Here is a 287,164-nt window from a genome sequence, read left to right as displayed (position 1 = left end):
GAATTTGGAAAGAGAACAAAGCTTTCTAATATGGTAAACCAAGAAAATGTAGATTAAGAAGTCTGGTTTCCTCTTCTTTGCATCAGCACATAACAGCTGTCAGATACCACTGAATAATCTACTCCTCCTGTTCCTGAAAGGTAGATAGTTCTTATTAAAGCATTTCCAGAAGGAAGTGTGTTTTAATTTTGAACAATGGCACGAATGAAGTGGTAATGCAACAATGTAAGAGAAATTTTAAAAGGTATAGTATTTGCATTTGTGATTTTTTTGTCCCACCTAATTCCACTCTCTCCAGCAGTTCCTGAAACCTCACCAGCAGGCTGACATCCTGACAAATTCTAAAAGGAAGAAGGAAAACAATGTAAAAGGCAAGGTGGGTGTGGCAGCTAGAGAGGTCATGGTGAACAAGAAGGAAAGTGCAGCTACTCAGGCGTATGCAGATAAGGCATTAGGTTCAAGGGCTGAAAGGAAGTACATCAGATTGAAGAGTGCCCACATGGTACCTGATGACAGACTTCAAAGAAAGAGCCCAACCTTTAGGTTCTTGTTTAGCCTTCACTTCCAAACAAAGCAAGTTGCAAGACGAGTCCTAACATCAAGCAGCTTCCTTCCTTTGGAAAAAATTGGAAAGCATCTTTCTGTGCCCTCTTCTTGCTAAAAGGGCCAGCTTTCTCCTGAAGTCCCTGCTGTGATGGCATTGTACAAAGGGAATGGTCATTAGAATAAAAATATGAGTCCATGTTCATCCAACCCTGCAGGAGTTAATTCCCCTCCCTGAGGGTCAAATTCTTCACCTGGAAAATGTGGTAGGCAGATTGAACCAGAAAGCCAAAGATTTGTTTCTAAAAGACTTATTTTTCTATTCCTTCCTTACTTCATTCTTCCAATTAAAAAACTTAGCTATAAAATCAGTCTAGTCTCCCTGCTTTCCATATACCTGAGATTAATTCACATACTGTCTGAGTAACATGACAAAGTCATCTTTAGAAACATACACACACCGGTTTCAGAATGACACCCTCCAGGGTCTTGGTTGCCAATTTGATCCCGGAACGCATAGTCAGCTTCCTAAGGCCAGGCAGTGTCTTTGCCAGCATCCACTGCCCATGTTCTAGTTGACTCTCTCAGGAGATAATACTTTCCTTTCTAAAATGTATACTTTTTGCTGCAAACAATGATGAGTATATGGACAGGTCTTCACTTGACTCACTACCTGAACAATCAGTTTCTTATATTATTTCTCCAAAGCTGAATTAACTCACATAATTTTGTGTTGCACAGAAAAACATTAAGATATCACCCAACTCTGGCATGAAAGTTCTTCTGGAATATCTTGTGGCATCAGCCTTTTAGCTAAACAGGAAAGCCATTCAATACTGCCGCTGTAGCAGTTAAATTCTTAAGTATTTTTTTTTAAAGATTTTATTTATTTATTTGAAAGAGAGAATGAGAGAGAGAGAGCACATGAGAGGGGGGAGGGTCAGAGGGAGAAGCAGACTCCCTGCTGAGCAGGGAGCCCGATGAGGGACTTGATCCCGGGACTCTAGGATCATGACCTGAGCCAAAGGCAGTCGCTCAACCAACTGAGCCACCCAGGCGCCCAATTCTTAAGTATTTATAACTTAAGAAATTATAATTCAGAGCTGTGTTCACAAGTTAACTTTGTTCCCGCCCATATTATTGTGGAGACTCCCAAATTTACTCCATGTTGGACACTGCCAAGAAAGTGTTCAAAGCACTTCATACTTGAAGTCACATTTGCCCTCTTTCACATCCACATGAGACACCAAGCCCTATTTCACTCTTGTTTAAATTTTATTATTGTACTTATTAGTAATAAGCCAAGAGAACTGGGATAACAAAGGGGAAAGTTCAGGATAAGTAACTTCTTCCTTATGAATTAAAACACATACACACACTTTAGTTACCTCCTCCCCACCCAATCCTAATGTACAAATAGCTACATAATTCAGTCCACAGAACACTGTGAGCAGCTGATACCAGGAGCTGGGCAAAGGACCCCAGTTGTGCGAAGTCTCAGGCTGATCTGGGTCTAGATGACCAGCTTCTCCACACTGAGTGTACTTGTGGTTTCATCCTCTTCATTTGACCCAAAATAGCCGGGGAGGTCCAGCATCCTCTGCTCTGCCTCAGTGAGGCCGAAGGATGTATTGTCATAGAAGGCGAACTCGGGGTGGGCTGGGAAGCTCTGACACTTGTCTTTTCTACACTGAGAAGGGCTCAGAGGGCTGACCCTCTGGTAGCTCTCTTTGGGGGCCGTGGGGGACGGCTGCTTCCTTGGGACACTCCTGTGACTGGGGGACGGGCCCCTCCGAGCTCTGGGAGGCTCCGCTCTCTCACCTCCCGCCACGAATCCTGCCTGGCAGTCCCCGAGGTCTGGTTTCCTCGCGGGCTGCCCCAGGGTGTAGGATTTAGGGGGAGGGCTTAGTGGACCCCTGGTTGCACCTGCCCCTTGGGAATGGTCCGGTTTCTCAGGAAACGCGGCAGCGCCTCGACTCTGAGGCCGAAATCGGTCTTCCGCCTGGTCCCAGGTCCGCGTCCTGGAACTGTAGGCCGGAGCCTGCCGTGGACTCAGGGTGGACAGGCTCCTCTCCCGGAACGGCCGGGCCTGCTTGGCTTCGTGAAAGCTCGCTGTCCTCCTGAAGTGGGGGCCCCTGGGGTGGCTCCTCTCCGGCGGCGCCCCTCTGCCGCCCACGTGCCTCAGGGCCGACTTGCGGATCGCCGTCTGGCTGGGGCTGGCGGCACCGCCGGCGCGACAGACGGGGAGGTCCAGCCTGCAGGGGGGCCTGGCCGCGGCACCCACGGCTGGCTGCTCCAGGAACGGGGATTTGATCCGGAACCTGTTGGCGGCAGCCTCTTCGGGGCCCTCCACGTCCAGGGCGGGGACGGCGGCCGCGTCGATGGCCGTGTCCGTCAGGGGGCTCTGAGACACGTGGTACACCTTGGTGGTTTCCGTCAGGCCCTTCTTCTTCATCTCCTTCAGCTGCTGCTGGGCGAGGCGGTAGCTGAACAGCGGGGGGATGATCTTCTGGGCGTTGGACTGCACGCTCTCACTGCCCGAGGCGTCGTCCTCCGGGGACACCGGCCCGCTGCGCCTGTACGTCAGGGGGATGCCCGCGTCCCCGGGGCGCCCCGCGGGCCCGTCGCCCGCGTCCGAGAAGCTCCCGCGCTGCTCGCTCAGCTCGCAGATGTTCTCCTCGTCCGAGTTCTTCCGGAAGCCGGGGGAGTGGATGGAGTTGTGTCGAGCCGGCGTGCTGCATTTGGGGGCGCGGCCGAACTTCCGCCACAGCGTGATGAGGACGGTGGCGACGATGATGAACAAGCACAGCGAAATCCCAGTGACGGTCACGATGTTGTTGGACTTCCCCGGACCCTGGGGCGGAAGAGGAGACGCGCTGGATGGCTGGAAAGCTACGAGAAAAGGAAGAACAAAGGTGTGTTCTCTATATGGTCTCTCTGCGCGGTGTTAGGGTTCGGAGTGGCTGGCTCTGATTCTCTAGCAGTTCAAGAAAGGATTTCTGGCCGTACACACGCGTGCCTGCTGGCAGCTTCAGCCAGACCAAAACACAGGGCCCACAGAGAGGTGAGCCACAACCAGGGGGACTCCTGGGCTCACCAGCTCCTGCTGACACGGGTCTCAGATGTCCCACAAAGCAGCAGCATAAGCAAAGTTTCCAGGCAAAAATCAAGGTTTTTGCTTAAGATAAGGTAAACACGGGATATCTGTAGTTAAAGGTACCTTTGGGATGCACATCGGGAAATTCTTGCCAAGAATAAAACCTGCCATGCAAAATAATTCGGGTAGGTTGTTACCTACATTTTATATCTTGAGAAATTAATTGGTCAAAATCAGTCTTTAGGCAATGTAATACAACTCACATTTCCCTTCTAATATCCAGGAACTGTCTTTCCTGAGGGGTTGAAGCCTCTGCTTCTCACTCTTTGGTTTCCAGCTGTCCACTCCCCTTGCTTCCTTCCAAGGGACGTTGGTTTGTCTTTTTCTTCCCTGCTCTCTCCAACCGGTTTGTTCCGGGGTCATCAAATTGTTTCACCAAGCCTCAGACGTCACCTGGGGCCTCAGCCGGCACTGCCACTGAAATACCTGGGAACCTGAGACCAGCTAATGCCACCACCCTCAACCTCTCTTTTCTCCTTGTCACTGTCCACTCTTCAAGCCCTTCCAGTCACCTGTCCTGTCCCTTTTTTCTGCACAGTCTTACCAGCACCAGTTCTGTGTGTCATGTCCCTGACCCATCCTCGCACTGCCCACTGTCTTGGGTGGAAGCTGTGATACATACTTTGTTTATAAGCAAACAGGACCAGCAGCAGGGAGTGTTCCTCACTCTCTTCATTCCTGATTGCCATTTTCAACTAACTCTTTCACCTCCATATAAAAATTCTACTCTTTTAACAAATATGTATATATATATATATTCCCTATGCTGTTTCTACTCTATATATTCCCTATTGCATCTCTGTGACTTACTTATTTTATAAGTTTATACCTCTTAATCTCCTTTATTTTGCCCATCCACCCCACCCACCTCCTTCAGGCAACCACTGGTTTGTTCTCTGTGTTTAAGAGTCTGTTTTTTGTTAGTTTGGTTTTTTTAGATTCCACAAATAAATGAAATCATATGGTATTTGTCTTTCTCTGTCTGACTTACTTCACTTAGCATAATGCCCTCTAGGTCCATCTGTGTTGTTACAAATGGCAAGATCTCATCCTTTTTATGGCTGAGTAATATTCCATTGTATATTTACACCATCTCTTCTTTATCCATTCATCTATTGATGGGCACTTGGGCTGCTTACGTATCTTGGCTATTGTAAATGATGCTGCAATAAGCATAAGGGTGCATATATCTTTTAGGATTAGTGTTTTCATTTTTGGGGGGGGGCAAATACCCAGTAGCGGATTACTAGACCATATGGTATTTCCATTTTTAATTTTTTGAAGAACTTCCATACTGTTTTCTGCAGTGGTTGCACCAATTTACATTCCCACCAACAGTGCACAAAGGTTCTCTTTTCTCTACGTCCTCACCAGCGCTCATAATTTCTTGTCTTTTTCATACTAGACATTCTGACTACTGTGAGGTGATATCTCATTGTGGTTTTTATTTGCATTTCCCTGATGATTAGTGACGCTGAACATTTTTGCATGGGCCTGTTGGCCATCTGTATGTCTTCTCTGGAAAAATGTCTATTCATATCCTCTGTCCATTTTTAATTGGATTGCTTGTTTGGTGTTGAGTTGTAAAAGTTCTTTATATTTTGGGGGTATTAACCCCTTATTGGACGTATCATTTGCAAGTATCTTCTTTCGTTCAGTAGGTTGCCCTTTTGTGTTGTTGACAGTTTCCTCTGCTATGCAAAAACTTTTTATTTGGGTGTAGTCCCAATTGTTTTTTGCTTTTGTTTCCCTTGCCTCAGGAAACATATCCATAAATATGTTGCTAAGGGTGATATCTAAGGTGTCTTCTACTCTTTTGATACCCATGCTATCTACCCAGACCACCCTCCCCCCCTCAACATTGTTATTTCCCAACCTCATGGCGGCCATCAGTCACTAGCACCCGGGTCTCAGTCTTCCTCACCATCCCCTAAAGAGCCTATCTGGGCAACGTCACTGTCCATCCAACATATCATACCTTCCCATTGTCTGCAGCTGCTCCTCTTCAGAAATCTTCAACTTCATAGCTCACTTTTGAGCTGTATCCTCCCCTCTCACTTACTCATCATTATTTCGCTAGGTTTTCAACCTCACTGCAACTTTTGATTCCTCAACCCCTTCATTTTCTCCCCATCTGCCAGCCAACTCCTGGCCTCACTTCTCTCCCTACACTCATGATCCATCACATAAACCATTCTCCTGCCAATAACCTCAACTCTCTGACCTCTAGTACTGAGACACACCACTTTCCCCACTCTACAGCAAAAGTCCATCCCTAGATAAACCAAGACATGTGAATTATCAGCTGCTGCACCCAGGCCCTGAGCACTGGTGGAGAAAATAATACCCCCACGCAGGCTACCACCTCTGTATACTGACAGCCCCCAATCTCGACTCCCTGCAAATCCTTCCACGGGTTCCTAAGTAACTCGCTCTTCCATCCCCTACAAGTTTCACCACTTTCCCTAAGCACCTTACTACCCTCTTCCTCAGAATTCCACTGGATCACAAAAAAATAGAAGCTATCAGGCAAGTATACCCCTCCTCCAGCTTCTTCTGCTGTCTTCTCCCCCATAAACTTAGGAGCAGCCGCACTTCTCTTCACTTCTTTCACTATGGAATTAGTGGGAGAAATATCTTCCTATAAAGGTGAGTCCACCAAGTGCTCTCTAGGTCACCCTTCTCCGAGGGGATCAACTCTCTGTACCAATTACCTCCAGCTTCTCCCCTATGCAGCTCCACAGAAACATACTCAAGTTCTTCTTTAAAAAGAACTTTCTAGAATTCTCATATCTTGTTCCTGGTCTTCTCAGCCAGGCTTACAGAAAGAGGAGTCTACATTTGCTGACTTACTGCTTCCACATCATCACCTCTGACTCCTGCAACCTGCCTCCAGGATTCCAGTGAAACAGCTTCTGCCAATGTCATTAATCAGCTAAGAGCTAAATTCAAGGAAGTTTCGTCCTGATATTCCTTGACCTCTGCCGTATAGGCTACTGCCCAACACTTTCTGCGACTTTTTCTCTTCTTGGTTTCAATGATAGTACTCACTTCGGAGAGAAGAACATGAATTTTGGAGCAAGGAGATGTAGATCTCAACCTGGATCCATCAGCTCTGCTCTCTCCACTTATGTCCTATCAACACCTTCACCTCCACATGCCCAAGACTCATCACCTTTCCCCTAGAATCTGTGCCTCATCCAGTATGTCCAGTCTCAAGGAAATGGCACCAGTGTTCATGCAGTTGCCAGTACTAGAATCCTGGTTTTCACCCTTGATGTTTCCCTCTTCATCGCTCACCATATCAAAGTCTTTGAGTCCTTCTCTCCTCTACATTCTCACTGCCATCATTTCATTTTTCACCTGGGTTACTGAAAAACTCTTAACGGGCTTTGCTGCTGCCAGTCCTACCCCTTCTGATTTTTTCTCCAACTACAGCTGGGAGAGATCCCTCTGAAATACAGGCCAAACCTTCAAGGCCCCTCAGGATCTGACTCCTGCCCACCTGTTCAGGTTCATTTTTACCACTTCTTCCTGGCACATTATGCTTTAGATACATTAAACTAATTTCAGTTCTCTGGGTCTCTTAATGTGCCATCTTCTTCCATGCTTTCATCCATTGCTCCCTTTGCTAAAATTCCCTTTCTCACTTAGCTCACCTGGGTGGCACCTACTCAGCTCTCAAACTTTAGCTCAAATATCACCACCTCCAAGAAAGGAGGTGTTCCCAGCATGAATGTTCACCCCTGCAAGTTTCCATAGCAAGCTGTGGATACCTTTCTCACTGCAGGCTCTACACTGTACTGATTATAATGCCTATTTATGTGTCTGCTGAGCTACTATATCATAAGCACCTTCCAGACAGGAACGTGTCTTATCTACATATTCCTAACCCCAGTCACAGTAATTTACACATAGTTGGTATCCGATAAATGTTAGGTTAATTCATTTAAAAAGGTAATAGCAAAATGATCAATATCCCAGCCAGATGGAATGTGGGCACAATGGCAACAGATCCTCCCACTCTCATGTTTGAACAAGATGGTCAAACTAACATAGAACTTGATGTTGATGCAAAAACATCCTTTCAAAGCCCAACAAAACTCTAAAGTCTCAACCAAGTGAACACAGTTGCATGATGAAAGACTTGTTTACTGATTTATCACTTCTTTCATGTGCAGTGGCTATTTATGTCCGTGGGGAGCAGCAATGCAATTGCACCTCATGGATCTCTTTAATTAGCTATTATCTTTGACTGTGGCTGGCTCCCTTTAAAACCATGGCGGGAGAAAAGCCCAAGAGCTGCTGACCTCAGCCCTCTCTGCCTCATCTACTCCCTCTTTCACCTGAAGTGAAGGAGATTTCTTGATGTTAAGCAGCCTGCGAACGGATCTTTACATTTCCAAGGAGTATGAAATAGGCTCAATAGGAAGAAGAACACTTGGAGGAAATGATCATTTTTATCCACATAAGCATTTATCTGAGGACCACTTATAGTAGAAGTAGGGGTGCCTATAGCCCTTACTCTTTTTGCTATTTTATAATATATAAATTTCTAGTTCCCACCCAATATTAATTAAAACATAAGAACATGAAATAATTTCACATATCCTCAAAAATTATTACTAATTCCATGGGGTACTTGGGTGGCTCAGTCAATTAAGCATCTGCCTTCAGCTCAGGTCATGATCCCAGGGTCATGGGATTGAGCCCCGCATCTGGCTCCCTGCTCAGCAGAGAATCTACTTCTCCCTCTCCCTCCGCCTGCTGCTCCCCCTGCTTTTGCTCACTCTCTTTCTCTCTTTCTGTCAAATAAATAAAGAAAAATCTTTTAAAAAATGATTACGAATTCTAGGTTTTTGATGCTTCCAGAAAGCTAGACTGGCCTGTGTAGAAAGGCAAGGTTTTCAAGATAGGTAGCTTATATGGGTCAGATTTAGTCCTCTGCTTTCTAGCTTTTTCATCTTGGGCAGGTCAGTTACCCTCTCTATGCTACAGAGTCCCAAATAAGTGAGATAATGTATTTAAAGTGCTGGCACATAGCAGATGGTCAATAAATGGTTGGTATTGTTGTTACTTGTAAAGGAGCAGTAGAACCCAGTGACAATTGACTTTAAATTTATTTGAGTTCATTCATTCATTCTTTCAGTCACTATGGAACTCTAGATGGAATATCCTAACACAACATGCCATCCCAGAATTAAGAGGAATAGGTATATTTGAAGATAGTTATACCCAAGAAAGGAGCTTGAATGTGAAGGGGACTTATAAAGAAAGAGTAGACAGAGAAGAGAGCCTTAGAAAATCATATGAGATATAACTAGAGAAAGAATAGATTCAGAGTGTGGCCAACGGATTATGAAAGAAGAGGGGCAGACTGAGGGCTAGCAGAAGAGCCTAAGTCTGAGGAAAAACAGAAGAAAGAACACCCTCAGGATGCTGGAATAAAGGGAACAAGGCCTACAGCACTGGCTGGAAAAATGAGATAGTAAGAATGAATTTCTAAGGTCACAGGTGGGGACACTGGCCAAGGTGTTGTTGCCAGGTGGTTTTGGCTAAAAATGCTCTGAGATCCAAACACAAAAAACCATCTAAATCCTCTAGATCCCAAGGGACAAGGAACGAGGGATGGTTTTCTAACCTGGAATTGGAGAGTGGAAGAAGTCAGGACTGGACAGAGTACTTTATCTAAGGGTCAGGACCAGAGCAAAGGCAGGCAAATTAAATCGGAGATTGGCTATAGATCAGTAAGTGAGATGGTATGTGGGCAGAGCAAGGATTGTTATTACTGTAACCTGTAGCAAATGAACGGAATTCAAATCCAAAAGCTGAAGCAAACATAACTAAGCCATGTCAGCATCACATCTACAAACCATTTACATCAAATACCATGGAGCACCTACTAAGTGCCTTCAAGATGTTGAAAGGATGAAGGAAAGGCCAGTGTCTAGATGATGACAAGAAATCTCCCCACCTTCTCCTCCTAGGTAGAGGTAATAAAGAATAAACATAGGGCCATTCAGGGGATAAGATAGGGTAACTTGCCCCATTTTGACAAATAATGGTCTATGTGATCCCCTCAGCCTTCTCTGACATGATGAGATATTCTTCTGCAATTTTTGTGGGGAGAAGTAAAGGAAGGATAAATAAGAAAACAAAAGAAAATCAAAAATATCTTAGGAGGAAATGATCATCCCTCCTGTTTTTGTATTTTTAAAAATGATTTCATATGTCTGAATCTTCAATTTAGATAATTTGCTTGTCATTTCACTATCTTCCACAGTGTTCAATCCCCTGTCATCTCACTGACAAGCTACTCCCAGTCAGAGACACACTAATGAATACAGCCTTAGTAAAGCCAGCAGCAATAATAGAGTGTCGATGAGTCCACCTCTGAATTCAGGTTGGTGATTTTCAGGCAGGCCTAGGTTCAACAGTCCCTCTGGGGAAAGACTCCCGAAGAAAGAAGGATACCTACCAGCACACTCCTCCAGGGAACACAGGGAGGTCTCCGAGGACATTCCAGGGCAGCCAGGTCTGGAGGGGAAGGAAGTCAGGCACACGCGGCGTCGCTCTCTGACACCATCCCCACACGTGGTACTACACTGGCTCCACGGCTGCCACAGTCCCCAGGTTTCTGCAAGGACAGTAGCCATGCTTTTAATGCTAGTTCATTTGAGAATCAGAATTTAACTGCACCCAAATGAAGCAGCAAACTCAAATCTCAGGCCTCAAAGTCAGTAAATAAAAACATTCCCAAAGATGTGGAAAGCTGGAAAGAGTGTTTAACAACCCTTAAAACAAAGGAAAGCTGTATAATTTACAAAATGTTAAACTTTTTTGGAACCCATCAGAGAGCAAAGGTCACAGGGCAACCAAATGGCCTGAAATATAAGGAAAGACAGACTCCTCTAAGGAAAGACAGGATGCAAACACTGCTTCCTGGGATAGACACCACACCTCATACAAGCTGGTGAGAAGTCATCTAAAAATGTAATGAACTGCCAGAAGCCAAGTGTGGGCTAGCATGAGAATATAGAATCCCTGGGAGCCACAAACCCAATGGGAATTTGTATCCACTTGTGGGCTCTTCTTCATGGATACCCCCAAATGCTCACAAGAAGGACTAAGGGTAGGTGCAGAAAGCCTCCCTTGTGGTGGAGTCCTGAGGATGGAAGGCATGGCACTGTGGGAAAGACACAAACCTCACCTGGATCCTTCTCCCCATCTGCTCTACTAACAAAAGCCTCAACCACTGGGGACAAAGCAGAAGCCCTGTCACTCAAAGGGCACCAATTGAAATCTGTGCTGCTTGGGAATGGGAAAAGAAGGAAATCCTTCACCCCTGGAGAGGAGCAGAAAATATACTGGGACCAGACTATTAGAGAGCTTCTATCACTGGAGAGGGGCAAGATCATCAAGAAGTCCCCAACTCTGAGACTCAGGGGGGCACAGCATTTGTCTAAGACTAAGGATGAGCTGGAAGAAGAAAAAGCTCTCCAGCTCCCATCACCCAACCCCTACCCAGCAGCATGCTAACAATTTCCAAGTATCAAGTAACAACAACCTACTGCTAGGGCAGGGGCAAGAGTGACAGGTGAAAACCTGTGCAGGCTCAAGCCTAAAGCTGAGCGTGCAACAGAAGCATGGAGGAAAACCCTCTGGCAAGCCATCTCCTACCCTAACTGCAAAGTAACATTAGAAAATTCTGAACTCTGACATGTCCTGAGGATGGCCATAGCAACAGCACAAACCCAAACATAGCTTAATTCCTTAGTACATCGACCCAATCCCCACACTAAAGGCCTAGCAAAAATAGGGTATGCCCATTTCCCCACATAAATACTATTTATTGATGTCTACAGTTCTAAATAAGATGTCCAACTTTCAGCCAAAAATTATGAGACACACAAAGAAGCAGGGGGAAAAAAAGAACTATCAAGAGATAAAGTAATCAAGAGAACCAGACTCTAATGTGGCCCAGATATTGGAACTATCAGACAGAGAAGTTACAATAGCTATGATTAATCTTAAAGAATTTAGTGGAAAAGGTGAACAAGATGAACAGATGAAAAATTTCATTAGAGTTGTAAACTGAGAAGAGGTAAATGGAATGCTAGAAATGAAAAACATGGTAACAAAGATGAAGAATGCCTTCTAGAAGAACACTCATCAGTAGACTCAACACAGCTTAGGAAATAAAGAGTAAATTTGAATATAGGTCAGTAGAAATCACTCAGACTGAGATACAAAGATCAAAAAGAAAGAGTGAGTAAAACATAATAGAATACCCAAGAGCTGGGGGACAATATCAAGTAGTCTATCATTCATGTTATTAGAATCCCAGAAGAGAAAAAGAGAATCAAATAATGACCAAGAATTCTCCAAAATTAATGAAAGATACTAAGCTACATCAAGATGCTCAGAAAACAACAGGCAGAATACAAAAAATAAATAAACAAAAAATTAGACACACTATATTTAAATTGTTAAAAGCCAAAAACAGAAAACTTTGAAGGCTGTGGCAGAAGGGAAGGTGGAAACACATTGCATACAAAAGAATAAAGATGAGAAATACAGCAGGCTACTTGTCATGCAAGCCAAGGATAATGGACTAATACTTCTAAAGTAATGAAAGAATGACCAACCCAGAATTCTATATCTAGTAAAAATATTTCCAAAATTTAAGGAGACATAGACTTTTTAGACAAATGAAAATGAATAAAATTAATTACCAGCAGACCTTCAGTAGAAGAAATGTTAAAAGAAAATCCTTCAGGCAGAGGAATATGATACCAGGAAAAAACTTGCATCTGTACAAAGAATTGAAAAGTGCTGAAAATAGCATTTATAAAGGTAAAGATAAAACTCATTTTTTTCTCATTTTTAAATGCTCTAAAATATAATTGCTAAAGAAAAGTAGTATTATGTGTTCATAGCATATATAAAGTAAAATTTATGAAAACAATCACACAAAGAATGGGAGTAATGATTGGAAGTGTACTGTTAATAAGGTCCTTATACTACATGTGAAGCAAAATATTATTATTCAAAGGTAGATCAAGAAAAATTAAAGATATATACTGTAAACTCTAGGACAACCACTAAAAAATATTTTAAGGTACAAACCACTAAAAAATATTTAAGGTATAAATGTTTATACCTTAAAATTGAATTAATATTCAATTAATACAAAAGAAGGCAGAAATAAGAGGAAAAAGAAACAAAGAACAGATGGAACAGACATAAAACTACCAAGATGATAGATCTTAATCCAACCATATAATGATTACACTAAATATAAATAATCTAAACACACCAATTAAAAGACATTGTGAGATTGGTAAAAAAGCATGACCCAATTATATGTTATTTTAAAAGAAACTTACTTAAACACTAATTCAAAAAGATATATGCACTCCAATGTTTACTGCAGCATTATTTACAATACCCAAGATATGGAAGTAACCCAAGTGTCCACTGATAGTTTGAATAGATAAAGAAGATGTGGGGTGGGTACGTGTACACACACACACACACACACACGCACTCATACAATGGAATATTATTCAGCTACAAAAAAGGATGAGATCTTGCCATTTGCAACAACATGGATAGACCTATAGGGCATTATGATAAGTGAAATAAATCAGACTGAGAAAGACAAATACCATATGATTTTACTCATTTATGGAATCTAAAAAAAAAAACACCAATGACTAAACAAACAAAAAGCAAAATCAGACATATAAATACAGAGAACAAGCTGATGGTTGCCAGAAGGAAAGGGGTGGTGGGATGGGAAAAATGGATGAAGGGAAGTGGGAGATACAGACTTCCAGTTATGACCTGAATAAGTCACAGGAATAAAAGGCACAGCATAGAGAAGAATATAGTCAATGATATTGTAATAGCATTGTATGGTGACAGACTGTAGGTACACTTGTGGTGAGCATAGCATAATACATAGAGAAGTTAAATCACTATTTGTACATCTGAAACTAATGTAACATTGTGTGTCAACTATACTCAATTAAAAAAATTTTAATAAAAATAACTTACTTTAAATATAAATACACAAATAGGTTAAAAGTAAACAGATGGGAGAAGTTCACCTGTGAACATTAATTAAAAGAAAACTGGAGTAGCTATATTAATATCAGACAAGGTAAACTGCAAAACAAGAAATACTACCAGGGATAAAGAGGGACATTATATGATGATAAAGGGTCAATTTAGCAAGGAGCTTAACAACGCTAAATAGGGATGCACCTAACATCAGAACTTCAAAATACATACAAAATACTCCCAGAACAGTTATTACTGACTGACACATGCAAACATCTCTTCCAAGCATATATATAATCACTGCCAGATAGAATAATTAAACAGTTCCCTATAAAAAATTATCCTAAGACCCTTCTCTATAAGTACCCATCCAACCTCAAGAGCCAGGTCATGCCAATCCTAGGCACCAAAACACCTTCTGTATAAAAGTCTTTCTTTATCCTCTATGGACGAAAACTCGATACAGTCAAAGGTATAGAAAGCACAACAAAAACATAATGAGAACACATAGGGCAAATACCTTCTCAGGAAATCCAAGTGGTGCAATCTTTGGACTGAGTCATGGAATATGAGTTCTTTATGGCAATTAAAAGTCTCTGGGATTTTCACAAGAGTGGGAGCATTACAAACCACTATCCTGGACCAACATCAACTGAGGTGTGGTAATTATGTTCCATCCAGAGGTCCAACTGAACACAATATTGGTTCTGTGTCTTCAGATCACACTGCAGCTCCTCAGATGGAAGAACAATGAGCCAACTTTGTCCTTAAGCTTCAGAGCTATTCAGACACTAAGTCCCCCATGCTTGCAAAGCTTTGGGACTCTCATATGAAAGTCTCTGAGTTAAAGTTTAGTGATTTATTTTTGAAAAATTACTGGGAATTCCACTACTGGGAATTCCACTACTGAGAAATCTAAATTGAAAATTAAGTCAATACATAGTTTATCCTTATATTCATATTTAAGACCACAAAAGGTAGAATTGCAAATGCTAAAACATCTTTTTGTTATTCTTTCTTAACTCTTATTTTTTTTTTTTTAAAGATTTTCTTTATTTATTTGACAGAGAGAGACACAGCGAGAGAGGGAACACAAGCAGGGGGAGTGGGAGAGGGAGAAGCAGGCTTCCCGTTTAACAGAGAGCCCGATGCGGGGCTCGATCCCAGGACCCTGGGATCATGACCTGAGCCGAAGGCAGACACTTAACCGACTGAGCCACCCAGGCGCCCCATCTCTTATTCACTTTACATAAATATAATATATATAGAAAATTATTTGTCAGACTAAAAACAAAAATTCCATTAGTAGTGGCCAGAAAAAAAATCAAAGTTTTAATGACAGCATGAATCTTAATGTCAAAAATTACATTTTGAAATGTTGTGTCTTTTTCCCTTGGAAGTAAAATCAGGGCTTGTAGGACAATCAATAATAAAAAATAAATAATCACTTAAGCTACACCTTATGTCCTTTTATTTCTAAACCAAATTAATCAAACAGGAAACAAAGGAAATCACTCAAAGCAATTAACAAATTTAATAAGGCAAATTTTTAAAAATACCTTGAGTAATTCTATCTGTTCCCTGAAGATTTCTACCAATAACTTTGAGGGAAATACTAGGCAAATGGAAAGTTATTAGATAACTGTAGTTCATTTTTTAGAAATGAAGAGCAAGATGACCAATATTTAAAATACTCTTACTTCATGAATGAAAACTGTTTTGTTTTGTCCTGGTTAAATGTCCATACATGCACTCATACTACATAACAAACCTGTTTAGCCAGGATAAATACCTTTTAGACTACTATAGAGGATATTAATTCTGAATGAGCAAAATTTCTCTGGAATAGGAAAAGGGAGATTTGTTTCCACCCCTTAAGATTATCTGAAAGAATACTGCCCCTGAAATATTCACACGTGGAAGACATCTTGCTCAAGAAACTAGAGCACAAGATAAGTCAGTGTGATGAGCAGGAAATACTGTAACTTTTTTCAATCTAAAAGCTTTATATTATTTAATACATGAATTGACAGTTGATTGTATGGGAGGCAATATAGAATAATGGAAAAAGCCAATCAACCACCAGTAGTTTAAGCCACTTAACCATCATTGACCTTGGGCAAATTACTTAATTTTGTGCCTCCATTTCTTCACCTATAAAAGTGACAAAATAAACCTAACCCAAAAGGTTGTTATGAAGATTAAACAGATTAATATTTGTAAATCACTTAGAACAGTGCCTGGTACAAAGTAATCACTATATAAACATTAGCTTTATTATGTCAGATGATCACACACATTATGTCACATATCCTGAAAGGATATTCCTAAGGAATCCCAAAAGAAGAGTTTACTCTTGGAAGGGTTTACTGTTTCATTCACTTTCAGAGAACTGTGGAGTACTAAAACATCTAAGGGTCTGCTTATATGAATTTTTAAAATTATATTTTCCAGTTTGAGGTAAACTAACTCACAAAGTGGACAAGTGGTGTAAAAAGACTCTGGCAGAGGGGTGCCTGGGTGGCTCAGACAGTTAAGCATTTGCCTTTGGCCCAGGTCATGATCCCAGGGTCCTGGGATGGAGTCCCACATCGGGCTCCCTGCTCAGCGGGGAGCCTGCTCCCCCCCCTCTCTGCCTGCTGCTCCCCCCGGCTTGTGTGCTCTCTCTGTGTCAAATAAATAAATAAAATCTTAAAAAAAAAAAAAGATTCTGGCAGAGAATTAAAGATAATACACAACATGCAAATAGAAAGGAACTGACAGGGTTGACAGTTCTCCTGTTCTTGGTAAAAATCTCTAGTCAGTCATTATGAAGGAAAAACAAGACCATCTAATCACAGAAACAAGACAGTCTAAAAATTTCAATTATCAAGGAAACTATATAATACATATAATTTTCATTTATCAAAAAAAAACTAAGTAAAAAAAACAACTATGTGACTATGACTTCATACCCTCTATCACTAATTATCAAGTTTGGGGACGCCTGGGTGGCTCAGTTGGTTAAGCTTCTGCCTTCAGCTCAGGTCATGATCCCAGAGTCCTGGGATCGAGCCCCACATCGGGCTCGGGAAGCCTGCTTCTCCCTCTGCCTGCCGCTCCCCCTGCTTGTGCTCTCTCTTTCTCCCTGACAAATAAATAAAATCTTTTAAAAAATTATCAAGTTTTGCCCTAAATTTATTTTGTCTGAAACCCTTGGGCAGAGGTGTTCAGAATTTAGGAATTCTCAATTTCTTTTTGTAAGGTGTTAAGTGCTGTGCCATATATTACTAACCCTCCCCTGGCAGGATCTCAGGCAGCATCCTATTACCAAATACATTAACATTTCCGCAGAGAAAAATATAAACATTCACACTAAGTAGCATAAATGAAGATCATAAATAAGCATTTGTGGCAACATCTATTATATATTTTCTGTAAATTGTTATTTACATACTATCTTAAGGTCTGAAGACATATTTGGAAAAAGAGACAAACATAACAAACACATTACTCCATTTTCAAAAGGAACTAGTAAGAAACCAGTGGAGGTGGTGGCTGACACAGGTCATGGTGGGTTCACTGGGGTCCCTGAATGATACCATTTGCCAAAAAAAAGTCACCTGTCAATTTAAGTGGAAAATGAAGAAAAGAGAACTAGATTCAGAAATGTTTATACTCAAACACAGGGCGGCACTGAGGTCCCCCTCGCTAGCATAAATATCTTGGTAAGCTAGAGTGAGAGCCACTGTGGGTGGTCACTCTCCTGGGGTCTCCTAGAGCATTAGCCCCTCCAAGCACTGCTTCCAGCCTTGATGCTCAGTTGTGTCTAGTTGCTGCAGCCCCTAGGGAACCCCTCACCATCCTCAGCCTGGAAACACAAAGAACCACTCCTTTGCTCTGCCTCTCTCTCGTGTCTTGTCCCTGCTGCTGTGTGTGTGTTGGGGTGGGGGGGTGGACTCAGGTCTTTAGACAAGTAGAACAATCTGTGGAAACCCCAATAGCTGGGAGAAACACAAAGTATACCTCTTGCTCCCAATATGTTTGGGAGCCCAATATCTTTGGGCCCAAATGGCCCCCAATATCTTTATTTCCCTAGGTTTGTTTTCACTAAATTCAATTAGATTTTTTTCTAACAAGTAATTTCTTTTGAAAAGGCAAATCTATCTTGAATGATTAAATTAGTTTAATACAATTTTTCTAATACCTGGATTGGCCACATTTGCATTCAATTTTCACTTTAATAAAACATGTGTTGGGCTCCTATTAATGTGCCAGGCATCCTAAGTGGGCCAAATAAATATCACAAGTTGGCTTTTCACACCAAATGAGCTCCCCCTGGCAGGGGGATGGTGGGCATGAGGGTGGGGGGCATGGGGAGAAAGACTCGTAATGAGGCATGACAGAAACGATTGATGCCATGACAAAGGAATGAAGGATGCTATACTAGCTTACAGCAAGGGAATTTAGCTAGTTTGGGGTCAAGGAAGAGTAACCCAAGTGGAGACTTTGGGGACAGGTTAATGTCAACCAGGCGAAGGGAGGTGGAAATTCCAGCTCAGAGACTGTGACTGTGGGTTGGGCAGCCTGGCCATCGGGGGTCCTGTGGATTCTCATCTTCATGTCTTTACCTCATGAAGTGAGGTAACTGACAGGTGTTAAGGAGGTAACAGCCTCAGCTAACCTGAATTTTAAATAATCCCTCTGCCTGCAGTGAGGGAATGAAGTGGACGGTGGCAGGGACTGGAATCAATGAGGAATCTGTTGCCACAGGTTAGCTAAGGAATGATGAAGGTTTAAACCAAGAGTCAGACACCAAGGAACCAAAACCCATAGGACTTGGTGATTTATTATTTATAGGAGGTGAAGAAGAGGAAGACCCCTGGGCTTCTGGTTTGAACAATGAAATGGTGGTGAAGGCCTGTACTGAGGGGCAGGTGGAGGGGGTAAGATGATGAGTCTAATTCCTCTGAGATGCCCAAGAGACATGTGAGGGGGATAGCTGTGTAGCAGCACTTAGATGCTGGAGAGAGATGCCAATATGGAGTCGTCAGTCTCAGGATGGTGATCACCTAGCAGGTGCATGAAGAGGGAAAAAAGAGGATCTAGTATAAGATGTGGAAGTCCAGCAGTTAACAGATGAGACCAGGTGGTAGAACTGGCAGGCAAGGGAGACCACGAAGGAACGGCCAGGGGAGTGGGGTGTAATCAAGATGAGGGTTCAGGGGGATGTCACAGAATCAAGGTATTTTTAGGTATTTCAAAGCTGATGGGGATGAGCCAGTAAAAGGACCATCAGAGACAGAGGAGAGAGAGGGGATAATGATTAAGAGGATTCCTGATAGGAGCAGAGGGACTGGGATCCACAGAGGAGGGGAAGGCTGACCTTGCATTGGAGGAGTGACACTTCTTCCATGGTGACAACAAAGGAGACCAATGGCTGCAAGCCTCCAGACATTTTGCTGGGAGGTTGAGGGAGCTCGTTCCTGATGGCTGCCTGCTGCCCTGTATGCCCAGAGACAAACGCAGCTCTGAGAGTCAGCCAAGGGGGCAGGGGTTGAGGTCTGGGGGGAGCTGTTCTAGAGAACAGAAGCAGAGCTGGTCCGGGTAGCATGGTGGGTCCAGTGGAGGGGGGAGCCATAACCCACTCACGGTGCTCCTGTCCACCTGGATGTGACCTTCTCATGCAGCTTCCATGCAGTGGGCAGCCAGCAGATGGCTGGATTCGTGCATCAGAAGGACAAGAGGGCAGAGTTTAGGCTATTGGTAGGAGAGATGATAGGGATGGGCCATGGAATCTAGGCTGGATGGAGAGGTAAGTGCAAGCAGGGAAGAGACTAGGTGGTGCGGAGAGAGTCAAACAAAATGGACTTCTAAGGTGAGGAGATGGGTGAATCTGAAGCAAGAAACACTTGGGGTTCCAAAGACAGTCAGAGGCTTGGGCCCTCAGGGGGCCTGGGGCTTAGCAGGGATGAAGATATAAGCAAACCAGACAATCTCTGCCAGATGAATTTCTTGCCAAGACCAGGCTTGCACCCAGGAAAAGGAAAAGAAACGCAACGAGGAGCCCGGGGCATGGATGGAATTGTAATAACCCCACTTCTTTGTGATTAGGTAGGGCATTACTCAAAGAATTTAGAACTTGAAGTTTTTAGAAATCTTGCTTTGAAATCTCATTTCTAAAGAAACTCATTCCTGCAATGAAGGATGTAACAGGAAAGAGACATGCTCAGCGAGAGGAAGCCAGAAGTTAACCAAATACAATTTGAGATTTAGCTTTGAATTCTGCTAATAATACAACTTTCTAAGATAAAATGGAACAAAAGCTAAGGTTTATTGGTGCTTCCTCTACGTCAGGCACTATGCTGAGAACTGTGCACACGTATTTCATTCAATTCTCACAACTCTCAGAGGTAGATACTCTTATTATCCCTGTTTTACTAACAGGGAAACTGAGACCTAGGGAAGTGAGCGGGGAGCTGGGCCTGCTTCCCATTACTCCTCATTTTTCAGATAAGAATGACAATGCCATTTGGGACATTATGAGGAATGAACCATAAAAATGATGGTACAGTTCACAGAAAATTAAGTTTGCCTAAATTCAAAAGAATAATTTTGATTGCATGAAGGCATCAGTTTGATTTAAAATTTTTTAAAATCTCAATACCAACCTATATTTCTCTGAATTAGCATGCACTCCCTCTCCTTTGCGGAAAAATGGCTTCTGCTTGAAACGCCAAAGTCAAAGCAGTATTTATTCCTCCCCATGTCAAACAAAGTGCAGTTGAATACGGTTCTCCTCTCTCCCAAGGTCAGGCTGTTTTCAGCCAGCTGAATGGTCCTTTCCCCAGCGCGTCTGGGGGCCTCCTTGAAGACCGTGATCACTCCTTGGACGAAGATGCATGGTGGAGGGAGCACCATGACCTCCACCCCGGACTCACACGTGAGTTCTGGCGCCATCACCAGTTTGTATCCAAATTTCTGGGCCAGGTCAATGGGTCCCGTGGAGGTAATGACCGAGTCTCGGCCAAGCAGCTTCAGCACCACCGTGACGTAGGCTTCGGGCCCCACAGGGGCACAGCCAAACTCAACCCACTGACCTTGAGAGAGTTCTGTCCTCTTGCTGGTTCTGATCTCCAGCGGCTGACCTGGACTTGTTCTCGCCGCGGGCAGACTGTTGGTAAAGACCACGTCCACCGAGATGTCAGGCTGGTCCACCGGGAAGGAGCACAGGGGCTGATTGGTAAAAAGGCCCACCTGGAAGGTGCCTTCTGCCGCCTGGGACGTCCTATTCAAGGTGATGTGAAAGACGGGCCATTCCACCTTGAGAAAGGCACTTTGCTCCCGCCAGCCCACTGGAGTGCTGTTGTCTGCCGCTTCCTGAGTCATCGTGAACCAATAGTCTCCAGCCTCCCTGAAGTAGAAGCATTCAAACTCGAGTGTGCCCTGGGACTGGTTGGTCAGGAGGTATTTGGTGGTCACAGTCTGATTGGTGTTGGCCTCCAGCAACAGGATAGATACATTCCTCAGCATCCCATTAGCACCACTGAAATACTGGAAATCCACAGACACTCCGCTGTTGCTTAGCGCTACATGGCCCGGCTTTCCCAAGAGGAGATGTTCAGCTTCTCCAAGAACTGAAATCAAAGGGGCAGAGTTGGTTTTACAGAGAGATCTCTGAGCAGCACTATCGGTGATATCAAAGAAAACAGCATTTTTAAAAAAGATCTTGTTTATTTGAAAGAGAGAGCAGAGAGGGAGAGAGCGCACACGAGCTGGGGGGGAGGGGGGCAGAGGGAGACAGAGAAGCAGACTCCCCGCTGCGCAGGGAGCCCAACCCGGGTCTCAATCCCAGGACCCTGGGATCATGACCTGAGCCGAAGGCAGATGCTTAACCGACTGAGCCACCCAGGCGCCCCGAAAACAGCATTTTATACATAAGAGGAGTTTGAACTCAGCCAAAGAGGAAGTAGAATGATGCTGAGTGCCGATCCTGGGAGCTGGGCCCTGTGCTGTTCCCATTCTCAAGTGGCTCTGAATCTTCGGCTTTTGTGGTTATGTGTAAAACAACATTTTCTGATAAATACCCTGAATGCACCACATTCTACAATGTAACACATCTGCAGTGAACAATCTATAAAGCAAGAATAACAACTGACAATTCTCAAGATGTAAATCCAATACCTCACTTTTCTCATTTTAATCTGTTAAAAAGAAAACAAGCCCCAGACGGGGCACATTTGCCCCCCAGGACAGCAAACCAAGACTTAATTAGTTTCAACCTAACCCAGGAAGGTGGCCTTGCTACAATCAATCTGAAATTTCCTGATCTGCACTAGTGAGGTTACCTCCATGACAAAAAACCTGCTCACCACACCTCCCCAACACACACACACACACACACACACACACACACACACTCAGAGAAGAAATCCTGGCCTGAAACAGTCCTTTCTATTCTTTTGCTAATAACTTCTTGCCCCACCCTCCTTCCCATAAAAACCTTCATTTTATACAACTCTTCAGGCCATCTCTGCTTGCTAGATGGGATGCTGCCCGATTCATGAATTGCTTAATAAAGCCAATTAGATCTTCAAATTCACTCAGGTGAGTTTTTTTTTTTTTTAATAAATCATATGCTGGGGGCACCTGGGTGGCTGGGTCTGCCTTTGGCCCTGGGCCCCTCATTGCGTGGAGCTCTCTGCTCAGCGGGCAGCCTGCTTCTCCCTCTCCCTCTGCTTGTGCTGTCAAATAAATAAATAAATAAAATCTTTTTTTTTTTAAATCATATTCTGGGGGCACTTGGGTGGCTCAGCTGGTTAAGCATCTACCTTCCGCTTAGGTCCTGGGATCGAGTCTCACATGGGGCTCCCCGCTCAGTGGGGATCCTGCTTCTCCCTCTCCCTCTGCCCCCCTGCTCATGCTCTCTCACTATCTCAAATAAATAAAATCTTTTCAAAAATCATATTCTGGTGTTTAGATATTTGGGGGAAATGGATGCACAGTGAAGTGAGAAAACTTGATTTAAATGATGCCAAACAAACTGCTCTTGATTACTTAAAATGGAAGACACTAAGTATACTTCAAAGTTACCATTTTCTGATATTCAAGACAAGTACTTAAGCATTTTCACCAGAAATGGAACCAGTGCCGTTGGTTTGTATGAAGCAGAAATTTTTAGATGAATAAGATATGTTGACACTTTATTCTGCACGGGTCACCCAAGGGACAGAGTGAATGTTTAGGACATAGCCAGGCTTGTCCTTGGCAGTTTTAATGACATCACAGTAACCACGACTAGCCTAGATGTGATAGATGACTACAAGCCCACAAGTATCACTCAGTTAAGATCAATCATATCTTTTTAAAAGAGACCCATCAGAGCAGCTGAAATAAAGAGTGGAAAAAACACAGACACACAAGAATCCTTGTTTCTATTTTGAACCCTTTCCAAATACATATCAAAGGAGACAGAATTTGGCAGTGCAACAATCAGCTGGCCATGGCTAGGATAAGAAACTTTCTAGATTTAAGACACTGCAGGGCATTTTTGGCTTAAAAAATAACATGTGTAGTATTAATTGTTCTTACTATGATTATCTTATGTAATATACACATATTATACCATATCATATATATGTCCAAAGGGCCTCAGTGTGTTATTTGGGCTGATCATCTTTAAATATGCCCTTTCATGTATTCAGTTAATGATTATTAGAATCAGCAGATGGATATATTGGCACATAGAAGTTTGGTTTTGTTTTTTAAATAGCTCAGCACTTCACCCATTTCTTATTGAAGATGAGACGAAATAAAATATATAAAACTTGGATAGACCTGAGTGCTTGATCACCACTTGCTTGAAAACCATAATAGAATAAAGTTCTTTTTCTTTTTTTTCCTTTAGTCAAAACAGAAGCTGAGAGATAGTCCCTTTTGGAGGGAGACAAGTCAAGGTTGAGGAAGGTAGCTGATTCTGTGGGAGCCTGTGCCTGGTTCAGAGCCCACTGGGCACCTTTCTGTAAACAGGTGACCAAAGGGGCTCTAACACTCAACGCAGCCCAAGGAAGAAGTTAGACTGCAAACAAAGGTCAGATTAATTTGAATCTCATGGGGCAGGATGGCTTTTGATGCACTTTAAGATGGAGACCACACACCACTTAGTTAATTGACAAAGGCTATCCTCGATGATAGGGGTTGTCAGGGGGCAGAGCAGACTCTGATTTGATGGGCAGCCAATCAATGAAAAAGACACACATGCCCAGACAGTAGTGGAGAAAAGATGCAACTGATGGGTTCCAGCAGTGCAGACAGCAGGTGTATACTGAAGAGAGAACTTGGTACTTTACTACAGTACTCCTGTTTTTATAGACAAGAATACATCCTCATTTAGAAAACTGCAATTTGGGTGTACCACATTCTGGCTACTACCAGTATAGTTCTCTCTACTCTTTCAATTCCCTTCTCCCTTTGCCTTTAGTATATTTAAAGTAACTGGTATCTCAATATAAGCATGTTGCTTAAAAAACAACAACAACTGCTGATGGTATATTTTGATCAATATCAAATGGAGAAGGGGGGAAAACCCAGGTCTAGGAAAACACTTCCTTTTCCATTAGCAGCATGTACACTCAACTTCTGTGTTCTATTTTATGCTCATTGAACTTTTATTCTTATACTCCAGTAAGATATTTGCTTTCCACTACGACAAGCATCTTTGCAGATTGTGTAAATGGCAAATTCTGATGTCTTTATCATTACGAAACAAAGGACCCTTTTATAATTTTTTGTCTGAGGCTGTTATATGCAGAGTGATCTGTTTTTAAATAGGGATAAATGACATTAAGATCATTGAATCCCAGATTGATTTTCAGCAAATCAAGCATCTTCTTGTTTGAATAAACGTTTTAAAAAGAAAAGGCTGAGGAAGGAGATTCACCAGACAAAATGAACAAGTGCACACTCTGGATCGTTTAAGTGGATGCACCACTAATACCACACGAGCCAGGATTCTCTATCCCTTGGATCACATTTCTTCATCTATTTGAAAACAATTTCCACTTTTATACAGTCAGCTGCTTAAAAGTCTTTGAAATATCTGGCAATCATCAAAAGAAAAGTAGCGAGTTTTATATTGTCGAATCTGTTGGTTCAGCAGTTGCATAAATCTCTCTGAATAAGAAACTCGATTTTTATTTGAAACAAATTGAATGAATAAAAGTAACAGTGAGCATCTACTATTTGCTCAGTCAAGGTGTCTCACCTTTCTTCTTTCATCATCACAACAATCCTGTGATGTCAACAAGAACCTTGTCTAAGGCATACAACTGGCAAGCACTTTGGACTGGCTCCAAAGATATTCTAAGAGCAAAACTCTCCAGGAGAGTGAACTCTTACAGAGAATCCCAATAAGAAAAAATCATTTCATGTGTGTGTGAGTGGAGTTTAAATGTATAATACTGAATTACTAGGAAATCAGTCAAAGAGAACATAACGTGACATGTTTGTCTCCAATTTGCTTAAATGAAAGTGACTTGATTTTTATTCTTTTTTAAAAGACTTAAAAATATATTTAAAGGGAAATTTAAATCAATACATACAGAACCTTAAGAGAACCCAGGGCTGCAAGGATTTCAGTTTAAAAGGTACTGCACTGTAGAGCCTCCCCACTTCCTTCCTGCGGGGTCATCAACATCCACGCATTTATATAAACCTCACATTTATGTTTCTTCCTTGATGCTAATAGCATGAAGTATACTTACAATACTCACCATAGTCACAGAGTACCACCAACAATAGATTTGAAAAGTCTTTCAACATTTGTTTCATTCTGATCAGCAAAATCCCAGGTCTTTGGTCTCCTCATGTCCTTTCTCACATCCAAACTGTGAATTTTTTTTTTTTCCCAAAAACACCTGAAATTAGAATCTCAAAAAAATGATGCCTCTGTTCAATGTGATTTATAAAATAGTAATCATGCTACGGCAAAACCATTCTAAGAAGTCAAACTTTGTAAGTGCCACTGAAAAGAAAATAGGGAACACTCTAATTTTGCCTGGGGAAGTAATTTGTAATTGTACGTGTCCCTTTTGTTACATTATAGTGCACCTGTTACGAACATTCAGGGGTGCTCAACACCAGATTATCTTTGCAAAACACCAAGCCTCTTATCTTCATAACACATGCTTAAGTGGAGAGTTTGTTCTTTGCTGAATTTCATCAAAGCTAAGAGCCAATTTGGATAACACATTTTCACCTGTTTATCTGCTTGGCATTGCACACCAATCAATTTGCTAAAATTTTGCCAAATTTTCATTTTGCATTGTGCTGTACAGACCAGGCTCGCTTCTACCAACGGATGTAATAACCACCGCCTTTCTTGCACAAGTGGTATGTTACCTGGATCGCTTCATTTCTTAATGCCTAGAAGCTATATCAAAACTAGCAAACCTTTCAAAAAAATACCCAGAGTATCACAATTAAATGTGAACTCCATGTGACTCTGACTTCCCTTGTTTAGGGCACTCTAAAGAGAAAACAGATAAATAGCAATTATCATCTTCTGTCAGTTTTCCAATTCTTGTTGCTGTCAGTATGCATTGGGAGATCAATGATTTCGTGCAGCAAACTTCCCAAACCACCTAAGAGGGCAGGAAAGACCTTGTTGGCCTGAGCCTCAGAATGATCTGTGGGAGGAGGCACTTGCTTTGATATGAACAGACTATTAGACTGTAGAATAAGAGTCAAGGTACTTGCCAATTTTTTCATACTACAGTCTAATAAGTGATGGGCTACTAAACATAACCAACTATATATTTTCTTAATGTTTACATTCCCCCATTATCCACAGTTAATATATTTTAATAAGATACTATATTCCAAATATGTATCTTACATCTCTTCAGAAAAGACAAAAATTAATGGAATTAAAAGGACTGTGGAAATAATAAAAAATTCAATGGAAAGAAAACTGATGTGTCTTTATTAGCTTTCCTTCAATGGGAGTTGGTTGAACAAAGGAAACACTATTTCCTCAAAGGGAAGCAGAGATTTGAAGTGTAATTAGGCAGATGATTAGGGGGTCCCTCCCCTCTGCTCCCCAACAAAAAAAGAAAATTCCCTTTTGCTGGGATTAAGCATAGATTTGATCCAATCTTTTCCTTGAACTTGGACTGGGAAATGTGGCCAAACACAGCAGATGAGCATCACCGCATCTCCCAGGCAAGGGTGGGCACTTAGGGCAATAAAATGCTTCCTTTTGAGTTTCTGATCTCAGTAACCACAGTAAGGAGAAGTAAGCATTCCCTAGCTCCCAAAAGTTGAACTTGCTCCTCCCAAATTGCTTGCTTTTCCATGATAACCAATTTTTAAAGAAGCTCCTAATCACAACCGATTTTGTGATTATAACACATTTTTCGTCTTATGAAAATGACCAGTAAAACACAGAATAGTGTGATAATCAGTATTTAGAACTGAGTGGAAATATAAACCAGCCTACCTTAAAAATCATAATATGGATTTTTTTTAATATTCTTAAGCTTTTGAAAATAAATGCTTAATTTTTACTAGCGCAATCACTGATTTGAAGACCTGAACAGAGCAACCCACAATGCAATGGAATGCTGGGTAAAAAGCACTATATTTGGGGGAAAAAAAAGGGGGGAATCCCTTCCTTCCTTCCTCCCTTCCTCTCCCTCTTTTCACCTTGTTTGCTTATTTTCTTCCAACATGTTGTTCCCAATACCAGGACTGGCTACTTAGAATGTTTGGCTTGAGAATCGTTTTGAGAAAATAAAAACTTAGGTCTCTTTTATGCACACTTAAAAATACTTCTATATAGCACTCGCACACATAAACATTTGCAGAAAAAAATCCAAATGCATCAGTTAGAGGGTAAGAAGTAGCGAATATTCTCAGTGGCTAATGGCATCACGCCAAGCTCAGATCCCATGTTTTTGATGAAACCGGCTAAGATAAATCCCTACAGTGTCTTCATTGCTGCAGAAAAATTAAAGGAATTAAGCTAAAGTCTATTGGGACCGATGATTTATCAAATAAAAGGGAAAACAAAAGGAAGCAAAGTGATTTTGTCTCTTCTGACAAACACACCCTCGTGTGTATCTATCTACTACTAATATTTATTAGCAGGAAATCCCTAGTTCCAAAGCAGCTCGTGTAAACAGGCTGTATTTATATGTTCAGTGCTGTGGGCTCTGCCCTGGTCCCACGGATTGGATGCAGCTTCCCTAGGAGGTTGTACGCTCCCCGCTTCTACAACTTCCCAAAGGCCCCCAAGTCAAGTTCATGCCTGGAAATCTAGCCCTGCCCAAGTCCTCAGCACAACGCTCTCTTAAATGAGGACCGTTTTGGAAAGGCTTAAATCTCACAGTTTGCACCCCTGAAAGGATTTCTCTTCGGAAAGAGGCAAACTTGTTCTGAACGGCGGAGTACTCCAAGCCGCCATCCTTCAAGGGTCCCAGCCATTCGGGCTCAACGCCAGTCTGCGGGCAGCCCGTCTCTCGGCAACACCTGCGGAGCCGGGACACCAAGAAGCGCAGACGGACGCTTTCTAAAGCGTCTCCCCTGGGGGCGAAGGCTGAGCCCCCGACCGCGAGGGAGAGGCTGCCGCGCCACCTGCGCTCTCAGCCTGCGGGGAGGGTGGGGCCGGCAGGGGCCGGGGGGCACCGCCCGACCCCGCGGAGCCGCCGGGGACCCCCCGCCGCACAGCAGTGCCCGAGGGGGCGGTGGGGGGGGCCCGGCAGGCAGGCTCTTCCTACCTCTCGGGACTGGCGGGCGCAGGGGCCGGAGCCGGGGCGGGCGAGGCGGCGAAGCGTAGAGGCAGGCGGGCGGGAGGCCTCAGGGGCCGCGAGCTGACGCGCCGAGCATCCCGCGTCCCGGGACTGCTCGCCCAGGCCGGCAGCGCTCGCCTCGCGGCCCCGCCCGGCCCCGCCCCCGACGGCGCGGGGAAGGCGGCCCCGGAGGGCGGGGCCCAGCCCGCGGGCGAAGTCAGCCCCGCCCGCTCTGGGCAACGCATCCTCCCCCGCGCGCGCGGCCGGCGGGGCCCGGACGCACACCCCCCCCACGGCCCGCGGGCCGGCCCGGGGCCCAGGGCGAGCCGCAGTCTCCCCACGTTCCGATCCGATCAGTTCTCACCCGGAGTCATTTCTTTTGGGGGACCACAAATGTAAGTCATCCGAGTGGCCTAACTGGTGGGCTGTAAACCTGGGTTTCCCAAATGTCCTTGAAGATTCTCAAAAGAGAACAGTTCAGGTAAAGTGCGTCTTCGTTTCGGTTGTTCTTTCTCCGCAGCCAGAGCTGGTTAAATTAAAAAATGACACCTAAAAAACTCTTTAATTCGCAAGTGTTGAAGTTGTCTTTTTAAAAGAATGCTGGAAGGATAGCGTTCCACCTTCACAGCTGTGCTTGTTTTTCAGTACACTGCCTTGTGAATACAGTTTACCATTTGCTTTTCTTTTACACAAAATATACCGTGTAACAGACGACACCAGTGTGTGGTAATAGAAATCAGAACAGTGGTGGCCTCTAGGGAGCAGGTGACTGGAAAGAGGCCCCAGGGAACTTTGGGGGATGGCAGATATGTTCTATTGGCTGGGGTGCCCAGTTACGTGGATTTCTTAAGCCTTTGTTAAAACGCCTCCAACTTAAGATCTGTGCATTTCACTGTAAATTTTACCTCAGTTTTTAAAACTTAAAAATACAGTATTTGCAGGTTTTTTAATCTATCACTTAATCTTTTAAAAGGTAGCACAATTACTCGACAATCAGTTATCAGAGGTTGTCAGAGGTACCAAATTTGCTAAGTACTTATCTTGTCCAATAATTAATACTAGCAGTACTAATTAAATCCATCCAAGGCTTTAATGACAGAATTATCTACTCCAACGTCCATTCATCAGCCCAAGTTGAGATTTCTTTTCAAATATATGCCACAGTCCTTGGCAGTTTTGAAAGCAAAAGCTCAATGTAAAGAGTGGGGCTTTGGGGTTAGAGAAAGCTAAGATTAATTCTAGCCCCACTTCAGTAACCTTGGCAAATAATCGCTTCTTTCCTCCACTATAAAAGGCATATAATAGTTGAACCAAAGTTTTGTGGTGATCAAGTGAAACAGAGAAAGCAACTTGCTCTGCATTAACCTTTCAGACATGCTCTCCCTGGAAATCCACCTTTGGGACTTGGATCTAAATCCAGGTACAAGTGGCTGGATCAATGTGCTTGGACATTTTTGCCTTAATTAGAATTCTTGCCAAACTGTATTTCTGTCTTTATTGCACATTTAAGACATACCTTTTCTAAAAGAAGGCAGCGTAAACATGAAGGGAAAAAAAGCTTCCATGGTCTTGGGATTAACTAAAACAAGCTGCTGTCAAGGTAGCTTTAATTCCTTCTGGGTCAGTGACTGGTCTAGTAATCTTGTGCAAATTATAAACATATTCACTATCTTAATAGTATCCTCTATAATACAGGGAGAGATCCTTTATTTCCTTAGATCATGCTCTGAGAGAAAAGCTTTAACTGACTCATGATTACCAGGACTCAAGGAAGAACACGAATGACCCAATTTCCACACTGTAATAACAAGATCTTACATGTGTGTTAACCTGACTTTTCTGGAGTGCTTCCCACGTCATGGATATGCCCCATGTCATGGAATTTGAATAAGACAGAGTATCTCAGACAGGCTGAGCCCTGACAAGTCTGGTTGAGAAGCCTCTTGAGCGGATGGTAAAGGACACAGATTTAGGTTTGTGAGTCAATTCATGACACATTATAATTCAAAAATTGCTCAAGTATTCAGTTAATACTTAACTAGGAATCTACCATGTACAATCATTGACCTAGGCCAGAAGAGATTTAAAAGCTTCACAGTTATATAACAGTCCTTGAACTTAAGAAACCCAATTCCTCGTTTCTTATGGTATCAAGACAAAATATAGTCATGCAGATGGGACATAACTATTACGGAGTTGTGTACTGGAAACAGATTTTTCTAAAGTGGGTGGGAATGAGCAAAGTACAATTCTGATTATTGGGCTGGAGGTGGTTAGTGAATGGGGAAAAGTAAAGAAAGGCAAGTCTGCAGAGTCCAAGGAAATATGCCCCAGGAATAGGAAGGGGCATGCCTCATGTTATTCCCCTAACCCAATGCCTTCCATCTGCTGACAATCTGTTGGTCCTTGTGAGCCTCGTTTATGAGGCTCTTCTTCTCCCACATGGCCTTTCCAGATCCCTTCATCGGAACCAAAGGATCCTCCTCCTGCCTTGCCCAGCACAGTACCTGTGCTGCTTCCGTGACAAGCACCTCATTCCATCTTCAGGGAACACTGTTCACATGTCTATTTGCCCAAGTAGGCCACCCTCTTAAAGGCAGGGGATGTATCTTATTCATTTTGCCATCACCACCACCGGTGGCCCACATAGTTCCTCACGCAGTCAATATGTATTAAAAAAAATTTTTTTTATTGAATTGAATGGGAGATAAAGTAGGATAAATGGAGCCAGGTTATAAATAGGTATATACATCAGAGTTCATTCATTCAGTTAATATTTATTGAATGTTTACTGTGTGCCAGGCCCTGTTCTAGGTTCTGAGGATATATCCACGAACAAACCAGATAAAAATTTATCCCCTTGTGGAGTTTACATGAGATCTATCATAAGGGGTGGGATTAGCAATAAATTTACATAAATTCAAGCATACCTAGTGGCCAGAAAACAAAAACAAAGGACACACATTTAAATAGTTTAATTATTGGTGTTATAAAAGTCTACTGACGCTATGTAGTTTTTACTGTATATTGTATATAGTAAACTTACTATATTCATAATATATTCATATCCGTGTATCACTCTACAGGGATTCTAATTTTAAGACTATACAGAGAACTTCATTGGCAATTTAAGAAATTTTCAGGGATCATTTCGAGCATGCTTGATTTCATTCCGAGGCACAGTCTAAAAATCTAACCAGCTTATGAGTTGAGACTCTACCATACCAAAATGAAAACGCTGAGATTGCTGGGCAGAGCATGAGAATGAGGACATGACAAATCCATGTCTGCTCAGGCTAGTCTGGCTAAAGGGAACAAGAGATAGTACATTCATGTGAATACACAAGGTCAGTCAACAATGGAATTCACATCAAGAATTAAAACAAAAAAAACCCCCAAACAGTTCATGAGCCATTTCCCATTGTTTTCTTTTAAAAAAAACTAAAACAGTAAGATCTTGAGGTCATAAATAAGGAAAAAATTCTTAACATACTGGCTTATTCTCATTAAAGGTTTATCACTTTCATATATTTTTCAAAGAGTATTTTAAAAAGAACACCAAGTTAAGAAAATCATTTAAAAGTCTTCCAGTAATTTTACTCTATATACATTAATTCCAATCATTTAACCCTGAAAACAATCTTTACTTGTACAATGTAAAAAAATTTTTGACAATGACTAGAAAAATTCCATTACTGTAAAGCTACAAACAAATTTTTGCTCCTAAGAGCAAAGTTAATAAAGCAAAAATAATTATACCAGTGATAAGCACCAAGATGAATTTTTTTTGCATTTAGGGCCTGATTGGTTGTATTTAAACATAACCTCTGTAACACCTTATTTGGCAAAAAAAAGGGGGGGATAAAAAATATACAGAGGTCTGGAAACGGTGAAGAATGCCCACTTTAAAAGTAAAACAGTAAAATCATACTTTTTTTTAAATTAATGTAACATTTGCAAAATATATTCATATGTCACTTTTCTTCCTCTTTAGTTCACTTTACACAATTTAGATTGCTCCATTTTTTTTAATGTTTTGTCACACTAATGTAAATAAATATGCTGAACTGTGGGAGTTGGCTGTAATGAATCCAAATCGTAAGAGCTAGACCCAGTAGCTCAAACAATCTTAGTTGCAACTCATTCCGACTGCTGAAACAGATTATTATTTACCTTTGTAATTTTTTAAAAGCCTTAGCCGGATGAGATACCGTATGTGTAAGTGTGTGTGCGTGTGCATATGAACGTGCGTGTACATGTTTGCCAGAGCAGTGTGAGCACAACCCAGAAACAGGAGTGCTATACAAACAAGTTTGCACAATGGCCCGCGAGACACGGGCAGCCAGACACTGAATTCCCCCCAAACAAACCTGCGGCTGAGCAATGAGGAAAGGTTTGGAAAACGTGGAATCACGTTTCCACACTGTGGAATCAGGGACAGGTTTGGAAAACGAAGACAGGCAGGAGGCCTCAGCCAAGACGTTCCCATGACGCTGGAGGATGCAGGGACTATGCAACTGCCCCACAGGGCATCTGTCGTGGCCTCCGGCGGTGGCCTCCACCACACCTAGTGACAACCAACGTCTTTGGGATCCCAGTGCGTGAGCCGGGGTATCCCCTCCTGCTGGTCACAACAGTTAGCTCAATACAGACACTATCCCTTCTGGAGGCTTAGCTGACAACCATCACTGCTTTCCATTTTCAACACAGTCTTAGAAGGGGAGTCTCCTTCTGTCCCTGGGGGGGGGGGGGTCCCTGAGTTTGAGGTAATACCAACACACTGTAGCTGGAGAGCAGTAACATACGAAGTCCGGCAGTCCACTTTAGAGCTCAAGCAACCTACATTCAATATTAGCCAGTTTTTGTCATCTCAGTAATACTCTTCAGTGAGATAGTTTCTCTACACCACGCCTAACGTATGGGGTAAGGAAAAGAAAAATATTGCTGGAAGATGAAACATTTTTTAAAGTTCCTTGATGAAACTCCTTAAGGGAAGGAAAAGGAAACCGATTACTTGTCTACCTTCTTTGTTCCTGTCCCTGGCTTTCGAGGTCAAAGAGCACCAAGGTTTCTGTTAAGTTACTTAAAGGTTCTCCCGGCCCCTCCACCCACCCACACAATCCTAGGGAATTCCTCAGCCGTCTACTTTCCAAATTTGTAATCATATCTCTGGGCGTGTCTATACAGCTCGTTAATTCAGTTTCAAAATCCACAGCATTTTTTAAACAAAATGAGATAGTTGCATTCTTTAAATGCCAGCTGTGAAATCATCACTTGAAAAAAAGAATGAGTCAGATTATATATACATAAGTCAAATACAGTTTTCTCCTTTTTTAAGGTATCTGTTGAAGACATGCTTATGACTGCTTCTCAAGAAAAGCCCTTAGGAAAGGAGCCTCATACGGTGTTCTGCAGTCTGATGTTCTGTCCCAATGCTGTCCGTTCTTAAGTTACATTGTAGGTATGACTGGCTTCATGAACTACCACCCTGCCCCCAAAAATGGGCATATTAGATGCAGAGAAAAACTTTGTTTATAATTCAGTGAATTTTAGTCACACCCGAAAAATGATCTAACCCGTCCAAACATGCAACTTCTTTCTTCCCCATTAACTAAACTCCCGTCTTTTAAAAAAAAACCATCAGGTTTGAGGATCAAGTTAAAATCCACCATATTTCATGTTAAACTCTGAGGGTAGCATGATTTCAAATTCATAGTGGCATTCAGTTTTCTGTATTTTCCTATATTTATCCCAAGTAAACTTCCTGGACCATATATTTAGGGAGCAATTAAAAGGGTTTTATATTATAGTATAAAGTTCCAGAAATTCTCAGTTTATCAGGGTTTACTCTGAGCTCAATGTCCTACAACATCAACATGATACAAGTACATGAACAAGAAGTATTTGAAATACAAAACCCTTAGCTCTGTGTCATAAATAAATTTGGGTAAAACCGCAAGCCTTCCACTGAATCATCACGGCAAAGATGACCCATCTTCTCTGCCAGAAGCAACCTAGGAATCAAGGGAAAACACCACGATCATTTGTCCATTCGGAAGCACAAATACAGTTGTAATGAAGAGCAAGGACCTCACTTACCTTTCCTTAGCCAGGAGGACAGACATTCCTACCAGCTTAGCAAACTCTTCTGATGTCAGGGATCCCTTTTCTGAAACCTAACAGAAACACAGCAGGGAAAAAATGTGGTAATTTAGGCCACCTAGGTACTAACCTAGGGAGGGCGTCTACCAGGGTACTCAGGAAGTAATTTACTGAATTTCTCACTAAAATCCCAAAGAATATTTACTATAGAACTAAATCTTCTTCACTAATGCATAATTCTACAAATGCTGAAGGATCGAGAAAAACGTAGTAGAGCCTAAAATATCGTGAAGCCGTCTAGAATGTAACAAAGGCACTATACTGAACCCTAAGAAGAACTCTTTGAGATTCTGAAAAGGAACATGTAACAAATTCTAACTGAATGCATACTTCATGCTCCAGTAAAGGAACCTTATATTAGGTTTAGCTTAAAATATACGGTAGAAATATCGATAGTCTTGAGGTTTTCATCTAGTTTAAAATAAGTGTAATAAATATGAGTTATTCAAATTAAACAGGTTCACCACAGAGGCTATGAAGGCAGTAATATTTCAAGTCTCCTAATGAGTAATAGCAGTAGTTTGGCCAGTAAAATCCATCTAAACTACAGTTGCTTTTCATATTTCTTGAAGCAATTATTTGGTAAAACAACTTGTGATGTTTCATAATACTGCTTATGTAGGTGTTACTCAAAGAAAAAGTTCCATCACAGGTAACATTACAATTAGCAAAGTTAAAAACCTGTCCGCAAGACTGAGCTTCGGACAAAAAGACGGCACCTCACGAATTCCAATTCTACTTCGTAAGTTTCAAAAGTTTGAAAAGTGTAATTTTGATTAGTATTTATTCGTTGTTAATAATAGGTATTTTTAATTGGGTCTACAAACATTACTTTTTAGTAAAGTTAAATTCAAAAGGAAATCCTGTTTCTCAAGTTGCTAAGCATTCAGGTCTCGGTGGGCAGACTGATGAGGAGGAAACGGGGTTCACATACTGTCTCCAAGGCTGAGGCCACCATTTCCTCTTCCTTGTGGCTCTGAAGCTCAATTACCATGACACCACTGTCAAAAACTCGGAGCCTAAAAATGACAGATGGGAGAACAAAGCTGTGAATATCTAGGATCTTCAACCACTAAGGAGGTGCAAAGATCCTGTGCTTTCTTTTATGTCCGGATATCAGGGCAATATTTAACACATAACAACCATAAGCAACTACAGCATAACTAAAAAGCTGGTGAATAAATATTTAATCAAAGTATGAACTATAATCCACATGCTAAAGAAAATATGTCTGGCACTTTTTTTAACCTGAGGAGAGGAAAATATAATTCACAGCTGAACATCTGTACTTTTAACTCTCCAGAAACTAACAAGATGTCTAGCAGAGGGACTGCTTATTCTGACCTCCTAGGAAGAGCTGACATTCTTCTGTCACTGCCCCCAAATCAACAAGACTTGCACTACCAGCCCTGATAAGGAGGGAAGCCAGGATGACAAGTGAATTCTGTTCGTTTAGTTCCAAGAGGGGCAATAGGTTGGCTCACCACACAGACAGCAGGCCCGGCAGGCCCTCCCTGTCTACTCTGTATGGAACAGTGGCTCTAGTTGGCAAGCTTCCTGCAGAGGTTCTTTTACCTGAGAGGTAATTTTAGTGCTTCCAGCATCTTGCACGCATTCACTAAATCTTCTGGTGAGAGCAACTAATAGGAAAAAAAATCCAGTTTACACTGCAAATTAACAGAGTGATGCTATATAATTATAAAGATCCCTAGAACAGAAGAGGAAATTTAACAATTATCATTATTCTGTGACTTGATCTCAGGGTCATGAGTTCAAGCTCCATGTTGGGCATGGAGTCTATTTCAAAAAATTTTTTGAAATAAAAATGTAAAAATTATCATTTGTCAGGGATTTTAGGTGGCCTCATCACTATAAGGCAAAAAGAAATAACAAAGAAACAAAGCAGTGCTATCCAACAGAAGACAATGCAAGCCATATATGTAATTTTAAATTTCCAGTAGTCATATTAATAAAATACAAAGGAACAGGTGAAATTAATTTTAATACATGTATTTTATTTAACCCAATAGATCTAAAACATCAACATATAATCAATATAAAAATTATTAACGAGATATTTAATTTTCATATTCTGTACGAAGTCTTTTTTTTTTTTTAAAGATTTTATCCATTTGTTTGAGAGAGAGAGAGCATGAGAGGGGGGAGGGCCAGAGGGAAGAAGCAGACTCCCCACTGAGCAGGGAGCTCGATGTGGGACTCGATCCCGGGATTCCAGGATCATGACCTGAGCCAAAGGGAGATGCTTAACCTACTGAGCCACCCAGGCGCCCCTGTATGAAGTCTTCTAAATCTGGTGTGTAATTTACACTTCTAGCATACCTCAGTTTGGATTAACTGTACTGCAAGGTCACAGTTGTCACATGTAGCTAGCTAGTGGCCACCCTTCCAGACCACACAACCTTAAAGAATCAGCCTGTGTGGTGGTTGACAAGTACAACTCTGAGTCACACATAATGGCTCCGGAGCCAGCCCAGCCCGGGCGCAAACGCCTGTCAAACCACTGTTTCCAGGCACAGCCTTGGTCAGATAACAATCTTTGTGAGCCTCAGCTTCCTCATCCTCACATCATGCCCTAGGTGGGGAGAGGGAAAGTAGCTACCTCGCTGAGGTACTGCGAGGAGAAATGGGGTAATGTGTGCAGAGCGCAACAGTAAGGACTCACTGACGGCAGTCACGATGACAGTTCAAATAAAAACAGAGCAGAGGCTCAACTCGTGGCTCTGCGGGGAGCGCTGGAAAGACAGGTATATCAACTGTTCGCATGGAGGTGACTACTGACGCCACAAAACTGACTAAAGGGCTCGAAGAGTGCACGGGCAGAACTTGGGGGGCCAAGGACATGTGGGTGTGAAGGGACAACGAGGGTCAAAAAACAGCCACTGCTGATTCAGAGCCAGAGGAAGAGGGCAGCTTTCCCCCTGTTTCTCTACAGACCATTTGTATCCAACCCAGTGAATCCAAAACAGTTGACAATCACAGAGAAAAGGATCATACACAGGCTTATGAATCACAGTACAGACACAGAATATTAAAGACAGAAGGTATTGGTCAATCCAAATCCTTGTTTTAAAGGTAGGAAAACCGAGTCTCAGTGAGGTTAAGTAAGCTACTCAACATCACTCAGCACATCACTGGCAAAACAAGGGACAGAGTCTACCTCCTAGATCCCAAGGCAGTATTCTTTTACTACACCACACTGCTTCTCAAATAGTTTTGATATTCTCAACCCTTCCTCAAATTGTACTCACTTTGGGGAACGTGTGTTATATTAAGAAAGTCTATATTTAGTTAAAAGAATATCTAAATGTTCTATTCTTACTTCCATTCCTCGAGCTCGGTTTACTAAACAGTACACCTCCGTGAGTGACATTATTCCCCCTCGTTCCTGTTAAAATATGGAATTTAAAAAGTATTATTAGCACCAGTTGGCATTTCTTAACAGAAATCATAATCAGAGTGAAATCCGGAACCATAAAACTTCCTAAGAAGCCTTTAAAAACTAAATTTATATAGAGGAAAACCTAGTCAGATACATGAAGCATTTCAAATTCAGTATTTGGACTTAAACATCACTATTTCTGTTTTAACATTTACTTAAATGAGATGAGGGCCTCCACACCATGTTTCAAAAAGTGTATTTAAAGCGTTTTAAGTTATTACAACTAATAAATGAATAAATTATGGAATTAAATAGGAATATCACCATTGTAACCCCAAATGAATAACAGATCTAGATGCTGACTGTTGGTAGCTGCTGCTACATCACCAAAAAGACAAACAGACATTATGTACCTCCTGATGGAAATGCACAGCACCCTCTATGAAACATGCATCAGAAAAAAAGAAAAAAGAACTCCTAGATATAACTTCCAGTCTACAAGGAATACATGGGGCAGAGAAGTATGTTAAAACACAAATCAATAAAATCCAGACTCTGAGACACTCTATAATAAACCACTAGTTTCTTCAATAAATAAGTTGTATGGAAGAGAAAAAAGAGATAGGAGAAGGGGAAACCTATGGAATTAAAAAAAAAAAAAAAAACTTTGAGACAAATCAACCAATTGCAAGGTATCCTGATTTGAACAAACTAACTGTAAGAGAAAATGTGACTACTAACGAGATATTTGATGATACTAAAAAACTATTTTTAACTTTTCCTGTGTGAAATGGAACTATAATTACATTTAAAGGCATCTTTTTCATTGTAATTACATACTGAAAAATTTACAAAGTGATGTGATGTCTGGGATTGCCTTAAAGTAATTTTGAGTGAAGGCTGCTTACACACGAACCTGGATGATAGGCATGGAGGGATTCATTGTACTATTCTATTTTGTCATGACGGAAATACTTCTTAATATAAGTTTTTTTAATAAATGAAGTTTTGATTGCCTGAGTAATGTCAGAAGATAAATCTGTATTATGAAATGATTAACAGTACACTTATATTAAGATTCGATATATAGAAATATATATCAACATCTAGAGATCATATATTTCCTTTTGAAAACAAGAGGTAAGAAAAACTTCCTATCAAATAGATTTAAGGAGTTACAGATATGTGAAATGGAAACTGAAAATAATCTAGATTTTGACAACAAATCCACTAATAAGGATACCAAAATGATTTAATATTCCTGAAAGAAAAAAATAACATGTTGGTTGAACAATAGCCACACTGTGAAAGGAGTTAGACTCGTGTTAAGATTTCTGAAGACTTGGCGATTATTTAACACGACCGAGAGACCACTGAGGTTTTGCTTTTACCTCTAGTGGCGTCTGCAGTATTGCAGCCAGCTGTCTGGCCAGCTGCACGTGGTAGTGTGTGCCAGAGCCACAGGTTTCCCTGGTAACTGGGTTCGCGATGCCCATGCTCAGCAAATAGGACTTAAACCTGATGGTCTATAATCAGAGAAGAAAATGCACAAAAGGACAAATAAGCAGCATTAGTCTCTCCACCCCAACATTGGAAATCTTTCTATCATAAATTCAATTCTACTCAATTATTTCTATATCTACCCATTTCTTCTACCTTGTTTCTACTGCGTAAACTCTAAGAAAGTGGATTTCTAGTAGTTCTCTGCATAAAGCTAATTAATTATTCTTCTTCCTTCTCCTGTCTTGATATTTCATACTCCACTGACCCCACAAGTTCGGTGTGAGAAGAGGTTTAGGTAACAACTGTGCTGTATTTAAGGCCAACCAAATGATAAAGCCAAAAACTGAGAAAGGAACATGGCTGTGATCAGACTGCAGACAAATTTAATGAAACAAATATCAAACATATGGATATGTATAAAACAACCACTCCTTACACATTTCAGTATCTCTCTTTTCCACACTCCAAGAGAAGGTATTCAAGTATCTTCTAATTCTACTGGTTGACTTTTTCTTTAATACTTTCATATGCCCACAAACCCTAACAGAAATCACTACATTAAGAAAGAAACTGCTAACCCACCAAAACATCACTGCATTATTTGTCTAATCTCGTTTCTAATGCCTTAAAAAGGCAACCTATTTACCTCATCTTCTGTGATGTCACCTTGCTTGTCTTTAATCTTATTAGCAATTGATTTTGATAACTCCACCATTTCCTTAGCCTGTCAAGAGAACAGTAAAAGACTGAAAAAAATCATGTCCCGAAAGTGTCTGCTAACAAAACTCCTATCATAACTGGGAGGAATTCAATAGGTGTAAATTACACATACCTTGATCATTAGCTTGCTGAGGTCTTCAAAGGCCTGAAATGAGAAATGAGTTTTTGTTGGAATCTATCTAAAGAATTAAAATGTTTTAAAGCAAAGAAGCTTAGTTTCTCTATTTTCTCCCCTTACACAAAAATTTTTGAAAATTTCTTACAAATACCAATTTATGTAAATATTTACATAAATAATAAACCTATCTTTTTTTTTTAAAGATTTTATTTATTTATTTGACAGAGAGAGACACAGCGATAGGGGGAATACAAGCAGGGGGAGTGGGAGAGGGAGAAGCAGGCTTCCCGCCGAGCAGGGAGCCCAATGCAGGGCTCGATCCCAGGACCCCGGGACCATGACCTGAGCCGAAGGCAGACACTTAACGACTGAGCCACCCAGGCGCCCCAATAATAAACCTATCTTATTCTAAGAACTCAGTTTAGCTAAGAAACCATAAATTTTCCAAAACAAACTGTGAAAAATGACTTTTCACATTTTCAAAGAGAAAACAGTTACCACTGATGTATGTTTGATTAAACAAACAAAAGGTGACATAAGTAATAAATTGTTCAGAAAATATTATTTACTGTTCTTTCACACAAGCAAGAAAATTTGTCACTGGTTTTTCCCAAAACCATTTCCTGACAGGAGGTCAAGAATCAAAGGCTGTGTAAAGCTTTCCTGGTGGAAAATGGCAATGCACAGCTGCCAGAATACTTCCTTGAGCACAACAATTTTGGCTTTAATAGCAGGTGTGATTTAACTGAAATTGAAAACCTCAGCCTTTAAATACTGAACAGATTATACTTGTAGCTTTGGATACAGTGGATATCAGAAAGGAAAAACATTCAAATACCACCAAAACATACTTAAATAAAACTCATCAATAATTTGATTTACTACAATGAATATCCACTTCAAAGTCTTCTTTAAACTTAATCAGACATATTTACAATAAATTTATTTCATACTGCCAAAACAATACTTCCAGTGAAGAACATCTTCCAAATGATGTGCACAGATGTTATTTTTTAAACCAATTAAGCAGCTTATCATTAAATGAAAAATCTTTTGGTCCATACAGAGTAGTGGTCAATAGATTCTGATTAGCTCATGCCCATCTTACTTACATGCAGAAAAGTATCCCCCATCTGCAAAAGGATTTTGCTGAAAGAATAGAGTGTTGTGTAAGATTCTTATGGCCAGACTTACGAAGGCTAATACAGAAAACAAAGGGGAATGTGCACACACCTAACAGGAATTTCCTCAGATAAACAAAAGGCTTAAACACTGGATTCTTATCAGCAACAGTCAGCAGATGCAGGAAACCTTTTGTGGGAAACTCTGGGCACCAGCTCTGAAACTAAGTCATTTCTAACATTTAAATGGAAGGCAAATCACACACCAACCTAGTTTTCAAAAATAAAACACACAAACACTTTACACACTTAGATTCTTACTTTGGATATACAAAATATTGATAGATTTCTCTTACCTGTGTAAAGAAAACTAGTAAGACAACACTTTTTAAAATTTTATGGTAAATCACTTTATTTACTGTTACATTTTCATATAAAAAATATGCTAAAAGTAATAGTGAGTCCACATTGAATACAGAATACATAAATTAGCCCTATTGCTTACAGTCCGTAAAAAATAAATACAAATATTTTAGTGTCTTAGAAGAAATACCTATATTTTAAGTAATCATAAAACACAAAAGCTTCCTCACTTCTATCTATATTATTATTCTAAAATTTGGAATTAGCCAATTATCTAAAAAACAGAGAAACTACCTATAATAAAATTAAAGCAACATATGTACAAATGCAAAAGAGATGCATTTGCCCATTCTATTATTTTACCTGCCACTTTACAGACCATCTATCCATCCCTCTACCATATCCACAGTCAAATTTCCACTCTAATTTTTTCAAAAAAAAAAAAAGGCAACGCTCTAAATAAAAGTATTCTTGTGAGTTGATTTATAGCATTATTTCTTGCTTTCAGTCATTATTTTGGTTATTAGCTTCAATAACTATTAATATATTCCTGAATTTTCTGTTTGTGTTTTTTTTTTTTTTTAAGAGAGACTGTGTGTGTACACGCGGGGGAGCGGGGGTAGAGGGAGAGGGAGAGAGAGAATCCTAAGCAGACTCCATGCTCAATCTGAGCCTGATGCAGGGCTCAATCCCAGACCCTAAGATCATGACCTAAGCCAAAATCAAGAGTCGGACACTATACTGAACCACCCAGGCACCCCCTGTTTCAGTTTTCTTGATTCTCTACCTTTACATATTCTGTTCCCTCTACCTGGGCCCTCTTACCCCTACTAGTCATCTGCCAGTGCCTGCTAAACTTCCAGGCCTTGACTTCCATTACAAGTGCTAACAAGGCCTCCCTGACCCCCAAAGAAGTTGGAGGCCATGTAATGTGTTCCTGCTGCAGCCACTGTTTTCTCTAACACGGCATTTCTCCCACTGTAGGGAACGCCTGTTTGCCTGCCTGTCTGGTGCACTGTCGTATCTAAAACACCTACCTGATGCAGGGCTTGCACAGAGTAGAGAGCAAGGACCACCTGCTGAATAAATCACTGACCTGTGTGAGAGGGCACGATGACCGTGTTAAAACCTCTGAGCTATGCAACTCCATGAAAATTAGATTGAAACAGAATAGCATTTCATAAATTAAGAAAAACATGATTTTGAACACCAAGTTAGTATGGCAGCACTCAGAAAAATACTAATAATTCAAAATTAGTTCACTGCTCCATGCCATCTCCAAAAGTGTCACACAAAAAGATGACAACAAATGTCCTGAAAGAGGACAGTGATAGTACCTTCCAAATGGCAAAGAGAGTGGCCACGATGTAGGAGGGCCACACTTGTCTGCACACCAGGAGACCTGAGTTCTCATAACCCTGCTTCCAAATCCAGTCACTAGATGATTACTTCTCTGGAGAGTAAGAACCCCTGTAATGCCAAAATGCTGGAACTTTGTGAATTTAAAGATTCTGGGAAGATGGTGGCGATGGCAGCAAAATTTCTGAATCTCTCCAAATCCCAACAAAGAAAGAGGGCAACTAGATCTCAAAACCAAAAATCCATAGGCAGCATATACTATAAAACTAAGTGACAAGATAGCTCTAAAAAACCTCAAGATACAAGCAGGTAAGGACAAACTACCAAGAGCCACAAGATCTGCATGCTCTCAGCATCCAGGCAGGAGAAAGAAAAGGGAAGCAACAGGGCAAGTGATGGATTCGACAACAAGAGACCCCAAAGGAGCCCATAGGTAGTCCCTGGAAAGAGAGTCTAGCCAATATGAGGACAGGAACTAAAACTGGGAGGGTTCTGCCCACTTCAATAATGGGTGGGTATGAGGGGTCCTCAGGAAGGGCTGGCCCTCCTGGTTTCGCTTCCAGCAGGGGATCCCACACCAGGGAGAAACTGCTAACAGAGGACTCAAAAACTGAGCAAGAGAAGAATAAGAATAGAGGAAGGGCAAAAAAAAGGTCCAGATAAAAACAGGGAAAGGGAATACAGGGCCAGGAAATCAGAAAGCAAGCCACCACCTTTTTTAACGCTGCATGAACACAGCAGAAGAGTGAGCTCTGTGGAGTAAGACAAGCTACCCTACACTAGGCCTTTCTCTCAAAGTTCAGGAAAACTAATTCCACATGAAAAATAGCAACGGCAAAGTATCAAGGTCAAATGCCACACAAAGGTATTATGAGAAAAAAGAAAGTAAGGAGTAAAATAACATTACAGATAACAAAAGCAAGCTGGAAAGACATGCTCATAGATCAGATCAAAATTTAACCTTTTCTTTCAACATGAGCTAAAAGATGTTAATAAAATGACACAAGCCATGAATGGACAAAATAAATCAGAAATGAAGTGACATGATTCAGGAAAGAATTTTTGAAAAAATCATTTCAGAAATAAAGACTATATTAGAACACAAGAATGAATAAACACAATAGATAATACCTTAAGAGAAACAACAGGCTAGAAAGAGAACAATTTCCTAATAAGAAATGAAAGAGATAAAAAGGGTTTGAAAGTCACAAAGGGGGGATGCCTGGGTGGCTCAGTCAGTTAAGCAGCTGCCTTCGGCTCAGGTCATGATCCCAGGGTCCTAGGATCGAGTCCTGAGTCAGACTCCTTGCTCAACAGGGATCCTGCTTCTCCCTCTCCCTCTGCCTGCCGCTCCCCCTACTTGTGCGCGCTCTCTCTGACAAATAAATAAATAAAATCTAAAAAAAAAAAAGGAAAGTCACAAAGAGTAAAGCTAGGCAGTAGAGCTTCAACACACAGCTAATAGTCTCAGAAGAAAAAAAATAAAGCAATTATTAAAACTTATAAAACTGAAAAAATTCCCTGGAATTAAAAATGCAATTTCTAGAACCAAATACTAAGAGCATATTGTGTACCTGAGAAGAACAACCCAGAATGACTAACACATCAACACATTCTAGTAAAATTACTGCGCTTTATAAAAAAAGGAGGGGAAAAAGCCTTTGGGCATCTAGGAAAAACAGGGACTTCTCAGGTAATGGCTGATTCCAGATCTGGGGCAGGAAATGTACAAGCTGGTCCTGGAACTTTTGTCATAGTAAATAGCAAGGAAGCTATCAAAGTCCACCAGGTCACATCAAAAGCACTCAGGAGCCAACTTGAAGAGGCTCCAACTAGCCAAAGATGGGACAATGTGAACTTTAAACAGGATAATAATTGCAACTGATTGAAACCCAACAGATATGTTAAGATTTGTGAATTCATACTAATATGTAAAAAACCTCGAATGAGTTGCCACTGAAGGATGATAAGGAACCAATTAATTATCCTGATGATAAGAAAAAGGCACTTATTCTGCCTTCCCTGTATGAACTGTATCATAGTTCATACTGAGTAGTCAAATAGTAGATGAAGGGAAGCATCTCTTCAAAAGGTATTCCAACTAATAAAAAATAAATCCTAGAATATCACCATTTGTAACCACCAGTGAACCAGCAGATCTATGCAATGAACATGAACAGCTGCTGCCATCATCAACAAAGACAGGATGTACCTTCTTAGGAAAAAATACAGCATCACCGCTAGTCTCAGCAAAGAGATCAAACACGAGTCTGATCAGGCCTCTGGATCCAGCTGCCATTTGGCAGGAAATACTTAGAGCTGAGGAACATATAAAACTTTACCATAAATATGAGATCAGCAAAACCTAGACCATGGGCACTTGATAGGTCAAATGACCTTGGTTTCTCAATGATCTATATTTTCAATCTAGTGGGCCCATACTTGGTAATACAGTGATTAATTTTATATGTGGACTTGACTAGATCATGAGGTGCCCAGGTTCTTGATCAAACATGATTGATGGGTCTGTGAGGGTATTTCCACGTGAGTTTAGCATTTGAATTGGTAGCCAGAAGCAGAACTGCCCTCCTCACTGCGGGTGGGCATCATCCAATCCTCAAGAGCCAGAACAAAAGGCTGGAGGAAGGGAGAACTCATACTTTCCCTGCCTGACTGGTTAAGCCAAGACAGCAGTCTTACCCTGCCTTTGGACTGGACCTAAACCATCAGCGCTCCTGGTTCTCAGGCCTTCGGACTTAGTTTAGGATTTCTATCACCAGCTTTCCTGGGTCACCAGCTTGCACGTGGCAGATTGTGGGACTTTTCAGTCCCCACAATCACATGAGTCAATTCCTTATATTAAATGGCATAGTGTGTGTATATATAGAGAGAGGGATATATTGATAACTACATTTGTATATTGATATCTATAGATCTCCTACTGATTGTTTCTCCAGAGAATCTGGATTAATACAGGTATCCCATAACTATTTGCAGCTTAGACTTTATTTGATTGATATACGTCTTTGAAATTCTATGAACAGCACTAGTCAATGGAATTTTACTTATAAACTAGTTATTAAAAACTGAAGAATTACTTCATAGGGTCATTTCATAAAAAATCCAAGATCATTTTTATATAAACACAGGAAGACCAATGACATGTTCCGATGTAGTAGCTGACTGCAGAATCTAACATGCCTAACTGCTTTTCTTAACTAGACTTCTTTCCCTTTCACTTGCATTTCCTCAGACATGATGAAGTTGCAGACACACTGCGAAGCACATGCTCAGGGCTGTTCTCCTGGTGGAAGGGATGGGCTGGTCTGTGCCTTTCTTACTGTGTCCGTGTCTGGTCCCTGAGCATCAGTGGCATAAAACTGTGGCATCTAGCCAGGTTAACAGCCTCAGAATAGCATTTTTCCCTCAACTAAGTTAACTAAACCTCCAAATAATTATACAGAGGACCCGGAATTCATTAGGAGTATTCTCCAATTAATTCCATCTAGGTTTTAAAATTTACATACAGCAACCCACAATGTTTTCTAACATCACAGAAAACAAATTTGAGTTTCATTTTTATTTCTTTTTGGAAAAGGTTTTTAAAACATGTTTTGGCTAAATTATGCCAACCTGAAGAAGACCTGGAATAAGAGACTATGGCTTCAGGCAAACTAAATATATTCCAATACACAGAATAGAATTAGTCACAGCTGCATCCAAAAGAATAAACACAAATGGCCAAGAAAGACAGCTGACCGGAACTTTATGTATGAGTTACCTCAGAAATGTTTTTGTCCGTTTCTTTCCTTTTTTCTTCCAATTTCCTTTCAATGCCTACAATTCCTACAGCCCTTATTCTTCCTGGCTGAAAAACAAAAGTAGAAAATAAAACATACAAAATAGGAAGGACACACTATTTTGCAACCCACCACAACATGTTTTCAATGGCGGGAAGGGACCCACAAAGAACCAAAGAAAACCAGCACATGATTACATCTAGTTTCCTTTCAAAACATGTGTCAGTTTCTTGTCATACATAATGATCTTCAAATCATTATTAAAAAAACTAAACATACAATAAGTGGCATATTTTACTCTGTATTTTAGATATAAATTAAATTCATGTTTGTTCTTTGGCAAGTTATATACGTATCAGGTATTTAATAGGGTCTCAAATATGCAAGAAATTATAGTTAAAATTTTGGTATTTGACTCTTAATATACAAACTACATTTTTCACACATTTGAGTATCTGTGCACGGTTGGTGGTTTAGACTGGCCTGAAAAACATCACCCAGAGGCATTGTCTGTTCTCTCAGATGCCACACTGATTATGAAGAACAGAATGTAGTGAACGGAATCTAACTTCGACCACCCCAAGAATCATTCTGTTAAGTAGTCATTTATTTTTGCTAAGTGTCTACTCTCTGCAGAGCACTAAATTAGGTTCTGTGAAAATAAATATTTAATCAGAATTATCATTATTTTGTTCTAGCAAGTTCTAGCAAAAAATACTGGATTCAGAAACAGTTTCAACAATACCTGGGGTCCTCTATTTGTTTGTAATGACTGGGAAACTGGCATATTCTCCCATCTTCTCTGTGTCATTTCCTCGGATAAACGCCTGTAAAACTGTTGTACATATACATACACTTTAAATGAGTCAGTCAGGTTATAGTATCCTCATACAAATCATTAATATTTCTTTAGTTGAAAGGCCTGTTCAGTCATTTGCAACAAGCCTAGAACTCTCAGAAACATCAAAAGAAACGAAAGGAAGTTCTTTTCTTGGATCAGCTTCATAAAGCACAAAGGAAAAGAAAAAAAAAAGAAAGAAACTGACCTTCTATATAAAGTGAGCTATTCTCAACAAAGAGATGAGTGACAATGAATAAATAGACCTACTTTAAACAATCTCGCATATGTGGATTGTTTTCAATCTATAGCGAAACAGATATAGTGCCAAGAAAAATATACAACCATTATCCATGAAGGAAGCAGAGAATAATTTGTCTAGTTAAAATGTGAAGCCAGAAATTAGGGCCAAAACATCCCTACACTCACAAAAAATCAACTATATTGTTTAACTACAGTGAGAATGATTTCAGTTAGTCGCTTATCTTTTCTTAGTGCCTACCATGTGAGGAGTGCTGAGTGAAGTGCCATAGAAAAAACACATAAATAATTTAGGGTATCAATGAGGAGATAAACACACACTTGTAAATGTCTGAAGAATACTTACACGGTGACTTACTACTCGGAACATGTAAACTCATACTATGGAGTAAGTAGTTGAGTGATGAGATTTGTGTGGAGTCAAGAAAGACTTCCTGACTTAAGACTGGTGAGCTATCAGATACTGAGATGGTTTAACATTTCACTGCATTAGACTCTGCCTCTTTAACCAAACCACTGAAAACTTTACTAGTAGCCTAATGGCATGACTTAGCATATTTACAGCTTCTGCTTTTTCCTTGGGACCACACCCTCCTGCTTCCCGTTCCCACCAAAGCCTAAACCTCGTATTTTCTACTGATAAGGCTTAAGATATAAAAATTTTATTGTAAAAATATGGTGAAACCTGGTATGTTGAACAATATCGATTTACATCATATTAACAACAACAAAAACCACACACAAGCACATGTTTCTAGTCCAATTTTATGCATATAAAAACCTACCTCAATCTGGCCATGTTCTTTGAAGGAGAGTTTGATGTAGGAGTTCTTACTACTCTGGAACGGACCGGGTTCTTTGTTGGGTGGAGCTGGGTGAAGATGAACCACTATTTTGGCACTAAAGAATAAATGTAATGAATTTAATTACCTTTTAAGAACGACTTATTCTATTTTCATAATTTTTAATGTATTTCAGTTCACTTTTAAAATTCATGTAGAAACAAAGGACATCCTGGAAGGAATCCTTTTAAACTTTGTATTAATTCAGTATTAATGAACCTTTCAAAGATACCTCCACTTACAGCTTATAAGCTCTGAACCAAGAAGTTCAAGTTACTGGCTCTATGGGTTAATTAAAAATGTGGTTTCAAAATAAGTTTGTGAAATTTGGGATAGCTCACTATTTTGGTTTATGATTAGGGTTTTCCATGTACAGAGTCATCCCCAGAGGTTACCAGGGGGCCTATAATTTCTGCCAAAGCATCCTACCCTACTCATTTGAAAACAAAATGTGAAAACTTATCTGTGTAAAACCGGCCAGCTGACACTTTATTACATCTCCATCCAAAACTAACACTCTACGGTATCATTTTTGGAAAATGCCGCTCAACCAACAGCATGCTCTAGAAGATAATCCAACAGCAAAAACAAATCTCAAAATGCCGCTGTGCTAGGAGCACAAACTACCATGATCTTTATGACTACCATTATCTTCTGTGCTACTAAAAATACCATTGTATTGGTTCAGCTTTATAAGCCTTTCCCCACAATCTGCTCAATAAACAATTTCCTTCCATAAATGAGCAGAACCAAAAAACGCAGTCAAAATACTTTGGATACGCAGCTTAGGGCTTTTTCTTTATGACCACATTAGATTTGCCTATTTATTATTCTATCTTGTTTAGGTCCATCTGATTGCCTAAATATCGCTACTAAATTGAAACACCATGTGTGGGGCCTCCTCAGTGTAGTAAACGCTTTGGTTAGTAAACTGGGGCCAGACTTGTAAGGACTCTTCCGAACCTACTCCTTTGTGGTGAACTTCTTTAAGTCAGGTGAGCAAATAAACTATGCAATCACAGTAACAGGACTGTCTGAAATGAGCTGTCAGGTAGAGCAACAAAATACGGCAATTAGGTTCAGGTGACTGAGCAAAGCATTACACAGTCTTTAAAACTGAAAAATCTGAGCCCCGTTATCAGATTTTGTCAAAGGAAACTCAATGAAGAATTAAAGATTACAAGACAAAATGAAGTTTAAAAATGTCAAAGTCAGCAAAAGAAATCTAGGCCAGTTTTTAAATATATTCATTTCGCAGGTCATTCAATTACCATATTTCAAGTTTAAAAACCACCCAATCAAAGACGCATCTTGGGATGAGACATGTTAAAAGGTGAAACTATATATACAATTTTGAATCAATGAAATATGGTAATTGCTTGGGGCGAGGGAGCTGAGAACTAAAGACAATATTTGAGAAATGTTAACCTGACGTATTATTAAATTCTTCCTCACTGGAGAAGTTTAAAAATAAGACACCAATGGGAAGGTAAATATTTTAAACAATTTTTGTTATACAGTTTAAATTTCCTTGGAACACAGCAGAGGAAAATTCAAATGATCTGCAACACCTTCAAGTTTTACTTTGTAGAACTTAAGAAAAGCAATATACACAAATATCGAATCATTATGTTGTGCACCTGGAACTCATACAATGTTATATGTAACTGTACCTTGATTAAAAAAAAAACTCAGTAAGATGGAAAAAAGTGACAAGGGGAAAAATAGAAATTAGAGAAGTAGCCTACTCTAAAATCTGTGCTTTTATTAATCTCTTTAAAATGTCAGTTTCTTTTATGTCAAATAAACAACCTTGTATCCTAGCTACAACTTTATAATTAAGGCATGCATTGCATTTCCAGTGAAGTTCAATATTTGTTTCACCTCTACTGAAGTAGCTATACTAAAGCTCAAAATGGGCCCACAAGGAAAAAAACATGCTTATCAGCAATACTTGTTCATAAGTTGCCCTCAATTACATGCACTTAAAGTAAAAGCCAGAATTTTCTGTACCTGATTAAAAAGAAACATTTTAACATGTGGCTTTAAACCAGGGTGATCACAAGTCCTGGTTTGCCTAAAACCATCCCATTTTATGCTTCCTTGGTCCAATTATAAATAGCACCCCCAGGGCGCCTGGGTGGCTCAACCAGTTAAGCATAAGACTCTTGGTTTCAGCTCAGGTCATGATCTCATGGGTGGTGGGATCAAGCTCCACATCTAAGCTCCTCATTGGGCTCCGTGCTCAGTGGGGAGTTGGCTTGAAAGATTCTCTCCCTCTGCCCCTCCCCCAACGTGCTCACTGCACATGCACGCTCTCTCTCTCAAATAAATAAATCTTTAAAAAAATAATGAAATAAAATAAATAGCACCCCCTATTACTTTTATAAATGTCCCAATTTGGGCAATAAATATTATGAAATATATTAAATATATGAATAAATATGAAATATTTAACACTGATATCCGAAAAGGTCAAAGTGAAGAAACTTAATGATCAACTAGAAATAGTAAATAGTCATTTTTCTCAAGTGAATCACTCCTGATTTTAAGTACTAGATACACAGACATGTCAAAGCGAATGTTTGTGGAAACGCATGCAGTGACAAGCTGGCCGACACTTACTTATTTTGACCCAAGAATATTATAGCAAACCTTAGGACTTGATTTGTGCTTTAGGAATGACTTCCATTTATCCATGAGATTAATGTAGGAAACATCTTCTTAGGGGGCTCCTGACCAACGACTATTCTTTATAAAGCCCCAAAACACAATCATTAGATTTATTCCCACATATGCAGTCATGGCACAACAATAAATCTACTAAGTTGATAGTAACAGCTTGACTGGAACATTTTTGTCAAAAAAGACTGCACTAGAGAGACCTCACCTTTTCCCAATTCCAGCTGCCTGTTCTTCAATGAACACAATCTGGGAAAGAGGAAAGGCCATGCAGCACTCCTAGAAGGAAATCAATACAAAACATGATTCATCAGATTCCTTGTCAGAAATCCTTGTTTTATAGTATTTAAGAGTGTCATGCACCTTTACTTAATAATAAAAACAATTTAAAAAATTGTAAAATGATTTTAATCCTTAAATAAACTGAAGGAGGGGCGCCTGGGTGGCTCAGTTGTTAAGCGTCTGCCTTCAGCTCAGGTCATGATCCGAGGGTCCTGGGATCGAGCCCCACATGGGGCTCCCTGCTCCGCGGGAAGCCTGCTTCTCCCTCTCTCACTGCCCCTGCTTGTGTTCCCTCTCTCACTGTCTCTCTCTCTGTCAAATAAATAAATAAAATCTTTAAAAAATAAATAAATAAATAAATAAACTGAAGGAAAAATGGGATGAAAACAGTACTGTGGTGGCATTTTGCCACATGGAAGAATGTAAGAGGTTTAAAAGCCGCTGTAACTACTTTTGTTTTTACAGTAGGTACATCTTTTTAAAAGCAGTATTTATATGAAAACTTTTTATATGTAAGACATCCTTATATGTAAAAAAAAACCAGAACAGGTAAATCAAAACAACTTTAAGGAGTGTGCTTATACAAGTGATCTTTTTTTTCTTTTTAGTTTTCTACACTTCACTCACCATTTTTAACAGAAAATACTGACGTAGGTTCCCTTTATTAGCACATTTAACTTTAAGTTATTATAAATGACTGGCATTTAATAGGTCTAAGGGTTTCTAAATTAGCCTCTTTATATGATAATCAAAAAATGATGCTAAGATTAATTTACAAACATATGTTTTAAGGACACCTATCCTTCCAAAAAAGACTTTTTCCTAAATATATACTTCTTTTAAAAGAATTAGACACCATTAACAGCTGTAAAGTATGCATTACCAATAAGGGAAATACCACCAATAAGGGAGCAAAGACTGATTCTTGGGGGCCAAAAAGAGTCAGATTTTACAATAGTTAGTGGCCTTTTAAAGGGCCTCAGTACAGTATATAGTTTGCCTGTAAAATTAAGATTTCATGGTAGAGGGGGCAGCAATTATGAAAATAACATAGAGTGGTTATTTTACTGGCAACACTGAAATTTATACACACATACATTTCAAGTTAAAGCTCTTTGGAATTAAAATAGCTTTATACACATAACTTGTTCTCTCTTCCTAGAAATAAAAAAACAGGGAGGTTTCTCCTCTTGCTGAGTGACTTAGAAGCCATTCTTCTCAATACCTAGGTAAAAGCATGTACTTCCTGGGAGACCTATCCTCCCAGAGTCTCAGGAACAGGTTGTTCTGAGGACCCCTGACAACGATTGGGAGAAATATTCCCATTACATACAGAACATTCAGGTATGCGGTAGGTTCTGACTGGTGTTTAAAAACAGAAGTGACCATGATGCTCTCTCTATTCAGCAACTACAGACTTCTCTGGAGCTGAATGAGGGACAACTCCTAACTCCTCTATCTGCACTCCATTCAGAGAAATCATATGGGACACACTCTTTTAACATTGTGAAAATGGAAATTTATTGCATTTTTTAGTTTTGATGGAAAAGAAAGGAAAGAAAAGGAAAGGAAAGGAAACGAGGAAGGGAGGGAAGGAGGAAGGAAAGAAAGAAAGAAAAAGAAAGAAACAAAGAAACAAAGAACAAAAAGAACAGAAAGAAAGAAAGAAAAAGAAAGAAAGAAAGAAACAGATTTCAGTAATTTAAAACCTAGAACATTTTTTCCTGTGTGTTAGCCATTTGTATATCTTCTTTGGAGAAGTGTCTGTTCATGTCTTCTGCCCATTTTTTGACTTATTTGTTTTTTGGGTGTTGAGTTTGAGAAGTTCTTTATAGATCTTGGATACCAGCCCTTTATCTGTAGTGTCATTGGAAAACAGTGTGGAGGTGCCTCAAAAATTAAAAATAGAGCTACCCTATGACCCAGCAATTGCACTTCTGGGTATTTACCCCAAAGACACAGATGTAGTGAAAAGAAGGGCCATATGCACCCAATGTTCATAGCAGCAATGTCCGCAATAACCAAACTGTGGAAAGAGCCGAGATGCCCTTCAACAGATGAATGGATAAAGAAGATGTGGTCCATATATACAATGGACTATTACTCAGCCATCAGAAAGGATGAATACTCAACTTTTACATCAACATGAATGGGACTGGAAGAGATTATGCTAAGTGAAATAAGTCAAGCAGAGCAAGTCAATTACCATATGGTTTCACTTATTTGTGGAACATAAGGAATAGCATGGAGGACATTAGGAGAAGGAAGGGAAAAATGAAGGGGGGGAATCGGAGGGAGAGATGAACCATGAGAGACTATGGACTCTGTGAAACATACTGAGGGTGTTAGAGGGGCGGGGGGTGGGGGGATGGGTTAGCCTGGTGATGGGTATTAAGGAGGGCACATACTGCATGGAGCACTGGGTGTTACACGAAAACAATGAAGCGTGGATCACTACATCAAAAACTAATGATGTATCGTAATGGTGACTAACATAACATAATAAAATAAAATTTAAAAAAATAAAATAAAAAATTAAAACCCAGAACAGATTTTTAAGAAACCCTTTATCTTACATGATTTTTCTGATCTCTCCAAATTAGTCGATGTGTACTAAGAAGGAGGGTCCCAGCATCAAATTTTATCTACAAAGACAAGATCGTCACAAAACATTAATGATGTATCACTCAATGTGGTCCAAATTTTCCTCCTCACAAATTACACAGTAGTAAATTAACCATATAAACATTAGAGAATTAGGCTTACCACAAATTAAAGAGAAGCAATACTACACACTTCATAAGCTATATATATGTGTGTATATGTATATATAAATAAAATTAGGAAAAAATGGCAAACAACCTAGATGTGTAACAGGCTAGTAGTTAAGTCAAGTATGATACATTCACACCTTGGAATCCATACAGAGGTTAAAAAGAATGAGGTAGAGCTGCATGGACTATTACAGAATTCTATGACAGAGTTAGTGGGGATAGAAAGCAACTTACAGCATATCACATATAATGTAATCAAATAGAAGAAAGAGATAATCTCCATATCCCCTAAACTACATTGTGAGATATATGCATGTGTATATATATACACATACACACATGAGTGGTAGGAAAAGATATAAATGGAATACTCACTCATCTGTTAACAATGATTATCTCCGAAAAAGTGTGAGGAAATGGGAAGAAGGAAAGCATAGGCACCCTTTTAAAACTATCCACTTCACTATTGATTGAATTTTTTTACCATAAGATTGAATTTGTGTATAGCACTCATATAATTTTTTAAAATAATTTTTAAATAATAAGAAAATAGACACAAACACATACAAAAATAAGTGTGGCTAGAGATTCAATCAATGGCACTAGGACAACTGGGTTGCCCAGTAGAGAATAATAATAATAATAGTAATAATGTTGGATTTATACCTAATATACTGCACCAAAATAAAGTCTAGATCAAATATTAGAGTCAAAAAATTATAAAAGTATAGAAAGAAATCATGAATTTTTTAAATAATCTAAGAGTAGAGAAGGTCTTTCAAGGAAAACACTAAGCCCATTAGCATTAGAGGCAAAGATTTATAAACTGAACTCCACACACATGCACACAAATCCCTCATGGCAAAAACCACGAAAAACAAAGATGGCAGACTGGGAAAAATAACTGTAACTCACATCAGAGACAAAGGGTTAATTTCCTTAAAATATACTCTTACAAATCAATTTAAAAAAAATAGCTTATAATCGATTAGAGAAATGGGCAAAGACTATTAACAGAAAGTTCACATGAAAGGAACTACAATGATTCTTAAACACATTAATAAATGCCCAACCTCACAGATAACAAGAAAATGGTAAATTAAGAGAACATGAGGACACCCCCTTCATCCAGGAGACGGGTAGAGGTCCTGAAAAGCTTGATAACACTGTGCCAGTGAAGTATTGGGGAAATAAGCATTTGCACACATTGCTGGAGGGACAACCTCCATGGAGGGCAATCTATTAATATCTATCAAAAATACAAACACACGGGTGCCTGGGTGGCTCAGTCGGTTAAGCGTCTGCCTTCGGCTCAGGTCATGATCCCAGGGTCCTGGGATCGAGTCCCACATCGGGCTCCCTGCTCTGCGTGGAGCCTGCTTCTCCCTCTCCCACTCCCCCTGCTTGTGTTCCCTCTCTCGCTGTGTCTCTCTCTGTCAAATAAATAAATAAAATCTTTAAAAAAAAAAAATACAAACACACATATCCTTTGATCCAGTGATTTCACTTTTAGGAATTTATCCTACAGATGAATTCGTACATGTGCATTATGATATACTATTAAGTTATTCATTGCTGTTTGTGAAAAGCAAAATATATTAAACAAGTTAAATGTCCATCGAGAAATGTACACTCACACAATGAACTGCTACTCAATCGTTAAAAAGAATGAGGAGACTCTTTATCTACATATTACATTTGAAAAAATCTAAGATGCTATTGATTATGAAATGCATCGATTCCAGTTGTTAAAATGTGTGTGGGGGGGGCGGGGAGGGAAATGGGCATTTAGAATTGATGAAATATGGTAAATTCTCCACACAGATTAAGTGAAAAAAAAAAAGCAAGATTCAGAACTTTGTATGCATAGTATATTACAAATTTACATTTTAAAAAAGGAAACACAATTTATACAAATACCTATCTATGATACATATGCACAGCTCTTCAGAATGATACACTGGTGGCCTCTGAGGGGGAACTGAGTGACAGAGACAAAGGTGAAAGGGAGACTTTTAACTTTATACTTTTTGTGATTTTTGTCATGGGATTGTGTCACCTACTCAAAATATAAATATAAAAAATGTTTTTAAAAACTATAATACAATCACACACACACAAAAAGATATGCCAGCTATATCTTTAGGACTGAATCCTTAATCCTCATCCTTTGCTATTATGCATTAAAAAGTATATAAATAAGCAAATTTTAGAGTTGGAATCCAAGAGATAATATATCAAATCCCTTCATTTCTATTAAAATTAAGAAATATATTGGAAGCCTCTATCAACTCTAATTACTAGGAAGTAGAATTTGTCATAAGGTAAGACTTGCTTGTATCCTTTTGAGGAGTAATTAGTTATTTTTAAAGTTATAAGGCTGGTCCCATTTTAAGGCCATCTTACAAGACAAACTCAGAGGGGGAAGGGAGGTGTGGGCAAAATGGGTGAAGGGGAGTGGGAGATACAGGCTTCCGGTTATGGAATGAATGTCATGGGAATAAAAGGAATATAATCAATGATATTGCATTGGGACAGATGGTGGCTACACTTGTGATAAACACAGCATAATGTATAAACCTGTCAAATCACTATGTATGTTGTACACCCCAAACTAATGTAACATTGTGTGTCAACTATATTCAAATAAAAAAAATTCTTTAATTAAAAAAAAAACTCAAAGGAAAGCATTTTCATAGGGTCCAGTTTATTACAAATAATCCTTCTGAATTTAAAAGAATGTGGTTAAAAATGTCTGTCAAGTGAATAACCAATCAGAACACTGTTATATATCATTAAGTAAAAATAATCATAAATTACATATGCAAATTGATATTTAATTTATTACAAGATACTCATGATATTATCAAAGAAAAAAGCAGATTTCAAAGTAGTATACATAGCATGATTACACACAAACACACACACACACAGCCACAAACAGAGAATGTGCCAAAACTAATTGCTTATGGGTAGTAGGATTACTGATTATTTCAAGTTTCTTCTTTTGGCTTACCCATATTTAACAACTTTATAATTTGTCTAATGAAAAAAATAAAAAATTTGTTACAGACATATTTAACTTCGTGTAGTCTGAAATGTGTATATTTTTTGTTAAATCAAACATACACAGAAACTTTTTCTATCAAAAAACTCCTTGTATAATAAATAACCAATCCCCTTTTTAATATGAATTTTTAAAAATTATTTTCTAAGAGTAAGATAACTGTATTACTAATATGTAGTCATTATCAATATGGTTAAAAGCTTTAATGGTAAGAGACCTACTGAGCCATCTAGTTTAAATACACTCTGAGAGATCATTCCACAAAAGTACTTCAACCCCTCAGAGAAAAGACTTGATGAGTTCCATGTTTTCTACTGAATCAGGAGTAAAACATACATACTCCTGGCACTTAATTCAGTCTGGCTTCAAATGTTTAGGCAAAACCAAACAATTAAGTTTAAGAGATTTTAAAAACCTCTTTTTTGTGAATGAGTAAGATTTCCCTTTTCCAAAAACAAGTATTTTATCAACTTGAGAGTACACGACGCTACATTACAGCCTCACAGTTCTGATTAAGAAAATGCTCTTTCTCTTACTGAAATTCAAGCATTAAAGATGTGAATTTAAAAGCTGAAGGCAGGGTATATTCCATTGCTACGTCAATTAACAATGTGCAAACGTAAAATGCAGCCGCTCTAAGAGAAGAAGTTGTGTAATACTTCCCTTCAGGGATTCCAAGGGATTATGAGCTAAACCTGATAGACAAGTTTAGGCTGGTTTGCTCCTGCCACTCAGAGCTAGAATAATTTTAACTACTTAAAGGTTGATGAAACTTAGGCATTTGCTGGATAAGCTCTTACCCTGTCTTTTTTTTATTATACAACATTTTTCTGTTATAAAACAGCAGTTATACACTGCTGAAAATCTAGAAAAAAAATTTAAGTCTAAAAAAGAAAATGAAGTTACACATAATCATACCAGCCAGAGTGTATAAGTGTATACACAAGTGTATGTGTATATATATGTGTGTGTGTGTGCATGTGTGAATAATCTTTAAATAAAATAAAATGAAGCCATTATATTTATAGTTTTATAACTTGCTTTTTTCAACTGGTGGCCTATCATTAGCAATTCCTCACGTGATTAAGTCTTGTCCTATTTAATTAACAAAAAGCTATGGTGGACATTCAGATTGCTTCCAATTTTCCCTATCTGTGATAATATAGAATACATATAACAATGCTGAGATGAGCATCCTCATTCATTATATTTTTATGCATCTCTGATTATTTCCCAGGGATAAATTCCTAAAAGTGAAACACCTAGCTGAAAGAAAATAAACGTTTTCCAAGTTTCCCAGTAAATGCTGCCAACTTGCCACTTTATACACTACTAACCTGCTTTCATTATATTTTTAAATTAGCTGAGGCTTTAGAAGCTTCTGTGAATTTAAACAAATGACCTGTCTACGCTGCTTAGGAAACAACATACTATCCAGTCATAATGGGCCCATGAAAACTATGCCTGTAGAAACAAGCAGGGACACATTTATTCACAAGAGACACTTGGGTGCTTGGGCGGTGGGAAAAGCAATCTACTGTGGCTCCACCAAATATTAAGTGTGCGACCTCAGACAGGTCACAGTTTCCTCAACTATCAGCTAAGAGCCTCTGTGTCTTCATCTTTGGGAGTATCCACTATATTAAACATTACATAAAGAATCTGGCACTGGTGACTTGCTATATTCGTGAAGCACTGCAGCCCAGCGAACAAAGTGCAGGCTTTGGGAGTCTGATCAATAGAGATTTAACTCCTGTCTCTCCCGCTAACTCTCTGCGGGCAAGTCACTTTCTAAGAGTTATTTTCCCATCCATAAAATACTTACCTCATATGCCCACGGAGAGGATTAAGTGAGACTGTGTGTAAAGCTCCTGGCACATAGTAGGTGCTCTAATTATTCAGGTCTTTTTTTTTTTTTCCATGTATTTCACATCCACGATGAGCCAAAAGATTCAAGGATGAGTAAGGCACATTTTCTGCCCTCCAGGAGTGACCACCCGATCTAGTAGACAGCCATGTGCACGCTTGCCTCAGGAATGTGTTGGGATGCAAAGCTATGAAGGCTAAGTAGACTTGGACTGGAGTGCCCTAGACCAAGGAAGCCAGTGAAAGATAGTGAAAGGAGACTTGACCAGATCTGGAGGCTGATATGGAGCTTCCTAGAGTCTTCAGACTATGTGAGGTCTGGAAGCCTTCCAGCAGATGGAGGAAGCCAGGACGTGGGACTTTCCCCCAGGAATCAGTCTAGCCCTCAGCCACAGAGCTGAGCCACACAACTAGCCAGTGACTCAATAGATGCAGCTCAGGGACCGCAGCGGTGAGCAGGCTTGTCTTAGAACTCTGCTTCAATTTCAGGACACCTACATCCGTCCCTCACTACCCTCAGCTTTTAGAACAGTTAAGAATTCCTCAGTAGATTAAAGGGTCTTAACTAAATTTTTCCCAAAACTTTTTTATTAATCCTCTGATAACTCTATCTGCTTGTCCGCTAAAAGAAGCAAAACACTTAAAAGGAAACACTATAATACACTGGTCTAGCAATGGTTTTTCATATACAGGTACTCATGGTTTTGTCTTTTTATTGTCTTAAGTAAATCGTAGTTATTTTATGTGCCAGCCAAGATGTTCCTAATTTGTATACTGGAGTTACACAGAACAACAGAGTGTGGTGCCCTGCAAAAGTGCGACTTCCTGCAGGGACTGTCTTTAGTGGAGTCTCTGAACACCAATCTATGATTGTCAGCATTCCGTTCTGAGAGGGAGGCATAATCAAACCGGCTGAGGGAGGGGAATTTGATTATGCTCCCCATTTAAAATAGTTCCAAAGGTTGTAATCTTGGTGCAAAAAACATTTAGCTTGTCACTCCACCCAAAAGATGCAAACCCAATTTGAGATCAAGTTAATAAAAGTGCTAAGGCAGGAAATCAAGTAAATCCAAGCAAATTATTTTAAGGAAAAGACCTTAACTTGATAATGGAGGCAACACAGTACACGGAAAATACCCTCAGGGAGGCAGAACACCCGGGTTCTATGCCATGTCAACTGTGTCCCCTAGATAGCTGGGTAACCCCTGCCCTCCATGACCTAGGAGGAAGGAAGTCTCAAGCTTCTGCAGGCACCGACCAGGAAAAGCTATGGGTCAAGGAGCAAACGCAAAAGTACAGAAGGAAGTTACATTAACAAAACCACAAAAAAGAAGAGACAGCAAGTGAAACTTCTGGAAAATAAAGATGCTGGTGAATAAACAGGTTTTTAACATTTTTCTGATTCCAGCTTATACATTTCATCCAGAAGAAGTTAGTAGTTTTGCAACAGCCCTCCAACCGGTCTCACGGGCTAACCTGCCTCAAGCTTATGCACTCCTTGCTGGCTGACCGAAGTCCCTCGGTGTGCAGGAGAGCTAACCTACTTCCCTCGAGACTTGCAGACCACTGGCCTTGAGGAGTGAAGGACCAGACTTTCCCAGAAGATAAGGCCTGACTGCCCTGGAAAACAGCCGCGGCTGATGCCAGCAAGTCTGTTCGGGGTCATGTCCACCTCGGACTAACCGCCAGGGCACCCGCTTCTCAAGCACCGAGAACCACCCCCGCCCCGCCGCCGTCCCCTTTGAGCCCTTCCGGCTTCGCCTGGACGGGGAGGATGGTCCTTGGAACGTCAGGCCACCGTCTTCCCAGGCCGCCCGCTTCCTGAATAAAGCAGCCTTTCCTTCCCCCCCAGCACTCGTCGCTGGAGTACGGATCTTCCCGCGGGGCGCAGCCCCAGCCGAGGCGGAACCGGCCCTCCCCGCGGTAACAGTTGGACGAAGTCTGCACCGAACGCTCACACTGGGAACACTTATCTCCATTCCCAAGCGCATCTCCTAAGGTTTAGGCCTGGATGACAAGGCCCTGCCTACCACATCACTTTACAAAACAAACGCTCCAGGCTCCTTTCCAAAAAAAGCGGGGGGGGGGGGGCGGGGGGCGGGGAAGAGCCTTGAGAAAGGCGTCCCGGTGAGACCCGGACACCCTTCTCGGAACCCCCTGCAGGGCACTCCGGCCCCCTCGGTGGGACAGACCCCACGCGCTCCGGCCGCACCCCGGTCACGGAGGCACCCCGGGTCAGGGGGCCGGGCAAACGCGCCGCCCGCCCGCCGCGGCCCGCCGTCACCACGCCAGATCCGGGACCGGAGGCGCAGGCACCCGGCCACACGTCGACCGTCCCCGCCGCTCCCCGAGCGCGGCCGCCCGAGCGCCCGGGCGGGGAGGCCCCGCATGCCGGCCAGCCGGCGCGCCGTCCCGGAGGCCGCGCCTACCTTCTCCTCGCCGTCGTAGATGCGCACGCCGCGCTGCTGGATCACCAGGGTCTCGTTGATCTCCAGGAGGCCGCTGGTCCACAGGAAGCGGTCCATGGCCGCCGCCAGGCCGGCCTCCGCCGCTCGCCCGCGCCGGCGCTCGGGGGCGGCGAGCTGAGCGCCGGGCAGCCTGCGGCGCCCCCTGGCGGCGGGCGGGGCGGAGGCCGGGCGGGGAGGGCGCCCGGGACCTTGGGGTCGTGCGTGGGGCGCCCCCTGGCTGTCGGTCCGCCTGTGGCCCGGCGGGAACGTCCACCCCATCCTTCGTCCGCTCGCGCGCAGACCCGGGGCTTCCCGGGGACTTTGAGGAAGGTCAGACCACAGCCTGGACTTCCTTATTGTGCATTATTCCTGCATATTTGTGCCGTTTCCTTGTCAGTGCCCAGCGTGTTGCCACTTTCATAAAAGGTTGTAGATAATTATACTGTAACTTTTCTTTTCAAATAAAGATTTATGGCCTGAACTGTTTTTTAGACAGCCACGATCAGTATGAAAGTACTATTTTGTGCCCCTCTTTCTTCCCCATTAAGATCACTTTCATTTAAACATTTTCTATGTCAACACGAACCTCGTGCATTTACTCTAGACCGTATTTTAATATATGGATATTCCGTAATTTACCTGTGTGTTGGTCCCCACAAACCGGTCCATGGTTGCCGATCGAACCTGCTGGGCTTCTATAGCTGCCCCTTTCATTTTATTTACACCTTTACATTATAAATGGAGCACCTATATTTGTACTTCTACAACTGATACATTTTGGGGGCTTTAGGATTATTTTCTTAAGAGTGCCTTCCCAAAATAGAATTACTGCTTTAAAGAGTTTGCAGACATTTTAGACAGCTTGCTACACACTGGGAACTTATTTAACAAGGATGCACCTGCAAATTGGTCTTTTTCCCAGGCCAAGTAGTTCTGTCTACATTAGACATTATCAGTTTTGTTATATTTGCTGCTTGACAGTGATTTTATTCTTTTTTTAATTTGTTTACTGATGAGGCTATTTCTCAATACCTTTTAATCAAAAGAAAAACGTTTTTTTAAATAGGCTCCGTACCCAACGCGGGGCTTGAACTCACAACCCTGAGATTAAGAGTCACGTGCTCCAGCGACAGAGGTGCCCCAGTCAAAAGAAAATCTTGCCGGGAGTAATGGGTAACACCATGTGGAGTTGGACAGCCTCCACCTAAAAGGATAGGGTTATTAATTTAGACCAAATTAACAAGGTCAGGAGAAGAAGAGGCGCAGAAAATGAGAGAGCGAAGGAGCCGCTAGTAAGTTAGGACAACCAGGAGAGGGTGGTGTCCTGGAAGCCAAGTAAAGACGGTATATCAGGGAGAAGGAAAGAGCCTTTGTACAATTTTGCTGACGGGTCAAGTCCATGGGACTGAGGATTGCTCAGTGGAGTTACTGGCGTCCTTGACAAGAGTGAGTGCAATGGGGGGCGGGGAGGGGGCAGAAGAACAAGTCTTTATGGAGCGGTTTCAAAAAAGAATTTAAAAAAGAAAGAGAGGAGAGGAATTGTAGGTAGGGAACATAGACAACTCCTTGAGGACTTTGCTGCAAAGGAGAGCAAAGAAATGGGTTGGTAACAGGAAGGGGAAGTGAGGTGGAGAGGGAGTTTGGATTGTTTGCTCATTTGTTTTCCAGGTGGAAAAAAAGAATAGTATTTTTGAGTGCTGATAGCCATGAGAGAGAGGGGAGACCTGCTTGAGTGACATCCTTGAGAAGATAAGAGAGAATGCACAAGAGAGGGTCAGAGATGTTGCTATTATCAGAAGAGAGCAGGGTAGTGAGGCAGATAGATTTTTGTGGTGGGAATCTGCAACAATTCTCTGGACTGGTTTGGTTTCTCAGAGAAGGAGCAAGACGAAGAGGGGAGAGAGGTGTGAGGAGGTATGAACGCACTAGGGAAGGATACTATGATTGCCTGGCCCACGCACGTGAAGTTTCCTAACATGCAATTAAAGTAAAGCCAGAGAAGCAATACTCCAGCCCCACTCAGGGGCAAAACCGAGTGGGAGAGTAGGAAAGATATGGATTTAATTAGGTATGTGATTTTGCCAAGCCATGGATTGAAAGACGCAACGGAAGGGTAAGCCCAGCGCTAGACTACTTCAGCCTTTGTAAGTGATCTGTTCTGTCTGTCTGGAACCTGGAAGATTTTCTCATTATCCTTGAGGTTCAGAAATTACACCAGGTCAAAGATTCTGGGTCTGTATCCCTCCTCATTTTCCTGCCTGTGAGATGGTGCTTTTCAATTTGAAGACTCAAGTTTCTGTCTTCTTCAGAAAGGTGTTCCTCTATTATTTATTTGATTATTACTTCTGGTCTATATGTTCTTTTTTTTGCCCCTTTGGGACCTTTGATTATTTGTGTATTTTAAACCTGTCATAACTGTCTCCCATGACTGCTACCTTTTCCCTCATCATATTCATTTCTGGAGGCTGAACTTGTGTTTTTACCAGTGACCATTCACTTCTCTAATTCTTCTGTTGAATTTTTAAACTGGGAATTTTTTAAGTTCTAGAATATTTTTTAGTTCCAGAAACACCTGAGTGACTGTTCCAATTACATCTACATAGAGTTCTCATTGCATTTTTAATAAAGTTTTCTTCTATGACATCCCTGAGTTCACACTCTGCAGTGGCATCCTATTCTAATTCATCTTGTTCCTTCTCCTTTACGCCAGTGTTTCCTTAAGTGTCTTATAATCACTTTATATGTGAGATCTCGGAGTGCCTATGCAAGGGAGCCTATTAAGATCTCACATGACAAGGACTGACAGGTGGTTTTTCCCAGGGGACCATAGGCAAGTAGGTCAGTAAGTTGAGAACATCTCTTCTGAGTCACTCCAAGACAGGTCTCTTGGTTCTCAGCCTACTCACTCATTCAACAATTATTCAAAAAACACTTATTGAATACTGCTATGTGTCAGGCACTGTTCAACTCCTCTCCCATGCTGCTGGCAAGAGAAACTGCTTGTTCCTCCCAAGCTGGGCAGGATTGGCACTCAGGCAAGGGGAGGGAAGCAATCCTCTCAGGAGCAAAACTTAAGGGGGTGTCAAAAAATTCAGTGATCCATATGAATGATATGTTAAAGCAATATCTTTGGGGGGGGTTGTTCTTTTTTCTTAATTGACTATAATCCCCATTCTGTACCTTATATTCCCATGACTTACTCATTCCATAACTAGAGGTCTGTATCTCCCATTCTCCTTCACCCATTTTGCCCATCTCCCCCCATCCCTTACCCCTCTGGCAACCATCAGCTTGTTCTCTGTATTTATGCATCTCTTTCTGCTTTTTGCTTTTTCATTTGTTTTGTTTTTTAGATTCCACATATGAGTGAAATCATATGGTACTTGTCTTTCTCTGTATCTCACTTAGCATAATACATTCTATGACCATCCATGTTGTCACAAATGGCAAGATCTCATCCTTTCTATGGCTGAGTAATACTATCACCTCTTCTTTATCCATTTGTCTATCAATGGACAATTGGGTTGCCTCCATACCTTGGCTATTGTAATTAATATTGCAATAAACATAGTGGTGCATATATCTTTTTGAATGAGTGTTTTCAGTTTCTTTGGGTAAATACCCAGTAGTGGAATTACTGGATCATATAGTAATTCTATTTTTAATTTTTTGAGGAACCTCCATACTGTTTTCCATAGTGGCTGCATGAGTTTGCATTCCCACCAAAGGGCACAAAGATTCCTTTTTCTCCACATCCTCATGAACACCTGTTATTTCTAGTCTTTTTGAATTTAGCCATTCTGAAAGGTATAAAGTGATATCTCATTGTGGTTTTAATTTGCATTTCCCTGATGGTTAGTAATGTTGAGCATATTTTCATGTGTCTGTTGGCCATCCATATGTCTTCTTTGGAAAGATGTCTATTTTAGGTCCTCTGCCCATTTCAATTGGATTATTTGTTTTTGAGGGGTTGAGTTGTATATTTTCTTCATATATTTTGGATATTAACCCCTTATTGGATGTATCATTTGCAAATATCTTCTCCCAATCAGTAGGTTGCCTTTTTGTGTTGTTGATGGTTTACTTTGCTGCCGAAAACTTTTTATTTTGGTGTAGTAAAGCAGAATGTTTTTTAAAAAATCAAAATTAATTTAGAAAATCCATGATAAATAAAATACCCATTTTAAACAAAGGCAAGATCAACAGGCCAGGATTAGGGCAAGGAGAGTATGGTCAGGCCTTGCATGTGAGGCCACCTACCTCACCTTGATCCCAGTCTCTCAGGTCCCAAAGCTGCATGCCTGCCATGTGGCAGAAGGGCGGAGGGACATCTCCCTCTGTTTCCAGGGCTCTGCATTTCCCCTAATCATAGAGTCACTGATCTGCACAGGTTCTATAAGAAAGGTAAGACTCTTTCTAATGAACAGAAACCATCATTTCTCCACTGAATTAAATTGCAACCTTTATCATGTTCTAAAATCCTGTGTGTATTCTGGTCTATTTCTGACCCTTCCTGTTTTTATTTGTTTGTTTGTTTGTTTTATTTCATGAAAATATCCCAAAGCACGAAACATTATTTGACATTTTATTCATGGTAATATGCCATCATTACATGTGATCATTTACTGTCATTTCCTGATTTTTAAGCATTAGATTATTTATAATTTTTAAAAATCTTTTCTCCTATTAAAAGTACATCATGTAAGCTAAGTGTCCTGGTCTGATTTGAAATTGTGCAGTTTTTCCTGGACTTTGCAATGATCAAAATGTTGGGCAGTGAGGACATGAAAACAAAGTATGCTTTCTGCCCTTGACGGGCACACAGTTTGCAGTAAACAAATAGGAAGATTGACATATGACAGCTGCTAGGATAGACACCTGTATGAGGGTTTTCTTTCCAGGCTGGGGCAAGTAGAAATGCCATGTGTTGCAGACATGTAGGCCAGATAACCTGCCCGATAATTCACCCAAGAATGAGAACAGGGCATCTGTATTAGTCAGAGTTCTCCAGAGAAAAAGATGGAATAAAGAATTAGCTTGTGCTGTTATGGATGCTGGCAGGTCCAAAATCTGCAGGATTGGCAGGCAGGCTGGAGACCCAGGAGAGCTAAGGTTATAGTTCAAATCCAAAGGCCATCAGGGCCAATGATCTGGAGAACTAAGAGGAGTAGATGTTCCAGTTTGAGTCTGAAAGTCATCTGTTGCAGAGTTTTTCTTGCAGGGAGTGGGGAGAGTCAGCCTTTTGTTCTGTTCAGGCCTTCAATTGATTGGATGAGGCCCACCCACATTATGAAGGGCAATCTGCTTTACACAGAGTCTGCCAATTTAAATGTCAATCTCACCCAAAAACACCCTCACAGAAACACCCTGAATAATATTTGACCAAATATCTGGGCATCCTGGGGCCCAGCCAAGTTGACATATAAAATTAACCATCACAGCATCAAACTGAAAGCAGGAAGATGTTGAAATCCAAAAGACAGGGCTGTCAGGATTCCCATGGGTCAGTATAATAATAATGGCCAATCTAACCAGTGTGAGGTGATAGCTCACTGTAGTTTTCATTTGCATTTCCCTAATAAACAGTGACTGAACAAGCATGATGTGTTTTTGCCTCCAGGGAACACTGCCATCCTCATTCAAAAAGAAAGGAGTCTCAACATCGCTAATTCTCTTTTCCTAAGAGAAGAGATCATGAAAAGTGAAGAGTGAGAAATTGCTCATCTTGATAGCTATAAAATGAGACTAATGGAACAAACTATTCTCAGATAAAAGTTTTATTTGAATAGTTTGGGCAATTAAAAACAATTTGCAGGGGCGCCTGGGTGGCTCAGTCATTAAGCGACTGCCTTCGGCTCGGGTCATGATCCCAGGGTCCTGGGATCGAGCCCTGCGTTGGACTCCCTGCTCAGCAGGAAGCCTGCTTCTCTCTCTCCCACTCCCCCTGCTTGTGTTCCCTTTCTCGCTGTGTCTCTCTCTGTCAAATGAATAAATAAAATCTTAAAAAAAAAAAAAAACAATTTGCAGATGACATGATACTATACATGAAAACCGTAAAGACTCCACCCCAAAACTATTAGAATAAATGAATTCAGTAAAGTTGCAGGATACAAAATTAATGCACAGAAATCAGTTGCATTTCTATATACTAATAATGAAGTAGCAGAAAGAGAAATTTAAAAAAAAAAAAAACAATTAGGGGTGCCTGGGTGGCTCAGTCGTTAAGCGTCTGCCTTCGGCTCAGGTCATGATCCCAGGGTCCTGGGATCGAGCCCTGCGTCGGACTCCCTGCTCAGCAGGAAGCCTACTTCTCCCTCTTCCACTCCCCCTGCTTGTGTTTCCTCTCTAGCTGTCTCTCTCTCTGTGTCAAATGAATAAATCTTTAAAAAAACACAAAAACAACAAAAAACCAATTCCATTTAGAATTGCACCAAACAGAATAAAATACCTAGGAATAAACTTAACAAAGAGGTGAAAGACCTGCACTCTGAAAACTATAAAACATTGATGAGAGAAATTGAAGATGGCACAAACAAATGGAAAAACATTCCATGCTCATGGATTGGAAGAATTAATCTTGTTAGAATATCCATTCTACTCAAAGCAGTACACAGATTCAATGCAATCTCTATCAAATACCAATAGCATTTTTCAGAGAACTAGAATACTAAAATGTGTATGGAACCACAAAGACTTCAAATAGTCAAAGCAATCTTGAGAAAGAAAAACAAAGCTAGAGGCATCACAATCCCAGATTTCAAGATATACCACAAAGCTGTAATCAAAACAGTATGGTACTGGCACAAAATAGACACATAGACAAATGGCACAGAATAGAGAGCCCAGAAATAAACCCATGATTATATGGTCAATTAATCTGTGACAAAGGAGGGAAGAATATACAATGGGGAAGACAGTTTCTTCAATAAATGGTGTTGGGAAAAACTGGACAGCTATATGCAAAAGAATGAAACTGGACCACTCTCTTACACCATACACAAAAATAAAATCAAAGTGGATTAAAGGCCGAGATGTGAGACTTGAAACAATAAAACTCCTAGGAGAAAATATAGGAAGTAATATCTTTGATATTGGGCATAGCAACATTTTTCTAGATATGTTTCTTCACGTAGGGAAAACAAAAGCAAAAATAAATACTTAGGACTACACCAAATAAAATGCTTTTGCATGGCAAAGGAAACCATAAACAACACAAAAAGGCAACCTATTGAATGAGAGAAGATATTTGCAAATGATATATCTGATAAAGGGTTATGTAAAGAACTTATATAACTTTACACCCAAAACCCAAACAATCCCATTAAAAAATGGACAGAGGACCTAAATAGACATTTTTCTAAAGAAGATATACAAATGGCCAAGAGACCCATGAAAAGATGCTCATCTCTAATTACCAGGGAAATTCAAATCAAAACCACAATGAAATATCAAAGGAACTCTGTGCATTGTTGGTGGGAATGTAAATTGGTATAGCTGTTATGGAAAACATTACGGAGGTTCCTCAAAAAACTAAATATTAAAATACCATATGATCTGGTAATTCTACTACTGGGTATTTGCCCAAGGAAAATGAAAACACTAATTCAAAAAGATATATGCACCTCTATGTTTATTGCACCATTAATTATAACAGCCAAGGTTGGAGGCAACCAAAGTATTCACCAATAGATGAGTGGATAAAGAAGAGGTGGCATATATATATATCATATATATAATATTTATATATTATTACCCCATATATATATATGGAGTATTACTCAGCCATAAGAAAAGGATGAGATCTTGCCCTTTGTGACAACACGGATGGACATAGAAGACATTATGCTAAGTGAGATAAGTGAGACAGAGAAAGACAAATACTGTATGATTTCATTCATGTGGAATCTATGTCTTTTCTAGAATTTCATGTAAATGGAATCATAAGGTATGTAGTCCTTTGTCTCTGGCTTCTTAAATATAATGTCATGTTTTTGAGATTCACTCATGGTGAGATAATAGAAAATATTTATTGGTCTCTGCCCCTGGTTCCTGGCATAGAGCACCTAAACCCCTTGTAATTTCCGAAGTGATAAGCACACAAGGAGAATCTTTTTATTGTTTTCTTAAATAGCTATATTATTTTGTATTACTACCAGTGGTATATGAGAGTTCCAGTTCCTTGCCAAAGCTTAGTATTGTCTTTTAAATATTAGCCATTTTAGTGAGTACATAATGAGTGGTATTTCATTGTGATTTTAATTGCATTTTCCTGATGACTAAGGATGTTAGGTATCTTCCTTGTGCTTATTTTTGGTTTCCTGTATCTTCTTTGGTGAAGTGCAATTTTTCTTTTTTTGCACATTGAAAAAATTGAGCTGTAAGAGTGCTTACATGTTCTGGTGAAAGTCCTTTATTAAATATGCTTTGCAAATATTTTCTCCTGCTTGGTAGTTTGCTTTTTAGTTTTCTAAAGTGACTTTTGAAGAGCAAAAGGTTTTAATTTTGATGAAATCCAGTGTACTGTTTTATAGTTTTATAGTTCATGCTGTCTCCTATTTAAGAAAGCTTTTTGCCTAACAAAGTCACTAAGATTTTTCTTCTATGTTTTCTTCTAGAGGTTTTATAGTTTGGGTTCTTACATTTAGGTCTACATTCCATTTTGAGGTCTATTTTGTTTGTACAAGGGGTGAGTTAAGGGTCATGGTTAACATTTTCTATGTGGACATCCAGTTGTCTCTATACTTGTATTAGTTGGAAAGATTATCCTTCTCCTCCATTGAGTTGTCTTGGAAACTCTGTGGAAAATCAAGTGACCATAGAGGCCCGAGTATATTTCTGGCATCTCTATTATATTCCATTGATTTCTTTTTTTTTTTACACCAATGCCAGCTACACTGTCTTGATGACTGTGGCTTTATAATACATCTTGAAATCAGGTAGTGTTAGTTCTCCGACTTTGTTCTGTTTCAAAATTGTTTTGCCTCTTTAGATCCTTTGCATTTCCATTTAAATTTTAGAATCTGTCAGTTTCTACAGAAAAGCCTCCTGGGATTTTGATTGGGATGGGATTGAATAGTTCAACTGGAGAGAATGGACATCTTAACAACATAGGGTCTTCTGATCCATAAGCATCTCTTCTCTCTCCATTTATTTAGGGTTTCTTTAATTTCACTCAGCAATATTTTGTACTTGTCTGCAGAGTGTTTTTGCCAGAACCTCCTAGCTTCTGAATCTGGTTCCTTTCAGTCCCAATCTTAATAGACCTCTTCAGTGCCCAACATTGGACCATTACCTCTTTCTTGCCTCCCCAGACTTTCTGTCCTCACCCTGCCTTTGTCTTCCTTCTATTCTTTGGATAGACCTATCCTATTCTCCCACAGGTTCTCTCCCTGTTTCACAGGAAGCTGATCAGCTATACTCCAGGTGGCTGCAGTTAAATGGTCAGCTGTGTTGGTGAAGATCTGTTCTGAAAGGAAGCCTTCTCTTGGATCTTTTAGAGAATGGTCTGCCTTCCCTCCGACAACTGTGGGATGATATTTTAAAAAGTGTCTTTTAAAAAGATACCATTCTTGGAGTGGGTGAGTCTGGAGATGGGGGGAAATTGCCATGCTAGAAAACCTAGCAGTTTTGCAGGGTTTTCTATCCACCATCTCAGCCTCTTGAGCTCTCCATGGTTTTCTTTGAATCACTATTTTTAACGATGCCCATTTAAAAAAAATACTGAAATTTACATAACATAAAATTAATCCTTTTTTTTTAAAGATTTTATTTATTTATTCGACAGAGAGAGTGAGAGAGTACAAGCAGGGAGGAATAGTAGAGGGAGAGAGAGAAGCAGGCTTCCCGCTGAGTAGGGAGCCCGATGCAGGGCTCGATCCCAAGACCCTAAGATCATGACCTGAGCCGAAGGCAGATACTTAACTATCTGAGCCACCCAGGCGCCCCGACATAAAATTAATCCTTTTAAAGTGAACAGCTCTGTGGTCTCTCCCCATTCTCCCCTAACCATAGCCCCTAGCAACCACCAATCTGTGTCATTTCTCTGTTTATTTATCTATTATGGATATTTCATATGGAATCATACCATATGTGTGACCTTTTGTGGCTGTCTTTCACCTAACATAATGGTTTGGAGGTTCTTGAGTCACTTTTTTTCTACGTTCTATTTTGTTAAACTGTTCTCTGTCACTTAATGGGAATCCGTGGTTACCCAGTCTGTCCGATGAAACTGTAGTAGATAATCGACAATATTAACAGTAATACGCAAACATAAGTGTTGTCTTAGGGATGGTGATCGGTGCTGTTTGGCTCTTGGTTCTCCCAGAATTGGCTTCGAGTGCAGGCAAAGTTACACAACGTTACACTTGACATTTCATCAAGAAAAAAACAACAGAACATCCCAAACTAACTTCCTCATTAGCAAGATGCTACCATACGATGCGTTTAGGAAAATAGCAGAGAAAGACAGGAAGAACTGACCGTTGAGAGCCAGCTCTGGAGGCTCTCAGACCTGTGCATGAGATACAAAAATTGTATCCTTCTGTCTCTGTCTCCATGCTTAAAACCCGGCTCAAACAGTTACCTAACATGGCACCTTTTGTGGGTCCGTCAGCAATACTAGTGACCTAAAGTGGCTTCTTCTGTGTGCCACCTTAGGGACAATCAGAACAAACCTTCCTGCATTCCGGTCAGCGCAAACATTAACCTCCAGGGGGCCTGGAACACGAATTCGGAGGGAAGTCACTGCGTGGGCATAAACAGGATGGACCACCAAAGGAGGAGTCAGTGTTGCCAGCAGTCCTACAGTCCCTCTTCCTAGCTGTCATATGGCCATGAAGTCATTTTGGGGAAAGGGAACTACACCTGCTCTCGGTACAGCCGTCGGTGGGTGCTTACAGCCTTCTCAGCGAACACCCTCTGGCTTAACAAGCGCAGCCAAACGACACTTTTCTAGTCGGCCTTCCTCCACGCACTGTGAGCGTCCAAAGACTAGTCCTGTCTGCCACACAGCAAGGACTTGGCAGGTCCACTCCCCCCAGGGCGCAAGCCCAACACGGAAACAGCTGGCCACGTTGGCCGGCCTGGGGACTCAGCTGAGCAGCCCTAACTGAAACTGGCAGACGCACAACCCGCTCCCGCAACCGCAGCCCAGGCTCCGCCCCTCGGCGCCCATTGGCTCATTCAATTCACGCCGCGCCTTCTACAGCCGGGCGGCGGCGTGCTCTGTGTGCCCGACCCTCGGCTTGCGCAGTCCGGGGCTGCGGGAGCCGAGACGCATCCCCGTCGGGTAGCAGCCATGAGCACCCCAGCCGTGCCCCAGGACCTGCAGCTGCCCCCGAGCCAGAGGGCTCAGCCCGCGTTCAGAGGTGAGGGCCGCGGTGGCGGGAGCGGCCCGACCCGCGGGCGCCTCGTTTGCCCGAGGGGACGGGGGCGACCGTGGGAGAGGGGGGTGGCTCGGAGTCAGCGGCTGGGGCCTCAAGTCCGCCGACCAGCTTCGGCCCTGACCAGTTGTGTGAGAACCGTGGGCAGATCGCTCGGCCTTTCACAGCCGCAATCTCCGCATTTGCGAAATGGACAACCAGAACGGTGCCGGGTCCGTGGTGTTAGGGTGCGGGGCGGAGCGCCTCACGTGCGGTCGTTAGTGGCCGGGCGTGACCCACCGGTGGCGGAGACGGGCCTGCCGTGGAGTCCGTTTGGCGAGGGAGGGTGCGCGGCACTCCTGTCCGCCCCCGGGTTGGGGACTCGGGACCTGCGGGGGGGGCGGGGCCGCGCCCGGGTCGAGTGCCGACTGCGCTTGCGCAGGGCGCTCCCGCCTTCTGAGTGGAGAGCAAGTTTGTTTTTTTAAATTTTATTATTTTATGTTAGTCACCCTACAATACATCATTAGTTTTTGGTGTAGTGATCCACGATTCACTGTTTTTGTATAACGCCCATTGCTCCATGCAGTACGTGCCCTCCTTAATACCCATCACCAGGCTAACCCATCCCCCCACCCCCCGCCCCTCTAACACCCTCAGTTTGTTTCTTGGAGTCCATAGTCTCTCATGGTTCATCTCTCCCTCCGATTTCCCCCCCTTCATTTTTCCCTTCCTTCTCCTAATGTCCTCCATGCTATTCCTTGTGTTCCACAAATAAGTGAAACCATATGGTAATTGACTTGCTCTGCTTGACTTATTTCACTTAGCATAATCTCTTCCAGTCCCATCCATGTTGATGTAAAAGTTGAGTATTCATCCTTTCTGATGGCTGAGTAATATTCCATTGTATATATGGACCACATCTTCTTTATCCATTCATCTGTTGAAGGGCATCTCGGCTCTTTCCACAGTTTGGCTATTGCGGACATTGCTGCTATGAACATTGGGGTGCATATGGCCCTTCTTTTCACTACATCTGTGTCTTTGGGGTAAATACCCGGAAGTGCAATTGCTGGCTCCTAAGGTAGCTCTATTTTTAATTTTTTGAGGCACCTCCACGCTGTTTTCCAAAGTGGCTGTACCAGCTTGCATTCCCACCAACAGTGTAAGAGGGTTCCCCTTTCTCTACAACCTCTCCAACATTTGTTGTTTCTTGCCTTGTCAATTTTTGCCATTCTAACTGGTGTAAGGTGGTATCTCAATGTGGTTTTGATTCAAATTTCTCTGATGGCTAATGATGATATTTTTTCATGTGTCTGTTAGCCATTTGTATGTCTTCTTCCTAGAAGTGTCTGTTCATGTCTTCTGCCCATTTTTTGACTTGATTATTTGTTTTTTTGGGAGAGCGAGTTTTTGGGAGAGTTGGGGTTGCCTCGTCTGATGCTTCAAATTTAACACAATCGACTTTATGTAAATCCAGGGTTGGCTGGGTCTTCAGAAATAATATTGTTAGTTCTTTGTCCTGCACATGGGAACACAGAGGAAAGAAACTCTTTCCCAACCCAGCTCTGGTAAATTAGAACTTGGAGTCTAGTGTCTCTACTCTGCTATTTAGTTTCTTTAAAGTTTGGCTTTTAGTAACCCTATGTTGAAAATGACATTCTCCAGATTTTTCACTTTCAAACAAGAGAGAATGTAATTCTTGTGCAGTGCTTGTGGGGACCTTTTATGGTAACAATCTCTTAAAAATGGGATTATTTTTCAAAGGCAATACTGAACTGGGAAATTTTCTGTTGTATGTAAGATGTGATCTCTAGTAGAACATTTTTCGAAGTAAGATGTTCATTTAGTGAATATTTATTTGCTGTTACTGTTGTAACAAATGTTGACTTGTTGCTTTTTTGTTGTTTAGAACAAAGAAGACAAAAACTCAAGGAACATATGTTAAAAAGAAAAACTTTTTTTGCATACAAACAGGAAAATCACATACCCAGGTGAGGTCAAATTTTTCTCGTTTCAGATCTGTAAAATTACGTCAGAGCTGTCTAATAAAAATGTAATTGGAGCCAAAATTGTACTGTAATTTAAAATTTCTGGGGTGTCTGGGTGGCTCAGTGGGTTAAGCATCCCATTCTTGATTTTGGCTCAGGTCAGATCTCAGGGTCCTGGGATTGATCCCCACTTCTGGCTCCCCTCTCAACAGGGAGTCTGCTTGTCTCCCTCTACCTGTGCCCTTCCCCCAGCTGGCTCTTTCTCTCTCTTAAATAAATAAATCTTAAAAAAATTTTTTCTAGTAGCCACATTTGAGAAGTCTTTTTATTTATATATATATATGTATTATTATGTCCAATGATTAGTTTTTGATGTAATTATTTATATTTTTTAAAAAATATTTATTGGGAGAGTGCATGAGCAGGGGATGGGCAGAGGGAGAGGGACAAGCAGACTCCCTGCTGAGCTTGGAGCCTGTGGTGGGGCTCAATCCCAGGACCCTGAGATAATGACCTGAGCTTAACCAACTGAGCCACCCAGGTGCCCCTCTGAAAAGTCTTTTTAAAAGATGAATTGTAATAACATTTAATCGAATATATACCATGTTATAATTTCAACATGTAATTCTTAAAAGTTATTGAGATATTTTACATCCTTTTTAGGTACTGAGTTTTCAAAATCTTGGTATGTATTTCACACTTTCACACATCAGTTTGGACTAGGCACATTTCAAGTGCTCAGTAGCCATACCTTCTTGGATAGCACAGTATTTCTTCCCATGTAAATTAATTCACACTCTAAGATGAAACAATTAATTTTAAAGCAAAGTGTTTGTATATATCAAAATATTGACTTATGGTTTATGCACTGCTACAAAGGTCAGTCTTAATTTAGTAAGGTTTTTACTGTGTGTGGGGGGGGAGGGGGAGAGGCGTAAATGGTTATTCTTCAGGAGGTGGCTCTCCCCAAATGTTTAGAGATCATTTGTTTTAGTCTCAACCCTCCATAGGAGTATCTTGGTGTTATTTTGTTAAAATTTAAAAAATAGTACATGGTTGTGGCTGAAACAAAGCCCCATGAAAGTATATAAAGCAGATCAAATGCCCCTTCAGAGATAACTGTTAGTAACATCCTTTAGGCTCCTTCTGGCATTCTGAGAGCATTGGCTTTAGAGTGATAAGGCCTGGAGCCCATAAGTCTGCCACTACAACTGTGTAACCTCAGGGGAGTTACGTGGCTTCTCTGAGTCCATTTACTAATATTAAAATGGGATAGTAATGTGTGTTCCTTGGGGATCAAATAAGAGAGTGAAGCATTGTGCTATGCCTGGTATATGGAGAGAGCCCAATAAGTGGTAGATAATGTTTCACGATTTCTCAGTGGCTTTACACACAGAGCACTGGTTCTTGAGTTACTCTATTCTCCTGGTTTCTTTAGTTTCTCCAAACAGTTATTGCTATATTTTGGTTTTGTAAATTCTTCATACCCTTCCTCATGGTTGGAAGTGGTCAGATGGTGCTTATATTTAGGAGGTACAGATGACAGGACTTGGTGATGGATTAGGTATGGATGGGACGTGAAAGAAAGAATGGCCTTTAAGATGACCCTGAATGTTCCAGATTAAGAGCTACCACTCAGTCCAACACCTGACCCTGATACTATATCCTACTGTGGAGGGTGAAATATTAGTAAAGACATTATTAGGTCAGTTTTCAACTAGAATATAAACAGATGAAAGGATATATCAAGTTGAATTTATAGATTTGATAACCACTATGGTTATGTAAGAGAAAGTCACTATTTTTAGGAAATAAACACTGAAGCATTAAGGGTTTAAAGGTAATAAAGTATGTATCTTGACTTGAAAGATTCAGGTAGAAAAAATTGCATGTACTCCACACAGACACATGTTCAGAAATAGTGTAAATAATAACGCAAATGGAATAAAAGGTTAACACTATGTAGATCTGGGTAAACAGTATATGAATATTCTTTGAACTATTTATAATTTTGCAACTTTATGTAAGTTTGGCATTATTTCCAAATTTTAAAAATTCTTTTTAACTTTACATTAATAGGTTACTTTAAATGCTTTAAATTTTCATTTACAAATCCTGCATTTCTTCATTTAAAACAGAAATACGATCCTAGATTTTTTATTTGAATAATCGAGTGGCTAGTGATACCATATATCAAGACGGAGAAGACTGAGGGAGGAATGGGGGAATCTGGAGCTTTGATTTGGCCATGCTAAGTTTGAGGTACCAACAGGACATCCAAGTGGAAATGCCAAATAGTTACATGTCTGAAGGGCTGGATTGAGATTGGGACCAGAGATTTAAACTTGGAAATTATCAGTTTGTAGATGATATTTATTTAAAACTTTGAGGTGGGATAAGATTACTAGAGAGTGAGTAAAGAGAGTATTAATTCAAGTAAGAGCATGACTCTCAACTATGATTTAAATAAGGAACTCAACTGGGCCTTGGGGTTTATAGTACTCTTAAACACAGTGGGAAGAAAAGAAAATTCTGAAATTCTTCTGGGTTTACCAAGAAATCTTACAAGTACCATATTTATTCTTTTCAGAAAACAGATGTCAACTTAAATATTGTTACTTGAGCAACAAATTGTTAAATAGACGACCAATCAGAGTTGCAGCTTTTCAAAATTAAGTCATTTTATTTTACAATCTCTAATGTGGGTATTTTAAGAATCCTGTTTAGATAACTTTGGTGGGGGCAGTTTTATCATAACAAGACAGAATGGGACAGAACATATTTCAGTATAACTCTCCATACTGGACAGGTGAATAAGGTGGATTCTCCTTATCCTGAATTTTTTTTAGTTAGCAGTTAAAAAACCAGCAATATCAAGACTAAGTACTAGGATTCTGTTAGCACAGACAGAAAAGGAGGAGTCCCTGAGAAGTATAAAACTAAAAAATGCAGAAGAAAAATTTTAAATTTATTTTTTTTTAAAGATTTTATTTATTTGAGAGAGTGAGAGAGAGAGAGAGCGAGCGTACAAGCTGGAGGGGGAGAGAGGCAGACGGAGAAGCAGACTCCCCACTGAGCAGAGAGCCTGATGCGGGGCTCGATCCCGGGACCCTGGGATCATGGCCTGAGCCAAAGGCAGATGCTTAGTGACTGAGCCCCCAAAAATTTAGGAAGAAGAGAGACAGACTTAATAGAAGTAGACCACTGAGGTAGGAGAAAAAGGAGAATAGCTGGTGATTGGTAGCAAAGTGAAGAAAGTATTGAAGGAAAGAAGCGTGGCTGCCTGTGTCAAGTGCTGCTTAAAGGTTCAGTAAGGTGAAAACAGAATTGACCCATGACTTGTAGAAACATGGAAGCAGATGACATTGGGAGTCTGCAGTAGAGTGCTGAGGACACGCTCCCAAGAGGCGTGGGCTGGGGAGAGAATGGAATGTCACAACATGGGGACAGTGTGTATAGATACATGCTTTTGAGAAGTTTTGCTATAAAGCAAAGAGAAATGAGGCCGGAACTGAAAGGGAATGTGGAGTTTAAGGCTTTTAAGATGAGATATAATAGATAGTGTTTATATGCTGATGGGAGTGATGTAGTAGAGGGGCAAGTTAAGAAGAATGAGCAAATTATCACAGGAACAAAATCCTGAGTAGGCAAGCAGGAGAACACAAATATTGAGTTTGACCTTGAGTCAGCATGGTGTCAGTTCATCCATAGACAGGAGGGAAGGCAGAATATGTGGGTACAGAGGCAGATAGGCTGACAGTCTTTGGTGGAGGAAAGAAGGGCTAATTCTTGTTAAGACTGCGTCTGATTTTCTCAGTGAGATAACATCACAGTATACTGCATGTCCAGAAGTAATAGGGTGTCTGATTAGTTAAGGTACCACATTGGGAGTCCCTGACAGGTGGACCCTGAGCATCATCTCCCACCCCACACCAGACTACAGACCAGTGAATAATAACAGGAGTATTTGCCATCAGGTAGTGAATGCAGGTGCTTAAACTGGGAAGACATTGCTCTGTTCAGTGACACATATTGACTCTTCTCTGCCATCATCCAAAATGTGTAATACAAGCTGTCAAAGTTCTGCCCCTTGTCCAAACAGACTGAGCAAACAGATGTGAAAAGCAGTGTAACCCAGATTGTCATACAGATAAGTTTTGTTCATGCTAAAATATATACCTTTTACATTTTAACGTCTCTGAACTGGGGATCTTAGAATCAATGGCATGTCTAATTGAGCGTGTTTTTTCTTTTCTTAATGGAATGCAGATTGTTATAATGACTTGTTAAGAGAATATCATGGCCTGTACAAACCAGTCTGTATTTATTCAAAGGAGTGTAGGTCAAATTCTTGAGAAAGCATTTGTTTTGGATATGTATTCTAAATGCATTGTCATCTAAAAAGTAAAGTCCACATTTGTAATAAATTGGGCTGTCAGTGGGTATGGAAGATTTTGGATTTCTTTTGGGAGAGCTATTTTTTTCTTTTATTCTTTTTAATCAAAGTATAGTTGACATATAATATTATATTACTTTTAGGTATACATCATAGTGATTTGACATTTGTACACATTAAATGCTTACCATCGCAAGCGTAGTCACTTTCTGTCACCATACCAAGTGACTATATTCTCTGTGCTGTACTTTTCATCCCCATGGCTGACTTACTTTATAACTAGAAGTTTGTGCCTCTTAACTCCCTTCACCTATTTCATCCACCCCCCCATTGCCTTCCTCTCAGGCAACCTGCAATTCTCTGTATTTGAATCTCTTTCTATTTGTTTATTTGTTGTTTTTTTGTTTTGTTTTATTTTTTTAGATTTCACATAGAAGTGAAATCATATGATATTTGTCTTTCCCCAACTGTCTTATTTCACTTGGCAGAATACCCTCAAGGTCCATCCATGTTGTCACAAATGGCAAGATTTCATTCTTTTTTATGGCTGAGTAATACTCCATTGTGTGTGTATGTATATATATATATACATACACACACACATATACATATACCACATCTTCATTCATTTATCAGTGGACACTTAGGTTACTTCTATATCTTGACTATTGTAAATAATGCTGCAGTAAACACAGGGGTGGATATATCTTTCTGAATTAGTGTTTTCGTTTTCTTCAAGTAAATACCCAGGAGTGAAAATACTGGATCATCTGGTATTCCTCTTTTTAATTTTTTGAGGAACCTCCATACTGTTTTTCACTGACTGTACCAATTTATATTTTCATGTACAGGGGCTCCCTTTTCTCTGTATCCTTTCCAACATTTGTTATTTTTTGTTTCTTTAATACTGGCCATTCTGGGGGTGCCTGGGTGGCTCAGCCGGTTAATCATCCAACTCTTGATTTCGGCTCAGGTCATGATCTCAGGGTTGTGAGATCGAGCCCTACATCTGGCTCCGTGCTCAGCATGGAGTCTGCTTGAGATCCTCTCCCCATGCTCAAGCATGCGCTTGCTCGCTCTCTCTCTCTCAAAATTAAAAAAAAAAAAAAAAAATACTAGCCATTCTGACTGTTGTGAGGTGATATCTCATTGTGGTTTTGATTTTCATTTCCCTGATGATTAGTGATGTTGAGCATCTTTTCATGGGTTTGTTGACCATGTATGTCTTTGGGAAAATGTCTGTACAGATCCTCTGCCCACTTTTTAATTGGGCTTTCTTCATGTTGAGTTGTAGGAGTTCTTTATAAATTTTGCAAATTAACCCCTTATCAGATATATCCTTTGTAAATAACTTCTCTCACTTAGTAGATTGCCTCCCTCCCCACCCCCTACCCCACCCCCTTGAGAGAGAGAGTGTGTGAGCGGGGGTGTGGGGGTGGGGGGGACAGAGGGAGAGAGAATCTTATGCAGGCTCCACACCCAGTGCAGGGCTCAAGGCGGGGCTTCATCTCGTGACCCCAAAATCATGGCCTGAGCCAAAGAAAATGTTGCTTAATAAAGGTTTTGAGGACTTGTTTAAGTGACTAGGAAGAATGGCTTGGAATGAGATTATCAAATGTTTACATATTCTGTGTAGGGAGGGTGTTAAGACTTTTAAGAAAATACCTTTAAATTCCTCAGCTATCTTGTTTACACTATTAAGTCACTCTGTAATAAGAAAAAGGACGAATAAATCTCAGTTCCATTCTTGCCTCAATTTAAAATTACAAAGTCAGATGATTGTTAATATTCTCTCATTCCTCCCCCCAAAGAGAAAACTTCCTTGGTACATGGTTAAACTTTTTTTCATTTTTTATTTTTTAAAGTAGCAGAGACCAGAAAGTGATGAACTCTGAGGGCCAAGTCCACGAAGAGACAAAAGTTCTGAAATTTAAAACAAAAATGGTAAGATATGCACAGAGCCCTCCTAAACTGTCCTTCCCCCGCTTTTCCCTTCCTAAACTCTTAAAGTTTGTTCTGAAATGCTGATTTGTCTTAAATCACTCTTTTAGGCTGGTAAAGAAAATGTCAGTAGACCTCCTGGGAACAAAAATCATGTAACAATGGGAAAAAATTGTATTCCTTTAAGACCTTCTAATGAATTAACCAGTTCAACAATAGCAGTTGACACACATAATTTTGAGGATAATAATCAAATGGGACAGTCCATACCAATTAAAGATGACCCTCAAAGTCAACACATGACATTAAGCCAAGTGTTTCATCTTAAAAACAACAATAAAAAGAAACAAATATCCATAGAAAAACCAAAGCAAGATGCTAACATGTCCAAGAAGCTTGTGCTCGGGTCTTACCGTGGCCAAATTGTTCAGTCTAAGATTAATTCATTTAGAAAGCCCCTCCCAGTCAGAGATGAGAGTTCTGCAACAACGAGGAAGCCTTCAGCTGCTGTCCCTAAAGACCCAGAGCCTCCACCCACAGACACTCACAGTACAACAGTGAGAAGTGATAGAGCCCCAAACGTGGTGACCACCACGAAACTTGGGAGCACTGCAGCTCAGGACAGACAGCTGGTGCGGCCTCCTATCAGAAGTCACCGCGACAGTGCTCAGGACGCTGTGAAACTGGGCATCGGGCGAGCCACTGCCAATGTTACAATCCGGAAGGGGCCTCGGGAGAAAGAATTACTGCAACCAAACACGGTTTCATCTAGTGCCAAAGCCAGTTCTCAGGCTGTAGAGAGAAAGAAGACACTGTCAAGAAGCCTGACCTCTGAAACTGTAGCCAGGCCTGCTTCGTCTTCTAACACCAAACTGGTACAGAAATCAAAAAGCATTGACCCTCGCAGACACACTATAGCAAAAGCAACTCTTGATAGATCGGCTCAGCCCAAAGAAACTGCAGAAGAGAGAAAGTAAGTAGATGTCATTTTGGGGGCTTAGTTTTCAATAGAGTACCACTTGTGAATTTGGCTTATAATCTCCTTGAATATATTAGAACTTGTGTGGGTGTGGAATCTCCTCTGTCATAAACAGACCAGCTGAAGCAAATTTATGTGGTGGAACAGTGTGACCTAAGTTACTGTGCTTGAGTCTGTTTCATTAGGTTGTTGTAATGTAATCTGAGTTACAAAGCTTAATACAGTTGGGAAATATTTTATAACCTCTCCATTTAAAAACACATTCTTGGGGTGTTTGAGCATGAAACGAACATTGATATGTTCAGTATTTCTTTCTGTTCGAACTTGTGAACTTACGTGTGGCCTACATGTGGAACTACTTAAAGACCTGAGTTATTTTTTAACTTCTCTGTCTGACAGAATTCTCTCATCAGTATCACAGTAATGCTTATGTCCTGCTTCTAACTCTAGAGTTCGTCTGGGTGAGTGGAAAGCTGGTAAAAGAAAAGTGCTGAAAAGGCCTCCTAGCTCAGTGGTTACCCAGCCTGAGCCTGAAGGGCAAAACGAAAACTCAGTAGGGTCCTTTTGGACGACCATGGTAGAAGAAGATGAACAAAGATTATTTACTGAAAAAGTAAACAAGACATTTTCGGAATGCCTAAACCTGATTAATGAGGTACAGTCCTTATATTTGTGTAATAGTTTATAGTTTGCAAAGTATCTTATAAAAGTTCTCTTACTAAATTACCTTGTCACTCTTTTGACCACGTAATGTGTTAGTGGTGTTATGTAGACGTAATGTTAGTTGTGAGATTCTCTTTAGCCTTTAATGGACCGCATTTTCATTGAGGACATATACATATATCAAAGGGATAATTAGGTTTTTTAACTTGATTTTTTTTTTTTTTTTACTTATAAATATTGTATTTCTCTAAGATGTTAATATAGAATGGGCTGGGGGTGGATATTCACTCTGATACTTCTATTTTTTACATTCCTTCAGGATATTTACATATTATTTTTTCTACTCATTACATATTTTACCAAAGACTAGCAACATAAATTAGTGAGTCATTATCACAGATTAAATTCAAGTTAACTAAAATATTTGCAAACAAAATTCCATTAATCGAAACCAACATCATCATGGTCTTAAACTTACTGTAGAGTTTCACTATTTGGACCAAAATCCTACAGAGTATAATAACTCCAGAATGTTTCCTTTATTTCCTGGCTATTTTTTAATCTTGATTTGGTCACCCATGGTGTCTAAGATCCATAGCAAGAATGAATATATAGAGTATGATTTCAAACCTTACTCTGGTCTTCATGAGTGTCTTTAAGCTTTTTGAAGACCAGTGAAAATTAGGATTGGAGTTTCCCTATTATATTCTTATTTCTGTTCAGCTGGGGTTTGTCATTGATACTGTGGATGTTCTCTTCCCTACCCTCTAACTATATATAGCTCTTACTTAAATCAGCCATTACAGATTCATTTTAACCTTAATATCAAGACCTGACAAAGACCGTTTTTAAACACCTGCAAGCTATTCCCCCTCATAAACATTTGGTAGTTGCAAAAATTCTAAATCAAGTATTAAATGGAATCTCACAATATATAAAAGGATAATCATCAAGACCAAGTAAAGTGTTAGTCATTTTTTTTTTAAAGATTTTACTTATTTGAGTGAGAGAGAGAGCATGAGTGGGGGTGGGGGTGGGGGGAAGGAGAAGGGAGAGGAGAAGCAGACTCTCCGCTGAGCAGGGAACCTGACATGGGACTCAATCCCAGGACCCTGGGATCATGACCCAAGTCGAAGGCAGGCGCCACCCTGAGCCACCCAGGCACCCCAGTGTTAGTCATTTTTGACTACTATTTTTCTCAACTAGTATTTCATTGTTTTCATGCTTTGTACTCATGACTAATAGGCTTCTTGCTAGCCATTCAGAATAAGTTTGGAGTGAGGAAGAGAACACTGGATATTTTTATGAGTAATTTTCTACCAACTTTTTCTCTAGTTATCATTAATCTTGATTATAGTACAATTACTTAATTGTTCATAGTTTAGAGGCTAAAGGATATCACTCACTTTACTTCTTGCTATTTTAGGGGTGCCCAAAAGAAGAAATATTGGTCATACTGAATGACCTGATTAAAAATATTCCAGATGCCAAAAAACTTGTTAAATATTGGATATGCCTTGCACGTATTGAACCACTCACAAGTCCTATTGAAAATATTATCACAATCTATGAGAAAGCTATTCTGGCAGGGGCTCAGGTAAGATTAAAACTTACTGATCTTTACTAATACACTGTAAAGGAATTCAGAGTTATTTTGGAGTACATCAAACATAACTTGATAAAATTGCGGTTACATATGTAGTAGTAATGAATATTTAAAGGCCACAATGATCACATATTATAAAAGCTGTTTCTGAACCTTCTAAAACTTGCTTATGAACTAGTGACAATCACACCTTAGAAGATGGATATACACTGTAATGTACATTTAATGAAACTGGCCGTGAGAAATATTTTAGCACAACATATCATTTTGCACGTTTCCTAGTTAAGAAATCTGGGAAATTGAATTTTTAATATTAAAATTTATTTAGCGAATATAAAGCCAAGTGGAATTAAACTAACTTTTAAAATGTTAGTAGGTTCTGTGGCTTTGTGAAAGAAGTCTTTCACTTGAAGAACACTTCTTAAATGTTCTCACATTTTTATGCCATATGTTTGGTCCTGCCCACACATAGAAAATGGCAGTAAACTAGTTTCTCTGACATATTAGCGCCATAGTGGTTTGATACCACACCTCTCCCCTCTTCCTAGTCTGTTGCTGCAAGAGGCTCTGGGTATAGAATAAATTGTATTCTAGGTTTTTTGGTTTGGCCGGGTTTTTTGTTTTTATGGGCAAATGTTTCTAAAATGCATTTCCTTTTGACCAAGTTTCTCAAAAATGCATTTTGGAGATTATTTACAGAGAGAGTTTTTAAAAATTCCTTTCTTTAGCCTTTCTTTAAGAAAGGTCTACTCACTTTAGTCTCAGCAAAGCCAATAGATGCTATTTGACCTTGCACTTGAATCCTAAATCAAATATTCAGCAGATACTCTCTCAAAGGCTATTATGTATAAAACATTTTGCTGAAGGGTAATTGTATTTGACAGAATCCCACCTGGAAGAGGGTGTGAGGTTCCTACTCCATGAACCAGAAGGGACATTACTTAAGGTGGCTTAAGGCAGAATACCTAGGATGCATAACCAAGCCAAGGACTCACCTAGAAAGCAGGGTGTAAAGAGAGAGAGATGTGACACTGGAGCAGAAAGTGGAAAACAAGGATTAAAATTAGCCAAGAAAATTGAAAGCAGGATGAGTGAGTAGTTCAGGAATATGTTCTAGAACTAGGAATATGAGCCAGAACTTCCATTTTATATAATATCTTGAATATGTTGCATTAGCAATCATAGTAGTACAAAGGAACAGAGTAAGTGCTTACATGTTCTGGCATATAATGGACAGTCAGTAAAACTGTTGAATTTGAATGAGTGAAATGTTAGGCTGGTCAACCTTGAGCTGTTCAAAGATGCATTTAATAGCATGTGAAAAAAATACATAACCATGGACTTGAATGTAGGAGAAAAGGAGTAAACTTTATATTAAATTTACTTTAAATTTATATTATTAGCTCTTTAGTAGATATTAATGTTAGCTTGCTACTTGTTCATTAATTTTGTTTATATCAGACAAGCAGTTAAGAGTTACCAGAGGCTTAAGAAAAATTGTGGAGAAAAATTTTAATCTGATAATTCTACCCCTTCTGTTCATTTTTATTCTATAAGTTGGAAAGAGTCATTTTTAAAAGTTCGAGTGTCAAAATAAGTATTCTGAGAAAAGACACATGATCTAAGAACCACTGCCTTGTTTTAAAGTTTGAAGTATAGTCACTGTTTTAAGTATTTTTGACTTGAACAACCTAGTTAATGTCTGAGAATATAAAACTTGTATTTTCTTCATTAAAAAAATTAAGCCTATTGAAGAGATGCGACATGCAATTGCAGATATTCTAACAATGAAGAGTCAAGAAAAAGTGAAATATGGTAAGTTTTTAATTTTCTTCAAGTGAATTGTGATTTTATTAAATTTCCTTGAATTATTTTTCTTTTATCTTTTTAAACTTTTTAAATTTGTAGGATGTTTTTCTCCTCTTACGTCTGTGGGCATACCTCTGAGATTCAGTGGCCTTATGTAGTGTAAGAATTTTTAATTAGGATCTCTGGTTCAAAACCCAAATTTATCATTGAGTGTTTGTGAAAGTTAGCTTACCTCTCTAGGCCTTAATTCCCTGTGTTAAAAATGAGGCACTTTGATTAGATGATCTCTAAAATTTTATCTATTAAATTCTGTCATCTGTTCTATGCTCTAGAGAAGCTCATTCAAGAATTCTCTTTGCTAGGGATAGTAGATAGAGGGAAGAGATTCATTAGCTGTCAGGTATATGAAATGTAAACATTTTCTAGGTTCAGATATATCCTATAACTGAAACATCTCTTGGTACAAACCTCTAATAATTGCCTAGTAGTCAAATCTAGAGGTCTTTTCACCTTGCTGGATTTATCAAGATGTCTCAAGTATTTCCCATCAAGCATGTTTTATTTTGAACTCGTCTTCCCTCATTGCTTCCCCAAACCATCATCTCTTCCTCCCAAAAAAGAAAAGGGAAAAAAGAAACTGCTCTGTCATTGAAGATGCCTAAGCAAGGAATGTTACAAGAGATGCCCTCAGTACACCTGCCACTCATTCAGATGTGCACATGCGTTTATTTGTTAAGCCCGAACTTAGAAATAACTCGTAAATCAGGCCCTTCCTTCTCACTGATGCCTACCTCTCTGCCACCTTGCTTAGAGACAGTCACAGCCTTGTTTGTCTTCTGATCATCACAGATCATTCTTTTTTCTTGCCATTCTAAACCATCCTTCGTAGTGATCAAATCTGATTGTGTATCTGTTTCTCCAGCGAAGATTGGTTTTTTGTTTTTTTTTACCAAACTTCTTGCATGTAAAGTTCATTATAATCCAGCCCTTCCTACCTATCATCACCTCCTCCCCACATCCCCACCGTGCTCCTCACCCTATATTCTAAGCACACTGGCCCGTTAGTTTTGTCTTAATAGGTCATTTCCTTTTAAGCTTCATAACCAAGATGGTCTTCCTTGGCCTTGTCAAGTATTCGTTTCTCAAGACCCAGCCTAAATGTCATTTGTGAAGATTTCCCTAGCCCTCTCCCTGTCCCTCAAGCAAAGGTAGTTTTCCCATTTTATGGGTTCCCGTAACCCTTTGTTCTTATCTCAGCTATATAGAATTTTTCTCATTTTAATTATTTTCAAGCACGTCTCTTCCATGGAATGTGAACTTAAAGGACAGGGATGGTTTCATTCTTATATCTGTATCTATAATCCCAACCCATAGATGATAGTGAATATTTGTTAATAGTCAGCGGTATTGGCTTAGGAAAAGTAATAGTTAGGAGATGGCAGTTTGGTTTTTCTATTTTGAAAATCTGACCAACTATGAATTACTTTAATGTCTTCTGATTTTGCTCTTCAACTTTGACCAAAAGCTTAATCTATAAATGTATTTCTATAGGAGAAAGTATTGAGGCTTGTGCAACTAAGGAATACATCCAAGAAGTCGACAGTGAAGATATAGGTGTTAATCTAGAGTCAGGAAGAGCAGAAACGGAAAAGAAACCTAGAAATGTGGTATTTCAAGATGGTGAAAAAGAAGAAGATGACAAAACAAAGGATCCAACCAATGATGTTAAAACCCCCAGTACAGAAACCAGGGGCAGTTGCTTAATTAAATATAATGTGTCTACTACACCATACCTACAAAGGTAAACTTTCAAAATGTAATGTGCTGTGATTTGTTTTTATGTTTAGGAATAATAAATATGGTATCTAAAAATCTTTAGCTTCCAGTTAGAAAGGTTTCAAGCAAGGCAGTATCATTGGGACACTTCACCTTTTGTGTGTGTGTGTGGGTGAGAGAGAGCGCGTATGAGTTGGGGAGGGCGGGGCGGGGAAGAGAGACCTTAAGCAGGCTCCACACCCAGCATGGAGCCCTGTCACAGGGCTTGATCTGACAACCCTGGTATCATGACCTGAGCTGAAATCAAGAGTTGGACACTTAACCGACTGAGCCACCCAGGGGCCCTTGGACACTTCACCTTTTAAATACTGTATTTGGAGATGCCTGGGTGGCTCAGTCGGTTAAGCCTGCCTTGGGCTCAGGTCATGATCCCAGGCACTCGGATCAAGCCCCTTGTCGGGCTCCCTGCTCGGCGGGAAGCCTGCTTCTCCCTCCTTCCCACTCATGCTCTCTCTCACTACCTCTAACGCTACCTCTGTCTCTCTCTTTCAAATAAATAAATAAAATCTTAAAGAAAATTAGCGTATTTGCTTTGCTTTTACCCTAAGTATTGCCATTTTATAAAAGAAAACTTTGACAACATTTTATTTTAATGTCTGTCTGTTACTGATAATAGTAGGTTTTGGAATTGAGCAATTAGCCAGTTGTACAGATATTAAGAATCTACTGTGTACAAACTGTGACAACACATAGAGAAAAGAATAAGTTCCTAACCACAAGGAACTTTCAGTACCTGTTTTCTATAAGACAGGCAATCACATGGTTGTAACCTACAAGTTACAGGATGATAAATGGCATAAAAGAACAAAGTAAAAACGTTAATGTTTTTTAACTCTGGGAATAATTTTGTGTCTTTTTAGTGTAAAGAAGAAGATCCAGTTTGACAACACAGATACTACATTTAAAGAGCTAAAGTTTCTAACACCAGTTAGACGTTCTCGACGTATTCAAGAGAAGACTTCTAAATTGCCAGATATGTTAAAAGACCATTATCCATGCGTGTCATCACTGGAGCAGTTAACAGAATTAGGAGGTGAAACTGATGCTTTTGTATGCCGTCCAAATGCAGCGCTATGCCCCATGTACTCAGAGCCTGGAACAGCACAAGAGAAATAAAGTGATGATAAGGAACGGGGCTCCTGTTTTTCCTGGGGGCTTTTGTTTGCTTTTGTATCTTTGTATGTCTCCTAGGAGTTGGCCAAGTACCTAAGTATTCATGGCAGTGCGCTCTTCTACTGATGTTCACATTATAGCAGGAATTGCCTTCTGTGCAGCAGAAAGCTAATCCTACCTTGTCAATCTCAGCAGAGCGAGTTCCTAAGAAAGGTAAATTTTGTCAAGTAGTTTACTATGTTCCTTGAATATAAACAGGTTTGATCATAATGTTGGCTTGTTCACTTTTAATAGTCTTAAATTGTTAGTCATTAAATATAAGTAATGCGGCAGACAGAATACTGACTTTTTTTGCCTTTCCTTAATTTTGGATCAGTAGGAAAGTCGATAATTGTGATGTGATGACCCCTTTCAAAAGTGAAGACATGGAAGATGTAGTTTGCTTTTCCACCCAATTCTTGTTACCCGGGCTGCTGTGGTCTCTTGTGCTTTGGCTCTTCACTATCACTTTCCATCAATGCTAGTGAGTCTGTGGTCTCTGTTGGCTTCTTTTTTATTGTAGCTGAGGTCACCACAAACAATGATTAACTAAATGCCCCATTTCTAAGAGGAAATACTTTGTAGTAAAAAAGAAAATGTGCCAAACGCAGTGGGTATTTGAAACTTTAAATCTGAGTTTCTTTCTTTAGTTCCTTTTGTAACTTGGCTGTCTAAAATGTTAAAACTTTAACTTTCCTCATTTCATTTGATATAGTTGTAGACTATTAGAATGGAATTAGAGAAGGAATATATAATGTCATTCTCATTTAGGTAGTATTTTTTAAATAACTAATATAAAATATAACTAATATAAAATATAATAAAAACTTTACTGTTAAGTCATGTCCCTTGAAACATGATAGTTATATAAACAGTTTCTTCTCCCCACACATTATCACCCCTAAAATTGTTTTATAAGTCTCCAAACTAATACCTAAATACATCCTCTACCAATTCTATAGTTTCAAAGATTCGATAGTTTTAAAACTGTGTGTAATATAAATGTGCTTGAAAATCAGTCTTATGTTCACTCATTCCATTTGTATAATAGCACCTATCTTTGTTCTGTTGTCTTATGCTCTAGAGAGTTTTATTCTTTTATAAACTGTGTTCCTAATATTTATAAATAAATATATCTGTATAACGATGTTTCAGTGACATTTATTTCAACAAATATGAAATGCTGTTTACAGTGAAATTTGAACCTTGCTTTTGAAATACATTGTGGTTGGATTTGACTTGGGGTTTTTAATACTTAAATATGTGCTTAATGGTATATTTCCTTTTGAAAAATTTATAAGTTTATCGAAAGGTTTACCTTAATTTTTACCTTAATTTTTTTTGTACTTTGTATGAATGGTGCAAAATGTGCCATTTTGAAATAAACTTCAAGCTGGCCTATACTCTCAGCTTTATAATAAGCTACCATGTGGTTTATTTGGCCATATAGAGTAGCTTGGAATGTCTCAGTGAGAGGGAACTTGAGATAAACCATTCTGTTTGGAAAAGTTTCACAGAGTGCTTTTTTCCCCCCCTCCTCCCTCAGCTGTGGGAAAAATCTGTCTCCTTAAATAATCCTAGTGCTAACTTTTACAGACATGGGTCTCACTCCCTTTCAGGTGCTTAGGAACAGTTATCACGTGTCTGACCTAGGTTTGTTCCAAGCTAAATATCTCCAAGCATATAATATATGGTACATGAGCTTTGAAGTCCAGCAGATCTACATTCAAAATCTCAGCTCCTACCTTCCCTTAAAAGTTACGTGACTGTGGAGAAGTTAGTTGAACCTCATCTTTCCGAGGGGTAAAGTAGAGATGATTGCCTCTGTTATTTTTGTGTCATAATTTCTGGCTGTCCCCCTGGTTGATTGGCCAGAATGGGCACCTGACCCAATCTGGACTGTCAGAGTCCTTTCCATAGGTATTTGGGAATCAACTGAGTCTTTTCTATGTAGTTAGACCTGAAATAAGTAAACACGAGGTACTGGGTGACCATATGAAGGTTGCAGAGTAAAGGTGACCAGTAAACCAAATGATGAAGTGACTACCCAGGCAAAAGCAAGGAGACTCCTGCCTGATGTCTTCTATAGCTCCTCACTGTGTATCCGAATATGTTCTTGTTCAATCCAAATACAGGGAAAGCACAATTTTTCTACTCCAACCACACCACCCTTTTTAAATGTTACTAATAATTACAGTAACTTCCCCAATTTTTTTCTGTGTATTTAACATATACATAGACTTATACACATATAAACACGTGTGTGTATGTGTGGATTTTGTAGGTTTTGTTTTGCTTTGTTGGTCATAAATGGCACCATACTTCATGTATGGTTCTACAACTTGTCTTTTTTCTAGTTTAAGCTAATAAGGAACTTTTCATTGACCTAGATCAATGTAACATTAAGACTATATGGGAACTTTTTAACTTGGTCTACCTTTTCACACTGTTTACCACTGCAAGCAACATCTAACACTGGAGGATAGTGGTTAAGAATCAGACTTGAGTCATACCGCCTGGGTTCTAATACCAGTTCTACCACTTGCTAGCTGTGGGACCTGAGGCAAATAGCCTCTTGTGCCTCAGAGATAATTGTAGCTTTAGGGTTGTTTTGGAGATTAAAATGAGTTGATAGCTAACACTTACCCCGTCCTACTCTAAGCACTTCACATGTATTGACTGACTTAAAACAGTGCCTAGTACCTTGTATATGTTATCTATAGTAATATTTAATTTCCAGTCACTGCCCAGTTCAGAAGCTCCCCTGACTGGGATCCACACCTTGGCAACTGCTAGAGAGAAAAGGGGTCAGATCTGTTCTCACTATTTCTTCCTCCATACTCACTAGTCTGTGCTTGCTGATCCTTAATAGACTGAATTGTGTCACCCCAAAAAAGATATGTTGGAGTCTTAAGCCCCAGTAGAATGTGACCTTATTTGGAAATAAGGTCATTGCAGGTATAATTAATTAAGATGAAGTCAGACCGATCTAGGGTTGGTTCCTAATCCATTATAATGGGGCAGACGATGTGAAGAGACAGGGAGGAGATAGCATTCTACGAGCCCAGGAGAGAGGCCCAGAACAGGTCCCTCTCTGAGTTCTCAGCAAGAACCCTGCTGACACCCTTATTTTGGACTTCTAGGCTCTAGAACCGTGGGACGATACGTTTCTGTTGTTTAAGCCACTCGGTTTGTGATACTTTGTTAGGGCAGCCCTAGCAAACTAATACACTCATGGAACAAGATAAAAGGTCCTTTTCATGACTATGGACATTGGGCGGGGGGAAAAAAAGAGTTGGGTGTTTTTATGACTTTTGCTGCAATGCTGTCAGGAATATAAAGTGGTTGGAGTCTGTGCCTGTGGCTAATCAGCAGGAGCGTTATTTCATGGAGACTTCAGCTTGTAGCAGCATTCTGGGCATAGGCATGTATAGTTCTTTTTTTTTTTTTCTTTAATTGAAACCAAGCAGAGCAGATGTTGCAAATGTTGGCCATTCAGAAAGAAGATGATACTCCAGAGACCCTGCTCTTATCACTACACTTACAGAATAATCACCTATTAACTCTACCATTTTATGGTGAAACACGTTCAGCACTTAGAACCAGAAGTTGTTCCAAAATATATTCTAATATATCCATTTTGACTTTCACAATACTCCTAGGAGGTAGGTGCCATGCCTTGCTGTATGAGTTTCCTAGATTTGCTGCTGTAACAAATCACCACAAACTCAGTGGCTGAAAACAACACAAATGTACTCTCTTCTGCAAGTCAGAAGTCTGGATTAGATCTCACTGGACTAAAATCAAGATATAAGCAGGATTGTGTTTCTTCTGGAAGTTCAAGAGGGCAATTTGTTTCCTGGCCTTTACCAGTTTTTTTTTTTTTTTTTTAAGGTTTTACTTGAGAGAGCAAGAGAGAGAGCAGGTGGGGAGGGGCAGAGAGAGAGGTAGAAGCAGACTCGCTGGTGAGCAGGGAGCCTGATGCAGGGCTCAGGCGTAGGGCTCGATCCCAGGACCCTGGAGATCATGACCTGAGCCAAAGGCAGACGCTTAACCGACTGAGCCACCCAGGCGCCCCCTTTTCCAGCCTCTTAAGGCCTCCTGCATTCCCTGGCTGGTGGCCCTATCCTCCATCTTCAAATGTCTCTCTGACCCCACTCTGCCCCTCTCTTCCACTTGGAGGTGCCCACCCGGAAAATCCAATCATCTCCGTATTTTAGAGTTAGCCGGTTGGCAACCTTAATTCCACCTGCAGTCTTAACTGCCCTTTGCCATGGAACCTAACACCCACAATTTCCAGGGAGAAGGATGTGGACATCTCTTCGGGGGCCACTCACTGTTGCGCCTTCCACACTTGCCCAAGATCCCACACCTAGTAAGCGGAGTGCTGAGCCCGAGAAACTTACCGCTTAACCTGCAGGCAAAACTCATGTTGCTGGGAGACACTTTCCCTCAAAAATACTGGCATTGTTCTAGGGCGCTATGGAGCAACAGTTTTAAAACGCGCCCTTAGTAGGCCCGGCTACTCCGATAACAGCGCCTCCCGCCCAACCCGAGAACCTTCCTTCACCGGCAACCCGAGAGACGACCTGCCGGCCCGCCCGGCGGAAACGCGCTAGTCCGGGGACGCCGGGGTCGGCTCCGGTCGCCGGGGAAGCCGGTAAGCGGTCCCGCCGCCGGGCAGGGAGCGTCTGGAGGAAGGAACGCGGCCGGTGGTGGAGGCCTGGGGCCTGGGGAGCGGGCGGCGCCCCCGCGCGGTGGGGGCGAGTGGGAGACCCGCTCTCGGCGCTCTCGGATCCCCGCCCCAGCTCCGCCCCGGGCCTGGGCCGCTCGCCCGCAGGCTCCCCCCCCGCCCCCGCCGCCTCTGTCGTCTCGGCGCCCGCCGCGGCGCGGGGTCCAGCGCTGGGGGCAGCCTGGGGGCGGCGCGGGGTCCCCGGCAGGAAGGATTTGCGCGCCGCCGGCCTCCCCCGTGGTGCGGTCCCCGCGTGCATGCCTTCTCAGCTTGCGCGCCAAGGTTTCTCCCCCGTGAGCCCACTTCTGGCCATTTCCAAATCATTTTACTCGTGTTTGACTGGGAGGAGCATGCAAAGGGACTCCGTCACGCTCAGTATATACAGGTCTTTTACTGATCTTACGGCTGTCGTACTGAGTAACGAACGGGCAGATGTGGGCAGAAAGGACCAAATAAATACTGGTTTTCAGCTAAGAAAAGTCAGTGGTGGTTCTTGCTTATCGGTTACTGTCCATGACATAGAATAAAGACCCTGAAGAATAAAAGAATAGAAATATGGGAAAACTTGGCCTCCTTGTTTTTTGTATTTTGTATTTTGTTTTTAAGATTTTATTTATTTGAGAGAGAGAGCAGGAGCAGGGGGAGCAGCAGAGGGAGAGGGAGAAGCAGACTCCCCGCGGAGCAGGGAGCCTGATGCGGGGCTCGATTCCAGGACCCTGGGATCATGACCTGAGCTGAGGGCGGATCCTGACCTGAGCTGAGGGCGGACGCTTAACCGACTGAGCCACCCAGGCGCCCTTGGCCGCCTCGTTAAATCAGGTATTACCAAGGGCCAGTGAGAATAGTGGCAACTAACTTTTTTCTTTCAGATCCCTAAATACACTGAAAGACCTGACTGTTCTTGAAAAGAATTGTTTTTGAACACAATGCCTCTAATTTGGTTAATATGGAGAAATTAATTCTAAAGTTGCAGGGTGGTTCTATGACACACATGAATACAAACGACATTTTACAGGTTGCTGTAGTGTATGTTTTAGTTTGTGATTTTTGCTTTACCTGCCGTGCTCTCTGTGCCTCATAATTCTTTGTGGTGTGATTAGAAAAAAAACCAAACACTACAAGTAGGCTTTCTGAAAATTAAGTTAATTCATTCCATTGTTGTTGTTGTTTTTTAATGCATCATGTTGCTAAGGTTTTAATAATAATAATGGCTACCATTTATCCAGGGCCTCCTCTGTACCAGGCAAAGTGTTAGGAACTTTATATTCAGTCTCCTTTACCTATGAACCAATCCAGCTAGCTGCCTCATCTGGGAAATACAGAAAGGGAGACTGAAGTTCAAAGACTCTGCTTATCTCTTCTTAATCCCAGGCATCTCCAGCTCAACATGATCCTAAAAGGAACAAATGTCTGCCTTCACCATGCCATTCGGCACCCATGCCACACTCCCACTGCCAGAAAAGTGAAACACACACACACTCACAACCATTGTGCTTTTCCTTTTTCTCAGGGAATGGTATCATTCATCCAGTTTACACTAGAAACCTGGGAGGTCTACCTTTTCCCTTTCTCCCTGCTTGTCCCCCATAAATCTGTCACCAAAAATCTCGCCAATTCTTTCCACATATTTCCTTTCGTTTTCTTCGTCCCCATTGCCACCATCCCCATTCCACTCCATCGCCATTTTCCCGCCTTTTCTGTTGTTGGAGTCCCACTCCAGCCCTCTTGTTCTCTCCTGTGTGCAGTCCTTTTGCTCTGCAGCTATAGTGAGTGATTTTTTTCTAATATGCTCTCTTGGTTAAAATCCTTCAGAGACAGCACATTAATTACCCCAAGGATAAAATCCAGCAACCCGAGCTTGGTTTACAGTGGCCTTCAGATAAGGCCCTGTCTGCCTCACCAGCCTGTGACAGTCCTCTTTCAATTCCTTGAACTGAACACAATCTCTTTTGCTCTTAAATAGGCCAGTCCCTCTGCCTACATCACCCTCCCTCCCTCCCCCCATTGCCTAGCCAACTTCCATTCATCCTTCAGGCTTCAGTTAAATATCATTTTCCCGACTCCTCTGGATATTTCTGCCATATGCCAGCATAACTCTTTTTGTAAGACTCATCACCCTACATTTGTTGAGGTCTGAGGTCCCATCTGCTTTGGGGCAGGCATGCTAGCAGGGACCATGAGAGGTCAGAGTGCACTGCTATAAAACTGCCTCTAGCATTGACGTATACAAACCACTCTTGACCCTTGAACAACGCAGCTTTGAACTGCACGGGGCCACTTATATGCGGCTATTTTGATAAATGCAGTACAGTCTGTAAATGTATTTTGTATTCAGGATTGTAAAACCTGGCATGGGTGCTCAGGGTCTAGCTGTTCAGCCCATAAAGGAATAAATTGCTGTTGTCCTATCGTGGTGATTTTGAGCTACTTTGAATTCATTCTGCCTTTTGAAAATATATTTAATTGTCTGGGGCGCCTGGGTGGCTCAGTCGTTAAGCGTCTGCCTTTGGCTCAGGTCATGGTCCCAGGGTCCTGGGATCGAGCCCCGCATCGGGCTCCCTGCTCGGTGGGAAGCCTGCTTCTCCCTCTCCCACTCCCCCTGCTTGTGTTCCCTCTCTCGCTCTCTCTCTCTCTGTCAAATAAATAAAATCTTAAAAAAAAAAAAAGAAAATATATTTAATTGTCAACGTTTCTGTTTTTGAATACAGTTTGGGAGAGGTCGTGGTGACCGTGTTGGTGGAGCTGGACTGCGTGGTGCCCCAGCATGGATGGCTACGTGGTCCTGAGAGTGATCGGAGAGGGCTCCTTCGGCCGAGCCCTTCTGGTTCAGCAGGAAAGCAGTAATCAGCTATTTGCCATGAAGGAAATAAGGCTTCCCAAGGTCACTGCTGAAGCCATTAGCTCAAGTTGAAAATGGACATGTAATTTGCCCAGGAAAATGAGTTCTTGAGATTTAACATGGAATTGCTCTTTCGTGCAAAAGATATAATGGGTTTATTCATTAGCTTTACAAGACCTTGATGTATTTTATATGGATTTTAGGTAATTTTTGTGATTAGCACAAAGGGAGAAAAATAGTCTAGGTGGCGATTGCTGTTTATTTTATCTCAATGAATAATCTCCAATTTTGCCTACCTAAGAGGGTAAGAAGCTTTGCCAGAAGCAGCTCAGGTGCCATATTAATGAAAACAGAGCATAAAAAAATACAGTGAAGAGCAAAATCCTAACCTGTAACCTTTGGTATCAGGGAAGCTATTTTGTGGATCAGTTTTGGGTTTTATCTCCCTGGAAGGTGAGGAAGGTGCTGCCTTATCCTTGTTTATCATAGTTGTCACAGGAGAGAATTTGTGCCATGGAGGCTGCTTAAGAGTATCTTAATCAATTTTCTAAAAATACATTTTAATAAAATTCTCAGAATTCTAAGTATTTATTTCCCCATGGTGTTCTTGACCTCTTTTAGTGATTCTCGAGTGGGCTTCAAAGTCATCTGGAGGTTAAAACCTAGATTGCTGCGCCCACCCCTGAGTTTCTGGTTGAATAGGTCCAGATGGGCCTGTGAATTTGCATTTTTTTTTAAAGATTTGCTTATTTTGGAGAGAGAGAGAGAGCACAAGCAGGAAAGAGAGAGGGAGAGAGAGAATCTCAAGCAACCTCCCCGCTGAGCACAGAGGCCAACAGGGGACTCCATCGCAAGACGCTGAGATCATGACCTGAGCTGGAATCAGGAGTTGGAGGCGTAACCTACTGAGCCACCTAGGCGCCCCCTTTTTAAATATCTTTTTTTAATTCCTTTTTTTTTCCAACGGCCGTTTCTTTCTTTCTTTAAAGATTTTATTTATTTATTTGAGAGAGAGAGCACATGAGAGGGGGGAGGGTCAGAGGGAGAAGCAGACGCCCTGCTGAGCAGGGAGCCTGATGCGGGACTCGATCCAGGGACTCCAGGATCATGACCTGAGCCGAAGGCAGTCGCTCAACCAACTGAGCCACCCAGGCGCCCCCAACAGCAGTTTCTTAATTGAAAGATAAGTCATTCGGGATTTTGTGCTTGGAGAGTAAGTTAGGGGATAAACAGTTTTGGAAACTAGCTTTGTAAACCATCTTCTTCCATCCTTACTGCACTAACAAACCAGTCTCTTTTTCATCTGGGCCAGTGGGCTGGAAACGTGATGCAGACAGTAAGACATGAGAGCCTTAGTTTTTCTTTAGGGATATACTATGGTTAGTGGCATGCTGGCTCTCCACATCAGTTATGATGAGGATGATGTGAAAACCGGTTTACATTCTATACTTGTAAGGATATAAGGGGTCAGCTTTAGCATGTAGCCATAATTGAAAAATCACCACGTTTTCTCCTAGAGTTTGATAAACATAAGTTGGGTCACAGTGCGTTGCTATAAAACTGCCTTTGGCATTGACGTATACAAACCACACTTGATCCTTGAACCACACAGGTGTGAGCTGCACGGGGCCACTTATATGCAGATTTTTTTGGTAAATGCAGTACAATCCTGTAAATATTTGCATTTGGTAAATGCAGTACAATCCTGTATTTTCGCCTCCTTGTGATTTTCCTGTAACATTTTCTTTTCTCTAGCTTACTTTATTGTGAGAATACATTATATGATACATGTAACAAACAGCATATATGTTAATTGACTCTGCATGTTATTCCAAGGCTATTAGTAGTTAACATTTTGGGGGAGTCAAAAGTCACAAGTGGATTTTCGACTGCACGGGGCGGGGTATCACTGTCCCTGACTCCCATGTGGTTCCAGGGTCAACTGTATACTGTATTTCTATAAAGCTCTCAAAGCTATCCATTTTAAAATGAAGTGTTCCATTTATGCTATTTAAATCTTCTTCTAGTCTCTCTCTGGTACACAGAATTCTAGGAAGGAGGCTGTTCTGTTAGCCAAAATGAGACACCCCAATATTGTTGCCTTTCAAGAATCATTTGAAGGTAAATATGAATTCCCCCAAATAAATACATTGTGGAATTTATTTTATGGCCACGAGGCTTTCCTCAAGAGTCTTCTGTTTGTTTTAGCTGAGGGACACCTGTATATTGTGATGGAATATTGTGACGGAGGGGACCTAATGCAAAAGATAAAGCATCAGAAAGGAAAGTTGTTTCCTGAAGATATGGTAAGATATGGTGTTACTGTTTTGTGTACAGGAGGTGGCTGCCTGAGGTATTTTCAGCAAGTTCAATAGATATGTTTATAAAATATCAAGGAATAAAACTTATGTGTTAGAAGAGTTTCAGAATGATATTACTCCTATTTTGTTCTATATATTTCAAATTTTAAATTTTGTTGTACTGACATTGTAGAAGACAGTTTATTTTGCATGACTAGAGCATCAGAAGAATGAAGCCCAAATTCCTGTGTGATGGGAATACCTATTCTCACACTTTTTCCTTTTACAATTTAGCACTTTCCTTTAAGTCTGGTACTTCCTGCCTTTTTAAAGGAAAATTGTGTATTAAATATTACTGGAATGACTTGACTAAGGAAAATATTTAAATAAACACCCTGAGTGGGACTTAGTTTGATTTAGGGTATAACGTGTTATAAAAGCATTTGGTATAAATATTTTTATTTAGAAGTTGTGTTGTTAAAAATATGGATTCCAGAGAAGGAGATCAACCTTGGCTTCAAATGAATGAGTCTCCATAGCAAAAAAGAAAAAAAAAATCAGTTTGATATTTAATTATAGGTTCCCTAGGTACTTAGAAATTCTGAGTACTATTGACTAGGGATTTATAAGAAGAAAATGCTGACTCACAGGATGGTTGACAATATAATGAAATCTTTTAATGTTAATAAATTAACATTCTGAAAAGGCAAATGAAAATCTGACATAATGATTACAGAAAGTTGTAACATACTCATTCCTTAGTGGTGAACTACCTTTATATATATATTTAAGAAATACTTTTGTTTGGTTGAATTCAAGAAAACCATAGTGGGAGTTTTATTGAACTAAATTGCTATTTAGATCATACACAAGATGATGGAACATGGGATTCAGTTTTTCTGAATTCCTCCAGGCAACATGGAGTCTTAGTTGAAGTATGTAATTTTTAGGGGTTCTGTACTTACATTACGGAAAATCCAGGTCAACTAATGCCTGGAGACGATTCTTTGGGATTTGGGGTTAACACGAACCAGTTACTGCATTCCTGTAGTTACTGCATGCTCTTTCCTTACAGATACTTAATTGGTTTACACAAATGTGCCTTGGAGTAAATCACATTCACAAGAAACGTGTGTTACACAGAGATATCAAGTCCAAGGTAAGTGGAATATCTTTTGGGGCCTAAAAGCGAAAACAGAAACAAAAACTATTCCACTCGGTCTTTTGTCTGTGTTCTTCTCTTTCCTTTTGGGACATTTTCATTTAGCCTGGAAACATTTGTCAACCTAATATTTATACGAGCCAAGTAAGGTACTACCTGAGAAAGATCATTAAATCTCTTTACTAGTGTATGTTAATAGGTTTCAAGCTCTCTTTGCGAGTGCTGACTAAGACCAGACCATACGTTCTCAGAAGGTAAATCGTCGAGACCTGGACCTGCCCCATGGAGTCCCTCTGACACATTCCCAGGCGCTTCATCAGGTTCTGCCTGATATGGTCTTTTTTTTTTAAGATTTTATTTTTTTGAGAGAGAGAGAGAGAGTAAGAGCACACATGAGCAGGGGGAAGGGTAGAGGAAGAAGCAGACTCCCTGCTGAGCAGGGAGCCCCATGCGGGACTCTATTCCAGGACCCTGGGATCATGACCTGAGCTGAAGGCAGACGCTTAACCGACTGAACCACCCAGGTGCCCGTCTGCCGATAAAATCTTATGCTCACTTGTTTGATTTCTAAGCAGTGATCCTGAATTCCCAAGCAGAGGAACAAGAGCGTATCTTACCCTTTTTTGTTCCGCTCCGGGACTCAGCTGTCAGCATCTCTACCCTTAATCTCCATCATCAGGAGGCTTTGAAAGACAGCTTCTCCGGAGATCTCTGCCTTGTGGGTGAATGATGCAAGACATGATCTCAGCCTTCTTTTTTAATGCAGAACATCTTCCTCACCCAAAATGGAAAAGTAAAACTGGGAGATTTTGGATCTGCCCGTCTTCTCTCCAGGTATGTATATCTATTCTGTAGTAGTGACAGCAATCAAAATATCCATTATTCAGGAATGCGCTGTAATTGTGCTTTGCCTTTTTATGGTTTTAGTCCTATGGCATTTGCTTGTACATATGTGGGAACACCTTATTACGTGCCGCCAGAAATTTGGGAGAACATGCCTTACAACAATAAAAGGTAAGTAATGTTTTCACTTGGTACGAGAAGTCCCAGGCATGACTGCTTGGTGACAGGCATTGTAGCCGACAAGTCAGGTTTGGTTTTTGAAAAATATATTTGAAAGCAGTGTAGAATCTAAACGCCCAGGCTTCTAGATGAAAGTCACAGTTTTCTAACTGTTTTAATCAGAGCTGAAAGGAGCTAAATGTAAATGCCAAAGGAAAGGCTAGTCATTTCTAGGGAACAGTATGAATGACATGACTGCTTCTCACACTCTGCTGCTCTCACCTGTAAAAGTCCCGCAGCTCAGGTGGGAAGCAGGTAGCGGTAATTTTCCAGCATCACCAAATGATTCCAGTATGCAGCAAAATTCGGGAACCACTGGATTATGTCAATGAGTTAATATTGGCAGGACTTGGTAATAAGTACTTGACTGATAGGTTCATTAATTAAAAGAAGATGGTGTTAAGACCCTATGACTTAAAACATAGTATTTTTCTGACTATAAGTAATAACGTGCCCATTGATGGAGTGGGTGAGCAGGGGGAGTATTGGAAATACAGAGATATACAAGAAAGGATATGGTAGTCACCTACTTTTTCACTGCTGTTAATAACATTTTGGTGTTTTTTCCATCCATTCACTTTCCCCCCTAAACCTAGTTTATGTATTCTATATATAACTTGGCATCCTGCTTTTTAAAAAATTTTATATGATATCATATTCATATCACCACATATTTAAAGTCTTCACAAATATTGTTGTTGGTCTAATGATATATTTCCAATTTTCAGTATCATAAACAGTGTTGTGATTAATAGACCTTTGTACATAAATAGGCCATTATTTTGTAACACATTCTTGGCATGAATTCCTAGAAATAGAAACACCTACAGGCTCTTGTTACCTTCTGTCGAGCTGATTTCTGGAAAGAATATGATAATCCATACTGAATAGTTTCTTTTAAGAGTAAAATTGAGTGCATTGGGGACAGAGTAGCTATAAAGGAACTTACTGGGCCAATTGGGAAAATTTGAGTTTGGACAAATATTCGATGATATTATTGAATTAAGGTTAAATTTCTTGGATATGACAATGGTATTGTGTTTATGAGGGAGAGTATCCTTGCTCTGAGGAGATACATGCTAACATGTTTGGGGGTGAAGTCTTTGGTGTCTGCAGTCTTTTTTTCAAGAAGTTCAGATATATATGGAAGAGGGCAACAGCTCACAAACGTGGCAAATTTAACAGTAGGGGAGTCTAAGAAAGAGCATGTGGACATTTACTTTTCTGTACGTTTGAAATTTTAAAAAAATCGAAAGTTGGGGGAAACCATTGATTAAAGCCATTAGTTAAAATGCAAAGAATATCACGTAGAAAAAGTCTGGGGCATGACAACTAGGTAATGAGAATGATGGAGGAAACAGAAATGCTCTGTATGAAGAAGGGTGGGCGTATGGGGCAAGCTATAGGACTCCTGCCTGAGTTTTGAAGAACTGTTTTGTGGAAGAATGAGTGGTCTTATTCTCTTCGTTTGGGAATGTAGAGCTAACAAGGATGAGGGTTCCCAGAAGACACATTTTGGCTTTGATAAGGAAGACCACTATTCCTTGAGCCATCCAACAGGGGCACAGGCTGTGCCCAAGGTAAAGAGCTATTTATCAGGAGGTGTGATCAAAAGGCCTGGGGTTGCTCCCAGATGGTCTGGGTGGAAGGTACACTGAATGACTCCTAAAGCCCTTCTTCCAGCTATCCCAGTCTGAGTCCACGAATACTCCCTCCCGTACCAAATGCTGCTGAAATGATATCTGAACCACCCTGATTTGGAGGGTAGGGGCTTGGGAGCAGAGAGTTTTACTGTGAACATTACTGTTAGTAAGTACCTAAGTATTAGATCACACTTATGTATTTTATTTTAATAGCTAGGAATTACTGGTGATTTTTATTCTTATTAAAGGTAATTTTTCGTTTTTCTTTTCTTTTATATTTCATATAATCACTCATAACCCATTTGTCATTACGTTGCTTCTTTATGCTTCCAGTGACATCTGGTCCTTGGGATGCATTCTGTATGAGCTCTGTACCCTTAAGCATCCAGTAAGTATGGTGTGTAAAATGGAAAAGGCAGCCTCTTGTCATATCTGGCTAAGTCCTTAGTAATGTGCCAGATTCCACTTGGCTGTGTGCTTCCCTCGGACGCTGTAGGAGCGCTGACAGCATTGACTCCATCTTTGGCCTGCCATCTTGTTCTTCCCTCTGGTGCACAGGTGGTATCACTTTGGATAACTAACTCGTGACCTCACCACCATGCCCCTCCCTTCAGAGAAGCTGGGGGTTAAGGTCCAGATAGTTGTGGAGAAGGGGTGGAGAATAGGGCAGAGAATAGCTGTGTAAGCCCTGCATTCCCCTGCCCGTCTTGCCCCCAGCCCATTGCCCCTGTCGGTAATTACCCTGCATAAAACTCTCCGTAAATGGTATGGAGTGGCTTGCTTTGTTTTTCAGTATTAAAGTACCTTCTTGGTCTGGAGGATCCATTACTGACCCTCCTCCGCCTTCTAACAGATGAATTCATACCTGTTTCCATCCCCATCCCTCCCCTCCAGCCCCTGGTAACCTCTAATCCACTTTCTGTCTCCGAGAATGTGCGTATTCTAGATATTTCATGTAAGCGGAATTATACAGTACTTTTCTCTTTGTGTCTGGCTTATTTCATGTAGCATAATGTTTTCAAGGTTTATCCATGTTGTACCACGTGTCACAATTTCATTCCTTTCAATGATTGAATAATATTCCATTATGTGTTTATACCTTGTTTTGTTTATCCATTCATCTGTTGTTGGACATTTGGGTTATTTTCTCCTTTTGGCTATTGTGAAAAAAAAATCATTTTTATATTTATTTTTTTCAAGATATTTTAAGAATTAGTTTAACAAAAAAGAGGTTAAATAATTTGGCCGGCTTATTTAGCAGTTATTTATTACACAGAACGAACAATCATAGCACTCGTCCCTATTAAGTCTTAGCTTTTCATAGAAATAAATTCTGTCCTTTGGGTACAGAGTGAAACTTAGCTCTAACCAAGCATTTTTTCATTTTTTAAATTTTAATTGAAATATGGTTGACATAGAGTATTATGTTAGTTTCACGTGCACAACATAGTGATTCAACACTTAACATACATTACAAAATGCTCACGGTAACCATAGTTACCGTCTGCCACCATATGAAGTTATTACGATATTATTGGCTATATTCCCTGTGTTGTACTTTTCATCCCTGTGACTTATTTATTTTATACCTGGAAGTCTGTGCCTCTTAATCCCCTCCACCTGTTTCGCCCATCCCCACCCACCCCCGGCAAGCATCTTTACAGATGGGCCTGAGAAATATGAGAGTGAATGATGGAGAAAAAGCCTTCACCACCACTAGGTGAAAGGCACTCACACTGAAACCACATGCTGTCTTCCTCGAATGTATGTGGTTTATAACGCCAGCTGCATCGTTAGAACAACTTGGGAGACTTTGCAAAATGGCGATGCCTGGGCCCATGCCACACTAATTGAATTGAAACCCATGAGGGTGTCCTGGACAGTAGTGTTTTATAGAACAGGTGATTCTAGGGGTGCCTGGGTGGCCCAGTTGGTTGAGCGTCTGACTCTTGGTTTCAGCTCAGGTCATGATCTCAGGGTCATGAGATTGAGCCCTGAGTGGGGCTCTCAGCTCAGCTCGGAGTCTGCTTGAGATTCTCTCCCTCTCCCTCTGCCTCTCCCTCTCTCTGCTCACACCTGCTCTGTCTCTCTCTCTCTCTCAAATAAATAAATAAATCTTTAAAACAGGTGATTCTAATATGCAGCCCAAGTGGAGAACCACTGTTTTATACAAATAAGATTATTTTTAAAACTCCAGTATCTTATTATATTCTTTATTCCCCTGATTCTTTTTTTTTTTTTTTTTTTTGGTGAACTTTCATATACATGTTCTTATTTTTTCTAACAAGAATAAGAATTAAGTGCCCTGATATTTGGCACACAATCTGTTCTCTCATCTGCTTTGAGGCAAAAGTAGTTCTCAAACCTTTAAGAAATGCAGAAACCTGGTATAATGTTTCAAAAGCCAGAGACAAAGCAGATTCAGTCTCATTTTTCACTACCTGAATTTTTCCCTTGTTATTTGTTGACTTTTTTTCCTTTTTCATATCTTCACTTGCATATTTTATCAATAGGGTGCATTTCCAAGGCAGAATGCGAACATGCTCTTACATAAGTATCACCAAGACTAACACCTAATGTTAATTTCGGTGTTTATTCTACAGTGAAGATTTTTTTACATGTTATTCTGGCATGTCATTTTGATTCCCATTCTATTGCTTGTCAAATTTTAATAGCTACTTTGATGACATGAAAGGTAAAAGGGATCTGGCAGTAGACGTTTAAAGCTGGAATAGTCTGGAGTGCCTATCACAAGGGGGCAGGCCTAGGGGGTTCTGGGGAGGAATGAAGCAAAGGGATGTTACACTTATTGTAAGCCTGTTAGTACCACTGACTTCTTAAAAAGCTACACGTATGCATTACTTTGATTTTTAAAATATGTTAAAAATGTGTATCTGCACACACATTGATTATAAGTGATAAAGTATCCAAAGCTGGAATCAATGCTAACCCTTTCTCTAGATGGGAAGGTTTTACACTATTTATGTTTACCTTCCTTCTGAACCCACCGTAAGATTTTGAATAGTATCTTAAGGCTCCCTCTGGGAAGAAGAATGACCAGGCAGCAGATACTTTTATAAAATTAAATTAATTCATAAAAATTCCACTGAGCTGATAATTTCATCCACTCTTGCCTTGTCTCTGTTCTTACAGTTCAGTTTTACTTTTTAGTTTCAGGCAAACAGCTGGAAAAGTCTTATTCTCAAAATATGTCAGGGGTCCCTGGGCCCACTGCCGTCTCAGTACTCCTGTGAACTCCAGCATCTTATCAAGCAGATGTTTAAAAGGAATCCCTCACATCGCCCTTCCGCTACAACACTGCTCTCTAGAGGCTCTTTGGCTCGGCTTGTCCGCAAGTGCTTACCCCCAGAGGTATGTTAGATTGACTGGGAGTGGTTTTCAAGTAGGGTCAAATGGTTCGTTATCTTTTAAACACAACATGTAGTACATGCTTGTAAAAATTCAAATAATGCAGAAGAATATACCAAAAAATAAAAACTTCCTTTCCCTCCTCTCCCTTCCATAATGCTGTTCCCTGAGAATACTCACAGGGAGAATTTGTGTAACCTTCCTTATCTTTCTCTACACGTGTAAAAACGGCTATTTGTGTGTCTAAATTATAGGTATTTTCTAAATGGCATTTTTACTTTTCAATTGTAAATATGATTGTGAGGAAGAAATGTTGATAATTAAATGACATTGTGGCAGTGTCTAAAGAAAAGTGTACCTTACCTCACATCTTTAAATTCTCTACTTGAAATTTTCAGATCATCACAGAATATGGCGAGCAGGTATTAGAAGAAACCAAAAACTCTAAGCATAGTACACCAAGGAAAAAAGGTAAGAATTTTAGAACGCTTACTTTTTGTTCAATTTTCTTTTAAAATGTAGTTTAACAAAAAAGAAAAATATCATTTCCAAGTTACTAGAGACAATTTCAGAGATCTCCTGAAATTAAAATTTTCTTATTGCTATTTCAGATGTAATTCTGTGCTGATTTTTATACTTTTAATTTTCCAGGGATCAAAGAGCCTAGTTTGGAGATTTTGATGATGTAAAGATTGTTCTCTGTTTCATTATTAGTACCATGTTCCCTTTGGTCAGGTAGAAGGCTTCTGTGGCCTGGCCTGGGAATCTAACCATGAAAATACAATGTTAATCTTGTAGGAAATTATCCTCAAGTGTCCAAAGAACCATCTGGTAAACAAAATTTTAAAAAGCAGAGCCTTGGGACACCTCGGTGGCTCAGTCAGTTAAGCATCTGCCTTCGGCTCTGGTCATGATTCCAGGGCCTTGGGATCGAGCCCCGCATTGGGCTCCCTGCTCAGTAGGGAGTCTGCTTCTCCCTCTGCCGCTCCCCCTGCTCGTGTGCTCTCTCTGTCTGACAAATAAATAAATAAACTCTTTTTTAAATAAATAAATAAATAAATAAATAAATAAATAAATAAATAAATGCATGCCTTTTTCAAGAGTTGAAACTGTGTACTGTCCACATAATAGCTGCACAAAATTTCTATACATATTTAGTCGATCCTGAACAAATTTCAAATGTAATTTATTGTCTCTTTGGAAGTTGTCATCTCTTAATTTTTTCAAAGCTATTTTTGTTCCTTTCCTTTCCTTTCTTTTCTTTTTTTTTAAAGTAAACTCTATGCGCAACATGGGGCTCGAACTTACGACTCTGAGAGTAAGACTTGTCATAGGCTCTACCGACTGAGCCACCCAGGTGCCCCTATTTTTGTTCCTTTTTATTTGTCATCAATGACTCAGACCTTCCATCTGATGAGATCCACCGAAGATGGTAGATTCGACCAGAGTAAGAGAGAAGACAGAAATAGATCATCCACTCACTGTAGGGACATGTTGCAAACCTTCATTGTTTGGTGCCCACTATTCTCGGGCTTACATACTCCACAAGAAACACTCAAAAACCCTACTGTTTTCTGACAGTTCAATTTTAATGTTATTTTTGTAGGATTGTATATCCTTTTAGTAATGCAAACCCCTTGGTCTTGTAATTCAGGCTTTTCTCCATTCCTTAAGGGGTAGCCAATTGCCTTTGTTTCCACAGTTTGCTTTAGTGTTAACTTTACGTTAGGTACTATTTTGTAGCTTTTGTCCGCATCCCAGGGTAGTGGGAAATTAGTTTTAAAATGCTAGGCAACAACAACAATAAAAGCCAGTCTAAGAAAAGTTTCAAAATAGTTTGGCTAAGTGTAGTCTTACCATTCCTAAAAAAGAGGAATAAACCAGTGGAGAAAGGCCAGCATGGCAGACCGTGTGTCTTCTGGCGTCTCCGCCAGAACAGTGAACGCTCCGTGAGGGCAGGGGCTGTGTCTTATTCACTCCCTGTGGTATCCTCCGCACCTGTCATCACAGGTGCTCGACAGAAAGTTTTTACAATGTTGAATGAATGAGGAGCATGGAGGGCCGGGCTCTACTGGGCAAATCAGCCCCTTTTCCCGAAGGGATCGCGCCCGGGTTCTCGCTGACTGCCGCCACCAGTGCCTCGTGAGGGAACAAGCAGCTCCCTTCTTACGAGGGATCCCTGTTCCATGGGCTGTCATAGCTGTCAGGAAAAGCACAGACGCCATACCTAGCCTGAGCTGGAGGTGACAGTGACCTCCCAGGGAGGCAGAGTATCTCAGCTTCTAGTGCCTAAATGGGCAGGCATGAGTGAATCGCGATGCCCTACCTTTCAGATGTTAACATTAGGAATAAAACAGCAGAAACAGCCTCTGTTAAATTACTGGGTGGGATAGGGGCGCCTGAGTGGCTCAGTCGTTAAGCGCATCTGCCTTCCGCTCAGGTCATGATCCCAGGGTCCTGGGATCGAGCCCCGCATCGGGCTCCCCGCTCAGGGGAGAGCCTGCTTCTCCCTCTCCCGCTCCCCCTGCTTGTGTTCCCTCTCTCGCTGTGTCTCTCTCTGTCAAATAAATAAATAAAATCTTAAAAATAAATAAATAAATAAATAAATTACCTGGTGGGTAAAGCTTGATATCACTATTCAGGCTAAGGCTTTGGCTCTTGGACTTCAAAAACTTCGTTTGTCTTTTGGGCTTTCTGCACATCACATGAGGAACTTAATCACGTGAGCCTCTGCATGCCTTCTCTTCCTACCTTCTCTTTTCTTTTTAAGCAGACCCCAGCAGAAGCAAGATAGCTTTGGAAAATGAAGCAACCACGATGGTAAGAGCTTGGAAATTACGTTTATGAAACCCCTGTCTCTTGGGTTCCCCTCTCTTGGGTTCCGTGGGATGTTTGTAAGACTGGGGCCTGGTCCCTCCCGGCCAGCAGTTTCTCGGCCTTTGGCACAAGAAGTAATTGGTGGCTGTCACCCCCGCCATCAGCTGAGCTGCTGGAGATCCCCGAGCATTTGGTTCATGTGCCTTGTTTTTCTGTTTTTAATTACTGATGACCAGTGGTTTCAATGTAGATGTGAGAGAACTGTGTTCTGCTTTCAGTCATGAACATCTTGCTTTAGCTTGGCTTTTGGTTTGTTTGTCATTGTGGTAAACCATATATAACACAGAATTTCCCATCCTAGCCACTTTTAAGCATACGATTCAGCAGCATTAATCACATTCACAGTGTTGGGTAACCATCCCCGCTCTCTGTTTCTAGTACTTTCTCATCACCCTGTTACAGAAACTCTGCCCATTATATAGTAACTCCCCATTCCTCCCCGACCAGCACCGCCACCCCAAGCTCCTGGTGACCTCCATCCTACCTTCTGTCTTTATAAATGTGCCTATTCCAGATATTTCACAGGAGCGGAATCATGCAATAGTTGTCCTTTTGTATCTTTTTGCTTAGCGTAGGGTTTTTTTTTTGTTTTTTGTTTTGTTTTGATTTTGCTTAGCATAGTATTTTTAAGGTTCATCCATGGTATAGCCTGTATCAGAATATTTTCCTTTTAATGGCTAAAGGATATTTAGATCTGTATTTTGCTCTTGACATCTTTCTGTTCGGAACTTTTACTGCCTCCCCATTATCTGACAGACCAAGTTGACATTTTTCAGCCTGGCATTCAAGGTCCTGTTTGTCTTGTTTTGCCCTGGGCGGCTGTGAGCTCTTTGACACGAAAGCTGCAGTAAAGGCCTGAAGAGAACAGCGGATCTACTTCCGAGTGTTGTCAAGCTCAACCCAGTAAATCGTGCCCTACTCATGATTTGTTTTTCTTTCTTCATCCACCTTTTAATTCCAAAAAGAAAAAATGTACTAACAACAAATCATTCTATTTATGGAATGTACTAATAATTAAACTTGTCAAATTTTTTGGAATGAAGATTTGGCAGTAAATAAATAACAGCATCCCACCATTATGTTGCCACAATGGAATAGATCCTGCCCCTGTACTTTTTTTTTTATTTGTGTGAGAATATCTATTTTTTCCCCAGCTTTATTGAGGCACAATTTATATGCAGTAAAATTTACCCATTAGTGTAGAGTTTGATGAATTTGGAAATTTTATAGTGTCATATAACCACCACCACAATCAAGATCTAGAAATCCCAGCCTCCTAAAAAGTTTCCTCAGGGCCCTTTGCAGACAATCCTGACCCCTGTCCCAGGCAACCACCCCTGTCGTTTTAATACCCCCTACAGTGGACACATCTATGTGTTCTCGCAGATGAAAAGAGGGTAAAATGTAAGCAGAACGAAGAGAGAGCCAGAAAATTGGTCAGATAAGGGAAGAGCTGAGGTAGGAAGAAGGTCCCGGGCAAGCCGGCAAGGTGTGACGGTGTGAGGGCAGAGCCGAGTGGCACCGAGCCAGGAGCGCTCTTTGAGGCTGTAGTCCGTACAGCAGTGACCATCGGCCTGGATGCAACATCAAAATGCCCTCAGGGCTTTTAAAAACTGCTCATCACCACTACCCGCCGCGATTCTGACTTGTCTATGGGGGGGCCCTTTGCGCGGTGGGGAGTGAAGTCTGAGAACCACTGTATAGAAATAAGAACAAAGTTCCAGCTACAGCCTACTGTTTATTCACTCCACAAATCATTGAGAGCCTATATGCTGGAAACTGTCTAGGCATAGGAAATGTATTCCTTCTCAAAATACATGCAGATTTAATGGCATCTAGACAGTGTGTTACTATATTTCATGAAATCAGGAGCTTAGATAATTTGGAAGAATACCAAATTAAGTGGGGACATTTTAAAGATTTTATTTACTTATTTTTAGAGGGAAGGTGTGGGAGAGGGAGAGGGAGAATCTCAAGCAGACTCCCTGCCAATTGTGGAGGCCTACATGGGGCTCGATCTCACAACCCTGAGATCATGGCCCGGGCCGAAATCAAGAGATCAAGATGTTCAACCGACTGAGCCACTCAGGTGAAGTGGGAACATTTTGACCATATATAGCAACTTTATAAAATATCTCATTTCAAGGGGCGCCTGGGTGGCTCAGTCGTTAAGCGTCTGCCTTCGGCTCAGGTCATGGTCCTAGGGTGCTGGTATCGAGCCCACGTCGGGCTCCCTGCTCGGCGGGAAGCCTGCTTCTCCCTCTCCCACTCCCCCTGCTTGTGTTCCCTCTCTTGCTGTGTCTCTCTCTGTCAAATAAATAAATCTTTAAAAAAAAAAATCTCATTTTGATATTCCAGCATGAAAAGCCCAATACAGCAAACCATACTGAAATTTTTCATTACTCATTGCTTCTATAAAGACCTCTCAAATACCTCTGTTATTTTATATATCCTCTTCATATTTGCATTGATCAATATTAATGATTAGTAATATAGGGGCACGTGGGTGGCTCAGTCAGTTAAGCGTCGGACTCTTTGTTTTCAGCTCAGGGCACGATCTCTGGATTGTGAGTTGAGCCTCGTGTCGTAGTCTGCGCTCAGCATGGAGCCTGCTTGGGATTCTCTCTCTCCCTCTCCCTCTGCCCCTTGCTCTCACTCTCTCTTTAAAAAAAAAATCAGGATTAGAAATATATATGACTTTAATATATATGTATGTATATGGTTTTTAACTTACATAAAAATATGTATGACATATAACATACAGTGATGTATGGGGTTCTATGGTTATTAATGTTTTTTAAATTCATTAATCTTTATTTAAAATTAAGATAGCTGACTTTGCCTACTTTAACTTTGTTTGTAGCATTTTAAGCATTTTTAATCTGTATTTTTAATCCCTTTTAAAGCCAAGGGAAGAAGAAGCTAGAAAGTACAGTCACACTAACTTAGAAAACATTAATAAAAATTCAGTTGAAAGTACACTGGGGACAGTAAACAAAGAAAAAGGTAAGTTATTCAAATTCTAATTGTTGTATAAGTAAGGAATTGGGGAATATGGAAGGAATATTAATTTTCATCTTACTGGTCATAGGTGTCATAAACAAGTGGACAGGCAGATTTTTGTTTGCTTATCCAGTGATTTATTTAATGGTATAGGAATACTTTATTACTCATAAAAAAAAGAGAATAGTGTTTATTAATAAGAGCCTTTAGAAAAAAACAGTATTTCTTGCACTCTGTCATAGAAACCATGTGCAGAAATATACAACCTCTTGGGGCTTCATTCTTGTACATTGTATAATATATATATGTGTTTTTAAAAATTCACTTTAAAGATTACCTTTTCATTTGGAGGTTTTTTTTTTTTTCATTCCCTTTACTGCTTAGACTTGAAGAACATTGTGAGTGGATTTGAGTTTGGAAGAGAAAAGAAAGACTTCTTTCTATGTAGTTGTTCAAGTATATGTGTTCATATAGATGATAAATAATATGCTTAGCAATACTTTTTTACATTTTAAAATCAGATAATAAATCAGTCCATCTGAGGAAACTCAGTTCACCAAGTCCTGTCAGGCAACAGTGGGAGAAAAATGTCCCCAGCACAGCTCTCACGGCTTTGGAAAATGCAGCCATACTCTCCTCCAGTTTAGTAGCCGGGGATGAGAGAGGTTAGTAGTCAGTTGAACGCTGTTACTACTGAACATTTTCTTTAGGTGATTTTTTTTTTTAAGAGAGAGAGCAAGTATTGGGATGGGGGGCAGAGGGAGCAGAAGGAGAGAGAATCTGAAGCTGGTTCAATTCCCAGTGCGGAGCCCAATGTGGGGGTTGATCCCACAACCCTGAGATCATGACCTGAGCTTAAATCAAGGGTTAGAGACTTAACCACCTGAGCCACCCAGGTGCCCACTACAGAGCATTTTCTCATGGTTGTTTAATGGGCTAGAGATTGTTCTTGTTGTTGTTTTAATGTCACTCTGTAAAAGATATTTGGTGTCGCATATCAGAGCAGTGTTCATGTAGGTGAGTGAAATAGATTCTAGTAGAGAGGAAAATACAATTAACTTCGCTTAAAATACAGTCTGGAAGATATATGCTGAAAATCTTTTTTACGTGGCCCTAATTGTCACCTTTTCACAACTAGGTGGTTCTGTAATAAAGTACAGTGAAAATAACACCCGTAAGCAGTGGCTGAAAGAGACTCCAGAAACTCTGATGAACATCCTTAAGAATGCAGATCTCAGCTTGGCGTTTCAAACATATACAATATATAGACCAGGTGACTCAAGTCTATTACCTACCTGTGGAAACTCTTTGATTTTTTTTAATTTTTACTTCAATTTATTTATTTATTTATTTTTAAAGATATTATTTATTTACTTGAGAGAGAGAGAGTTCATGAGCAGGGGGAGGGGCAGAGGGAGAGGGAGAAGCCGACTTCCCACGGAGCAAGGAGCCCAGGGGCTCAATCCCAGGACCCCGGAATCATGACCTGAGCTGAAGGCAGATGCTTAACCTACTGAGCCATCCAGGCGCCTCCCCTTTGATTTTTTAAAAAAGTGTGGTAAGACATGCATAAACTAAATTTACCATTTAAACCATTTTTAGGTGTGCAGTTCAGGGGCATTACGTGTATTTCCGTTGTGCAGCCATCACTACCATCCATCTCCAGAACTTTCCCCACCTTCCGAATCTGAAAGCATGTACCCATTTAAAGAAAATTCCCTATTCGCCCCTCCCAGAGACTTTGATTTTAAAGTTATAAAATGATTCATAGCATCGTACATTTTAGGTTTTCTTGCATCTTTTTTAGCCAGTATTGAGCTCTAATTAAAATTTCCCGTGGAGCTTCATTACTTTTAATTGCTTATTTGTTTGCTTGTTTTAATAATTGTGGGACTACTTTGAAGAGTAGCCCATTTTTAACCACGCAAATACACCACTGCCTTACTGACTTTACAGTTCAGATTCCATCGTAGTAAACTTTGAGGAATTTCAAGATTTCTTTTGCTCTGTGCTTGAATCCTGCTGTATTGAATAGACCTCAAGAAAGAGGAGTAATTAGGATTTGATTTTTTTTTATCATTTCTGCAGACATTTTCACTAAAATTGCACAAAATTACCTTTTATAATACTATCTGTAGGAATCGAGGCCAAAGGACTGCATTAAGGGTGTGTACATGTGTGTATAATTTTGATAATTCAATTATTAAGCCATCTTGCTAAGTGAAGATCTAAGATAAATTATGCCAGTAGAGCGTGTAATGCTGTGGCAAATCTTGGCCATATTTATTTTAACAGATTTAGTTGTCTTTGTTTATTTGGTCAGTATTTATTGAGTGCCAAACATGCCAGGTTAAGATTTAAAAAAAAATAAATAAATAAAACACAGCTCCTTCCCTGGGGGAGTTTGGTGGGAGACCAGCACTCAAGGAGAGAGGTTTAGAGTGGTGTAGGTGAATTTTTAGAGCTGTGTTCTGATAGAGCTGTACGCAGATTGTCATAGGTGCCCCAGCAGAGGTGGGTGCATAGAAGGATGGTGTTAAGGAAGGTTAACAGTTGTGAATTTTGTTGTAGCAATTGTAGGTCCTGGATTTTGTTTCTGGTCCCTGTTCACTGTTCAAAACCTATGTCATAGGTCTGTTATGAAAGGATTTTGTAAAGATGTAGCCCACATTTTTGTGTTAGGTTACTGTTGTGTGAGCAAAAATCTGAAAGCAGTTGCCATCTAGAAAATTTTTTGAAAGCACGCATGTGGTCTCCATTCCCTAATTTTATTCCCCATCATGGGAAAAAGTTGGGGGTGGGGAGCTCAAAAGAAAAACAACTGGAAGACGACGATCCAAAGATAACTTTAATATAGGTTCTTGTATTTGAAGGTTTTAATTATGATTTTCTAAATTTTTCTTTTGAAGAAAGTACTGTTTTTAAATTTAATACCCATACTGATGCTTCACGGGCCTGTCTCATGCCAGAAATCATGCTCTGTAATGGGGAAGGTGCTACAAAAGAAATATACCATTGTCCTCAGCGAGCCAGCAAGCTTTTGGAGGATTTTAGTCCGACATTCACTAATTACGCCACTACTGTTAAAATTGGCATAATTTTCCTCTGAAGGTCCAGAAGGGTTCTTGAAGGGCCCCCTGTCTGAAGAAACAGAAGCGTCAGACAGTGTGGATGGAGGTCACGATTCTGTCATTTTGGACCCAGAGAGACTGGAACCTAGACTGGATGCAGAGGACACGTATGTTGGGATATACCTACATGGCTCTGGCCATTGTGTGTGAAAATCATACCTTAATTTCAGGTTTAGCAGGAGCTGGTTATATTACTCGACATCACAAATGAATAGTCATATCTTGATCTTTTGTCTGGGACGAGTAATGCGTTACGGTATTATCATAGAATTCCTGAGTTCAACCGTTCAGCTTGGACTTAGTATTTTTTAATATATTGGATTTTATTGGCAAATTTTCTAGAAACATGAAAGAAGTATTCCTTTGGAAGAGCTAACAATGTTTTTCCTCTGGTCAGTTGCCTTATGGAGCGCATTTTTTAAAAATGTAAATATTGTGATGGTAGTGTTCTGCTTTGAGCCACCAAAAAATACTTACCATGCCCCTGCTATGGAGGCTTAATATTGAAATTGTGTCTTCACAGGGACTTTGAGGAGGATGACGCCAGGCCTGACTGGGTGTCAGAACTGAAGCAGCGAGCTGGCTGGCAAGAAGTGTTGGATGGGTAACGCCCAAGGAAGTGCTCCTTTGTCACATCGGGTAGATGTTTAAAGTGGGGAATTAATGTTTGGATAATATCAGCTCACGGGATTCAGTTTTCTTTGGGCACAGAATGAAGAGGGGGAAACTGTGAATATTTAAAATTGTTCCTGATTAGTACCACAAGGCTTAAAAAATCTGTAACTCTCATGAGTTTTTGAACTGAAAGGAAAAGGCGTGGAAGAATGGCTCTGAGCTTCAGGCTTTGCAGTTGGAACAGAAATCGGATGCTACTGCTTACAGTTTGTGTGATTGTGGGCAATTATTTAAACTCTTTGAGCCCCAGTTTCCACGACTCTAAAATGAGGGTGATAATGCCTTCCTCATAAGGTGCTGACCAGAGACCATGGCAGCAGCCCATCATGTTATTTCTGCACTGTTACGATTGGTGCTTAGTTGCTGTGTAACTCTTTTTACATTTATGAAAGGTTTGAGGATCTAAATAAATTTACTTGGAAAATAATGTTGCGCAGTTTTCCAGTAAGGCCTGTTTCTGGGTAGTGATCCATGATCTTCCCCAATGACCCGCCATCCTTAAATACCACCCCTCACAGGATGCACAGAGGCACCCAGGTCAGAGGATCAGCTGTGGGAAGGGGGGGCAGTGGGGCAGTACAGATCTTGTCAGAAGCTGGCAGTCTTGTGCAGGAGAAAGAAATAGGCCAAAGGTGGAAAGTATTGGAAAGTAGAGAGTGCTATGGAACTAATGGACTAATGGGATGCCAACTTGTGTGGGTCACTCTGACACGCATGTGCTGGGTCCTGTCATTCCATCCTGGGATGCTGTTGTGAGGCGACATATTGTACTCCAGAAGAAGGAGGCTCCTCCCTGGAGATCTCACGGAGGTAAGTGTGCAAACAGCAGAAGCCTGAGCAGGTATGAGGAATGGTGCTCCAGTGAAGAACCAGGGGAAGTAGCTGAATCTACAGCAGGATGATTAATAAGGATCTCCTGAAATATGGAATACATACATCTTGTAGATTGAAACCATTTTTTTTTTTTTATCTTCAGGTACAAAAACTATGGTATAGACCTTTACCCCACCCACTTTATCTACCTTTCAACATCTCGTCATCCTTCAAGACTCTTTTCTGCTCTCTCACAGTCTCTCCATCTGTCATTTTTCAGGACGTTGACATTTTTGAGGAATACCAGTTAGGCATTTTGTAGCATGTCCCTCAGTTTTTTGTCTGGTATTTTCCTCGTGATCAGACTGAGCTCAAGGGTTTGGGGAAGAATACCATGGAGGTGAGGTGCCCTTCCCATCACCTCTCATCAGGGAGTATGCAATTTCAACATGATTTATTACTGCTGTGGTTAACCTTGGTCACGTGGTTAAGGCAGTGTCTGCCAGGTTCTCCACTGTAAAGTTACCAATTTTCCATTCTTGGGCCCTGGGAAACAGATTTCCCAACTAGAGTGCAGAGTTTATGTACTGTTCCTAATGCCTCTACGCGAGTCACTGGGTCCAGCTCATCCTCAGCTCTACCTCCTGAAGGGGGCTATAATCCAATGCGAAATCATTTGTTTTATTCCTTCAATTGGTCTAGATTTGGCCACTGGGAGTTTTCCAGGCTGCCTCTGTGTTCCTTTGACATGCCCTCATTCTTTTCTGTTTTGAGACCTTCCTTCCTTTCTGGTACTACAAGAAGATTGTCCAGGAGCGTCTTCAGCCTTCTCTGTCGCAGCTCCAGAGTCAGCCATTTCTCCAAAGAGCCTTGGTTCCTTTCATTGGCTTAGAAACCAGGATCTGGGGGCTGGGTGTGCTTGTTGCTACTGGGCCATCACTGCTTTTAGGCCCTCTTAGCAGACAGAGCGAGGAGATCCATATATGTTTGCTATCCTGTGCACATACGTACAGCTACAGTCACTTCTGGGTCTCTCCATCTGTATGTGTATTAAGCTGAGGATGAGTTCATACTGATGTCTTGGACTCTGATCTAGTACCACAGGGTTCATTCTAGCCTTCCCCTCCTTGCTTTTCTGTAGCTTCTCTTTCTGACAGTGAAAAACCTGGCTTCAACCATCCACTATTCACTTAATTGCTCAACACCAGAATAGATGTAAAGCAGTTCCCAAATTATCAACCCATATTCCTGTGAGAAACAAATTTCTCAACTAGAGTACAGAGTTCATGTACAGTTCCTAGTGCCTCTAGCCTTAGAATTCCAGTTGAAACACCATTTCCCAGAGTTACTTAGGTTAGCTCCACCCCCCCCCCTTTTTTTACCACTCTCTTGAAGACTTTTCAAGAGTTAAGGTAGCTGGGGATAGCTTTAAGGATAGTTCCAGATACCCAGCTTCCATAAATACTGTATTCTGTACCTCTTAGTCATCTCAAATTTTAGCATTGCCCCAGGGAATGCTGGGGCATTCCCCCAAACACAGGGAACTTGGAATTATGTATATAGTTACTGAGAGACTGAATGAGTCTTGATTGGATGACAGATCCTTTCACAAGTCAGTTGGCTTGCAGGTTTTGCTCTTAATAACACTTCAGGATATATAATGGATGATTAGGAGCCAGTTTTAGTGATAGATTATTATTCTTGACTTAAAACGAGGCAAGAATTGAGGGACACTTTTAACAAAACTTCCAATTCCTATTTATTTAACTGAATGAGGTTTCCCAGTACTTAAAGCTTGAAAGAGAGAAAGAAAGAGAAAGAAAAAAAGGAGAAAAAAAGCAAAGAGAATCATTGTTGAACCTTGTCTATTCCAGCAAAAAGTGAGCATTCATCGAGTGGATACTAATGGGAGGGGGGGGAAAGCCCATTGACATCTTTAAGTGATGAATTTCCAATACAGTTTTACTTTTTATGTTTAATGATTATCAATGTGATTAATTTTATTTTTTTACCAATTCTGTACCTACTAGTAATGTTAATAATTCAGTCAAGAATGAAAGCCTATGATCAGGAAATATAAATTAATTTCCATTTATATGATAGGGTGATCAATAAAACTTTGAGGCAGAAAAACATTACCTATAGGGATAGGAAGGAGTTCAAGGAGAGAAAGGTATGATGTAAACTTTGCGATTCTTAAAAGAGCTTACTTAAAAAGAGAATGATGGTTGGTTTCAAATTGCCGTGGTTTTTAGATTACTTTGGATATGTTTTACTTGTGTCAGTAGAATTGCTGAAAATTACATCCTTTTCAACTTAGACATGTAACGAAACGTTTTAGACAGCAGCTTGATGTGCAGTCGCGAATGGTGAATGGGAGGGGCGGGAGGGGAGCCTGTTTGCAGGCCACTGGGCGGCGGCCAGTTTTGTAAGGCCGCCAAGTGTAGACCAAACAGCGTCTGTCCATCTCCTGATAGTATTTGAGACCTTGCACGAAAAACTCTCCCCGTCTCAATTTAGCTCGTTTGGAAAACGGTGACCACTACCTTGCTGGGTTGTTGCAAAGAAATGTATGCAAAGCCCCTGGTACGCCATGTGCGAGAACGAAGAACGGTGTGCTTGTGGAGTGATGGGCACAGGAGTTCCGACCTAAGACCGCAGAAGGTGGCGCGGCCGGGGCTCCAAACTCCCTGGCCTCGGACCGCTCTTCGAGGTGGATCGTGCAGACCAATCCTCTCGCAGCTAGCGCCCCGCCCGCTCCCCCCCCCGCCCCCCGCCCGGCTCCGCCCCCGCCGCCCGGAAGCACCGCGGCCCCGGGAACCCAGATTCTCCCCGGGACGCTTCCCGCCCCGCGGAGCCGGCTCAACAGGTATGCTGCGGGCGGGCCGCCCGGGGTCCTTACCCCGAGCTGCCCCCGGAGCTCCGGGAGCCGCGGGGAAAGGGACGGAAGCCCCGGCCGATAGACGGAGGCTGCAGGGGAACTGCCCGAAGTCCTGCGCGGCGTCGGTCTCCGGGGCGACGCGCGGCCCGCCGAGCTCCGGCCCGCGCGCAATCTTGCAGCCCAGCCGGCGGCCGCCTCCCGGAGCGCCCCTACGGGAGAAGGCTTGTCCCGAGAGCTGGGGGCTTCCACCCGCTGGTGCCGCCGGGGCGGGAGGGTCGCCGTCCCTCAGTTCGCGGGCTGGAGTCCTCGAGTTCCAGTTCCGCAGCCTCCTCCCTCAAAACCCCGTCCTCGGGTGTCCCCGGCCTCCTCTGGCAGCGGAGCTGGTTCCCAGCTCCATGCCCCCCAGTTGTCCCCTTTCCTACCCTGACGCAAATTATCGAAAACCTGACCTGCCTGCTCGCGCAAGTTTTTTAAAAGTGGGCACGATGCCCTAATTGTGGTATAAAGAGGAAATGCAAGGAAACGGTTTATAATAGTTTGCATTTCAGCCTGCAAATGCTTGGTACGACCACAGTTGAAGAAGTAGTGAAGTTGCTTAGTGCCCGAGCCTGGGCAGGGAGGCACCTGACCTTGACGGCCGCCCACTGTTACGTCTCGGCTACCGACCCAGAGCAGCTCAGCCAGCGGGGGCGTGATTTTCCAAACCGGTCTTGGTAACGTTCCAAACACAACAAAGTACAATCAAGCCTTGATTTACACGCAGTTGCATTCCTCGAAAATTCGATGTTCAGTAAAACTGTGCAAAAAATATTCTGTATTTACGTGTAAAATGGAGTTTGGTTCTAGCTGCAGATCGTTATAAATGGACTTTTCCACGCACATGAATGCGTGTGAGGACTTGCTAAGGTTGTAGGGCCGCGGGATCGTCCTTTATTTTCGGGACGGCCCCTCGCATCGCAGGACATTAGTATCCCAGACCCCCACCACTTCTATGCCACAGTGCTTCTCCATCTCTGCAGGGAACAGAAAAACCTCCACAAATTCCCAAAATATCCCCTAGGGGACAGCACGTCCCCGTTGAGAAGGGCTGAACTGTGAAACTGCACCAGCATTAAGGACATTTCTAGCGTTACCGAGGAGCCAAGCCCGGGGTGTTGTATCTTAGATTCTCAGAGCAATCTTGCAAAACCAGGGATTGTTATTTCCATTTTAGAAATTAGGAAAGTGAGGTTTTGAGAGATTAAGTGACTTCCTCAGGATCACAACACTACAGTGTATCAAAGCTGAGTCTGAGCTCAGATTCCACCAAGAAGCAACGTTTCATTTCGGTTGTCACCTGTGGCCCCAAGGAAAGTTATTTGAGTATGTCTTGGTGAGGTTGGTAGGAAGGTTTTAGCAAAAGGAGTTCCTTTACATTGTAGTGATCAATTGTGTGACTTTGTTCACGTTTATGAAAAGTGTGTGATAAAATTTCAGCGCTCTGATTTCAGGAACCACCACGCATTGACACCATGGATAATTACGATCTGATCAAGGCCATTGGGGAAGGTGCCTTCGGGAAAGCATTCTTGGCTAAAGGGAAATCAGATAGCAAGCACTGTGTTATAAAAGAGATCGATTTTGCGAAGGTAAAGTGACGAAGTTCACATTCCTTTTCATTTTCAGTAATATATTCAGCTGGCTTTTAAAATTCAGTATGAAAAAGAAACTCATTTTTTGGCTTGTTTGTTTTTATGATATGAGCCTCAGTTGACTAGGGGTGCCTGGGTGGCTCAATTGGTTAAGCGTCTGCCTTCGGTTCATGTCATGATCCCAGGGTCCTGGGATCGAGCCCTGCATCAGGCTCCCTGCTCAGTGGGAAGCCTGCTTCTCCTTCTCCCTCTGCCCCTCCCCCTGGCCTGTGCCCTGTCCCTATCTTGCTCACTCTCTCTCTCAAATAAATAAAATCTTAAAAAAAAAAAAGCCTCAGTTGACCTTGGTTTGCTCACACTCCTAAGTCTGTTGTCCGAAGAGCAACCAGTATTTTACTAGAAAAAAGAAAAGGAAAGGAAAGGACAAAAAGAAAGAAGAAAAGAATAAGATTATATCACTGGTTCCTGTGGCAGTCTTCAGGGTGGCCTGCAAGGCCTGTGAGGTTTGCCCTCCTCCATTGCTCAACTTTTCTATTTTGCCATAGGCTGGTGCTCTTTTTCTGACTGCATCTCCTTCATCAGGTCCCCTCCACAAAAAGGCCTTCCCCAAATCATCCCTGTCCCACCCTCAATCACTCCTTATTACACTGCCCTGGCTTCTTTTCTGAATAACATTTATAATGATCTGGAATTACTCTGCTCACTTTTTTCTTCATGTGCTTATTGTCCGTCTTCTTCAGCATGAAGGACAGTGCCTGGCACATGATAGGGGCTCCAGACATTTACTGAATGCGTCAAATGAATGGAGGAAAACAAAGCCTTTTGCTAGTCCAACGATTTTGAAGAGTGATTAAGTATATTTCATTGAAAAGGAATCATTTCTGAATTCTTCTCGGTCAAGTGTTTGTGTCACCCCCTCTAGTGATACTGTATTGGGACAACAATCTCCATCGCATGCTAGAATTAATTTTAAGGCAAGTCTTGTTGGTTGTCCTCTGGAGGATTTATAAATGAGAGTAGCAGAAAACGTGCCATACAAAACGTGTGCAAATGGGGCACCTGGCTGGCTCAGTCGCTCAGTTGGTAGAGCATGTGACTGTTGATCTCAGGGTTATAAGTTCGAGCCCCACACTGAGTGTAGAGATTACTTAAAATAAAAATCTTGAAAAAAAAACTCTTTAGTTAAAAAAACACAAAAACACCCCAAAGTGTGTGCAAAAATGGGCTTGACAAGTTGCACGGTGTGAGTGTACTTAATGCCCCCGAATTGTACATTTAAAGACGGTTAAAATGGTACATATTTTATGTTCTATATATTTTACCACAATTTTTTAAAGTTGCAAAGGAAAGCAAAAGGACTGCTCAAACTTACATTAAAGCTCAGGTGTAGATGGTTAGCTTCAGGGAGAATGCTTTATTTACCAGTATAGGTCCCTCTTCATGGCTCCATGGCATACTTCTGCGCCTGTCCTCTTATTCTAGCGGCCTGTCAGAGCTTCCTTCCACGACATTATTCTGCTCGCTATCCGTCCTTCCACGATATTATTCTGCTCGCTCTCCTTCCTTCCACGATATTATTCTGCTTGCTCTCCTTTATTCCAAGGAAATACCCAGAGATGTGCAGTCAGAAAGCAACTTAAATGTCCAACAGTAGGGGATTGGTTACTTAATTTATAAAGAATGAAGCGGCTCTTAGAAATCATGTTGCAGGTGAAGTATTGACCTGAGAAATGTCACGGCTTCTGCTAATTGAGAAAACAGTATGCGTAGAACGAGGCACTCTTTGTAAAAATATGTATTCTCTCTCTAGGGGTATATAGATACCCATGCATATATATTCACATACATACAAGGAAGATGTACTAGATTGTTCTTATGTAGGTGGAATGTGGGATTGTGATTCCCAAAATATCTGGCTCCTCTTTCTCAGGCCTTTCTCCTCTCACCCTGTTTATGTCCCCCACCATCTGTTCTTTGCCGACTCTTTCTCTGGGCAGTCGCCTCACTTCTTTCTTCACCAGTGAACAGACCACTCTTACAACTCTCTCTCCAGCCCTGGTCCCTTCCAGCCCCCGGTTCTGCATTTTATCTGCTCCGTGCCACACTGTGTTTGTGACATTAGTGTCCTTGTGATATCCAGGCTCAAAACCATGGGGTCATCGGTGAGTTTTTTTCTCCCTCCACGTCCAATTACTTGCTACATACTGTTGACTCCTTCTCTCCTCTGAGTTTGTTTTATTCCTTTTGTCAGTGCCCTGGGCTGCTTCAGGAGCTTTGCCGAGACTCCGGCTTTTGTGTAGCAAAATTCTGATAATGCTCCATTTGTGTCCCCAGACCTTCACTGGGACAGAAGTCGTCAAGGAAAAGATGACCAGATGCATTGCCATCTTTGACTACATAAAATCCTAAAACTTCTGAATGACAAAAGACACCATGAATAAATAAAAAGGAAGTTGACAGAATGCCAAAACATTTGCACGTATTGACAAAAGAGGTGCTAGCCTTTTATAAATGTATAAAAGAAAAAAAAAACCCGTAACTGAAGAAGTCATCATACAAAAACTTCAAACTCATTAGTAAACTAAGATATATAAATTAATAAATGTCACTTTTGCTTATACATTTGGGAAGGATTAGAAAGAATATAAAACTGGAGGAAGTGGGCACTCTCTTCCTCTGCTGATGGGAAGGTAAATCGGTATCACTCTGAAGGGAATTCATCAGTACGTATCAAAACCTTGGAAGGATCCATGCCGTTTGTATTATAGGTCCACAGTATGTTGTAAAGATGAAAAAAAAAATCAGGCCACAAAAAGTTATGTGTGTATGTAATATTAACAGTACACACACATACATGCACACTAACAGTGATTATTGCTGAGTGATAGGATTTCACTTCCACCACTCCTCTCTGCATTTCTCAGAATTTTTAATATGGAGCATATATTGTTTTTAAATTATTAATTATATTATTTTTTTTACATTTTTATTTATTTATTTGAGAGAGTGAAAGCGAGAGAGATCACAGAGGGAGAGAGAGAAGCAGACTCCCCACTGAGCAGGGAGCCCGACGTGGGGCTCGATCCCAAGACCCTGAGATCATGACCTGAACTGAAGGCAGATGCTTAACTGACTGAGCCACCCAGGCGCCCCTGAATTATATTATTTGTATAGACAGGAAAAGCTATCTTCATTTTGAAAAAGACAAGGAAAAAAGTACACATCCCAGGGTTTACTTATGGAAGTTTATTCCAAGGAAATACCCAGAGACGTACAGTCAGAAAGCAACTTAAATGTCCAACAGTAGGGGATTGGTTACTTAATTTATAAAAAATGAAGCGGCTCTTAGAAATCATGTTGCAGGTGAAGTATTGACCTGAGAAATGTCACGGCTTCTGCTAATTGAGAAAACAGTATGCGTAGAACGAGGCACTCTTTGTAAAAATATGTATTCTCTCTCTAGGGGTATATAGATACCCATGCATATATATTCACATACATACAAGGAAGATGTACTAGATTGTTCTTATGTAGGTGGAATGTGGGATTGTGAGTCATTTTTGCCCTGTACTTTTATATTGTTTCACTCTTCAGATTAGTTTTCACACTCTCTCTGGTTTGTTTTCCCAAATTCCATTTCCACTCCCCCTCCACGTATGTGTCCTTTGCAGCCCAGCAGCCCCTGTGCTTGCCCGCGGGGCTCTTTCTTTCCAGAAGGTCTTTGCCTGCCCATCTCTAAGCATCAAGATCCCACTTGCTTCTGGCTGAGCTCCCGGAGACCTTCCAGGACCTTCCCACTTGAAGTACTCTCTCTCTCTCTCTCTGTAAACTCGATAGCTTTTTATCTGTCCTGCTGCTATGGTACTGAATGCCTTCTACCTTGATATGCTTTGGCTGGGTTTTTGTGTGTGTGGGTGTGTGCCTTCTCCCCCTTATTAAACTGTGTGTTCTATGCACGCAGAATGCATACCTTATTCATCTTGGTATTCCACACAGCACCTAATAATGCTTTGCACCAGTAGGTATTCAATACATTTTTATTGGATAAATAATTCAAAGGCTAGATACTTTCAGGCCTTATACCTCTGTTGTTAAGCTGGTACATACTTAGGAATTATAACACCATATTAATTCTAAGGAAAGAAGAAACTATTTGGGAGGTGAATCTTCTATAAGAATATATATTAATTCATTTCATAGCATCTCTCCCATTCTTAGTATAGATAATAAAAAGACAACCGTATTTTTCTAATACAGCACTGATTTTTTTCATCCTTTTTCTCATGAACCACCCTGGCCTCCAGGACATCACTAAGGAGAATGTCATGTTAGGCCTTGTTCTTCTTGCTTTCCCGTATCTCTTTATGTTATTAAATTTGCCTAGCAACGCCTGTGTCCCAGTATTAATATGTATTGCTTCTTTCTTCCTTTCTACCCTAAAGTAGTTTTTCATTACTTCTTATCTAGAGAAATCTACATTTTCTCACATCTCCAATGCCTCTCCATGCCGTAAACTCTAAACACCAGAACTTGAATGGCTTATTTTCTTACAGGTACCAAAAAGCTACTATTTTCTCTCTCATCATCCTGCTATTATCAAGCATATTCCTTTGATTCTTTTCTTTTCTTTTTTTTTTAAGTAAGCTCTACCCCCAAATGTGGGGCTTGAACTCCCAACCCTGAGATTAAGAGTTGAGCGCTCTAGTGATGCAGCTAGCCAGACAGCCACCCCTATTCTTTTGATTCTTGCCTCCAAAAATATGTTGTGTATTTTCTTATTATAAAATAAAAGTGTTCATTATAGGAATTTTTGAAAAGAACTGAAGGGGAAAATAAGACCATTTAGAGGAAAATAAAAATCACTTATAACCTCTCTCTTTTAACATTATGGTGAATTTTTCTCCAGGCTATTTTTAATGCATAAATACTGGAATGATTGGTGCCTCGGTAGATATACTCTTCTATAGTAGCTTTTTGTACTTAGCAATATGTCGTGAATATTTTCTCAAGTCATTTAGTGTTTTCATATAATAAAATGCTCTTTGGGGCACCTGGCTGGCTCAGTTGGAAGCGCATGTGACTCTTGATCTTGGGGTCATCAGTTCAAGCCCCACATTGGGTGTAGAGATTACTAAAAAAAAAAAAGAAAAAGAAAATAAACTTAAAAAAATGTTCTCATATAATAATATTAAATGTTCCCAATAATAAGGATAATGCTTACCATTTACTGGGTGCCTATTATACCTGCTGCCATCCTACGTGCTTTACATAATCAACTTATTTAATCCTTGCAACTGTCCTGAAGATAGATCTCATGGGTTCATAGGTAAAAGAGCTGAGGTTTGAAGATGTTAAGTGATTTGCTCAACGATGCCCAGTAGCCAACAGATTCTTCTCACTCTTCCTCTGCTCCTTCTGCTATGACACATTGGCTCCCTTGATTTTTGATGACTGCATAATATGACATCAGGTTAAAAACACCATGATTTAATTCTTTTTGTATTTTCAGACATTTATGTTTGATTTTTTAGGTATGATTAAATATCATGTAATATGTAGAATATAAGTGATTTTTTTATTTTTTATTTTTTTAAAGATTTTATTTATTTATTTGACAGAGAGAGACGCAGCTAGAGAGGGAACACAAGCAGGGGGAGTGGGAGAGGGAGAAGCAGGCTTTCCGACGAGCAGGGACCCCGATGCCTGGCTTGATCCCAGGACCCTGGGATCATGACCTGAGCCCAAGGCAGACGCTTAATGACTGAGCCACCCAGGTGCCCCGTAAGTCATTTTTTTAAAGATTTCATTTATTTATTTGAGAGAGAGAGAGCAGGAGGGAGAGGGAGAGAAAATCTGAAGCAGACTCTACGCTGAGTGCAGAGCGTGACGCAGGGCTCAATCCCATAACCACAAGATCATGACCAGAGCCGAAACCAAGAGTCCGACGCTTAACTGACTGAGAGAGATATCCAGGCGCCCCTAAGTCATTTTCATTAAACAAACTATGTACACATGTTTACCTATGTGTGCATTAAATAAAAACATTTAACAATTAACAGCAATTATTCCTAAGGAAGAGGAATTCATGGAATGGGTGGGGAGGACAAGGGGAAGTTTCACTATCATCTTGTTCGCTTCTGTCTGCCTTCAAATATTTTTTAAGATCACACGTGTGTATTATGACAGTAACTAAAAAACTAAAAACATGACAATGAAGGTTTTTATATAGAATGCTCGGGCACATTTCTGATTATTTTCTTTGGATAAATTTCTAGAAGAAATAACAAGCCCAAAACAGGAGAATTTTTAAAGTTTCTTAGTACATGTCGTAAAATTGCCTTCCCTCCAAAATTTATATACCTACAGCAGAAGTATATGAGTGCCGGTTTGCTGCTCTCTTTGGGTAACCCTTGGTATTAACATTCTTCTTGATAACATTATATCAAATTTTGTTTTAGTCTTTGTTCCATAGATTATTGAGTGAGGTTGGATATTTTTTTCTGTTTATCAGTCATTTTTGTTTCTTTTCTTTTTTGGGAGTTGCCCATTCGTGTATTTGGCCATATTTCTATTGGCAGATTTGCCTTTTTTTTTTCTTGTTAATTTGCCAGAATTCCTTATATATTATAAATACAGAAATATTTGTCACATTTATTGCCAGTATTTTTACCTAACTATAAGAATACAGTCACCTACCTACATTTGCCTTTTGGTTTGGTGTATGACATTCTTTAGAAAAACAGTAGTTAAAATTAAAGAAGTTGAGTAGCCAAGTCTGTCAATCTGGTAGGAGTAATTCAGTTGCTTGTGTTTTGAAACTCACATGTAGCAGCTGTTTTTAAATTTAAATTGGGGTGGAAGAGACAGAAGCTGAGATTTAAATGATTTATGGAAGGATTCGTAGGTAGGAGGCAGTAAAGCTGGGCTTGAGAACGTTAATGTTTAAAAAATGCTTAACTCTCAGTGAGGATGAGAAATTTGGGAACTCACACATTGTGTGTGGACCAGTGTTGAAGAACATTACAGAGGGAGCAGGGGAGAGGAACAGGTGACCAGCAGGGGCTGGAAAGGTGGGGCAGCCAGGCCAGGGGTCAGGGTGCGGATGACCAGTCAAGCAACAGCGAAGTGTCAAGAACGAGGAAGAAGACGTGGGAGTGAAGTGTGGCCATTGCCATGGCACCAAAACAATTAAAAAATACCGTCAATAGATGATCTATCGAATAATAAGAAAATGCATCAAATCTAAAATGAAGTCACAAGAGACCATTTTTATTTGAAAATTAAAAATGTAGTAATCTCACTACAGAATTTACCGTTCTGGTTGATGTGATGTATGACTTTTTAAAAAAAATTTCATTTGTTAATTCTCAGCAGTGATTGCTGCAGGAACATTGCATTTCTATAAAGAATTTCTTTGCTGCTGAGAGATAAATATTAAAATAAGTTTCCTCCAGATGCCTAAGTAATTAACCCAGCACCACCAATGCAACTGAACCTTTACTACAGCGTACCTGCACCAGAAATATTTATTTTCTTGTTTACGATTGTCACTGACAAACCATTGATTCGATATTGGTCACGCTGCTAATTCTATGAATGTCATCTCCTGCCATTGAAAGATCAGTTTCAGAAGTGTCATTAGAAGCCAGTGAAATCCTGGAGAATTTTAGATGATAGTGAGCAGAAAGCATGTTCTTGAAAACAAGTTATCTTTACAGACTACTCTGTCTCTTAATGTAATTTAGATGCCCATCCAAGAAAAAGAAGCTTCAGAGAAAGAGGTAATTCTTCTGGCCAAGATGAAGCATCCCAACATTGTAACATTCTTCAGTTCGTTTCAAGGTTTGACTTTCTAATATTCTTCAAGTGCTTTAATAATAAAGTGTAGGTACATAGACATCTATAAAAGATACATTCCTGAGAACTGTGCACAAATTCATTTTTTGTAAATGGACTCATTTTCCCATTTACTTAAATTGTAATTTGAGACAGTCTTTATTTCTTCTCTAGTAAAGTTTCTGTAGACAACTTCCTTAAGTTTGATTAAGTTTTCCCTCCTCTCCTTAATTCTTGCTGCATCAGCAGTTAATGGCTGGTATATTAATCTTGCTACGGTAAGAACTCCTAAATTGTGGCCTCCAGGAATCCACATCTATTTCTCACATTACACGTTGGCTGTGAGTGGGTGGGGTCTTAAGTCTGGGGTCCAGGTGATGGAGCAGCCCAGATAAGGAGCATGCTCTTCTCCTGAGGGAGAGCAAGGGACAAGACACAGAGCCTGCCACACGATCACTCTCGGAGCCCTGCTAGGATGTGGCCTGTTTCTCACTTTCCTTCTGAGCTCCTGTTCCTGTCGGCTAAGCAGCCACACAGTCAACCCTGATAACGTGGTGACAGGGAGGGTATACTCTGCCTTTGAGAGTTCTTGCCTGTGCTGGGGCAACAGGGGGGCCGTGCAATCCTGTTAGAGAAGGGCAGCAAACAGCCCGCACCACGGGCAAGCAAACAGCCACACTACAGGGGAGAAACTGTAAGGAAGCGGTTCCCTTCCTGTGGATGCCCGAATACAACATCTCTTCTGCCTTCATCTACCACCTGGCTCCAAGGTAAAAATACAAAACAAAACATGAAAGGAGCATTGGTGAGAGACCATTCATTCACTTAACAAACTGTTACTGAGCGCTCACTATATGCCAGGCCTTGTTCTAGGCGCCAGGAATAGAACAGTGAGCAAAACAGGCAAAAGTTCCTGTCCTCATGGAGCTTACATTCTAGGGGGAGAGACAGACAATAACACGTCTACTGTACGTCAGGTGCATATCAGGCTGTGACAGGGCTGTGTCTGCCCGCAACTCACCGTGGAGCATCCCCATCCCAGCCCCCAGCCCTGGGCAGGGTGCTTGGATTCACAGGTGGAACGTAGTTAATGGAGCAGGAATGTTACCTAGATGTCTTCCAGCGCCCTCAGGGGTGTACAAATCAGGAAATAAATATACATAGCCACTATTTTTTGAGCTTTTACACTGTGTAGGGCACTTGGTTTCTTACAAACTAAAACGACTGCATTCAGAGCAGTTCTCTGTATGGCCCTCTTCAACTGCTGGGTATTTTAAAGGAGTTCTCAGGGCTCTTGTGTGGTCTTCCTGGGACTGGAGCAGTACATGTGAGCAGGGAGTTGAGTTGTTTTGAACAACTTCTAAGGGGCAGCCACTGAATAAAGTGCCCTCCGTTCCTATTCTTTGATTCCTAACAAAGCCAGAAGACGATCTTTCTTTTCCTCATTCTTTGGGTTCTTACTGTGACTCCCTCTGTCTGGCTAACACCTACTCATGCTCAGGCCTTCTCGAGATCACAGTTCCAGTCATGGCACCCTTTACTGACCGTGCATAGCCCCTCCGTCCTTTTGTGTGCGTGTGTCTGTTTACATATGCAAGTCTGAATTGGTTTAAGATCGTCCCATTAAGATAGCAAACCTAATGAATTCTTTTGTCATCACTTGATCCTCAGCATCCAGCACAGAGTAGGTGCTTAATACACATTGGCTGAGTGAGTACGTGGACTGGACCACTTCCACAGAGTAGAATATGTCTTTATGCAAAATAGACATTTGAGGACCATTGACACTGGTGCTGTTATAAAATTAGAGGTCATTTGGACGGTAGAAATGACCTCCGCCAAGTGTGTTTATATTGTAAGCTTAAGCTTTCTTAGAACAGCTTTATTTTTTGTTTTTGGAGTAGAGTGCCCCTGTGTTTAGGAAGGCCAGAGCTATGGGCACGCCTCTGGCTTTGCCCGGCAGGTTTTTGGGACTTGAAACCTGGAGCTTATCAAGATAAAGCCTTTGTTTACCCTCAACAGCTTGTCTCTGAACAGAAGAACCATGGCTCTAGTTCAGTAAATGTTTGCCTATAGAAAGCATGAACTTTTTTTAAGTTTGAAGTAGTGTAGGAACAACAAGGGAGTGTAGTGAGATTTTCCTAAAGCTAGATTAATTCCACTTAAATTCCTTCAGTAAATATTTATCAAGTACCTCTTACATGCTAGGTGTGTTCTGGGTTTCATCAGTGAACACAGTAGGCCAGAATCCCTCCCCACACTGTTGTCTGCTGCGGCATAACAAACAACCACAAATTCAGTGGCTTGAACCAACACCCATTTATCTTCTCCTGACCCCTCTAGATCACAAGTCTGGGTGTGGCGTAGGGGATTCTCTGCTCAGGGTCCCACAGCTGGGTCTGCCCCCTCCTCGGGGGCTCAGAGTGCTCTGCCGTGCTTACTCATGTTGTTGGCAGAGTTCATCCACTACGATCATAGGACTGAGGTGTCTGCTTTCTTGCTGGCTGTTCACTGGGGGTGGTTATGGGCCAACTGCCCATCCCTGCCATGTGGCTCCTTCAGTAAGTCTTCTCCCACTTGCAATCTCTCACTTCCTCTGTCTCTGACCTCTAGACCTAGATCTGGATAGCTCCTATGATTAGGTCAAGCACCCCCCCCTCCCTCCGTTAAAATCTCCTTTTCTATTAATCAACTGACTTCAGTGATAACAGCAAAATCCCCTCTGCTGTATGCATGACATCGTCATGGGAGTGATAGCCCCTCCTATTTACAGGTTCCACCTGAACTCCAGGGGCGGGAGCCCACGGGGTGTGTGCGTGGGGGCCATCTTAGAAGTCTGCCTGCTACAGACTACGGAGTCTGCAGGCTAAGGGGAAAGGTAGGGAGAGACAGACAATAAATGTAAACATAACTAATAAGCATATTGTATAGTATGTTAGGAGGTGATTAATGCTGTGGCAACATAAAATAGGGTGAGGCAGGAGTGCGAAAACTATTTAAGACAGAGCGGTCATTTGAGCAAAGACTTGAAGAGCCACTCTCAACTCTGCAGAAGAGCTTTCTCGGCCAGGGGAGCAGCCACTGCAATGGCATGAGGGCAAGAGCAGGCCTGGTGGGTTAAAGGACTGGCCAGGAGGCTCTTGGGAAAGGCAATCTGCTATGGGCCCTGAGCATCTCTGCACATTTCTGCCAAACGTGCCAGGAGGGCTTTGCCCTGACCGCTGTCTACCCAGGCTGTATCTCCTGACTGCGTTTGTAGTGAGCGACGCTGAAGGATGAGACGTCTGTCCCAAGGCAGAGCTGGCCTATGCACTGCTCACTAGAAAGCAGCAGCTTCCTCAGGTTCCTCTCCTGCCACGTCCGTCGCCCACGGCAGGTGCGCATGTCCTCCGTGGAACGAGTGCTAACGTGAAGCTCTGACACCTGCTTTTGCCAAGAGTAATAAAGTCCTTTGCCACTGGCCCAGGAGTCGCATGTCCCAGCATCCATGAAAAAGTCAGAGGCTTGTAAGTAGGGTAGAACCTCACACCTGGCACAGAGCCCTCTGTGAGACGTCCGTGTGAGTTGAGTGCAATGGACAAGGGAGAAGAGCAGAGATGCTTTTATTCTTGATGCTGATTCTGTGTCCCTCCTTGATTTGGGGTGCTAAAATGCTTTTATTTTATGGAATGATGGTGGTAGTGGATCATATTTCATCAAATCTAGAGGCCATTGGTTTTAAGATGCACCATTACGTGCTAATTCCAAGGAACAATACTGCCAATTTAACTATAACACAGTGCTCTTCCTTATCCCAATTTTTATTTTCTATGTATTAAAAGAGCTTTTTAAGAGGTATTTACTTTCTGTTACTCTTGTGCATATGTAAAAAAGAAACTACAAGCAAATTAAATTGGTTAAGGGGTTCTAAAAATCATGCAGGCAGTAATAACATCAAGACTGCTGGGCCCACAGCAACCGATTGGAAGATGCCAATGTTTTTAAGATTTTTTAAGAAGCGCAGTTTAGAATGAATTAATTACAGTAGTTGTTTTTTACACGTTGGAATTTGACAATAGAAAGGTTGTTTAATGTTAGTTCCTACCGTGAGTGCCCCTCAATAGTTTGGAAAGGTCAATGACCCGTGAGCTTTTCAGGTCCAGAAGTTGATGCCCTACAGTGTGTCTTGCACTTCCTTTTTAGAGCGTCCTTTTCCTCCTTTCTGCATTTCCAAATATTATACGTGCTTTAAGACTGAACACAGATCTGTCCCTTAACGGAAAGGGACCTGTCTCACCTCTGCTCTGAGACTCTCCAAACTCTTACTCGTGTGCCACATAATACGCTTTATTATAATGCTAGTGTATAGCCTTTATTTCCGTCAATGAGATTGGAGGCCATGAGGACAATAATTGTTTCTTATACCTCTCCCTGCCCACCACAGTGCTTTACTTTTCTTAAACAGATGGAAAATTTGATAACATAAATGATCTTTCCAGACAGTTCTAACCCCATTAAATATGAAATTAACAGTGGCTAGTGGGGGGGGGGGAATGCATATTTAGAACCAAATGATGCATAAATGACCCAAATAGTTTCTTCTAGATGGCTCAGCCATGATTAATCCTGAAGCAGGCAATTAACTTCTTTTGTGGAAAACCAGTGTAAGGCTGAGTGAGTTGGAGGTTGGTGGCAAGGAAGTAAAATGGAACCTTTTCTCCTTAGTTTTCTGATTTTGCCTGTCCCGTGGTTTTGCCACTGCCCTTCCTTCATCGCCAAAGTGACCCTCTCAAGGACTGAGCTATGAGAAATAGCAGTTCTCCTAAAACTCATACATTCCTGAAGATAATTGACCCCCTAGATAATTAGGGCATGTCCGGAAACACCTTCTTAAAACCTTCCTGGACTCGCCAAGTCTGTCCTTCACTGTCTCTTGTCCTCATTGCCCTCCAAGGCACAGACATCCACGGTCACTCTTCTCATGTATGCTGACCAGCTCCCCAACTAAACGGTCGCCTCCTCATGCAGGGGGTCATTGGTTTGAAGATGCACCATTACATGCTAATTCCAAGGAACAAATATAGAGCAAATATCAATATCAGTATATTTGCTCTATATTCCCAGCACCTCATTCCTTGGCATGTCCTCAATAACGGTCTGTTGATGAATGAATGGATCTGTCCCCTTTAAGGAGGTGGGAATTGAAGTGTTGTGTCAGAGGATCCCTGAGTTTGTGACTCGGAGGCAACTGAGGGCAGACGCTGTCAGGATGCTCACAGACACTTGGTAGCTGGTTTAGGCTCCTTGAAAAAGAGAGGGAGCAAATGATAGCTATTTGGCAAGAGATGCTGAAATTTAGTGGATGCTCCATAACTACTGGGCAAAACATGAGGAAGATTAATACTTGCTTTAAAGCCTGATTTTGTGCCATTTTTTGTGTGTGCTCCTTAGATTTTTTTTAAATTTTTTTTATTTTATTATGTTATGTTAATCACCACTTAACCACCCTTTAAGAAGCCCCTTCCATGTGGCAGCTACTGTGCCAGGCGCAGGGAAGACAAAAGAACAAAGTGTGGGCTCTGTCTGCAGGGAACCCACAAAGGAGTGGCAGAAACGAACAACTGAGTAGGAGCCCTTCCTAGCAGGAGCCCAGCTGGTGGTTGGCTGGTTCCGGGAAAGAGCTGGTTAAGCAGGAAATCATACACACATATTTTTTTGTCTATAAATGCACAGTCATTTGCCAAACTTTTGATATAAGACCAAAGACTCATCTTTGATGATGAGCGTGTTGAATAGAGTTCTGAATATTCCTTCCTATGTAGACTACTCCCCTCATTTCTGGTTTCCAATTTCTTTTCTTTAGAGTGGAGTCAGAATTTACAGATAGTCTGGGTGCACAGTCTTTTTAAAGCTTTCTCAGTTATTTTCGACTTCTTTATCCAACATTTAGGTCAAAGACCCCCCTTTTATTATTATTATTTTTTTAAAACTACTCCCTTTTACTGAGTTCTCCACAGTAGTCAACATAGGTTTTGTAGAAATAATCATCTCTCTCTCTTTTCCATTCATTTTTCATCAGTTCATGCAATAATGACAGTAACAAGTATAATTGGCTTAAACAGATTTGGGGATGAACACAGTGATCTTGGTGAGAATTTGTGGGAACAGAGGTACCTGAGCATGCTAGAGAGTCTAGTAGTTACCAGGGTAACCCTGAGTGGGCAGCAGTAATGGTAATGACTCTAGAAAGTAGGTCAGTCCGAGGTTAGTTTAGAAGAGTGTCTATTGTGCTCCGCAACATAGTTGAGTAAGTAAGTGCCATATAAATAAAAGTTTACACCCAAGGTCAAAGGTCCGTTAATTCTTCCTGAGGTTTTGGTTAAGATTCATGGCTGCTATTTTACAGCAGATTTCTCATCTCTGGCAGGAATGTGTTAATAATCATTGTTAACATTTACAGAACTCTCATTATATGCAGACATTGTTCTGAGCATCTGACGTGGATTAGCCCGTTTAATCTTTGCAACAGTCCTTAGAGGAGTTTCTATATTGTTATCTCCACCTTACAGATGAGATAATGAGGCACAGAGAAATTTAAATAACTTGCCCAGAGTCACAGAGCTAAGAATGTTAAGTGGCGAAGTGGGCTGAGAATCCAGTCCATCATGATTCTGCAGCCAACCTTTTTAACTGTTGTATACTGCATTTTTCTGTATATTCTCCACCTTTGAGAACATGAAAGGTAATGATGCCTTTTCTTATAGAGAACAACAGGTTGTTTATTGTGATGGAGTACTGTGACGGAGGAGATCTCATGAGAAGGATCCATAGACAACGGGGAGTGTTATTTAGCGAAGATCAGGTAAAAACACCTCCAATTTGGGGGCGCCTGGGTGGCTCAGTCGTTAAGCATCTGCCTTCAGCTCAGGTCATGATCCCAGGGTCCTGGGATCAAGCCCTGCATCAGGCTCCCTGCTCGGCAGGAAGCCTGCTTCTCCCTCTCCCACTCCCCCTGCTTGTGTTCCCTCTCTCGCGCTCTCTCTCTCTCTTTCTGTCAAGTAAATAAATAAAATCTTAAAAAAACAAAACAAAACAAAAAAACCCCTCCAATTTGCCTTTTAATTTATATTAGGGGGAATTAAATTTATAATGCCATAAGTAGTAGGCCATGTTTATATACAGCATGGTTTCTGGTAAAGAAATTCAAACCATAAAACAGTGGATAAATATTCTTGATAGATTTAGTCCAGAACATGTTTGCAATTGAGCTGAAATTGAATCTCTTTTTGAGAGTGAACTTTGAGAAACGATAGTGTTGTATTTTTGGACAATCTCCTGTAGGATGCCCTTGAGATCAATCTTCATGGCTACAAAAATGTGAATATGGATGCTCCTCAGCCATTTTAAGTGTGACACATTTATAGCTTCACTCTTCTTCCTTTTACCACTTAGTACGCTGTTTTAAAATAGCTATCCCACTTTGCTAGGGAGCATGGAAGCTCTTTGTGACAACGGCTATTTGGTTTCATTGATTATGAAGAGAGAAGAGAGAAAGGCCAAGAGTAATAGCCTCGATTCCCATTCTCTCTTTGCACAAACACATTTTTCTTCCATCCTCTGAGCTTCCTTTGGAACCCTCTTGGGAGCTGTGCTCATGAAGGAGACAGCAGGAATGTGTGTGTGGAAGGGAATCCAAATGGGGCCTGTGTGACAGGTGGGGCAGGCCACTGCCTGGAGCAGTGCATGGGAATGGCCCGCCATCTTTCTTTCAGCCATTTGTTTCTGTGTCCTATTTTACTGTTTAAGGACCACATGCCTCTATCATTTCCTCCTGGAGCTAAAATGGAATAGTTTGAATGTACATATGATTCAAGAATCGGTATCTTTAAACTTTGTAAATTTAATCAACCATCCTTCCTCTGCTCCTTTACATTATATATTTAATTCAGTATTTGTAGAAACCCTCCTTTCTTCCCCTCTAGGGATTATTTTGCCACATTTAATAAAAACACTTTTATCCACAAAATTTTGAATTACATTTCCCTTTGTTGGAAAAGAACTAAAATTACAACTGAATCTTAGCATCTGGAGTATGGCTATTTTTGCTTTTCTTTTCCTTTTACTGTGGCATCCGGCAGACAAAGAACCAATGACATTTTGAAATAGTTTAAGGAAGTCTTTATAGGCATAGAACACATTTTTTAAGAAGAGGCTCGTGGCCAGCTTCGATAAAATAAAATCATGACTAAGAAATGAAATTAAGTTTCAAAAAGTTTAAAAGTATAATATCTGTTTTTATATCATATACACATATATTGGTATTTCATTGAAAATTTTAATAACCGCACAGATTCTCTGCTTCTTCCTCTTTCCCTCTCTGCCTTGGCACCCTCCTTCCATGGAAAAGGAAACACCGATGGCACCAGGGTTATCAGGAAATGCTGCTTATCTGCTATCCTGATGCAGTTAGCAAACTCGTGTTAAGAAAAAAAAAAAATCATGAACTGCCTCCCTCTCTCCCCTGCTTCTACTTACCTTTCTCTCTGTGTGCGTAGTTCCCTTTGATACCAGCACATTTAGATTTCCTTTTTGCACCTTCATTTTTTTTTCTATAAAAAGAGAATCATGTGATAAGATGGTATGTCTAGTAATTTCATTCATATAAATACATACACATAAATATGTTATTTCTCTCTTTTCGCATCTTTTCATGAAGACATTTCAATGACCACCAGACTACTGACTGGCTTTGTTTTATGTTCCCTCCACAGATTCTGAGTTGGTTTGTACAGATTTCTCTAGGACTAAAATATATTCATGACAGGAAGATCTTACACAGAGACATAAAAGCGCAGGTAACAGCTCAGAGAGAAGATCAAGACAGAACTGATCTTTTGTTTTCTTGAAATATCTCCAACAACATAGCATTTTCTCCATTTATAGAACATTTTTCTTAGCAAGAACGGAATGGTTGCAAAGCTTGGGGACTTTGGTATAGCAAGAGTTCTGAACAAGTAAGTACTTTTAAAAATCATTTTTCTTTGATTCATAACAGCCAAAATATGTATTTTTAGGTATCATGAATTAAGATATTAAAAGTTTGGTTTCCAGATAGTTTTAGAGAACTATTTCTATAAATGCATCATTCATTCAGATGATATTTTGCCTAAGATTAAAATTTCCAAGATAAATCTTGGTATAATAGAAATGTATAGTGTGATATAAGGTTATCAAATGAGATGTGACTGAATATGCATAAAGCTAGTGAGAATTGAGTGAAACAGGCAAATTCACACATGCTCTGGGGGATATATTGATGCAACTGTTTTGGAAGACAATTTGGTGGAAGTAAACGTCAAGAGATTTTTTTAATGTTCTATTCTAAAGGAATAGTTTGATATATGGAATAATTTAAATGCCTAATAATTGGGACATGGGTAAATTTTATAAAGCTTGGCACAAGCATGTACCTGAGTATTATGTAGCCACTCACATTGATGATTTTGAAGACTTCTTGATAATGTGAGAACAAACTTTGTTATATTAAGACAAAAATGGAATTCTGAATTTTATTTTATTTTTTTTAAAGATTTTATTTATTTGAGAGAGAGAGAGAGAATGAGAGAGAGAGCATGAGGGGGGGGAGGGTCAGAGGGAGAAGTAGACTCCCCGCCGAGCAGGGAGCCCGATGTGGGACTCGATCCCGGGACTCCAGGATCATGACCTGAGCCGAAGGCAGTCGCTTAACCAACTGAGCCACCCAGGCGCCCCTGGAATTCTGAATTTTAAATACTCTGTGATCACACCTATATGAAAAATATGCATGAAAAAAAGACAAGAAGGAAATATATCCAAATTTTAATAATAGCTGTTTCGGGCTAGTAAGATTCTGGGTAATTTTTTTCTTCTTTGTTCACTTCCATATTTTCCAAATTTTAAGTCATGGGACTGCATTACTTTGGTAATTGGAAAGGGGGAACTCTTTCCACATCTAAGAGTTTTGTAATGTAACAATTGTATTTCTTTGTGATGCCTTTAGCCATAAATATTTTTTACGTGTAGATTTTGGGCTGGTGAATTATAAGTTTAAAAATCAACTTATTTTATTACTCTGTTATTAATATGTAATGTGTTGGCTTTATTTTAAGATGTACATTCATCAAATTTTGTGTTATCCATTTTTATACTTTCTTCTTGCATGTCCGTGTCTTAAGCCTTTTCTTACTCCAGTAACAAACCATATTATTTTATTATCTAACATAACTTCCTAGTTCCATGGAACTTGCTAGAACTTGTGTTGGAACACCATACTACCTGTCCCCAGAGATCTGTCAGAATAAACCCTACAACAACAAAACGTGAGTTGCTGACAACTGGTGTGAAAGTCTCAGTAAAGCGAGTGGATTCTCTCTTTCTCATGGTACTTTCATAATTTCGTATTTTCTTCACGTGTGAAAAGGGGATCGCAGCGACTGTCTCCAACCACTTCAGTGTCCCCTGAAGCTTTAGAACGTATTTAGAAGAAAGACATTTCATTTGAAGATACAAGTGATAAAAAGACTAGCACTGGAAATTTCAGTCTCTGTGACGTGCATCTGTTTGATTGTCATACCTTCCGAACACCGTTTAGCCTCACACAGGGAAGTGTTGTGGCTGGGTCAGAGAGAAGGCAGCGGGGGTGCTGGGTTAGGAGCGAGGAGCCCTAGTCTTGGCCCTGCCGCCATCTCGACCCTGCTGGTTGACCACTGTGGGCCTCAGTTTCCCTAGCTGTAACAAAGAGAGTGTTGGCAAGGCAGTTGTTAAGGTATTTCCAGCTTTAAAACCCAACTAGTTTTGTGTGTGGGATACCGGAGCCTACCCTGGCAGAATAATACTAATATGCACAAGAGTAAAAGGTGAACATGAGGTAGTTTTTACTTCCAGGTAAGGAGAAGCAGAAAAAAAATTCACTTTTCAAAGTCGGCTGCCAGAGGAACTAGTTGGTTTAGCAGGAAGACTGAGTTCCTTCAGGGAGTTAATTTTCCCTTTGTTTTGGAAAATACTCAAGGGATATTTGGCTGTTTGACTTTGCAAGAGATAAGTGGAGGGCAGAGCCCAGATGGTAGAGATTTCTAGAAAGAATAATAGATACTTCTCTGCATAATAGAAAAACAGGTTTGTTGTTTTTTTTGTTTGTTTGTTTGTTTGTTTTGAATAGCCTGTAATACCAAGTAGGGATTTGGCCTCCAGTTGAGCAGGAATGCGGCTAGTGGAGCCTGGGTAGAAGGTGAGACTGTCCAGAGAAGCACCCTGGGTCAGCAGCATTGTTTTGTACTGCTTTGTAAAAAATTGGAGTCAACATTTAAATACGCTGATTTGGTGCTTTCGATAATTGGAAGATCTTAGCAATAATCAGCTGGGTAGCTGCTGTAGAGCAGGAAACAGGTCCCTGGTTCAACGCAGCCCCCACCACACGCAGGGCAGGGCCCTAGAAGACTCAGAAAAGGTTCCACCCAGCCGGGGGTGGTTGCACTCTCTGCGGGACCACATTGGCTGGCTATAGGGGGCACTCTGGAACAGGGGAGGATGTGGGCCCAGGGAAGACCTGGTGAAGATAAAATTCTGTGTGGTCGTGGGAAGTGGTCCGTGAGCCTAGGAACTCTTAGAAAAACACTAGAAAGCAGTTGGAAGTTGTTTCCTACCTATTCTGTAATCACTCTTCATTTCCTCAAGCCTTCAGGATGTCTCCCTCTGCTCCTCCTGGGCACACTCAGAGGAAGTGTTGCTAAACAGTGGAACCATTTTCCTCGATTTACCAAATCCTTGTTTTGACTGTGTTTCACTTCTCACTGTATTTTCTTTGGTGTTTAGATTTAATGATGCTTTTTCTGTAAGGTAACTCCATACTAAACTAATCACATATAAATGCTAAGTACTAAAGAGCAAGTCTCTAGTCATCTATTGCAAGCACAATTTTCAAGTTTATTGAGGGCCAGATACTATGTCATCACTTAGTAGAACTTTGGTTCTGTCAGTAGCCTTGAGTAGAATATACCTTCCTAATCAACCAAATTTTACCCTTTGAATCAAAACCAGTCTGTGTTTGAGTCCTGCCAGCTTCCTCCAGATTGCTCAGAATTCCATATAGACACATATTTCCTCTGAGCACATGAAGCTGAGGTAAATACTGAGCCCTCAGATTGTAGCAAAGTTGGCATACCTTTGCTCTGCTCTGATTCTGACAAACTATGCACTGTTTCGATTTGACCTCTCACCTTAGTAGGACTAAGAATTGAAAATGTATCTGAAAGCATTTGTAAAAAATATAAATAAAAATATAAAATATAAAATTGTCAAGATACACAAATATAAGGCACTGTAAGGATAAAGGCTTTAATTGAGAATTATGGATATTTCTTGGCATGTGAACTCTTATCTTTCCTAGGGATATTTGGTCTCTTGGCTGTGTCTTGTATGAGCTTTGCACACTCAAGCATCCTGTAAGTATGTTAATCATCAGATTAATCTTGAATTATTGAAACTATAAAAGTGAAATTAACTTTTGAGAGGAAAAAGGTTAATGTTTGGAGTTATTAGGTTGTTAAAAATTACATGGACAAGCTATTAAGATGAACGATTGATCCATATATATCGACATGGAAAGATGTGCAACTTGTAAAGTAAAAAACCCAAGTTACAGAATAGTATATGTAGCATATTTTCATTAAAAATAAATTGTGCGTGAATATATAATCAGCAAAGGGAAAAGGTGCGTGGGGTGATGTCCGTAGGAAACCAGGCACAAGCTTCTAAGACTTGTCCATGCAGGAATCATGCTAATTTCTCCAGCAACAAGTAGTGACAGCACGTGTGAAATGTTATCAACCAGGGAAGCTCCTTAGAGACCCAGTGCTCAGGGTTTGGATGTGGGACTGGTCATGTGGGCATCCTATGCCTGGCAGGTACCAAGCTTCCAGACTCCTAGGAAGAAAGCAGGTGTTCAGCATAAACCATATTGTTTGCGCCACCAATGTAGGTAAAGAGAGCCACTCTGAACATTTAGGGAGTGGTGGGAACTCTCCAGAAATGTGAGTTCCCAGATGCCAGCCAAGGGCCAATATGATAAACAGGCTTTTCTAAGAAGAGCACTCTTAAAGAGTTTAAGAACTCTTTTCTACACAGCTGTTATTATTATTATTATTATTATTATTATTAATTATTATTATTGTCAAAGGTCAGACAGCTAGTAAGTGCCTGACCAAACCTGATCTTCACTGCCACACAGTGCCGCTGAGCGTTATGCTTATGTGTAAACCCATGGCCTCATACAATGGAAGATTTTCTGGTTTATGAAGAATTTTTGAGGAAATGTTTATGCTATGTTAATTTAGAAAGCAAGGTGCAAAGTTCCATATTATTATGACCTCAACTCTGTAAAGTAAACATTATTTTACTTTTTTTATTTTTTATTTTTTTTATTTTTATTTTTTTTAAAGATTTTATTTATTTATTTGACAGAGAGACACAGCGAGAGAGGGAACACAAGCAGGGGGAGTGGGAGAGGGAGAAGCAGGCTCTCCCCTGAGCAGGGAGCCCAACGTGGGGCTCGATCCCAGGACCCTGGGATCATGACCTGAGCCGAAGGCAGACGCTTAATGACTGAGCCACCCAGGCGTCCCTACTTTTTTTTTTTTTTTTTTTTAATGTAAGCTCTATGTCCAATGTGGGGCTTGAACTCACAACCCCAAGATCAAGCGTTGCATGCTCTACCCACTGAGCCAGCCAGGCGCCCCAGTAAACATTATTTTTAAAAAGACTAGAAGGAAATATACCCCTGGCTGACAAAATTATATGTATTTGCCCTGTTTGTAGCTTCCTCTATCTTCCAGTTTTTTATAATGAATAAGTATTATTTTGATAAGAAAAAACTAAAACTAAAAAAACCTTGTTTTATATAACATGGCATCACATTGTGTAACTGCCTATAATATCTACTCATGAAATATTAGTTGATGAAAACCATTTAAGGTGGACCATAATACTTCTAACTGAAGCTTTAAAACATTGTTTTTTGGTTTTGCTTTGTTTTGTTTTGAGATTCAAATTCCACTTTTTTTATTTAAAAAGTCCAGCTTGAGCAAAAGCAAAAGGGCTGCTTCCACAAGGGTCCCTCAGCTGGCCCAGGGAAGGGTGGTCATTACCAGCCCCCCCCAGTCCTGGGGTGCAAAAATCTGAGGGTGACAGGCAGAGGGCCCCGGCCCCAAGTGTGGCAGCCCTTGTGGTGAGCACCTGTTTTGTTTCTTGATACTTCTTTACAAGCTACTATTCAATGTTTTCACTGATTTAGTATCATCATTCCTTGTCCTTTCAGTTTGAGGGTAACAACATACACCAGCTGGTTCTGAGGATTTGTCAAGCGCATTTTGCCCCGATATCACCAAGGTTCTCCCGTGACCTGCAGGCCTTGATATCTCAGCTCTTTGAAGTATCTCCCCGAGATCGGCCGTCTATTAATTCCATTTTGAAAAGGCCCTTTTTAGAGAATCTTATTGCCAAATACTTGACTCCCGAGGTGAGCTTTGAGGTGATTCCATGTGGATTTTGACAGAGATTTTGGTTAGCAAGTCCTTGACACATGTGTTCCGTCTTAGGTCATTCGGGAGGACTTCAGTCACAGCCTCACACATAAAGCAAGACCGTTGGCTTCTCAGCCTGCAGGGAAGGGGGTGCAAGGTAAGAACGATTTGACCACGTGATCAAAAAACATTTCTTATGTGTGTCTCATATACGTGTGTCCTGAGATGAAGCCCTGCATGGGGCTCTGCACTCAGCAGGGAGTCTACTTAAGATTCTCTCTCTCCCTCTCCCTCTGCCCCTCCCTTTCTGCTTTCTCTCAAAAAAAAAAAACCTGCTCACACATTTCACCCAACAGTGTGGTGTGAGTGGTGTGGTCTATAACCCACGCGATGATCACTACATGTAATTACTTGGGCCATTATCCTATGCATCCTTTCTCTGTAAATGTTAGCGTTAATCCCTAATTTTTTAAAGGTAGTGTTATATATACTAGAAATATGTGAAGGAACCCTGGATAAAATGGTTTTCTCCATTAAAAGACAACGCAGACTAGTTTTCCACGGGGACTTCTCTTACTGGGTCTAAATATCTCGGGATAAAGCGAACTTCCTGTGTCGTGAAAGGTCCCTTATGTTCGCACTCTCACAAGCATCCATGTTAAGATGTGGACATTTTAAAGAAACTGAAGTTGTTTTATTTTGGTTAAATAAGATTCTACGATACAGAAAGCGAGATTCCAGGGAAAGTGCCTACCAAGATCAAGGCCATCAGAGCCAATTAAAAGGAAGGAGATATTGTATAGAAATGAATGGATCCCACCAGCTGGAGCTCAGAAGCCTGTATCTGTAAGTCATACTAAACTCTTTCTCTGATTTGTTAGCAGGTGGCATGTCCTACAGACCTACTTGCACATGTTCCTAGGGTACAAGCGTGTTACTTTGGAAAATACTAGCTTTGTGCTTATGAGCAAAATCATTCCATAATGAGCATTAAAGTGGTACTTCATTGAACAACTTCCAGTTGTATTTCCTTATAAGTATTCTATGTACTAGTTTTAGTTTTCCTTTTACAACTCAAAACCTTTCGATTTCTTTAAATAAGGTTTTTCCATATAGAATAAGTGAGTTGTATGGCAGCAGAAAACATGGTGCATTTCATTCCCTTAATTCTAACATGGTATATATAATTGAGAAATTTTTATTATATAGTCAATGGTTTTTTCCTAGGGATTTTTAGGCTTAGTTGTCTGAATCCACGTCAGCAGAGTGTTGAACCTCTTAGTCCATGCTAGTGGAATGCTTCTGGTATATAAATGATAAAATGGCTATTGCCTTTTAATTGAAGAATTGTATTTTTTAAAGAAGGCAAGATTTTTAAAAGTACAGCAAGATGTAAAGAAGTTTATAAAAATAGAAAATAATAATAGTGAGTTTAGTTTCAGAGCTTGGGTTGGGTAGGCAAAGTCCCTAGCTAAGCATTTTTGGTAGACCAACCATTAAGTATGCAGGATTCCTCTTCACACCTTAGTGAAATTATAAACTACTGTGCTACAGTAGGACTTAGACTTCTAAAATACTTTCCAGTTCTAGGATTTGGGGATCCTAAGATTATTTTACTCTAAAAAATGAGTCTAGAGCAAAAACAGCAAAAATATACTTACAGTGCCTTGTTTTAGCTGTGGTCACTATCAAACTGTCAGTTTTTATGGATTTTAATTATGTGTCTTTAAAGTCATTCCTCTTCTTTTTGATCCTTCAGATAAAAATGGTAGAAAGGCCCAAACTTGCTGCAATGCGTGGACATTATGACTATTATTATGCCCAACTTGATGTGTTGAGGAAGAGAGTGCACGTACCAAGTTACCACTGTGTTCCTCAAAAAGATTCTGGAGTTGAGAAGAATTATAATCAGAAAGAAAGCCACAGTCCATCACCAGGTCAATGGTAATGTTAGAGTCTAACTTAAACTTTGGTCCTCTGAAAATAATCTTGATATATCAACATTTATTCTGAAGCCCTTCCAATTCTCCTAAAACAAATAATCCAAGAAGAACTTCCAAACTTTCCATCTTGAATACTTAATTCACAGTTCCATTGACCCTGTTTCATCTCAAATCTAATGTAGCTTATCTTCTTATCCATTGAACCATGAGCAGAAATTCATACTCCTGAATTTTTCCTTCCTTCTAGTAAATTCCACCATCCAGGAGGATGAAAATAGTTATATATGTATCATTTTCCAAAGAAGTTATTAATATTAATCCATAATAATTGAATTGTAATCAAATTATCATTTGAGACATATTGAAAAGGAAATACCTTTCATTTAGCATTTATTTTCTTGGGATCTTTCATTTGTGTGCCAGTGTGAGGAATAGAGGTAAAGGAATGCGACACCATCTTGTTCTCAAGGAGCTCAGAGCATCGTGCAGGAAATGGACAAGCAACGGGGGTGTCGAGGCTATTGATCAGATACCTGTCCAAAGCATGACAAGATTCTGGAAAGGGTTTTTCTTTTTCCCTCCAACACATTGTATGTAGACCATGGATGGACTGATCCTATCCTGAAGAAATATCACTGCATCGGAATATTTTTCTGTTTGATCCTCTCCTGTATCACCAATTGGTACAGTTCTCTTTGCTTCCTTTCTTCCTGATTCCCAAGTATGCATTCTATAACTTCAAACTACTTCTTGAATTCAGAACTTTCAAGCCACAGGTAAACTGTGAATCTCATTAAGAAATCTAATAAATAAATAAAATCCACTCCTTAAAATTGTGCCTAAGACTAGTGAAAATTCCTACTCAAGCTGAACATTTTTATTTTCTAAGGCCTGCTGAATACCTTCAGAGGAAATTTGAAGCTCAACAATATAAGTTGAAAGTGGAAAAGCAGTTGGTAAGTAAAATTCCAATTACTAAGGGCAATCAGGAATTTCCTGCTCACAGATATTCATGGGTCCTTAAATCAAAGTGCATTCCACATAGAGGATGAGGACTACCCTTCACCTTCTCCAGTTTTTAATAGCTTAAGAAGAATAATGGAAATGTGCCTGAATCACGGTCTGGGAAGTCTGGTTTCTTCCCTGGCTCTATCACTTGCTATGTGACCTTACTCAGGTCATATGACCTCTCTGAGCCTCAGTTTCCTTTTTGTAAATGACAGTTTGAGAGTGGATGAGCTTCAAGGTCCCCTTCAGTGCTATAGTTCTTTGATTCTAACTTATTAGACTTCTATACATTTTTTAAAAGATTTTATTTATTTATTTGAGAGAGCAAAAGCGAGAGAGCTCAAGTAGGGCAAAGGGCAGAGGGAGAAGCAGACTCCCCACTGAGCAAGGAGCCCGATGTGGGGCTCGATTCCGGGACTCTGGGATCATGACCTGAGCCGAAGGCAGCCGCTTAACCGACTGAGCCATCCAGGTTCCCCGAGCATTCAATACACTTTTCTAAAGGTGACTATTGTATTTTATTTGAAATGAAAACTAACCTTTAAGTATAGTGTCAGAGTTCTGGGGCTAAAGGAGGCTGGATGTGCATCCTATTTCTGTCACTCTTATTTTGGGCTGCTCAAAAGCTCTAGTTCTATTCTCCTACTTAACCTGATGCCCCAGGGTGGCTCAACTTTGATAGAACTTCAATTTCACAATTATAGTTGAACTGTTCAGAAAATGGATCGAGGTGTCTCCCATGGTAGCGTAAAATATTGATTGCTTATGATAAACAACACAAATGGTTTTATTAATTTTCTTTGCTTTTTAAATGTATCATACTGAAACTAAGAAAATTCTACTGCCCGCCCCCAGCAGTGAATTTGATTCACGATATAATTCTTGTTTAAAGAAAAAGATCCAAGGTCAAATGAGAAGACATTTCTAAAATGCAAGTATGCTTTATAAATCATTTCATTCAATTGATAGGGTCTTCGTCCATCTTCTGCTGAGCCAAATCACAACTGGAGACAAAAGCCAAGAAGCAACAGAGAAGAGTCTCGATTCCAGGAGCTGCAGATCAGGAGAAACGAAATGAAGGACCAGGTTAGAAACAGTCTGATTCCGGATCTACCAGTGTCCCTGCACCTTGTCTTTGTGCTGCATAGGATATTACTTTCAGCATCTGCAGTACGCCTTAGGGAGAGGCCTCTTGCACAAGCCTTGGACACACTCATGTGAAGCTCCCTGCTGGGAGTTTCAGGGGATCAGAGATTTGGATTTCACCTCCTCAGAGAATGCAGGAGAGTGAAGTTCATAAGGCTTTTGACCTCAGATTGATAATGTAATTGTCCACCATTACCATTTCTGAAATTTGTATTCGTGTCCTTGGGCTGCCTTAACAAAGTATAACAGACTGGGTGGTTTAAAACACCAGAAATGTATTGTCTCCAAGTTCTGGGGGCCAGAAGTCCAAAATGAAGGTGTCAGCACGGCCATGTTCCCTCTGAAACCCAGAGGGGACTCATTTGCCTCTTGCCAATCTTTGACATTCCTTAGCTCGCGGCTGCATGACTCCACTCTTTGTCATCACGTGGCCTTCTCTCTGCGTGTCTCTGCCTTCACGTGGCTGGCTTCTTACACCCGTGGTGTTGGATTAGGGCCCCATTCCACTCCAGTAGGACCGACCACATCTTAGCTCAACTAGCTACATTTGCAATGACACTATCTCCAAACAAGGTCACGTTCTGAGGTACTGAGGGTTAGGATTCCAACATATCTTTTTTAGGGGGGGAACAAAATTAAACCCATAAAAGTGGGGTATATAAAGTAATTGTATGTCACTGACACATTCTGGGTTATATATAAAAGTGAGATCGCCCAAAGCCCCCCTCTCATTCATAGGGAGGGAAGTAGCCCAGCTGAAACGTAAGGCAGATTATCATCTCTAGGAACACTGGGTTTTCTAATTCTTACTGTTGATCACACATTCTTTAAATTCATAGGCTGTGTAGAGATTACTCTGTTCAATTGTTCACCAGCATTTAACATTTTTAAATTGGGATTGTCTTCCAGGAATATTGGAAGCAGTTAGAGGAAATTCGCCAACAGTACCACAACGACATGAAGGAAATTAAGAAGAAGATGGGGAGTGAACTGGAGGTGAACACATTTTTCTCCTAAAGGAAACATGGTTCTACTGATTTAGATCTAAGTTGAGCAGGTTTCAAAAGTAAGGATCTCCTCATAGAAAAGATAAAATGTTATCATGCAAACTTTTAATAGGAAAGCCAACGTTTAACTGAAGCTTTTATTATTGTTTACTTGAGACTACCCATGCTGGTGAGGACATCTGAGACTCTCCGTAGGAATGGCTATTATTAAAAATATTCATTGTCTTCCTTGTGAATCAGTCAATACTTATTGACAGAGCGGCTACTTTACACCAGAACTAGATTAGATGCAGAAAGTAAGTCCATGCCCATAAGGGAGGGAAAAGGATGAGCATTTATTGAATTCAGCTAGATTGGAGTAGCCTCATATGCAGGGGTAAGGTTCGAAAAGTCTGGATAAGGCCACATTTGAGTGCAGTTGGCTTGAAAAGTTGATTCTTGAAAATCCCTTAAAGGCACCACATTGGAAACTCATCTTCCATCTCTCAGATCACTGCTTTTTCAGTAGAGCTCCAGCTGAGACAGCTGGCCTGGGTCTGGAGACCATGTTGCATGAAAAACACACAAATGTCTAACCATAGCACCACCCTCATGCCCTGGAATGCTCCTCCTATAAGAGGCCTGTGGTTCTGAGGCCTGCCGAGGACACGGCTGGCCCCCAGCTCACAGGCATGGTGTGGAATTACCCACACCGCTGGACTTGATTTCTTTCTCCCTCTTCCCCACCCCTCAGGGCACATAGATGAATTAATATGGGTGAAGGGAGCATAGCGTACAATTCAGCTGTACGTACTCGGGCTCCGAACTAGAGTGCTCACATACTTTATCTCATCTTACTCCCCATGATAGGAAAGGTAAATAATTCATCCAAAGTCACTTTGATATTACGAGGTGGGACTAAACATCTGATTCTGAAACCTCTACTCTTTCTAACATATGCACTTATACTCACAGAGAGTTGGAAAGATACGACACACATGTATGAGCAATGATTGAGTAAGACTGAACATAGTTAAGCTCTGTAAGGGCACAGGAGTAAGGATGAGCCAGGTGAGCGTTTTCATGGTCTAATCTGGTCTGAGAAGAGGAGCAGAGTTAGCAGAGGGAGAGCTGAGGGGGAAGGCATTCTTCAGGAACCACGCAGAGGTCCACACAGGACTGGAGGCCCTGGAGCGGGGAAGGTGGGAGACAGTTCTCTCTAGAGCAGGGGATTGGTTAATGGTGAGGAGCCTTGTTTTTTAAGGCATGTCTGTGATGGGAAACTGGAGTCCAGGAAGGATGGATAGCAGACTTTTCTAGAGAGACCATGAAAGCTGCACGTGGGGCATGCCGAGGGCAGCCACAGGGGAAAGGAGCTGGAAGGAAGGCACTGTTCCAGCCATTTCCACTGATGGCGCCTTGGCAGCGGGAGGAGAGTGTTTCCTCACTAGAAATCCCACTCAGAACTGGCCACGGTCCACACTGTGGACTTCAGAACCCACTCAGAACCAATCCGATTGACTGTGTATAATTTGTACTTTTAGGAGGACTCAAAAATAAGTCATAAAACCTATTTAGTGAAGAAAAGCGACCTGCCCGTCCACCAAGAGGCCCCCAAGGAAGAAGCGCCTGTGCAGGTGATGATTATGTGATGATAATGGGTTTCTCAGCAAGCTGGCTCTAGCCTGGACGTTCTCAGCCCTCACCGTGCGGGGGACCATGGGCGAAAGTTCTTAAAAACTCAGAGGCCTGGGCTCTACCCCAAATGGCCTGGGGTGGGGCCCAGGCATCCCGTTTGCAGCAGCTGGCTGGGTGGTTCAGGGTGCAGCCCAGTTTGAGACCTGCTCTCGTGCCTGTTTGAGAGTTCAGCGTTCTGGATGGTGTTCAAGTCAGGGTCTCAGACACATGGGTCAGAAATCTGATGGTTAACATCTTTTTTTTTTTTTTTTTTAAAGATTTTATTTATTTTTTTGACAGAGAGAGACATAGCGAGAGCAGGAACACAAGCCAGGGGAGTGGGAGAGGGAGAAGCAGGCTTCCCGCAGAGCAGGGAGCCCGATGTGGGACTCGATCTCAGGACCCTGGGATCATGACCTGAGCCGAAGGCAGACGCTTAACGACTGAGCCACCCAGGCGCCCGGTTAACGTCTTTCTACGTCAACCTTGAGTTTTTGGTGGGAGGAGGGAACTGGGCAGAGATGAATTATCAAATGGCTCTCAAGGAGTTTTTTTTTTCCCTTCTGGGAGGTCTTTCACCTTTATCTTCAAGGTGCCATGAGGGCTTGGTTAAGGGCATGTGAGGGGGACCCATGCTGGGTGAAGACCGAAAGTGTTTTGCCTTGTGAAAGACCCTGGGACCTTCCATGACGTGATGCCGGGGAGCTCTAAAGTGGACTGAGTAGGGGAGATGGGGCTCAGGAGTCTAAGATGGTTGTATTTTAAGGAAAATAGAGAAATAGGACACTTCTACAATTGAGACGACGAGACTACACAATCCAATCAGACAGCCAACTTCACAAAGAAAGTAAGATACAAAAGCCACAGTCCTGTTTCAGAGTTCATGATATTGCAAGGCAGAAAAACACCCTTCCCAGGGGTGCAGGGCAAACAGGTAATAGTGAGTCAAACCAACACATCCTGTATGTGAAGTACCTACAGACGGGGCAGCAATTAATTCTAAGGGAGAGATGATAGCGACCTCGTGTAAAATGGTGGAGAGAAGAAAGCATTAAAACACACACGTGCACACACACACACCGTGGAGACCCATGTGCTTCTGGCTACAAAGGGGTGGTACCATTTACTAAAGCCTGGGGAGAGTGGGGAGCAAGCCTGTGGTGGGGGGCAATCAAGAGTACCACTTCGGACATCAGTTGAGTTTGAGAAAACCTGAGGGCTTCCATACCTCCTTCACAGTGCTGATTTCACTGCTCCCCCAGCACAGATCATGCTTTCCCCAGACCTTCATACACGCACGGTGCAACATCTTTCCAGGGTTTATGCCAAATGCCGAGATAGGCTGTTCCTGCGTTACTCTCATCCCCTGCTCATCTTCTCTGCTGTTACCCTACTTCATTTCCTTTCAGCACTTAGTACTTTCTGAAGTTAGGTTGTTAATTTACCTCATGGATTACCTATTTTATTCCAGTAAAATGTAAGTTCCGTGTCAGCAGGGACCTTTGGTCACATTCACTGCATTAACCCATTGTGCAGGACAGTGTCTGGCCCATGGTGGGTGCTCAGCATGAATTTGTGGAACGAATGTCAAAGTAAAGATGATACTAAGTAAGCCGCGGAGTATGTGAGCCTGTAGCTCAGAGGGGAGGAAAGAGCAAACCTGGAGATACACACTTCAGAGTCCTTGCATAAAGGTGGTGCTTATATCCACTGAGGAAGAGAGGGGCCGAGGGCCCAGGACCGGACCCTGAAAAAGCTCAGAACTTACAGCTCCTTTGGCCCTTTTGCCATCAACTTTCAGCCATCTCTTCTCTGAAATTGCCTGTCAATTTTTTGAGCCCTCTCCTTCCTTTTTACTATCATGAGCAGTGCAGTTTTCTTGTTTTCCTGATTACCATCATAAACCTCCTAAGGGAGGGATCCTGTAGCCAAAATTGCATTCTTACATAAATAAAATCTTAAAAAAAAAAGCAGAACGGGGAGACTCCTGGGTGGCTCAGTTGGTTAAGCATCTGCCTTCGACTCAGGTCATGATCGTAGGGTCCCTGCTCAGTGGGGGGTCTGCTCTTCCCTCTGCCCCTCTCTGCTTCGAGTTCACTCTCTCTCTCTCCCTCAAATAAACAAGTAAAATCTTCAAAACATTCTTGAATTAGATTAGATTGTACTGGACCAGAGTGACAAGCACTGTCATATTATGGAATTTTCCCCACTGCAAGGCCACTGTTCAGTGTATTAATATTTCAAGTTAATGGGTGCTGTGTCCAAGTTTGTAGTGAGTTTTTAGTGAATTATTATTAACTTTCCTTTACAAAGGCATGTTTTTATTCTCAAATTAATCATGGGATTCAATCCAGAAGTCAAATAATATAAACAGACCATGCTGCGAATTCAGGGATTGTGAAACTATAATTGTTTGATCAATATTAAATGCTAGATATTAATTTTTCTCTAAACTTGCAGGACATTGAAAGAGACTTGAAACAAATTAGAGTTCAGAACATAAAGGAAAGTAAAATTCTAGAACAAAACTGTAAAGCTAAGGTAATAAACATTTTGTCTTGCGGTGTCATATTAAACAGCTCGCTGGGGGTCCCCACCTTGCAATCTGGGTTGCCTACAGGATATCCCCGCCTACTATTTTAGGGACTTGCCTAATTTTGCAATGTTTGACGAATGGTTTTAAGTATCTGTAATGTCAAATAGGAGTTGTGATTTTAACATTTTTATTGGATTGCTAAACTAACATTATTTTCCTTCCTTTCTTCTAGAGAGGGGTGAAGTTTGAAATTAGTTTAAACCAATGTATTTCTGATGAAAACACCCTCCAAGAGGAAGAGGTATGCCATTAAATATTTATTTCCATTAACAGTTAAAAGAAAAATGAGCGTCTTAATAGCATATTTAATGAAATTTTTCCATAGGTCATAGGAAGAATTTTCTTAAATCTTCCTAGAAGGATCTCTGGTGTTCAAACGAGTCTTCCAAAATGCTTTTTATCCTCCCATTCTTTTTTCATTGAGATTATTCCCTTAGATGGATTATTCCAATTTAATTTATTTTTCTCTTATAAAGGAATTATTTTCCTCATAATATTAACTTTCTTGTCATTGCCAAATTAAAATAGGATACTTAATTATAGTCAGCAACTAATATACTTACCTAAAAAATTGAGCAGATACCCTGAAACCATGCACATTTATTTTAGGTCTTAATTAGTTATCGGTAACTTTGTGCAGGTCTTTGGGTGAATCTCAATTATGCACTCAGGCTCTCATTGACACAGTGATAAATGCACAAATACAGTAAACTCAAACCTCATTTTATTACTTGTATTCAACATCTTTTTTAATCCCACTTTTTATCAGACCTGCTAACAAATATCAAAATCAACTGATTTGTGTTTCCATTTCACCTTCTCTAACTTTGCCTTTTAAATGACCAAAAGTTATGTGTGTGGACATATAAGTTCTGTATCACATCTGATACTCAATTTCTTTCTTTCATCTTCATTAGCTGAAAAATGTTTAATGTTATCATTTCTTTCAGATTTTTTGTTTTGAATAGACTTTATGTTTTAGAGCAGTTTTGAGTTCATGGCAAAAATGAGCAGAAGGTACAGAGATTTCCCATCTATTCCTGGTCCCCTCACGTGCACAGCCTCCCCCGCACTGGGGTGGAACATTTGTTACAACTGATACACTCACATAGACACATCATAATCAACCAAATCCACAGTTTACATTAGGGTTCACTCTTGGTGGTGTACATTCTATGGGTTTTGACGTAACAATCCATATCCATCATTATGGTACCACACAGAATAGTTTCACAGCCCTAAAAATCCTTTGTGCTCTCCTTTCCTTTGAGATTTTTCCTACCATTTTGTCACATAGAGACTTCTTAGAGTGGTGACTGTTAACTCTCACCTCTTTAAGCATTAGGTATCTTAGTGTCCCAGACCTAGGAGGATCAGAGGGGGCCCGTTTCTGGGTTGGAGTGGTACATCCACAGTGCTCCTGTCAAGTCAGGTGCTGAGGGTGGCCTGGTAGTATAAAGGGATGGAGTGAAAAAGTTTTATCTGCCACGGTGTTCACCCTTCGTTACTCGATGTTTTGATGTGCTTGAAACAGAGTGATCATTTTAGTATTGATTATGGGGTGTTAGGAGTAGTTTTAGGGACCGTTTTGGGAACATTGTGCACCTAAAGCAGGGCGTGGACGAGATAACCTTGAGAGTTCTGTAGATTGGAACCTCAGGAGAATAATATCGAAGGCAGCAAATCTGGATAAAATCAAGTTGCCGGGATGCCTGGGTGGCTCAGTCGGTTAAGCGTCTGCCTTCGGCTCAGGTCATGATCCCAGCGTCCTGGGATCGAGTCCTGCATCGGGCTCCCTGCTCCGCAGGGACCCTGCTTCTCCCTCTGCCTCTGCCTGTCTCTGTCTCTCATGAATAAATAAATAAAATCTTAAAAAAAAAAATCAAGTTGCCATATGATCAGTGCTTGTCACTGTTGACAAGGAGAAGAAAGAAACACACTCCTGTTTCTATCTTGTTCCAACAGAGTTCCAATTTTAAAATGCTATAATTTATTTGTTTAATATACGTATACTGAATACTTACCATATGCCTTGGGAAATGTTATTACTGGAAACACAAAAAATTTTTTTGACATATTTTTTTTCCTTAAAACATGGCTCGTCATGAAACACCATGGCATTGCCTTAGGCAATGGACGTGCAAAATAAAACTCTGACCTTTGAGCATGGCATGAAGCTTAAGGAATATAAGTGTGTGACGGAGTATGAAGATTATACAGACAAAGCATTTGAAGAACTCTGTTGCCCAGAAGCAGGTACGTGTCGTGCCCCTTGAAAGCCAGAGCTAGAAGGGGTGTTTTATCAGCAGTCCATCACAGTCCCCGGCCTCACTGGCCGGCAACACCGTTGTCCCGGAGCTGGGCAGAGCCCCGGCTCTGCTGTCTGAGACCCGGCCGTGTGCTCTTGCCCCGTGCCGTCTCCTGGGGCAGCCGCCCCCAGCCAGCACCCCCACGCCAGCCACTTTTCTCGTTATCTGCTGGAAGGTTCCACGGACTTGTCCCACTAGGCTCGCAGACTCACCATTTGTCCAGTTGAATTTCAGAGCTCTTCCTTCCCAGTGAGCAGCCTGGAAGGCTCTCCCCTGAGATGTCTCTGGAGTTTTCCTCCCCGATCCCTCTGCCACTGGTTTCGGGCCCGGTCATCTCGGAGCGGTGGGGTGAGGCAGTGAGTGCTGGGACTTTGGAGGCAGACGGGAGTCTGGATCCCAGCTGGCACTGCCGCCTTCTGATTGGGTGACCTTTCACAAGCGACTACAGTGCTCTGAATCTCGGCTTCCTCTAGGAACGGGGATGCTAGTACTTGCCACACAGGCTTACCGGGGGGACTAAAGTGAAATCTGATATATAAATACCTGGCCCATGGTAGGTGCTTAACCAATGCTATTTCTAACTTGCCCCCCCCCCTTTTTTTTGCCTCTCGCTGTACTGCCTTATTCTCCTATGTGTTCTTCTTTTCTCTAGTATCTCCCCCTTCATTCTCTAAGTGGTTGCTGGAGATTTGTTATATTTTTGGGTAATGCCTGCAGGATTCCCCATTGCCCATTCCACATAGTATTCTATTTAACACTGTGGGGCCTGATCTTGTTGTGACCCACCTTTCCTGCCCCAGCACCCCTCTTTCCTACCACTGATGATGGGATCCAGACAGCCTCCTGGAGCACCCCCCCCCCCCATAGCTGCGTGAGCATTTGCACACCCTGGCTTGGCTCAGTTTCTTCTTCCTGGAATAATACATCTCACCTCATTTCCATCTGGAAACACCTTTATTTGGTTCAGCAGGCATATTAGGGAGAACCTCCCATGTGCACAGACTGTGCCAGCTGGTAGGCATCTCAAAGATGAATGAAAACGGGGTCCGCCCTCAACATCACCGTGGTGTTGTGAACCGAAGAGAGGAGGCACAAAACATGTTTTCTGAGCCCACATACTAATCATCGTCCGAGCGCCGGCTGGCTAGAGTCAGGAAGGTACCCACTCCTACAGAGCTTGGCATGCTCAGGAGCTGGGGCTTTATCCTGCGTGATGACCTTCAGTCGAAGGGAATTAACTCCTGTCTGTGACGGAGAAAGATCATGCTGGCTGCGGCATCAGGAGGGCGTGGGGCGGTGGGACTGCGGGCAGGAGGATAGCGGCCCAGGTGGGAGACGACAGGGGCACAGGCCAGAGCAGAGCGGTGAGAATAGACACTAAGTGCGAACCACTGAGTGCGGGGGTTGAGGACAAGAAGGAGATCAAAAACCCTCTTAGTTTTAGGAGGGTCCTAATTCAGATGGATGAAGCTGTCACCAACCAAACGGGCACACCCATCATGCAGAGGGAGGTGAGCGGACATAGTATAATGCTCTAGATTTGGGCCATATTGGCGTTCAGGTCTTCATGAGCCTCAGCTGGAGATGCTTAGAAGATGCTAGCTGTGTGAGAAGGAAGCTCTGGGGCAAATCAGGGTTTCCTTAGCATACACAAGTTATTATCACAATCACCTTAGCGATGGTCAAAAATACCTAGGCAGAGGGACTAGTGTGAGAAGGAAACGAAGCTTAGGACAGACCTTAGCAATGTTTAGACAAGGTTTGGGGAAATCCGGAGAGAGCAAAGCCAAAGGAGGAGAGAAAGTTCTAGAAGGAGGGTGCAGGGTTGGCAGCATCAACCAGAAGAGAGAGGCCAAGTGAGGTGGGTTGAATAACAGCCTACGGATTTGACCACAAGGAGCCCTTCATTTTCATACTGAAAATTGTCTTTTAACTTGTCTGCATTCCTATAACTATAATTCAGGTTAGAAAAGTTTTTCCATAGGTTTTGACCATCCATATGTCTCTTGTGAATTATGTGCTCTTATCCTTCATCCCTTTATCCACTGAAAATGGCATTTATTTTTTCCTTTATAAGACTCTTTAGGTTAAAGCTTTACCTGTAATATGTATTACAAGTATTTTTGTCATTTGGTTTTCAGATCTCATCTCTAGTAACAGCAGCAACTGTATGTGTGTGTGTGTGTGTGTACATATATAATTTAGGAATAAACTTCATAAGGATTATGCAGAGCATGTGAAGAATACTATAAAACCTTGCTGAAGTATTTAAAGGTCACTCGAATAAATGGGGAGAAATAACATTGTTACATATTAGAAATATTCTTTCCAAATAAATATATGGAATTTTGCCAGTTTCAATCAAAATCATCAAAGCCACAAAAAGATGGAGACATCTTGCCAGATTGGAGCATCTTAGATACTCTTAAGCAGACAAATTTAGAAAAGAAGAGCAGTGAAGGGGCACATCCACTTTCAAGTATCAAAATATATTCTGTTATTCTGCAAATTATAAAACAATATGATACTAGCACCAGAACAGATAAAGCAGTGAAAAGAAGAAAGAGTTTAGAAACAAACCCTAGGATGGATAATAATTCAGTGTATGCTGAAAGTTACATCACAAGTCAGGGGGACAGAAAGGCTCAATCAAATAAATGCTGCTGGCCAACTGGTTAACAGTTTGGGAAAAACTGTAAAATCAGACCTTATTTAATGATACAACAAAACAAATTTTTAAAAAACCGAAGAGTTTATACATAAAAAATGAAGTTATATGTTAGAAAATGAAGTAAAAGAACAATCAAAACCAAAAGGCAACCTATGGAATGGAGAAGATATTTGCAAATGACATATCTGATAAAGAGTTCGTTTCCAAAATATATAAAGAACTTATAAAGCTCAACACCCCAAAAATGAAAAAGCCAATTAAAAAATGAGCAGAAGATGAAATCCCAAGGTATGTACTCCATGGAGCACTGGGTGTTATACGAAAACAATGAATCGTGGATCACCACATCAAAAACTAATGATGTATGGTGACTAACATAACATAATAAAATAAAATTTAAAAAATAACAAAAAAAAAATGAGCAGAAGACATGAATAGACATTTTTCCAAAGCAGACAGACAGATGGCTAACAGACACATGAAAAGATGCTCATCATCACTGATCATCAGGAAATGCAAATCAAAACTACAATGAGATATATCATCTCACACCTGTCAGAATAGCTAAAACCAACAACAATGAGAATCTTTGTGTTGGCAAAGATGTGGAGAAAGGGAAACCCTCTTGCACTGTTGTTGGGAATACAAACTGGTGCAGCCACTCTGGAAAACAGTATGGAGGGTCCTCAAGAAGTTGAAAATAGAGCTACCCTATGATCCAGCAATCGTACTACTAGGTATTTACCCAAAGAATACAAAAATACTAATTCAAAGAGAGACGTGCACCCCAATGTTTATAACAGCATTATCTACAATAGCCAAGTGTCCATAGACTGATGAATGGATAATGATGTGGTATATTTATATATACAATGGAATATCAGCCATCAAAAAGAATAAAATCTTGCCATTTGCAATGACATGGGTGGAGCTAGAGAGTATTAATGCTACGTAAAATAGTCAGAGAAAGACAAATATATGATTTCACTCATATGTGGAACTTAAGAAACAAAACAAATGAGCAATTAGACAAGAAGAGAGAGAGAGAGGCAAACCAAGAAACTATAGAGAACAAACTGATGGTCACCAGAGGGGAGGCGGGTGGGGGATGGGTGAAATAGGTGATGGGGATTAAGGAGGGCACTTGTGATGAGCACTGGGTGTGTAACTGCTGAATCACTATATTGCACACCTGAAACTAATATTACACTGTATGTTAACTAATTGGATTTTAAATAAAAACTAAAAAAAAAAAAAAAGAAATAAAAGAAAATATAGGTGAGTTTGTGGGTTTTTTTTTTTTTTTTTTTGTATAGGGAAGAACTAGCTATTCAAAATACATGGAACACAATCATGGGTAAATTAGTAATAGATTCCACTTTAGCAGTGAAAAGCTTTGATGAAGCAAATAATACTAGCTCCTAGAATTGTCACCTTCAATAGTTTATCTAGGGTGAATAATCATGAATGTCCATAAACATTTAGCTGCAATGATTTCATTATAGTATTATTTATAATAGTGAAAAATTGCTAGCAAACTAAACGTCCCACCATAAAGAATTAAATTGTAATACGTTTGTGTCACAGAATACTGTATTTGCTTTACAATGGTTGTATAGAACAGTGCCTAATAAACTGGGTATGATAATGTTGCTCTTTGAAAAGAGCAAGTTATGAAAGTTATGCATGGTGTGAGGCCCATTTTTGTTTCAAAACAAAGACACTATATTCAAGGGGAAATTTTTGAAATTTTAATAGTCTCTAGATGGTGAGATTATGGGTGATTTTTATTTTCCTCTACTTACCTGATTTTCATATTTCCTATAATGAAACATTGTAATAATGAAAAAGAAAAAGCTTTTCCAAGTTAAGATGACAGAACTGGGGGTGCCTCGGGGGCACAGTCAGTTGAGTGGCCGACTCTTAGTTTCCTGGCTCAGGTCTTACCTCAGGGTCGTGAGATCCAGCCCTGTGCTCAGCGTAGAGTCTGTTTGGGTTTCTCTCTCCCTCTCCCTCTACCACACCCCAACACTCCCCCCCACCCCACTCTCACTCTGTCTCTCAAATAAATAAATAAATCTTAAAAAAAAGATAACAATTGATTGCATTTCTATGGAAACTGACTGAAGTAAAATGCTCAGAGGTGCCTCAAAGAATGTGTCCATTCTTGTCACTAATATTTGTTTACATTTAGATATATTACCTAGTCACTCAAATGTTAATAATAAAAACCAATGTTTAAGCCTGTTTATAATTTCAGTCTTGCAAGTTATGATCTAGTCTTAGTCCGTTTGGTCCACTATAACAAAATGCCATTAACTCTGTGGCTTAAAAACAACAAACATTTATTTCTCACAGTTCTGGAAGCTGGAGAGTCCAAGATCATAGTGCTGAACAGATTTGGTGTCTGGTGAGGGCCCACTGCCATGTTTTTGTTACATCCTCACTTAGCAGAAAGGGTGAGGAACTCTGTGGGGTCTCTTTTATAAGAGCACTAAGCCCATTCCCCAGGGCTCCACCCTCATGACCTCATCACCCCCCAAAGACCCCCACCACCTCCCAATATCAGCACGTTGGGCTGTAGGTTTCAACATAGGAATCTGGGGGGAGGTTGGACACAAGCATTCAGTCCATAACAATCAATATTCGAATGAGGTGGTAATTTCTCTGTTTTTGAGGGTACCCACAGATGGACTACCTCCACATTTCCTAAGAACTGTTTGGTACAATGAGATGCACTTTGACTGCTTTTAAATTAATGAGTTATTTTCTCGTACCCAGAGTTGCTCATTCCAGACACTGAGGCTGCTGCAGAGAGCAGGAGACAGTGGGATGCGCTAGCTCCTCAGACTGTGCTAGAGATGATGACAGCAGGTGACATCACCTCTACCTGCACCACTGTGCCCGAGGGTGACTCCACACTCATTCGGTTTGAGTTGCCAGCACAGGGAGACAAGGCCTCAGATGCAGGTGTGTTCCTCGCGCTCACCCTGACGCCATAGTTCTCTTTTCAGTACAATCCCCATAGATTTGGTATCAAATATCTTTCCAAGATAATGTTTTGGTATCTCCCTCACCTCCTGAGAAACTTGCCTGCTAAGTATCCTAGACAACTGACCACTCCAGGTATGAGAATATAAAGGAGGAAAGATCTAGAATCCCACTTTCCTTGTGGTTGAAGGAGATTGTCTAAAGAAGGGCAGTTGGCTTGACTTGCCTTCCATGTTAGCCCAGTCACTTCCTTGGAATTCCTTGGAGGGGTTGGTTTTTTCCATGAATAAAATCCGAATTAAGATAATAACTATCCCATAAGGTTTAGAGTTAGCAGTGCAAAAACACATACAAAGTTGCTTTGTAAGCCAGTGTGCTATTTTAAATGTTAAGAGTGTTAAGAATATGATGATATTTCCAACCCAAATTCCTCCATTTACATTTGAGCTTCCAGCATAGTCTTTGCACAAGAGAAGTTCACAGCAACATCTGGGTGTTATTTTTACAGGTGGTGAGGATTTTTATTACTTATTTCCTATGTTTCTCTTGATAACATGGGGCTGGGGGAGAGCTAAAATGTATACCCATTTTATAAATTGAAATATGTAAGTAAATCACTGCCATTTATAAGTGTGTGGACTGACTTACGTTTATACCATTATGAAACACTGAAGCCCCCAAACTTGCAAGAAGGGGCTTGCAAACATAACAATTTAATCCACCATAAGCCAATGAGACAATAAGACCAATTTCAAATAAGCAAGTAGAATAGAAAATTTAACACACTGAAGTGTTTACAAAGCAAGTCACTCTCATACCCATTAGCCATGTGACATAAGTCACTAAACTTTATCTCCGTTTTCTTGCTGGTAACACGAGGGGTGGGATTAGGTTACCTCCGAGGTTCTCACGTTTTGTGATTTTATAAGAAGTCAGATGAAGTATTTTTATTTTCAGTAACACAGTCTCCTCCTCAGGTGGCCAAGGGACGGTGACCGAAGGCATTCCAGAAAATAGGAGACGGTGGCAGCACGAAGTGCCAGGAGCTTTAATGAGTGCTTTGGCTGCAGCACGTCTAACAAGTAGCTCGTTTTCTGCCCACGAAGGCGAATTGGGTATGCAGTTTATTTTTAAGAACATAACCAGTCCCCTGAGGAATTTTGTCAGAGACTTGTAAATGCGGAAAGGGATAAAAATACCTTCAGCCTGGAGAGAGAACTGGAAAGGGCTGAGCCTCTTCGGAAGCTGATTTGCTTTGTCCAAGCCTGTTCCAGATGCCACTAACAAGCCTCGAGCTTCCCGGAAGAGTGGGGTAATTTTCTTTAATGGGATCGGTTGACAACTGATGAAAATAAGTAGGGCAAGTGGCTTTGTAGAAGGTAAGCAGGTACTACTTAGCTCTACCTGACGGTATATTTCTGACAGCTCTTCGACAGACTCAAATTACTATTCCATAGGCAATGAAAACACATCATCGTAGAGTTTCTTGGTCTGGGGGAGGGTTTTGTTTTTTTTTTTTTTGTCTCTGACTTTTAGCAAGATGATGCTTGTGTTTACTTTATGGGAAGCCAGCCATCCTTTTTAAAAGTTTGAGGGAACTCACGTCACAGGGGGAGTTGGTCTTCGGAAGGTGCAGGTGTGCCCTGCTACAAGGAAGGTTGCCGTAGGCAGGCAGGGACAGAAAAGGAGCAGCTGCAGAGGGGCACGCTTAGAGACCCGTGTTTCAGGAACGCGAGATTGAGGCGACAAGGAGGCAGAGATACAACCTAGGTGTAACGGAGGCTGATAAGTACTTACAAAGTAAAGGAACAATTCAAAAATATGTCCCACCCTGAGGATAATGTAACAGAAGTGCCTGACGATTGCCCCAGAGTGAGTCTGCCAGCCTGTGAAGCCTAAACTTCACAATCGTGAAATCTTTGTGAAAGTTGCGTCTTCCAAGAATGTCCAGAAGGATGAATGTATCGGGTGGGGAGGACTTGCAGATACACAGGCCTGTGGCAGACAGTAAGAAAACCGGTTGGACTGAAATCTAGGAGCAGGAGAGGGGGCCAGAGTCCCTGAGCATACGAAGTCCTTTGAAACCCTTCGGTCTTATGAATTCTATCAGTTATCACGCTGTTGCTGAAAAGTTAAGAGGAGAGAGAGGGAGAAAGGTAGAAACTGCCCTTCAGACTCTTTCCAGTACCTTCAAATTACAAAAAGCAGTGTATTGTCTTTACTCCTTTCCCTTCTGTCCTGGGATGAAAGCCTTGTCCCTAAGGATGGGGCTGGAGGCAGTAAGGAGGAAGCTTTGGGCTGACTGTGCTTGGTCCGGAAGCCAAGGGCTGGGATCCCAGGCCAGGTTATCAAGACACTGAGGTGGGGACATACTTGGTGGCTATGATGTTTCTTCTTGCGTTTGTCCCTGTGATTCTTGGAGAGAGTCATAGAAAACTCTTCATTTGGTCTGTCATGCCAGATTAACTCATTCATGAGCTTGCTGTATTTTTACATGGATGGCTTTACATTGGGCATATATGAGCAACTTATCTGTCAAGTGAGATTGGAAATAGGAATTTGCCTCCACAGGTGCGTTCAAAGCAGAGTGCGGATGTTTTCTTTTACAGCCTGCCCTGGTGCTGACACCCCTCCGCCCCAGCTGAGCTCCGCCTCTAACTGTGGTTGGCCTCTTGACTTCCTGTCCCTGGTCATCTTTTCTTACTTTAGCTCTACCCTTTGTACCCCTGCCAGATAATCCTCCTAAAATGGACCAAATCTCTTTTCAGCTTAAAATCCTGCAAAAGATGCCCTCTTACCCTCAGGATAAAATCAGTCTCTCTGCAGACTCTGAGCACCTTGAAGATTGGTGTGGCCCATCGCAATGCCAGGCTTGCTAGCATTTCTCCACCAGCAGATAGCCCTCCCTCGGATTAGAATGCCTGCCTCCTTTTGCCAGGATAATTGCTCCTGCAAGATTTCCCTCTGACAAGCCTCCTCCCATTTCTGTCACTATGTGTCATGGTGGGTGGTGAGGTGGTGAAGGGCAGGTACTCTTCTCTCCCTGCTTTTCCCTGTACTACCCGACGGGGCTTTGTAAATGGGTCTGGAATGACATCGATCCTTAAGTGTTCTTTTGCACGAGTGAGTGGAAGACCCTGTAACTATATTAATATGCTTCTCTTTAATCCAAAAAATTCTAGGAAGTCCTCAAGTTTGTCTACTCTCTCCCTGCCTTTTCTGTTAGCTGCTTCTGACAATTTCATATTCAGTCTCACGCTCAAACTCATTCATGCTCCAATATCTGTTAAATGCATGAAATAGGGACATTTTATCACTGTATTTATCATTTAAATTCATGTCATAAAAAGATGCAGTAGTGAGTTTATTTCAATTTTTAGTGATTGCTATGAAAAACCTGGATCTCAGACTCTTGCCTGTGTCCCCACTGACGGGGAGCCTCAATTTTAAATGATTAAGAAAGATCTGAGCATGTTTCCCTTGCATCCTCTAGGTTTGGCTTTGCTGATTAATACCCCACAAGACACTGTAATTCTCTGATCATACAAATAAGCTTCACTTTAATTTCTGATTCTTATTATCTTTCTTCCCCACTAGACTGTAAGCTTATGAGAGCTTTGTCTTGATTACCACCCTGTTTCGTCTCTCTCCCTAGTGCCTAGAACTTAGCAGGTGGCCATTGTTTTTATGAATGAACATAAAACCATAGCACGTTTTTAGTATTACTTTATGCAGAGGCATGTGATTACCAATATTCGTATTGCCATCAAGTTGGTAAGGGAAATTATAATGTGAAAAATAATTCTTGGGGCGCCTGGGTGGCTCAGTTGGTTAAGCGACTGCCTTCGGCTCAGGTCATGATCCTGGAGTCCTGGGATCGAGTCCCACATCGGGCTCCCTGCTCAGCAGGGGGTCTGCTTCTCCCTCTGCCCTCTTCCCTCTCGTGCTCTCTGTCTCTCATTCTCTCTCTCTCAAATAAATAAATAAAATCTTTAAAAAAAAAAAAAAAAGAAAAAGAAAAATAATTCTTACAACTGTGTAGAGTTTTCATGAAGACTTCCTGTGTGTGTAAGTTTTAATAACTTTGATTGCAAGTATAATAGACACAGTTTATAAAGGCTTTCAAGGATTAGCTATGGTCATACATTTAAGCATTATTCATATGTCCTTCATCACTGTTTAGCTTAAACTTCCAACTCCTTGAAAATAAATTGCTTTCATGCTTCGAGCCCTGCATTCCATTAAAAAGTGAAACTTTATCAACTACCTATTTAATTTATCCTAACTTTAAGTTTAAAATAGCAAGACTTTGTAAAATCCTTTTCAATGACTTTAACTAGTAAAAGCTACACTCTTGAGATAACGACAAGTATTTTTTTTTAATGTGTGCATAATTCATTCAGGTCAATAATTTTGTTTACAGTTTAACCACTCCACGGGGATCCTTGGTGGGAAGGTAACCTCCATTTTTCTTGTGTAAGTTTTCAGGCCACATAGTTGCCTTGGTAACATCATAGATGCACATCCAGATAACAGCTGATTTACATTTCTATAGTTAGCTATTCATTCTTTCTTCTATCCTGTTAAACAAAAAAATAAAAGCCTCCTAAAATTGTCTTCCTAAAACAAGAAAACAAAAACTATGATTCCCACACCAAGTGGAATACTCAGGCTGCTATTAATTAGCCAGACTACCTCATAGATGAGATATATCAATCAATTCATTTATTTTATAATGCACTGTAGGAAATAATGTAGGCTATGATTTGGGATGACACATATTGATTAAAAATAGGTAAATATTTAAGTACAGCGTAGTAAAATTTTGTCTTGTAGGTATGTGCATGAATAGTCAGTTTACCAAAAAACAAACAAAAAATAGCCACACTTTGTTTTTAATTGCATCTTTGGAGAAAAGTTCCCATTTCTTTTTTTTTTTTTTTAAGATTTTATTTATTTTTTGTTTATTTGAGACAGAGAGAATGAGAGAGAGAGAGCACATGAGAGGGGGGAGGGTCAGAGGCAGAAACAGGCTCCCTGCCGAGCAGGGAGCCCGATGCGGGACTCGATCCAGGGACTCCAGGATCATGACCTGAGCCGAAGGCAGTTGCTTAACCAACTGAGCCACCCAAGCGCCCAAGTTCCCATTTCTGATCCCACTTGTTAGCAGAGGGTAGGGATTTTTTTTCCTGGAGACTAACATGAAACACAGTTTAGCCCCCTAGGAACCAGATGGTTGCAGAGTGCATGTGGGCAAGGCAGATTCTGGTAGGTTACCAAAATGAGTATAGTCCTTCACTCTTCCCTGTATCCCTGCCCTTTGCACTATGACTTCGCAGCTCCTCCAGACTTCGCAGCTCCTCCACCATTAAATGTTTTTTTCCCCTCCCCTTGAATCTCAACTGGCCTTTGTGATTTGTGTGCATGAGGAGGATGGAATTGAAGCAGTGGTGTGCCAAATCTGAGTATTTAAGGAGCTTTTGCTTTTTTTTTTTTTTTTTTGGAAACCTGTTTCTCTCTCAACTAGCTCCAGCTGGCCCTGCTATGAGAGACCACGTGAACAATAGAGACAAGCCATCCCAAGAGAGGCCACAGTAGGCCAGCCAGCCTCCAGCTGGCCTGGCAAGTGACTGCACGTGCATGACTGGGTCCAACCGAGACAGGAAGAGCCAGCCAGCTAAGCCCAGCCCAAACTGCCTAATGGCAGAATAGTGACCTCAATAAATGGTTACTGTTTTAAACCACTAAGCTATGTGGTGGTTTATTCTGGAAAAGCTAACTAATATAGACATGTGTAGCAAAATTCCCACAGTGGGAGTCAAAAGTAGGCTAGACATAGACTGTGTAGACATAGTTTTAAAGCCAACTTCAGAAGCCAGCATTATTAATTCTTTTGTGAACTCTTTTAGTTTTTGAGATTTTAAGAAAATCTGTCTCAACATTGCTCTTGACTACACCAAGGTTGAAGTTATGTAGGAAAAAACCAGACATATTCTCTGTTTTAATGGAAACAATTCACAGGCTTTACCTTCATGGTTGATGTCCAGTACAGGATTTGGGGTATATACCCCTCATCATGTGTATAGGCTGGGAGGCTTTAATCTCTCTGTTATTTCTTTAACAGTGGGGACATTAGAACAATGGCTTCCTAAAGAAGATGAGGGGAATATGGAAATGGCCTCTGGCATTGAAGTAGATGAGGAACAACCAAGATCTGACGATGATGATACGTAAGTAGGTCCTATCCAGATACTTGAATGGAGCACTGGTAGAGAGTTAAAATGCTGTTGCTGAGATATGGACAATAGTCTTAGACCTAGCTGAGGAGACCAAGTTTTACTCACACAAGGGTTTGTTTCTGGGCTCTCTTTTCTTTCCCAATGGCATTGTTTCCTATCTCTGCATGAGTGATATGCTGTCCTAAATTACTGTGCCTTTACCATATCTTTTGGTATCTGGTAGGGCTAGTCCCATACCTGCTTCTAGCCTCCGTATCTTTTTCTTCAAAATTATCTTAGCTGTTGTTGCCCTTTACTTACCACATACATCTTTGCATTTTCTTGTAAAGGGTCATGAAAAACTTTGTTAGGATTTTGAGAATGACATTACATTTGTTGATTAATTTATAGGATTTGCCATCTTTATGATCATAAATCTGAACATCCATGAATATAGTATAGCTCTGTTTCTCTTTATGTCTTTTAAAATATCCTTCAGCATTTTTGTAATTTTATTCACAATAGAGGTACCACTTAACTTGGTTGTTGTTGTTATTGTCATTATTGATGGGGTTGTTTTTCTTTTACTGTATTTCAACTTGGCAACTACTAGCATATAGAACACTATTGATGTTGTATCCTGTAACCTGACTGAAGTCTTTTATTAGTTCTAAAATTTGGAGTCCTTTGAATTTTAAAAATTTTATAATTTACTTTTTAAATAGGTCATATACTCATATGGCTTCAAATTCAGAAGTTACCCTCTTTTCATAGTCTTCTTGCTATCTCTTTACCTCAGCCACACAATTCCCCTTCCCAGAGTCAACCAGTCGAATATGCCTCTTATGCACACTTCTCCTGAGGAATTCCATTAAACTGTAAGCCAATATGTAGATCTTGTGTATGTGTGTATTCTTTTTCTTTTTTTATAGAAACAGTTTCATAGCGTACATGCTATCCTGCAACTTCCTTTTATCACTTACCACTGTAGCCTGAATACCTATCATAATATACAAATAGTAGTATACACGCAGTTTAAATTCCCAGGAAAGCCAAGTATTAGGTCAAAGAGTTTTTACATTTGTAACTGGATATTGTCAAGTTATCCTTCACAGAGGTTACACCTATGAACGCTTCCATTGACCGAGTATGGAAGTGCCTGTCTTCTTGCACATTTTCTTGCTTAGTGTGTTACCAGACATGGATCGTTGCACAATTGATTGGTTCAAAATGATGTCTCAGGTTAGTTTTAATTAGCATTTCTTTTTTGAATAAGGTTGTCTTTCCATATGCTCAAGAACCATCTTTATTTCCTCATTGGGGACAATTTATTCATAGCCTTAGCCATTTAAAAAATTAGGCTACTAACATTGTATTGATTTGGGGAACCTTTTGCATTTTAGGGAGATTGATCTTTTATCTATAATATGACTCTAGAATATTTTCCCCAGTTTTTTGTTTGCCTTTTGATTTTATTTATAGTGGCTTGTGCCATGTAGAAATTTCTCATTTTTTTTTTAAAGATTTATTCATTTATTTTTGAGAGATCGAGAATGAGAGAGAGAGAGAGAGTACATGAGTGGGGGAGGGTCAGAGGGAGAAGCAGGCTCCTCGCCGAGCAGGGAGCCTGATGCGGGACTCGATCCCGGGACTCGATCCCGGGACTCGATCCCGGGACTCCAGGATCATGACCTGAGCTGAAGGCAGACGCTTAACCAACTGAGCCACCCAGGCACCCCGAAATTTCTCATTTTTATCTAGTTAGGTTTACCGATTGTAAGAAATGATGTCAGGATTTTTTTTTAGTACTTTTATGATTTAATTTTTATTTAGTTAAATAATTTATTCCTCTTGAATTGCACTCATATTAAAATGCAAAGTGTGACTTCAACTTTACTTTTTTCCAAATAACTCCTTACTTATTCCAACACCATTTACTGAAAATCTTCATTTTTGCTACCCATTTGAAATGCCATTTCTATGATATGCTACATTTTTATATGTACTTGCATCCAATTCTTATTCGTTTTAGGGTAATTACTGTATTATAAACATATTGTTTATAATATGAATTATTATTTTGGAGGGCTAGTTCCCTTAAATGCTTTCCTTTTTCAGTATTTTTCTATCTAGTCTTGCTTGTTTATTTTTCCATATGAACATTAGAATCAACCTGCCTAGGTTGATTCTAGGATAAAGGAGGGAAGGAAGGAAGGGAGGAGAGAATTTTCTCAGGCTGCTTCCTGCCAGTAGAATTTTGGAGTCCAGTAGTCTCTTTTCAATTGGGATTGTCCATGTCCCTTTTGGTCCAAGCTGGCTATGTTTCTGCATATATATTTCTTTCGAAAATCTTGTAGGTCTCTGCAAATCTTACTGGGATTCACTTTATTAGACAAAAACCAGATCCACAAATCTTTTTTAGACAAGTGCTTCTCTGTCTTGAGCTTTTGCTTAGATTCTGAGGGACAACACCCTTAAGCTCCCTGGAAACCCTATTGTTTGATAATAATTTTGACATTCATCCACATTGTCCTATATATCGATAGGTCATTCCTTTTTATTGCTATGTAGTATTCCTTATATAGATATACCACAGTTTATTTACATATTCACCTATTGATTGATGTTTGGATTGTTTCTAGTTTTTGGCTATTATAAATAAAGCTGCTATGAATATTCATGTACATGTCTTTGTGTGGACATAAATTTCATTTCTCATGAGTAAAACCATAGGAGTAGAATGACTGAGTTGTGTGGCAGGTGAATGTTTAGCTTTTAAAAAAACTGCCAAGCTATTTCCCAAAGTGGTTGTGCCATTTTATATCCCCATGAACAGTGCCTAAGTGTTCTAGTTGCTCTACATATTTACCAACACTTGGTATGGTCAATTTAAAAAAGTTTAGCCAATCTAATGGGTGTGTGTGGTGTCTTGGTAGTTTTTGAGTCATAGGCATTATTTATATATCCTTGCTACCAGTTCTTTGTTAGATATCTCTATTTTGTCAATATTTTCTCACTGTCTGGGTTTTCTTATTCATTTTCTTAATGGTATGAGTCAAAATTTGAAGTTTCTGACTAATGCATTTTTTACTCACCTACTAAAATTGGAAATTCCAATTTACTTGCACTTTGGACAGAGACTATCATCTGAATTTTAGTGATTTAAAAAAGTTTATTGGGACTCCCTTTGCTATTCAGTACAGTGTCAATTTCATGATTGTTACACATGTACTTGAAAATATGCATATTCTTACTATTCTGGGGATATGTATGTTCTATATAATTATCAAGCTTAAAACATTTTTTTGTTAAACTGCTCTATAGCTTTTTTTTCCCCTTTATCACTTCTGGATGGAAGTACATTAAGATCTTCAACTGTGTTTGTGGCTGTGATTATTTCTTCTTATATTTCTATTTCCTTTTGATGTACTTGAAATAAGTAGAAGCCATGTTCTAATTATTGATTGTTATATCAGTTTGGTAGAGTATCTCTCCCTTTTTACATTATGTATTGTAATTTTTGTCCCTTTAAAGCTGTTTGCCTTAAATTCTTTTTTGTTGGGATACTGACATTGCTATTCCAACTTTTCAGTTATTTTATTTTTTAGTATTTTGCTGATATGTATTTGTTTTATTTTCATCATTTCTTTTTTTTTTTTAAAGATTTTATTTATTTATTTGAGAGAGAGAGAGAGAGAGAGCACAAGAGGGGGGAGCGGGAGAGGGAGAAGCAGACTCCCCGCCGAGCAGGGAGCCCGATGCGGGACTCGATCCCGGGACTCCAGGATCATGACCTGAGCCGAAGGCAGTCGCCCAACCAACTGAGCCACCCAGGCGCCCTATTTTCATCATTTCTGTGTAGTTTCATTATAATATGTTTCTTATAAAATGCATGTAGCTGGTTGATATGCTTCTTGTCCTATAATAACCTCTGCCTCCTAATTAGTTTAGTATAATAAAAGTCATTAAAATTAATGACATATTTGGGCTTTATGTTTTAGCTTGATTTTGTATTCTCTGTTTGCTTTCATTTGTCATTTCCTTCCCCTCTTCTTTTCTAACCTTTTGTTACATTAACAAACGTTTCTGTATTACTCTAGTCTTCTCACTACTAGTTTTGAAGATACAGATTATATTTCTATTCTTTTAATAGTTTGTTTTTATGTACTTCCTATGGATTGTTCTAACAAATTCAGAAGTTGTTCAGTGTTCTTTTTTTTCCTCCCAAATATGACAAACACATCTAACCACTAAAACCCTTCCATCCTGATATTGTTATCTAGAGTCATAATTTTACTTTAAAAACATTTTTTATTGTGGAAAACTTCAAACATAGTAAAAGTAGAGAGCACAGCACAACAAACCCTCATGCATCCATCATACAGCTTAACAATGATCATTGTTCTTTACTGACCACCCTGCCCCTATACCTTTTTTTAAGGTTTGGAACATTCTAAATCTGAGACATCAAATCATGTAATCCAATTTTAACTTTAAAAAAATAATAAAAAATATGTATTATTTTATATATATATAAGTCTATAAGTCTATATAAGTATATAAGTATATATAAGTATATATAATATATAGTATATATATTAGTGTATATATATACTATATGTATATACTATATATAGTATATATAATATATATAGTGTATATAGTATATAAGTAATATACTTATTACTTAGTATATATAGTATATATATAGTATATAAGTAATATAATATATATAATATATAAGTCTGAGACATCAAATCATGTAATCCAATTTTAACTTTAAAAAAATAATAAAAAACATTATTATATATATATATTATATATAATTATATATATATATTCTCAAACTTAATTTGCTATTGTGGTTTACCATTTTCTGAACTTGCTATAGTTTTTTCCTAGTCTATGCTTTTCCTCTGGTTTCAGTTTTCTTGCTGTTGTACATCCTCTAATAATTCTTTAAGATAGGTCAGTGGCTGGTAAACACTCTTATTGTTTGCATATCCAAAATTGTTTTATTGTTTTAATTGTAATTTAGTTGGGTATACAATTTTGACAATGATTTTTCTCCTGATCTTTATTACTGTTGATGAGAAAAATGCTGTTTTCCCTCTATAGATATGCTAACTTTCTCCCCAGCACATCCATAATGTTCTTTTTATCTTTATTTTCTTATGTTTCACTGTTGTATGTATGTCTGGGTCTAGACTTCTCTTTTATCCTGCTTGGCTCACTTTCTTCTGAGAACCCATAACTGTCTTTAGTTCTGGAAAATTTTTACACATTATTTTTCCAAGTGTTGCTTTTCTTATTCTGTCCATTTTGGTCCTCCAAATAGATATGTTTTGGAGCTTCTCAATCTGTCCCCAATAACAACTAATTGTACTTTCATATTTTTTATTCATCTCTTTGTTCCATTCTAGGTGAATTCTTGAATACTATTTTCAAACCTATCTGGGTATCATCTATTAAGTTTTTAAAATGATTATGTATCTCCTGTCTAAGATTTATATTTGTTCATATTTTTATATGTTCTTGTTTCAGTATTGCATAATTATTTCCCCTAATTTGAAGACATTTTAAAATGGATGCTGTTTTTTAATTTACCTTTTTGAGCATATTTACTTTAAGAGTGTTATTAAAATCCTCCATAAAAGTAATTCCATCTAGACTTAGTTTCTGGTCCAACTTAAAATTCTTTTTGCCTATCCTTCTCTTATCATCAGATTTATTCACGTGTTTTGGAATTTTAGTTTACAGGATCATTTTGTTTTAGAAGTTTCATGTTTTGTTTTTAAATTTTCTTCCTTCCCTTTCTGTCTCTGTGCACCTCCTGCATATCTATCAGATTTTGCTTTCTTCGGTGTGTTCTCCTCCATTCTTGCTAGCTGGAGCCATTGAAGAGTTACACTTCAGTGCAAGGGTGATCTAGAAAAAAATCTGAGTAATATGTTTTGTCTGTTTTGGCCCAATCTCTAGGAGAAGAATTCTTCCTGAGAAATTTATAACCATAGATTTGCCTTCACTTGGGTTTAGAATTTACAACACTTGGATGGTCTGGAAACATGTATATTGATAAATCAACATTAAAATTGATAGTAAGAAATCATAATACTCTGGGATCTCTAGAAGAAATAAATATGAAACCCCTGGAGGGATATAACCTCAATCCAGGCTACACTGAATTTTCTCACTAAGGCACTGCTGAACATGAGTTCACAACTAAAAATAGAATCCACTATGAGAGATAGCAAGCACAACAAATAGCTGAATTAGACCATAAAGAACTTCAGATAATACAATTATCCTATGAATATTTAATATTTATATAATAATTTAAATTGTACATTTAAAATTATTTAATCAAAGTAAAGAATGGAAACAAAAGAAAAAAGCAGATCTATCAGAAAGGAGCAGGAAGATCTGGTAATTAACCAAGTAGAACTTAAAAAAGTGAAAAAAATCTACTAATAGAAATCAAATGACAGTTTAAAAACAGAATAGGTACAATTATTGAGGGAATTAATAACTGCAAGTAGACCTGAAGTAAAAAATGATATTAAATGTGAAAGAGGAGTTAAGAGTCATGAAGGTCCAACATACATTTACAAGGAGTTCCGAGAATCGGAGAAAAGCAATATTCAAAGTAATTATAGCTGTGAACTTTTTATAATCATTGAAAGCCATAAATTGTGCCATCTCGGAAGTAAAACAATAACCAAGTAGGAACGATGAAAATAAATTCACACCTAGACACATCATACTTTAAACTACAGAGGAATGAAGACAAAGGGATGATCTCGTGTAAGCGCATACCTCAGGAATGATAGCTTAACAAATTGGGAGCTCTAATTGCTGGTCCACCCCAAATTTATGATCTCCAATTTTAGTGAGGTCCTCTGTGGTATCTGGCAATCCTATGCTTGGTTTGCTTCCTTCCAAACCCTCTACCCTGCATACTCACCCCCATCCACCTCACTCTTGTGACCATGCCTCCTTCACAGAGATAGTATGTGGTTTGTAAGTGGAATGGTTTTGTCTAGTTCCATAACTTCTCTCTATCCACATGAGTCCTCATTGTCTTCCTCTTTCCCCATCTTCCTTCTCAGACAAAAAACCATCTCCCTTTCTGCTGAAAGCACATCCTGGCACAGGTACTCTGAATCCCAGCCTTTCTCAGAGAATGTGTTCCTATTACTGTCCTTCTCCTATAGTTTTAACGTCTATTAGCTATTTTCTCTCAGCATATACACATGCCGAAATCTGTCCCTTCTTGAGAAACACCAAAAAATCATTGCCCTCATCTTCTCAAGTTAACACTGTCCTTTCAGATCCAGGCTCCCCTCAAAGGAGTTTAAGCTCCTTGTCACTGCTAGTTTACTTCCTACTGCTTTCTCGATCTCCTGTATGATGGTTCCTGTCACATAGCATGCTGAAATGTTCTTGCAGAGGTCATCTATTACCTTGAAATTGCCAGGTCCAACTGTCATTTCTGTCTTCCTCTTATTTGGCTGCTCCCTATCTGGAAATTCTCTGCCTTCTTGGCGTCCATGATGAACACTTTCTTGGCTCTTACCAGATCTTCCTCAGCCTCTTTACCTGCCATGTAAATATTACGGATCATTGAGATGGTTTTCTTGGTCTCCTGCCTTCTTCCCTTCTAAGAATATCCATGTTGAGGTCTTAGATACAATTAGATACAATTTCAATTCCTAGTCCTACTAATCAGTATCTGTGAGACCTTGGGCAAGTTTTATTAACCTCTCTGAGCCTCAGCTTCTTTATAAATTGATGGTGAGAATGTCTACCTCAGAGTGTTGTATTAGATGAAATATAGTTATGTGTAAAGTGTGTCAGGGCAGTCACTGGTGTATGATAAGGGCTCACTTTTTGGCAGCTGTTTTATTCTTTTTTTCCTCTTCTCTCTTCCTCTCCTTTTAAGAGTAGATGGGTATTAATAAATATCATAAAGGTTGTTGAACACAGGTCCAAGTAAACAGAATACTGATTATCCCAATAATGGCTTTTTTTTTTTTTTAATCAGTCTGGAAAGCCAGGCTGATATAATAAATAATTCATTACCTGGGTGAAAATGCAACTATTAAATTGCTTAAGTGAGAAGGGAAACTACTTTTCATATCTATTTTTCATTGTTTTGATATCATAAAGTTGATTTTTACCTCTTTCTTATTTCCAGGAATTTTGAAGAATCTGAAGATGAGTTGAGAAACGAAGTAGTAGAATCCCTGGAAGAACTTGCTACTTCCAAAGAGGAAGAAAAAAGAGAAGAGGCTCCTGGTTTCACTAAGGGTGCTGAAAAGTTCAGAGGACAGGGGATAGGCACCCAGAAATATGCAGAATTAAATGAAGGTTTAGAGAATATTTCTATTCGAGCTAATGAGAAAGTATGCATTGCTGATGAAAACCGAGAAACATCAACAACCCATCAAAATATATAAGTGTGATTATTGTACTTTTTCATAAGTGGTAAGTCAGTATCTATTAACTGTAGTATCTGGGCACAAGTCATAAACATTCATTTTGTAAGAGTTTTCTATTTTTTTTTTTTAAGATTTTATTTATTTATTTGAGAGAGAGACTGAGATAGAGAGAGCATGAGAGGGGGGAGGGTCAGAGGGAGAAGCAGACTCCCTGCTGAGCAGGGACCCCCCCCCCCCCCCGATGTGGGACTCGATCCCAGGACTCCAGGATCATGACCTGAGCCGAAGGCAGTCGCTTAACCAACTGAGCCACCCAGGCGCCCTTGTAAGAGTTTTCTAGCAATCCCAGGGATTTATTAATTTTTATACCAATTTAGACCTTGAGACTGACCAATTTGAGTGTAGAAATTAATATTTTACTTTAAAATTTCTATCAAGAAATCTTTCGGACAATATATGTGATAGGCAGACAGAGTAATGTATCTCTCTTCCTGCCACCCTCCCCCCACAATACACCCAACAATGTGAATATATTGTTACATGGCGAAGGGGAATTAAGGTTGCAGGTGAAATTAAGGCTGCTAATCAGCTGACCTTCAAATAGGGAAGGTTTTTTTTGATTATCCAGGTGGACCTGATGTAATTACAGGGCTGTTTAACAGGGGAAGAGAGGCAGAAGAGAGGACCCAGAAAATGTCAGCGTGAGAGGGGCTCAGCCTGGGGCTACTGGCTTTGAAGACGGAGGAAGGGGCCACAAGCCAAGGAATGCAGGCAGCCTCTAGAAGCTGGGAAAGGCCAGACAATGGACTTCCCCAGAAGCCTGCAGAAGGAACAGAGTCCTGCTGACATCTTGATTTTAGCTTTAGACTTCTGACCTACAGAACTGTAAGATAATAAATGTGTGTTGTTTTAACTAAGTTTGATAACTTTTTAAGACAAGGATGGAAAACTAATTCATTTAGAGTAATGAATCTACCATTTTTAGAAAACCGTGACTTTGAAATGTCTTCTTTTTAATACACTTTTTTGAAGCAGATATTGACACTTAAGGGAGTAGGTTAACTGAGCAAAGAGAGGATCAAGGCATGTCATGTTAATTAGGCACCAAGTAATCATTTTACTATGTTTTACTGAATTAATTTCTAATAGCTTCAAATGTGTAGATTATAAACTTCTTAAAGGCAGGGACACTATTGGTCCTTGTATTTTATGCTGGTCTTTTTACATATGGTGCTTGGCAGGGTGCCCCATTAAACAATCCCAGTATTGAAACTGTGCCTGGAGTTTACCAGATATTTGTTGATTTATTGTGTTGTTGCTATGAAGGATGGAGTGGTTACATTTCTAAGTGGTAGAATTCTGCCTAAGATATATGCTCTGTAATAAAAATACAACTAAAATTGCACATCAATCCATTGCTGAGCTAAGAAAACAAAGATGAGGAAGGGTTGGTCAGATTATTTCGAGGTCTGCTTAGTGTTTACATTTGATATAATTTTATTAAATGTGGGGAAAGTATCAGGGATGCATCCCACATGATTTGTCTTTTATGCCTGTATTTTCCTGGTGATGTTGGAGGTACTGTTCTTTCAACTTGGTGTATTGGGTTATAATCTACTCTTTTCGGGAGAGTGCTCAGCATGGTCACATCATGAGGCTGAGAATATTTAAAAATTTCTCACCACTGTGTTAATGTCAACCTTGGTAACACATGACCCTGAGAGATTGGAGCACCATTAATTTTAGGAGTCCTTTAGTGGTCAATGTATACATGTTTAATTTACTTTCAGAACATTATGTGGTTCAGACATACTAAATCTGTTGGTGTGCTAAACAAATATTAAGCAGTATTTGAATGCATGGAAAATGAAACATGGTTCCTGAAAATCCCAAAGATCCGAAGACCATTCAGTTATATGGGGGGCGGGCAGAGCGGAGAATTAATGTTTAAGGTCATTGAGTCTGCTCCAATGACAAGATGCTTGGCTAAAGTCTCTAGCTAACATTCATTCTAAGATTGAGTTCTTTGCTGTAAAGTAGGAAGTATTCATTGTGATAAGTACACATATCTGCAAGGTTTTTCAGCCAACTTCAGCCCCTAATTTACCTTACCCATCTTATGTACACCATTACATAAATCATGTTCTTGAGGCACAATTGATTACTTTATTCTGGGTTTAGGTTTAGCTGCATGTGTCAAGTTGAAACTATTAATCAGACTTGCATGTGTTTTTAGAATAGATTTTATTAAAAATTATGCATCTTGGTAACTACGTATCATAGCTACCAAACTGATCATTCTTTAAATGGTGTATCAACTCTTAACTTCCCTTCTAAGTCTTGTAACACATGTAGTCCAAGTGAGCGTGAAGCACTCAAGTATTAGAACTGATGCTTCTTTAAAGCCAAGGGCAGCCTTAGAATTAGGGTGGGGACAGAGGAGAAAAATCAGCTGAGGAACAGTGGGAGAGGTAGAGAAAATTACAAGGGCATAAATTGATTCTAGTAATTTGCGTAACTTCTTGTTGTAGATAACTTTTTTTTTTTTTAAGATTTTTATTTATTTATTTAACAGAGATAGAGAGAGAGCACAAGTAGGCAGAGCGGCAGACAGAGGGAGAAGGAGAAGCAGGCTCTCCGCCGAGCAGGGAGCCCGATGCGGGGCTCGATCCCAGGATCCTGGGATCATGACCCGAGCTGAAGGCAGCGGCTTAACCGACTGAGCCACTCAGGCGTCCCTAGATAACTTTTTTTGTTGTACCCAAATCTACTGAAAGATTTAGCAGACACTCTATTATATTATAGTCCTGGAGTCTAGGTACATTTACATAATTAAACACAAGTATTCTGAAACATTTATAATTACACTGACCACTTATAATTTTGCTATGACTTTGTAAAAACCCCTGAAAATTATTAAAATAAAGTGTATGAAGCTCTGCAGTGTTTTGTAGGTCTGAAATATTCGTTAAAAGAAAAATGTCTATTAAACCTGGCAACCTATTTTTCTTGGGTATCAGAGGCAAGACAATTTTGTTTTACCTTTGAATTCTTTCCCTCCCTCCCTCCCTTATTTTTCTCTTTTCTTTCTTTCTCTCTCCTTCCCTCTTCTTTCCTTCCTCCCTCCCCCCCTCTTTTCCTTCTTTCCTTCCTCCCTTTCTCTTCCTTCCTCCCTCCCTTTTTTTCCTTCTTTCCTTTCTTCCTTCCTCCCTCCCTTTTTTCTTTCCTTCCTTTTTTTTTCTTTTTCCTTCCCTCCCTCCCTCCCTCCCTTCATTCCTTCCTCCCTCTCTCCCTTCCTTCCTTCTTAGCATGTGGAGCTTAGAAATTTAGAAATATTAGTAGTAGGTAATAATTCAGCATTGGGAGACTGCATGGGGGTGCAAATGTACATATGGGGGAAAGTATCCACGATAATGAAAATCACTTTATACCACAGATACAAACACATTTTGTATCTATTAAATCAAAGTCATATTAGACACAAAGAGATTACTATTCAAAGAACATGTAGCATGTATTTTATTATGCACAACCCAAATAAGAATGTGAATCCCCACTGCTGGGGGTTCAAAATATACTGCATTTGGACCACTCAAAAACAAGTTTTATAGGAATGAATAATCACTCAGAAGTTCTCCAGACAGACAGTAGCTGACACATTGTTTTGTCACTTTTCATGGTTATCAGTCATTCCGAAAAAAAAGACCTATAACTACATTAGCAATAGGGAAGGTGAACAGATATACAAAGTATGTTTCCAGTGATGTGTGTGGCAAATAAAAGTAATTTTGAAGAAACATGATTAAAAAATGCTTTTTGGAATTTCAGAATCCTTTCTTCCTGTACTGCATCCTTTCCTTCTGCTTAATCCACTTCAATGTATGGTTTTCTGAGGGTAGATGGGTAGACTGCAGGGGCAGTGGCACGAATCTTGCCCCAAGACTAGCTGTAAGAAAACCAACTGAGCTGGAGTCAGAATGCTCAGCTTATAAACCTGCAGGGTTTATACTTAAACAGCTTTGTGGGGCACCTGGGTGGCTCAGTCGTTAAGCGTCTGCCTTCGGCTCAGGTCGTGGTTCCAGGGTCCCGGGATCGAGCACCGAATCAGGCTCCCTACTCAGTGAGGGGCCTGCTTCTCCCTCTCCCTCTACTCCCCTGCTCCTGCTTCTCTATCTCAAATAAATAAAATCTTAAAAAAAAACCAAACCAGCTTTGTGAGACTGAAGGAATCTTAAGGTCTTTAAATTGTTCTTGTCTATAAAGTTGAAAATGAGAAAACTGGACCCGAGGATTTGTAGGGTTCCTTCCTTCCAGCTCCAATGTCCACCAGTCTTCCTTTTCTAAACTGAATCATCGCCACCCAAAGCTATGTTGGTGTCACATCATCCTGGGACTCTGTTTTGCTGCTTTTTGATCTGATGACAGGCGGTGGCCTGCAGACGAGTCAACAGTGTAACTGGGAGTAGATGATGAAGCTGGCTGGGTCCATGACTGGATGAGAGGAGTGTCACATGCCCCTAACACAAAGATGTATCAGACTGTGCAGGAGGTCGGTTCACTGAACTAGTAGGAGCTAATTATGTATGCAGAAAACGCCAAGGGTTGTAGGTCTCTAGAGCCCTATCTGCACATCCACATACTTTTACTGCTAGTGATTCAGCACAGAAGTCATGTTAAAATCAGCACAGTAGTTCTAGCTACCAACTTAGTATCCATGAGTCTAGCTTGAGTCTTAATGCATTAATAAGGAGGACTGATTACAAAAGACATTTACTATTTATTGTTACTTTTAATTAAATTACTTTATGAAGGTACCTTTAAAAAAAAAAAAAAGTCTCTAATTTTCAAGGTACTCTCACATACTTTCCAAATCAGAATCACTAAGAGGTAGCGAGGAGAGGTATTACCATCTCCAGATTATGGACGAAGAATCGGAGTTCCAAAAAGATTAAGAAGCAGCTTGAGTTTTAGGAGGTCGGAGGTTTGTAAATAATGATGCTGGGGTCAGGCCCGGTATTCTAACCGCTAGTCCAGAGCTCTTTTCTAAATGCCACCTCATTGTCTCACAACACACGATGCTCCCAACAGAGACCGGGCGGACGGAGGCGGTTAGTCCATCGTCACTATGAGAAAAACAACTTAGCACGATGTTCTCACTCAGACCTTCAGAACAGCTCAAGCTGACTTGCGGCCCCCGAGATGTGGAACTGTGACGGGATAATGAGGGTATCCCTCTGTCCAGTACAGATGTACTGGTAGCCCTGAACAAAGAGCCCCTCTCACAGACCCCAAGCTACGGGAAGATTGCGGGCAGCGCCCGGGCCTCAGCTGCCGCCTCGGGGGGCAGCCCCGACCCGCGGGGCGGCCATGGTCCGTCTGTCTTTTCACCACGTGCTCTTAGTACGTGATGACGCCTGCTTCAAGTGTCTTTTCTCTTTTGAGAAAATCGTCAGATATATTCAAGACGGTCATCCACAGTGGCATTTAGAATTTAAATGTACCAGAATTTTTCTGTGTTCCCAAGATGTCAGAACCATTCTAAAAGATTAATCAACTAATTGTCAGTCTTCCATTTTCCATTCAACATTTCCTATTTTCTAAAGGGAAATTCTCTTTCCTGGGTTCTAAAGTACAGTGATTTGACAAATAGGATCTGAAAAGCAGGATTATACCCACATTAAGAATGTTCATTTTTTTTCTGTCAGATCCATATTTTTCAGAATTTGGGACAGAATACTAATCTAAAATTTTTTCATTTAAACCAGTTAGGTAATTTTGCCTTTTTCTCATTTTCATTGAAATAAATATCCTGTCTATATACATACTGCAGAGAGCACTGCTTAGGCTGACTTTATTACAATACAGAAAATGGTTAGAAAGATACTAACATATGAAGGTGTTTAGCCGTTTTATGTAAAATATCTTTAATCGGGACAGATAATGGCATTATTTAAATAAGTTCTCCACAGAGGACAGGAACGCCAGTTCAAACTCCTGATCAGAGAATCTGCTTACAGATGCCCGAGCACTGCTTCGGATTTGGAGTCTCTTTTCCTCAGACATGGAAAGAATATGAGCCATGGTCTCTGCGTAGCTGTCTTCGCTTTCAGCCAGAAACCCAGTTCTCCCTCCGTGGTGAGGCACGACAATGTCCAGCTTCGGGCCCCCTGAATTGTGGGCAAGGATAACCATGCCAGCTGCCATACACTCAACAACTCCTGAGAAACAAACAGAAACCACGTATGACATTTTGAGAGCAGTCATGAGAACAAAGATGAGCAGAAACCTCCACAAATTATGACACTCATGAGAAATTCAAGTAAATGTCTGTTGTGTCTATAAATTTGCTCATTAAACTTCCCTGGTACCAAATAATTCTAAGCTTTTTTTCGTTTTTAAGCTTCAGAATAATGCTGCTTCACTCTTCACTGAAACAGACAAGCAAGAACAGTCTATAAAAAACAGACATACTGCGGATTAGAAAACAAAGTAGAAGACTACAGAATGCTAGCAAGATGGCAGATAATTAATGGTTACTGAAAGGTAAAAGGTGTAAAAAGGTATCAAAGCGAAATTTCAGGAGTTCAGATGAGAGCATTAGAAGGTTTCCCTCCTCCCTCTACTTCTTCTCTTCTCCTTTGTTGGCAACTCTTCTTTTGCCCACTTCTGAACCGCTCGTTTTCAGCATTTTGTACCAGGGGCCTCCTCTCGCTGGGCACACTTTCTCTAGGCAATTCTACCCTCATCCGTGGGGCTTCTGGAATGACCTGGACAACGACCCAGACAACTCTCCAGTCTGTGTTTCCAGGTCAGGTCCCTCACTTGCACTGCAGACTCGTGTAGACAACTGCCCACTGGACACACACTTCCGTGTCCCCCGGATCGTTCTAACTCTACATGCAGGGAACCTGGCTCATCAGCTGCCTCTCCTCTTGGAGTCCGTGTCTAGGGGAAAGCCATCCACCATTCACACAGTTGTCTAAACTCAAAAGCCCCGGGAGGTCCTCTCCGACTCTTCTTTCTCCTTTGTTTAACAAATCCCGTTCATTACCAAGTCCTGTTCAGTCGTGCTTCAGAATCTCCCTCGAGCGTGTTCGCCTACCACCTTCAGACCCAGCACCTCGTCTAGGTTGCCCAACACATCCTCCTGCTTTCCCCATCCGGCTCTCCCTGCTCCCCACCAATCCACCCCCCACGCGGCAATCAGAGTGAACTTGAGGAAACAGAAAGCTTTTAAATCCAACACTTAGACTCAGTCTCTTTCTGCCCCTGGCTTCACGCGGCCATGGGATCTGGCCCCAGGTCCCCTCTCCACAGGCGTGCTGTTCCTCCTGCAGGTTCGGGCCAGACCGAACCCTTAGTTCCTTGAGTGTGCCGGCTAATGCTCCTTTGTCACACCGGTCACAACGCCGCTCCCTCTGCTGGACATCCTCCTCTCTTCTGTAAGGCTAACTTCCAATTACTGTTCGGGCCCCTGCTTCCATGGCACGTCATTTCCTCGGGCAACTGTTCTCCGACCACACACATCTGTGTCAGGTGTTTCTCTTGGGCGCTTTCAAGTCGCCCCGCACTTGCCCTGGCACAGCTCTCAGCACCCTGTCCAGTAAAGCGCTGCTGAACTGGTCGGAGGCACACACAGAGCTGGAAGTCTCTGCACACCAGCTCCCGCCGGTTGCGCCTGGCACAGCGAATGCTCGGTGCGTCTCCATGCAAGAAGGCACAGAAGTCAGGCCCTGTACGGAAGCGCTGGACTACACAGGTCTTGCTGCATGTCTGGGCTTCGTCCTGTGCTACCAACGAGGGACAGATAGGAGTGTAAGATAAACTGTGGCCTTAGGAGAGGACACTTCACTTGTATGTTCTTCCGTTTTCCCTGAACACCTGGCGGTGTGCGGCACAGAGCAGCCACTTGAGAGATACATCTTGAACCAGATCAGACACAAACCAGCACTTGATTTTACATCAGAATGTATGCATAGCAGGAAGTCAGGGGTAGAGAGTGCAATTTGTGCTAGACAAAACAAGGAAGGCTAAATTAAAGGCTAAGGAGATTAAAGTCAGACACTTATAATGGGATTTGGCAGAAAGAGGAGGGGCCGTTCCAGTAATGAGTAAGGAATCAGCAGAACCAACAGAATTACTGTGAGGAGCCCAGTGGGCTCAGCTTTTGGTGTACAGCAAAATCACCTGAGGGGCTTTACCAAAACACATCTACGTGGGCCTCACCCAGAGATTCCGATTTGGTCCTTCAGTGAGATTAGGCCGGGAACCTGTCCCAGTCTGCAGGTGGGGTTAGGTGGGGCAGGGAAAGTGGGGCAGGTAAGAGCAGGGGCTGTCTGAGTGAGGATCCAGGCTCTGCCTCTTACTGCGGCCAAACAAGGACAAGTTCAAAACCTCTCTGTGCCTGTGTTTCTTTATTTGTAAAATGGAAATAAGAATATATATGAAGCAGGGTTTCAGAGAGGATTAAATCAGATAATGTAAAGATTTCAACAGTGACCTACACACGCAGTCAGTTGTCAATAAATATCAGCTATTATTAGTGACTACATACAGTTATGTCCTGCAGGGTCTCAAATAAAAAAAGCTTACTTGGTGGACTGGGAGAAGAGCACTAAGACTGGATAAAAACCTCCACAATATCAACATTTTACCGAGAGAACCTAAAATGTACAGACAGACTCACCAATCCCAAAATGCTCGTTCCACATGGTATGCAGACCAATTGTTGCTTCAGACAAGTAATTCTTTAACTCATCAAATGGGATGTTTATTTTAAATTCCACATCTTCTTGAATTCCTAGATCCTCAGAAAGCCTTCTCAGTTGGTTTACCCTCAGCTCATCATCTTGGTTTCGACAACCTCCAATGAGGACAAGTTTCAGTGAAGGCAGTGACTCAGCCACCTTCTTATTCAGCAATTTAGCAAAGGCTTTGATCTGCAAAGGATGATTCTTTTCAGGCCGGAACTGACCAATGGAAACCAGTAAATGGCCTGGGGTCGTCTTTTTGTCACGTAAGGGAATGTCCAGAAATGTCTGCACATCACAAGGTGGATAAACAATGTTAGTGCAATTCCCAACTTTCCACAGGGAGAGAATGTGCTTTAGTGTCCAAGAAGAATTGACCATCACTACATCACTGCAAGAACCAACAAGTCCATAAACAAAAGCAAATAAATAATAATAGATGAGCTTTACTTTGCTGAGAAAAGGATTCCTGGTAATGAAGGCTGCATTGTTAAATCCAACATTTTGATTCTTCACTACGGAGAGCATGTCCATGCTGATCGTGGGATAATGAACATAGCTTCCGATGCGACAACCGCCTAAATACTTAAACAGAGGAAGTGTAAACGCGTATCCCATTGAATCGATGTAGACGTCGGGAACACACTGCATTAGAGCTTCCCAGCCAAGAAGAATGGACCCTAGACTTTGGCCCAGCAGTGTGAAGTGAGGATAGAGTGAATCTTCCACAAGGTAGCGTTTCCTTAAGAAAACAAACTTTACTGGGTGAGTGAGTCTGATGTTAAATCTTCGGAAAGCACCTTCTAGTATCTGCTGACCACTGACATTAACATCACCAGTATAAACGACATAAACTGCTTCAGGATACCTAAAATAGAATGTAATAGTTAAGGTTTTCATTAGTTTAGGTGAAAACCAAGCAAAAAGTTGTAGATAATTATTTTCTCACAATCATAAAGAGGGTTATTTTTAGATTGAAAAAAAATTTTTTTTCCATTGTTTTTCATTCATTGTACTTGGTCTACTGATGCTCCTCTTTCCGGAGTCTTCTGCTGCCCTGCAAGCGAAATGTTAGTCCTCCAAATAAGACCTCTCACTCTCTGCTATTTCCTCTTCTAAGAATTTCACATAGCGCAGACATCAACAAAAATTGCTGATTGACTTTCCATTTTTAAGAAATATTCAGAAACTTTATTTTGACAACTCTCTCAATATAAAATGGTAATAAAGTACTAATAACATTCACAAACAAGAGTTAAAATTTACTAAATGTATCTCTAGATAGGATCATAAATGCTAAAACATTACTCAGTGTTTTTATCTGAGATGCAACAAGATTCTAAAAGCTCGATCTGGTGCCTGCATCAAAATTAGATGTGATATAATTATAATGGAAATATGTAAAACTACACTCTTATGACTATTTATGCTTTTGGCATTTGTTCTGATTGTGTGTGTTTTTAGTTATTCTTTGAGTCATCAAACATTTATTCCGTATCTAGTATGAGCTAGTAGGTTCTGGGGATTCAGAGATTAGTCTTTACCTTCAAGGAGCTGAGTCCAGTGGCAGAGATAGATATATAAACATAAAACTGCAAAACACTGTGATATGTGTTGATAAAGATAGCCATAGGGTGTTGTGCAGGCCTAAAGGATGAGCATCTAACTGCACCTCCCAGCAGCCAGAGTGATCCTTATAAAATGTAAAAAGGATTGTCACCTCTGGTTGCTTAAAGATGGCCACAAATTCTTTGACACTTTGGGATCTATGTCCCCTCCCCTGGAATAACAGTGGGCTCTGTGACTCCTTTTACCATTAGACTATGTCAAAGGTGACATTTTGCCAGTTTCTAGACCCAGGCTCTGAGAGAATGGCAATTTCTACTTCGCTCTAGACAAGTCAGCTGTCATGTAAGGAGTCCGGCTATCCCGAGGCTGCCGTATTGTGTGCAAGCCCAAGGCAGTCATGTGGAGAGGCTGCGGGATGACAGAGATGCCTGACCCGTGTCCCCCACCCTCAGCCGCTGGAGCTGTTGCAATTGTCCCAGCCCAGGAAGCAGACATGTTAAGAGAGGCCTTCAGATGACTCGGCCCCAGCTGCCATCTAGCTGCAGCTGCTTGGCATGAGGGATTCCCAACAGGGCCCATCAGTCTCCAGACGGTTAGAAATAATGATACATTCTTGTTTTAGCCATTACATTTTGGGGAGGTTATGCAGCAACAGATAAGCAGAGTGTCATCCCTCTGTCTGAAATCCTCATAGGGTTTTCCATAGCACTCAGAATAAAATCTAAACTCCTTACCCTATTCACTCAAGCCCTGTGTAACCTGGCCCTGCCTCCACTCTCTCATGTACCCACAGGGTCAGCCAAACTGGGTTCCTTTCTGTGAACAAGCCACGCTCCTTCCGGTCTCAGGGGACTTGCAGGAGTTGTTTCCTCTGCTTTGAATTCTCTTTTCTCATCTTCACTGTCTTTTCCTGAGGCAGACAGTATGGTTTGTGGTTTATAATGCAGACTCTGGTAACTCAGTTTCCTTGTCTGTCAAATGCGGCTAACAGTAACAACCTCATACGGTTGTTGTGAGGACTGAGTGAGCTAACGCGTGTAAAGCACTTCAAACAATGCCTGGCATCCAGTAAATGCTCAGTAAATTTCAGCTGCTTTTGTCATTTAGACTAAAGCTAAGTATTGCCCCCCTGGAGATTTTCCCTAATTACTCAGTCTAAAGTGTGGACTCACAAATTATCCTATTCGGTTTTCTCACATACCATTTCTCACCATTTGATATTTTTCTTCTTTGCTTATGATCTTGTCTCTCTCTCTAAACTAAAATCCAACGTCCATGCATGGTGGAGCTGTCACAAAACTTTACCAATGCCCTCAAGAGCTAGATAGTCCAGTTAGACAAGTTAATGCACAGAGTTATGAGAAGCAAAGAACAGGAGGGATTAGAGTAGGAGTAGGGAAGGCCTCAAGGAGATGGATAGTAAGCGGAGATTTAAGAAAATGTTCTGAATCTAGGCAGTTATGGAAGATGGCAGAGGAAATGCAGGGGTGGTGGCTGGAAGCCAGGATGAGCCAAGAATATAGAAATGTAGAGTGAAGGGAATTCCGCGTGAAGGCTCTGGAACTGGATGAAGGGGGTGTGCCAGGAAGTAGCGTAACATTGGAAGAATAATAGTTTTCCTCCCATGATACAACCATCAATGGAACTTGGACTTTACCATGTTTGTTCCCCTCTACAAGGGGATCGTAAACATTTTTGGGGTGAGTATGGGGGTGCGGGTGGGGAGAAGGAAGCCTAAAACTTTAAATGACCAGTTAACAGCATACTCTTTCTAACATGGTAACTTAAGACTTCTGATAGTGGTATCAACATCAGAATCAAATAGATGCTTTTACAGAGATTATTTCCTGTGTACCACTACTGACTAAAAATATTCAGGTTTAAAGCACTCCCCATGACTTGGTATATTTACTATTCAACTTCTTCTCCATGCATTCTTCCAAGGTGACAGTTATCCCCACTAAATTTTGCCATCAAAGGGCAGGTACTTTCCCTTTCTAGTTCTTTATCATAGCAACTAAAATTCAATAGGATCTTGTAAGGCGGGTTGGCATATAACAGAATTATTTCCTTATTGAAGAACAGTTAATTCCTGGCTATGAATAAGGTATTCATATCTGGATAATGGTGAATATCTGGATAATGATTTTTTTTTTTAAATGGTAATAATAGAGTAAATTAGCTAAGAAAGATGCATACCTACTTTTTCTGCAGGGCTCTTAAGGCACACCACAAAACTCTTTCTCCTCCTCCACCAGCATTGCAGTATGGATGAAAAAATGCAACCACCATTTGCTTTTTCCCATTTTTGCTAGCTGATGCTGACGTTTTCTTTCTCTGTAGCAGCAGTCTGATTCCCCAGAGGATAATGAACAGACATACACATAAAGTTCCACAGACTGTCAGCCCAGGGAGGAATAATGAATAAAAAAATCTGAAACAAAAAGGAAAATGTAAAAATCGACACAATGCCCGTTCAAAAGAAACTACAAATTAAAGTCTGCTTTTACATATCCGTTTCTATATTAATAGTGAAGACAAAATTTTTATAGCTGGAAGTCTGCTAACAAAATACTCAATTTTTAATATTCTAACACCTATAAAATGTCCAATGTCAAAAGGCAAATCCTCTTTAATTTTGATCTCCACAGAATGCTAGCAATTCAATATAACTTTTCTTTTTAATTGGCAGTGAAAATCAATGATGAGCCACCTTTCTCCTAACAGTGTGTAGGTGTTAAGGGATTAAAAACAAATTTAATTACTAACCTAAACAAGACATGATTAGGAATGGCATCTGACCCTCAAAATTATGACAGAGAACTCAAGCAATATATCTTTGAATGATCAATAATGAACTTTTTTTTGTTAAGATTTTATTTATTTATTTGACAGAGAGAGACAAAGCAAGAGAGAGAACACAAGCAGGGGGAGTGGGAGAGGGAGAAGTAGGCTTCCCGCTGAGCAGGGAGCCCGATGCGGGGCTCGATCCTAGGATCCTGGGATCATGACCTGAGCCGAAGGCAGATGCTTAATGACTGAGCCACCCAGGCGCCCCAATAATAAACTTTTAATTAGGTAAAAGTTCGATTATATAGTAAATCATTTTCATTCTCTCACTTCACCTCAAATAGAATAATTTCTGGGGCAAGAGGAACTTAGATACCTCCATTTCTTTTCTTTTTTTTTTTTTTAAGATTTTATTTTATTTATTTGATAGAGAGAGCACAGGCAAGGGGAGCGGCAGGCAGAGGGAGAGGGAGAAGCAGGCTTTCTGCTGAGCAGGGAACCCGACACGGGGCTCGATCCCAGGACCCTGGGATCATGACCTGAGCTGAAGGCAGCCGCTTAACTGACTAAGCCACCCAGGTGCCCCGATACCTCCATTTCTATTACAAGTTCTGCATTTGATCTGTTTCTATGACCCTAAAATCACTGCCTTCCTTCAGGTGCCTCTAAATGAGTTGCCAAAAATGCACCAACAATCTACTTCACGCACATTAGTGAACTCACTCCCACACTGACTGCTAAAAGGTTCTCCAACTGCCGGGCTGACTAAAGCTCTGCAAACACAAGGAAGGACCCAGGCTTGTTCACCACTGGATGCCAATGCCTAGCATTATACCTGGCACAAAGAAGGCATCCACTAAGTATCTGTTGACTGAATATAAAATCTTATTACCTCCTCAGATGTCTCTTAGATTATGTTAAAATAATTTTTCGAAGTATGTTTTTAGGTTAGGGGTTGAGCAATATAGTTGGTCCCCAACCCCATAGTTTTTATATCTTGCCTACCCTTTGTAAGAAGGAAGAGCTTGTAAGGCATAAAAACACTAAAATACTAAAACTTAAATACTGAAATTCAGGACCAGGGAAAACAGAGTTAAAGTATTTGGTGGGGAGGGGGTGACAAGTGGGGGACAAAGATATAGAAGCTCTAAGTTTGTACATAGTAGTGAATAGCAGATTGGGTTCTGAAGGGCTTAATGACCCAGCATATATTAGGATATTTTGTATAGTTACAAAGTTCCCCATAAGTAAAAAACACATGAATTCTTCAGAGAAATAAATATCTTATTCATATTTCGTTTGGAAAACAAATTTCTCATGTGGGATTTCCTATTGTGAATAAGTCTATTACCTGAAGAAGTATTTGACTTATTAAAATGATTTGGTCTCAGGATAACTTTATACTCTTAAAAATAACTGAAGACCCCATACAGCTTTTGTTTCTATCAGGATTTCCCAACCTCGGCACTACTGACATTTTGGACCACATAATTCTTTGTTGTGAGGGCTATCCTATGCATTATAGGATGTTCCTGGCCTCAACCCACTGGATGCCCATAGTACCCTACCAATGATGGCCATAAGAATTATCCCCAGACATTGCTAAATGTCCTGCAGGGGTAACATCACCCCTTGTTGAGAACTACTCATTTACATTGATTTATCTACCAATATTTAGCATATCAGAAATGAAACTGAGGAATTAAAAACATTATGAATTATCCCAATAGTAATGACAAATCCATTACATGTTAATATATCTTAGTTTTACTAAGAAAAACAACAAAAAAACAAAACCCTATATTTTCCAAACCAATAAATAAATAAATAAATAAATAAATAAATAAATAAATAAATAAATAAATTCAGTAAGAAGGCTATCACTGTTTTATATTTTTGCAAGATTCTTTAATGTCTGGCTTAACAGAAGACAGTGGCTTTTCACATCTGCTTCTGCATTCAATCTTGGTGCTATGTTGTTTTATTTGAAGTATATGAAGGCAATCCAGGCTCACTCAGATATGTAGTAGGAAGAGGGAGTATGTTTAAATAGCCCTTTCAGATACAGTATTTTTCTGTGATATTATACCAAATTAGACAAGTGGCAATTTTTTAATGGCCAGGTGCAACATGGAATATGAAACTGAATCAATGACCTTTTCATACTCTGTTATATTGAAATCTATTGGTCTATCTTACAATTTGAATGAATCTTTTACCTATACATGATTTTGTAACATCATGACTTGATTATTTGGAAATTATTGGTTCATGACTCATGGAGACTTTCCAAATGTGGGCACATTTCATTGTACAATATCCCCAAATCACATTTGTTAATATCACTACCCATCTCATCAGGAAAATCTTTTAATTACTGGAAAGTGGTCAAGCTCTGAATGGCAGATACAAGTTTTCCAAAGTTCTAATTTTCACATGAAAGTTCAAACTTTATTATTAGCAACAAATTTTGTCACTTGTTTTCTTTGAAGTGACAGATCACTTCATTTTCAAATAACCAAGTCAGAAGAACCACAGTTTATCTGTCAGTAATTTTTTCAAGTAGAAACCATGTCCCATAAAAAAAAGTATCTAATTCAGCTTGCAACTTAGCAATCATACAATCATCATACTTCAGTATGGAGACATTATATAGAATATTAAAAAGATATGTATTCAAATCAAGGGTTAATATTTAACAAAATTAATTTTTACTGTTTCAAGGACATTCTTAATAAAACTGGCTTTATAGCAAGTGCATGGTGTTGAAAAACACAAGACTATTAGAACACTTTGATGTCATTGCTTTGATTTGTGCTAATTAGCAGTTTTATCCACCATTACTTTTGCACTATCGGTGCAAACATAATGAAAAAGCAAATGTTATCTTAAATTATTATAAAAATGGTTTTGACCTTGAAGAACTACTAAAAGGGTCTTGGGGACCTGCTAGGTCTATGCCCATACTTTGAGAACCACTATCTTAAAGGATGAACAGAGAGCGCCTGAGTGGCTCAGTCACTAAGCTTCTGCGTTCAGCTCAGGTCATGATCCCAGGGTCCTGGGATTGAACCCCTGCATTGGGCTCTCTGCTCAGCAGGAAGCCTGCTTCTCCCTCTCCCACTCCCCCTGCTTGTGTTCCCTCTCTCGCTGTCTGTCAAATAAATAAAAATAAAATCTTAAAAAAAAAAAAGGATGAACAGAGTTTGACAGAAGTGGTAAGATTTGTGATTTATTTAACATTTGGAATATATGAGTTCATTAAAGCAGTATCATACAGCTTTCCCAGGACAAGCCAAAAGCCTATTTAATTTAAAATGTGGCTGACCTATAGAGTACAAAGATTTTTATGGCATTTCCTTCTAATGATTTAAGTGGTAAGATTCACGTGATATATTTTCAAATTGAACGATTTAACTTAAAATCAGAAAAAAAAAATCATATTAATGACTAAAGTTGAGCCAGTCCTTTATTCTATTAGTTTCAAAGACACAGACTCTATAAATAAGTTTATTAAACATCCTATAGTACTTGTACATTAAAATTACCCATTTTAGGGGCGTCTGGGTGGCTCAGTCAGTCACGCACCAACCAAGCTCAGGTTATGATCTCAGGGTCCTTGGATCCAGCCCCTTGCCAGGCTCCAAGCTCAGCAGGGAGTCTGCTTAAGAATTCTCTCTCCTCCTCTTCCTCTGCCCCTCCCCCATCTCTAAAATAAATAAATCTTAAAAAAATTACCCATTTTAGAATGTTTAAATATAACTAAAAATATGTGCCATTAAATAATGCTTACCATAGAAACACACAGCTTTCAAAAGATAACTGTAATCAACAGTGAGTCATTCATTCAACAAACACTTATTTAGCCATTATAATGTGCACAGCACTGAATTAGGGATATTTCAAATGGCAGGGAAGAATACGATACCTCTGAAAACAGAATTTCCTTAAAAAAAAAAGAAAACATAATTTCCTGTTCAAAATGTTTTAAATAATCATTATAGAATTTGACGTAGAGGGGACAAAAATGAAGAAACAATACCTGAATTTTGGAAAGAATATGTATATACTGCTATTCAGGATGCTATGTGTTAATTACAAATTTTCAAACTGAACAAAAATAGGTAGGTGTTGAAAGAACTGTGTAGATGGAATATACTAGGTCTTCTTTTTCTTTTTCTTCTTTTTTTTTTATAAATACAGGGCAAGGCACGTAAAATACAGTAGTATTACAATAACAAATACAGGAAAAAAGTCTGGGTTTTTTTCACCAAAATGTTAACAGTAATCATCTCTGGATGGTAGCATACCTGGGGAATTTTCTTTTTTGCTCATCTATTTCCTAACTTTTCTACAAGAAACAATGTATTACCTTGTGATAAAATTTTATGTAACTATTTTTACATCAACCAGAAATAAAGATCAATGGATAATCATGAAGCAGAGGATGCAACATAAACTTTATATTGGTGAAAATAAAAAGAACCCTCACTAAAATGGGTCAGGTCAGAAGGGGCAACGCAAAAGGAACCCTATCACTCACGTTAAATGTCATGAAGAACTGTCAATTCTAGCCTCCGAACAGAAAAATCCTAAAAGGGAAGGAATTGTCAATTATAGACCCCAAAAGAAGAATCCTAAACAGGAAGAAATCATCACTGACAGGCCCCAACAGGGAACGGTGTACATCGCATCTCCTACAAGAGTACTTCTGCAACTCGGCCAATGAGAAATCCTCACCACTCTAGCTTTTCTCCAGACTTTCCTTCAACCCCCACCCCCCAACTTCCTCCTTCTCCATAAAACAATGGTCCTGTCCTTTGCTGGACTTGCCTATGGTTTTGCCGTAGCTTGTGCATCCAGAAATGCAATTCTCTGCTATTCCCGGAAAACAAAACAAAGCAAAACAAAACAAAATCATTTTTGCTGTTAAGTTAGCTGTTTTATTTTTAAGGTTAACATACTTAAGTGACATATGTTAACAGTGACAGTTCCAGTGAGTGAAAGCGGGGAAACTACGACAGGAGAAGGAAGAGCCAGTTTATTCTTTACCAAAAGGAGAGACACGATAGTTTGGAAAATGATTCGTGGCTCAATCATAAAGAAAAACGAGGACTGAATATGAATAATTTATAAAAGAAGAATTGGAGTGCGAAGAAGAGAGAGAAAAAAACAAGAAGGGAAACTCGATCCCGCACCAGAATGGGGCAGGCGAAGAAAACGCGGTAAACTGAGTCTTTAACCCAGTCAGCTCCAGTCTAATTAGAAGACTCCAAAGTGAGAGGAAGAGCGCTCACTGTCCTTGAGGAAATTGCCTAGAGCCGTATCAAGAAGCTCCTCCTCCCCGCAACTTTCAGTTGCACCGGGCGGACAAATATCACGGTGAAACAAAACGCCTCCAAACCCATACCACCTGCTCCTCACCTCAATAATTCGCACAGGTACCAACCCCCTTTGGTGGTCGCCATCTTTCCTCGACCCCCGAACTCAGGAAGCGCTTCGCTGTTCCTCTTCTCTATTGGCTCCTGAGGAAGCGGGCGGTGTTCTCTCCGCCCCCACGGGGCACATTGTGCATTTCAACTGGCTGCTGGTAGTAGCTTCCCACGGCCTTCCAGCCAATAGAATCTTCCGGAGGGGGAGCCAAGTTTTCGGCGTGGCGCACGAGCATCCCGCCCCTCTAGTGGGCGGGGCCGTAATGGGAGTTGGGCTGGGGAGGGCGTGGCCTGTGATGGACAGCCGGCGCACCCGCCCTCCGCCCCCTCCCCCCACTGGAAGCCCCTAGCCCGGAGCCCGCCAGCGGTTGAGACCAATGGGAGGCCCTTGCGCGGCTCAGATCGATATTCCAAGTGCGGAGTTCACTCCCGCGGCTGCTGCAGCGTGTGGGATCCGCGGCGCTCTGAAGCCAGGCGCGGAGCGGAGAGGGAGCTGTGCGGAGCGGATCCGTAGCCGGCGCCCGCCACGCCGCACCTTCCCCGCCGGCGGTTGGCGAGCCCTGGGATCTGCATCTCCGGTCCGGCTCTGCTCCGCTCTCCCGCCCTCCTGTCTTTTTCCGCACACGCCGGAGGCCGAAGACCGAGTCCGCAGCGCACCGGCCCGAGGTAGCGGAGACCTGGGAGGGAGGACCGGCTCCCGCCTGGGGCACCGGCAGGGCCGCCTCGGGGTGTGAGTGAGGGTCCGAGGCCCACCCTCCGCTCTGGCGCTCATCCCCGCGCCTCCCCCCCTCCTCCAAGGGCCAGGGCGCCGTGGCGCGCAACTTTGAACCAGTTCGTAGGGCGAGGGCTGCTGACCCCTTGGTCTGGAATGCAGGGGCCCGTCCCCAGACCCATCCCCGGGTGAGAAAGCCGAGCCGCAAGATGCCACCCACCGCCCGCTCCTCTTCTCCCTGGGTTTTAACGCCCCGCTTCTCCTCCACTAACCAGGTGACCTGTGGGCTCTGGGCCGATCACAGAAGAAATTGGCTCCTCCGGAGGAGGTTGCTTGAACAGGAAGGACAGATTACAGCCAGAGAAGAGGCCAGTCGGAAAGTAAGTTTCCTTCCCCCGGCGCTGTGTGCTCACACCTACCTGGAGGACTTTCCACGCCCACCTGCCGGCCTTTCTCTGCGGCCCCGCGTGGCCGCAGGGCGGTCAGAGCCCCAGCCCCAGGGGAATCGGGGATCGTAGCAAGAGCACCCTCAGAAAAGGCATGGCGTTAACGGGTTTGCAGGAACGATTGAAACCCCAGCACTTTTCCATTCATCTTTGTGTTGAGGGATCTGAAGCTGGAGATGTAAAGTGAGCGTCGAGTTGCTGTATAAGAGCTCTTAATTGCCCAGAACGATTAACTTAATTACCTAGAGAAGTTATTCAGAGTGCGCGGATCTCTTTATGATGTGTTCAGGTCCTGCAACTTTTTTTTTTTTTTTTTAAAGTAGGCTCCACACCCCCTGTGGAGCCCAACAGGAGGACTGAACTCAGGACCCTGAGATCAAGACCTGCCCGAGCTGAGATCAAGAGTGGCGCTTAATTGACTGAGCCACCCAGGCGCCCCCTGCAACTTTTCTTTTTTATAAAGAACTATTTTGAGTTCATTTTAATTACACAAGTAACACAGTAACGCGGTGACTTAAAAATGCAAGCAATACAGAATTATTGAGCATGAAAAGCAGATCTACTTTCTAATCCTTTTCTGTTGATTTACATATGTCTTCATTTGTTCAGCAAACATTTATTGAAAACTTACTGTTTCAGGCATAGTGTTGAAGAGCTGAAAATACTGTGGTTAAAAAAAAAATGTGTGTGTGTATATATATCCAGAGAAATCTTTAGATTTTGTATGTGTGTGGGTTTAAGATTTTGTTTTGTTTCACATAAATGAGATCACATAGTGTATATTCTCCAACCTTTTTTTTTCTTTTCAATAGAACCGTGTTTTAGAGGTTGTTTCAGTTTAGTACATAAGCATCTGCCTTAAGTTTAACCTCTGTACAATATGGATGTATACTATGTGCATACCATAGTATGTTCATCTTTTCCCTGTGAGTGATCCTTCTGGGTGCTTCTAATACCCCCCCCCCCAGCAAGCCTTGCTGTAGTGGACATCCTTGTACATGATTTCTAATGCTGACTCTTGAGTATTTCTTAGGATAGGCATGTAGGGCTGAATTGCTGGTCTACAGATTTCTGAAGTTAACATTATTGTGTGCCCTTTTGTAGTGAAATCTGTCTTGGGCTCTGGTGGTATAGCAATGAAAGGTAAGTGGATTAATGGATTGTTAGAGTCTGGCTGATCGGTGATTCTTAGTGTGATGACTCTGCATTTAATGGAGGTGTGAAGAACATGTGAGTGAGGGATGGCTCAGAAAGGGGGAGACACTTCCAGACCCCTGCAGTGCCCCCACCTCTCTGCCCATCAGAAAAATCCTTATCCTTCCAGATCAAGCTCAAGATGCTTTCTCCTTGAAACTTTGGTAACTGTTTCTCCCAATGTTGACCTCACCCTCTTCTGGATTCCTTAGATAATAGTATTAGCCAGCATTATTGAGCTTACCACTACTAGGCACTCTATTAAGTACTTTATACCCCCCTATGTACACAAAACCCTTTGATATAGGTCTTATTTTCCTCTTATCACCATTTATTTAACAATTTTTTTTAGTATTTTATTGTGTGCCAGACATTTTAGGCACTGGGGATCCAGCTAAGACTAACACCCTGCCCTCAAGGAATTTATGCCCCAGAGGGAGATGCAGAAATTTAAAAGGGTAAACGAAGGGGCACCTCTGTGGTGCAGTTGGTGGCGCAGTCGGTTAAGCATTCAACTCCTGGTTTCAGCTCAGGTCGTGATCTCAGGGTCATGAGATCTGGCCCCATGTCGGTTCTGTGCTCAGCGCAGCGTCGACTTGAGATTCTCTTCACTCCCTCCGCCCCTTCTGCTCCGGCTCTCTCTCTCTCTAAAATAAATAAATAAATATTTTTTTAAAAAGTGGTAAACAAATAGTGTAATTTTTGGTACTAATAAACATTGTGAATAAATCAGGGTATGGGAATTAGGAATGACATGGGAGGGGAGATGCTCGTAGGCCGGTGGTCAGGGAATTCTCTGAGGTGGTTGTATGAATAGAGACCTGAATGGTTCAGATTTGGGGGAAGTGTTCTAGGTTGAGGAACTAGAAGGTGTCAAGGTCCTTAGTCAGGAGTGACCTGAATGTTGGAGGATCCGTAAGAGAAAGCCAGAGTGGCTGGAGCAGAGAGGAGAGGATGCGTACAATACAAGGTCAGGGTTCATCTTTACAGAAACCGAGGCAGAGAGAAGAAAGTTGCCCAAGGTCCTACGGGTAGTAAGAGGCAGATCTGGGATTGAGTCCTAGCCAGGTCTTTTTGACATTCTCAGGTTAGTATTTTCTTTCATACTTCTTTGATACCTGGTCATACCGTCTGATATAATTATTTAAACTTATCTGAATGTAGCTACTTTTTTTGCGACTCTGCTTCTTGAAACTAGGGACCAGGTTTGTATCTTTTTTTTTTTTTTTTAATTTTATTTATTTATTTTGAGAGAGAGAGTGCTTGCACGGCAGGGGGAGGGGCAGGGAGGAGAGGGAGAGAGGATCTAAAGCAGACTCCATACTGAGCAAGGAGCCCAACCTGGGGCTCGATCTCATAACCCTGAAATCATGACCTGAGCCGTAACCGAGAGCCGGACACTTAACTGACTGAGCCACTTAGGAGCCCCCAGGTTTTTATCTCTTAAAAAATATTCCCCAGGGGTGCCTGGGTGGCTCAGTCATTAAGTGTCTGCCTTTGGCTCAGGTCATGATCCCAGGGTCCTGGGATCGAGCCCCGCATCGGGCTCCCTGCTCAGCCAGGAGCCTGCTTCTCCCTCTCCCACTCCCCCTGCTTGTGTTCCCTCTCTAGCTGTCTCTCTCTCTCTCTCTGTCAAATAAATAAATAAAATCTTTAAAAAAAAATATTCCCCATAGCCCATAATAAGAGGTGTACCACAGTCATTCTTGAATGAATGAATTACAGCAAGATGCTTCCCTCCCCTCTCTTGCCACCCCTCCCCCATTCTTTTCTCTTCAGAGGCCTGTCCGGGGCAGCAGTGACCTTGGAAAGGAGGTGGTGGTTCATGACTGGGTCATTCAGCCTTCACTCTGCCAACATGGAGCAGCTTCTCTTTCTCTGGTGCTGGGCCAAAGCAGAACAGATGTGCAGGAGGGGCACAAAGATGAATAGAGGTCAGCCTCCGTGCTTTTGGAGCTGACAGCCCCAGGTGGCTGCACAGCCCAGCACTCAACAGGTGAGAATGGTCAGCCCTTCCTGGGAGGAAGGCTACAAAAAGAACTTTAAGAAGAGGTGTTGTGAGTGAGGTCTTGAGGGAGAAACACTGTGTGTCAGCCGGGCACGCAGAAGAGTGAAGGAGGGGATGTCCCAGGTAGGGACCAGCATGTGCAAAGGTCCAGAGGATAGGAATGGAAAGATGGATTTGCCCTGAGTGGCTGGACAGGGCTGGAAAAGTGATGGTGGGAAGCCCTGTTGTTCAGGAATTGGACTTTATTCCACAGACTGGGGAGTTTGTGGAACCTGGGAAAACAGTGTGAGGTGCTCCTCCAAAGAAAAGGGTGAATGGGGAAGCGAGCTGCTGGAGACTTGCTTAGAGGCCTTTGCCAGTGGTCAGCACCCCCAGGCACAAGGTGGCTGAGACCCTACAGAAGAACTGGGAGTCCCATTCCCTGTGGAGTTGTTGTGTCAGGGAGAAAGGAGGTTTTTTTTAGACTCCTCGGTGTCCAGAGTGTCAGAGGCAATGGTAGTCCTATTAGCAACAACACAGAGTGTAGTTGATACACAGGTAACTGGGGATAAGCTGGGGGTGGGGTGGGGGCGGGGCAAGGAACTGGGTAAAAAGCTAGGGGGGCAAGAGAGCTGGATTTTAAGTGCTTCTTTATCTGACATTTATCTTCATGGCAAGAATGAAGATGGCCCAGGGCCAAGATGACTGTTCATGTTCCAGGGTGTGCAATGTTATTTTTATCTCTAGGATTAGAATCATTACCAAGTGAAATTCTCAAATGTGTGACTTTTAAAAAAAAAACAAAAACTAAGTTAAAGGAGAAAAATCTGAGCAGATCAAAGGTCGATGAGATAAAGTAGAGGGCAAAGCAGAGTGACTTGTTATTGTGATGTTACCAACATGGTAAATAAGATTTAAAAACACCAGTAATTGTGAAATCTGTGGATTTGGAATGCGGCACTTGTGTTGAAGCCTCAGTCCCTACAGAAACTCAGAAGTACTCAGCATAGGGCGTTAGAAACACTTAGAATTCTTAAAAAGTTACTGTTATAAACATAATTTAACTGTATAAGCGAGATTTGGAAAATAAAGCCCAAAAGGGGAAAATTGACTTGAACTCTTATCACTCTTAGGATGACTGTTAGCTTATTTATAAACTTCCTTCATTATTTGCTTTTGCTGCATCAGGTTATTAATTTTTAGAAATAAAAAAATCTATCCTTACAACTGACAGAGCACCAGTATTAACATCTTTGGCATATTGCGGTCCAGTCCGTCTTTTCTGTGTTTTTTTTTTTCTTTTTCTAAACTCCATGGTGTGTGTGTTTTAACAGCTTTAAAAGCTGCCCATTAGCGAGGCTGTCGTTATTATCAGTAAATCTGTGGCGTCTTGCTATCCTGGCAGATTGACTGGTTTAGTCAGAGGCATCTCCGTCCCCCCCCATCCCAGCCCCGGGTCCTCTCCCTCTGCTGCCCCAGGACAGTGCTGCACCCAGCCTGCTTTCTCAGCTTCTGCAGCGGAGGGACAGGACTGCTAGCACGTTCGGGCAGCCCCGCAGTTGATGCTGCTGGCTGTTTCTTGTTTCTAATCTCAACTGTGCCTGCAAATGCTTTTCACTTGTTATCTGTCAACCTCTTGCGACTCCGTGAGCTTTGTGCTCCATCTCTGCCTTCCTTATTCTCAACAAATGACCTCTGTTCTTACTTCGAGAGAACTGACACCATTGTGTCTGGTTTTCTTCCACTTTCTGCCCACCTCGATGCACCTTCTTCCAAAATTTTATATAGATCTACAGTCTATTTTCACTTCCTCATCTAGTTTCAGGACGGGCTTGCTTTCTTTTCAAGGTCATCTTCTCTATGAGTACCCTTGACCTCTGCCCCTTCTTCTCCACCTGTTCTGGAGCCCATACTGGTCATCTCTTTTCTCGCCTCCAGTCTTTTCCTCTCTGCAGGCTTCTCCCTTTTGGTTTATAAATTCATGCCATTTGCCTTCATTTTAAAATCTCTCCCATTATTTTGTGTCTCCCATTATTAGCTCTTGTACTATTTCTCCCTTCCCTTTCTTCTGAAAGAATCGTCTTCATTTGCATGTTTTTTACTCTCCCATTAGCTTTAAGGTTTTTCTTTTATTATCCTATCTGTTTATTGAACATAAAAGAAATGTATGCAGCCATATATGTAGTTATAAAGCATAATAAAATAGAGAATGCTTATGAACCTACCACCTGACCAAGAACGAGAATATTATCAGTGCCATGGCCATCTACCCATCTACCTGTTCTTTCTCTTGTGTCGCCCGTCACTCAGACGTAACCACCCTCCTCAGTTATTTGTTTATTGTAACCCAGCTTTTGTTTTTGTTTTTGTAAAGTTTTATCACATATATATGAATGCCTGAACAATACATTATTGACTTTTGCTTGTTTCTGAGCTTTATAAAAATTCTATCATAATGTGTTTAGTCTTCTGGGATGAGCTTCTCTCATTAGACATTACATTAGGGAAGTTATCTATTTGTGTAATTTAAATAAAGATGTTTCATTTTTAATTCCAGTATAATTAACATACAGTGTTATGTTAGTTTCTGGTGTACAATATAGTGATTCCACAATTCTCTACATTCCTCAGTGCTCACCGTGATGAGTGTACTCTTAATCCCCTTCACCTATTTCACCCATCCCCCACCCAACTCCCCTGTGGCAACCATTAATTTGTTCTCTATATTTAAGAGTCTGTTTTTTTGTTTGTCTCTCTTTTTTCTTTGTTTTATTTTTTAAATTCCACATATGAGTGAAATCATTTGTCTTTCTCTGTCTTATTTCACTTAGCAATATACCCTCTATCCGTATTGTTGCAAATGGCAAGATTTCATCTTTTTTATGGCTAATATTCCATTTTTTATATATACACAAATACACACCACATCTTTAATCCATTCATGTATGGATGGACCCTTGGTTTGCTTCCATATCTTGACTCTTGTAAATGATGCTACAGTAAACATAGGGGTGCATATCTGTTTTTGAATTAGTGTTTTAGTTTTCTAAAGGTAAATATCCAGTACTGGAATTACTGGATCCTATGATAGTTCTATTTTTAATTTTTTTGAAGAACCTCCATACTATTCTCCACAGTGGTTGCACCAGTTTGCATTCCCATCAACAATGCACGTGGGTTCCCCTTTCTCCACATCCTCACCTACACTTGTTGTTTCTTGTGTATTTGATTTTAGCCATTCTGACAGGTGTGAGGTGATAATCTTATTGTGGTTTTGATTTGCATTTCCCTGAAGATTAGTATTGTTGAGCATCTCTTCATGGGTCTTTTGGCCACCTGTATGTCTTTGAAAAAATCCTCAAGTTCTCTGCCCATTTTTAATTGGATTATTTGTTTTCTTGGTATTGAGTTGTGTAACTTCTTTATATGTTTTGGGTATGAGCCCTTTAGCAGTTACGTCATTTGCAAATATCTTCTCCCATTCAGTATGGTAGGTTGCTTTTTTGTTCTTTTGATGGTTTCTTTTGCTGTGCAGAAGCTTTTTATTTTGGTGTAGTTCCAGTAGTTTAATTCACTAGACGTGGCATTTCTAAGATTTGTTGCTGTGCATTATGCCATTGTGGGAATATAGCATCATTTATCCTTTATCCTTGAAGGATATTGGGTGGTTTGTGGGATTTTGTAGTTACGAGCCACCTCCTGGTGTAGACTGGCACTCTGTCCACTCTATCCACTTCTGTTCAAGTGTTTCACCACTTGTCTGGAACCTCTTTTGTTTAGGTTTCCATGAATGCCAAAGGCATATCCTCCCTGATTCTTCTTTTAATAGTCTCTCTACTACATTTTTTTTTAAAAAGCTTTATTGAGATATAATTCACAGATACATGCAATTATCAACAACAGTCAACTTTAGAATATTTTCATTACCTCAGAAAGAAACCCTACACCTTCAGCTATCACTGAAGTTGCCTCCCCATGATCCCCATGCCTAAGCAACTACTAGTCTACTTTCTAGCTCTTTAGATTTGCCTGTTGTGAAGATTTCATATAAACGGAATCTTTATCTTGTTCCTGATCTTAGGGAAAAGCTTCCAGTCTTTAACCATTAAGTATGATGTTGGCTGTGGGTTTTTCATAGATAGCCTTTATCATATCAGAAGTTCCCTCCCAGTTCCTAGTTTCTTGAGTGTTTTTATCATGAAAGGATTTTGGATTTTGTCAGATGCTTTCTCTGTGTCTATTGGGATGACCATCTTTTGATTTTTATTCTATCCATGTGGTGCATTCCATTAACTGATTTTGGATGTTAAACCAGACTTTCATTCTTGGGACAAATCCCACTTGGTCGCAGCATGTAATCTTTGTATATGTTGCTGGATTGGGTTTCCTATAATATTGTTGAGGAATTTTCATGTCCATATTCACATGAGATAATGGTTTGCAGTTTTCTTGTGATGTCTTTGACTGGTTTTAGTATCAGGGTAATGCTGGCTTCATGCATAGAATGAGTTGAGAAGCGTTCCTTTGTCTTTTATTTTAGTTTGTTTTTTGGGGGAAGACTTTATTAAAATTTTGTATTTTCCTCAATCTTTGATGGCATTCAGTGTTGAAGCTGTTTGAACTTGGGCTTTTCTTCTTGGGAAGCTTTCCAGTTACTAATTCAAGCTCTTGTTGAAGGTTGATTCAAATGGTCTATTTCTTCTTAAGTCAGTTTTGGTAGTTTTTCTTTCTAGAATTGGCCTATTGCATCCAAGATATCTAATTTATTGGCATACGATTGTTTCTAGTATTCCATTATAATCCTTCTTTAAGATCAGTGATAATAAACCCCTCTTTCATTTCTGATTCTCTTACTTTGAGTCTTTTCTCTTTGTTTTCTTGGTCATTCTTGCTGAAGGTTTTATCAATTTTGTTGCTCTTTTCAAAGAATCAGCTTTTGGTTTCAACAATTTTCTGTATTTTTCTATTCTCTATTTAATTAATTTCTACTCTAATTTCTTATTCTCTTGTGTCATGGGTTGAACTGTGTCCCCTAAAAGATAGGTTAAAGTCCCAAGCCCTCGTACCTGTGAATGTCATCTTACATGGAAGTAGGGTCTTTGCAGGTGTAATTAGTTACATTAAGATGAAGACATACAGGATTCTGGTGGACCTTAAATCCGATTTCTGCTCTTCTTATAAGAATGTCGTTGAAGACGTAGAGAAGAGAAAACCATATGATTATAGAAACAGATTGGAGTGATGCTTCTATTAAACAAGAAATGCTAAGGATTGCCAGCAACCACCAGGAGGTGGGAGAGTGTCATGGGGCAGATTCTTCTTCAGAGCTCCAAAAAGGAAAATTTTGACTTCTAGCCACCAGAACTATGGGAGAATACATTTCTAATACTCAATTTGCGGTATTTTGTTACAGCAGTACTAGAACATTAATATAATTTCCTTCTGCTTCCTTAGGTTTAGTTTAGTCATCTTTTTCCAGTGTCTTAGGCAGAAGGTTGGGTTATTGATTTGAGATCCTTCTTCTTTCTTAATACAGGCATTGACAACTATCAGTTTCCCTTTAAGCACTGCTTTAGGTGCATCCCATAAATTTTGGTATGTTATGTCTTCATTTCATTTGTCTCAAAAGTATTTCCTGATCTTCCTTTCGATTTCTTCTTTGACCCACTGGTTATTTAGGAGTGTCCTGTTTAATTTCCACATATTTGTGAGTTTTCCCAGAGTTCTTTCTGGTACTGATTTCTGATTCCACTGTGGTTGAAGACCAGACTTTGCATTACTTCCACTGTTTTAAGTTTATTGAGATTTATTTAATGGCCTAGCATATGGTATATCCTGGAGAATGTTCCATGTGCACTTGAAAATGGTTCTGTTATGCTGTTCCCAGGTAGAGGGTTCTGTACATATCGGTGAGGTCTGGTTGGTTATAGTGTTGTTCCTGTCTTCTATTTTGCAATTCTGATACCAGTTCCAGTGTGGGGGTTTTTTTTCTGCACACCAAGCAATTCTTGGGCCAGCTGGGTGTCCTACAATTTAACTTAATCCTTAAGTTATCTACTTGGAGATTGCATCAGATCCCACAGGTTCAGGACTCAGTCCTACAAGACTACCCTCCTACCTGCCACTTCAGACACCATTTGTTAAGTCCACGTTGTCACCTGTGCATCTGACTGACCAGCTATAGGATGGAGGTTCCAACAAGCCCCTCCTTTAATTAATTTGCTAGAGTGACTCACAGAACTCAGGGAAGCCAGATGGAAGTGCTATAGTGGGCAAGGTCTGAGAGAGAACTTTAATCTCACATCACTTAGAAAATTCCAAGGGCTTTAGGAGACCAAATATATATTTCTTTTTCTTTTTCTTTTTTTTTAAAGATTTTATTTATTTATTTGACAGAGAGAGAGAGCACAAGAAGGGGGAGTGGCAGGGAGAGGGAGAAGCAGGCTCCCACTGAGCAGGGAGCCCGATGTGGGACTTGATCCCAGGACCCTGGGATCATGACCTGAGCCGAATGCAGAGCTTAACCAACTGAACCACCCATGCACCCCCCAAATATGTATTTCTTATTATAAATCACAATATCACCTGTTTCCTTGTTGACACTCTGCACAGTTTTGTTCATTATTGAAAGTAGGTGTTGAAGTCTCCAACTGTCACTGGGAAATTGTCTTTTTTCTTTTCATTTCTGTCAGTTATTTTTGTCATGTATTTTATGTGCTATTATTAGATGTATATGTTTGTAATTTTTATATCTTCCTGTGGCAACTTTTATCATTATAAAATGTACCTTTTTGTTTCTGGTAACATTGTTTTAAAGTCTGTTTTGTTTATCAGCATAGCCACATCAGCTTTCTTACGGTTACTGTTTGCATGATACATCTTTTTCCATTCTTTTATTTTTAGTCCACTTGTGTCTTTGAATCTAAAGTTTATCAAACTTTCTGGATGTGTAGGCTATTTTTTTTTCCCCATTAAATTTGGGAAGTTTTCATTCACTATTTCTTCAAGTATTTTTCCTGTTCCTTTCTCTTGGTCTCTCATTACACATATGTTGGTGTGGGCAATGGTGTCTCAAATTTCTATGAGTGTAAACGAACCCAAGCCCGGCTGCCTGATGCGCAGCAAAGCCAATCACCAAGACAGGTTTGCAGCAAGGAAAGGGTTTATTTGAGAGGCAGACAAATGAGATGGGAGGGCAAGCCTCAAACCCACTTCCCTGAAGGGGGACAGAACAAGTTTTTTATAACCTTTAGGGGTTGAGATTATATACATATTGATGAAAAGGGCTGGGAAACTTCTGACTACTCATGAGGAATGATGCAGTGTGTGCACTGAGCAAACATGTATGTAACATATGTCCCATGTTCACTTTAGGGGTAGACAATGCCAGAATGAGACAAAATTCAGCCCCTGATGTCAGGACGTTATCTTAGGACAGGGAGAAGGGGTGTGGGCATGCTCCAAGGGCTGGTATAAACTGGAGGGGGTCTTGGGCTCCTTATCTTGGGTAAAGAAGGCAGGGCCTTGCTTGTTCCTAGGCTGGAACCACATCAGTTGACCTTGAGTCCAGGCTTCTGTGGAGACCACAAGTGGATTTGATAGTGGGGTCTGAAAAGACACAATAGCTGATTAGGGGGAAACAGTTCTCTGAGAAACAAGCTTTAAGCTTTCTGCTAGTTGCAACCTCATTAACCCTGTGGGGCTCAGTTTCTTGATTTTTGGTTTTTTTTTTATGATTTTATTTATTTATTTGTCAGAGAGAGAGAGAGAGCACAAGCAGGGGGAGCTGGAGAGGGAGACCAGGCTCCCCCCTGAGCAGGGAGCCCAATGCATGGCTAGATCCCAGGACCCTGGGATCATGACCCGAGTCCAAGGCAGATGCTTAACTGACTGAGCCACCCAGGCACCCCTGTTTCATGAGGTTTTATTCAGTTTTCTTCATTCCTTTTTCCTCTCTGTTGTTAGATTGCATTATCTTTTTGATCTCTTCTTGCTGGCTAATTCTTTCAGTTCTCATCTACTGTTGGACCCAACGAGTGAATTTTCATTTCAATTACTATACTTTTCAACTCCAGAATTTCCATTTGGTTCTTTTTTATACTTCCTATTTCCTTATTGATATTCTCTATTTAATGCAACATTGTCATCATCCCTTTCTTTATTTAAAATGGTTTTAATGGTTTCTGTCTTTGTATATTAAATTCTACATCCAGTTGCAACCGCAGGCAGTTTTTGTTGGCTGCTTTGTTTCTCCCTGGTGTATGGATCATACTTTTCTCTTTCTCTGAATGTCTCAGAATTTTTTGGTAGAAACTGGACATTTTAGACAATTCTGGGTACTGCTGCTTCCTCACCACCACCGCCTTTTAATGGGATGTTCTCGAGCTCAGTGTTTTGAGATTTGTTCTGATCCCAGGCCTTCTCTCCCTGGCTCTCTCCCCCTCACCACCCCTGCTACTCCAGCAAACTGGCCAGCCTATAGTTTATTTAGCCCATTGGTCCAATTGATCTACCAATCTCCTCCCAGTTGCCTTTCACCCAGGCAGAATTTCTGAGCCAAGGCTTGAGCTGGAAATGGGGACAATGTCACACTTCTCTCTGAGTGATTCTCCCTCTTCAGGAGCTGAGTGCTTGGGGAAGGGAATTCGCGGGGCCAAGGGGCAGGCAGTACCCTCAGTTCTGCTCAGTTTTCCTCTCTTGGTTTGGAACTACCACGTTATGAGTCTGGGCAAGGGCCGTTGGGGCCCCATATTCTGGGTGCACCATGCTCAAGGTAGAGCCATCGTACACCGGTGGGGACTAGATGGGAGAAGGGCACCTCTACCTCTTGGCTGCATTAGCCTACAACTTAGCCTCCACATCAGGATGAGATGGAGAGGGTGAGAGGTGCTGATGCCCTGCCTCTCCTGGGAAGAAAGCCCACTGACTGGTAGCTGGGTGGAGAGGGATCCCTGTGTTCTTGGCTGCACCAGTCAAGTGGACTTTCCACCTTGCTGAGTTCAGAGAGGGGAGGGAGTGTGGTCTTGATTCAAACAGCATAGACTCTTACTGTTCTTACCAAATTTTAGGAGGTGTTCTTGAATAAATGTTTCTTCATTTGCTATACGTCTTTAGGATCATTTCCCGAGCCTTTCCATGTTTGTTTGTTTGGTTTCTTTAAAATAATTTTCACCAGTTTCACTGGGGAGCTCATCTGCACAGCTTATACCGCCATGCCAGAAGTCCCTACCCTTCTACTGCATTTGACACTTGTATTAGAATTATGTTATGTTTGGCTATGGATAACAGAAAATCCAAAGCAATATGGCTGTTAGTGAAGTCTAGAGGCATGCGTCCCGGGTTGGTGTGGCATCTCCAAGGTCATGAGGGATGCAGACTTCTTTTCTCTCTGCTCTAGAAAGCTAGGATGCAGCTCCCATCTTCCTGATACCTCATGGCTTTAAGATGGCTGCCAAGACTCCAGCCCTCTAATCCATGTTACACACAGCATAAATGAGGAAGGAGTAAGGACCAACCTGCTCTTTTAGGGAGCCTTCTCAGGAGCCCTGACAAACAGCTTTTCCTTATATTTCCTTGGCCAGAACTTTGTGTCTGTTTTCAGCATTTTTAAATTAGAAGATTTTGTTGTGTAAAACTCCAGCTACTTACCTTGTCTTGGAAACTCTGGAGCCCAAGAGTAACTGCCTTATTTAGGTGGAGCATGTTAAAAAGAAAACCACAGGATCAAAATGGCATCACTTAGGTTAAGCCCCCAAGACTATAAACCAGGGTTTCATACCTAATTAATTGCAGTTTCAACCTCCTGCAGAAATACAACTCTTAATGGGTTAGTCAGGAGTTTTCTGATAAGCACCAATGAGGTAATCTGTCACATGGGTCTTCTCCATCCCCTAAAGGAAGATGAGGAAATCTGCATAGTAAGACCCTCTGCTCTAACCCCTAAGGGAAGGTGATCTTGCCTGAAACAATGTTTTCTCTTTCTTACAACTTTCATGCCCCACCCTCCTTCCCTTAAAATCTTCCATTTTGTACATCTCCTGGGAGCACCCCTCTGCTTGGTCAATGCGACGCTGCCCCATGCATGGATCGTTTAATAAAGCCAATTAAATCTTCAAATTTACTCAGTTGAATTTTGTTTTTTAACAAGGTCAGTGCCTGTTCTTAGTAGTAATTGAGTTTAGACTGTTGGCTTGGAGGGGGAAAGGAATAAGTAAGGGAGAAGAGAGCCAGGTTTGCATGGGGCACCTTCTGAATGTTGGATACTTGTTTGAAAGTTGAGCAGTCGTGTTTTATTTTACAGCAAGCAAATGTGTCAGTTGTTTTTGTTTTGTTTTCTCAGTCATTCATTCAGCAAATATTTACTGAGAAGCTTAAATAGAAGCGCTGCTGTAGTGCTGGGAATACAGGTGAATAAAGAAAACCGACAGGGGGTCCTGCACTTGTGAAACTTACATCCTGATGGAGGGACAGCCCGTAAACAAGTAAAATATATATTACTGTATCAGGTGGTAGTTGAGTACTCTGAAAAATAAGCAGGAAAGGACTATAGGGAGTGGGAGTGTTTGAAATATAAACAGGGTAGGGGCACCTGGGTGGCTCAGTCATTAAGCATCTGCCTTTGGCTCAGGTCATGGTCCCAGGGTCCTGGGATCGAGCCCCGCATCGGGCTCCCTGCTCAGCGGGGAGCCTGCTTCTCCCTCTCCCACTCCCCCTGCTTGTGTTCCCTCACTCGCTGTGTCTCTCTCTGTCAAATAAATAAAATAAAATCTTAAAAAAAAAAGAAATATAAACAGGGTAATTAGGGGCAAGCCACAGAGAAGGTGACATTTGAGCAAAGACCTAAAGAAGGTGAGGAAGTGAGCCATCTGGATAAGGGGTGTTGGGAGAGGGTTGTTTTTAAGCCCCAGAGAGTGTGGGGTGGGGGGAGTCCCTGAGGCAGGGGCAAGCCTTGCTTTGTTGCAGAAACAGCAGGATTGGAATGGTTTTAGCTGAGTGAATGAGGGGTGAACAATGTGAGGATTGGCTGAAAAGCTTACTGCAGTCATCTGACTTCCCCTTAAGGGGGTTTTCTGGTTTTTGTGTTTAGAAGAGACTTTAGGGACCAAGAACGGAGGCCAGAGGTTACTTAGGGGGGTTGTTTGAATAGTGCAGGTGAGAGGTGCTGGTGGTTGGGACCAGGGCTATAGTGGGGGGTACTGAGAAGTGACTGGATGCCGGATGTATTTAAAGATGGAACTGACAGGATTTGCTGACCATCTACCTGCAGGTTTGAAAGGAGGAGGCTGTTCTTGTCAAGGGTTAATGCAAGTTTTCCTTGGGCAAGTGGAAGGACGGAGATGGGAGAGACTGGCAGAAGCAGGGAAGGGGCAGGATATTGGGAGCTCAGTTTTAGACAAGTTAACGTTCACGATGCATGTTAACTATCCAGCAGGAGATGGTGAGGCCCTTGGATCCTTCCGTGTGGAATTGGGAGTTACTGCGTATAAGGGGTATTGCTGCTGGACTGAATGAGCTCACCAAGGAATGAGTACAGACAGGGATGGGATCCAAGCAAGGGCTGAGCGGCGAGCCACTCCAGCACTGAGGACTTTGGGGACTAGTAGGCTCCTGTGAAGGCCTCTGAGAAGGAGCTGTGTATGGGGGTGGGGGGGTGGGGGGGGAGGGTTGGAGGAAAACCAGGAGGGGGTGGGCGCTTGGGGCCCAACCTTGGACAGTTCTCCCTGCTGAGGGAAGGACTGATGTAGGTGGGCTGGTGGTTGAGATGTTAGCAGGCTCATCTGTGGAGACTGGGGATAGGGGCTAGGGAGTGGAGGTCAGAGGAGCAGCGGGGAGAGGTGGACGTGTGGCACGTCCTCCAGGAGAGCAGAGAGGGAGGGGACGAGGGAGCCGCACAGCCGGACTGCCGGCAGCACCAAGGGCTCTTTCCAGGTTCCTGATCTTGAGGCAGCCTGGCTGTGTTGGGTCTCATCCGCATGTAGCTGGGAGCAGACAGACATGGAGTCCGTGGGGATGCAGACGGAACCAGAGCTGGAGTTGGGCCAGGTGGGCGTCCGATGACAAGGGCAGCCAAGGAAGTTGAGGTGCATATGATTAACCATGGAATGGAAACATTTCCTTTTATTCTGACAGGCTCAAGCACTTCTCTTTTTGGCCCTGTCCAGTCTCTTTATGATTTAGAACCATTGAATTTTTTTCACTGTAGGCAGTCCAGCCAGGTTTTTCCTTTTTTTTTGTCTCCTGTTAGTAAGCTAACCTAAAAGTTGTGCCAAGGGGCGCCCGAGTGGCTCAGTCATTAAGCGTCTGCCTTCGGCTCAGGTCGTGATCCTGGAGTCCTGGGATCGAGCCCCGCATCGGGCCGCCTGCTCCACGGGGAGTCTGCTTCTCCCTCTCCCACTCCCCCTGCTTGTATTCCCTCTCTCGCTGTGTCTCTCTCTCTGTCAAATAAATAAAATATTAAAATAAAATAAAATAAAATAAAAGTTGTGCCAAGCCATTTCAGTCTCAGAAACCCCCAGTTCCTGGGGATGTGAGGAGCAGCCCCCCAGGCCTTCCCCCAGCAGGTCTTCCAGGGTAACTGGCCTGTGGCAACCCCTCCCACACCAGGCACCTAATGTTTGAAGGATTTCTTTTATACTTTAATACTGTCCTCTACTGTTCTCTCTTAACCTGCTAATGAACTCCTGAGGGCAAAAAGTGTCTCATGTCTTCTGATGTGCATAGCGCTTAAATGGTTGGCTTTCAGGCTCTAAATTATATTCATTAATGTTCCACCGCCGTTGTGAGGGATGGGCTGTTTGTGCTGCTCACGTTCTCTGTCTGGGAACCTTCTGGGCCACTGCTTCCCAGCCTGCGGCTTAGTGTCAGGTTCTGTCGTCCTGTCCTGTCACAGGATCCGCGGCTCCTCTGCCTGTCTTGGGAGGACTGGCCCAGTGTTCTTTCTGAGAAGCCCCACCCAGGGTGAGCTGGTCATCTTTGTCAAGTGCTGAAATATTGGAAACAGATGTCTCCCTTCCACATAAGGTCGTCGGTCTCAGGGGCTTGTGGAAACTGAGCTGCCCATCTGCCTTTGGGCCTGGGCCCCTCAGGTTGCAAAAGGATTGGTTAGGATACCAAAGGGATTTTTATTTTTATACAAAAAAGATCTCCAGAGACTGGGAAGGTGGGTAAGATGAATTTATTTTGGAGAATAGCTGATATAATTTGCACCTGTGGGAGGCAAGATAATTTAGTGTGAGGAGACCTTTGAAGACCTGTAGTTCTAGAAGGAATATGTGAGAGCCAAATTTGCCCTTGCACTGAGGCGAGGAGGACAAAACCCACCATGAAATCCTAGGTAGAAAGCACATAGGGATCTGTCTGTACTTCATCTCAGTGAGCGTATATATAACATCCGGGGAATGATGTTTGTTCATCGCTGTGTCAGGGAACACGTAAGAACCTTGTCTGCCAGAGGCTTACAGTGTCTCAGGGTGCTGGGAGCGTGCTAGGCATCAGGAACCAGTGTTGGCTGATCTGGAGGCAGCCTCTGTGGAGGGAGAAGACTTGGTCCCCAGTTACAGTGGAGGCTCAGTACGTGCCAGGCCTGTGGTGTTGACGTTGGTGGCACTGGAATTCAGATAAGGGACAGAGCCCCACTAGTATGAATGGAGGCCACACTGAGAGCAGGACTTAAAGGATAAGGAGGATTAGCTGGGCAAAGGAGGGGAGCCCAGGGGTCAGGTGTGAGGAAAGGGGGAGGTGCCGGAAAGAAGAGTTTGAACCAGTTCTCAGTCTGGGAAAGTGGTTCATGCTTTGGCTGTTTTGCAGGTCCCTTAGACTCTGTGGGAACAGATTTCCACCCCAGACATGCTTCTCCCCATTCCTCCTCATCTCTGCCAAACTGGAAAGGGCAGTGTCCCCCGCAGGTCCTCTCAAGGCCGCTGGATGGCTGAGCCTGGAGGGCCCCCTCATTTGTTTAATCCTACCCTGCATTCATTTCCTCTGCTCCTTGTAACCCTATAGGTTCCCCCCCCGCCCCGGAATCTTCATTCTCATGCCTGCCCAAACCATATTTCTAAATCACAAATATGAATCATGTCCTTTGCGTTAAAAACTGGTGATTCTCCACTGTCCACAGGACAAAGTCTAAACTTCAGGCCTGTTATAACCTGGCCCCAGCCTCCTTTTTCTGGCTGTGTTCTGGGTCTGAGTGGCCATTTAGGAGAAGTAAAAATATTTTACAGTAAAGTATTCAAATTTTCTATAGTTCATGGTGCTAAAAGCACTTGGGATGTATGATGCCAACAAATTTTCCTTACTAACCATTCAAAGCTGCAACACAGAAACGTTTATATCTATAATGATCCCCTATCGCCAAGGAAAAATTGAAATCTGGTTAGTAACTCATATTTTAAAAGACAGAAGAAGGGACGCCTGGGTGGCTCAGTCAGTTAAGCGTCTGCCTTCAGCTCAGGTCATGATCCCGGGGTCCTGGGATCGAGTCCCTCCTTGGGCTCCCTGCTCAGCGGGAAGCCTGCTTCTCCCTCTGCTTGTGCTCTTTCTGTCAAATAAATAAAATCTTAAAAAAAAAAAAAAAAAGACAGAAGAAAGATAAACGGCACCTTTGGGGAAGGATTTCTACCCAAAATGACAAAAATTTTTTAAAAATCTATGCTTAAAAGCTAAGCCTCAGGGGCGCCTGGGTGGTTCAGTTGGTTTAAGCAACTGCCTTCGGCTCAGGTCATGATCCCAGGGTCCTGGGATCGAGTCCCACATCGGGCTCCCTGCTCCTCGGGTTGCCTGCTTCTCCCTCTCCCTCTGCTGGTCCCCCTGCTTGTGCTCTCTCTCTCTCTCTCTCTGTCAAATAAATAAATAAAATCTTAAAAAAAAAAAAAAAGATAAGCTTCAGATATCCGGAGAACATACGATGCACACAAAGGAACTCTGAGGTGGTCGCAGGCACACAGATCCTGATGGATTCTATCAGGAAACAGGGAGACCCTAGATAAGCAAGATTTGAGGGATGGCAAGAAAGCAACCACAGATATCCCAGACTCCTCTAAGCTGGCTCCTACTCGGTGTACACGGAGCTGGGGCCTGAGGCCCTTAGCATCCAACGTGCCATTCCTTTTTGGTCACTCATTTGAATGGCACTTCTTGGAAATGGAGGCAGGTTCTTTTTTGACTGCGCGCAGGGCAGATAAGAAGCCAAGCGAGACACATGGGAGTTGGCTGCCCTGAGCATGTTTCAGAAGTGGTCAGATCCCCACAGAGCGAATGAGAAGTAGAAGAGTGAGAGTCTTGGGGGGGCCTGTGGTGAGGCCGCCTTCCCTCAAAGAGAGCAGATCTCTTGGTCAGCAGTTCTTGGGGCGGCCGTGGCAGTTTTGATTGGGGAGTAAGGGTCATTTCTAAGGAGGCAGAATCCTCAGTGCCCTCGAGCCGAAGGCGGTATGTTCTAGATGCCCTCAGGTACAGGCCCCTGTGACCCCACCCTCCCCTGCCAGGGGCACATTCACCCCGGAGAGGAATGCAAAAGGATATGGTGTCTGTTTTAGCCACCCGATTCAGTCGGCAGTGTGGACATTCCATACCTACGCACTTGGAGAGGGCCGCGGTGCAAGGATTCGTGGTGGTGGAGCTGTTCCTTCCCATGGAGGATGCGGTTGCCTCTTTCCCGGCAGCGAGCCGGTGGGGGTGGGAAGGGAGATAATGCTGCCCAGCAGAGCGGGAGGCCGCCTGGATTCTCCGAATCCTCCCATGGAACTGCCGGTGGCCTGAGAAGCCTGAATTGTGGGTTAGTTCGTGGCTGTCCTGCTCCGTATAAAAGGTGGCTGAGCCTTGGTATCCAGTGAGGTTTTGCAGTCAGTCCTTACTGAAGTCAAGCCAAGTTGGCCCGAGGGAAAGCAAAGCTGCAGGAAACATGGACCTCTCTTACACCTTCTTGAAAATGCAAGTCATGTTGCCTAGGAAATACTTCTCTCCCCTGGTGTGCCGCACACGCCAGCACTGCAGCCATGGAAGAGACAGCCGGAGTTATTCCAAGAAAGCTCTGGAAGCTTGACAATAAGAGGAAGTGTCATTTCTCCCCTGCGTCAAGGCTGGGGTTCTGGGAGTGCACAGGGCCGAGAGGAAACCGTGCTCAGCTCTGGGAGGTGAGTCCGTGCCGGGCTCCTGCACACGCTGGCTGGTGTCCTGGCCGGGCTGGGTGAGGGCACGCATGGGGCCGTGTGCAGAGACTCCCAGTGCCTGATGCGGTGTGATGAGAGAGAGGGTGCCAGTTGGCTGGAAGGATGTAGGTAAACAAGAGCAAATATCTACAGCGGTGTGCAGCCTGCCCGAGCTCCGAAGCTGGCTGCTGGACTTGGCTGGCAGCCTCTCAGCGGACTGGCTCCGGAGCAGAGGGGAATCCGCAGGACGGATCACAGAAGGTGCCTCCCCCTGCTAGTTAGGAGGACACTTTTAAAGCATTTCCTTCTCACATGACCAGGTGGCGTGGTGAGGGTGAACTGCTTGCTCGAATGGTGGGTAAAGGTGTGACCGTGGACACAGCGATGGAGGAAGCTGGGGGTGAGACGCCCAGGAGCCCTGAGCCGTCCTTCCTGGCGACCCTGGGTGACCCACAGGTCACCCTGGTGTCCGTCCACAAGCGGTGGTCCTTCAGGAGGAACTCTGGGGCCAGGGGCTCCACCAGGCCAGTGACTTCGGAGGAGGAAGGAGAGTTTTCCCAGAAGGTTTTGAATGGAACACGGGGAATCCGTTCCAATCAGGTCAGTGCAGTTGCAGAAGGGCTAAAAAGCGGAGGGGGACTTGGACCGGGCTTACAGATGGAGGCTTCTCCCAGGTCCAGTGAGCAGAGCAGTGAGGGATCAGGGAAGCCGGTCTCGGGGAGGGAGCTGGAGGCAAGGTGGATCTCCAGAGACAAAAGTCCATCATGGTAACTCCCGGCTTTGGTTGCTTATTTTAATTAGGATATTTTGTAAGCCCCCGTGGAGCAAAAGTTTTCCAAAAGGCAACTCAGACAAAAATGGATTTTCCCCTCTTCTTATTTTTTTTTTAAATGTGTACCTTATTTTGTTAATGTCCACATTTCGACTAAAGAAATATTTTGAGCAGGTTGCTGCAAAACGAAGCTGCTTTTCTTAAGCAAATGGAAGTTTTGTTAACCCAAAGGTCAGGTCATGTTCAAAAGTAGGGCAGTGTAACGTTTTGTAAAAATGGTGCCTTCCCGTAGCCTTTCCAGGTGGGACTGCTGGTTTGTGTGGGGTTTTTTTAGTGACGAAGGCAGATAGACAAAAATACTAGTTAGATACAAAGGAAAGTTTTCATGAGTCTCTTGCTCTTTAAGAGCTATTTTTGTTTCTTCTGGTTTTTATTGTTTACAAAGTCCCAAAGCTAAAGGAAATTTTGTGAAAAGAGGTTTTTGAAATGTACTCTGCAAAAGATTTACACCTGTTGAAGGAGATTTATGAAACATATTTATGCAGTGTATGGTCAGCTTTTATATTGTTTAGCTGAGTGTCTAAGAGAGCAAAATATTAAATTTGGAGGGGGGGGAAACGCCTATTTCTTTAAAATGTTCAGACGACTGCTTTACAAAATCCAGCCTGTGTCTATTTGAAGGTGAAATATTCTAATTTTTAATGGCTAATACTGATCTCGTGTGACTAGGGGAGCAACCTGAACCTGGCTGGGGGAGCCCTTTGGAAAGGAGGGTCCATGTAGAGGCCGGGGTAGAGGCTGTGGTCCTGAGGGTCTGGTGCAGATCTGTGCTCTTCCGGTGCCGGGCTGGGGGTTGTGGCAGGTGAGTCTCGGTCTCCTCCAGCTTCACATTCCCCACTGCAAAATGGAATAAATAAGTCCCACCTCCTGGGATTGTGAAAGCACTTTGTGGAGTACTATAGAAACACAACACGGTATTGTTTCTGCCAGAATTAACAATATTCAGTAGAATTCCCAACTCAAGATGTGTTTGGTGCTCTCTGAATGCCTGGTAGAACTGTATCAGCCAGTTAATCTGTCTGAGCAGAGTTCCAACTATTTCTTTCTAAAGCTCTGATTGTAAAAATAACATGTGCTCATTATGGGGCACTGGGGAATCAAGAAAAGTATTAGGAAGAAAATGTAAGCAACCATATGCCCCAGCCATATATATGTACATGTATCTGTTTATTTACAGATATAGGAGCAGGTGGTACATGGTATTATACACCTTATATTTTATACTTAATGTTTTGTGAACATACACCCACACACATGTGATATATGTACATCTCTATGTCATCAGGTTTAATTGCAGTCCCACTTTTAAAATTAGGATTATTTTTAGAAAGAATTTAAATGAGTTACTCTCAAATGGGGGAAATTTGTAGTAACTGGTTTAGGATGATAAGAACCAAGCTAAAAGTCATTTACTCATTTACATGAGTACTTGTTTATTGCCAACAATGTGTTGACCCAAAATCTGTGATAAATCAAACTTTGGATCTACTTGAGAGTTAAGTTATTTCATACTTGGTATGTCTTTTTGATGATAGCCATTCTAACAGGCCTGAGGTGATACCTGGTTGTGCTTTGATTTGCATATCTCTGGTGATTAGCAGTGCTGAGCCCCTTCACATGTACCTGTTGGCCATCTGTATGTTTTCTTCAGAGAAGTGTCTATTCGTTTCTTCTTCCCATTTTTTAATCGTGTGTGTGTGTGTGTGTGTGTATAAATATAAATATATGTGTGTATATATATATACACACACACGTATTTACATATTGCTGTTGAGTTGTAGGAATTCTTTATGTATTTTGGATATTAACCCCTTATCAGATTTGTGGTTTGCAAATATTTTTTCCCATTCCATGGGTTGGCTTTTCATTTTGTTGATGGTTTCTTTTGCTGTGCAGAAACTGTAGTTTGATGTGGTCCCACTTGTTTATTTTTGATTTTGTTGCTTGTGCTGTGTCATATCCAAAAAATCATTGCCAGGACCCACGTCAAGGAGCTTTTCCCCCTGTGTTTTCTTCTAGAGTTGTATGGTTTTCGGTCTTCTATTTAAGTCTTTAATCCATTAGGGTTAATTTTCGTGAATAGTACAAGATACGGGTCCATTTTCATTCTTTTCCATGTGACTATCCAATTTCTCCAGCACCATTTATTTATTTATTTTTAAAGATTTTATTTATTTATTTATTTATTTGAGAGAGAGAATGAGAGAGAGAGAGAGAGAGAGAGCACATGAGAGGGGGGAGAGTCAAAGGGAGAAGCAGACTCCCCGCCGAGCAGGGAGTCCGATGCGGGACTCGATCCCGGGACTTCAGGATCATGACCCGAGCCGAAGGCAGTCGCTTAACCAACTGAGCCACCCAGGCGCCCCCTCTCCGGCACCATTTATTGAAGAGACTATCTTTTTTCTCCATTGAGTATTGGCTCTTTTGTCAAAATTACTTGACCATACACTATTTTTTTAAAACGTTTATCAACCACCTCCATTTCATTTTCTGAGGATTATTTTTAGTATCTAGTTCCTATTGTGCGTTACAGGGTAGTATATGCCATAAACACGTGTTTATACCTAAGTCTTTCAAAGGAATATATTTGTTTTATGTTGAGCTGATCATACCTATAATTCTAGGCAAAAACTTACCTTCGTTAGGCAGTATAGGATACAGTTGTGTGTGATAAAACACATGCTGTGTTATTTCACCAAATCTGACTGCCATATGGAATTTATCAATAATAATAATTAGCAAAAATAATCCCAAGTTCCTTGACTTCTGTCATAACAGTTATCTGAATTACCAGCGTTGGTGTGACATTTCTTCCAGCCTGTGGTACTCTTGCACATATTTAATGTAAAGTCTTTTACATCATGATCTTATAATTCTGGCAAATGACATAAGGGAATGGTGACCTTATGATTGTGACTTACACTGTTTCATTCAAATGTAAAAACATATTTGAAGATACTGACAGTTGCTTGATAGTGACAGGCCTGTTGTATAAAATTTCTTTGATGGGAGGGGCTTAACATACAGGATTATCAGAGAAGATTCTGAAGCAGAAAAAATGCTGTTGGTTTGATAAAAGTCTGATGGAATAGTTGTTGCGATAGACATAAGTTAAAAGCCACGAAATTCTCTGAAACGGTTAATAGTAAAGCTGTTTGGAACGAGATTGCAAACAAGTTTTCTGAGGTAATAACTGTGAAGTGCTTCTTGGAGAGGTCTTAGAGTTTGTAAATTTCTAAATTTTATTTTGCCGTGTGTAGAAAACAACATGCCTTGTGTGTATATACTGAGACTGGTTAATTTAACTTTATTCACTTTTTATCCCAAGCAAATAATGGATTTACTGCATCCAGTTTCTCAGGAAGAGTTCATACTTTTCCTTGCTGTGGTCAAGAGAAGGAAACAGGCAATGCATTTGTTCAGAATTTCCCAGAAAGTACACAGTCAACACCAGAGCTGGGGTGGCCTCGGAGGGCAGAGATTGGGCGTCGCACACGCAGCCGAGGCCCATAGTTGGCCTTCATCAGTGTTTGAGTTAATGCCTGAGTTTTGGTTAGTTTGTTTTTTTCAGTAGATAAAATTTAAATAAGAGTGGCTGGAAGCGCTTTCTGGACCTTGGTGAAACATCATGAAAAAAACTGTTTGAAGGGGTTGGAGTGGCGGTTGGGGGGATATGTACACTAGTTTTAATGATTAGTTTTCCTTCTCAGTTAAATGGTGGAAATAGTTAAGTTCCCTGCTTACCTCCTTGGGCCACTTTTGAGGACCAAATGAGTCATGTTTGCCTTCCTAGTCATTCATTTTCAAACATTTTTGATGTTAGCTTTTTAAATCCTTTTAGCTTTCAGGCCTTCCTGAAAAACTGTAGGGTGGGCTTTCTTACTACCCTATTTTACCCGCAGCTAAGAAAACTGAGGCTGGGGTTTGCTCCGACATGGCTGGAATTCATACCCAAGACTGTCAGACATATGCTCAGTAAATTCACAGCAAGTAAGTAAGGACAGATATTTAAACAAATACGGGAAAATAGTTTTAGAGTATAAAGCCATGCACAAATATACCATCAGGGCATCACTGCTGTTGTCTTTATCACAACGACTAATACTGTTGTTGATGTGTGGTTTAACATGATATTCTTTGCCTTAGATAAACTGAAAAAACACATTTGTTTTCTGGTATAAAAGTGACACTTGTTTGTTTTTTTAATTTAAATGTTCATAACTGGAAAACATACAGATAGTCTCACCCGTAGGTAATCTCAATTTTATGTATTAATACATGAGTAAATACTCCTGTAAATGTGTATACATACAGGTTTAACAATGAGACATGGACCCTTCCTCAGGGGTTTTAGAGACTGGTGCCCATCTGCCTGGAGTGTTTCATGTGGGATCTTTTCTTGAGTCAAACAGTCTCTTCTGACCCTCCCTCCCTTATGAACCTCTGATATCCAGAGATTTCTCAGATAAGAATAGGGCCTGTCTGGGGCGCCTTGGTGGCTCAGTCGTTAAGCGTCTGCCTTCGGCTCAGGTCATGATCCCAGGGTCCTGGGATCGAGCCCCGCATCGGGCTCTCTGCTCGGCAGGAAGCCTGCTTCTCCCTCTCCCACTCCCCCTGCTTGTGTTCCCTCTCTTGCTGTGTCTCTGTCAAATGAATAAATAAAATCTTTAAAAAAAAAAAAAAGAAAGAATAGGGCCTCGCAGTGACTCATTCACACTGTATTCAGGAGGATATAGAAGGTTCCAGAACCACTGCCACCTCTTCTTGTGTCCTGCCTCGTAAATGTTGTTGCCTTGAATGTATTTGCAGTTAGAAATATTGGCGAAACCAGAGTGAGTACTGATATTCTGAAGTCCCAGAGACAGCTAGAGGTGACCTACTAAGGTTTGAAGGAAGGTTAGGCTCAGACTCAGTCAAGCCGCCGGGCTCAGTGTTCCTGGCTGCTCCTCAGCCTCCTTACTGTGCTCACTCCCTTAGCTGTTAGCTTCTTTGTTACGTGGCAAGTAAGATGTGGCTCTTTTTCTGTGTTTTCCGCGTTTTGCTTTTTTGCGTTTTGCTTTTCCCGCATTGTAGTCTCTTCCTGTAATTAGCATGGCTAAAAGGAAAATGTAAACTTAAACATTGTTTTTTAAAAAAAGAGCCTGCTGGACTTTTGAGCTGAATTTAAATCCCAGCTGTTATTTAAATTGATTTGTGACCTTTGATGAGTCTGAGACTGTTTCAACAGTAAAATGGTGATAAGAATACTTATTTGTAGAATTATCTTGAGCATTAGGGATATAAAATGCCAGCCTCATAAAATAACACTGAGAATCATTAACTGTTTGCTCTTCCTGGATCTGCGTACATATGAAAACAGCAGGACGTCTCTGTTTTTTGAATTCCATTAAAGTTCAGGTGCCCAGAGTTGTATGGGGCGCAAGTTAGACACTGGAAGGGTTATGTGCTTATAGAACATTTCTGCCTCTTGAATTGTTAAGGGTATTACACAGCCTTCGAAGTGAAAGAAGTCTCAAGGGTAAGTTGGGCCAGGGGTATCCTTAAGGAAGTTGGGGATCCCAGTGGAGCGAAGAGATCTCAAAAGTGGCTAGTGTGTCCTTGCATCATGCATGTGGTAGGTTGCTTTTGGATTTGTGGTCACAGACATTTTCTACAAGGCATGTCATTTCTGGGCTTTTCAGTTTCGGTCTGGCTCTGAAACCTTTCGTCCAAACATGGCACCCCATTTCCAGTTTCTTCTTTATACCAGACTGACCTATCTGCAGATCTTATTTTCCTTTCTTAGCTCCACCTTAGTGAATCAACCCTTTATATCCCTTTACCCATCTTTTCTTTTATAAGCCCTGGACTCACAGCAGATTCCATGTGGCCTGAGTATGTAAAGAGTAGCAAAGAATTGAAATTCATGTTTGGATTCCCCTCTGTGGAAATCCCCCCTCTTCCTGTGTTGCCAGTCCCTTCTGATCCAGATGCCCACCATACTAATAGTTTGTTAAAAATTAAAACCTAGCAGAAGTTCTTCCCCAACATGTTGGGCTTGCCAAAGAAGTCCCAGACATCTGTCCTCAAGAAGTATATAGTTTAGTGAGGATTAGGCAGCACTGGGGTTCCCTAAGGTTTTCCCTGGACACGGTTTGTTCCCTGGACCCCCTCTCCACTGTCCATGATTGCTTGATGAGCCCTTAAACCTCAACGTGTTTGTTTGTTTGTTTTTCGAATTCATTAGAGTTCCCCCCCCAAAGATCCTCTTAATTGAAGAATGGAATTAAAAGCACACATACACGCCATGTGTGTACACTTAAAAGCTATTCAGATACCCAGCAACTGTTACGAGGTTGCTTCTAAACCAACAGAAACTCTAGTGTTTCATAAAGTTGTGTTACGTGCAAAAAAGCTTTATCTTTCGTAACTACTTGTCTTTAGAAACCTGCCTGTCTAGAAGAGGGACCTCTGAGTATTGTTTGCTACAAACAAGTAGCTTCCAACGCTTCTGCAAACCTTTTTGGCAGGAGCATAGAATCCATAATCCTGGGATTAAGAGCTAGCATTGTGGTTTGGGGCTTGGGGAGTTTTAGCTAGACCTACCTAGGACCAAACAAAATAAGTTGGATAGTAAATCATTAGGGGTTTGTTTTTCCAACAGACGAGGTGATTGAGGGTTATGTTTCGTTTTAAGGAGGCAATTCTGTTTATTAAGACATATTAAAGTGAGCATCCTTGAATATCTTAGTTTTTCTTTCATCTTTTTCAGTTAAACAAGTATTTAATACCAGTCACAATCCAGTCATTGTTCTAGATCTTTATACTCGTGTTGTTTTAATTTTTAAACTAATTATTTTTTAGAATTTGGTAATGCATGTACATTATACATTAGGTTATACACTGAAAAGTAACTCTTCCTTCAGCCCCTTCTTGCCTCAGCCCTGGATCCTCCTCAAACTCTGTACCAGTTTCTTACGTATTCTCCCAGAGATAGTCCATGCATATGCAACCAACTACGTGTATAATATTCTTTTTCTCACAAATAGTGCTGGCAAGCTATGATAGACTTACTTTGGTGGCCCTCCCAGTGAACTACGCGTCCTTGTATTTAAGCCCTTCTGTAATTCCCTCCCATATTGGCTGTGCTTGGCCATGTGACTGGCTTTGGCCAATGGTGAATTAGTGAGTGTGATGCAAGTAGAGGCTTGGTAAGTGCTTGCACTTTGGGACTTGTTCTCTGGGAATGCTCACTATTGTGACACTGCTGCTCAGAACCCAGAAACCAGCAGCTGTGAGGTACCCAACCCAGCCATGTGGCGAGGCTTCACGGAGGAGAACTGAGGTCCCTGCACGTGGCAGCCAGACAGTAGCCAGCCTCAACTGGCCAGCCATGTGAGGGACAGACCATCTTCTTGGAAGTAGAACCTCCAGCCCCATTGACACCACCCCAGAGGATGCTCTGAGGAGCAGAGACCAGCTTTCCCTGCTGAGCCCTGCCCACATTGAAACAATGTGAGCTGTCATTCTGAGGTACCAGATTTGGTTTGTCTTGCAGCAAAAGATAACAGAAACTGTATTCACTATGTATTCTGTGACCTGCTTTTTTTCACTGAATGATATATTTGATAATCCACCTATTTCAGTATATACAGCGTTACCTCATTCCTTTTTTAAGAGCTGGATACTATTCCTTTGAATAGCTGTGTAGTAATTGAATTAATCAACCTCTTATTGATGGCTATTTAATGTTTCCAGTTCTTTGCAGTTTTTAATATCTTCGCTGCATGCTTGCTTTTATACATGAACAAATATATTTATTGAGTAAATTCTTAGAGATGGAGTTGCTGGGTCAAAGAATATTTGGCTTCGTCATTTTCATATGCATTGCCAAGTTGCCCTCATGAGAGGTTACCCACCAACCAGCTCTAAGGCATGAGCGGACGGTGCTGGCCCCAGCAGTACCATAATGCTGTTGAAATGTCACATTTCTGCCTTGCTATTGTTTTTGCATATATTGAAAAGGCATTTGCATTTCCTTTTTGATGGACTGCCTTTTTTCTGTTGGATTGTTGGCCTTTTTCTTCTCAGAAGGAGCTCTTTGTATTTTAAGGAAATTAGCTCTTGCTTAATCCGAAGCAGATCCTTTCTCCCCCTTCGTTTCTCATTTATCTTTTTCCTTGGTTAGAGCAGTGTTTTCTGCTAATTGTGGTTAGATTTATCAGTCTTCTATAGCTTTTGGATTTTCCTGTTTTTCTGTTTCTTTTTTCATATTTAGACTTACTCCTGCCTGAGATTATAATGGGTATTTTCCTGTGTTTTCTTATTGTATTATTACTGTTTTGCTTTTTACATCTTCATCTCTGAGCTACCTGAAATATCTCTTGATAAATAGGTTTCAAATTCTATTTTTCCCAGTTGTCCATTAAAACTGTTGTGCCATGTCATCCTTATATACTGCATTTCCATATTTATACCACAGGTAATCTCAGTATATTTATTTAATGCAATAAACTCTTGAGTTGCTATCCCATAAATTATTTTCTCTTTTCTCTACTATTTAGGAAATACTGTAGTGAATATTTTTTAAAAACAACTCTTTATAATTATTAATCCCAGACTAGTTTAGGATTTCTTTTGTGGATGTACAAATGAACATTTATAGTCTGCTTTGAAAATTATTTAAACTTCCATTTTGTTAAGCTGCTCAAAAGCTGAAGTTGGAAAGATAGGTGTTTTATGCACAGGGATACAGAGATCAATCCATGTAATTGAGATCCATCTGGGGATATAGGTAAGATTGTGAAGGCACAGAGTGACATGCTTTTTGATCATGTACCATACAGAAAGGCCTGTTCCTGAATTTGAGAAGCATGTAATAGTACTGGTATAAAAACCGTATCTAATCAGGAGTGTGAGAAGGCTGGGACCCTGCGAAAAAAAGATTTGGTTTTGCTAATGGAATGGCTGAAGCCAGGTCATTATGGGAAGAAAGAAGTCAGGAAATTATGCTTGTGTTACGGTACATTAAGGAAATGTGTCCATTTAATTCAGGGAAGCCCTTGTGATTTATAGGTAATGACTATAACTGTCCCAGGCCCCCAAGGGGACAGTGTCACTCAGTGGAGGCAGAACTGAGAAGTTCCTCCAGCCTTCCCCCTCCTGCCCCTCTAGGTCCAGCCACTCGTGCTCATTTCCCCTGGCTCACGGAGCATACTTCCAGACCTTTTATCACAGGCCTGTGGTCTGACCCCACAGGGCCTGGGAGGTCTGCATTTGGAACACGTGCCCTGTGGTTGTTAAATTTAACCCCTGCTAAGAGAATGAGATGGACACCCCTGGAAAGAGAGACAGAATTAAGGTGCTGCCCAATCTACATATGTGTGTTGCAGCAGGATCCAAGCTCTGCAGGGAGATTTCAGGGATCAGCCCCAGGTGGGCCTGCCACGCTCGTTCTGTGCACGTGAGTGGTATCACGCTCTCTTCATTCCCTAGAGAAACCTGCACGTCTTCTAGGTAAGAAAACACATCTTGCCAAGGTGGACAGTTGATGTCTAGGTTCAGAGTCACGGAACGTTCGAGCTAAAAGAAACCCATCGAACCATTTCATTTGGTCAGTCATGTTTTTACAGCTTTCTTTCCCTGCATTTTATGATCTTAAACTCTCGGGCTGGTTTGACACCCATGGCATTGTTTTCCATTTTCTCAGCGCCAGACAAGCTGGGATATTTCAGCAAATATTTAGTTTCAAGGATAAAAAAAAAAATATGTTCTTTCTTTTCCCTTTAGATCCTGTCTAAACTTTCTCTGCCCGCTCGTGCCGGGGAGCCAGCAATGAAGCAGAGTTTCGCCTTCGACAATGTTGGCTATGAAGGCGGCCTGGATGGCGTGTGCCCCCCTCAGACGACCAGCAGCACCATCAGCATTTCGGGCATGACTTGCCAGTCGTGTGTAAAGTCTATCGAGGGCAGGATTTCCAGCTTGAAAGGCATCGTGAGCATTAAGGTTTCCCTGGAACAAGGCAGCGCGACCGTGAAGTACGTGCCGTCCATCCTGAGCCTGCCGCAGATTTGCCGGCACATTGAGGACATGGGCTTTGAGGCCAGCATCGCAGAAGGAAAGGCCGCCTCCTGGCCTTCAAGGTCCTCGCCTGGCCTGGAGGCCGTGGTCAAGCTCCGGGTGGAGGGCATGACCTGCCAGTCCTGCGTCAGCTCCATTGAAGGCAGGCTTGGGAAACTGCAAGGGGTAGTGAGGGTCCGAGTGTCCCTCGGCACCCAGGAAGCAGTCATTACCTACCAGCCTTATCTCATCCAGCCCCAGGACCTCAGGGACCATGTCAACGACATGGGCTTTGAAGCTGTCATCAAGAACAGAGTAGCGCCCGTAAGCCTGGGACCCATTGATATTGGGCGGTTACAGAGGACCGACCCAAAGACACCTTCGGCTTCTGATAACCAGAATCTCAATAACTCTGAGCCCTCGGGGCACCACGGGAGCCACGTGGTCACCCTGCAACTGAGAGTAGATGGAATGCACTGTAAGTCTTGTGTCCTGAATATTGAAGAAAACATAGGCCCACTCCCCGGGGTTCAAAATATTCAAGTGTCCTTGGAGAACAGAATCGCCCAAGTACAGTACGACCCTTCTCGTATCACTGCAGACGCCCTGCAGAGGGCCATTGAAGCTCTTCCACCTGGGGACTTTAAAGTCTCTCTTCCTGATGGAGCAGCAGGGGGTGGGGCAGGTAGCAGGGCTTCCGACCGGGCGGCCCCCGCCCCTGCCCCGAGAACCCAGGAGCCAGGCGTGTGCAGTACCGTGGTGCTCGCCATCGCTGGAATGACCTCTGCGTCCTGTGTCCAGTCCATCGAAGGCCTGGTCTCCCAGAGGGAAGGGGTGCAGCAAGTATCAGTCTCTCTGGCTGATGGGACCGGAGTGGTGCTCTATGATCCCTCTGTAATTCACCCGGAAGAACTCCGAGCTGCTGTTGAAGAAATGGGGTTTGAGACTTCAGTCCTTTCTGGTATGTAGTTGACCCATGTGAAGCGCACCCTGGGGTCTCCTCCTTTCCTTGTGCTTACGACATAGTGCCTGCAGGGTGGGGTGGGGGGGCCACACTTGCTGCTCACTTGTCAGCAGGGGCGACCAAATTCTGCAGCTTGTGTCAGGGTAGAAGAGAGAGAATTTTCTGGTGTGCAGATTTCGCCTCTCGTGTAGCTGGGACTAAGATGTTAAGTTCTTCGTTTTTTTCTGAAGAGAACTCCGATTCTGTGTTCTTTTTAAAAAAGAGTTCTGTGTGAACACCGGGACCTTCTCTCTCCAAAGGAGCCATCATCATATTCTGAGATTTCTCTGCTGAACAGAACAGTAAAAACAACCTTAGTCTCACCAGCTGGAGCCCATTCCGTGGAAAGCGGGAATTAAGGAGGCGATGCAGTGATGGTCGCCCCTGCCCTCCTGCTGGCTGTGGGAAGAAGTGCGCCTTTCTGCCGTGTGCCGGGACCTGTGCGCGGTGGGCTCTCCCGAGAGCCTCTGTAATAGTGTGGCAGGAGCCAGTGAGGGCAGGGGACGGGGACAGGACGCTGGAGGCAGCTCGGGGTGCCGGGGGAGCCGAGAGCAGTGGCCTGAGTGTGAGGTCTCAGGAGGAGGGGAGACAGGCCGGACAGCAGGTGGGCCACTCCGAATGGGCTGCACGTCCAGCTGAGGCTGGACTTTACTGTGGAGGTGAGGGGTGTCAGCGGTGGGTTTTAATCGAGAGGCAGCGCAGGTGAGCTCACACTTGAGCAGGCCTGTCGGTGTCGGTGCAGTGTGGATTGAGGCACAGAGACCGCACAGAGGCGGGATGAGAGCCGATTTGGGGCTGGAGAGCAAGAGATGGATTAGGACGACATCCAGGAGGTTGCAGCCAGCAAGCTTGGTCCAGGTGAGGGGTGTGATGGGACGGGCCGTGGAGGAAAGGGAGAGCCTGCGGCCAGCCTGAGCTGCGTAGATGCTGGACGACAGCAGAGTATTGGGTTGAATTCCGGGAGAGCGGGGCTGGAAATGCAGATTTGGGTGGTGGGAGCCGTGGGAGATGACAGAAGGCCAGGGAAAGTGAGTGTGACCCGGGATGGGCAGAGGGAAGAACGTGATGGCACTGGTGTGGAAGGAAGGGTGTCTAGAGAAGGAGATTTTCACAGACGAGGATGGCACCCTGGAAGGAAAGGAAGCTGTTCCAAGGAGGGGGCTTACGGGGTCTCAGGCTCCATGTAACTAGGAGGAAGAGGCTCGGGCGAGGGGGTGGCCAGCTGCATGGTTGGGGGGGTGGGCTCAGCCCTCCAGGAGCTCAGCCGAGGAGGGATGGAGAAGGTGATAGATACATAGGGGGTTTGCAGAGAGGCCGAAGATGAGGAGGGAGGGCCGGACACGGGAGGGACAACTGTGTGGGCAGCAGTGTTTCCACGGCTTCGCTCCCAGGACACAGGCCCTGTGCGGCCATGTGAGCTGCAGGCCGGGCCCGGCCGGTAGAGTCCCGTCAGTCTGCGCTGCAGCCAGCCCGGCTCCAAGAAGGGCTTGTGGGCAAAGCCCCGTAGCCGCGCTCAGGGCCCGCTGGACTTGGGTTTCCCACGTCCACTTCGCGGTGGCTGCCAAGATAAAGTGTGTCTCCTTGAAAAGTTCGCTCTGTCTTGGTGCTGCCCTGCACACACACCCTTAAAGGGAGTGGGTAGGTCATGTGCAGTGACTTGGCCCCGTTCTGTACTTTGTCTTTTGTACCAAGTTTCAGGAAGGAGTTTTTAAACAAAAATCAATAAGGAGAACACAATGGAACAGTAAATCCTGTACTTAAAAGGTAGGAAATGTAATACAGAGTCATTATCTCCTGTATTTGTATGAGGTTGCAAGTCTTCCAACAGTAGAATCGGGTTGTTGGCAGTAAGAAGAAATTTGCATTGAATTGCATAATCCAGAATAATTGGATTTGACTAAGTAAGTGTAGAAAGAAAAGAGCAGTGCTTTTTATTGGCCAGAATTATGAGAATTATGTGTTTAGCCCAAGAGGTATTCAGTGTACTAGATTTAGCAAATAAAGGTATAGGACACCTAGTTGGATTTGAATTTCAGATAAGCAGTGAATACTGTTTCAGTTTAAGTGTGTCCCATGCAGTATTTGGGACATACTTATTAATATAAGTATATATAAATTATAAAAAATATATAAATTATAAAATAACTTAAGAAGTTATTTGTTGTTTATCTGAAATTCAAATTTGGCTGGGCATTTTGTATTTCACCTGGCCGTCTTTAAAATTTAGGATAAACCATAGTGTGCTGGTGACTATCTTCATAGCCACTTAAATGCTAAAAAGGCATTATTTATATTTGATTGGTCATTCTGGAACAATCAGGAAGAGGAGCTCCTTGAACACAGTCTTCGAACCATGTTGTTTCTCCTTGGACTCAGCAGCACCCAGTGCATAGGAGGTGTTTGTGGGGGGAGTGAAAGAGAAAGAAGAGGCTGTGACAGGTGGGCTCATGGGGTAGCTCAGTGGCAGGGTTGAATCCGGGGAACTACTCAGAGATGGTAGAGAGAGCTGAATCACCAACCACACAGGGAATGGGCAGGAAACCAAGAGATGACTGAGAGCAGAACCTGGTGCCCCAGCAGGAGGGTCCGAGGGAAGAGGGCGCCACGAGAGCCCGGGGGCTGAGGTTGCCTGGTACTAGCTGGCGGCCCTGGAGCTACTTAGAGGCTGTGGCCAGGACCTGGGCTCCCAGCAGATAGAAGGGAAACGCTTCAGGCTTTCCCTCTTTCTGTCCTATCGTTTCCCACTGGTTACCTCCCCCGTGCCAAATTTAATCAGAAGCCAGTTAGCAAGGGAACCTGGGAAAAGTGGTTTTGCAGGGTCAGCCCCCTTGACAATAGAGCAGGGAGAGAAAAGGGAACGGTCTGAGAGCACATGGGCAAGTGGCAGGCGTTGAATTTCAGCCAGCTTACTGGGCAGCTGAAAATACCTTTAGACCTGGTTTGTGTCTAGAAATGAGCTCTGCGTGTGTGCTCTGGTTTGCATGGTAAGTACTTTTTGAATGAATAAATGAACAGATGAACGGCTTTATGAATATACCGTGAGGGAAAGTCCTCTGTTACGTGTAACGTGTTCCCTCACCCTTTCAGTGGGCAGTGTCCCTCTTGGGGCACTGTTCCCTCATCCCAGCGTGTGTTGCGGGGCTTCTGGGTCCCAGGCGCTGTGCTGGCTGCCGTGAGTGCTCAGAGACGGTCCCGGACCTGCCCACATGTGGTTCACACTCTAACACGGAAGCACATCAGAGACCCATCATCCAAGGCAGGTTGGAATAAATGTGACAAGGAAAGCGTAGGTAGAGCACTCTTGAGATTCAGAAGAGGAGAAGTCCAGTGTCTGGACTTGATGATAGAGGTGACTTTGGAGCTGGGCTTGGGTCAGACTTCAGGGTCTCAGCAGGCAGAAAAGGGCAGGACTGCACCAGACAAGATGGAGGAGACCCCAACACAGGCCCTGGGCGGGAGTCCTCCCGCTCTGTCTTGGGAGCAGTCTGGCTTGGGTGGAACTTGAGTATAAGTAATGGGAGATAAGGTCAGACAGGCCAGCACCCTGCTGCAAGCCACCATCCTGTGTGTCCTGGATCCTGGAAGAGGCTCGGAAATAGTCTCCCTGCTTCTTGCCTTTCAGCCTTACAGTCTGTTTACTACCCAGCATTCACAGCGTTCCTGTTACTCTGTTGAGACTCCGAAACCTTCCCATCTGTGTTGTGAGAGGGAGTCCTTAGGGTGATCTAGAAACCCCCTCCCTGACTCCCTACCTTTCTAACCCCTTCCCAATCCTCATAGCAGGCCTCAGGGTCTTGTACTTGCGGTCTCCCGGGTCTAGGGTATGCTTCCCCCAATATCCACATGGTGCATTTCATTTCATATATACTCTTCTGGACTTTTCCCAAAGCATATATAATTTATATTTAGAAATGCATAGATACATTGTATTTGGTAGATTGCATTATATATGGTGGTTTTGTAATCTCTTTCACCCTGCATCATAACATGCTTATAGGTCCATCCATATGTCTGCATCACCATGTTCAGCGGCTGCATAGCGTTCTGTTGTATGGATGCACCATAACTCAGTCAGTTTCCGATTGGATTGTTCTCATCTACTTTGTGTGCATATGATTGTAAATAATACTGATGGCGATCTTTGAGGCTACATTTTATGCACATACTTAGTTATTTCCTTATGGTAAATACCTGAAAGCATTAATTATTGGGTCACAGAATATAAACTTTATTTCATCCTATTACAAATACTTATTGGGCCTCTACTAAGTGCCAGGCAGTTAGAGGTACTGTTTTGATAATATTGTCAAGTAGACTTCCAGAAAGCCAAGTCAATTTACATGCCCACCCATAGTCTTAGCGTAGATGGATAAAGAAAAAGGACTTGTTTGGGTTTTGTTAGTTTATTTCAGCTTTCTTTAACAATCTCCAGAAGCTCAGAATTTAGGTGAGTTAAATTCCAGTGTGGGGAGGGCGCCTGGGTGACTCAGTTGGTTGAGCAACTGCCTTTGGCTCAGGTCATGATCCTGGAGTCCCGGGATCGAGTCCCGCATCGGGCTCCCTGCTCAGCGGGGAGTCTGCTTCTCCCCCTGACCCTTCCCCTCTCATGCTCTCTGTCTCCCATTCTCTCTCTCAGATAAATAAATAAATAAATAAATAAATAAATAAATAAATAAATAAATCTTAAAAAAAAAAAAAAATTCCAGTGTGGGACAATGGCAATGTGTAAGTTGTAGGTTAGTAAGGGAGTACAGAATTCTCTGTAATAGTACAAATATTAAAATTGTTGACCACAATATTTGGATAGAAAGGCAGGTGAATCCAGGAAACAGGTGATGGACTGGGAAAATAGGGAGGGGTTGAACAGGTGCAGGAGGGTTGAACAGGTGCAGGGGGGTTGGACAGGTACGGTGCAGATGGATGCGTGCAGGAGATAGAATGTTGAGAGGTTGTGGCCACAAAACAGCTTTTGTGAATTTGAGATCCAAAGGGCAGAGTCATTTTGAATAATGACCAGGTCCAGGAGAGTATACCTGTGCTGGTGGGTGAGCTGTGGTCCCTGCATCAAGAAGGGAGAGAGGTCCTGTGAGGCCAGAGTGGTGGAGGGTTTTCACTGAAGGTGCTGAAAGGGTCAGTCAGCTGGACCCTTAGAATGAGTAGAAGTAGCTTTTAAGCCACCTTTCAGAAAACGAGCAAAACATCCCAGGATATGAGATTTATTTAGAAAAACTTGAAAGTCACGGCCTATTCTCAGTACACGTTAATGCCAAGTTCTGTCTTCTGCAGCTTGGATTTTCAAATAATGAGAGTTCATTGTTAAATGATATAATTATCTTTTGTATATCCTCTTTTTTTTTTTCTTTTGTATATACTCTTAAAAGTACTTTCTGTCATCAAAATTGTGTGACTTTCTGGAGTGATGGAAACGTCCTAGATCTTGATCTGGGTGATTAGTTACGGATGTAGGTATGTATGTGGTGGGCAGAAAAATGGCCCCTGACGATGTCTGCACTCTCATCCCCAGAACTCCTTGGGGGGGGGTGGGGAGGATGATATTTTCAGTTTATGGAGCTGGATATCCAAATGGAAAGAAATTAACCTTAAGTCTCACCTCTTAACTTACACAAAGTTAATTTGCAGTATGTCATAGGCCTAATATGGAAGTTTATGGAAGTAACAGCTCCTAGAAGGAAACTGTATGAATATTTTTAGTGTTTAGGCAGACAGATCTGCTACTGGAGGACAAAACATACTAACCATTAAAGCTAGTTTAGTTGGTTGGTAAGTTGGGCCTCGTTACCATTCAGGACTTGTTCTGTCAGAAGAGCCACCACGAGCTGAGGGTGCGGGTACAGAACACAGCCCGGAACAGGTATGGGCAGTGCAGGCACCTGACAAGGACTCGTGTCCAGAGCACATCCAGGACACAGGCAAACAATAGGGAAAGGCAGACAACTCAGTAAAGGGGTTTGGGGTCCCCTGGATTCTTTGGGGGGGAACAGACCTCTGCTAAGGAAATGTGATACTTAAAGGTACAGATCCTAGGGGTGAAGAGACCTGGTTTAGAAGCTAGCTTCATTACTTACTACCTGAGGGGTTTGGGGCACATTTTTAAATTTCTTTAACCCATTTCTCTATCTGTACAAGATATTGTACAGCTATTTTAAAGGAGGTCATCCATGTGCTTAGTGGAGGGCCTGGTGAGTTCTTGTTGTCATCGTCTAATTAGAGCACTCATCCAGCTGGAACATTCCATTCTTGAGTATTGGCATCTTTTCATATGTCTGTGATTGTGTGCCTCTGTCTCTGGTGGGAGGGGGGTAGTGATGGAAACCAACCCCCATGGAGCTTCTTCAGGAGCTTTCATTTGCTTCCGTCAGGCTTGAACCTCCTGTTCTAAAAAAAGTTATTCTTCTAATCTGAATGATTTCTTATGTTTTATTCTAGAAAACTGTTACAGCAACCATGTTGGAAACCACAGTGCGGGGAATTCCTCAGCGCACCCCACAGCTGGCGTACCTGTGTCTGTGCAGGAAGAGGCTCCCCATGCTGGGGGGCTCCCTAAAAACCACAGCCCTGGCTCCTCGTCCAAGTCCCTGCAAGGCTCTACCACAGCAGCACCTCAGAAGTGCTTTTTACAGATCACAGGCATGACCTGTGCATCCTGTGTGTCCAACATAGAGAGAAACCTGCAGAAAGAAGCAGGTAAGGGGGGGCGCCTGGGTGGCTCAGTCGTTAAGTGTCTGCCTTCAGCTCAGGTCATGATCTCAGGGTCCTGGAATCGAGCCCCGCATCGGGCTCCCTGCTCGGCGGGAAGCCTGCTTCTCCCTCTCCCACTCCACCTGCTTGCGTTCCCTCTCGCGCTGTCTCTCTCTGTCAAATAAATAAATAAAATCTTAAAAATAAAAAAAGAAGCAGGTAAGAGGCCTGTCCCCACATTAGACTTGGGGAGGCTGTGCCCATGTTAGGCTGGGGAGGCTGCGTGTGCAGGCTGTCAGACGCTGCGGGCAGCAGGATGAGCATCGTGCTCTCCCTTCACAGTCCCCACTGACTCAGTTTATCAGCAGCCCTGATCATCTGGCAGCAAGTTCGTTGTATGATAGCAGAGAAGTCTGTCTGATGTTCTTGGGCGCTTGGCATTGTGTTCTTTTGGAAGTGTTTAGCTTGTTTAAGATAGAATAGAATGTATCTCTGAGTGAGTTAGTGATGGGAAGTGCAATGTAAAGGTCCTGGTACATTCCGTGAGTAGCTTTCTCAGTTAGCTTGTCCCAGTGGTCATCTCTGTTTTCCCCTCCAGCCCCAGCCATCGGCCTCGCACTGTCACATGAGTACATAGCCTGCAGTTTGTGGAGAAGTGGCAGTTTTGAACATCCCATCCTTTGCTCCTGTAAATCACAGAGTGTTGTAGAAGGGCCACAGTGTTGTCCTCTAAACTGCATTTCCAATACTGTCTCTTAAACCTGAAAGTGCAGCAATAATCCCGTCCTAGTGTTTCGTTTGGAAAATATCTTAACCCTGACTCCAGCAGAGTCACTTTCTCTCTCTCCATGTATCTCTCTGCTCAGACTCCTTGGCCTTCACAGTCAGCCCTAAAGTAGGGTGACACGTTTCCAGCCTCTGGTTCCCTATGCTGTGTGTGTCCTGGAGCTCTAGAACGACTGTTTGCAAATTGAGGCGTGCTTGTCATCCATGGGCTGGCTGCTCATAAAATATCCTATATCTCATGGTGCCTGTGCTTCTTTTCCTGACTTGACTCCCCCATTTTTATCCATCATGGCATCCTTTCTAAAGCACATGTCTTTCTTTTATGTGAATGAGTCGTGTTTCCCCCTCAAGCTCACACAGTAGTGTTAGCAAGGTATAGATCTCACTGGACTTACAGTAGCGTTATGTCCCAATAAACCCATCATACGCTGAAAATATCCTAAGTCGAAAATACATTTAATCCACCTAACCTAGGGCACATCATAGCTTGGCCGAACCGACCTGACGCAGGTCAGAATGTGTGTCGGTTGTTCCCACAGCTGATGGGAGCCGAGGCGCTCAGCCGCTGCCCGGCATGTCCAGAGAAGGCTGTACAGCCTGGCGCTAGCCCCAGGAAAGGTCCAAATCCACAGTTTGAAGTGCGGTTTCTGCTGAACGTGGATCACCTTTGCACCATCACAGAGTCGAAAAGTTGTAAGCCAGACTGTTACATGTCGGAGATGGTCTGCAGCCTGGGATTTCTCTTCCACTTCTGAAAGGGCTTAGAGAGAGAAAAAGAGGAAGGAAAAGTACCTTTGAAAGAATTTTTTTTCTGTGTGAAAAGTGTCTGAAGAAAAAAGTCCACCACTGATGGAACAGTAGTTGCGAGCTGCAGACTGTATCCCTTGCGGTGAGGTGTGTGTGCCCTCGGCACCCTCGGCATCTTCTGGAGCCCGACTCAGTAACGCCCGGCCAGCAGCACAGACCCTGTGTGGGAGCGGGGTGCATCTGCAGAACCCCAGACCCACTCCAGACCGACTGAACCAGAATCTGGAGTTTAACAGGGTCCTCAGGTGGTTCGTGTGCCCATCAAAATGTGAGAAGCATTGTTCTAGAACACTGGTTCTCACACTTGGCTGGTGCATTAAAGTCACCCGGCACCCACCCTGAGGGCTTCTGATTTAACTGGTTTGAGTTTAGGGCCGGGCCTGGTGATCGCCAAGTGATCCTAGTGTGCAGTCAGGTTTGAGGACTCCTCTTCTAGAGGCTTCTGGGGCAGATGTGTTTCTTTGTTATAGGTTATGTTGACTTTGTCATCTCAGAGGCCTTGCCTGGAGTGTTATAACTGTGGCCCGATGGTTCCAGGTATTCTCTCGGTGCTGGTTGCCCTGATGGCCGGGAAGGCAGAGGTTAAGTATAACCCAGAAGTCATCCAGCCGCTGGAGATAGCTCAGCTCATCCGGGACTTGGGCTTTGAGGCGGCGGTAATGGAAGGCTACACAGGCTCAGATGGTGACCTCGAGCTGATCGTAAGTGCGGCCGGCGGCTGGGCAGGAGCTGGGGGCGGGAGCTGGGGCCACAGGGCTGCAGGCCTCCAACGGGGGCCAGGAAACCTCTCCCGTTTTACACATATCCTGTGTGTTGCTGGGGTTTTGTTTGTTGTGTTTTCCTTCGAAGCCAACGACGACGACCTGTTCATTTTGTGAGGGCATGTCGGGCCTGTCGCAGTCATAGGGCTGCACCCCACTGGGTGCAGCCACGGTGTGAGGAGGAGGGGGAGGTGAGTGGTGGGAGTGTGGGAAGAAGAGGCATTTAAATGGCAGCTGTCCAGAGCTTGGCTTTGAGGGCGCTGAACCTGAACACATTCCGGAAAGCCCAGAGGCGTCTCGAGGCCAGAGGGGGTGAGTCAGCGTGGTAGACAGGGCCACTGGCGCTATTTCCCAGCCCGCTGCAGGCATAGGGGCGCCTGGGAGCCAAGTGGCGGCCAGTGTCCCGTAGCACCCACCCTGCGCTGGCGGCCAAGGCTGGATGCCAGGGTGGTAGGGGAGGTTATTGTTTGCTGTCTGTCCATGTCACCGGCTGTACATGACGGCACAGCATCGCAACACTAGGTCCTAGACTCGCATTTCCACTGCGCTGTATTCACAAGCACTTCTGCATAAAGCCCTTTTTGTGTAAACCAAGGGAGGCTTAGGACAAGGAATTGAGTGAATGCTGTTGTACCGAGGACGAAGAGTCTTAACTCCCTTAACCGTGTTTAGTCACTGCCATTATGGTAAGTAAATGTTTGAGTACTAAGGACGCGAGTGGCACTTTGAGCTCTTGATAAGGGGCATTCTTTGTCGAGCAAACCCTTTGCTCTGGATGGGCCTCCCGGTGTGTGGTCAGGCGAAATGTTCTGCTCTCCGGCTTCCAGCCCGCAGCACCCCTGAGGCCGGAGCGCGGCCCCCGCTGCAGACCCCAGCCCCGATGGGGATGCCTCTGCCAGCTCAGACCACTGTGGAAAATCTAGATCAGGAATAGTATTGGGAAAGGTGAAAACATTGTTTTTTGAATACACATTTTAATCTTTATTTTGCCAATAAGAGAAAAAGATAATAAAGAAATGGGTAAGACAAATGCATAACTAAATTATTACTTCGTTATACGTATATGTATTTGTCTATAGGTCCAAATGACAAAACAATTTATTCATTGAGTTAATGGGTTTAATTGTGTTGAGAAAAGATAACTTATATATGAAAGATGTATGACATGGTTTTTTTGGGTTTTTTTCTTTTTTTTTTTTTTTAAAGATTTTATTTATTTATCTGAGACAGAGAGAATGAGAGAGACAGAGAGCACATGAGAGGGGGGAGGGTCAGAGGGAGAAGCAGACTCCCTGCTGAGCAAGGAGCCGGATGAGGGACTCAATCCCGGGACTCCAGGATCATGACCTGAGCCGAAGGCAGTCGCTTAACCGACTGAGCCACCCAGGCGCCCCAATATGACATGGTTTTTGAACTTAATTTATGCAGGTGTGGGATCCCGGTTATGAATAGTTCCTAAAATATATTCTATTTGAATTTTAATCTCCACAAGATATTCTTGCACAGAATTGAACATACAAAGAGTATCGATGACATACTAAGCAACTGCAGAACTTTGAACAAAGCAGAGCTAGAATTGTGAAGAGGTTTTATCAGAGTCATATTCATTGTCTGGGTTCCAATTTTATTAGAGCTGCCTAAAGTATTTTAAATGTTCCAGATTTTTAAGTGTCAGGTTAATATTTGCAAATTACAACACTCTTGCGATGTAATGCTTGTTAAAACCTAAAGGAATTGAATTACAATAGCTACGGTAATATATAATATATTCTTTTTTTTTAATTTAAATTCAATTAACATATAGTGTATCATTAGTTTCAGTGGTAGAGTTCAGTGATTCATCAGTCTTATATAACACCCCGTGCTCGTTAAGTCACGAGCCCTCCTGAATGTCCATCACCCAGTTACCCCATCCCCCACCCCTACTCCCTCCCCTCCAGCCACCCTCAGTTTGTTTCCTATGATTAAGAGTCTCTTATGGTTTGTCTCCCTCTCTGATTTCATCTTGTTTTATTTTTCCCTCTCTTCCCCTATGATCCTCTTTTGTTTCTTAAAAAATTCCACATGAGTGAAATCATGTGATAATTGTCTTTCTCTGACTGACTTATTTCACTTAGCGTAATACACTCTAGTTCCACCCACATCATTGCAAATGGCAAGATTTCATTTTTTTTTTTGATGGCTGAGTAATAATCCATTGTGTATATATATATATATATATATATATATATATATATATATACACCACATCTTCTTTATCCATTCATCTGTCAGTGGACATCTGGGCTCTTTCCGTAGTTTGGCTATTGTGGACATTGCTGCTATAAACATTGGGGTGCACGTACCCCTTCAGATCACTACATTTGTATCTTTGGGGCAAATACCTAGTAGTGCAATTGCTGGGTTGTATGGTAGCTCTATTTTCAACTTTGAGGAACCTCCATACTGTTTTCCAGAGTGGTTGCACCAGCTTGCATTCCCACCAACAGTGTAGGAGGGTTCCCCTTTCTCCGCATCCTCGCCAACGTCTGTCATTTCCTGACTTGTTAATTTTAGCCATTCTGACTGGTGTGAGGTAGTATCTCATTGAGGTTTTGATTTGGATTTCCCTGATGCCGAGTGATGTTGAGCATTTTATCATGTGTCTGTTGGCCATTTGTATGTCTTCTTTGGAGAAATGTCTCTTCATGTCTTCTGCCTATTTTGTGATTGGACTGTTTACCCTTTGGGTGTTGAGTTTGATAAGTTCTTTATAGATTTTGGATACTAACCTTTTATTTGATATGTCATTTGCAAATCTCTTCTCCCATTCTATTGGTTGTCTTTTGGTTTTGTTGACTTGTTTCCTTTGCTGTGCAAAAACTTTTTATCTCGATGAGGTCCCAATAGTTCATTTTTGCCCTTGCTTCCCTTGCCTTTGTTGATGTGTCTAGGCAGAAATTGCTGCAGCCGAGGTCAAAGAGGTTGCTGCCTGTGTTCTCCTCAAGGATTTTGATGGATTCCTGTCTCACATTTAGGTCTTTCATCCATTTGGAGTCTATTTTTGTGTATGGTGTAAGGAAATGGTCCAGTTTCAATCTTCTGCATGTGGCTGTCCAATTTTCTCAACACCATTTGTTGAAGAGACTGTCTTTTTTCCATTGGATATTTTTTCCTGCTTTTTCGAAGATTAGTTGACCATAGAGTTGAGGGTCCATTTCTGGGCTCTCTGTTCTGTTCCATTGATCTATGTGTCTGTTTTTGTGCCAGTACCATACTGTCTTGATGATTACAGCTTTGTAATAGAGCTTGAAGCCTGGAATTGTGATTTTCTTTTTCAGCATTTCTTTGGCTATTCGGGGTCTTTTCTGGTTCCATACAAATTTTAGGATTATTTGTTCCAGCTCTGTGAAAAAAGTGGATGGTATTTTGTTAGGGATTGCATTGAATGCATAGATTGCTCTGGATAACATAGACGTTTTAACAATATTTGTTCTTCCAATCCATGAGCATGGAATGTTTCTCCATTTTTTTGTGTCTTCCTCAATTTCTTTCATAAGTGTTCTATAGTTTTCTGAGTACAGATCCTTTGCCTCTTTGGTTAGGTTTATTCCTAGGTTTCTTACAGGTTTTGGTGTAATTGTAAATGGGATTGATTCCTTAATTTCTCTTTCTTCTCTATCATTGTTAGTGTATAGAAATGCAACTGATTTCTGTGTGTTGATTTTATATCCTGCCACTTTATTGAATTCCTATATGAGTGCTAGCAGTTTTGGGGTGGAGTCTTTTGGGTTTTCCACATAAAGTATCATGTCATCTGCAAGGAGTGAGAGTTTGATTTCTTTGCTGATTCAGATGCCTTTTATTTCTTTTTGTTGTCTGATTGCTGAGGCGAGGACTTCTAGTACCATGTTGCACAACAGTGGTGAGAGTGGGCATCCCTGCCGTGTTCCTGACCTTAGGGGAAAGCTCTCAGTTCGGTGAAAACATTCATTGAACAATGTTCGAAGCAGTCTCAATAGTTGTATCATCATCATCACACGTTCAGACACTGTCTGTAGACGTTTTATGTCTGTATTTAATGAGCGTTCTGGGAAATGTTGACCACTGATGCTCAAAAGAGTGACTTGTCTGGCTTGCCTAACACATATTACAGGGATGGCATGTCTCATTTCAGACTCCCTTTCTCACATCCATATGCACAGCGTGGCAGAAGTGACAAAACAGAGAGGGTAGGGTGGCTTACGAAAGCTCCTCACTGTCAGAGCTGGAAGTCAGTGTTGGTTTGTCGCCATCTGCTTTGTGACTGGCTACGTCTCTCGTCCCTGAGTTGGGGAAGAACCACTGTTTACCTGCCCTCAGCCCCTGGGGGAGCGTCCCGGAGGAAAATCTTGCACATGGGGTCGGTCTGGAGGTGGGAGTCCAGAGCCTTGGGAACGATGCCGTGGAAGGAGGAAGGGCTCGTGGCTGCCTGTTGACCCCGCTCCCTGTGTGCCTTCGATGGGATCCTCTCAATCCCAAGTGAGTAGTATTTTTGTCATCCTGTGCGGCAGATCACGGGGATGACCTGCGCATCCTGTGTTCACAACATAGAGTCCAAACTCACAAGGACAAACGGCATCACCTACGCGTCTGTGGCCCTTGCCACCAGCAAAGCCCACGTGAAGTTCGATCCTGAAGTTATCGGTGCACGGGATATTGTCCGAATTATCGAGGTAAGTCATTCGTTAAAAAACATTATACAAACTAATGTAACGTGTCTCAACTCTACTTCAATTTAAAAAATATGCCCCCTTTTTAAAAAACAGTGATCTATAATCATTGTGGAAAAATGAGAAAATATAGCTAGCCAAAAAATTAAAAAGAAAAGAAAAAGGTCACCTAACCTACCCTTCAAGCTTTCCCATGGAAGTGAAGGTGAATCGTTTTAAAATAAACTGAAATTAAGTAAGTATCAGATAATCTGAGGGTGAAAATCAGTGAATTCCTGACTTCCCTGGGAAACATCAGTATCAGTAAGATACCTGGGCACATGGGGTTAAATTACCTAATTGTAATTATAAAGTGTTACTTATATCTGGACCAAGTATCTGTAGACCACAGGATTGTTGGTAATGAGAGGAGTTACAGTGCATTCTACCACTATGCTGGGCCTGCGTGACAATGAGAGAGTGTAGTTGTTTCTCGTTTGGAAAATCAATTCGAGTAGTTTTCACGCACTGCCTCCCTCTGTTCCCTCCCTCGCTTTGTCCACAGACAATCCGTCTCCTTTGTAAGGTCTGCTGATAACACACCATAAGGGGGTGAGCGTTCGTGGTGATCGGAGCGGGTTGCAGCCGTCCAGACTGAACTAGGTTAACTCACAAGATGAACTGATGGTCAGGATAAACCAAGTTTAGCGGGAAGTGCTAATGCAGGGACACGTCTAGTAGCAGCCTCGGTGTTATCTTTCATTTTCTCTGCGTTGTGTGTGTGCTGAGGAGACAGGTTGTGTGTTGTGCGGCTGGGCGGAGCTCCCTGCTGTGTGTTACCACTTCTCCTGTTGCTGCTGCTATAACCCCCCCCCCCCCGCCCCGTCTCAGAGGCAGACAGCACGGCTCCTCTGTCAGGTGGGGAGAGATCCCCAGGGAGGTGAAGTGACTCCGCTCCCCGGTATCCAGCTAAACCTCGCAGGACCGGCCCTCAGACCCACACCTCACAGTTCCAAGCTCAGCGGCCTTTCGATTTTTGCCACAGCACAGGCCTTACGGAACAGTAGTGAGGGGCCATTGGTGAGGCCGGGGAGGCAGACTGATGTGCCGTCGGAGGGAGGGGCCCAGGGGGTGCTCGGACCACATCTCCGTCACCTTCTTCCTCCTCGTGCCCCTCCTGGCCTCCACGCCACTGGCTGAGCTCGGTGCAGGAGCATCTCTGTCCTCATTTGAGGAATATTGCTGATGTCTGGCCCCCGTTTCTGCATCTCTGCTGCCTCCTTCCCTAATGTAATCAGGCGGGTGTTCGTTCTAAGAGGGTTTGTCTTTAGACAGTCTTAGATGCTCTTTCTCCAGCCGTAACTTTTCATTTTCGTGTGAAATCCCATTATCAGAGTCCTGGGGCCCCTCCTTATATCGTCCTGACCGACCCGACATTTCCTGGCGGCCTTTCCCATGTAATTTCGTAAAGGGGTCCGATCAGATGAGGTGGAGAGGGTCAGGGAGCGAGGTGGCGAAAGAATTGCTGGAGTTTATTCCCTGAAAAGAGCCAGCAGATTGTGGTGCGGTGCCTGTCCGTCTGGCTTCAGGGGAGGCCTCGGCTTGCAGGTGCCGAAGGAGCCAGGGTCTGCTCGCCGGGGAGAGGCCCAGGCTGGGAGCCCAGAGACCTGTTCACTGAGCACGGGGCCTTGCTCTTCTGGTAGCACAATGGCTCTGAGCTGCAGTTTCCTCAGGCCGGGAATGACAGCGCCTGACCTGACCACTCCCTAGTTGGGGTTCCTCACACAAAAATTCTGTGTGTATAAATTCGTCATTGATCAGCCTCGGGGCATGTTGAAGTTTCTCCCAGAACCTGCTGCCTTTGCCCGCGGAGGGACCAGGAGTGGCCATCTGAGGCCAGCCCCTGAGGATGACAGTCTGTAAGCATAGATGGTGCTGGACCTCTGACAGGATTTGTAGTGTGATTTGGGTACGGAAGTCATGAGCGGAAAAACCAGTACAGTCTTTTGAGGCGATTTTTGATTAACTTTCTAATTTCCAAAGATGTAAAATGCTTTCTACCAATGCATGTTTTAACCAAGTTCATTCCTCCCTATTTCTCACTTCTCTTTTTTTTAATAATAAGGAAATCGGCTTTCATGCTTCCCCGGCCCAGAGAAACCCCAACGCGCATCACTTGGACCACAAGGTGGAAATAAAGCAGTAGGTAGAACAGAAAAGGTACCCTGGTGCTCTTGACTAAGTGTCCCCCCCCCTCGCCGGGCCTGACTGCCTCATTCTGTGCTCATGGGTGTCCCTGCTGTCCTGGCTTCCCACAGCACCTTCCACTTGGAAGAGTTGCCTTTGCTGCCCCTGTGATGTTACCCTCCTAAAGCAGTGCTGTCCGACAGAACGTTCTGCAGTGACAGAAATGTTCTATACCCGCACTGCCCGGGACGCTAGCCACCGGCTGCGGAGCAGTTAGTACGAGCGAGGAACTGAATTCTTCATTTCATTTCATCTTAACTGATTTTAATTTAAATCGCCACTTACGGCTGGTGGCTGACTTAAGTTGGGAGGAAGAGAGTGGATTTTTTTCTTTCACAACAGAGTATTTTAAGACTTTATTTGAATGGGTTCTAGAAGTAGGGTCTGAGGGCAGGAACCATGGTCGTTGGAAAGAAAATGGCCTGGGAAAAAGGCGGCCTGAGTTCATTCATTGTTGCAGATGTTCACTTACTCGTTCAACAAACACAAGGGCACTTTTGAATGCAGGGCACGATGCCAAGTGCGAGGGATGAATAGGATACCATCCCTGCCTTGGAGAGGCCCATAGCTGGGCTAGGAATGAGTGGTTGAGCAGTGGATCAAGTGGGTTCAGGGGGGTCTGGGAAGCCAACCAGCAGGGGACACATGATCTGAGCCTCGAAGAATGAGAGGAGGTTTGCCAGGCTGTGGGGGTGGGGGTCGGGGGTTGACATGAGGGTCTTCTAGGAGCATGGAGGCAGGGGGCCTTCAGGGATTCCTGTGAGCTGTGTTCAGCATGCCCGGAGCAGGGAAGGCCTGACAGGAGAGGCACCTGGAAAGCGAGCGAGGGGCTATTCTCGGGGCCCTGGGCGACAGGCTGAGAGTCTGAGACTTCAGTCCTGCGGCCCGCAGTTTGCAGACCGGAGTGGAGGCATGCTAGAGCTTCCGCAACACATGGTGGGAATTTCATGGATGCTGACGTGAGACCACAGCTGTCACCTGCAACCCCCACGTCAAACTTTGGTGTTCACCAAGATGGCTTTACAGTTCTCACTGCCTATATTAAGTAATAGTTTAAAAATCAAATGTAAAAGTAAGGTCAGACTAATAAAGTTTTGCTTTTATCTGTTTTTACTTGGGAGTCTGTATAAGATTTTATTTTGAAAAAAGAACAGTAGGCAGCCATATGGACTGGGATGTTCCACTTCTTTGGGTTCTCAGTTCTGGGCCTCAGTTGCCCCCCCTATGGATTAGAGGCAACAGGTCAGCCTCGGACGGGCAGGGGTGTCTGTATATCTCTGGCACGTCCTTGCCAGGTTTAAACCTGTCGGTGCTCTCAGGTGGCTGGTGTCAGGGAGGGAGCCTTCCCTTCGTTTCACACCACTGGTTGTCTGTCCCAGATGATCTGAAACTGAGTCCCCAGGAGAAGACCAGCCCACAATCCCAGTGACAGGTGATACCTAACAGGCCAGTGTCACTGCTTTGCTCTGCAGGTGGAAGAAGTCTTTTCTGTGCAGCCTGGTGTTCGGCATCCCTGTCATGGGTCTGATGATCTATATGTTGGTGCCCAGCAGCGAGCCCCACGAGTCTATGGTCCTGGACCACAACATCATTCCAGGACTGTCCATTCTAAATCTCATCTTCTTTATCTTGTGTACCTTTGTCCAGGTGCGTATCAGAAAGGGCCAACCTCTGCCCTCCCTGCCTGTGTGTGGCCAACAGGTTCTCCGCCCTCCCGTGCCAGACACAGCCCTTCAGCCTGGCTATCACAGCTGTCCTGCAGGGGCTCTTTTCTCTGTCTTACGACTGGTGGGGGGGGGGGGGGGTGAGGAAGGGGGGGCTGGGCGCGAGATGCTTAAAAGGACCTGGTTTCACTGTCACTTTCACGGTTGTAGTTGCTCAAACTCTCCCTGGAGTGGCAAGCCCTGAGACAGGCCTCCTGGAACTTCTCCTCCAGGGGTGATATTAAGGAGCTAGCTGAGTTGCTGCTGCTGGGAAGTGTGCCCTCTGTCTGTTTTAGAATATAAAATAAAACTCCTGCCTTAACGACAGAATGCTTAGTTGAAGACTATCTGAGGGCAATATTTGTGGCCTGAATTTGCTTGTTCCTGTATTTTCTTTTTAATTGCAAATGTAAAGTATATTTATTGTAGACAATTCAAACCATGCTGAAGGAGAAGCAGCAAAGGGGAAGATATTCTTTCACTGGAATCATACTCGGCCTCCAGCCCAATCCTGTTCCCCAGGGTTACCTTAGTATTATTACTAGTCGGACATGTATGTTTACAGATCTTCATCTATGTAGAGAAAATACACATGTGCTTATATATGTAGGTGTGTGTACGTGTTCACATAATACAGACACATGGGCTTTTTATTTTTTAACTGGAATAGGATCATACTAGATAAATTGATTTATAACTGGCTTTTTCACTTAACCATGTATTATGGGCATCTTTCATGCCAGTGGTTTATAGATCTAGCACATTCTTTCTCAGGACTGCAGAGCACTGTCCACAGTATAAATGAACCATGCTTTACGTCCCCATGGCCCCCTTGCCCTTTTGATGGACATTCAGGTTATGTACTCTGGGTTTTAAAGGTCCCCCAAGACCTTGACCCTACGTTCCTGTGCCAGAAATCCATAGGCCTGTGAATCAGGAAATACATTTCCTGCACATCCCCTGCCGAGGAGAAAGTCATGTCCAAGCACTTGCAGGCGCGAGGGGCCTCTGGGCATCTGGTGGCTCCTTGGGCTCCGGGCCTCCTTGAGCAGCTGTTGCTTTGTCTGCTGTCTTTCAGCTCCTTGGCGGGTGGTACTTCTACGTCCAGGCCTACAGATCTCTGAGGCACAGGGCGGCCAACATGGATGTGCTCATTGTGCTGGCCACCAGCATCGCCTACACCTACTCGCTCGTCATCCTGGTGGTGGCTGTGGCGGAGAAGGCGGAGAGGAGCCCCGTGACCTTCTTCGACACCCCCCCCATGCTCTTTGTGTTCATTGCCCTGGGGCGGTGGCTGGAACACGTGGCAAAGGTAACCGCAGCTGCAGGTGAAAAAAGAACTGTTCTTCAGTAATGTAAATCTTGATTCATCTGAACACCTTATTTAGAATTACTAATTACACACAGTCTAGAGAAAGACTTAAAGAAATGTGACACCTACGTATAATAGGTGTTCTGATCACTAATCTCCAAATTGGTTGCTACTTCCGAAATCCCAGCTAATCTGGTTAATTATTGAAACCTTTGTTCAGGCACATTGCATAATGGAAATTTCAGGGCAGCGCTCACACCACCTCTTTGTACATAACTGACTATGTGGCTTATTAGTCTACACATCCACGTTTCCATCTGAGGGTCATGCCATTTTTAACACCCTGCATTATACCCACATTTTAACCTATTCTATAAAAGAGTAGGACTCAAGCTCTAAGAGAAATTAGATTGAACCTAAAAAAAAAAAAAAGCAGCTAATGGACAGACTGGTTTTGTATTTTCTGCTGAAATGTAATTCATGGCACTTTGTGGTATTGTGTCTTCAGTGCGGCGGTGACATGGCTGCGTGTCGATGGCGGTGAGTAACATCTCTCCTGGAGGAGCCTTTTCACATGCACTGTGGCTGTGTTAGGGGGTCAGTCTCTTTCCGCAGGGGCTTTCTGTAACCGCAGCCGCTTTTAACACCAGCCTAGTGAGTGTTGGTCTGGCTTTGCACGGGTCAGCTTACAATAGCTCTTGTTTTCCATTCTGATTATTTCCTAGAGCAAAACCTCAGAAGCCCTTGCCAAACTCATGTCTCTCCAAGCCACAGAAGCCACTGTTGTGACCCTTGGCGAGGACAACTTGATCATCAGGTGGGTTCTCTACATCCAGAGTTTTCAACCAGTTTATATTAATCTGTGTAATACACCTCAAGACGCCCAGCATCTTCATGACGTTACACTAGACCTTGTGGGGGCAGGCAAAGATTTGTACGGTCAGATCTGTCCTCTCGATCCAGGTAATTAACAAGGCGTTTACAGACTACAGCATGTGCAAGAGTTCAGGGTGGGGTGTGTGTAGTCTAAATGACAAATGAGAGGTCTAGGTGACTAGTGTTCCCGGACTACAGAAGGGGAAGGCTAGAGACGGTCAGGGAAAGCTTCAAAGAGCACGGACTATACGCTGGACCTTCCTTGCAAGATCTGGAGGATTTACACAGGCTGAGAGGTAGGGTTTCAGCTTGCCAAATAATACAAATGTGAGAAGTATTTTTCTTCATAAGGTTGGCAGATATTAAAAATAATAATTATTATCATTATTGCTGGAACTTACATGGCATTTGCTATCTGCCATACACTATTTTAACCTCTTTGTATTAAATCTAATTTAAAAAAAAAAAAAAACTGTAGGAGGAAAAGACTGCTATTAGCCATATTTTGCAGATGAGGAAACTGATTATCAAAAAGGCTAAGCAACTGGCCTGAGGTCACGCAGGTGTTAGGTAGTGGAATGGGATATAACTCAGGCTCTTAGTTCCAGAGTCCATGCTCTTAACCCTTCCACATACTGACTCTTAAGGCACATTTAATAATATGGACATTTGCACAAATTAAGGCTTCTGTACTTCCCTGGTCAGCCTCATTTTCATATTCTAGGCAGTGCTTATTTCAAACCTTCTTCACATTCCTGAAATCTCTCTCTGGCCCCACCACTTTCCCCTTCGGCCTGTGATCTCACTCTGACTGCTGAAAATAGAAGCCATCAAGGTGGGAAATCCGTCAGTTCCCTGTCACTCAGTCACTCAGTGAGCCACAAAGCTAACCTTCCCCATTGCATGCTCCCTTTCCCCCACCCCAGGGGCAGAGGCCTCTCCTTCTGGGCCTCTGCTCAGGAACCTCCCTCTGTCAATTTCATCTTGATCTTCAGGGTGTCTGTCTTTGCTGCTTCCAACCATCCAGTATGACCTACGGTCCAAACCCCTGTTGTCGAAGCAGTCCTGCGCCCCGCCCCCACTGCACATGCCCACTCTTCACGCTGTTGCCAGTGTGGGCTCATGAGTGCGTCCCCCAGAGATGGCCCTCAGAGGCTGCAAGCCCCCACCCCTGCTTTCCAGGGGGGCACTCGGCGAGCCTGTGCTGTGCATAAGGCACCGGCCAACCACAGCATGGAAGCACTGGTTTTTGTCTGGATGCTAGCTTTTAAGTACTGGGTGGAATTATGGTAGCAGTAGTTGAGATTTGAGAACTTACCATGTACCACTCCCACTAGCCAGTAGTTCATATCAACTACCTAATTTAACCTGATAACTACCCTATGAGGTAGGGGCTCCCGTGATCCCCGTGTCTTTAGGAAGAACCTGAAGCTTAGTGGGGTGGAGTGACTTGCCCCACGTCCAGGGCAGGTGAGTGGCAGAGCTCCCTCTTGGCCACCTGCTAATCTGTCTTCTGGGCAGGAGGATCCCGTGGGACAGAGCGGCTGGCCACGTGTGGGCCTCCACACGCACGCGACTGTTTGCGTGGCTCTGTAGCATTTGCACACCTTGGCTGTGTTTTTTTTCCCCCTTATAAATTAATGACGTGAGAGTTTCTGAGATATGGAAATACTCAGACTGGGAACAAAACCATGGACAGCTGCGTTTACTTGCTGCCTTTCGTTTTGAAGTGCTTCTGAAAGCACCGGCCGCAGTCACACGGATTGCTCGGTTGATTCGGACGTGAGGAGACGCGCATCTTTGCCAGAAGGCGAGAGCTACTTGAAATGCCCAAGGACGGGGGGGCTACCCCAGTCAGAAGATGGCGAGTAGCATTTGGCTGTGGACACATTATGGCCAGACTCCTACCGTCATTATGTGGTTGGCACCATTTTCCAAGCTAGGAGCCAGAAGACCAGAGTTCCTTCAGGCCTTGCCACAGGCAGACAGGCTGTGTGCTAGGAGCAGGTCAGTTATGGCCTGTGAGGCACAGTTCCTGTCTGTCAGACTAGGGTGGTGGTTCCTACCCCACCTTCTGATGGTGTGCTCCAGCCTGCTGGGAGGTGACAGGCCCGTGGTCACACTCCGCTCTCCCAGGGCCAGGGCCACACACTGTCCGCTGAGGAGCTTGACTTTCTCTGAGATGAGGTGTGCCGGTGCCAGGGCCCCCAAGCCAACCTCCGCCTCTGTGGGGCCTGCCACATCGGGCCTCTGCAGGTGTGGACTGGTCAGAAGGCCACCAGAGTTTCCCACCTCAGTTGTCTCCTTTCAGCAAGACTTGGGCCTGTCCCTCCCTCTGTCCCTCTGCTAGGGACACCTGTCTGTCCCAAGTCTTGGGTGATCAGTGTGGCACGTGGTTACCTATGGTAACCCCCTGCCCCTTCCTGTTGCCACCACTCTGTCCCCTACAGCACTGCCACAGGGTCTTCATTGGCCTCCTGCGTGCAGCTTCGTCTCTTTCTAAATATCTTCCCACATTCAAACCAGTGATCTCTTGGAAGCACAGATCTCCTTGTATTCCTCTGTAGCTGGAGCTCCTTTAGCGATTCCCTGCCATCCTTAGGATGAAGTCTGTGTGCTTAGTGAGCACATGAGACTCGGCGTCTGCCCTGGCCCACCTCTTGGACTCAGCCCCTTGTGCCGCCATGCCTCCATCTTATCCCAGCCACACCCCACTGGCAGCTCCCAGGAGGAGGCTCTCGGGTCTCCCCACACACCTTTCTTCTTCCCCTCTGCCTGGCTGCTTGTCCTTCAGGGCTCAGCTTGGGGGGCATGTCCTCCGGAAGCCTTTCCTGTCCCCAGGCCTGGTTGGCTCTTGCGCCACTTGCCCTGGGACACCCACGTGGCAGGTGCTCAGATTACTAGTTGAATGAATGAAAGGACCATGAAATGTTCAAGAAATCACCCCATGTTGGTTGGGGTGACATTCAAGGGCCTACACGACCTGGTCCCCAGTCTCCTGCATTGAAGTCTCCTGTGGTAGTGGGGAAAGCAGAGTTACAGACTTCATCTAGGTAGTGGCTGTTCTAGTCTAAGTTTTTGTCTTTTTACTTTGTGTTAGATGAGGAGGGAGAGGAGAGAGGAGACGGGTGTGGTAGACAGACTACTGGCAGAAGCTCCGGAAGCAGAAGAAAGGCTAGGGAAAACACTGTCTCTCAATTAAGTGTATTCCCACACCGTGGCGTTTTGGGGGACACAAGCTTCTGAAGAAGAAATGCTGGGAATTCACTGGAAGGAGCCACCTTGACCCCCATCAAGTGCTGCTCACCTTAAATTAAGCTGTGCGGGCTTAGAATGATATGGTGAATTCAAATCAAAGGGGAAATTCAACTTCAGATTAAGCAGAGATTGACATTACTAAAGGTTTCTTAGAATGGCACCCAGTTGGACATGGGTGCCAATTTCTTGAAGAATCCCCATAGAAGTGAACCTTCTAAAGCTTAGTAGCTAGGTTATTCCGGGGGAGAAGGTTCTGCCATTAGCTCCTGATGCCCCTTCTCAAGTGAGCAGGTGCTCCTTCTCCTGACAGGCCTCTCTTACCAAGTGAGGACCTGGTGTGATGGGAAACTCCTCCAGGTCGCGTAGACAGGCCTCAGAGGGGAAGGGCCTGGGCATCTCCATCACTGGGAGACTTTAAGAAGCAGCAAAGAACATTCTCAGATTATGGAGAGTCCTCCTCTCCTCCTGGTTTGCCACCCTGCCCAGCCCGCAAACGGGTTTCCTCATATCTACTCCCAGCACTTGAGACTTCAGGGCGCCCCTCCTTTTCCCACCCCGTTTCTTGTATTATGGCCATTACTGAACTTACATTCACGGGTCTGCTTGTGGCTTCTGGGGTGTCAACATCCTGAGAGGAAGGCTCTGCTTTGTCCTGTTCGTACCCAAGTCCCGCACAGTGCCTGCTACACAGAGGCCTGTCACTAGGGAAAACGTCCATTAAGTGAAATTCCCGGGGCGCTCACCGCATGCCAGGCACGGTACTAAGTACTGAACACGCATCATCTCAGTTAATCCTGGAACAAAATCACCATTGTAGAAAAGAGGACACTGTGGCTTTGTACCGGGATTTGACCCAGATAGCCCCATTGCCCTGTGATTCACCAGTGCCCTACCGAGGACTCCGAGCTCCCAAGGCCCGGCCGTGTCTGCTTTGCTCCCCACCGTGTCCCTGGCATCTGGTGCACACCGTGTCTCCCGTGGCACTGAGCCTGTATTTATGCACACCAGCCTGAGCAGTGTGTGCTCAGAGCCTTGCAGGGAGGGGGCAACTCTTGAATCCTCATTTTGCAGAGGATGCTCCTGCACAATTTTTTTTTTTTTAAAGATTTTATTTATTTATTTGAGACAGAGAGAATGAGAGACAGAGAGCATGAGAGGGAGGAGGGTCAGAGGGAGAAGCAGACTCCCTGCCGAGCAGGGAGCCCGATGCGGGACTCGATCCCAGGACTCCAGGATCATGACCTGAGCCGAAGGCAGTCGCTTAACCAACTGAGCCACCCAGGCGCCCTCCTGCACAGTTTTTTAAAAAAGAAAATTTTGATGTAAATATTTACCATCTCTGCACATTTTGGTTCCCAGGTTTTATACATTTATACATAGCAATGTTTAAAGAAATGGGCATGTAGATTCAGTTTCGTGCCTTTCTAAGAAATCTTCAGGTTTTTGCTCTACTGAGAGTGAGTATCACTTACCTCATATACTTTTGGGAGGATTCAGTGAGAAAAAAACCTGTACAAATCTAGCACAGTATGTACACTCAGTAAAGGTCTGTGTTACCTTCGCATGTTGATAAGGCAGCTTATTGTACATTTTTCTCTGTGGTAGTTTGAATGTAGTCCTTGTAGAATGAAGGGAGTGTGTAACGTAAACCTCAGAGCCTGCGTATCTGCTTTTATCGCCGTTTGGTCATGAGGCACTGTTATAAACGGGTGACCCTTGAACAACGGTGGGGCTTAGGGGTACTGACCCAGCGCAGAGTCGAAAATCCACATATAACCTCTGACTCCCAAAAACTTTACTAATAAGCTACTGTTGACTAGAAGCCTTCCTGACAACATAAAACAGTCGGTTAGTACCTATTTCGTATGTTATTATATGCTGTGTTCTTAGAATAAAGTAAGCGAGAGAAAAGAAAATGTCAAGAAAATCAGAAGGAAGAGAAAACGTATTTCTATTTCTGTACTGTATTTATTAAAACCCCGCCTGTACCTGCGTGGTGCAAACCGGGCCGTTCAAGGGTTGGCTGTATACAGTGACGTGTATTTGGCCCCTGTGGCGGTTCCCTGGTGGCCTCCGGCTGGCTGTCTCCCACTCCTGCCCTACCCTCGTCTCCCCCACCGCATGTCTGTCTGTCTCGGGCCGACCCCCCCAGCATCCAGCCCTCACAAACCTACGGCTCACACGGTCCCGTCTGACCCTCTCCCTCTCCTGCTCTTTTCCCTGTCCCAGCACATCTTCCCGTGAAAGCGGCCCGAGCTGCTGTCTGCTGGCTTCCCGTGCTCTCGTCCACCCCTCCCGCTGGGCTGCCGCCTCCAGCAGCTTCTGAAACTGCCTCCCCCCCCCCCCCCCCCGCCCACAGCAGACCTCTTCCATGTACCCCAGCCCAACAACTGCCAGGTTTATCTTCCTTTCGGCCCCTCACCAGCATTCCCCCTGCCCCCCAGTCTCTCCATTGAAAACTTACTGTTGGTTTTGTTCCTTATGCACGTGTGACTGACCTTCACGGAGGTACCAAGCCCAAGTGCAGAGTGTGATGAAGTCTGCTTATCTGGCGGCTGGACAGGGACACCTGCTCCCCCACCTCGCGGGCCTCCCCGCCCCGTCTACCCGCGCCCTTCCACCTGCTCAGCCTCCAGATGTTGTCCGGCCCCAGGGCTTAGTTCTAGAACTCCTTCTCTTTTCCACTCGCACACCCAGGTGCGCTCGCACCATTTCTTGGCTGGAACTGCCATCTGTGTTGGGACAGCTCCTGGATTTGCACCTCTAGCTCTGCCCCCTCCTCTCAGCTCAAGTTCCGTTTTCCACTCCCTGCTTGACATTTTCCCTGGAAGTCAGATAGGCATCCCAGACCCAAAGGGGGTCAACACGAAGGTCTTTATTTCGTTTCTTTTCCTTCCCTTCTCTCGCCCTCCCTCAGCTGCTTCGGTACACTTGCCTCCATCGCAGTAACAGAGCTTAGGGCTCCCTCTTTGATTCTCTTCTTTCCGCATTTAGCCGTTGCTGTCCTTTGCTTGGCTGTTGCAACAGCGCACCTCTTCCCCCGGCTTCTAGTATTGTCCCTGCCGCCCGCTCGCATACAGCAGCCAGAGAGAGGACTTGACAATGTGAATCAAATTATGTCACTTCCCAGTAAAAACCTTACATCCAAAGCCCGTACTCTGCTCCGCAAGTCCCCACAGGATCTGGACTGCCTGCTTCTCTTCCTGGTTCTCCAGGGCACCCTTCCTGCCTGCCTTGGGGCCTTTGCATTAGTTGGGTTTTTCCCCTTGAACTTTCTTTCGCCTGTATGTTGGCCCCTCTTATCATGCAGATCTCAGTTCATCTTCCAAGTGAACCCTTCCTCCCCCCCCAGAAAAAGCCTTCCAGTCACATTGTTTGCATCCTAACACTTATTTAATACCTGGAACTGTCTTGTTACCTGTTTCTTCTGCAGAATGGGTCTTCCTGAGGACAGGGACTTGGCTGTCCTGTTCCCAGCTCTCTTCCCCGTGCCTAGTAAAGTGCCTGCCCCTTAGTATTTGCACAATAAATAGTGGCTTTATCTGAAAATGAATACTGCTGCTCGGTGTAAAGCAAAGAGCATGTCCAACACTTTGTCGAGAACCTGAGCTGGGCGGCAGACCAAGAGGGTTGAGCTCTGGTTAATTGCTGTGTGCGTAACCTGAATGGTTTTGTTGGCAGAGAGGAGCAGGTACCCATGGAGCTGGTGCAGCGGGGTGATATCATCAAAGTTGTCCCCGGGGGAAAGTTCCCAGTGGATGGGAAAGTCCTGGAAGGCAACACCATGGCCGACGAGTCCCTCATCACAGGTTAGGTGGCTTGTCTCCTGTTCCCTGTGGGTGGGTATCACAGGAGTTGCCGGGTCACGTGAATACTGAATGGGGGCTGAGTGCGTTACGGTTGATCTCTTTTCTCCACGTCTAGGAGAAGCCATGCCCGTCACGAAGAAACCTGGAAGCACAGTGATTGCTGGGTCTATAAATGCACACGGCTCTGTGCTCGTTAATGCCACCCATGTGGGCAATGACACCACGTTGGCTCAGATTGTGAAATTGGTGGAAGAGGCTCAGATGTCAAAGGTAATGAAGAAAGTTAAAAAATAACATAACGTCAACTTCCTCATTTTAAAAGTTATTCTAAGAGTTTCATAGACTCAGGCAGATTTTGCTGAGTAGAGAGTGATTAGTAAGCGTTAACTTACCAATCGAGGGGGCTCAGAACCCCAGTGCTTGCCCGTGCCTGTGGGGACGTATTTCTTTGTGGATTGTAATTTCTCATGGTCTTGGTGTTTTATTTTCATAGGCACCCATTCAGCAACTGGCTGACCGGTTTAGTGGATATTTTGTCCCATTTATCATCATCATTTCAACGTTGACGTTGGTGGTATGGATTATAATCGGTTTTATCGATTTTGGTGTTGTTCAGAAATACTTTCCTGTAAGTTGAATGCTTTGGGCAGTATGGTTGCTGTGTTTTAAATAATCTCTTGCCATTAATCCTGTTCTCTCATATCTTAGATTCATTGGGCTTTAATTACCCATTACATTTATTTGCTTGCTTCACTTATTGGCAGCACAATCGTAGCCAAGATAGGACCATCAGTCACTCTATTTCTGCAAGTTTTTTTAAAGATGCCCTTTGCCTTCTAGTTAAATAATTTCCCAGACACCAGTTAGCTCTCAGTTGTCATGCCTAAAACATTCACATAATGCGATCTTGGCCATTTCTGGAGTTATGAGGCCCATATCATAGGTCACTTCACAATTTTGAGGGCATGATAATATCATTTTAACAGATTTTAAGAAAAATATGTTTTTTGCTCTCTATATCTGACAATACTATCTTCAACCTTGCGGCTTCCCAGGCAATGCTAATAGCTTTTTAATAATAAATACTTATTAAACATACACGAGACAATGGAATATGCTTTCTTGAGTTAAAAGGTAGACGACGAATACTATCTTAGGAAATACTGTTTTGTCAAACTTCCAAAAAAAGTGGAAAGTACAAAAATAACCTTTTCTGCTCGAGAAGAAAGAACTGTAATTCTCAACTGGGAGTGATTTTGTTGTCCCCAGAGACATTTGGCAATGTCTGGAGACATTTGGTTGTCATGACTGGGGAGGGAATGCTACTGACATCTAGTGGGTAGAGACTGAGGATGCCAGACATCCTGCCATGCAAAGGATAGCCCCCCACAACCAAGAATCATCTGGCCCCAAATGTCAGTAGTGCTGAGCTTGAGAAACCTTGATGTTCCTCAGCAGGGAATGGCTCAGTTGGAGTCGTATTTGATAACTGCCCAATGAGGGGAACAGTGTTTTATCTATGGCTTAAAGTATCTCCTACTTAGCCAAATTGAATGCCTATTTTACCTTAGAGCCATAGAATAAGAAATTGTAAATATGGAATGGATAATTTTTTTCTTTAAAAAAAAGGTCTACTCATAATTAAAGGCATATCTGAAATTCTTGGGGTGCATGTCATTTACTAAGATGTCATTTTCTCTCTCAAATTTCCTATCCTAAAATGAAAAATGTCCAAGTTAAGCTCTTTCTGACATCTAAGGAGACCTCGGTACTTTGAAGAATGACCTATGACTATATTCCTAGAATTTGCCAGTGGCTATTACGGCACCTGACTGTCTCAAATTTCTGCTTTTGCGGGAGAGCAGCTCATTGGCATGTGGCTGTGGGAAAAGTTCCTAAACAAGTTGGAATATGGGCCTTTCTGCTGTTCCCTGCCTTTCCATCTTACTTTGGCTTCTTTTGTTTTTATCTGCAATATCAGGGAGGATGCTGGCAAATGAGGTACTGCATGTTCCTTTAAGATATTATCACCCTGCTGTCTAAAAGTCATTTGTAGGGAGAGGTTCATGTCACCCTCTAGAAGTCCACCAATCCCATCAGAATGCCCAGTGCTATTTTGATGAGAATTACTGTTTTTTTTTTAAATCACATCTTTATTTCTAAAAATTGCATGATGTCTTAAATAGTGTCCCTCTATCTAAATCCAACTGTTTCTAATCGAAGTGAAATGACTCTTTAATAATACACCTTATTTTAGAATTCTGCCTTTCAAAATCAAGGAATAAAGTGTAGATGGAAGCTAAAGAGATCGTGGTCTGTATCCTTGATTTAGAAAACATACTGTGATTAAAGTGAATTTAGCGTCTCCTGATTGTGCTCCAGAGATACCTGCCATTTTGCAAAATAAACCAAGGTAAATCAAGATGTCAGAATGCGAATAGTAGTACCCATATGTGTCGGCAGGTAACTGGAAAGGAGACCCATATTTTGTTTGCTTTGGGTTTGCAAAGAAAATGATAGTGGAAAAAATAGAAGAAAATAAAGATGGCTGCAAATCCCATCCCTAGGAGTAACGATTTTTTGCACTTTGGTAAACCTCTTTCCAGTATCGTTGAAAGGCTATATAGAGACATGGGCAGATAATTTTGCACTAATTCAGTCACAACACATGCCGTTTTGTACTTGCTTTTTTTATTTAACAATGTTGCTGGTATCTTTCCATGTCAACAAGTATAGGTATGCATCATCGATTCAACAGTTGAATAATATTTCATTATGCACCTCATCTTCACAATTTAATTCCCCAGTTCCCTATCGGGTATCTCTAGTTTTTTGAAAAAAACGCTGTGATAAATATCTTTGTATCTTTGGCCACTGGTATGATTATCACCTTAGGGTGGATTCCTTGGAGACCTATCATTTTTTAAAGTTTTCATAATAATGATAACAGTAATAATGTATAGTATTGTTAATATGTAATATTGATAATGTGACAGTTACAGTTTCTTAGACGCTTCTCCCGTGCCAGGTATTGTACAATGTATATTTATGTGTTTATATGTATTTATATGGGTATTAGCTCATATAATCCTTCCAACAACAGTTGGGCGTTATTGGTATTACCGTGTCCATTCTGAATGAGGGAGCTGACACGCAGAGATGTTAAATTAGTGTCAGGGCCGGGGCATGGCCGTACACGGGCCAATTCTGGAGTCTGGGCACCTTCCTCTGGTAGGGAGTTTTATATGACTCTCTCCTCTCCTCATGGCTCTCTCAGAGGAAAGCCTAGAGCGTCAAGTTGGGGAACTGGGGTGGGGACCAGTAAAGTGAGCCAGGTGATAACACAGCACTGAAGCAGACGTGTAGAAGGACTGCACGTGTTTCCCAAACCCCAGCTCATCACACATCTCAGGTCCTGCTGCCCACGCTGAAATGTTCTTATGTGATTAGAAGTCAGTGAGATTCCTCCTTTAACCCTCAGCCTGCCTTTATCTCTTTCCTCTTTTCAGACCCCCAACAAGCATATCTCCCAGGCAGAGGTGATCATCCGGTTTGCGTTCCAGACATCCATCACGGTGCTGTGCATTGCCTGCCCCTGCTCCCTGGGCTTGGCCACGCCCACGGCAGTCATGGTGGGCACTGGGGTGGCCGCCCAGAATGGCATCCTCATCAAAGGAGGCAAGCCTCTGGAGATGGCCCACAAGGTTGGCCCTTGCACCTCTGGCTATCCCTTGAGGTCTTGGCTGGAATGACTCTGTAGCTGTTACTATGTGATTTTTTTTTTTTTTTTTTTTTTTTTGGAAACTGAAGAAAGTCGGAGGGCAAGTAGTATCTGTTTAAATTCTGTATTAAGAGAAAAACCTGGAAGAGGTTTGAGGGCAGCCCTGTTAATTAAGTATAACAGGAAGCCAGCAGGGACTGGGAATGATAATAGCAACGGCTAACAGTTGCAGGATTAAATATGAATTGATTTAATCTCATTAACAACTCTTTGAGATAGGTGCTTATTATTCCCATTTCTCAGATGAGGAAGCTCAGCAGGAGGAGGCGAGGGAACTCTCCCAAAGGCCTGCAGCTAATCCATGGCAGAGCCGGGACTCACACCCAGGTAGTCGGGCTCAGAGGAAAGTACCGGAGCATATCCATGTGATTAGCAGAGGGACCCTGACTTCTGGGAGTGGAATAGTCAGCAGCAGTGTTTGTGGAGAATCTTGGGCCCAGCATGCCCATCCCTCCATTTATTTATCTCTCCATTTATTTACTTGGTATTTGTTGGGCCCTTACCGTGTGTGGGTCCTGTGCTAGGCCCCGGCGATGGCCAGGGACCTCGGCTGTCAAGGAGCTCCCACGTTAGGGGGAGAGGCAGATGTGGGGTCAGTAAACCACACATCTGTGCGAGCGCAAGCCTGGGAGGACAGTGTAGTGGGGACCTGACCTGCATTCGCAGGTGTTGGCCCAGGGGTGAGGGGGTACACAGGCAGAGAAGGAAATAGAGAGGTTCATTTGGGACCACCCAGTCGAGCTGGAGTTAGCCAGGCAGTGGAGATTGGAAAGGAGGCTGGACGGCCACATCATCGACCCCGTAAGATCAGGGACTGTGAACTTTTCCTCACCATTGTGTCCCCAGCATCTTGCCCGGTGCCAGGCACGCTGGAAGCCCTCAGCAGTTATTTACGGAATAAATGACGAAGAACCAAAAGAAAATCATTGAGAGGGAGAGAGAAACTGACAGGAGATGAGGCTGTTGAGGGAGGAGGGCAGGGAGAGCGGGGCCTGGAAGGGCCTTGGAGTTTGCATCAAGGCTTCAGAACGTGTAAGACCCAGAGAACAGCAGGGAGCCGAGGATGGGTCTGAAGCGCCTGCGGGGTGGGACTGGGTTACTGTTGGGAAGATCGCTGTGGCTGCTTGGTGCAAGGATTGTTGGAGGAGGACCAGTTGTAGTGCAGAGACCGCCGCTCAGCATCAGTTGTTGGCTAAGTGAGGGGGACATTCTGGCCACAGCAAGCAGCTGGCCTTCTGTAGGGTTTGGGGAGCTATGGGCATCAAGGACGGGTGGGCTCTGGCCATGGACACAGGTATCGACTGGCAAAACCCAGACCCATGGGGACTGGTGCAAGCTGCCATTGACCAAGTGGGCTGGGTGCGGAAATTGGCTCTGGTGGTTGCTTGTTATTACAGCCAGGGAACGCTCCCTTTCTCTCTCTCTCTCTCTCTCTCTTTTTCATTTGTTTTTTAAGATTATTTATTTATTTGAGAGAGAGAGCATGAGCAGCAGCAGAGGGAGAAGGAGAAGCAGGCTTCCCGCTGAGCAGGGAGCCCGACGCGGGGCTCGATCCCAGGACCCTGGGATCATGACCTGAGCCGAAGGCAGACGCTTAACAACTGAGCCACCCAGGCGCCCCTCCCTTCCTCTCTTGAACCTGGAGTGCGAGCTCCTTATTCTCAATAAGTGTGTGCACTCAGGCAGGCCAGAGAAACTGCACAGGGAGATGGGCAGACGGCCAGGGTCCTGACATGGGAAATCTGCGTGGTGTCACTTTCCAGAAGATGGTGCCGTGCCATCTCCTTTGAAATTGGGGTGACAGTTTCTGGCTCAACCTGAGGAAGGTTAAATCACAGTGCAGACTGTTTAGGCTGCGCAGAAAGGGAAACCGTGTCTTTGTCGTGGGAGTGGTTGAACCCCGGGATTGATTGTAGGGTATTGTGTTAACAGGGTTATATGACGGGGTGTCGTTACCTGCTGGAGCTAGGTTGAGTGGAGTTCTGCCTCAAGATTGTGCAGGCTCTTAAAGTTCCTTCCATCTGTATTTGTGGTCACCAAGATGTGGTTGTTTTGGCAGATAAAGACCGTGATGTTTGACAAAACTGGCACCATTACCCATGGGGTCCCCAAAGTCATGAGGGTCCTCCTGCTTGTGGATGTGGCCACGATGCCCCTCAGGAAGGTTCTTGCTGTGGTGGGGACTGCGGAGGCCAGCAGCGAGCACCCTTTGGGCATGGCCGTCACCAAGTACTGTAAAGAGGTATGCGGACCTGGGCACTGCTCATCCCTCGCCTCCTCGCCCCCCCATCAGCCCTCCCCCTGTCACCCCCCCCATCCTCCGTGCCCCGGCTGGCCGCCTTCTCTGCTCTCACTGGCTGAAAGCCTCCAAGCACCTTCCTCCTCACATGCTTCTTCTGCTGCCTCTGTAACCTGGGTCAGTTGCCTTGCAGGAGGCCTGGGCTTATGGGCCCTGGGAACCCCTCAGCAGGCCTCTGTGGAGCAGGTGGAGATGTAGCTGTCAGTGATGGGTCCCCCATCCCATTTCCAGATCATCACAAAGGCAGTTAAGTGTTAGCAGTCACTTAGAGAGCATGTACTGAGCATCTGTGCTTGAAACAACAAAAACTGCTCGGATGTGAACTCCACCCTCTGGGAGCTGATGGTCCGGTGGGGAGGACAGATGGTGTATTAGTTCAGTCCTTAATGAGTGCTCAGTGCAAAGGGGATACAGAACGGAATGGGGGATTGGGCGAGACGAGGAGAAAGCCCCTCAACCGGGGGCAGTGAAATGGAGAGGCGCCAGCAGAGGTGAGCAGAATGCCCAGTGGGTTCTTGGCAGTTAATGGGAAAGCATTCATCCTTTGACCTCTCCAGACGAAAGGTCCTGTTGCGTTTTCTCTTTTCAGTCTAAATATAGAAGCAGCAGGATGTGCCAGAATATTGCCCTGAAAAATTTTAAACGGTCTGGGCAAATACAATTAATGCCTTGGGGCAAAGCTGACAGCTCTACCTGGACAGGGAGTCTTCCAGAAACTTGCGTTGGTGTCTTGTGTAGGGTCATTCAGACCACCATTTCCCCCTCTCTCGTGATGTTTCAGGACGAACGTGCTCTGTCATCCCTCCTTTGCTGTGTAGTTAACCCCAAAGGAAGCAGCGCCTCACGTCTTTCTCCTCCTTTTGCACTCGCCCCCCCCCCCCCCACAGGGCCTGTAAATGGGCAGTGACCGCCTGAAGGCCTCCAAGCAGCTTTGTTACCTCTTGCCTGTTCCATCATTCTCATGAGATTATTTGCAACATAAAAATAATATCTCTTCTCTTTTTTGCTCCCCCCACCTCCTTTAATTTGAGGCATTTGCCATGAACTGCTCTTCTCCTGCCTAGTCTGCCCCTCGTCCCGTGTCATGAGGCATCCATTTAATAATTGTAATGTCTGTGTCGGGTGAGAGAAGGAGTTGCCGAGTTACTAGTCGATCTTCTCACCGGCGCAGTCCTGCTTTCGTGGTCAGTGCCGCTCTCTCCTGCTTCCTGCTCACCTCCTCTCTCTCCCTGGCTTCACAGGAATTGGGAACCGAGACCTTGGGATACTGCACGGACTTCCAGGCAGTGCCGGGCTGTGGCATCGGCTGCAAAGTCAGTAGCGTGGAGGGCATCCTGGCCCACGGCGAGCGCCAGCAGAGCAAACAGGCTGCTCCCCTGAGCAGGACTGGCAGCGTTCCCGAGGCGATAGGTATCCCTGGCCCTTGTCTCTCTGCCCGGCCTGCCACGGCTTGGGCCCGGCTGGGTCAGCCGGCAGCGTGCCTAACCAGAGAGCTCCAGGCCGGCACACGGCTGTGGGGCCCCGGCTGTGGACAAGGGCGGCTCTGGGCCGGGGTGCCGCGTGCCCGCCTCCCCCAGGAAAGCCTGCCGTTTGTCCATTGTTGGGTTCTCTGATACTTCTGAATCTTGACACTAATGGCCGACAGAAGTAGCGGATGTTACTGCAATTCGGAGTATTGCTCCTTTTTTTTTTTTTTTTTTAGGTTTTTATTTATTTATTTGACAGAGAGAGAGACAGAGAGGGAACACAAGCAGGGGGAGCAGGAGAGGGAGAAGCAGGCTTCCCGCGGAGCAGGGAGCCCGATGAGGGGCTCAGTCCCAGGACCCCGGGATCATGACCTGAGCTGAAGGCAGATATTTAACGACTGAGCCATCCAGGCACCCCTAGAGTATTGCTTCTGTGACCCATAATCTTGAGTCTCCTCTTTCTTACCCAAGTCAGTGCTGCTTCTCTAAGCTATAAAGGGGACAGATGGGAATTCTACTTTTGCTCCTCCAGTCTCCCTCCCGTGCTGTAGAACCCCGATGGCATGTGTCGTATTTACAGAGCTGGCAGCAGCAGGGAAGCCAGATGGAAGTGGTCTGCCCAAGCCAACAAGGGGTACTGCTTGGAGTGAATACGGCTTTTCTGATTCTGGAGATAGCTTGCTAGCCATCAGCATGAGAATGTGGACACCCTCCGCACCCAGAACGCCCGTGTCTGGTGTTTTCTCTTAAGTGCACTGGGGTATTGTTAGAAGCCATCTGCCACCTTCTAGTAATTCAGAACCCAGCATGACCCCAGCATGACGCTTCCATTTAGCTACCAGGACTGGCCTGTGTGGTGACCCCTAGGTTAGCGGCACACATAGAAGGTGACAGGAGAAAGGCTCACCTGGCCTTTTAGGAGGTACAGCTTTTAAACATTTCACAGAAGTAGACTTGTTATTTGCTGACGCACCTTGGGTCATCTATACCCAGCTACACTTGTTGCTTCTAATCTCTGCAGAAAAGGAACCAGCAGATACCTCTTAAAGGCAAATAAGGACACTACCCAATGTTTATACCATTTTTGCACACACTGCACGTACCTTTTCACACCCCGTTTGGACCCCCCCCGCCCAACGTTCCACACGTTAATTACTGTTTCCCTGGTCCTTTAAGGGTGGTGTTATGAGAAGTGCGTGCTAGCTACTGTTTCAAAACAGTTACACGGGACTTTCTGCTGTTAAAAGGATTCCATGGTTTTTAGTCCTTTCTCATAGTAAAATTGGACTGTTTGGGAATAACCACAGACTCTTTTGAACAGATGCGACCCCCCAGACCTTCTCTGTGCTGATTGGGAACCGCGAATGGATGAGGCGCAACGGCCTAACCATTTCCAGCGACATCAGTGACGCGATGACAGATCATGAGATGAAAGGCCAGACGGCCATCCTGGTGGCCATTGATGGTACCACCCCACCCTCGCCTTCTTCTGCTCTCAGCAGTGGAGTTTCTTGGGGCTATCTGGCAAAAATAGACTTTCTCCTTTTTTTTTCCCCTAATAAATCTTCCTCTCTGTTAATTTAAATTCTGTGTTCCAAAAGGTTGCCTTGCCAGTTTCTCACTTCATTCTCGGTCCGGAGGTCCTCTCTCGCTCTGTCCATACCTCCCCCCGAGAGTGAGGCAGCTCGGCTGCCTTCGCCATCACTGTCTGCTTCTGTCCAAGCCAGCGGGTCCGTCACCCTCCTCCTCCTCCATCACTGCACACCCAGCAGTAGCTCGCTGTCCAGGCGTTTCACACATAGGGACCTAAGTAATGAGATCGCTGCCCCTCCTCAGAGCTCCCCAAGATAGTGTGTCTGGGCCTTTACACCTCAGATGATTGGAATCTTACCTTGTTAATGGTAGTTTCTGCTTATTAGAAGTAAAACTCTATGCAGATAAGCAACATAAATTATTATTTTTAATGCTTCAACTAAATATGTTAAATATGTCTCCCACTCTTTTTTTCCTGCTCACTCCGCCGTGTCCTTTCCGAAGTCCTTATACACCTGCAGTCCCCTCGGCTCCTCAGATCAGAACCAGCTCTGCTGGAGGAGCTGTGCCCTCTGTCACACCACTCACTCCCCGCATCTGCTCTGCCACACCTCAGTCCTCGAATGCCTTCCTGCCTCACTCTGTGAGGATGCGCTCCAACAGACGCCCCCCAAACAAATGCTTTCTGTAGGGAGAGAAAAAGGAAGGACTGATTTTCTGTTTGGACACCCGTCACTTTTCAGCAACGTTTATTGTATTCATTCTATTTCTCATATCTTAATAGCTAACATGTATTATTATTATGAGCCAGGCACTCTGGAAAGTAATAGTTGTTCCTTGCAGGAAATTGGGAAGATCCTGAGAGCTATAAAGAAGAAAATGCAATGGCTCCTTGTCCTACCCCTTAGAGAGCCACCGTTAACGTTTCCTATTCCTTCCAGACTTTTGTATGCATCTGTAAATGTAGGTCATTTTTAAAAAAACAAAATCAAAACCGGGTTCTGTTCTGTAACTTGGCGTCTTGTTGTTCACATGTGACGTTCCACTCTGGAAACTGTTTCCGGTAGCACAGCCTCCTTTGGCCCCGGGCTGCCCGGTGCTCGCCCTTGTGGCCTCACCGAGGGTGTCTCCCGCAGGCGTGCTCTGCGCCATGATCGCCATCGCGGATGCCGTCAAGCAGGAGGCAGCCCTGGCCGTGCACACGCTGAAGAGCATGGGTGTGGACGTGGTTCTGATCACAGGGGACAACCGGAGGACAGCCAGAGCCATCGCCACCCAGGTGTGTGCCAGGGCCCGGGGGCGGGGGATCGTCCCCCTTTGAAATTGCTTTTAAGCCCCCCGGAGCAGTTGGAAGAAACACAGGAGGCGCCGGTACTCCGAGCGCTCACGTTGCTTCCGGCCTCCCCTCGCCGGGTGCGTCTCGCTCCGCCCGCTCTGCTCTGTCCCGAGCTGTGCGGCGGCCCACGCGAGACCACTCTGCTGCCGTCGCCAAGCTCACGTCCCTGGGGCCTGGATGTCTGAGCTCAGGACAGGCTGCTGCCCTGGAAAACGCAAGTCCAGCACTCTCTCTGTCTGTCTTTCCAATGGGGCAAAAACAAAGATCATGGCTCGAGAGCTGCAACACACGACTTCCGAGGCTTTGTGTTAAGGGAGCGATTTGTCCGCTCAGCTCTTCTCACGCCCTGTGCGGGGGACAGACGGCTGAGTCCCTCACTTCCAAGTGCGTGCTGTATGCCTGCCCGACCCCGCACACGGCGAGGCCTCCCGTGCAAATTCCTGAAATTACACACCCTCCCCAAACGTGTGTGCACCATAGGCTTTTGCAAGTGAACTGCTTCTTACAAGGGAAGCAGCAGTACCTCTCCGCGGCCTTCCTTGCTAATGATGGACTTGTTGAGTACTGCCTCCTTTCCTGGTTAAAACTTACTTATCCATTCAGTGAGCACTTACTAAGCACCATCCATGTGACAGGCTCCAGAGAGGAGTGAAGAGGGCGCCTGCGCTCCGGCAGCTCGCTGTCCTCGGGGGAAGGGTGACCAGTGGCCAGGCTGCTCGCTTCTGCAACAGAAAAGTGCACAGGACATGTGGGAGCCGCCAACTGACCCCAGCGTGGCAGGGGCTGGAGCCACCTTCCCAGGGGAGGAAATGCTTGAGTCAGGAGTGGTCGTTTGAAGAAGAGGGAGAAGGTTGGAGAAAGGGAAGCTGACATTTCCAGGACAGAGCAGGCAGCATGAGCACCACGGCAAGGGCTGGAGAGCTGCAGGAAGCTGAAAGGGGCAGAATGCAGCGAGGGCTGGAGGCGGGCAGAGACCGGATCCAGAGAGGCTTGGGAGGCAGACTGAGAAGTGTGGATGTCATCCCAGAGGAAGTGGGTTCCACTGGGTCTTTAAGCAGGAGAGTAACGTGACCAGCTGACCACTGTTCTGGAAAGACCACGGGGGGGATAGGGAGGAGGATTGGGAGGCCGGGAGGTGGGCAGGGAGAACTAAAGCCACCATGGAAGCGGGGCACGGGGATGGCATGCCCTGGGATCTAGGGTTTGGTGACTGACGTCGCTGACTGGGCTTGGAGGCCGGAGGGAGTGGGGGCAGGATGCCGCACAGGTTTCTGCTGCTGGTCACTATCCTTTGCCAACACCAGGGGTTGGCATGTATTTCTCTTTCGATGACTGTTTTCCTTTCCCTTTAGGTTGGCATCAACAAGGTCTTTGCAGAGGTCCTGCCTTCTCACAAGGTGGCCAAGGTCCAGGAGCTCCAGAATGAAGGGAAGAAGGTCGCCATGGTGGGAGATGGGGTCAATGACTCACCGGCCTTGGCCCGGGCTGATGTGGGCATTGCCATCGGGACAGGCACGGACGTCGCCATTGAGGCTGCTGACGTTGTCCTCATCAGAGTAAGCTCAGCTGTATCTTCTCGTGCCCTGTTGTCCCAGTTGTGGAAGCGGTGAGGGCCGCGGGACAGAGCTCCTGACTGACCATGTGTTCCTCCTACAGAACGATTTGCTCGATGTGGTGGCTAGCATTCACCTGTCCAAGAGGACCGTCTGGAGAATACGCCTCAATCTGGTGCTGGCGCTGATTTATAACCTGATCGGAATACCCATTGCCGCAGGTAGGGTGGCTCTCCCCTGCTAGGTTACCTTTGACTCCAGCTGCTGGCCAGAAAGGCTTCTCTCTGCCTGCCGGGTTTCTGCCCAACTTAATGAGTAGCCCACTTCGCTGGCTGCCTGGCTGCCTGGCCGGCTGGCGGGGCAGAAACATTTTAGAAAGAGTTGATTTTATCATGTTCTCCACTTTCTAAGTCTCTGAAGGTAAACGAAAGCTGCAAAGATGGTCCCTGGGATTCCATGTTCCCTTGCAGCTCCCCCTGAAGCCCATGCTGCCCCCTGTGGACTATCCCAGGTAGACCAGGGTGGGTGGGAGGCCCCAGTCCCCTAGACAGCACCCCCCTGCCCAGCTCCGAGACCGCCTACTTCAGAGGCGTGTGGGCACATGGTCATGACACAGCAGTGGGGGTTTCTGAGCCGCCCCAAGATGGGGAACTTCACAGGGGGCAGCCCAAGGTGAGGACCGTCTCCTCTGAGCTGTGGCGTGAGTGTCGTCCTTCCCTTGGCCAGGGGTCTTCATGCCCATCGGCATCGTGCTACAGCCGTGGATGGGCTCGGCAGCCATGGCGGCCTCCTCCGTGTCTGTGGTTCTCTCATCGCTGCAGCTCAAGTGGTGAGTCCCTCAAGGCGGGAGCGTGCACCACAGGCGGTGCTCGCTAGGCCTTCTCCCCCCACCCAGCCGCCCCGTGGGCTAGTGATGGGCAGGTGCTGGGCGCAGGTGCCCAGTGCACCGTGGCAGGTGTGCGTCATGACCTGACCAGCGCCACGAGGGGGTTATTCAGCACCTCCCAGCCATCTGCACTGTTCGTGTAAATGCCACGTACATGTGCGGTCCTCGGGTATTATCAGTTGTCCTTTTTTGAAAAGACGTTTATTCGTGCTTTCATTTAACAAAAGTTAACGGCAGCCTACACTGTGCCGGGCATTTGGATGGGAAGTTTCTCAATCAGGCGAACTTTACCTGAACCCTAGGAGCTCGATACCCTCTCCTTTAAAAATCCTAAAGTCCATGGGGTTTCCATACCATACGTTATTGAAAGACTTTGGTGAGAGCTCTTCGCCGTCCTTCAAAAAAAACCAAAAAACAAAAAAAAACCCTATGCCCACAATGGCTCAAATGCTCCCGGATTCTCACTTGGCAGCTATAAGAAGCCCGACCTGGAGAGGTATGAGGCGCAGGCCCAGGGCCGCATGAAGCCCCTGACGGCGTCGCAGGTGAGCGTGCACATCGGCATGGATGACCGGCGACGGGACTCCCCGAGGGCCACGCCCTGGGACCAGGTCAGCTTCATCAGCCAGGTGTCTCTGTCCTCCCTGAAGTCCGACAAGCTGTCTCGACACAGTGCTGCGGCTGATGATGGTGGGGACAAGTGGTCTCTGCTCCTGAATGACAGAGATGAGGAGCAGTGCATCTGAAAGCTCCAGGCGGGTGCAGAGCCAGGGGTCCGTCTCCTCAGTGAGTAGCCAGCCCGGCTTTCCCCGTGGCCGAGGCTCAGGCCAAATAGGTGCAGCACCAGCAGCAGGATGGGCGAAGCTCCCCTCCAGCCATGGGGACTTCGACTCCCTGGACATTCCTGGTCATCCCTCCTAGCATGTGCCACGTCCAGATGTGGCTCCTGGGTAGGCCCCGCCCCACACCCCCACCCCCCGTGCCTGGATCCCACCAGCACAGGGGCCAGGCTTCCGGGCTGACCATGCTGTTGGCCTGGGCTTGTCGGGAACCTTGCTGGACTCTAGCAGAGGAGAGGACAGCCAGCCCTCCTCGCAGACCTCTGCTTTAGTGTTTGGAATGACTGCTTATAAAATGAGGAAAATCTCACCAGGACCAAAAACTTAGCTGGGCCTTTCCTTAGAACTCACGAGAAGCCTTGTGTTGGGTTCTTTTTGACGACACCCACATGCGTTGCGTATCTGAGACCACAGTTTACCTCAAATACACCCCACTGACGTCTGCCGGCATCGCCTTTCCTTTTCTGTTCTTAACACTGGGGCCAGCCCACCGCAGCCCACCCCTGCCAGATCTCTGACAGCAGGACCCTAGTGATCCCTGCTGTTGCCCTCAGGCCCGCATCTGCTCCCTCTCGCGCCGGCCAGAGAGCCCGCCTTGCTTCTCTTCAGGCTGAGGGGAGTTCTCTCCTGACTGTGTGCCCCCTGGCCACGGAGTCCTGGCTTCTCGCTCCTCGGAATGGTGTGCCCTTGTGGATTGTTGCCACCCCGCTGGAGTGAGGGTCTCAGAGCCTGAGACCTGGGAAACCCTGCCTCCTGTGGGGTCCAGGTCCTTGGGACATGCGGAGGCCTGTCGTGCTTGAAACCGCGTCCCGCGGGGAGGTGTGTGCGCTTGCCAGACCGCCTTGCACACCTCCGGGAGCTTCGGGGACATGGTCTGCTATGGGACTGTCAGCTCGCGGAGTTCAGTAGAGTTCACGTCCGTGGTGCTCCTGCTGGTGCCAACTGCACGGAAACGCGTACCCGAAGAAGAGGGAATCACACTCTCCAGCAGCTTCTGCTTGTGCACACGGGGCCGGCGCCTTAGGAAAGGAGTCACCACTGCTGCCCCAAGGGAGAGCGTGTTTCACACTTTCAGTGGCTCTTTGTGATTGTGGGAAGTCAGAGGCGCAGGAATGGGGCCGGTTTTAGACCGTCAAGTCAGCGGTGATTGGCGGAACCACATGGTAGTACACGAGTAGAAAGAAAATAGATTTTAAGGTAGAGAGAGCCCTTATCACACACAAAATAGTTTTATTTATTGAGTACCAGTTATGTTTCAGGGACAGTGTAAGCACTTTTTCTAGGCTACTTGTAATCTTCCCAACAAACCAGCCAAGTAGATACTGCTGTCCACGCCGGACGGGCAGGGCGGTAGGCTCAGAGAGGCTGGGTATCCCGCCCAGGATCGCACAGCCCGCGCACATGCCAGAACAGGGAAGTCTTTTCTCCGCGGTGGCTGCCACCAGAATATCAGTTGGCAGGAATAAACAGGAAAAAGCCACCTGCTCCTAGAAGAACAAGTCTGCCAGGTGATCGATTCATTGTTAGCGACTTGGAATGAAACTTGATCTCGGGATCAGCTCACCTTTCCCTGCGATGGTTTGTTTCCATTTTTGCCTATAATCTCGTGTTGCTGGGTCTTACCCCCTACAATCCTGCAGTGGGTTCCATTGTGTTCCTGTCGTTTTCAGTCTTCCTTTCCCTCGGGCCTCTTCCTGCCCTGTCCTTCCTTTATTCCTGGCTGTGCTCAGGAGGGTTTCTTGTTTTCTAACTAGGTTAATCATTTCTAAAGGATCTAATTGTATTGATTTCACAAAGGCTTTTTAGGACCATAAACCTCATGTGTATATGGCTGTGAAAATATTTATATAATTGTACAGAATATAACCTTTAGATGTTCAGGGGGTAAGAATTTTTTGTGTGTCAGATAAGAAGAGTTCCTGTTTCAAAAACTTTCCATGCTGTATTAGAATAAAGTTTATTTTTATTCATCTAAAGGCTGCCTCTAGCTGGCTCTGTGCATGCGAGAAGCATAATTGAGGCCAGTGCAAGGCCTCTTCTGCAAGGGGGGCGGGGGCAGAGAAGGGTCGGGTTTCACTGTGGAGGCCCGCTCCAGTGGCCAGACCCTCTGATCTGCGCCCCCCCGCCCCCCGCCCCAGCACCCTGCAAGCCCCTGTCCCGCAGTGTGTGTGTGGGGAGAACTCTCTGGAGGACAGCCCCTGTCTGGGTACCTGTCCCCCTGGGCCAGACACAGGCCTCGATCTGCCCCATTCGATGCACTTCTCTGCTTGACAGAAATTGTCAACAAAAGGCTATCTCAGACATACACATTTTAATCAGGAGGGCTATATTTTGGGTCCCTTGGCCCCAAAGGAGTGGGGCAGGGGGAGTAGTAGAAATGTCTGGACCAAAGGACACTGCTGGGAAGGCTCTGTGGGCATCTTGGGGTGGCAAGGGGGCCCTGAGTGAGCTCCAGCTAAAGGTGAGGTGACAGGGTAATTTATCATCCAAACCAGGACGCTTTTAAGAGTGAAAGGGGTGCTATTAATAATTATGCCAGGCCAACTGGCCTAAACCGAGACTCTCCGGGCAAACTGGGGCATGTGATCACCTTCCTAAAAAGGGAAATAGACATTATGAAGTCACAGACACAAACTGTAGGACTTCAGGATTCTGCCCTAATTGTAGGTTCCGTAGACGTGTGGGGAACCTATCCTTTATCCGATTTGGGATCTTCCCCCCGCTCTGGCCATCCTGAGGTCAGCACTTCCCTGCAGAATCATGGAGGTGATATCTTTTTGGCTCACTATGACCACAGGGAGAACCAGGCAGGGGTTTGTCCCACTTGCTTGCCCCACGGTCCGTCCAGCACACCACGTAGTGCTTCATGCCAGGCATGCTGGACTGTTTTTCTGGATGCCCACGTATGGGAATTTCATGCTGTATGCATGTCCCCTTGTGGGAAGAGAGGGTTGATACCACATTAGCAAGGGATTCCATTGCTTTAAAAAATAGATCCTTCTAAAACATGAGCAAATCTCCCTGATAACCATTCCACACGCACCAGAAGAAATCACAGTGTCTATCCATTCCTGGTAAGCTTTCAGTCTTTAAGATCTTAGTAAAGCCTTGTGATGGGGTAACCTTTTAAGTAAATGGATAATCTAGTTTTTTGGTAAAGACGGCACCTTCCAATTGACATGGCAAAAAATAGTCAAATTGTTCTGCTAGTTTGCTAAGAAACCCAAGATTAATAAAGTGGCCTTTATTTTAAGAAAATCCAGCATAAACCAAAATCAGCCCATCAAATAGGTTAATTAGAAGAAGATTATTTGAGGGCGCCTGGGTGGCTCAGTTGGTTAAGCGACTGCCTTCAGCTCAGGTCATGATCCTGGAGTCCCAGGATCGAGTCCCGCATCGGGCTCCCTACTCGGCAGGGAGTCTGCTTCTCCCTCTCACCCTCCCCTGTCTCATGCTCTCTCTCTCTATCTCATTCTCTCTCTCAAATAAATAAATAAAATCTTAAAAAAAAAAAAGATTATTTGAATTAGAGACAGATTTTTTTTTTTTTTTTTTTTGGCTTTAAAAAAATTCACATCAACAGGCGCCTGAGTGGCCCAGTCAGTTAAGCATCCTACTCTGGATTTCGGCTCAGGTCATGATCTCAGGGTCATGAGATCGAGCCCTGTGTCGGGCTCCACGCTGGGCATAGAGCCTGCTTAAGATTCTCTCTCTCTTTCCCTCTGTCCCTTCCCTCCTTCCTCCCCCCTCCCCAGCTTGTGGCAATCTTCTCTCTTAAAAAAATTCATGTCAATATTTCAGCAGGTAAATTCCCTAATGCATATAAATACTTCTTAAGTTAGAAAAGTTCTACTCTGCATAAAACTTTTTCTTAAATCGCATCTTTTGTTTAAAGAAAACAGGTAAGAAGTGCATAATACAAAGAAATGCTTTCAGCAAGCAATCATGCTGACTCAGTTTCCCTTTGCAGATGACCCTGTATGTGGGAGCGCTGATCTGGCTTGGGGTGCACTGTGGAGCTGGTGGGAATGAAACCACTCTGCTTCCTGAGTTTTCACGCACAACATGGGCAGGGACATAAACACCACCGTGTGGGTTTATTCCAGAGGGAGATGTCTACTTACCTGCCGTTTTCCTTTGTGTGAAGACAATGACAATGGTTGAAATTACAGGATAGAATATGAGAATGTTAGATAATGCCACGAAATCCCTGAGTCTCCTTTATTCTATTCAAAAAGATGAATAAACAGATGTGAAATCATCCATGGGCTAAGATGAAAACAAGAATTAAAGGAAATTTAACATTTTTTTCCTCTGAAAAGGAAATGGCCATTATTTCTTCTTACTTAATGTAAGCCTAATAACTGCTTATAGCAAAAATTTGAACATAGGGAAATAATATAAGGTGGGGGAAAGCACCCAAAAGGAAACCCCATGAACATGATTTTGTGGAGGGTGTCCTCTGTGGGTGGATCACACTGAGACCCCGAGGGAGCAAAGCCTGTCTGCCCCCAGGGGCCCAGCTCCCTGATCTCCGGGTGCTGTAGTGAGCTGGGGATGCAGCTGTTGTGAACCCACAGATACCCAGGTCCCAGTGAGGTCAGGAGGAGACAGACAATAATCAAAGACGGGGAGGCGAGGCCAATGGCTCTGTGCTGGTTCCCCAGTGGGTTGTCTCTCCTGCTCACCCTGTCCTCACAATGATCTTAAGAATGATAGGCATCAGTTCTCATTTCCACAGATGGGGGGACCACGCTCAGGGGAGTCCAGCTGACCGTGCAGGAGACAAGGCTGGGAAAGGTGTTCAAGCCCGTTTGGCTCTGGTCCTACCAGGCCCACCTCCCTCCCTGCAAAGGTGACACCCGGTGCTCTCAGCAGGAGAAGCTGGGCCTCCCTGGCCCCTCTGGCCCCCCATGGCATGCTTGGGGCAAGAGAAGTGTCCTTTTGCAGGACAGTGTGTTCTATCTCGAGAGCCACCAGGTGTCTCTCTGACCAAAACAACCTCCTAGTCTGCAGCAGGATCCCAAATCTCTTGATCATTGTTTTTTTTCTGGATGCGTCTGGAAATTCAAATAAAGCTCATCATAACGAAAATGGGAGATGGGGCAGAACGTGAGGCTGGAGTCCAGCTCTGGCACGGGGGCACCTCTAAGCTATGATGTGTTTATGCGGGCATGGTTAGCCCGCATTTAGCCATGCAGAGTATGTCGTTGGGATGACTCGGCAGTGAACTTCTCTATCATCACGTGTGTCTGTCTGTGCTTCATGCTGTTTCCAAGTTAAGATTTTTTTTAAGCTTGAACATAAAAAAAAAAAAAAAACGGTTTTAAAGGCTCATAGTGATTTTCAGTGTCCCCGAAGCTCCAGGTTCTGAGACTCCTGTGTTTGCCTTGGATTTATAGGCTCCACCCCAAGCCGAAGTGTGTCCCTGGTAGTGTCCATTACGGCCCCCTTGGGGGTCGCTGGATCCTGAGCTGGGCTTACCTGCTGTGGACCTCTATCTCCTCTTCTATTTGGTGAGGAGCACTGCCCTGTTTCCTGTCCCGAGATAGGAAACCCCCACCCAAGTGCAAGGTGGCCGATGGTCTCGGGTAACCTCAGTAGGCAATGCAGGTGTCGTCCTGTCTCCTTTAGATCTTCCTGCCTTGTCACAATTTAAAAAAGAACAAAGCGTGACCTGGGGCCTCATCTTCCTCATCTGTAATAATAGTTTCCCCGTCCCAAGATAATGGTGAGGATAGAGTGAGGTCATCTGAGGAAAGCACATGCTGAGCACACAACAAATGTTAGCTGTGGTAGTTGATGTCATTCATGATGGTGGATGTATTCTAGATGAAAAACACACGGCTCACAGCCTTTCCACACAAGCATGCAGAACCCACCCTTGTGTGTTCCCTCGCTGGGCCTGAGGAAGCACCCACTTAATGGGTCTGCTTCTCAGACCTCCTGGACTGTGTGGCTTGCTTTCAAAGGAGCAGTCTTTGTCCAGTAGCTGCACACCAGGCTGGATTCCTGCTCCTCGTTTCCCGGTGGTTCTAGGACCTGATGCTCCACCGTGGCATGCCCCATGTCCCAGGAAGAACATTGCAGCAGGAGGCCATGCCCTGGAGGAGAAAGTAAGAGCACCCACTGCGACCCGAGTTCAAAACCCGATTCCACCCCATGAGGTGGTCACTCTGCTTTCTGATCTTCCGATTCAGTGTAGAAGAGAGGAGCTCCTACTTCACCGGAGTGTGTGGCCTACAATTGTGCATGTCAGTAAGTATTGATGGTCTGAATGATGCACAGTGGGAATTAGGAAAGTAATAAGTAAAGGGTGCTAGTGAGCGAGAGCTGCTGAAAAGGAAGTGGCTTCTTTTTCCTGTGTCCTACCAGTCTGGTCTAGAAGGCAGGACCTTGTCTCGCTCAACCCATCTGCGTCCTACTTAGGACTTCGAGCATTTTCACCAATCTCTTTTGATGCCTTTCCTTTCTCTCCAGGGTAGAATTATGTCACTTCAAGTATGGTTTCCTAAAGAATATACGAATACTTGATTGAAGAGAACAATCTTGCTCTCCTATTTCTGACGACCCAGCCTCGGGGACTAAATCTAACCCCGCAGAGGTGTGGTATTTCCGTCACACAGGGGGGTGGGCCGGGACGTCACGTGGCTTCAGTCACAGGATAACCTGCCTTGAATTGTCCCCAGTGGGGGGAGAGGGGCAGGGAGAGGAGCTTTTTTTTCTGGAGGAATATATGTGTGTTATAAACTTCTGTTTTCTCCTTCCTGGTAAACGGTCAGAATTAAAGCTAAAAGCCATATGAGCTTAGAATCTAGCGAAGTGTTGAAATTTGTTACTTCCGGGAATCTGAAAGAGGCTTGTAGTGCGAGTCTCTGACTTTGGGTGCACTTCAGTTTGGATCCAACGGGGTGTCCGGTAAAGTGTGACAAATACTAGACACCTCAGGATGGGGGCTTTGGTTTCCATTTAAAGCTCCACCCATTTTTAGGTAATGTTTTAGTGTATATATGGCTTTCCCTGTTGGTGATCAGTGCTCCCCTGTCCACCTGAAGGACAGTCGGTGCAAGTGACTCTTGTCCCTCCCCCTCCTCTTGCCTCCCAGCCACACATGCACGCGCACGCACACACACACACCCCCAATGGGCAAAATGAGATCCTGTGCCTTAGAGTGGGAATCAGGGGAGGAGAGAAAAATCACATCTGGTCCCTGTGTCGGAGAGGAGGGTAGCATTTGGGTTGGCCATTAAAGCGTGGGTTGTGATTTCATGGAAGGATATGGAGGGAGAGGCCTTCATGAAGAGGGCAAAGGGGCCTTCAGGGGGAAGGCACGTGGCCAGCTTGGTTGGTCAGGGCTGCTGGCTACAGTGTGGTCTGGGTGTGTGGAAGGTGGCCCTCAGAGGGCGAGCTTAGAAGTCAGCCTGGAAACATTTGTTGACTAGAGTTCAAGGACCTGAAGTGACCTCTAAGGGCCAGGATGTGCAGAAAACCACTCAGACCACTCCTTGGCAGGTGGCAGGGGGAAAATGTGGAAAGGGTATGAGTTAGAGAGGCAGGTCCTGGTACACATCTCTATGTGTCTCTCTCTAACTGAGCTGAAGGGGCATTTGGGATCTATCTACCTGTCTTTCTGTACCTACATGTCTTTCCTATATGTAGGTATATATATGTATATGCACACACACATGCATATTTCTATATGTATATATTGTATATGTGTATGTTGCTATTAAAACATCTGGATTAGTAAAAGGAAAGAAAAAAGTTATTTCTACCCTTGTTAACATTTGTTCACATTCTTGTTTCTTTCAAATTCTATTGGAGGAGCTCATAGGCAAAACTGTTGTTGATGGTATAAGAGAGCAATTAAGTTGAGAAATATTCAGAAAGCTGACCCTATTTCCAGTCAGTTTTAACAAGTTTTGTTCCAGGAGTTGTGCTAAGTGCTCAGGGAGGGCCTGGAGCATTTGGGAGGAGCATACAACAGGAGCCCGGTCCTTCAGCTGCTTTGCTAGCTCACGTGGACAAGGCTGTGGAGTCTGGGGAAAGCAATTTAGACATGAAGGAAGAGCTAAACAATGGCATGCTCCTTCTACGCGCAAGAGTTGTTTAGAGAGGAGCCATATCCAGCAATGACAGGGAAGCATACGAGAGGATTAGGTATTGGAGGGTCTCAGGAGAGGGTAGGATTTGGTACACATCCCATCGGAGACAGAAGGCAGGAGGCTGCACTGAGTGGGTCACACAAGGAGGGCTGGCTGAAGCCTGCACGAAGGGCAGGGGATTGTGCTGTGAATTGAGGTGGACACCTGGGGTGCTCCACAGGAAGGTTCTGGCTAGCCCTGTCCTGCCAGTTCCTGTTATACCAAAGGTTCTGGTAAGTCATGAGCATAGAAACCCGAGTTCCCCAAACATACTGAAGGGCCCATGGAATCTCTGCCTCCATAATGGGATTGACATCGGGTACAGGGGAGGGATCTTGGCAGCCTGGGTCTTCTTGGAATGCATCTCAGAGAGGTGAGAACTGAGAGACCTTCAAGTGCAGGAAGGGTTTCCTCACTGGGAGAGGAGCGGGCATGTGGTGGGGGTGGTGCATGTGGAGGGAGCAAGGACTGGTTGTTGGGGACAGGACGAGGGGCAGGTGAACGTGTTAGGTGGGGCTGCACTGTTTGGAGGAAGCAGGGATAGGTGGTGGTGGGGGGGGATCTCTTCCTTCTTCTCCCCAGCCACCCCTCCCAGCCCTCTTTTCTGAACAGTGGCCCTAGGAGTGCAAAGAGGAGATCCTGGGAAGACTCGCTGGTGCCAACCTTGGCCCCTCCTGGTCTCAATCCCTATCACAGGCTTGTGAAGACCCTCAACAGCCTGCCTTCCCTCCCAGGAACTGTTAAGAAAAGCTAAAGGTTGGGGGAGGAGAGTCCAACAGCATCTTGCGTGGCTTCAGTCTGCAGATGGTCACCCCGGGTGGCCCCGGGCAAGGGCACTGAAGGGCAGGGGAGGCAACAGACTTGCCCATCTGGTGTCACAGGCTGAGAAAGTGGTGATGTCCGGACTCAACTAGATAGGAAGCCCCACCTTGCCCCAAGCCTGGAGTGGGACTGATATTCCTTCATTCACTCAGCTCAAAGGATGCTTCTTCCTGAAGCAGGATACCCACCCGGAAATATGGCCCAAATGGATACAGACGGGCTAGGGTGTGTCTTTGGAAGGAAATGCACCTGCCATGAAAATGGAAGCGCCTCCTGGCTTCTCAGCTCTGCAGGAGGATGGGCTGAGGGCGTGGCGGGGGGAGGGGGGTTTCCTCTCCCCCCCACCTCTCCCCTTCTCTCTTCTTTCCTTTTTTTTCTCTTTCCCCCTTCTCTCTTCCTTTCCTACCTCCCTCTCTTCCTTCTTCCCATCCCCCTTTTTTCTTTCTTGTCTTTTTTTTTCCCTGTTCTTTCCTTTTTTCTTTTTAACAGCTTTGGAGTTGTTTGTGTCATAGGATTCTTTCAAGTCCTGGTCCTCAGCCCTCAACCCCAGCTACAGGACAAGCTGAGTGGTGGCTGCTACCCACTTTTAAGAGGCAACACCATCGGGCTGCCTGCGTGGACCCTGAGATGAGGTATTCTGGCTGATGCCTTTCCACAACCTCAGTGTGGATTTGACACAGCTGATTCTGCTTTTGTTTCTCCTGACCTTAACAAGCCACCAATTCCATTGCTTCCCCAGGGTGTCACGACTGGGGACGGTGAGGCCATGTCAGATGCACAAAGCCGGTTCTTCATCGGGCCATTCATATCTGATTTCTTGAGACACTTTATCGAATAGCTTGGATGCAAAACCTCTACAAGAGGTAAGCAGGCCTGAGTCACAGCCCAGATTTCAGAGTCTAAAGCCTGAGCTACTCCTGCTGGCAAAGCTGGGCTGCAGTGCGGAACTCCCAGGGGCTCATCCTCACTTGCCAACACAGAGGCATGTCCCAGAAAGTCGCTCAGTCAGCGCCACATGCGGTGACAGGCCACAACCTGAATCTGGCCAAGGCTTCAAACAGCCCACTCCATCCCCACCCCCACCACACAGTGTGGTAGACAGGACAGTGCTCCCCATTGATGTGCACATCCTCATCTTCAAACCCTGTCACCTTACACGGGACTCTGCAGATGTGTTGGAGTTAAGGATCTTGAGATGGGGAGAGTCCCGGATCCCGCAGGTGCGCCAGGGTCATCACAAGGGTCATCAAAAGTGGGAGATAGGAAGAGTCAGAGAAGAAGACGTGAAGACAGGAGCAGAGGTTGGGGTGATGTGCTCGAAGCTGGAGGATGGCGCCTCAAACCAAGGAATGAAGGTGCCCTCAAGAAGCTAGAAAAGGCAGGGAAATGGGTTCTTCCCTTGAAACTCCAGAAGGACCCACCCCTGCCGACAGCTTGATCTTCGCCCGTAAAACATTTTTTGGGCTTCTGACCTCCGGAACTGTAAGATAATACATTTGTGCTGTCTAAGCCATTGAGTTTGTGATAATTTGTTCCAGCGGCCATGAGAAACAGAGCCACCCCCCTACGGGCTCTGCAGGCCCCTGAGCCAACCAGTGCCCGAGGTAACAGCCGAAGCCTTCCCCAGACCAACCCGGGCTTCTCCAGAGAAGCTCCAGAAGCCAGCTGAGTTTGGAAAACCCTGGCATATAAACAGGACTCTTTCCTGGAGATGAGCTCTCAGAACCTCTAATGTGTTGATCTGTCTGAAAAAGAAAAGGACATGTGCAGAGAGGGTTTCCCAGTGCTCTAACTGGGGCATCTGCCAAGTGATAACGCCTGTGGGAGGGGTCTGGGAAGGATCGACCGATGTGCTGTCCAGCTCTCCCAGCCCATTTGTCTCCACTCCGTGACCTCCCCTAGTCAGGGGTCGTTGTTACCTGCAGAGAGGTGGGAGGGAGGACCCAGAGAACGAAGCCGGGAGTCCTGCCCTTACATTCCAAAAAGGCCCAGCTCAGGGGTGCCTGAGTGGCTCAGTTGGTTGAGGATCCGACTCTTGATCTCAGCTTGGGTCTTGATCTCGGGGTTGTGAGTTCAAGCCTTACGTTGGACTCCACACTGGGTGTGGAGCATACTTTAAAAAAAAAAAGACAGAAAGGCACAGCCCAGATATACAGCTGTATTAGTGGGAAGACTGTCCAATCAAGCTGAATCGGCATGCCTTTCCCCAACACACACACACGCACACGCCCACACACGCGTGAGCACACACAGGCACACACCACAATCCCCCACACCGGCCAGTGGGAGGGATGATGGCACGCAAGCCTGAGCAACGAGAAAGCTCCCATTAGGTTGAGCTCCTGAGAAAATGCTTTGGACCTTGCCCCCACCCCCACACTACCCCTCCTGCCTGAGTCGGACGGAGGGAAGAGGAGGGGTTATATATTTGTGGGAGAAAATGCTTGAGCCCCTTTAATTCTGGTGGCTCAAAAGTCAAGCAGCCCGTCACCCACCATGCTGTGGGCCGCTCAGAACTTGCCTCATGGCTGGGGCTAGCAGAAGACAGGGGCCGCCGGGCTGTCATGTGCTCTGATGGTGGCCCTTCCGAGGCAGAGGCCACCTGGCATGCCTTAGAGAGGGACAGCCCCAGGGTCCAGGGTGCCCAGCCTCGGATGATGACCTTGCCCACACGCAGCCTGGCAGTGGACTCCCGGGAACCGCTCAGAACTTAGACCCGGAGGACTGAGGAGCGAACCTGCCAGGCTGGGGAGCGGAGGATCATTTAAGGCTCCTGGATTCCTGCCTGGAATGACTGACATGTCATTTCCAGCCCGATGCCATTGGCAGTTGCAAAAGCAATTACCTGGCAGACCCATGTTTATGGACTGAGAGGAAACTGCTGGATACCTCAAAGCCCACTAAGCACCAGGTACTGAAGGAAAAAACCCAGACTTGCCGCCCCCCATCCCTTGACATGAGCCTTACCGCTCACGGTCGCCCCAGACACTTGACATCCTGAGGGGTCTGCAGCCACTTCTCGGTCCCAGGTCAAATGTCGGAGTGTTGAACAGGATTGACGGCTCCCTTTCTGACCTGTTCCTCGAGCCTTGCTAGAGCTGTGAATTGCCCACATCGGGAGTCAAACCAAGCAAGTTCGAGCCAAGGAGGAATCTATAATCAGGCTGTAGGAGTGTTGTGGGAATACAGTTGAGCCTCAGGAAGAATTGGGGCTGGGAGTCTGAAGGCCGCCAGGAAACCATTCCTTCCCTGAATGTTTACTAGGCACCTCTCCCAATTGTAGGTGCTGGGTCTGCAGCAGGAGAACGAAGCAGATGAGATGCATGCCCTTCAGGAGCTGGAATTCTAAGGCAAGAGAGAAAGACAACAATAGACAGACGTAATCTCACCTCTGCTAGTGGGAAGCACTGCAGAGACCCTGCAGCAGGACGATGGGGCGGAGGGGATGGTGCTGAGGGGCGGGGAGGGGATATTTTAGCTAGGCAGCAGGAGAGGTGTCTCCGCAAAAGTGTCCGTGGAAAGATAGAGGCCTGTACGTGTGAACGCCTGAGGGGGCTCCAGCTGGGAGCGTCCCAGGAGAGGCAAGGGCCAGAGAGTAGGAGGGAGCATGGTTGGAAGGGTGGGACCAGAACTCCCAGGGGCATGCCAGCCAGAGCAAGAAGCTGATAGAAGCCTTCATTCCAAGGCTGATGGAAGACATTGGAGGGTTTTGAGGAGAAGAGTGACACGATTTCATTTGTGTTTTTAAAAGATCACTCCAGCTGCTATGTGGAAAGGGGATTGCAACAAGGCCCCTGGGAGAGTAGTGGGCAGGACGCCAGTCCTGTCCCTGCCCCAGCTGCCCAGACCTCTCGTGGGTCCAGTGCTCCACAGCCCACCTGTTCAGGAGCTAAGCCTGCAGCTGCAGGAGGTTAGTGAATGACCCCAGCACCCAGCAGAGCTCTGAGGAAGCCCAAGCCCAAGACCAAGTCCATCCTGAGCGCCACCTCCCCAGCCGCCATCCAGTCAAGATCTCTAGCTCTAGTGACCCTCACACTGACCCCATTTCCTGCCCTGTGCCTTAGCCCAGACACCCCCCCAGAGTTCGCCCAAGGTGTGCCTGGCACAGAAGTTAAGTACATGTTTGCTGGATTACCAGGAAATCTTATCCTTTCTCTGTCTACCATTGGCTGGCTTAAGACGATGCAGTTTCACTTCATCTGAAGTGAAAAACACAAACTAGTCCATAACTGGCTTTTATCAGAAGCCTAAGTACTGCAGAATACAGGCAAGCGGCTCTCCTTTTTCTCCTGAAATGTAAAATCATGCCGAGAGTATGCCCTTTGATCCCAGGCGTATAAATCACTATTACGATGCCTCTTGGACTCCTCACTGCCAACTTCATTCCTGAATTTCCACAAAATAATGCCATTGGCTGCCTAGTCCTTTGATCCTGACCTTGGTGGTGGGAGGTTCTATGACTTCCTTCCCTCTCCCCCTTCCTCCCTTCATGTTAATCCACTGTGAGTTAGGTATGATGTGGCAATCGTGGAGAGATGAAATCAATGTATTCTGCTTGGAGTCAAGTGGGCGGATCAGAGAGCAAGCAAGCACAGCCGAGTGTTGAGGGCCACTGGGAGGTGATCTGTATGAGGCCCGCGGCGTGCTCGTGCATGGGTACGCTGGGGGTCATTACAGCACTGTTCGTATGGGGAGCAGCCAGGGGGTCCCTCAAGACGGAAATGGGTAGACAACTTGTGGCATGTGTCATATAATGAAGTACTCTGCTGCATTTAAGCTGGATGAGCTCGATCTACATATATCAACATGGAGAACTCGCAAATCACAATGTTGAGTGAAAAAAGTTGCAGACACAAAAATATAGTGAAATTGCTTTGTATACATTTTTATTTGTATTTTTTTTAATTGTTCATTTGAGAAAGAGAGTAACTGTGGGGAGGGGCAAAGGGAGAAGAAGAGAGAGAAGCAGACGCCCCACTGAGTGCAGAGCCCTACACCGGAAGGGCTCGATCCCACCACCCTGAGATCATGGACCTGAGCCACAATCAAGAGTCAGACGCCCAACGGACTGAGCCACCCAGGCGCCCCACTTTGTGTACATTTTTAAAAGAAAATAGTTGCACATATTGTTGTAGACACAGGCTTCTGGAGTCAAAGTACACATATGGGGTGGAGGAGTTACCAACTGGGTTTAGAACAGCAGTTTCCCCCGAGGAGAAAAGAAGAGAAAGGGGTCTGAGAGAATCTGAGAAGTATTTAGGCTCTTCAACTATATTTGTAACATGTTTTTTCTAAAAATATGAGGCAAAAATGTCAGCACTGGTCAAATCTGGGTTATGGGTACATTGATTTTGCCTATATATATATATATATTTAAAATATGAATATATTTTTTAAAAATACATGTGGGTCTGCAGTTTGGCGAGAGGCCAGGCCCGAAGCTGTAGAGGAGGGGATCATCTTCACCAAAAGCTCAGGTGAAACTCTGGGGCAGATGTGTTTGCTCAGGCTGTGCACGTTGATTCATGACACAGAAAGGAGCAAAGACCTCGGCAAACACTTATTTTTAAGGAAGGATGTGAATATAAAGCAGACAGAGGACTCAGAAGAGGGCCCAGAGAAGGAAAATAGCCAGAAGGGATGTATGATGAGGAGGCCCTAGAAAACAGGTTTTTTTTTGTTTTTTTGTTTTTTTACTGTTCAGTATGTAGAAACACAGAGGAGAACACAGCAAGTACAATGAATCTCCATACACCTGCCCTTAACCTCTCCTTGAAATAAGTAATTTTCAAGATTTTGCCCAAATTGCTCCTTCTCTTCCCCCTTTTCTTTCCTTTTTTGAGTTGCTGAAGTAGTTTAAAGCAAATCCCAGACACCGTGTCTTTCTATCCCCACATAATGCAGTATGCATTTCTAAAATACCCAGACATGGAGAGAGATTTTTATTAAAAAGATTTTATTTATTTTTTGACAGAGAGAGAGCACAAGCAGGGGAGCATAGGCAGAGGCAGAGGGAGAGGGAGAAGCAGGTTCCCTGCTGAGCAGGGAGCCAGATGTGGGACTCCATCCCCGGACCCTGGGATCATGACCTGAGCCGAAGGCAGACGCTTAACTGACTGAGCCACCCAGGCGCCCCTAGAGAGAGATTTTTAAGGAGGGAAACATCAGAAGCATTAAATGTTGCAAAGGACTGGAAAGAGAAGAGGATGGAGGGGCCGTCACCCAAGGTGTGGGTGCCAGGACGAATGCTGGTCCCAGAGGCGTGGCTAGGATTGGCTGTTGGAGTGGTGGAGGCCACCCCTACAAGAAACGCAGTTTATTGGGCGCCTGAGTGGCTCAGTCATTAAGCGTCTGTCTTCGGCTCAGGTCATGGTCCCAGGGTCCTGGGATCGAGTCCCACATCGGGCTCCCTGCTCCGTGGGAAGCCTGCTTCTCCCTCTCCCACTCCCCCTGCTTGTGTTCCTTCTCTCACTGTGTCTCTCTCTGTCAATTAAATATATATCTTAAAAAAAAAGAAAGAAAGAAAAGAAACACAGTTTATCATTTCCAGAAGCCTGATGGCAAAAGGAAGGCAAAAGGGGACAGCATGAGAGTGAGGCAGACACGAGGAAAGAGATCTAGGATGGAGGGACATCAGTATCTGGGGGCTTGGAGGACAGATATGAAAGAAGAAGTAAAATGGATGGAGCAAATCCCCGCGGCAGAAGTGAACGAGAGCAAGTACAGTGGGGCTAATTCTTCAGTAACCAGGAGCGAAGTTACTCAAAGATCTAGTGGTGGGAAGAAAGAACATTGACAATCTTTGAGGGCCCCGAGTCTGCCATTTGGGACCTGCGAGTTTGGAATGCCCTGGGGGCACGGGGACCAGGGGTCAAGCCAGGATTGTGATAATATTGTGATTTATTGAGCCCCTGCTGCGAGTCAGGCGCGTTCGTGAATCTCATTTAATCCTCATACACTTTGCAGCTTGGGAAAGTGGACTCGGAGGTGGTAAATACTTGTGCAGACACTTAGTACATCACCGAAGTACTCTGACCACAGGGCTCTTCTGTCTTTGCTCTTGAGTCTGTGGAGTTCCTAATCTCCGTCCAAGGTCTCCCTCTCCTCCCTCCCCTGCGCACCCTCTCTGGGGCAAGCAGGACTCTTAGGACTCCCCCTACACCCTTCCATCCTGCAGCGCCACATCCACACTGGCTGTGTTTGTTCAGAAAGACGAGCCTGTGGATGTAGCTGATCCCTGGAAAGCCCTTTAGAAAAGGAAGGCAAGCTTGCCCTGCCGAGCTCCATGGACATATTCGCCCCTTTCAGGGGTATTCTACAAAACAAACAGGTGTAATGCGGGACTGGGAGGTGCGTGGGCTGTGATCCATAAACCACATCTTCTCTGTAAGAAAAGTCTTTGCATAGCCAGTAGGCGGGATGCAGGGCTTTACCCACAGGTGAGTGTTAAGTGGGGGCCTTGCTTGTGCTCCTCAGTGCAATGGAGTGGACCAAGCACTGGGTTTGGATGCAGACCTGAGTTCGAATCCCTCCTTGGGCGCATCAGTCAGCTTCCTGGAACCTGAGGATCAAGGGAGAAAGCTGCATACAAATGCTTGGAGGGTGGAGGAATGAAGAAAGGGGAGGAGGCTATGAATGGTCAATCTACCCCTGCTGAGTTTAATTGGAGTGGACAGAGTGTGTTTGATATGGTCTTCAGGAGAAAGTCACCAAGGTGATGGAGAAATTTCAGGTGGGTGACTTAAATGCTCATATTTAAAGATTCCTTGGGTAACTGACCTGAGGTGACCCTGAGGGACTCCTGGCCAAATGTCCTCCAGGGAGCCAGGCCCTGCCTGGGAGACACGCGGGGATGAAGGGCTGGGCTTCTTCCTGCCTTGAAGGCCCAAGGTGCCAAACCCCAGTCAGAGCCTGGCAGCATCCTGTGACGTTTTTGTCTACACTAAAATGCAGATAAGAAGAAATAAGTTTTCAACAAGAGAAGAACTTATTGAAAATAGAGATCACGAACTGAGGCACCATGTTATGTATGAATAAAGCCTTTCTATGTCTCTTCTCAATTTTCACATGGACACACGTAAAATACTGCAGTTTCCACTGTTTTACAGAGGATGAACCAACACAAGACTACAGAGGCCGTTCACTGTGAGCCCACGAAGCTTCAGCTTCACGGCCCCGTTGGTGCACGGGCCCCTGCCCGCCCTGGAAGGCACCCAGCACCACGTTCTCATGGTCATGTGTTTTGTAAGTTTGCCAAGTAAGTTCCTCTATTTGCAATTGGTTAGGACTGGTCTCTCTTTCTATGTGATGTCCCCTCCAGCACATGTTTCTTTGTGTCAAGTGACACTGGATAACCACCGTAAATTTTTGGGTAAGGGGATGTCAAGTTCATCATACACTGAGGTTGGGTAGAGTGAGCTATGTTTATGGGGTTTGTGGTCACCACTGTGTACGGTTCAGGCTAGCTCCCTGTGTACAAATGGCTCTAAGGACTACTCCTAGTAGTCCTTCCTGACTTACCCAGTGTCGTCGCGGGGCGAGTGTGGATCTATACGGAGGCATACGGATCTGGGAGGAGACACAGGTGTGGAAGCTCGAAGCTACTCTGTGGAGAATTCTCCCAAAGACGTGCAAAATTGTTAGCAGAGGAGTTGATTCTCATTGATAGAAGTTCTCTCCTGTCAGGAATATACTTGATAATGCAGCATATACAATTATAAACACGACATACATCGTTTCATTTTTCGATGGCAATTGCAAGAAATAAATAGAATTAATCACAGTTGCTGCATTTTTAGGGCACAAATCAACAGTAACAGCGTATATAGTGAATATGACTATGTGTGAAGTTGCATCTTCATGAAGTCCCACTGTCAATGATGAAGACATTTCCATCAACCAAACCAGGGGAAAGACTGAATTATCTTTTATAAAACTGTTGTCATAGGAAGAGGTGATCAGAACCCTCAAATGTAGGATAAAAGTATTACATAAAGGTGTTGTTATTTTTCTGGATCGTTGGTGTTTGTGGTATTTGTAAGCTCTTTAATATCTGTAATTTGTTGTGGAGTTTTTTACATTCTAAATCATAATTTCATACCTAATTTTGTATTTGTGATTTTTATAGACCTGAGAATGTGCCCAACCGGGATGCCTGGGTGGCTCCGTTGCTTAAGCATCCGACTCTTGATTTTGGCTCAGGTCTTGATCTCAGGATCATGAGTTCAAGCCGCTTATTGGGCTCCATGCTGGGCATGGAACCTACTTAAAAAGAGAGAGAGAGAGAATGTGCCCAACCATATAAATTTTAAGCCACACAAAACGTGGATCTATCCCAGGGGTGCCTGGGTGGCTCAGCTGGTTAAACATCCGACTCTTAATTTTGGCTCAGGTCATCTCAAGAGTTGTGAGATCGAGCCCTGCATTGGGCTGGGCGTGGAGCCTGCTTAAGATTCTCTCCCTCTCCCTCTGCCCACCCTCCACCCCTGCTCAAGCACGCTCTCTCTCTCTCTCTCTCTCAAAACAATGACAAAAACTTGGATCTATCCCTAATGGGGTAGTTAAGCCACAAGCTGAAGTCATAGCCACTAAGTGGTCCAAACAGGATCCAAATCCGGAGTCCCAGTGCTGGCCTCATGGTGTGTCTCAGACTCCAACACGCATCCATTCACCTGGAGCTCTTGTGAAAGTCAGATTCTGATTCAGTAGATGTGGGCTGGGGCCCTACTGGCATGACTGCTATTCTGTGGGCTGCAGTCTGAGGGGCCAGGGTCTCTAAGCTAATGCACCATTTGGTTTTCTCGTGCAGTGTGATTAGGTCACTATAACAGCTTCCTAAGCAACGGGGTCTAGCTCACCTGATTTCCTCATTAACACCCCCCTTCCCCTCCCTCCAACCCTCAAGGCATGTATGGTATTGAGAAGTTTCTTGAACACACTTTACACTACCCAGCTTCCCTCTTCCACACTTATGGAGCACCTATGATGGGTTGAATATTTTCTATTGATCATCACGAATGCTCCTGAGTACTTGGCTCCCAGGGGGCATGTTCCCATCTTGTGGATGAGAACATTGCCATTCAAGGAGGCATATAACTTGCCTGAGGTGGCAAGGTCAGTGTTTGAACTCACATCTCCTGCTCCTCCTTACCTGGTGGCGTGTGGGCTAAGCGGGGAATCCAGGAGTCAGCCTGTGTTCCCAAGGAGAATACCGCCGCCAGGCACCTACTCTCAGGTGGGAGCCACCTGCATCTCTCCTCTCTCCAGGTCTTCTCTGCCTTGGGCTTGGCCCTAAATGCTGCATGCCTTCATTGCTGGTCCATTAAATGGGCTTA

The 287,164-nt window shown here is 43.0% G+C and overlaps 7 protein-coding genes across 23 annotated transcripts; 4 read left to right on the top strand and 3 right to left on the bottom strand.

Moving 5' to 3' along the window:
- Positions 1–1,799: 1,799 nt before the first annotated feature.
- Positions 1,800–28,681, bottom strand: THSD1 (thrombospondin type 1 domain containing 1). Of its 3 annotated transcripts, none has more exons than XM_045869367.2 (5): positions 28,525–28,681; positions 25,519–25,662; positions 20,419–21,384; positions 10,179–10,337; positions 1,800–3,435 (listed from the first exon to the last, which is right to left on the bottom strand). In XM_045869367.2, exons 2-5 carry the CDS (start codon positions 25,574–25,576, stop codon positions 2,057–2,059), a joined length of 2,562 nt encoding a protein of 853 aa, XP_045725323.1. In that variant the 5' UTR covers positions 25,577–25,662; positions 28,525–28,681; the 3' UTR covers positions 1,800–2,056. The 3 variants fall into 3 exon arrangements, with proteins under 3 accessions (XP_045725323.1, XP_064442222.1, XP_054362285.1); XM_064586152.1 differs by having other exon boundaries at positions 25,519–25,675; positions 28,525–28,671; XM_054506310.2 differs by lacking the exon at positions 10,179–10,337.
- A 2,523-nt stretch (positions 28,682–31,204) lies between these two features.
- On the bottom strand, positions 31,205–62,281 carry VPS36 (vacuolar protein sorting 36 homolog). Of its 2 annotated transcripts, none has more exons than XM_045869369.3 (14): positions 62,124–62,281; positions 54,564–54,632; positions 51,914–51,984; positions 48,967–49,081; positions 47,828–47,917; positions 47,064–47,150; positions 40,434–40,466; positions 40,248–40,325; positions 39,490–39,624; positions 38,039–38,104; positions 36,274–36,338; positions 35,633–35,717; positions 34,636–34,712; positions 31,205–34,550 (listed from the first exon to the last, which is right to left on the bottom strand). In XM_045869369.3, exons 1-14 carry the CDS (start codon positions 62,217–62,219, stop codon positions 34,457–34,459), a joined length of 1,161 nt encoding a protein of 386 aa, XP_045725325.1. In that variant the 5' UTR covers positions 62,220–62,281; the 3' UTR covers positions 31,205–34,456. The 2 variants fall into 2 exon arrangements, with proteins under 2 accessions (XP_045725325.1, XP_045725326.1); XM_045869370.3 differs by lacking the exon at positions 62,124–62,281 and adding an exon at positions 59,654–60,594.
- An 11,058-nt stretch (positions 62,282–73,339) lies between these two features.
- CKAP2 (cytoskeleton associated protein 2) lies at positions 73,340–91,015 on the top strand. Of its 2 annotated transcripts, none has more exons than XM_064586150.1 (9): positions 73,340–73,507; positions 75,411–75,492; positions 81,754–81,829; positions 81,937–82,799; positions 83,256–83,460; positions 84,895–85,065; positions 86,820–86,889; positions 88,435–88,684; positions 89,580–91,015. In XM_064586150.1, exons 1-9 carry the CDS (start codon positions 73,438–73,440, stop codon positions 89,833–89,835), a joined length of 2,043 nt encoding a protein of 680 aa, XP_064442220.1. In that variant the 5' UTR covers positions 73,340–73,437; the 3' UTR covers positions 89,836–91,015. The 2 variants fall into 2 exon arrangements, with proteins under 2 accessions (XP_064442220.1, XP_064442219.1); XM_064586149.1 differs by having other exon boundaries at positions 73,341–73,507; positions 81,751–81,829.
- Positions 91,016–94,378: 3,363 nt separating this feature from the next.
- Positions 94,379–117,091, top strand: NEK3 (NIMA related kinase 3). Of its 5 annotated transcripts, none has more exons than XM_045869372.3 (16): positions 94,380–94,531; positions 97,312–97,484; positions 99,470–99,563; positions 99,651–99,748; positions 100,818–100,901; positions 101,671–101,738; positions 101,832–101,918; positions 103,943–103,997; positions 106,781–106,981; positions 107,377–107,449; positions 109,752–109,798; positions 112,762–112,861; positions 113,380–113,523; positions 113,997–114,131; positions 115,970–116,096; positions 116,513–117,091. In XM_045869372.3, exons 2-16 carry the CDS (start codon positions 97,368–97,370, stop codon positions 116,595–116,597), a joined length of 1,515 nt encoding a protein of 504 aa, XP_045725328.1. In that variant the 5' UTR covers positions 94,380–94,531; positions 97,312–97,367; the 3' UTR covers positions 116,598–117,091. The 5 variants fall into 5 exon arrangements, with proteins under 5 accessions (XP_064442218.1, XP_045725328.1, XP_045725327.1 ...); XM_045869371.3 differs by having other exon boundaries at positions 109,749–109,798; XM_064586148.1 differs by having other exon boundaries at positions 94,379–94,531; positions 99,470–99,748; positions 109,749–109,798.
- A 3,189-nt stretch (positions 117,092–120,280) lies between these two features.
- On the top strand, positions 120,281–179,286 carry NEK5 (NIMA related kinase 5). Of its 4 annotated transcripts, XM_045869375.3 has the most exons (25): positions 120,281–120,346; positions 120,907–121,071; positions 121,849–121,986; positions 129,735–129,831; positions 136,569–136,666; positions 138,576–138,659; positions 138,748–138,818; positions 140,076–140,162; positions 142,229–142,283; positions 144,155–144,355; positions 144,435–144,516; positions 145,072–145,205; positions 146,119–146,303; positions 147,192–147,258; positions 148,280–148,396; positions 149,366–149,452; positions 150,987–151,079; positions 153,580–153,660; positions 153,888–153,956; positions 155,845–155,971; positions 161,477–161,665; positions 162,664–162,801; positions 167,811–167,916; positions 176,102–176,391; positions 177,008–179,286. In XM_045869375.3, the coding sequence occupies exons 3-24, from the start codon at positions 121,870–121,872 to the stop codon at positions 176,361–176,363; spliced, it is 2,547 nt and encodes an 848-aa protein (XP_045725331.1). In that variant the 5' UTR covers positions 120,281–120,346; positions 120,907–121,071; positions 121,849–121,869; the 3' UTR covers positions 176,364–176,391; positions 177,008–179,286. The 4 variants fall into 4 exon arrangements, with proteins under 4 accessions (XP_045725331.1, XP_064442215.1, XP_064442217.1 ...); XM_064586145.1 differs by having other exon boundaries at positions 176,102–179,286; XM_064586147.1 differs by lacking the exon at positions 153,580–153,660 and having other exon boundaries at positions 176,102–179,286.
- Positions 179,287–179,834: 548 nt separating this feature from the next.
- Positions 179,835–195,032, bottom strand: ALG11 (ALG11 alpha-1,2-mannosyltransferase). Of its 2 annotated transcripts, none has more exons than XM_045869379.3 (4): positions 194,879–195,021; positions 188,868–189,098; positions 185,032–185,963; positions 179,835–182,563 (listed from the first exon to the last, which is right to left on the bottom strand). In XM_045869379.3, the coding sequence occupies exons 1-4, from the start codon at positions 194,920–194,922 to the stop codon at positions 182,292–182,294; spliced, it is 1,479 nt and encodes a 492-aa protein (XP_045725335.1). In that variant the 5' UTR covers positions 194,923–195,021; the 3' UTR covers positions 179,835–182,291. The 2 variants fall into 2 exon arrangements, with proteins under 2 accessions (XP_045725335.1, XP_045725334.1); XM_045869378.3 differs by lacking the exon at positions 179,835–182,563 and adding an exon at positions 182,570–184,135 and having other exon boundaries at positions 194,879–195,032.
- Positions 195,033–195,356: 324 nt separating this feature from the next.
- On the top strand, positions 195,357–269,842 carry ATP7B (ATPase copper transporting beta). Of its 5 annotated transcripts, none has more exons than XM_045869382.3 (22): positions 195,357–195,552; positions 195,874–195,978; positions 225,971–227,201; positions 233,691–233,948; positions 236,073–236,236; positions 240,829–240,990; positions 243,092–243,168; positions 244,686–244,860; positions 245,995–246,228; positions 246,954–247,045; positions 254,044–254,171; positions 254,287–254,441; positions 254,665–254,799; positions 257,681–257,875; positions 260,012–260,194; positions 261,493–261,661; positions 263,039–263,182; positions 264,387–264,529; positions 265,939–266,142; positions 266,243–266,360; positions 266,866–266,968; positions 267,498–269,841. In XM_045869382.3, the coding sequence occupies exons 3-22, from the start codon at positions 226,016–226,018 to the stop codon at positions 267,769–267,771; spliced, it is 4,299 nt and encodes a 1,432-aa protein (XP_045725338.1). In that variant the 5' UTR covers positions 195,357–195,552; positions 195,874–195,978; positions 225,971–226,015; the 3' UTR covers positions 267,772–269,841. The 5 variants fall into 5 exon arrangements, with proteins under 5 accessions (XP_045725338.1, XP_064442214.1, XP_045725336.1 ...); XM_064586144.1 differs by lacking the exon at positions 195,357–195,552 and adding an exon at positions 199,018–199,234; XM_045869380.3 differs by lacking the exons at positions 195,357–195,552; positions 195,874–195,978 and adding an exon at positions 215,218–215,355.
- The last annotated feature ends 17,322 nt before the right edge of the window (positions 269,843–287,164 follow it).

The sequence above is a fragment of the Mirounga angustirostris genome, unplaced genomic scaffold, assembly GCF_029215605.1.
Source record: "Mirounga angustirostris isolate CCGP_5_RB_7025 unplaced genomic scaffold, mMirAng1.0.hap1 SCAF_3, whole genome shotgun sequence".
Lineage (NCBI taxonomy): Eukaryota > Metazoa > Chordata > Mammalia > Carnivora > Phocidae > Mirounga > Mirounga angustirostris.
Note: the sequence above shows the minus strand (reverse complement) of the source record. Positions and strands in the feature narration are given on the sequence as shown.

Excerpts from the sequence above, each read along its gene's own strand:
- VPS36 (XM_045869369.3), bottom strand. The coding sequence starts at position 62,219 with ATGGACCGCTTCCTGTGGACCAGCGGCCTCCTGGAGATCAACGAGACC. Across the intron at positions 47,918-48,966 it reads AAGAACATGGCCAGATTGAG|TTTTACAGGCGTTTATCCGA; the intron begins GTAGGTTTTTAT and ends TATGTACAACAG. Across the intron at positions 35,718-36,273 it reads GCACTAAAATTACCTCTCAG|GCTCCGAGTTTTTGACAGTG; the intron begins GTAAAAGAACCT and ends TGTCATTTTTAG.
- THSD1 (XM_045869367.2), bottom strand. The coding sequence starts at position 25,576 with ATGAAACAAATGTTGAAAGACTTTTCAAATCTATTGTTGGTGGTACTC. Across the intron at positions 21,385-25,518 it reads GGTGGTACTCTGTGACTATG|TTCTTGGAGAAGCTGAACAT; the intron begins GTGAGTATTGTA and ends CTTTGATTTCAG. Across the intron at positions 10,338-20,418 it reads GCTAATTCAGAGAAATATAG|AAACCTGGGGACTGTGGCAG; the intron begins GTTGGTATTGAG and ends CTGTCCTTGCAG.
- ATP7B (XM_054506312.2), top strand. The coding sequence starts at position 215,683 with ATGACCAGGTGGCGTGGTGAGGGTGAACTGCTTGCTCGAATGGTGGGT. Across the intron at positions 236,237-240,828 it reads ATGGTGACCTCGAGCTGATC|ATCACGGGGATGACCTGCGC; the intron begins GTAAGTGCGGCC and ends CCTGTGCGGCAG. Across the intron at positions 266,143-266,242 it reads CTGACGTTGTCCTCATCAGA|AACGATTTGCTCGATGTGGT; the intron begins GTAAGCTCAGCT and ends TTCCTCCTACAG.
- CKAP2 (XM_064586149.1), top strand. The coding sequence starts at position 73,438 with ATGAGCACCCCAGCCGTGCCCCAGGACCTGCAGCTGCCCCCGAGCCAG. Across the intron at positions 82,800-83,255 it reads GAAACTGCAGAAGAGAGAAA|AGTTCGTCTGGGTGAGTGGA; the intron begins GTAAGTAGATGT and ends TTCTAACTCTAG. Across the intron at positions 85,066-86,819 it reads CTATTCTGGCAGGGGCTCAG|CCTATTGAAGAGATGCGACA; the intron begins GTAAGATTAAAA and ends AAAAAAATTAAG.
- ALG11 (XM_045869378.3), bottom strand. The coding sequence starts at position 194,922 with ATGGCGACCACCAAAGGGGGTTGGTACCTGTGCGAATTATTGAG. Across the intron at positions 189,099-194,878 it reads TACCTGTGCGAATTATTGAG|ATTTTTTTATTCATTATTCC; the intron begins GTGAGGAGCAGG and ends TTTTTGTTTCAG. Across the intron at positions 185,964-188,867 it reads TTAAGAGCCCTGCAGAAAAA|GTATCCTGAAGCAGTTTATG; the intron begins GTAGGTATGCAT and ends ATTCTATTTTAG.
- NEK3 (XM_064586148.1), top strand. The coding sequence starts at position 97,368 with ATGGATGGCTACGTGGTCCTGAGAGTGATCGGAGAGGGCTCCTTCGGC. Across the intron at positions 97,485-99,469 it reads AGGAAATAAGGCTTCCCAAG|TCTCTCTCTGGTACACAGAA; the intron begins GTCACTGCTGAA and ends ATCTTCTTCTAG. Across the intron at positions 101,739-101,831 it reads TCTGCCCGTCTTCTCTCCAG|TCCTATGGCATTTGCTTGTA; the intron begins GTATGTATATCT and ends TTATGGTTTTAG.
- NEK5 (XM_045869375.3), top strand. The coding sequence starts at position 121,870 with ATGGATAATTACGATCTGATCAAGGCCATTGGGGAAGGTGCCTTCGGG. Across the intron at positions 155,972-161,476 it reads ACTCTGTTGCCCAGAAGCAG|AGTTGCTCATTCCAGACACT; the intron begins GTACGTGTCGTG and ends TCTCGTACCCAG. Across the intron at positions 161,666-162,663 it reads AGACAAGGCCTCAGATGCAG|GTGGCCAAGGGACGGTGACC; the intron begins GTGTGTTCCTCG and ends TCTCCTCCTCAG.